The sequence below is a fragment of the Ochotona curzoniae genome, unplaced genomic scaffold, assembly GCF_017591425.1.
Source record: "Ochotona curzoniae isolate NIBS_2020 unplaced genomic scaffold, NIBS_Ocur_1.0 scaffold_1037, whole genome shotgun sequence".
NCBI classification, from domain to species: Eukaryota; Metazoa; Chordata; class Mammalia; order Lagomorpha; family Ochotonidae; genus Ochotona; species Ochotona curzoniae.
In genome coordinates, this window is record NW_024467083.1 from 24,929,788 (window position 1) to 25,218,145 (window position 288,358).

General features: G+C 42.8%; 2 protein-coding genes across 3 annotated transcripts; both read left to right on the forward strand.

Annotated features, from left to right (window-relative positions):
* The first annotated feature begins 8,638 nt into the window (after positions 1 to 8,638).
* MAN1A2 (mannosidase alpha class 1A member 2) lies at positions 8,639 to 152,613 on the forward strand. Its single transcript, XM_040999013.1, has 13 exons — positions 8,639 to 9,005; positions 55,901 to 56,156; positions 59,550 to 59,646; positions 70,226 to 70,344; positions 74,897 to 74,977; positions 93,724 to 93,818; positions 98,860 to 98,983; positions 101,128 to 101,221; positions 119,330 to 119,445; positions 123,364 to 123,583; positions 126,388 to 126,560; positions 128,387 to 128,502; positions 146,845 to 152,613. Exons 1-13 carry the CDS (start codon positions 8,704 to 8,706, stop codon positions 146,975 to 146,977), a joined length of 1,926 nt encoding a protein of 641 aa, XP_040854947.1. The 5' UTR covers positions 8,639 to 8,703; the 3' UTR covers positions 146,978 to 152,613.
* A 92,120-nt stretch (positions 152,614 to 244,733) lies between these two features.
* Positions 244,734 to 265,891, forward strand: TENT5C (terminal nucleotidyltransferase 5C). 2 transcript variants are annotated; one of them, XM_040999021.1, is made up of 2 exons: positions 244,734 to 244,842; positions 261,287 to 265,891. In XM_040999021.1, exon 2 carries the CDS (start codon positions 261,313 to 261,315, stop codon positions 262,492 to 262,494), a length of 1,182 nt encoding a protein of 393 aa, XP_040854955.1. In that variant the 5' UTR covers positions 244,734 to 244,842; positions 261,287 to 261,312; the 3' UTR covers positions 262,495 to 265,891. The 2 variants fall into 2 exon arrangements, with proteins under 2 accessions (XP_040854955.1, XP_040854956.1); XM_040999022.1 differs by lacking the exon at positions 244,734 to 244,842 and adding an exon at positions 251,632 to 251,722.
* Positions 265,892 to 288,358: the final 22,467 nt, after the last annotated feature.

A 288,358-nucleotide genomic window follows, 5' to 3' on the forward strand; every position in this document is an offset into this window, starting at 1 on the left:
TTTCTTAGGTTTAATTCTATTAACGCTCCTGTTCTGAGTGTTCATTTTGTTGGGTGTCTTTGTTAGTGTGAGATGTTTATATGAGTTTGGAATCTGGTGGTTAGGCCCATTTTCAGGGAATATTTTTGTTTTCATTTTCTGTTTCATTTTATTTATTTATTTTCTTTCTTTCCATCTGTACTCACCATTCCATGTTTGGTACTTTTCGTCTCTACTTGCCTTCCCAGACCTCCATTTCTGATTTGGCCCTAACACTGGCATTTTGATGCTCCTTTTCTCATGATACTGGGGCTGCCATAAGCCTAGTCCTATGTCCAGTTGCTTGCTTGCTTCCTGGTTCCAAGGCTGTGTCTTTGTCCTACTTCCCCAAGTGATGGGCTGGCAGTAATTTATTTTCAGCCCCTTTCCATTGGCCCCTGGCTTCAGGTAAACCCGGTGCCTGTCTTCTCTTTTGGTTGAAGCATCTTTAGTTCCTGTCACATTACAGGAGACAAAAATCTTGGCTTTTGAATCTGAGACCCCAGTGGGCTTGAGGCTTCAACCTTAATAAATGCTTCCTGTTTCACTTCCTCTTATAAGCCATGGGAACATTTATTTTTTTCTGAGCCTGGTTATGAGTCTTTTTGGTTTTTTTCTTCCTACATTTTAGCCATTATTACTCTTTGTGTGGAAGAAAAGGAGTGGATAAAGTATGACCTTGCTGTACCAACTTAAGAGGCTGTTTTTCTGTGTGTACCTCTTCGTCTTTATCTTTCATGTTCCCTCCCCTATGGTCTAGGTTCTAGGCATACACATCTAGTTTTTTTTCCAGAGTATCAATAAATTATATGACCCTTCCACTAAGTTTAGATGAAATAAGACACAGAAGACAGTCAAATGAAGATTTTTTTAAAAATGTCAGATCTCTTCCAGCTAAGCTAATAAAGAAGTAGTTTCTAGGTCTGTAACCCAAATGAGCTGTCCTCACTCTTTGCTGACTGCTAACTCCACAGCATCTAGGCTCAGAACAGTTCACCAACGGGAACATGTGTGCTGAAGATAATTGTGTACCCTGGACTGAGGCAGACAGGGAAGAAGGGAATGAATACTCAGGAACTGGGGCATTTTTGCTAGATGAGCTCCACTTTGTCAACAAGGTATAAGCTAATTGATGTCACATACTAATCACTCAAGTGTCTCACTCATGAATGTGAAGAATGGTGTTATTATAAAACAGAAGAACCTCTCTAGGAGGACTTCTCTCCCACCTCGAAAACATGCGGCTAGGGTGAGAGAGACCCCCTAATTCATGCCATGCCCCTTCTCCACACTCCAAGGCTTTCCAAACACTCTTCCTCTCTCCATCAGCCAGCTCCTACTTATTCCGATGCCTGTGTTAAAAGTAATTGTTAACATTTACTGAATCCCAACTGTGGCAGAAATAGCAGTAGTTACATTATTTTATTTAATCTTCATAACAACCTTGTGAGGTATGTATTTTATGTAAATCTAGCGGATAAGGAGCTCCCCAAAGTTTCTAAGATCACACAGGTAATTGGCAGGTGCAGGATCCGACCCAGGCGACTCCAACTTCAGAGCCCATGTTCTTTTCATCATGTGCACCTGCCTTTCATGCTTTATTCATGTTTGGATTCCTAGAACACTGTGCAGCTTTGGATAAAGATTAGGCCCTTAATAATATTTAATTAATGAACATATAAATCAACGAAACATATTCTCAAGCTAACTGCTACAATTTTAAATAAGGATTTATAAGGAATAGTTTATCTGTTTTGGTTTTAAGATTCCTCTTTGTCAAGGTGGTTATGAACATTCAACTTAGAAGGTTTATTTGGGGTTTACTAGATTCTATGTACTTTCACTACCACTTCTATCTAGTCTTTTTTATTTTAAGTCTTTTCACCCTTGCTGCTCTAACAAGCAGTTGTTCCATCCTTCAGATTCATCAGAGTCTAATAGTGACTGCCACATGAATACTTTCTTTTCCAGTGCTTCAATCTGCCTCATTAGTTGGTAATGCGATTTTCTCACATGATTGGTAAGGTGGGCTTCCAGCAACTCCAAGGTTGCAGGATGCTCGTGACTCATCACCCTGGGATAAGAGGAGCCGAGGTTATCAACAAATGACCTGAGGAGGGGTCTGATTAGTTTGGTTTGAGCCACATGCCCTTCTCTGAACCAATCCATTTGCAGTACTGAGTAAACACCAACCCCTGGATATAGACTGTTTCATGCAGTTTGGGGCAGAATTTGCCTCCAAATCACAGAAACACTCTAATCTTCACCAACTCATTATTTGTATAGAATCAACAGCTCTTTAGAAACAATAAGTCATTTGATTCTTACATGGTGCTGCAAAGTAGGCAAATATTATTAAATATATTTTTGGTACAAAAAAGGAAACAAAGTAAAGGGTATGACTAGGTTTGAAATCCATTTCTTTTGACTCCTAGCCGGTGCTATGTCCACAATCCATGGTATCCTTTCTATACACTTGAATAGTCCTGTTTTATTAAAAGGTTTAAAGAGGAAAGAGACTTTCCTGAAATAACAGAAGTGCTTGTAAAAGCAAGGACACCATCTTGGTCTATTCCAAAAACATGTTAGCTACCAAGTAATCATCTTGAACCCATTTAAATTACAATGCAGGTAAAAGAACTGCCCCCACTATTTTCGCCTTCCCTGATCAACGGTGTTGAGGGGATTTACTCTGGGTAGGAAAATAGGAAACATTTTGGAAGTAACAGTAAAAACCAGCTGTGGGTGAGTATGCAGGTTTCTCTAGTTTGGAGCAAAACTCTTCTAATGACAGATTCATCTCATATGACCTTTGATCTAAGAACTTTACCTGACATACTCCCAACCCCTCATCCTCTGCTCCTCTATTCCCATAAGTCCATGGGACTTTATCCCAACATCACTGTTGCCACTGTCTTGTATTTGTCAGTGTTCATTGATTTCCCCAAGCTGCAGGCTCATTGAGCGTAGATTCTGATTTACCTGTCCAACTCTTTAGTGCCTAATGGAGGGTTTGTCACACAGTGGTCCTTCAACAGATGTGTCTTTATAAGTAAATAAACAGGAAGTACTTTGGCTCAGAGAGGCAGAAGCAGTTTTTCTGATTTTGCTAACTTTCCTGGAACTAGCTGGAATTCAACTTATTCCTGACCACTGAGGAAAATGCTTCATTGAATAAAGCAGGGGTTGTAGGAGCAGAGCCAAAGCCTGGTTATTTTCCCATGTACTCAGTGATCATGTCTGGCATTATCTCCTCCAACTTGTAATTCAGACTGGGGACCAGTGAGATTGAAGAAGCAAGATTACGTAAATAAGTGATAAACTGCTTTTGGAGATATATATGTGTATATACACACATATTTTTTTTCTTTCAGCATGTGACTTCAGTTTTGCTTAGCTGGTTGATAAGCATGTGTCTGTATGTGTACAACAGCTGTTGGGGTTATTTTGGTAATGGAAAAGTTAACATATGAACAAATACAAGTAACTTTCATGCTGCAATACATGAGTAGATCTCAGGAGAGGTCCTAAATCTAAAATCATAGGAACAAATTTTATTAGTAATTTAGTCAATATAATTTCCTAAACTATTACTTTGTATAAATTTTTGAAAGGAAAAATCATCACTTTATCTGCCACTTTGGAACCTTGTATACCTTTGATCAAAGCCTAACTACTCTTTAAAAATTAAATATTCTTTTTACACTCTCTGGAATGAAATCCTTGTTATACAAAAGCTTTTCAGAAATTTGTGGAAAATGGAATTAAATATTTGGTACAAAGATGGTTTGAATCCATGCATTTGAGGCTCTTCAAACAGTTGATGAAAAAAACTATGCATGGATTTACTTTTTTGCACCAAAATAAATTTAGCTTTGAATTCCATTTTCTATGCACTTCAAAAAAATTTATGGCTACATAATTTTTTTATTGCATTTGATTTTATGACTCAGTTTCATAGACTCTGGGATTCCCCCAACCCCTCCCCCCGTGGTGGATTCCTCCACTTTATTGCAGTATTACAGTTCAAATCCAGTCATAATTCTTTCGTTGCAAGCATGTACTTTGCATAGTGTCCAGCGTCTGATTGTCCAGATAAATTCAACAGTTTATTGGGGAGACCATCCCTGATCTGAAGGCAGAGATGGCAGAATATCGCCCTGACCCATTAAAACCACAACATAACATCAACAACGGTTTACAACCTTATGGAGTTAATTGACATGGTATTGAGTGATCAATATGATCAGAAAATTCAAGTTCTTAGCCACATCCTGTGATTACTTCACTGACATTTCAATTTTAGTAATTTTAGTATATAAACAACTGGCTGCTATATACCTTAAAATGGCTATAGGGTACTATTCAGCTGTCTCATGTCTATTTTCAATTTTGTATTTAGTAGTTTGTAGTGTTGAAGCATAATTTTTATTGAACTTGGTAGATTTTGGGATAGTCCATGCTGGCTTATAACTCTAACAAGGCATTTGTTAACAGTTGAGGCACAGAACAGTTTTAGGAGGGGTTTGCAGAGAAATCTTCAATACCTTAGTGAGGAGTAACTTATCTTTGTGTCCTACCTAGTAAGGTATATGGGAGTCCAGGCTAACTGCTTCCTGTCTGGTGCTGAGCTTTCCTTGTTGTTTTCTGTCTATCTAATCTAACTTTTTTTTTTTTTTGCGGGGGGGGGGTGCCTCCGGAGTGACCCTGATGATCATTGCAAGAGATGGTAGGGATCCAAAGTCTATGCACTTTTTGCAAAGTCTCCCCCATCACATGTCTGCATGTATCCATACACATATGGATAAAACAGGGAGAGGACTCCTTTCCTCTGACTGCACTCCAACAGAGCCAATTGTATATTCACTTTGATGGCTGAGCCTACCCATGGACATTAAATGTTAACTTTCTCGAATAACAATTAATTCACATGTATCTATTAATTACAAAAGCAATATAGAACAGAGGGGGAAGAGCATCTTTAATACCACATCTGAACACAACAGCTGTACTTTTCATATATTTCTGTTTAGTATTTAAATGCATATTTTTATATACTTGGAGTAAATTTTCAACTTTAAAAAAAGCACTGATTCTTTCCAAACCATTTGACTTCAGAATGGTATACATATATTTGGATAATTAAGAGATGGAGTCAGTAGAGTGGCACAGCAGGTTAACCTATTGACAGCAAGATGGGCATTATATAACATGCCACGTTTGAGTCTCCGCCTCTTTGCTTCTACTCCAGCTGCATCCTAATGTGCCAAGGAAGGCAGTACAGACTGGCCCAAGAGTTTGGGCCCTTCCCAAACCATGTGAGAGATGTAGATGAAGTTTCTGGCTCTTGATTTTAGTCTGAACCAACTCTGGCTGTCACTACTATTTAGGGAGTAAACCCGTGGATATGAGATCTGTTTCTCCCTGTCATTTGACTTCCAAACAATGTTAAACATTTAAAAAAAAATTATTTTGTTCTTATTCTACTTAAAAGGAAGACAGCTACCCACACCTACATCTTCCATCTGGTGTTTCCACTCTCCCAATACCTGCAGCAGCCAGCACTGGGCCAGGCTGACACAAGGAGTCTGGAATCTTTCCACAGAGTGGCAAGGAGCCACTAACTAGAGTGGTCACCCGCTTCTTCCCAGGGAGCATGTTAGTGGGAAGCTGGAACTGAGCTGGGAGCTGAACCCAAGAACTCTGATAAGGAATGTGGGTGTTTTAATTGCAAGGCCAAATTCCTGGCCCTGGTCTGTCTGATGCTGGTATAGCCGTGTAATAAAATCACAGATGGCATCGTCAGCGGCCTTAGACCTAAGGGCTGCAGTTAGACATCGGCAGTGACCCCGAATTTAAATAATGGCACTTTTACTGTCAAGAAGAAAAAATAAATTTTGCAAAACAGGCAAGGTGGTAAGGAAGGGGCATATACAAGGCTTCTCTGGTAGTTATGAGGTTGAACCTACTAAGATCGCACCTGTCAACTTGGTTGTGGCTGGCTTCACTTGATTAGTATCTCAATTTGGCATCTGCCTAGGTCATCTTTACTTTTTAGGATTTATGTAACTTGCTCTTCCACTTAGAGATCAATATTTATTTCCTGTGAACTTTTCAGGAAAAACAGTGACCTTAACAGGATGGAATCGTGGTGTTTCTTTTCTTTTGGTTTAGAGTCTGTTTTAGACATGCACTCCCCAAATCGGCACATTTTACAGACAGACTGGGAAGGCTCTGCACTTCTGAAGCGTGCAAAACAACCGGACACTCTTCACTGCCAGCTCGGCCGGGTGAACTCAGGGGAGATGGCCCTTAAGATTTTTGTCTTTACTTGGTAAATTAGGTTTAATAACAAAGACTTCTTTTGTCATATGGTAGGTAGTAAGATATGCAGAACTTCTAGAAATAGTGCAGATGCGAATGTAATTATGCTTTGTAGCAAGGAACATGAGGCTTTTTCGCTTGATTTTTAATCCAAGGTTTACTTTCCTCTCCCTGACAATTTAAGGGCCTCTTCTCCAATTCTCCCATCAGTAAGAGTGTGTACAGGGAGTGGCAATCTCAAAGTAAACAGGATGAAAAGGTATATACATAACACAAGAATTTGGAAATAATCCACTATAGGAGTCTTCCCAAACTGGCTGTATTTGAGCCTGAGGTGAAGCGATAGCACTGGCTTTTCCAGGCTGGAAAATCTCCTTGGCATCAGGCAGGAAAGGTGGTGATGAGGGTGGAGATTATGTTCCAGAACTGGAACCTTCCTTCAGGCCAGAGATGTGATTCCCCAGGGACTACACTGACCAAAGGTCAAGCTGGCATTTTAACCAGGACTTGGCACAGTTGGCGCTTGCTCACTGGACCTCCAGCACCTAACACGTGCACAGCGGCTGCACGACAGCTTGAGACCCTGTCGTTGAACCCTAGGGACCCAAGCTGCCATCACAGTAGACAAGCTCTCCACAGAGCAAGAGCAAACGTTAATTTCCGGCATCAGAATCCATCCATGCCAAGGATCCCTGAATTGCAGCGAAACCTTCGCGACCCGACTCCCTCTCCCGCTGGGTCAACCCCCCCAAGCTGACGGGCGGGCCGCAAAGCTGCAGGCGCCGGCTCAGTGCTCAGGGCAGCGCCGCCCGGCGATCGGCCTCCCCGGCTCGGCCCACACTGCGGCGGCCGCGCCCGGCGGGGGGATCCGGGGGCCACGCGGGCGGACGGCCCGACTCGTCCACGGCGCGAGGCCGGGGCGCGGGCGGGGGAGGGGCGGCGTGCGCGCGCACCGCACACCCGGCCGCCCGGGGACGCCCACTCGCGAGTCGCGGCCGGCAGGCCGGCCCCGGGGCCCGTCCGAGTCCTCGCCCCCCGCCCCCCCAGCCCGATTCCTGTCAGGCGTGCGCCCAACGGGTTCGGCCCTGCAGCTGATTGTGTGCCGTGTGAGAACGAAGAGCACCCGGCCGCGGCCCCGCGTCGCGCCGCGCCGCGCCGCTTACGAGTGCTGCCGTCTTAACCGGAGCGGCCCGCCCGAGCGAGGGAGAGAGCCGGGGCGGCGCGGCGGAGGGCTCCCCGCGGCCGCAGGCAGGAAGGAGCCGACCTCTGGCCGCCGGAGGTGCGGCTGCCGCCGGCGGCCGCCGGCCTTCCCAGAGCCGAACGAGGAATGCACCACAGGCGCCTGCCCCTGCCTCTGGAACCGAGGGCCGTGGCTCGGCTCGTCCCCACGCCGCCGAGGCGCCGGGGTTCGGCCACCGCAGCCGGGCGCGGCAGGGTGAGCGGCGGCCTCGCTCCGACAGCCGAAGCCGGGGTTCACTGAGCCGGCCGCGGCCGGGAGGAGGAGCCGCCTCGCCTCCCCTCCCCCCTGCACACGCCGGGGCTTCTCAGTGGCCGCCCGAGGAGGAAGTTCCGCTCCCTGACAGACCCGTGCGGTAGCAACAGCGGCGGCCGTTGGTGTGCCGGGGGACTCAGGTATTTCGGACGCGATCGCCCCTTCGCGCCGGTCGTCGACGGGGTGCAGCGGAGGAGCCCGCCCGGCGTCGGGAGCTGCCTGGTCAAGGCGGCGTGGGCAAGCGCGGCCGGCCGGGAGCGCCTTCCTGCCACTCCACGCCGCTCGGCTGCTGGGTCCCCGCGCCTCGGCGGACACCTTCCTCCCTCTCCGCAGACTTCCGAGAAGACCCATTATTTCTACCCACGGAGGTTAGGAGATTCTGGAAGAACAGGGGAACATCAAAGGATCCTTCTCTTCCAACACGTCGGATCTCGCCAGGCTCCTTTTCTTGGGGGGGCCGGGGGGTGCTGGGGTGAGGGACCCCATTCCAGCATCTCAGTGGGGTGTAGGAATGGAGGGACCCACCTTGGAGCTTATCTGCAGTGTGGCTTGCCTGGTCTTCGCTTAGGAATGAAGAGGAGACTTGAGCTAACCCGACCAGGTGCGGACAGCCAAATGGCCAGGAAGCTATCACAGGACGTAAACTAGAGATCGTTGGAGGCGGTCGCGCAGGTTTCTGAATGTAATTGAAAGAGGTGTCCCTTTTGGAAAGCACAAATATCCTTTCAGAGAAGAGAGATCGAATCTTTCTCACCGCCATCCTCCTCCACCCCCATTTCTTTGGCCAAAATTGTGCAAACAGTCGGATGCGTTGTGCACTTTGTCTAAGATGAGAACTTGATGCGGTGTTCCGTCCCAGAGCCTAAAGGATGACTGCCCCAGCCCTGCTGCCCCTGTCTGGACGTCGGATACCGCCTCTGAGCCTGGGGCCGCCCTCCTTCCCGCACCACAGGGCTACCTTACGACTCTCGGAGAAGTTCATCCTGCTCCTTATTCTTAGTGCCTTCATCACCCTGTGTTTTGGGGCATTCTTCTTCCTGCCAGACTCTTCGAAACACAAACGCTTTGATCTGGGGTTAGAAGATGTGTTAATTCCTCACGTAGATTCCGGCAAAGGGGCTAAGAACTCTGGAGTCTTCCTGATCCATGGACCGGATCAACACAGGCACAGGTTGGTTTATTGGAGAAGTTCTGGTGTCTGCGTGCTGGGGCACATTCAGATCTGTTGCCTTTTCCTGTATGTGTTTTTGCCGTGAAGATGTTCTGTTTCGAGTGCTCTTAGTGGGGTTTCTAGTTGAGAACTGGGTGGGCAGAGTCCCACCTCAGCTTGGGTTGCTGCCTCTTACGTTGGAGGGACATTGATGGTTGGCGTTGTCCGACGCGGACAGTGAGAATGGAGAGATGAGAACCTCAAGAGTGACCCACGCTGCATTTGGGTCTGGTTAGGACCGCGTGGCACTCTGCAGCTGTGCCACCACCGTGCAGTCAACACCCTGAGGCGCGCCAGCTCCCCTGGCTTGGCGCTGCTGAAGGGCTGTCTTGTTATTTAAGCTTCAGGTGAATCTTAGTTTTTTAGGATGACAGAGAGCAGGTTGTACCTGTGTGATTCTTAACAAGTCAGACGTCCTTGATGCATGCTGTCTTCATGGGATGTGCCTCAGTTTCCTGTTCATTACCAGTTTAACATATCATTAGACCCTAAGTCATTTCACTTTGGATGTATTTAAGAATATATTTAAAAACTTAATTATATACCAGGCTTTTTTTTTTTTAGTGTGAATATGGATCACATGTAACAACTGTTAGACTTTGATCCAAGTGAGCTCTTGGCAAGGATTAGCGATTAAAACAGAGCTTTTAGCTACAATTCCTGTACAACATGTATGCATTTTTGCTCTGAATATCTTGGGAAAGTAATCTACTTTTCTCAGAAGAAGCATCTTTCCCTATTTTCAGAACAGTTCTGGGATTTATGAAAAATTATGTGCTTGAGTTCAGTTTTCAACTGCTGTTAGTTTTAAGTTAGTATCAAGCGGGAGAGTTATGAAAAAGCTTTAAAGGCATGGGAATGGGAACCAGTTTTCTCTCGGCCTGGTTCATTACCTGATAGTTCTTTGACTCTTGGGCCGAACCTTAGGGATTAGTTACTTCTAATATTGTTGGTACTCTTGTCTTTGACTCAGTTAATTTGAATTTTATTTGCCATTTTCAGCTCACATTTTATTTTGGGTTTATTTCTTCAGTTGTTCCAGTTACCTTTGGTGGCTCCCAGGAAAATCTGCTGTCTGTGGAATGTTATTTGAACATTAGCACTTATAGTGCTGTGAAAATCCTTCTTTAAAACCCTTACTTCCCATTTGTGTAAATTGTGATGAAAATTTGAAAAGAAATGTGTTAAAACCGACTTCAGAGCCCTTGGGCAGCAGTTGTGCATTAACATTAGCGCAGTGAGATCCATAAACTAAGCAGTTTCCTCTGAGTTTTGTGTGGTCTAAAGTAAAAAAAAAAAAAAGGCCAAATTCTGTTTAAAAAACATTTACATGTAGAAAAATTCGTAGCAATGAAAACGTAAAATTTGAAGGAAACAGGTGGATGCATTTTATTTATGTTTTTAAAAATTTACTCAGTGCACTCAAACAAGAATTGTTACATTTATATAGCTTGTGAATGGATAGGAATGAGTGTTTTTGCCATCCCAAACCTTTGGGACCCTGAGTGTGAAGTGAGAGATTGGTTATTGAGCTGATGGCAAGGGGTGGTGAATCTGAATGGGTCACATGCTGAGTTTTGGATATTGAAAGTCTGGATAGGAAGTGCTAAGAGGTGAGAATTTATTATAATCTATTTGGTTCTTGAATTTTAGAAAGTGAGAACTCACCAGAGTTCAGATAGTGAAAGGTCCCTGTTTTACATCTTTGTGTCTTTCTATGTTCTGGCAATTTATATGTTAATTGTTGCTGGTTACTGTATAAGTATCTGAAGTCATAGTTTATAATGATAAAAAATCTTTTATTTTGAGCAAGGAAATATATTTTAACTTTAATATGTGGCAGCAAAAATACCAAATTAATTGATCCGCTAACACTTAAAATTAATTCAGAGGCAGCGTTTTAACAGCATTAGTACTAAAAGCATACCTGTTTGAGGTATAAGTCAAAAATTCTTTAAACTTAAAAAATACAAATTGACAGTTTTATTTTAATTTGGCATGTGTATGGAAGGGCACAGTTCAGGAAACTTTAGCTGATAAGTAATCAGAGTTCTTAGAGATCATTAATGAACTTGGTGTTTCTTATTTATTTATCTGTTTATTGTTAAAGCTTATTTTAATTTTTATTTGAAAGGCAAAGTTACAGAGAGAAGAGATAGAGATCTTCCATCTGCTGGTTCCTTCCCCAGAGCTAGGCCAGGAGCTTCTTCCAGTCCTCACGTGTGGGTGCAGAGGCTTGAGGACTTAAGGGCTGCTGCTTTGCTATGCCCCGAGCAGAGGGCTGGCTTTGAAATGGAGCAGTTTGGATTGGAACTAGCGTCCACATGGGATGACAGCACCCATGGAGGTGGAGGATTAGCTTGCTATTCTGCTGTACAGGCCCCTTGGTGATTCTTTCTTCCTCCCTGCCTGCCTGCCTTCCTTCCTTCCTCTTTCTTCCTTTGCTTCCTTCCTTCCTTCCTTCTTTTCTCTTTTCTTTTTTTTTCTCTTCTCTTTCTCTTCTCTTCTCTTCTCTTCTCTTCTCTTCTCTTCTCTTCTCTTCTCTTCTCTTCTCTTCTCTTCTCTTCTCTTCTCTTCTCTTCTCTTCTCTCATCTTTCATCATACGATTCCTTAGGCTCAGGGATGTCCCCTTCCATCCTTCTTCCACTCCCCACCTCCCACTGATTTCCCCTATATTGTAATGATAGTTGAGTACCTCAGCAACGATCACAAGTCTGTCATTTATTTAAGTGTATCCTGACATTGTAGCTATAGAAAATGGTATAAAGTCAATCATTCTAGTGTAAGGATATATTTAGAAGTTTCATTGGAAATCCTTCTTTTACAGAATTAGAGATACATTGTTTATATATCTCTATTTTATGGTATACTTGCCTCCATTATACAGATCCTCTAGATAAATATATGTATGTATATATATATGTGTGTGTGTGTCTTGTATTCTGCATGAAGGTTTTGCTGGCATAGATGTGAGGAGAAAGGTACCCTACTTCACTGTTAGTGGGACTGTAGGCTACTACAACCACTATGTAAATCAATGTGGAGAGTGCTAAGAGAATTGAAAACTGATTTGCTGTGTGACCCAGCTGTCCCACTTCTGAGAATATATCCTAAGGAGGTGAAATCTGTATGAGAAAGGTGTTTTTTTCTTTTTAATGGATTAGTTTAGTATAGTACTTTGGTGTTTCCCAGGTGTGGAATCAAGCTGTATGGATTCATGCCTCAGTATACTATTGATTTAGATGTGTAATCTTGAGCAAATTTTTAAACTCTATGCCAGAGTTACTTCCTTTGTGTGGTGGTGATATCCTCTTTGCAGGTTGTTATATTGAAAGTGACAATGATATGCAAAACATCAACGTAGTTCCTAGCATTTAATAGGTTATCAGTAGATATTATCTGTTGTTAGTAGTAATTACAACTGAATATTTCAATTTTGCATTTACTTTGTTTTAAATACACCCTATGTTTCTGAAAAGGTGCATATCCCAGAATCTTACTATCTAAAAGGGAACATTTCATAACTAAACTAGTTACCGATAGATGTGTATTTCGTGCCAACGGTTTAGGTCCTGCTTTTTGGAGTTCTCCATCTGGGGACAGTAATGAGTATTAAATAAATAATTCTGTTTTTGATGTAATGGGTGTTAGGGAGCTATCATAGCACATAATGGGGTGAGCTTACCTGTGCACTGTTAGCAGGGAGGAGCAGTGGAAGCAGGGAAGGTTTCCTTGAGGAAGTGATGACTCAGACTTGGAGCAAATAAGAAATGGGCAAGTGATGTGGAGATGGGAAACAGTGGTCAAAGGAAGGACACAACATGTTTGAGTGTTCTAATGTAAAACAGCTTGGTATCATTGAGGCTCTGAGAATTGCTTATTACGGGTAATGTAGAGAAAAGCTGTGTAGGTCTAGGGAATGAAACCACATGAGAGGTCAGATTTGGCCCACGTACCAATGTTACAAGTCTGGATTAGCTGCCAGCATTCATATATCAAGTGATTTCACATAAAAGTCTGGATTTCTGATTTCTCTGAAAAATTAGAGGATATAGCAAAATTACATCTCTTTTCAGATTCTTAATTAGTAGGTGGAAGCTGGTAGCAGCTATTTTTTTTTTTAAGAGGGGCATGAACTTTCCATTTTGTGACATCCAGTTAAAGTGCCATATAAATAAATAACCATGAATGAGTATTTAATTTGTTTGTAAATTTACAGTCCATATATAGGGTGCTGGAGAGTTTGTAGGTTAATATGTTGGCCTTCATTCCAAGTAGTATGGAAAGTTGTTGAAGGAGTTTAATAAAAGCAAGTGAATAACATCATTGTCTTGTATTTTTAAGATTGTGAATTATCATTTCTGTTGCAGTGATTCTTTACTGGATGCAGGAGAGCAGGAGGGTCACCAGTCATGGCAGTCTTTCACTAGACCACTGAGAGTGGAATAGGATATGAATTATTGGAGAAAAGGAGCCAATTCAAGATCAGAAGTTAAAGAGGGGGTTGGTGTTGTGGGGTGGCAGGTTAAGCCTCTGATTTTGAGAGTGGCATCAGCTTCTTGATAATGTACCTGGTAAGGAAATGAGTAACACTTCAAATGCTTGGGATCCTGCTTCCCGTCTAGGAGACCAGACTGGTGTGTGTCAGGGGGAGGTGGTCCTGGCTTCTGCCTGGTCCAGCTGTGGCAGTTGCATCTATTTGGGGGTTGAACAAGTAGACAAAAGCTACTCTGTTTTTCTGTCTCACTCTATAACCTCTTCTTCCCTTCTGCCTCCCTACTCCACTCATTCACTCCGTGTTGCTTTGCTTTTTGATTAGGTAAATAAATCTTCAGAAAAAGAGTTGTTAAACCATTAAGTTTCATAGAAGTAGTGATTGCTTTGTTATGTTGAGTCAGGGCCTAAAGTAGGAGGAGGAACGAGTCAATGGTCATGGATTATTAAGAAACATACAACTGTATTAATGTTTAATGTGTATAATTGAAATTACATAAATCTAATCTGTTTTTAAAAGGAAACCAGTATGTTTCTTTCTATTAAGTAGTTTATGAATAATCCAGTTTCCAAATAACACACATTTGAATGATTGCAGTATAAAAAGCATAGTTTCGTGTTTGTTACAATCATCTTTAGCATGTGTGATTCTTTTCAAAGTGATTTATTCACTTGAAAGGCAAAGTTATAGGGAGAGACACAGAGAGCTCTTCCATCCATTGATTCTCTCCTGAAATAGTCTCAACTGCCAGAGCTGGGCAGGTCTAGAGCCAGGAACCTCCTCCAGGCCTTCCATGTGAGTGCAGCGGCCCGAGTGCCTGGGCCATTCTCTGCTGCCTTTCCTGGCACACTGGCAGGGTGCTGGATTCAGAGTAAGCAGCTGGGTCCTGAAGTGACGCAATTATGGGCTGCCATCCATGTAGGTGGCTTTACCTGCTGCACTACAGTGTGGGCCCTTCATCTGTGGCTTTAAAGTTTGTAAAACAGGCATTGTTTATACACTGAATGTTGTTATAATACGAACTAATGTAGAGAATGTATGTTTGTTATTCATATATATAATAAATTTAGATAGTTATAAAATTTACATGCTACTTTCTTTAATTTTGTAAATTGAATTTCATTTTCTATAATGAACTTTGTATTTATTTTAAATGTTTATTTATTTGAGTAGCTGATAAGTTACATATCCCAGTCAGAATTTTGTTAGTTTGAGCTGAATGCTTGGGTTTCCTTAATAGAAAGAGTAGACTTTAGAGTCAGAAGGACCTAAAGTTCTACGTACCAGACACAATCGCTTTGAGCCTGTGCTGGTCAATATGGTAGCTCCTACATACAAAATTAGTGCACTTGAAATGTGGCTAATACAGACCTTTAGTGAGAGTTTCTCAAGTTCTTCATAATGATTCGTGTGTTTGGCTTGATTTGGTATACCTTCTTATTAAAATAATCTCACCATCATAATTTGATTTTATTGCTATATCTTCACATCTCTTTTATTCCTATTTTTCCTTAATCCTGTGTTTTTTTTATGTTAAAGTTTTGTTTATTTTTATTGGAAAGGCAGATCACATTTATGGAGAGAAGGATAGACAGAGATCTTTCAATGGCTGGTTCACTGCCCAGAGCTGAGCCAATCCAAAGCCAGGAGCCAGGAGTTTCTTGGGTCTCCCACATGGGTGTAGGGTCCTAAGGCTTTGGGCCATCCTCCGGTGCCTTCCCAGGCTATAAACAGGGAGCTGGTTGGGAAGAGGAGCAGCCAGGTTATGAATTGGCACCTGTATAGGATCCCAGTGCTTGCAAGGTGAGGATTTAGCCATTGAGCCATTGAGCCATTGCATCCGGCCCAATCCTGTGTTTTTTATTTAGGACTTTTTGCTTCTGTTTGGGGATGGTCACCTTGTGTTATCCTTTAGTAAGTCTACAAGATGGTCTGTTTTTCTTCTCATATATTTCCCCCAGGGTCTCTTCCTTTTATTTAAATATGAATTATGTCAAATATGTTTACTCTTGACATTGGTCATCAACAGATTGGTGTAGCTGCCTTTGTTTGTATTTTGTGTGTGTACCTATTGAGGAGTACCATCTCCAGTGCAATTGGAGCAGCAGTTGGTCTGAACAGCCCTCAATCATGTCCTCTGTTCTATGGATAGTAGCATTTCCAGTAGTGTCAGCTGTGTTGGAGCAGGTTTTTATGCTGTTTCCGGATTCAATTGGTTGTGTTACAGAGTGTTTTTATGTTGCCCTTCACTACCCAGGTGCAGTAATTCATTTTATGTATATGAAAGCATTTTGAAAACTTTGTGAAAATAGGATTAAAAATAAATTTTACTGTTGTGCAAACTAATTTGAAATACCAATACTTCTCTTGCGTAGATTCTTTGAGAGTTACTCTCTGAGAGACTGTATTGCTGGTTAGATAACAAGATAACAGGACAAGGCTGTGTGGAAAGGGAATTTGAATAATGCTGTGACTGCACAGAAGTTTCATTTTGTCGTTGGGATAAAGCTTTGTGTCACTGAGATGAGGTACAATTGGGCTAGGGCAGTAGGATGGGCATTTTTTGTTTGTTTTGTGAAATAAAGTTGGATCTGTACAGTCTGTAGTTATCAGTGAAGTATTCTTTGTCCTGTACAATCTGGGTATAGTTATCAGTGAAACATTGTTCTGGATCTTGACATTAGTTTCTTATTTTTTTCTGATTGTCAACTATTTTATCATTTTCTGTGCCTTTGGCAAGTATTGTAGTGATTTTGAAAGGAAGTACATTTGGACACTGCTCCCCAGATGACTTGCTAAACTTTGATCTGGAACAAACTAAGAGTGATTTTGCTTTTGTCAGTTTAGCATAATAGTATCTCTCAACATAGCGATATATTTCCCATTCTTTTCAGAATTGGTGTGGCATGGTTGAAAGGCAGAATGCCAGGGTGTATAAGTCTTGCTTTTCACGTTGGTTAGTGAATGTTGGAGGTTTCAGGAAATGACATAATATACAGTGCCCATAATGGGTGAATAATATCTATTGGATGTAGTTAAATGCCTCAGGGATATAAAATCTGTTCAAGTATTATTTTGTTTATTTGCTCTAAAAGTTTATAATAGCCCTTACACAATTTCCTATAGGTTTTAATATTATTTTTAGAAAGACTTAATTTTTATTTTTATTTGAAAGATTTACAGAGTGGAGGAGCGACACACAGAGAGTAAAATACCTTCCATCCTCTGGCTCACTCCCCAAATGGCTGCGATGGCCAGAGCTGGGGTGGTCTGAAGCCAGGAGCTAGGAGTTTCTTTTGAGTCTTTCTTTTGCATACAGGGTCCCAAGAATTTGGGACATCCTCTACTGCTCTTCCAGGCCATAAACAGGAAGCTGAATGGGAACTGGAGCTGCTAGGACATTAACTGGAACTCATATGGGGTGCTGGTGCTTGCCGACAGAGGAGTAGCCTAATGAGCCATTGCACCAGTCTCTCCTGTAGGTTTTATAAGATTTATGAGGCTATGAAATGTTTATTTTCTTTTACTTATTTATATATTTTGGGCTTTCTTATTAAAATATCAAACTTGCATCTCAGAATATTTCTTCCAAAATATTAATACAGAATTATATAGATTATATAGCCTCCATAACAAGGAGTTTAAAATTTTATCTTCTATCATGACTATTATTTTCATTTAATGGTATTGTCTAATAGGGGTTTTCGACAGTCAGAGTTCTGGATATATTTTACTTATGAACAGCTGAGATAAAGCAGATCCATATACAGACTATTACTTTCTTTGCTTCCTGCCATTAGGTAGTTTCTCCTGTTTTAGTCTTTCTCACGCACTGCTTCTTCATGGTCACATACAGTCGTTTGTTTGTCTGCCCTGGTAGAACATGGGATCCTTGTTCTACAAATGTCTGCTTTTTTTTTTTTTAAATCTTTGTGTCTCCAATGCTTGACTTAATAAAAATATACTCATGTCTGTTGAATAAATGTTGTCCATGGCAAAATGACAGATTCCACAAGGTAAGCTCTAAACATAATGCAAAGTGAGATCTTAAAGTGAGAAAGGTACAACTTTTAATAAAGGAATTTTATAAAAAATTTAATGAATGGCAGTAATTCATAGGGTTATACTTAAAATACACACACACTCCCCCAAAATATCTGTGACATTATTTGTACACCTCCGAATTGAATTCCTCCTCCTTCAGGAAAAAAGGAAGAAAGTAATGGAGAATAAGTGATGGGTATTTTTATATATTTAATGTTCCTTAATCTTCATATCAGATCTGTAAATTAGGCAGTACTAATCTCATTTTTATAGATATGGATACTATAAAATATATAACATGCCTAAAGCTTGAAATTGACCACACAAAAGCGAAGTATCTATTAGAAATAAACAGTGAATGATAAATGAATCTATTTTTAACCAGACAGATGTTCATTATTATTTGAAAATTTAAGAAAAATACCATAGCTTTTGTTTGAGCTAATCACAGATTGCTTGGCTAAGAAAAGAATTTTGCTGCTTTAGTTTTTGCTAATTGTGCTAGTTATGCCAGAAAAGTTTATTTTATTGCCATTATATTTTTTGTAGGAACCTTTTTCTGGTAGAACATGTATGTATTGAAGTCTGTGCTGAAGATTTATTTTCAGATTAGGTTTTAGGACTTATCATAAAGAAACATCTCCTTCTCAGGGCATTCTTTTCAATGTCAGTATTTTGTGTGATTCAGAAATAAAGTTTTGTACATTTATAATTTGTTACATTATAATTTGTTGAGATCATATATGCTAGTCTGAAGGCATATATTTACAGGATATCTCCAGGTAGTATTTTTGAGCCCAGTTAATAGTCATACTTCTATATTTGTTATCTAAGATGATGGGGTAGATTCTATGGAAAACAGGGTTCGTAAGTAATTGCGGCCTCAGATCTGTGAAGGTTCTTTCTACTCCAAGAGACAAATTTTCATTGATTTAAGACTATAATTTCCTAACCATAGTATTAGAAGGTATCACTGAGAAGTCTATTTTCAACATTTTAAAAAGAACTTTTGGGACATATCATACACTTGATTTCTGAAAGATGAGAAGACGAGATAGTCTACAAAATACAAAGCAACGCATGTATTTTTCTTTTTAACTTTTAGATATTTACAAAGCAGCTTCTATTATTTGTGTAGTCCCCTTGACCTCTCCCTAATGAAAGTAATATAACTAAAAATATTCCTGATTTCATCAACTTATTTGTTATTATTATTTTGTTTTTAGCTCGATGTCTTTATTAAAAGATCATTAGGTAGATATCTGACTTCCTAGCTGAGAGCTGAGGTACTGGCCAGAGAGGTGGGAGGCGGGGTGAATGTTGTTGAGGCCAGAGGGGCTAAGGTGTTCAGTTTCTGGGGGCTGCAGAGGGGCTCAATGGTGGGTTTTTAGACTTGGTGGCCTAGTTCTTCAAGCCAGAGTTCAAGATGGTAGCGGAACTAGGTAGTGTGGGCTGGCCTGGGATCTTCTGGCCACCTTGCTTTATCTGCCTAGACTATCCACTGGTCCTGATTCTGTTCATTATGTTCTGTGTCTTCATCATTGACCACACTTTCATCAGTTACTGTTGACATTCATCCAGTCTGAGTTCTGCATGTACTCGTCTGAATCCTCTTTATTGTCCTCACTGTTTTCTTCATCTTGTTCCTCACAGTCCTAGTACTCTGAGGCTGGCCTGCTAACAGGTACCCGGTTATCTGTAACTGTGATGCTTTGGAGTAGGCTGGTGCTCTGCTTGTGCCGCCTCAGCTCTGTTTTCCTTCAACACAGAATCATCTGATAGGAATCACAGTGTCACATGGGGGAAGCATGAGAGAGAGGACATGGACATACCTCCTGAGTTTGGGTCTTGGACTTACTGCTTACTAGCTGTTTAATTTTGGCTTACTTGGTAATCTGTTTGGGCCTTGTGCTGGGAGACAGGAGCACCATATTCTATAATTCAGCAAGTATTTTTGAGTACTTATGATATACTGAATATTATGCTAAGCATTGGGATTATTACAGAATATTAGTGAAGATTAATTTTTAAGAAGATTTATATTTATTTTAAAGGCAAAGTTACAGAGGGAACAAGAGACAGGGATACAAGTCTTCTATCTGCTGGTTCACCCATGAAATGCCTGCAGTGGCCAGAGCTAAGCCACTGTGATGCCGGTAACTTCTTCCAGGTTTCCCATGTGGGTTCAGGGGTCCAAGAAGGACTTGAGCAATCCTCTGTATTCCAAGGCTGTAAGCAGAGAGCTGGATTGGAAGTAGAGAAGCCAGGGCTTGAACCGGTTCCCATATGGGGTACAGGTGCTTCTGCTGCATTCAGACGTTTAGCCTACTGTGTGTACTATGGAAAAATTCAAATCTTAGACTCAAATGTTAATGTTACTTTTTTCCCCATTTTTTATTATATTTTTGACAATCTTTACATAGTTAATTGGGGTAAAACGTTTCAAGGGCTATAGGAAAGTGGGTAAGACTATTATTTCCATATTGTTTCCTTCATGTGTCTGAGGTAAAAGGGGATTTTAAGAGAGAAGCCCCACCAGTCTCCCGCCCACCCCAGGTCCCTGATGTGGGAACATGCTCTGAGATACTTGCTCAAGTGGTTTTGATAGTTCAACAGTTATGAATTGCTGCTAGTCTGGCCATTTAAAGCATGATGAGGTCTTTGAAGATTCCACTGATTGACATAGTCCATCATATAGCCTCCATCTGTCCAGTGTTTCACTGCCAGCATATGACTGAGGTGGTTGATTGTCTTGTTCTACCTCTGTCTTTTCATGGTTACGGTTCTGAGTCTGGCATTTTGATTGGGGGAATCCCCAAAGAGACTTTGTCTGAGGTGTGCCCAGACCAGATTCTTGTATGTACTAGCAAGTACAGGGCCCAGCACAGTCCATCGCCCTAATCAGCTGGTGGTTGTAATCGCAGGGTTGGTTCTGTTTCCAGCGCTGTCTTCCACTGGAACCAGTGGGTGATGCAGTCCAGCCTGGTTCTGCCCAGCACATACTCGGCCCTCACATAAACCAGTGGGAGCTGCAGCCTAGTCGGGGCGACCCACAATAACCCCCACCAGGCCCGCCCCCTACCCTGGTTTGCCAGTATGTGCAGCAGACTAGTCCAGTTTGTCCCACATCCCATTCAGCTCTCATGCATGTCAATGGACATTGAAGCCTAATTCCATCTAACTAGCTCCACTATCCAGCCCACACACACGCTGTTGGTGCCCTTCTGTCTATCCACTGCTGCCCCTGTTTTGGTTTTCCTTCCTCCAGTGGGAGTGGTAACCCAAGAGGGAGGAACCTACTATTTTCCTCCTAGGCCACTCCCACTCCCGGATTATGCACTCTCCAGGTGGTTCTGCTAATTCTGGCAGAATTAGCTCCCTGTGCCACCATCTGCCAGTTGATACTGCGACTAAGCCCAACCAACCCTCACCCACTCTGATTTATGCTTGCACCAGTAGGAACAGTCAGCCCCGCCTAGCTCACATGAGGCGTACAGGTGTTGTAGCCCTGCCTAGTCTGGTCTGCACCCATCCCAGCTCATGTTCTCCAGTGGGAGTAGCCATCTAGCAGGGGAGCACCCCCATATTCTCCCTGCCGTCTCTGCCCCCTCCTCCTGGTTCTCACATGTGCTGCTTGGGTGCTGCGGTCACATCTGTTACAGATAACCTCACCTTGGCACTCCATAATGTGCACTAGTTTTTTGTCGCGACCAAACCTGGTTCAACCCACACTATGTTCTGGTGCTCGGATTTGCCAGTGGATGATGTGAACTGATTCAGCCTCGTCTGCCCCTGAACCATGCCAAATATATGCCAGTGGGAAACTTTCCATGGCCTGTTCTGAGCTGTTTCCTTTCATGCTTCTTGTGCTTATCTGCAGGGTCTATGTCCTGCCAGAGGAGTTGCCCAGGCTCCTCCATCAGAACCTCTCCCAAATGTCAGATTTCACGCATACCAGGGGGTCCATGAGCCAGTCCTAGTCACTTCATCTACTGTCCTAGCAGGAACAGTGGCTTTTGTTGCATGTGTCAGCCCAGCCATGGCTCGTCCATACTCACATACAGCTCACACATGGCTCAGTAGTGGCTTAGACCTAGCCTAGTCCGTCCCACATACCCTGGTCCTCCAGAGCACCAGATGGTGTTGGAGTCTAGGCCGGCTTGGTATGTCCAGTCCCAGTCCACACTTGGCTAAGTGAGACTACAACTGTATCCTGATCAGAATGCAGCTCCCATTCCAGCCCCGTGCTCCTTGGTAGAAACCTTCACCTAGCTAGGGTGTCCCCTTAGCTCCCCCAACCAGGCCTGTTTCCAGCATGCATGCATGCCAATGGTTGCTCTGACTCAGTTTGGCACAGCCCCTCACCTGTCCCAGCCCTTGCCTTACACACTGTTTCTTAGCGTATGGCTCACACAGACCAGTAGGAGCATGAGCCTAGCTTGGCATGACCTGTGTTCTATCCTGATTTCTAATTTTGCTTGTGGGCTAAGGTTTGTTCAGTCTGCCCAGTCCACCCTGTTCCATTACCAATCCACACATTAGCCAACCATTGGAGCTACTTTGCCCAGCAGCTGTCAGACCCCCAGGTCTGGACCATGTGTTCACCAGTGGGAGGTGTGACCACCAGGGGAGTTTCCCAAGTTCCTCCACTTGACTCACTCCTGGCCCAGTTCTCATACATGCCATTGGGTTTTAGCCAGTGTCCAGCATTGTCTGGCCTTCCACTTGGCCTTGTATGAGCTGGTGAACATTGCAGCCTGGCCCTCCCCACACCCTATTCAGGATGCACATTTGGGTGCTGCTGCCTGGACCAGTCCAGACTGCTGTCGGTTCTTTAATCTGTGAGTAATGGCAGGCTCCTTGGTCACACCTAGTTCAGTCCATCACCCCTTCAACTCTTGAGTTAACCAGTGAGAGTAATATTTCCACGGGGTTTCACCCATACATCCCCCACAGAATCTATCCCCGGATATGGTTCTCTCGTGTGCTACTTAATGTCATGGCCCTGCCTAATATGACCCGTTTCCTGATCCATCAACATGTCAGGTAATAGGATATGATCTTGCTGGATAAGCTCCTAGCCTTACCTTTTGCATGGGCTGGTGTTCGATGATTACAAGTACTACAGAGTATTTAAAAGAGTTTGGTATGTCATCTTATTCATGAAGATCATCTGGTCCCTCTCCTCCAAACTATTAGGTCTCATTACCCTCGCTAACCTTCAAAGGAAAGGTTACTCTGTCGTTGGGATTCTTTAGGATTGATTGACATCCCAGAAGTACAGTGGGCTTGACATGGAGCTACTTAAGCAGCAATTCAAAGCCCAAAACCTCAGAGCTGGCTGCCAGGCACCCAGGGACAGGTCACTGTGTGGATGCGGTGGCTGGAATCGGGGCTCCGAGCATGGAGACAATCCCAGCCTGGCACCCAGGCTGCTGGAAGTTTAAATCCCCAGGTCCCTAGCTCGCCCCCTCCCCAATTCTATCCACTGTGCCATGATGGTGGCGGGTGGGTCTGGGCCCACCCAGCCCTCCAAACCTTCCCCTTTGGTGTACTCATAGGGAAGGGAGCAGTCTCTGGAGTTCAGGCAGGCCCAGGGACAGGTCACTGCATGGATGCAGTAGCTGGAATCGGGGCTCTTACCATGGAGATGACTAGCCTGGCACCCACCATGTTATATTTTTTTTTTTAAAGTATTTATTTGTTTTGTAGCGAGAAAGAGAGCTTGAATGACCACAAATGTGCTCCCCAAATGGCTACAACAGCCAGGTCTGGGCCAGGCCAAAGTCAGAAGTCTGAATCTTCCACATGTGTAGCAGAAGCCCAAGTGTTTGTGCTGATTTCTTAGATACCTTAGCAGGGAACCAAACAAGAGGTAGAGTGGCCGTCGCTTGAACTGGCACTGAGAGGTGGGTATAGTTAGCAAGTGGCGGTGGCTTAACTAGCTGTACCAACAATGCTGGCCCCATTACATCATTCTTAAAGAACATATAAGGGCCCGGCATGATAGTGGAGTGGTAAAGGTCCTCGCCTTGCACGCCTGGGATTCCATATGGGCGCTGGTTCTAATCCTGGCGGCCCTGCTTCCCATCCAGCTCCCTGCTTGCGGCCTGGGAAAGCAGTAGAGGGCTGCCCAAAGCCTTGGGACCCTGTACCCATGTGGGAGACTCGGAGGAAGTTCCTGGCTCCTGACTTCGGATTGGCTCAGCAGCAGTCGTTGCAGCCACTTAGGCAGTGAATCATCAGATGGAAGATCTTCCTCTCTGTCTCTTCTCCTCTCTGTGTATCTGATTTTCCAATAAAAATAAAATAAATCTTAAAAAGAAAGAACATTGGGCCCGGTGCGATGGTGCAGTGGTTAAGGTCCTCGCCTTGCATGCCCCGGGATCCCATATGGGCGCCGGTTCTAATCCCAGCAGCCCTACTTCCCATCCAGCTCCCTGCCTGTGGCCCGGGAAGGCAGTTGAGGACGGCCCAAAGCTTTGGGACCCTGCACCCACGTGGGAGACCCGGAAGAGGCTCCTGGCTTCGGATCGGCATAGCATCGGCCGTTGCGCTCACTTGGGGCGTGAATCATTGGACGGAAGATCTTCTTCTCTGTTTCTCCTCTCTGTATATCCGCCTTTCCAATTAAAAATAAATAAATAAATAAATCTTTAAAAAAAAACATTAATATTTTGGGGGTTATCTGGTGATCATAGAGGTAGCCTTGCTTTTGACTTGTTGTCTTGGTATATGCTAATGATTAGGTTATTAGTTTTTTTCTTTTTTTTTGATTCTGTTAAGTTCTGGCTTTACTTTTCCCCATTTCTGTTTTTTGCTAGTGTGCATTTATGGTACAAGCATTAGTTTATTTGGAAATAACAGGTAAATATTCTGAAAGCTTTTTGGTCAGGTATTAAACCTTGACATCTGAAAAAAATTCCCACCATTGCATTAAATTGATATCTGCCACAATGGTATATGTTTATATATTAAACAATTTACATATATCTATTGTTATATTTGTATGTTTATGAAGTTATAAATGTATATACATGACTTTTTTCAATTATATTTCTGTAAAGTAACACCTGATACAAAATTTGTACATGTATCATAAAGTGTTTATGTTTATTAATGAAGCCATTAAATTAACATTTACATTTCATTTACTGTTTAAAGATTGGAAATATCTAGGGCAGGCTAAAATTGAGCAGCTGGCTTCTATGGTAAACTGTTGGTATAAATATATATTAATGGCATTTTCATGAAGCAAAATTTAGTTATGCCAAGTAATTTTAAGTGCATTTTCTTTGATTCAGCAATTTTAGGAGCTTATCCTTGGGAAATTGTCACATCATTGTACAAAGAGAAATGCTTAAGATGTCCCCTGAAGCTATGACATGATGTATTGTGAATGATTCAAGTGTCTGTCACTCGGGGATTAGTTACATAAATGTTATATCCCAATGTATGCAGTCTTTTTGTTCTTAATTCCTGTAGATTTTTCTGACTACTCGCAATAAGTACCAAATTATTTTAATTTCATGGTTTCTAAAAGTGTTTTTTGATATGTCATAGGTGAATTTTTTGGTGTCTTTAATAAAATTTATTATTTTTAGTTTGAAACGCAACTTAATAGGAGAGGAGACAGAGAGAGTTAATCTTTCATCTGCTGGTTCACTCCAAATGGCTGCAGCAGCTAGAGCTGGGCCAGTCTGAGGCCAGGAGCCTGGAGCTTCTTCTGGGTCTCCCATACCTGTGTAGGGTTTCAAGGCTTTGGGCCATCTTCCACTGCTTTCCCAGGCTATAAGCAGGGGGCTGGAAGAGAAGTGGAGCAGCTGGAATACAAATTGGTACCCATATGGGATCCCAGTCCGTGCAAGGCAAGAATTTGCCTCTGAGCCATTGTGCTGGACCCAGAAAAGATTTTTGAAATCTGTTTATTTGCAAGGCAAAGCAACAGAGAAAGAGAAGAGAAGGAAGGAGGAGAGGAGAAGACGGGACGGGAGGGGTAGAGAAAGGAGGGACAGGATCTTCCATCCTCTGGTTCATTCCTCAAATGGCTGCATTTGCTGCTCTTGGCTCAAGTACTTGGACAATGGGTTCAGTTGTTTTATATGTGGATCTCTCGTTTCAGTAACAGTTGTTGAAGAAACTCTTTTCCCTGTTGAATGGTTGAAAATTTCTTGTTGAGTAATCATGTGTACCTGGTTTTACTTGTGAATCTTCACTTCTGTCTCATTTGTTCATAAGGCTGTCCTTGTGCCTATATAAATGGTTTTGATTATTGAAGGTATTAGTTGTGAACTTGTGACGTGTGAATGTTACAATTTTTTGTTTTTTCTACTAATTTGGCTTTTTGGAACCACTGGCAGTTGCTTATGAATTTGAGGGTAGGGTTTTCAGTATTTGCAAAGATAGCTGTTAGAATTTTGATAGAAATTACACTGAATCTGTAGACCACTGTGGATACTATTGTCATATTAATTGTGTTCTTCAGGGGTATTTCTCTGTTATTTAGGTCTAAGATTTTTGTTTTGTTTTTAGTAGTATCTCTATTTTCTCATGTACAATTGTTTCACCTCCTTCCTTAAATTTATTTCTAGGCATTTATTCTATTTTTTCCTCTGTAGTATATGGTAATGTGATATTTCTGGTATATAGAAACAACTGAGTTTTGAGTGTTGATCTTATGCTTTGCAGCTTCTCTGAATTTATATTTATTAGCTCTAGTAGTCATTCTGTGTGTATTTCAGGATTTTTTTATATGCATGGAATTATATTGACTCCAAACAGTTTGTTTCATGTTTGCATTCCTTTTCTTGTTCTTGCCTAACTACTCTGGCTAGAACTTAGCACAGTTGAATGACACTAGAAAAAAGTGAGCATCTGTCTTATTCTGATTTTAGGGGGAGAGCTTTCAGTGTTCCATCATGTAATATGTTATTAACTATGGATTTTTCATAAGTGTGCTTTTTCACATTCAGGAGATTCCCTGCTACTCTTAGTTTAATGAGCATACTGTTTTTGAAAGGGTGTTAAACCCTCTTTTGCATTGGTCGAGATGATTGTGTGTTTTGTTCCTTTCATTCCATTTATGTGATGGTAGTACATTGGTTGATTTTTTAAATTACATTGAACCATCCCTGTATTTCCAGGATAAAGTCCACTTGCTTATTATGAATAATATGTTATAATTTTAGGTTCAGTTTGCTAATATTTTGTTGAGGATTTTCTTATTATCTTTATTAAGGATGTTGCACTTTAATTTTTGTCTTATAACTTTTTTTGCTGTCTTTTGTATAAGAGTGGCTATACCAGCCTCCTAGAATTAGCTAGGGCGTGTCTCTTCCTCTTTTCAGAGGGCTTTGAGAAGGTTTGGTGTTCATTCTTGAACTGTGTGTTGGAATCCACTAAAGAAGTAGTGTGGTCCTGCTCCTTGTAGGATGTGATGGTTTGTCCTCTCCTCAGGTGATGATCTCACACATAGATCAGCAGGAAGGCCTCTCTTCTCAGCGTGACTCAGACATGTTGTGTTACAGTATGCTCAGCTCAGGAGACCTGGCCCTACCTGTGAATGAGTGTCTTGCTAAAAGCCCACAACCCCTCCCAGATTCCTCAGAGAACTTTCTGAGTAGCTAGTAGGAGATAGCAGTCATAGGCTGAACCCTGTCTTCTGCTGTGATCTTTGTCCTTCTCAGTGTAGCTTGGTGGTTTAAATAGGTAGGTGCAGCCTTTCTCTATTTCTCTGTGGTGTTGGTGTTTCAGTTATGCGTTGGTTGAAATTCTTACCAAGCATTGTGAGGGGGTGAGCAAAAACTTGTGCTTAGATCACGTTCCCAGCATATTTTTCTTATTTGCATTACAAACAGTTATAGAAGAGGAAACATGAGTACAGACAGTTGAAACCAGTTGTAAAGCAAGCAAAAAAGGCATTTATTGGAAAGATATTGGGTGCTTTTTCAGAATTGGCATAAAGCATGGAGAACTGCATGTAGAAAATAGTCAAGCATTGAATGATGCCAGCTCCTCGGAACTGTGGTTCAGGTGAAGTGACAGAGAAGGTCGGGGCTGTGAGTGCTGCCCATTAGTGAGCACTGCTTATGGCATTGCTTTTCCTGTCAGAGTGCTTTCTTAAATTGAGTAATAGTTGTGAGATTTATGAAGAACCATGAGATAAAATGGAAGATGCTGGGTAGTGATGACATCTGAGTAGAGTTTTGAAGAATGAGCATGAACTTAGTCAGAGCAGGACAGGACTAAAGGAGATTCCAGGAGGAAGTTGCCATGGGCATAGTCTGAATGCTGTGAAATTACAGAATACTTTTAGAGCATGGTCTAAAACTAGATCAGGGGCTGGCATTGTGGTATAGTGGGTTAAGCTGCTTCCTGTAATTCTGGCGTTCCATATTGGAGTGTCAGTATGAGTCCTAGCTTTTCCACCTCTGCTCCAGCTTCTTACCAGTGAGCAGCAGATGATGACCTGAGTATGTGGGTCCCTCCCACCTATGTGGGAGCTTTCAGTGAAGTTCTGGGCTCCTGGCTTGGACTTGTCTCAGTCCCTGGCAACTGTAGTCAATTGAGAAGGGAACCACTGAATAGAAGTTTTCTTGCTCTCCCTATCCCTGTGTCCTTATACCTTTAAAAGAAAAAACATTTTAGGAATAAAAATGAGAGGCACGTGGGATAATCTTCTAGGTGACAGGGAGTGACAGATATTAATGAAGGCTGGATCCTTGGTTTATTAAATAGAGATTACCTCTCATATTAGAAATCTAGATTCCATTATTTAGGAACAGAAGTTAAGTAGTTAGTTTTTATATTTAATAGATTACAGGTACATAGCTATCAGAGCTGTAAAAGCATTAAGGAAGCAGCATTGCCAGTCTTTAATAAATTTCTAGCCTAAAGAGGTAGAGAGAAGAACTGTTATTGATCATTTCAGTAAACATTAATTGCTAGTTGCTAGTGGCTTAAAGATAGGGAGAAATATGCCAATACCCCAGAGTGCACCTGCCTCATTAGTGCAAGATAGACATTGCTCATAAGTCAAGGCATTTGACATTTAACTGTAAAGCATAGATGCTATTTATATTTTACAGCTGAGAAGACTGGTTTATTTACTTTTTCCCAGCTAACATAATTTTCAAGTTTCTCTGGCCATAAAGATTATGTAAGCAGAGTGGTCAGATGTTTATAGGTTTGTAGAATATAATGTAGGCTTTCATATATAAGGTTTTTTTGCATAAAGTTTATTATACATAGTTTTAATCATTACTTTATTAGACTTTTGAAATTCAGAAAACATTTCAGGAATCTTCATTAGGGTTTTTTTTTTTTACCACCCTCGGGTCTCAGATTGGAACCATTCTTCTTCAGAGTAATTTTGAGAAGATGATTTCCACCGTTAGTTGCATACAATGTTATATCATGTGTATGTTTTAGTTGTTCCTGTGCCATTAGTGCAGCAGAAAATGATGCTGCTTTCTTCCTTCAGTAGCATTTGCACCTTTGTTGAAAATAAGTTCCTCATTTCTGTCTAGTTTTTGTGCTATTTTGTTCTTTTTATTATCTTAATGCTAATGCTGATAGTACACTGTTTTGGTTACTGTAGCATAATAGAAAATCTTGAAATTGAGTGGAATAAGTCTTCCAGTTTAGTTTCTATTCTTTAAAGTTGATTGGCTGCTCTAGGTCCTTGATGCTTCTATACAAATTAAAGTTGGTTTTTTAGTTTTTCTAAAACCTGCTGAGAATTCAGTTGGGATTGCATTAAATTTATAAATCAATTTGATGACAATTGACATTTTTATAATATTGTGTGTGTGTTCATGTCAGGGAGGGAGAGAAGAAACAGGTGCAGAGAGAATTTCCATCTGCTGGCTTATTGCCTGAACATTCAGAAACCTGGAACTCAGTCCAGGTCTAACACATGGGTGGCAAAGATCAAACCACCTGAGTCCTAATTTGCTTCTTCTGTAAGTATGTGTTAGCAGGGGCATAACTAGGATTTGAACCCAAGAATGCCAGGGTCAGATGTGGGCATCTGAAGTGGTGTATTAATCACTGTACTAAATGCCGGCTGCAATATTCACTCTTGATTGATGATCATAATAATCATGATATGTCTTTTTCACTTATTTGGATTTCTTATCATTTCTTTCAGCAGTTTTTCATCTTTCACCTGTTACTCAAATTCACTACTAAAATAATTATGTTTGTATGCTTCTGCAAGTGACATTTACAAAATTTTGTTTTTTATTCTTAATTAGTATTTCAAAATATATCATGTTTATTAATATTGAAGCTTTATTCAGCATTCTTGTAAACTATATTTTACTTTTCTTTTTTTGGAAGTTTTCATAGGAATTTTACATAATCATGCTGTCTGGGATTGCTTCTTTTATCTGTGCTTTTTTTGTTCTTGTTGTTTTGCATTGGCTAGCATCTCTACTGTGTTGTTGAATAGAAGTGGTGAAAGTGGATGCCCTTGTCTTGTTCTTGATCTTATTAGGAAAACATTGTCCTATATCCTTAAGTAGTTCATTTTCTGTTGGTTGGTGCAGGTGCTGGAGCCAGGAACTCAGTCTTGGTCTCTCATGTCAGTATTCAGGACACAGCTACTTCAGCTGTCACTGTTGCCTCCCAGAGTCCACATTAGTTAGGAAGCTAGACTTGAGAGCTAGGCTGGGAGTCAGACCCAGAGCCTCAGTGTGGGACACAGATTTATTAGCATTTTAACTGCTAGGCCAAATGCCCACCTACATTGTTGTGGTTTTGATTTTCTACATTTGATCTTTTTATTATTTCATTTCTTCTTCTTCCCTTTGGTTTAATTTTTGCTTTTTATGTGCTTTTAAGTTTGGACTGGAGATTCTTGATACAAGGTGCTAATTGACTAATAGTAGAACTTTTTCTCTAATCTTGCTTCTTTTTCTTTTCCTATTGACATTCAATGCTGTGATTTTTCATTTGAGAAATTGCTTTAGCTTCATCCACAAAATTTGGTGTTTCCATTTCAGCTCAGGATGCTTTCTAATTTCACTTTCTAGCAAGCAAGTATATTTAGATTGTTTTCTTACCATACAATTCACCCTTAATTCGTGGATGTTTCAATGATTTTTAGTTTATTACCAGTTATAAGTAATCATCCCCAGTTCTTTAATTTTACTTTTGAATTCTTTTTTGTCCCATGGTTGTTGAAAAGAACTTCATTTAATTTCCGGGTATTTGGAAATTATCTGGCTTTTTTCGTGCTTCTGCTTCATACTTTATTTTCATTGTAGCAAAGCATACTTTGTGTAGTCTGAATGATTTAATGTATTAGAATTTATTTTATTGTCCAGGTGATGCTTTTTTTTATTGTTTCTGTTGTTGTTTTATGTTATTTTTGACTGGTCTATATTGGAACCTCTTAACATTTACATTTACATTTAAAAATGATGGGGTTTTTTGCTCTTGTTGAATAATCTGGTCTATGCATGCCAAGTAGTTCAAGTTGGCTCATAATGTTGTTTAAATATTTTATGTCCTGATTTTCCCTGAAATTTTATTAATGATTGAGTTTAAATGTGTTGCAATCACCTGCTGAATTTTGAATCTGTCTTTTTTTTAAAACAAAAATGGGTATCCATTAGGGGGCAGAAGGAAGTCAGAGACACCTAAATTAGGACTGTGAGGTAAATATGGCTGTTGATATCCCTTTGAAAATCCCACCACATAGCCCTTGTCTGATATGTATAGGAGCACTGTTGTGGTCAGAAGGACTGTGATGAGGGGCCTGTGTTGTGGCACAGTGGGCTTAACGCGGTGCCTGTGATGCTCACATCCCATCTCAGAGTGCCAGTTTGATTTTTGGCTGTTCCTTTTAGATCTTCCTGTTAATGTACCTGGGAAAGAAGCAGAGGACAGCTTAAGGAAATGGGCCCCTGCCACTCTCATGGGGGAAGCAGGTGGAGTATTGGGCTGCTTGCTTTAGCCTGTACCACCACTGGCCATTTTGGTGTTTAGAAGTAAATCAGTAGAGGAAAGGTCTCTCTGTCTCTTCCTTTTTCTTTGTCACTTTCCAATAAATAAATGGCAAATCTCAAAAAAAAAAAAAAAAAGAGAAAGAAAGAAAGAAAAAAAGAAAAAGGACTCTGGTGAAGCTTTCTCAGATGTTTTTCTTCTGAAACTTTGGCTAACTTTCTCAAATCGCTCTGCTAAGAAGCATATGTTATTGTTTTGTTGTGTAGAAAGCCAACAAGCTACCTTGAGCATCCCATAAAATGATTGCTATTGTTTTTTGCTTTTGACTGGTCTGCTCCTGCTTTTTTATTGTTATTTTATTTTTGATCGACATAATTATATATTTATGTTATAAGCGTGATGCTTTGATATCTGTATAGTGTGTAACAATATTTGTAGTGAGAACATTAAAATCCTCTCTTAGACTCATTTTGAAATATGCAGTGCCCCATTGTTACTATGCAAACTGTGCAACGGAACACTGGACTTTTTTTCTGTCTGGTAGTAAATAACCTCTTCCCTATACCCTTCCCACCTTTTCTCCTCTTTGCCCTCTAGTAATTACTGTTGTACTCCCAACCTTCAGGAGATCTGCTCTTAGATCCCATAGAGATCCTATGGCACTTGTGCTTTCTGTGCTTAGCTTTGTTTCACCTAACATCATATCCTTTAGGTTTATCCATGTTGTTACAAATCCAGGATTTCAACCTTTTTGATGATTGACTTATCCTTATCTTTATTAATTGTTCGTGGACACTTGACTTGATTCTACATTCTCAATGTGAATAGCATTTCAGTAAATGTGAGAGTAGGATTCTGACATCCTACCTGGGCACTGATTCAAGTCTTGGCTGCTTTTTTTCCAATCCAGCTTCTTGCTTATACACCTGGGAAGGCACCAGAGCATGTGCAGGAGCTTGGGAGCCTCCACCCCCTTGGGAGACCTGGGTGAAGCACCTGGCTTTGACTTGGTACCACTCTGGCCGTTGTGGCCATTTGGAGAGTGAACTGGCAGATGAAGGGTCTCAATCACTCTTGCTATCATTGTTGCTACCTCTGTTTTCAAATAAGTAAATAAATACATAAATAAGTAAGTAGAAAAAAATGTGCCATCACATAATCACTGTGGAAAAACGAAATTGTTTAAGAAAACTTATCCTGGTAGAATCTACTAAACATTAAGGGACAAATAATATCAGGTACTACAGTTGATCTTAGCCAAGAGGTCAAAAAGTGATGATATGTTATTTCAGAAGATAAATATCACTTTCCAACTGTAATAGAAACCAAAATAACCCTTATGAAAAGCCAGTGAGTTCAACAAAAATAATTATGTTACTAGTACTAATTAAAACAGGTGGGAAAAAAAGACTTAGTTAAATATATAACATGAAATCTAGAAAAAAGTCAAAATATGATCCTTTAGGTTTTTCTTCTCTTTGTCTTTTGTGTATCTTTTCTACTGCTGAAATTCATTCTTTCATTTTGTTTCATGATAATACTTATTGTTCTTTGGCTTTTAACATGGGACTGACTCCCTTGAGCATGTTTTGTTAACTGTCAATTTTACAGTTCTGATTTTGTCTGGTGAATGGATTCTTCCTCCACAGTGCACTGCTTTTTGGGAAAGGGATAGAAGAGGCATTCTCTGTGTTTTGATGTCTTAGCTGACACAGTCTGGGAGGCTCAAGCTGCCAGTGAGCCTGGACTTAATTTAATCTTCTTCCTTCTCCAAGCATGAAGTGTAGCTTCAGGCTGTGCTGTTGTGGGTTTGGAAATTGGGAATGGTCATATGGGTAATTTGTTCCTTTCTGCCTTTTTGAGTGTGTGTGTGTGTGTGTGTGTGTTTCTTATTACACTAAAACCAGGCACCAGGATTTCTCACTTGGCACCAGCATGTCTCTTATTTGTCTTCCCCAGGTTTTGTAATGGTAACTTGGTATATTATAGAATAGCTGTTCCAATTGGTGTTTCTGTTTTGGGGACAGTTGGAGGAGGATGTTACTGGCTGCTATTTTACTCTTCTTGCTTTTGTCTTAATTGACCAGTTTCTCCTCTTGGTAGCCATTGCTTTGATTGTACTTTGTGTTCTGGATTGCCGAACTGGTAAAGCATTGTTTTTTTCTTGTTGCAGTTTCTAGAAGAAATGCTTCAAAAACTTAATCTCATTTGTTTAAAGTTTTCTCTGAAAATCCTACTTTTATGTGGGCAGTAATTTTGGCATCCATTAATCAGAAAGTTTTCAGTAATTTCCTGTCAATTCTGTCAATCAGAATTTTGTAAAAAGTTGTCTATGGTGTTGGCTGTTGATTCTGTTGTTAATTGTTACTCCTCTTCAGTTAGGGCTCAAATAAGGTTAATTTTTCCTCACAGATTGGTAGAGATGGTTTGTTACAGTGTGCTTTATCTTCAAAATTATCTTATTTTTCTTAAAAGGAATTCTATCCATTGGTTAAGTACTAACTTATGCATCATTGTCCCTATAAACTTTTGGCAAGATATCAGTGATTTCACCATTCTTCCACAATATTAGTGATTATTCTTGTTTCGTTTTAGAATGATTCGAGCTGTTCTGATAAAGGCTCTTTTCTAGCTGGTATCTCATCTTGCTTAGTGTGTCATGATGATGTTCAGGCACGGCACAATGTTAGTGTGACAGATGCTGTCAGGCATGTACAAACTTCTGTTGCAAACAGCTTTTGCAACCCATGCATAGTTTTTTTATAATGTGCATTTCTATGAACTTTTTGAATATTCTTTGTACTTAACAGACCGTAAAATTTACTCATGTTTAATTAAGTGGGAGCTGAAACTGTGTAATAGCCTGGCAATTTCCAAATCCATGTTGTCAACCTTTAATACCTGAATTTGTGTGCTTGGTTGACTTTTTATACTTAGCATGTATAGAATTATACTACTTCATCATTTTTATTCTGAATCACTGTTTTCTTTTTTGTTTTGTGTCCAGTTAATAGTATTCCTTTCTAAACAGTATAGCAAGAAGACTGCCATCTTTAACTTTTTCCTTTTCTTGTTTGATCACTTACCTAAACTTATTAATCCTGTCTTTTTAAAGTCTCTGATATTTGATTGGTCTTCTCTATAACTAACTTAGATGCATTTTATTAGGCCACTGTTATTGTTTGCATTGGTGGATGCTGTGACTTCTTAACTCCTTTTCCCACTTTCAGCCTTGAATCTTCTGACTCTTAACGGTGCTTCCTCTCCAGTCCCCAAATCCGCAAGTCAGTCATGGGAAGGTGTGTTGGCCAGATGTAGGAACAGTTACACATGCCATTTTAAAGTTGAAGTCTTTTAGAGGCTTGCCTTTGTCCTCAGTGTGCTGTATGAGCTCTACTCCTGATTGAGTTTCTGCCTTTTCTACTTCTTTATTATAATCCATTCTATCTTAACACATCCTCCTCTGTTTCGCACACTATTCTCTGGTGACCATATCAACTTATGTGTTAGCTAATCTATATGCCTCTTCTTCCATGGAATGTACACTGATTTCTATTCCCAGAATGCACTAATTTTTTTATGCCTGGCATGCTTCTATTCTTTTAATATCTATTTGAAGATAATGTGTTTCTTCTGATTTTTTTCCTGTGTAAATCTAATTTCAAGTAATGCATGTATGCTCAGCAAATAGCTGTTCCTTTTTATGTCTGTCTTTTTTGTAATAGTCCCAGTATTTTCTTCCTTTGTTATGAATCATTCATTTTGTACTCTATGTTTTGCCTGTCATTAGATTGTGAACTCCTGTTGGAAAATATTATCTATTACTTTTTTTTGTATTTCCTTTTGCCTACTTCAGTGCCCCTCACATTGGTGAATGTTAATCATCAGCAATTTAAGTGAACATTGACCTGTGGCTGTTGATTTAATTTAAAATTAGCATAAACTCAATGAAATCATACTAAAATCCAAGTTAGAATAACCTGTAATAGTTCTATATGTAAATAAGATCTTTTAATATTCAAATAAATGAGTTACTACTAACTAAACATTAAGATACAGAGAATTTGTGTTGGGCTACAATCTAAAACGGGAATGTTAAGGCACCTAGTATTTTGTGAGAGTCCCATAACCAGAGTCATTGGGTTTGGTTAAAAGATAAATGTTCAGAGAATTTCTCAGTGTTTGGCTTTGAATCTGTTTCAGCATATTTCATTTGTATGACCAATTATATGTATTGAAAGAGATGCCTTCCCTATTAACAAACTGTTATAAGAATGAAATTTATTTTTATTGAATAGAGATCTCTAATGTGATGTAACTTGTTTTGTGTGATTATTAATTACAGTCAGTACTTTGGAAAGTACTTGATTTGGCTTAAGAAAATAACATGCAGAAGGTTCCTTGTCCATTAAATTACAGTGTTATTATGTGCAAATAGAGTTCGTTTGCTACTGCAAATTATCCTAAATGTAACTGATGAGCAACTCCCTTATAATAGTTTTTGTTTCTTTAGGATTGAAGAGTTTTCTTTAATGACCTTCAAGGTGTGGTGGTTCTTTTTGAATAGTCTTAAATTTCTTTAGACATTTACATAAAATTGATTAGAATGATGTTTCATTAGTTTTAGTACCGTTTGCTGACTATCCTGCAGTGATTTCCTAATGTTATTCATGCCCTGTGTTGTGCATAAGTCACTGTTTTACATAATTACTTAAATTATTTTTATTGTGCTTTCTTGGTATATAGGAAATTTTCTAAAATATAGGATGTTTGAGAAGGTTATTTACCATCTAACTTCATAGATTAGTCTTTTTGTCATTTATCTTTTCAAAAGTAACATTACATTGTTAATTGATTCCACATTTTAAAGGTTTATTTTTTTTAAAGATTTATTTATTTTATTACAAAGCCAGATATACAGAGAGGAGGAGAGAGCAGAGAGGAAGATCTTCTGTCTGATGATTCACTCCCGAAGTGACTGCAACAGCCAGAGCTGCACCAATCCAAAGTCAATAGCCAAGAAGCTCTTCCAGGTCTCCTATGCAGGTGCAGGGTCCTAAGGCTTTTTGGGCCATCCTTGACTGCTTTCCCAGGCCACAAGCAGGGAGCTGAATGGAAAGCGGGGCTGCTGGGATTAGAACCTGCAGCCTTATGGGATCCTGGCGCGTTCAAAGCGGGGACTTTAGCCACTAGGCCACTGCGCTGGGCCATTAAGTCTTATTTTCTTTTTATTTAAAAGGAAAATTTTGCAGAGAGAGGAGAATCAAAGAGAGAGATCTTCCATCTACTTCATTCCCCAAATGGCCGCAAGGGCCAGAGCTGAACTGATCAGGAATCAGGAATCAGGAGCTGGGAGCTTCTTCCCAGTATCCCATGTGGATGCAGGGGTCCAAGGGCTTAAGCCATCCTCTACTGCTTTCCTGGCTCTAAGCAGGGAGTTGAACGAGCAATGAAGCAGCCAGGATGTGATTGCACCCATATGGGATGCTGATGCTAGCAGGTGAAAGATTAGTGCCCCAGTCCCATTCTGTATGTTTTAAAATCTATAAATAGTGATAGGGTAAGTTATTTTTAGAGTTTGGAGGCTATTAAGAGACAGTTATATTAAAGTGGCTGAAAATAGTTTTGTTTGAAAGTTTTTTAAGAACTTTTAGATTTCTTAGAACTTAAGGTATTAGAGTCTGGACATCTTAGCAAAGAAGCAGTGAATATGAGCAAAAGTTGATGAAAATGTTGGAATTGCTGTAGAAAAAAGAATACTTCAATGGCAGTTTGGATATTTAGGAGTCTAGAAAAAGTGGGACCCAACTGGTAGGAAAGGAAGAAAATTACATTTGTCAAGTAGTTTTTTTTTTTAAACTTCTTTTTCTGCAATCTTATTTGTATTTATTTTTAGATCTTTGGTGTTTGCTAAGTAGAAATCATATTGCCTATGGCAGGATCCTCCATCACTGTTTCACCCTCCAAGCAGCCAGAGCCAGGAGCCAAAACCAGAGCCATAGCAGACAGGGCCAGGAGCTACAGGCCTTTTCTGGGTCTCCCATGTGGGTGCAAGTTCTTGAGGCTTTGGCCCATCCTCCACTGCTTTCTCAGGTCATAAGAGTCGTAAGAGGGAAGCTGGTTGGGAAGCGGAGCAGTGGGGATAATGAACTGGAGCCCACATGGGATCCCAGGGGTACATTCAAGGTGAGGATTTAGTTACTAGGCCCTCATGCCAGGCCCGGTAGGATATGATAGTTTTTAAAAAATGTTTCTTTTTCCTTATGTTTTACTATTATTTCATTTTTTTAATGACTGTGATTATCATTATAATCCAATAGAAGTGGTAACTGCTTCTTTTTAAAACATTTAAAAATTATTATCATTATTTAATATTAAGAAGTTATTTTTACTTTAGTTTTTGTAAAATACTTTTTAGTAAGTTGAGGATTGTTTTCTTCTTTGCTATGAGGTTATAAGCTTAGAGATGGGTGTTGAATTTTCACTTTATTTTTCCATTTCTACTGAATAACCAAACATTTTAAAAATAGTAGATAAAGTATATTGTGATAATTTTTTCTGATATTAAACTTCATATTTCTTAGAAATACTAAGTTAGGGCCTGGTGTGGTAGCCTAGCAGCTGAAGTCCTCCTCTTGAACGTGCCAGGATCCCATATGCCTGCAGGTACTAAGCCCAGCAGCGCTGCTTCCCATCCAGCTCCCTGCTTGTGGCCTGGGAGACCTGGAAAAAGCTCCTGGCTCTTGGCTTTGGATCTGCTCAACTCTGGCCATTGCAGTCACTTGGGGAGTGAATCATCAGATGGAAGATCTTCCTCTCTGTCTCTTCTCTCTAGCTTTGTAATAAAAATAAATAAGTCTTTAAAAAAAGAAATACTAAGTCATAGTGATTTTTTTCTGTTTTCTAATAGTGCTAATTGAATTTACCAAAGTGTTAATTTAGTGTATGATTTTCCTTTTTCCTTACTAATCATTCTGTTTAGATTTATGAATTAGAGGTATTTTGAAAATTATCTTGTACAGTGTTAGTTATTTGGATCTAGAGTATTTAGAAACCTGATAAAGGCTGACTATATATATTTTGGTATAGTAGTTGAAACAATATGCTTAGATGATATTGATTAAGAAACATACAGAGTAACAGCTGAAGTGACCGAAAGGGTAGAAGGCAGCGCGGTAGACGTGTTGAAGATGGTGAACCAGGGACCAAAGGCCCATGTGAAGGGCAGGCTTGAAGAGGAGGATTACGGAAGGAAGGATAAACAGAGCTATTGATTTCTAACTGGCGTGTACAAGAGTGAAGTGAGATTGTAGGGAGTAGAAACAAGCATTATACTCTGAAACAGTACACTGCTAAACCTAGAGTTAGTTTTGAGGAAAGTTAAAATTTATCTCTTTTTTAAGGAAAAGTGACCTCTCATGTTTGTACATAAAAAGTTGAAGCTCTGGAGAAGCAAAGATTTGTATGTATCAGACTCTTTGCCAAGTAAGAGTTTCAGTGTAATTTCCTGTGACTGTCATTTAGGATCATGCTAGTCCTCTAGATTGATTACAGATGTAATTTATTTAAGCATTCTAATTGGACAAGGAAATGTATCAGTTGATTGTGTATTTCTCAAGTCCACAGCCCTGGTAACAAGAGCCTCAGGGAAGGAGGACATGTAGGATGGATATTAGCTCAGGTACACTGAGGTCAGTTACCATTCTCCACACATACACACAAACAGTGGCTGAGAAATACAGCGGCTAAGTAAAATGGCCATTAGTTTCTGGTCACACGTATGAATTCTCCATGGTGATCTCAGAGTGAAGGCTGATAAATAGAGTCTCCTGACTATGTGTGTTGCTACAAATTGAGGGTTCTAGCCCTAGGGAAGAAAAGATTATCTATGTCTGCATCAATTAAGATGTAAACTCTTAGTTAAAATTCAACTCATATAAAAGGCAATATTCGCATGGCTTTTAAAAAGTTAAAATGTGTTTTATTAGGATCTACTTACTAGCTCTATGATGCTGAACAAATGATTTTAATTTTTCTCTTTGTACCTTAGTGTTTTCATAAAAAGGTATAAAATAATGTTTAATAGAGGACAGCTCATAAATTTCTGTCAATTAGATAATATACATAGTTTACTAAGCTAATGTTTGGTATATCTAAACCACTTTTTATTTGTTGTCATTTGCTTTTGCTATTGAAGGACTGGAAATGCGATAAAGGATGAAATACAGAAAATAAGGCAATCACAGCGAAAAAGATTATATTCTTTATATATATAAAAATGGGTTAGCTATTACACATTAATATATATTTGGAAAAATAATTTTGAATCTCATGAGAACCTGAATATTAACATAGTTAAAGAAAATGATTTATTGGGCCTGGTGTGATGGCTTGATTGGCTAATCTTCCCCTTGCAAGTACCAGGGTCCCCTGTGTGCACTGGTTTGTGTCCTGGCTGCTTCACTTCCCCTCAAGCTCCCTGGTAGTGGCCTGGGAAAGCAGTTGAGGGTGGCCCAAAGCCTTGGGACCCTGTGCCTACATGGGAGACCCAGAAGAAACTCCTGGCTCCTGGCTTAAGATTGGCTAAGCTCTGGCCATTGTGGCCGCTTGGGCAGTGAGGCAGTGGATAGAAGATCCCTCTCTGTGTTTCTTCTTCTCTCTAAATCTGTCTTAGCAATAAAAATAAATCTTCAAAAAGAAAACATTTATTTATTTATTTAAAATTTTGAATTTTATGGTACAATTCCATAAAGCCTAATATCCCCTCCCCCCCAGCTAATTCCCAACCCCCTACCTGACTTTCCCCATATTGTTACAATAGTATATTCCTTCATAAGGAATTATATTTCCATCAGTGTGTTATTTAAGTGTGCCCTGACATTGCTGGCACAGACAATGTTAGACAGTCCATCATCTAATTGTCTAGATATGTCCAACGGTTTTATTGGGAGTCCATCTTTATTTTGGAAATAGGGATGCATGTTGCATTATGTCCTCCCATCTGGATATGGTAGTCTCCATTACTCCATCACTATACATTCCAGTTTGCGTGATGGTTTCCTTATGTTAGAAAGAACATATGGTATTTGTCTTTTGGGGATTGACTTATTTCACTGAGTATAATGGCCTCTAGTTGGGAATATTTAGTTGTAAATGATTTAATATTCTGTGGAGTAGATGTACCACAGTTTCTTAAAAACTCCTCTTTGGATGGGCATCTGGATTGTTTCCATGTCTTTGCTATTGTATATGGTGCTGCTGTAAATATAGGATTACAGATCCCCTTCTCATATGCAGTTTTCATTTCCTTTGGGGATATTCCTAGGAGTGGGATCTCTGGGTCATATGGCAGGTTTATTTGCAATTCTGTTTATTTGCAATTCTCTAAGCACTCTCCCTGCTGATTTCCATAGTGGTTTTACTAGCCTACACTTCCACTAGCAGTAAAAAGGGTACCTTTCTCCCCACATCCATGGTAGCAGGTGTTGTTAGTAAAGTTCTGAATGTAGGTCAGTCTCACTGGGGTTGGGTGGTACCTCAATGTGGTTTTCATTTGTATCTCCCTGGTGGCTAGGGAGCCTGGGCATTTTTTCATGACTGTTAGCCATTTGAATCTGTTCTTTTGGAAAATGTCTGTTTATTTCCTTTGCCCATTTTTTCACAGGTTTTTTTTTTTTTTTTTTGAACTATCCCTCGGTTTCTGAAGCTCTTTGTAAATCTTGGATATTAGTTCCCTATCACTTGTGTAGCATGCAAAAATTTTCTCCCATTTGGTTTGTTGATTCTTCACTTTGTTAATCATTTCCTTTGCTGTACAGAAGTTTTTTAGTTTGATGTAGTCCCATTTGTTCATTTTATCTTTGCCTGTGCCTTTGGCATCTTTTCTAAGAAGCCTTTTCCCATTTCTATTTCATGGAGAGTGCTTCCTATGTTTTCCTTTAATAGTTTGATGTTTTCTGGGTGTAGATTTAGGTCCTTGAACGATTTAGAGATGATTTTTATATAATGTGACAAGTGTAGGTTTTGTTTCTTAATTCTGCATGCTGCTATCCAGTTGTCCTAGCAGCATTTGTTGAATAAACCCTACTTTTCCCCTGATTGTTTTCAGTTTTCTTGTCAAAGATTAATTGACCATGTATGTGTAGGCTCCCTTCTGGTGTTTCCATTCTGTTCCATTTATCTTCTTCTCTGTTTCTGTACCAGTACCAGACTGTTTTGATAACTACTGCTCTGCAGTATGTCTTGAGGTCTGGAAGAATGTTGTTGTGATTTTGATTGGGATTGAATTGAATCTGTACATTACTTTTGGTAGTATGGATATTTTGATGATGTTGATCCTGCCAATCCAGGAACATGGTAAGATTTGCCGGAGTCCAGCTCCAGCTGAGTTCGGAACTCGCGAAGGGTGCATGGATGAGGCGCAAAGAAAGAGAGAGAAAGAAAGAGACGGACCACTAGTAACTCTTCATCATCATAATGGACCATGCACAAAAGCTGTCCGCTTTATTTATACAAAATCAGTCAAACTCTGGCTCAGACTTTTTACGTCATGGTCAAGTGGGTGTTTCCAAAGATAACTCTGCCATTTGTTTCACCTAAGGCTAGGATGTTAACCACCTGGTGCCTGGCTAGGAAAAGGTTTTCAATAGATGATGCATTTCAGTCAGTAGCACATTCCTACCACAATTACTTTACAGCTAGGTCTTGAGACAGTCAAGGAAGGAAGGGACCTAAAAGATTAGCATAGGATCAAAAGGGGGAGTTAACACTCTTGATTAACATATTGCCACAGGACGCAGCCCTAACAGCGATAATAGCTCTTTGGCTGAAAATGGCACTAGCAACATTAGCTTCTAAGTTCCTACTGACGTTTAACAGTAACTCCGCAGAGGCAGACAATGCCTAAATAGATTACAGAATACTCAGCGGGGTTGTCCGGTGTCCATGCAAAGGGAGGCAGAGCTGCATTCAGGTGTTGTAGAGACATCCGCCAGGCCTTGCCACACAGCGGGAAGTTCCTTGCAACCTTGCCTGCAATGGAGCCATGCTCTTCACACCTTCCTGTCTTCCACCCCCATCACACGGACTCCAGCAAAGATTCTCCGTTTTTCAAGGCTTTCTATTTCCTTTTTAAATGTTTTATAGTTTTCATCATAGAGTTCTTTTACATATTTAGTTAGCTTAATTCCTAGGTATTTAAGATTCCTCTCCACTCTTTTAAAGGGATTATATTTACAATTTCTTTCTCAGCCCTGGGATTATTTGTGTACACTAGTGCCATTGATTTGTGTTCATTAATTTTGTATCCTGCTACTCTGCTGAAGTCTCTTATGAGTTTCAGGAGTCTCTTTAACTGAATTGTTTGATTCTCCTATGTAGAGAATCATGTCATCTGCAAATAGAGATAATTTCAGTTCCTTGTTTCCAATTTGGATTCCTTTAATTCCTTTTTAGGAATAGCTCTGGCAAGGACTTCTAATACTATATTGAAGAGTGGTGATGACAGTGGACATCCCTGTCTGCTTCCAGATTTTACTGCAAAGGCTTCCAATCTTTCCCCATTTAATATGATGCTGACATTGGATTTTTCGTCAATTGCTTTGATTGTGTTGTAGAATGTTCCCTCTGTGCTTATCTTGCTTAGGATTTTCAGCATGAAGTGGTGTTGGATTTTATCAAATGCCTTCTTTGCATCTATTGAGATGATCATATGGTTTTTATTTTTCAGTTTGTTGATGTGATGTATCACATGTATTGATTTGCAAATGTTGAGCCATGCCTGTATGCCTGGGATGAGTCCCACTTGATCCAGGTGAATGATCTGCCTGATGTACTGTTGGATCCTATTGGCTAGTGTTTTGTTGAGGATCTTTGCATCTACGTTCATCAAGGATATTGGACTGTAGTTTTAATTTTCTGTTGTGTCTCTTTCTGGCTTTGATATTAAGGTGATACTGGCTTCATAGAAAGATATTGGAATAACTGCCTCTCTTTCTATTGTTTGAAAAAGCTTATATAGGATTGGGCTAAGTTTCTCTTGAAATGTTTGGTGGATTTCAGCAGTGAAGCCATCTATCCAAGACTTTCTTGGTTGGGAGGGTTTTAATTACTGATTCAATCTTTGTCCATGTTATGACTCTATTTAGGTTGTTGATTGCTTCTTGATTCAATTTTGGTGGATTGTATGTGTTCAGAAATCTCTCCAACTCTTCTAAGTGTTCTGATTTGTTTGCATATATTTGTAATAGTTCCTAATAATTCTCTGTATGCCTGAGGTATCTGTTGTTATATTTTCTTTCTCATCTCTGATGCTATTGATGTGTATCTTCCTCCTTTTTTTGATTAGTTGGGCTAGTGGAGAGTCCATTTTGTTGATTTTCTCAAAGAACCAGCTCTTTGATTCATTGATCCTATGTGTGGTTCTTTTAGTCTCTATTTGATTGATTTATTCCCTTATTTTGATTATTTCTTTTTTTTTTTTAATCTACTAATCGTGGGATTGCTTTTCTTGGTCCTTTTAAGTTTCTTAACATAAACTGTGATTGAGATGAATTTTCCTCTTAGTGCCGCCTTGATTGTGTCCCATAAGTTTGATGTGTTGTGTTGATACCTTCATTTGTTTCAAGCAATTTTTAAATTTCCCTTTGACTTCCTCTCTGACCCATTGCTCATTTAATAACATATTATTCAGTCTCCATGTGTTTGCAAATCCTCCTTGGTGTTTTGACTCCTTGGTCTCTAGCTTTACTCCATGGTGATCTGAGAAGATGCATGGTATAATTTTGCCTTTTTAAAATTTGCTGAGGCTTGTTTTGTGGCCTGTAACATGGTCAGTTCTGGAGAAGGTTCCATGTACTGATGAAAAGAAAAATGTATTCTCTGTAGGATGAAAGGTTCGGTAGATGTCAACTAAGTTCATTTGCTCTAGAGTTTGGGTGAGTTCTGTTGTTTCTTTGCTGAGTTTCTGTCTCTTCGATCTGTCCATTGATGTTAATGGGGTACTAAGGTCACCCACTATGATTGTATTGGATTCTCTTTCTCCCTTTAAATCCGTTAATGTTTGTTTTATGTAGCCAGATGCCTTGGCATATGGCCCATATGCATTTCTTATGGTGATCACTTCTCGCTGAATGAATTTTTAAATAATTATATGGTGGCCTTTTTCATCTCTTTTAATTTTTTTATATCAAAGTCTTTATAAAAAAGTCTATATCATCTGATGTAAGAATGGCTACACCCACACATTTTTTCTTACCATTTGCTTGGAATATGTTTTTCCATCATTTCACTTTGTTTTCTCTCATCTTTGTTGGTGTTGTATGTCCTATAAGCAGCAGATAGATGGGTTTTGTTTTTTGATCCAGGCGTCTAATCTTTGGCATTTAATTAATGAGTTTAAGCCATTTACTGTCAATGTTACTAAGAGTAGGTGGCAGTTTGCTTCTGTCCTTTTAGCAATGTGTTGTTTTTTTGATTTAGTCTTCTGTTTGCCTGTTAGTGGGATGGTCTCCACATTTGCCTTTGGTTTTGGTAGTTGCTATTCCTTTTCTCTTTCATGAAAATATCTTTGAATATTATTTGTAGGGAAGGTTTAGAAGAGGCGAATTCTTAGAGTTTTTCTTTGTTGTGGAAGAATTTTATTTCATTTTCAAAGACAAAGAAGAGCTTTGCTGGGTATGTTATCCTGGGCTGACAATTTTCCCTTTTAGAATCTAGAATATGTTACTCCATTCTCTTCTGGCCTTTAGAGTTTCCTGGGAGAGATCAGCTGTGAATTTAATTGGCATTCCTTTATATGTCAATTGATTTTGATTTTGTTACGTGCACATTTAAGGATCTTTTCCTTATGTTTGATTGAAGAGAGCTTGATGATCCTGTGTTGTGGTGAAGATCACTTTTGGTCAACCGAGTTGGGAGTTCTGTGCCCCTCCTGGATGTTGTTTTTCAATTCTTTCTCTATATTAGGGAAATTTTCCTGTATAATTTCATTGAATACACTTTTAATTCTGGCTTCTGTTTCTGTAGCTTCTGCGACTCCCACAACTCTTATATTTGGCCTTTTGATGGTGTCTTTCAATTCTTGAGTCTTTTTTTTGGCGTGACCAACTCTGCTTTTTTGTTTGTTTCCCTGTGGTGACAGGAAATATCTTCCAATTCTGAGTATCATTCTTCTGCTTCCTTCATTCTATTTTGGAGACTCTCTACTGTACTTTTAAGTTGCTCCACTGTATTCTTAATCTCAGATATATTAGCTTTCATTTGGTTCATTTCCTGTGTGATATATTACCTAAATTCTTTGAACTCCTGTATTATGTGCTTCTCATTGTTCATCAGAAGCTTTCTAAAGAGTTTTTGTAATTCTGTGTCTCCCATTTTCTCGATGTATTCTCCAGTTAACTCTGAGGGTGGTAGAGGCTTTTGCTCCTTTACTGTGGAGTCTTCAGTAACATTCATTGTGCCTTTGTCTCTTCTTGTAACTTTTGACATTGCAATACTGTTTGGCGGATTCTTTTTCTTGGGGCTGTTTTCTAAGATGTATTATCTACAGGTCTACAAGTTGATATTTATGTTCAATCAGTGTTTCGGATTAGGAAGATGCCAACTGTCCCAAATAACTGGTTTGTCGGCAGTGTTAATTTTGTCTAGACACACAAGATGGTGCCTGGTGGGGCACTGCTGGGGGCTGTTGGACTTTAGATCCAGGAACCACACAGATGCTGCAGGACATGAACCTGGCACTGTTCTCCCCATGGGATCAGCCAGCGTGACCAGCCAGAAATGCACTTACTCTAGCATTTTATCCCCATGCTGTGAGCTCCATTCTTCCACTGGTCCGCCCCGCGGAGTCCGCTGCTCCCTTTCCGTTTGTTACTGGGCCAAAGTATTTGGCAGGATTAGCTAGTCCTAGCCTGTCTTTACCTCCCAACCTCCCGGAGTGAACCCAAGCTCCCACATGGTTACTGCAAGTGCTTATCCATGGCCGACACTGGATCCCTAGTTGTCGCTGGAGTCTGGATTGCTGCTCACCAGTGGCTGTTGAGTTTTCTGTTCCCTGTAACACTGTTCTGTCGTCGTTACCTCTTCCCTGTGTCCAGTAGGTCTCCAGGTACCCCCCTGTTGACTGTCTGACCCCTGTCTTTTCCTGTAATCTTTTCACCCTGTCTAATGATTCTGTGTCATCCTGAATGTCTGTACCCTATGTCGCCATCTTGATTGTCTCTTGGCTGCTTCACTTCTCATCTGTGTTTATTTGTTTTGCAACAGTTAGGGAGAAGTATAGAGAAGGAGCTTCCACCCACTGGTTCACTTCCCACTTGGCTGCAGTTGGCAATTTTGGGTTCAGCAAAAGCCAGGAGCTAGAATTTGTATTAGGGTCGCTCCCATGGTGGCAAGGGGTCCAAAAGAACTTGGGCATGTTTCACTGTTCTTCTCAGGCCATTAGAAATGAACTGGAGGGCCCGGCGGTGTGTCCTAGCGGCTAAAGTCCTCACCTTGAACGCCCGGGATCCCATATGGGTGCCGGTTCTAATCTCGGCAGCTCCACTTCCCATCCAGCTCCCTGCCTGTGGCCTGGGAAAGCAGTTGAGGATGGCCCAATGCTTTGGGACCCTGCAGTGTGGGAAATCCGGAAGAGGTTCCTGATTCCCGGCTTCAGATAGACAGCATCAGCCGTTGTGCTCACTTGGGGAGTGAATCATGGGACTGACGATCTTCCTCTCTGTCTCTCCTCCTCTCTATATATCTGACTTTGTAATAAAAATAAATAAATCTTAAAAAAAAAAAAAAGAAATGAACTGGATCAGAAATGAAGCAGCCAAGATGCAAACTGATTGCCATATGGGATGCTGTTATTGCAGGCAGCAGCTTTATCCACAAGACCACAGTACCAGCCCTAGTATCCTGTTTTATGAGGTCTTCATTTTGTTGTGATGATTTATCCATTACTGGGTTGTCTCTGGGTTGTCTCAACTCAATTTATAGATGGACTGATACTGAGTGGCCCAGAACATTTACCCTAAGTTATATTGTAGGTGTTTCTGCCATGGCCAACAGCCATTATAAACAAGTTCATGTGTATCTGCTATGGCATATTACCCCCTACCTCACCCAGGCTTTATTTAGGCAATGCCAAATTGCTTATAATGCAGGAAAATAGGAGCTGTAGATGAAAAGGATGGAAAGCATGGCAGACTTTATCTGTTGAAGATTTTCAAATTAAAAAAATCCTTGAACATATGTAAATAAAAGGAGAGAGCATTCTAAGTGAAATAAAAGTCCAAAAGAGATAACCTAGCAGTAGTTTAGAATCTAGAAATCAGCTGTGAAAATAAAATTTGAGAAGCCGTTTGTGTGTAGATCAGGATGAAAACAAAATTTTAAGGAAAGATTCATATTGCTGCCAAGTTACTATGAAAAAATACTGTTAAGGAAGGAAAGGAATGAACATGCTTGAGAGCTTGTGAGGACGCCTGCTTTCACCTGTATTGTGGAATGGAAGGATTAGATAGATTGGAATAATTGACTGCTTACATGTGTATGGAACATTCTGGTTTATTAAGTAATTTGGAGCTGCTTGTTTAGAAACCTAACATAAATGAAAGCACTTAGTACAAAACACTAAGGCATTTAAAAAATGCTATGGCCTGGATAGTGTTGTCTGTTTTCCTATGTCTGTTGATGAATGTATTGATCTTGGGTTGTTTTTAGTGATTATGCCAGGTTATAGGTTAGCACTAAAAGTATTGTCTCCTGACTTTCAGAGTAAGTTCTCTCCTCGCCCTATTCAACCACAATGGGTTCTTCTCTAGAACATAGTTAAAGGAAGATCTGATGGAATTCTGGAGTTCCTCTTAAAGACTAGACAATTGGACTTCCTCTGAACACTAGCGTTGTTTATTCTGAAATGAGAAGCATATTCACTAAATTCTTTAATAACCAATGCTTTTTGAGGGACAAAGGCAAACAAATTTATGGATTATTTAGATTATCTGTATGTGTTTGAATAAGGATGTTTGCGATATTGCAACCGTGCAGGTTCTGTTGAGTAAGAGTTACCTTTTGTTGCAGTGAGGTAAGATGATTAGAGCTTATCTTTAGAACACTAAGAGTGAGAATGTCCAGTTGGAGGGCCATGTTATCATCTGGTCTAGCGCTGTCAAAGCAACTGCAGGTAGGTAGGATTCAGAATTCATTAAATCTGTAGCAGGCTGCAGGTTATATTATAAATATCCAAAAGGCCCTTTGCAGTGAAAAACTTCCCTATCCTGGATGTAGATGATTCCGTATTTTATTTTTAAAATAATTATAAAGATGATTTTAAATTGTTTTCACATTGGCTTCATGTATACTTTTGGAGGAATTGAGCTTAACATTTAGTAAATAAGAATTGTAAATAAAAATAGGAAGATATCATATGACATTGTTATTAATAACTAGTAGGGTTTGGTGACATTGTAGTTTAGTGGATTAAACCACTGCTTATTCTATTGGCTTCTGTATTAGGGTGCTTAGTTTAAGTCCTTGCTGTTCTGCATCTGATTTTTCTCCCTGCTAATGCATATGAGAAAGCAGTGGGTGATGGGCTGTGTATCTGGGCTCATGCCACCAGATGGAGTTCCAACATCTGGCTTCATCTTGATTCAGCCTAGGCTTTGGCAGCTGTTTGGGGAGTGAACCAGTAGATGGAAGGTTTGTGTCTTTGCCTTTCAAACATACATGCAAGCAAGCACAAATCTTTAAAGAAATGATGCCCAAAGTGTAATATTGGGTCATGATTTTTATCAATACCATGAATTTTAGAAATGGAACTGGAGTGCATATTTGTTGCTTACCCTGATGTCACATAGCTTTTTAGGGCCTTTCAAATGCCCTGTGTGTTTTGTAGCTCTGAGAGGCCAGGTGGGATTTATTGTAGCCTGTATCCCTCTCCTTTCTAAGGTTGGACTCTTAGCAAGTGTTTGTGATACCTGTTTGTAGAGGTTCACAGGGGGGTTACAGAGCCATCCAGCTTGCCATTTGGCAATAATGACAGGTAACTTGGACTAGAAGTAGAAAATGTGGAGAACTCCTAGACTTGTCATCAGGTCAGAAATTGCCTTTGAATGAACCAGCCTTCCCCATTTGATGTTACTCTTGCTTAGGGTAACATCATTAGTCCCAGACCTATTTTTCCTGAATGTGGGTGCATGCTTGCATAGTGATTGTATAGGTGACTTGGGAAAATTCTAATTTGGTAGTGACAGAAGAGTTACTGGACAGAATCCAAAGTCTGGGGACAGGCAACTGAGGGTCTTGGCAGTAACTCAGAGTAACACTGTCCCTTAATCTTTTCTCCTGAGCCATGGTGGTGATTTGTCTGCTTTTTTCCCTTGATGGCAATATGGCTGTCACAGCGTTTGGCATCATGACTGCATTTGAAGACAGAAATACATGGTATGCTTCAACTTAGCAGAGAAAGGCACTCTTCTTAACCTCTGTCCATTTTAATCTCTAAAGGAAATTACATTCTAGTGGTCTTTGTCATTTAATTGAGACGAGTTTTGCTTTTAACACTGCTAGTGATAAAAACAGCTAGGGAAGACTTGATTGGCTTAGGTGGATTATGGCTGATGCTCTGGAGCTAAGCATACTTTCTGTGGGAGAGTACTGGCAGAGGGGTAGGAAATGGCCAAGTTCTTGACCAGCATCTGCCTTGGTTATGTTGTATGATACTCACTCAGCCACCTGTGTGCGCATGATGCCTGCACCTGCCGGAGCCTCCCATCACATGTCAGTTTCTATTTTTCAAGGGTCAGCTTTGGCTCCTTCTTAACCTCACTGGTTCCACATCCAGTTTGGTTGCAGGCTCCATGTGTTGTTTCTTCCTACTGAATGACTTAGGTATTCATTACTAACCCTTCGGTAGCACGTGATACCTGCTTTTAACATTTTTTTCATTAGCACTTTCTCACTGCTAGCAGTGCAATTCTCTTTTTTTCCAAACATTTAATGTTTTTAATATTATGTTATAAATTGATGTTTTTCTCTTTTGGTGTACAGGTCTATAAATTTTTTATAAAGGTTTCTTCTTAAAATTTTTAGAAGATTTATTTATTTTTATGGGAAAGACAGATATACAGTGAGAAGGAGATACAGAGAGAAAGATCTTCTGTCCACTGGTTCACATTCCCAAGCAGCCACAATGGCTGACCGGAGCTGAGCCGATCTGGAGCCAGGAGTTTCTGCTGTGTCTGCCATGTGGGTGCGGGTTTCCAAGGTTTTGGGCCATCCTTCACTGCTTTACCAGGCCACAGGCAGGGAGCTGAATAGGAAGTGGAGCAGCTGGGACAGGAACTGGTGCACATATGGGATCCTGGTGCGTGCAAGGCAGGGACTTTAGCCACTAGGCTACTGCGCCAGACCTAGGTTTATAATTTTAAATACAATTACATGTTATTGTAACCACCACTATTATTAACATCATAAAAAAAATCCTCCCTTGTATTGTTTTTCAAAATTATTTAAACTTTAAAAAGTTTAATTTTTATAGCATATTTAATTTGTAAATACAACTTTAAAGACATAATGATATTCTGTCCCTCCTTCCGTCTCTATTCCTTCCTTCTTTGCTAAGTTTTTGAGTTAATACATTTAAAATTTACATTACAATAGAAAGGCTTAATATTTCAGTGAATAAGAAGGTTAACAGGGTCCTGGCATGATAACTTCTTGGCTAAATTCCTTACCTTTTGCACCGGGATCCCATATGGGCATCAATTCTAATCCCAGCAGCCCCACTTCCTGTCAAGCTTCCTGCTTGTGGCTTGAGAATGCAGCGGAGGACGGGCCAAAGCCTTGGGACCCTGCACTCTCGTGGGGGACCTGGCTCCTGGCTTTGGATCGGCTCAGCTCTGGTCATTCCAGCTACTTGGGGAGTGAACCAGCAGATGGAAGATCTTTCTCTCTCTTTTCCCCCTCTCTGTAAACCTGAGTTTCCAATAAAAATAAATAAATCTTTAAAAAAAAGAGAGTTAACTGGTAAAAAGCAAAAAGACCTTAATTCAGAGGGAATTTAGATGGTGGCTATAAACAGCTGAATGGAAAAGTGATCATTTCATCCATATGCAGTATATTTTAAAGTAATGACAGATTGATAAAATCATGTAGTATAATGTTCATTTTTTTAAGAACAAAAATACCCCTGCTCTTTCTCAGGATTACAGACAAAGGCTGTAAACAATAATCAAATCTCAAAATGTCCATTTTGCACTTTATAGATTACATTTTTTTTCTGGTGTACTAGTTATCACATATCAGGGAGAACATATGGTATATTTTGGGGAAATGGCTTATTTCACTAAGCATAATATTTTCTAATTGTATCTATTTTATTGCAAAAGATAAGATTTTTATTCTTTTTAATGCCTGAGTAGTATAGTATATATAGTTTTTATCTAGTCATATGTTGATAGGCATCTGGGTTCATTCCATATCTTAGCTATTATAAATGAGGTACAATAAATAAGGGAGTGCACATAGCTCCAGTAGCCAGTTACGTTCCCAGGAATGGAGTGGTGGGGTCATATGGTAGATCTGTTTTCAGATCCCTGAGGGATTTCCACGGTCTTCCGTAATGGTTGTGTTAGTTTTCATAACAGTGTTAGGATACCTTTTTCTCCACATCGTCTCCAGCATTTATTGCTTTTAGAGTTTTTGGATGATAGCCATTCTAACTGAGGGAAGGTGAAACCTTGCTGTGGTTTTTATTTGCGTTTCGCTGGTGGCTAGTGATCCTGAGCCCTGAGCATTTTTTTTCCAGTGTTTCTTGGCCACTTGTTTTTCATCCTTTGAAAATTGCACTTTTATGTCCTTTGTGCATTTTTAGCTGGGTTGTTTTGTGTGTTGAGTTTCTTAGAATTTAATCATTTATGAGTTGCATAATTGGCAGATATTCTTTGCTATCCTGTTGGTTGCTCTTCACTTTGTTGTCAGTTTCCTTTGCAGTACAGTAGCAGCCTCTTAGCTTGATGTAATCCCGTTTGTTTGTTTGCTTTAATTGCTTGCCCTTCTGGGGTCTTTTCCAAGAAGTCTTTGTCTATATCTCTGTCTTGCACTTTCTCTGGATTTTTTTTCTAACACTTTGATGGTGTAAGGCTGTAGATTTACATCATTGACTCATTTAGAGTTGATTTTGTACAAGGACTAAGGTGATGAAAGTTTTATTTCAAACTCCTGCACGTGTAGATCCAGTTTTCCCAGCCACATTTGTTGAAGAGACTGTCCTTTCTGCCTGGATCGATTGCAGCTTGCTTTTCAAGTATTAGTTGTCCGTACACATGTGGATTAATTTCTGGGATTTCTGTTCTGTTCCCTTGATCCTCATGTGTGTTTTTGTGCCAGTCGCTGGCTGTTTAGATTACAGCTGCCCTGAAGCATGTCTTGAAGTCTGGCGTTGTAATGACACCAGCTTTGTTTCTGTTGTTTAAGGCTGCTTTAGCTGTTTGGGGTCTCTTGTGTTTCTATATGTGATTTAGCATCTTTTGTTTCTAGCTCTGAAAAGAATGCTACAGATATTTTGATTGAGATGGCATTGAATCTATAAATTGTTTTCAGTAATTTGAACATTTTGCTGATCTTAATTTTACCAGAAATCTATAAGCTTAGCAGGTTTTTTCATGTTTTTGTGTCTTCCCTTGTTTCTTTCTTTAATGTTTGTAATTGTAATTTTCATTGACATCTCTCACATCCTTGGTTGCATTTATTTCAAGATATTTAAAATATTTTGCCATTGTTATGAAAGAGATTGATGTTCTTTCTCAGCCATGGAATTGTTTGTGTATGTAAAGGCTATTGATATTTGTGTTGACTTTATGTTCTGCAGCTGTATCAAACTCTCCTATGAGTTTCAGTAGTCTCTTACTGTAGTGTTTTTTGCTCCTCTATACAGAGAATAATATCTTCTGTGTATTCTTTTGTTTTCTTTTTCTTGCCTAATGACCGTGGTTAAAACTTCCCGGAATATGTTAAATAGCTATGGCTAGAATGGGCATTTTGACTGGTTCCAGATTCTAGTGGAAATACCTCCAGTTCTTTGTTGGCTTTGTTATATATTGATGTATTGCCTTGATTGTGTTGAGGAATGTTCCGTCTATCCTCAATTTGATTTTTTTTTTGACCTGTGTTTTAAAATCTGTTTAGCTGGTCTGTATCTTTTGATAGTTTAGGCCATATGCATTCTGAATTATTTTGAACGATAATGATTTGGTCCTATCAGTTTTACATACGTATTTTCATTGTTTACTTCTCACCTTTACTAGGTTTTCTACCTTCGTATTTCTTCATTAATGTTTCTATTTCCATGTGTAGTACATCTTTAAGCATCATTTGTAAGTTGTATGTCTGGTATCGAATTCCTTTAATTTCTGTTTGGAAGGTGTTCATTTATAATGAGAGCTTCTGGGTTGGCCGTTACTTCTTTTTATGACCCAGACTATTTCTTATTTTTTTATAATTAGTTCATGCTTCTACTCATAACTCTTGGTTACCATTGATTTACTCAACAACTATATATTTTGTTTTTAATATGTCATGTAAGTGTAAACCTTTTCAGATTTTTTTTAAAGATTTGCAATAATTTATTTGAAAGGCAAAGTGATAGAGCAATACGGAGAATGAGGTCATTGTTTCAGTGGTTTATCCCCCGATTGGCCACAGTGGCCATGACCAGACCAGGCTGAAGCCAAAATCCCAGAATTCCATCCAGGTCTCACATTTGTGTGACAGGTACTGAAGTACCTATACCATCATCTGGTGGTTTTCTAATTATGTTCATAGGAAGATGGGTTGGAAGTGGAGCAGCCGGGACTCCAACTGGTGCCCTGATATGGAATGCTGACATTGTGAACTGTGGCTTAACTAGCTGTGCCATAATTCTGGCCCCAGGTTCATTCCCATAATAATACCTTTGTGAATCATACAAATTATGTGCTTGAATAAGTCACTTATTCCTATTGTTAAGTGCTATTGCATAGGATGCATATGAACCATTTATTTATTTACATGTTGGAGATATCTGGTTCATTTTTAGTTTCTACCTTTAATGAATAAAGCTGCTATGAATATGTGTTTGTAGGCACTTTCTCTCCAGTTTTAAAATTGTGGGAAAATATGAATAACATCTGGTATCTTAACTATTTTAAAGTATATAGTTCAATGTTATTGACACATTCAGAGTATCATACAACCATCTATTTTTTGTAACTTTTCAGTTTAAGAAAGCTGAAACTCTAAACCTGTTAAAACTGTTAGGTTTGCCTTCAGTCCCTTGCTGCTACCAGTTTATTGTCTGTGTTTGTGATTTTATTACTTTTTTAAAACACCACATTGAATTGCAGTCATGTAGTATTAGTTTCTTTGTGATTAGCTCGTATGTATTTGTAGGTTTTTGTGTGAAGATAAATGTCCCTGAGATAAATGCCCTGGAGCTCAATTGCTGTTATTCTATGATAACTGCACATTTAGTTTTTAAAGAAACCACCAACATATTTTAGAGTGACAATACCAATATTAAGTTTTCAATGCTGCAGAATTTGAATTGAACTTTTGAAGAAGTCTCTCTGGTTATTGTTGATTTAGGGTGTTAAGTCTCAGTCATTGGCTGATATGAAAAAGCAATGGTTAATAGTAAGTGATGTTGTATTCATTCCTGTGAGTTGCAGTGCTGTGAACAGAAGACTGAGCTGTGTCTCAGCAGAACAGGTCTGGGTAGGAAGTCCAGTATGTGTCCATCGTGCAGTGGTTCCCAAACCTGAGTATATACCAGAATCATATGCAAATTTCTTTATAATACAGATTCCTGTTTATCATCTGTATTTTATACTAGGGCTGAAGAAAAGTTTATGTAGACATTACTACATCATTTGGGAACTGTTGTAAGATCTATAGTATTTCTAACACACGTTCTGTACAAATAACAAATGAAGAACTTCCCCTTTTGTCATTTTGCCTTTTTCTTTGGTGCTGTGTTTATGTTTTTACCCTTTGGTGATACTAGTTTTTAATGTTTTCATTTTTTCCATGTGTGTTGACTGATACTGCTTTGCATTCTCGTTAGACATGAAGATGTAATGTTGCCTCTAGGTTTCCTCTCCTTCACCATATAAAGTATTGCTCTTCAGCATCTAGAATTCATTTTCGTTCTCATACCAAGTTATATTTAACTTACTGTTTGAACAGATCTCAGGCTCACTGACAATTCTTACCTTTTAATTAAAGACAGAAGTAGAAGACAGCTATTAGGGGTGGTAGAAGTACGTTTAACTTTTAGTTGAAGTTCTCTCTATAGTATGTCACTCTTACCAGCCTTTTTTTCTGCTTCTCTCACAGGGAAGAAGAAGAACGTCTGAGAAATAAAATTCGAGCTGATCATGAGAAGGCTCTAGAAGAAGCAAAAGAAAAATTGAGAAAATCAAAGGAGGAAATCCAGGCAGAAATTGAGACGGAGAAAAATAAAGTAGCCCAAGAAAAGAAGATGAAAGAAAACAAGTCACTGCCACCTGTGCCCCTTGTAAACATTGTAGGGATCAATGGGGGAGACCCAGAAGATGATGACATAAAGCAGAAAAGGGAAAAAATTAAAGAGGTAATCTCCTGAGGCTTGTCATATAGGGGAGTTGTGGAAATGTATCTGACATATGTAAGCATATTTATACCATCAATGGTATTATATATATATTATATATTATATATATTATATTATATATTATATATATATGTATGTATGTATGTATTTTGGTTCTTTGAGCTAAAATTTTCACTGACTGAAATTCCTGATAAATTTGGGTGGATTTTGCAGTTGTTCTCCATGAAAACAGAAGCATTAGAGAATAACATCAACAATACTTCAAAATGCTATTTATTGTAAAGTAAGCTTATAAGTTGTTTAGGCAGCCAAGTATTTATTTTGATATATCCTAATAACGGATGTGGAAAGTTAAGCAATATTTCTCAATTTGTCTTACTAGTGATAAAACATTGAACTTAGTGGCATCAAAATAAAACCGCTATCTAATTGTACCTTCCCACCACAGTGTCTGTTTAATGTTGGACTGCTAATGCGGTTTCTTTGGACAGTGAGGGGAGAGACATTCATAGAGCTTTTTTCCCCAGGCACCTCATCTTTTTTTCTGATACCATTATAGTTTATTGAAATATTTTCTGGAGTTTAGGGGACCTCACGATGACTTTGAGGTGCAGTGACTCATCATTAGAAGTATTCACACTCAACACTTAGAAATACATTGGAAATACTTAAATGTTTAGGAACTAAACATTTGTTTAGTTCTAGTAGTTTGTTAATTCTAATAGCCATTTGTTAATTCTAGTAGGTTTTTTTATAGATTGCTTAGGATTTTTTCTTCTGTTTGGTCATTTCCTCTGTGAGTAGAATTATTTTTGCTTTTCCCGTCTATGATTTTTATGTTTTAGTTCTTTTTTTTGTCTTACTGCACTGAGTAGGACATATAATACATTGCCTTTTTTTTAAGATTTATTTATTTATTGGAAAGTCAGATATACAGAGAGGAAGAGAGACAGAGGAAGATCTTCCCTCTGATGATTCACTCCCCAAGTGAGCGCAATGGCCAGAGCTGAGCCAATCTGAAGCCAGGAACCAGGAACTTCCTCCAGGTCTCCCACACGGGTGCAGGATCCCAAGGCCTTGGGCCGTTCTTGACTGCTTTCCCAGGCCACAAGCAGGAAGCTGGATGGGAAGTGGGGCTGCTGAGATTAGAACCAGTGCCTTCATGGGATCGCAGCGCATTCAAAGTGAGGACTTCAGCCACTAGGCCACTGCGCTGGGCCCCAACATACAATACATTGTTGAAAAGAAATAAAGTAGCCATATTTGATTTGTTCCTGACTTTAGACGTTAAAGTCTTATACCACGAATTATGAAGTGTAAGCTGGTTTTCTTTGTTGTTTTGTTTTGTTTTTAAGATAGCCCGTACATTGAGTATATTTCCTTCCTGTAGTGTATAAAGAGGTTTTTTTTTATAATGACTATGTCTTGAATTTCAACAAATATTCTGTCTACATTTTTGTCTAGATTATTAAGTGATTTCTCCCATCTCTTTCATTCTTTTAACGTAGTGAATTATATAAGTTGGCTTTTGAATTTTAAATTACTATTATATTACTGGCTTAAGCTACATTAGATTGTGTTTTAGTATCATCCTTGCATATTTCTAGTATTTTTTAAGGAATTTTGTATTTGTTTTTCAGAGATATTTTCTTTTGGTATTTGAGTAGTGCTGACAGATCTTCTCAAAAATAAACTTGTAGGTAGTTAACGTATCTTCCTGCTCTTTTTCTCTTTTTAATTATATAAAGTGGACAAATTTCATAGTGCAGTGCAGATTTCAGAGCTTAGTGATACTTTCTACCTTATCCTCCCTCCTGCTTGTGTTCTCTGCCCACCTTCCACCTTCTCCTTTCTAGTGTTTAAAATAGCACACTTTGATTCCATTTCCCAACCACAGGTTGAACATTCCATTTGATAAAGATATCAACACATGGCTTCCGTCTTTAAAGGAACATGTCATGATACCCATCAACCATGCTGTGGATTCAGACTATATTCCTTCCTAGCTGAATAAAACAAGTTGTGAAATGTTTCCATGAATAATATGCTATTTAATCCACTGGGTTTTGACCTGTCATAGTCTACTATAATTTAGCTGATATATAATTAAATACTCACAGATAGGTTAGGACTCTTTGGTTGGAAGAGACTTAGCTTAAACTAATGGATTTAAAAATATTTATTAGGTTAATGGCTGTATAGTAGAACTTCAGGCTTGTCTGAATATATGCCTTTGGATATCCTTGTCAGTAATTGCATCCACCTCTTTTTGCTGGTATTTATTTTTTCCATGTTGGAAGAGCGTGAGCCCTTATCAGTTCCAGGAGTATATAATACATAATCATAAGATAGCAAAATGGGAATCTTTCTGTTTCCCAGTGCTTATAACTGTATGCTTAAAGTGGACTTAATTCTTATACTCAAGTCATGCTCAAGTAGGCATATGTAGTTGTTTGCCTACAACAGGACTCGGCAAAATATGGCTTATGGCTAAATTCTTCCAGGTGTCTGTCTTTTTTTTTTTTTAAGTAAACTTTTTTTTGAACAGAGGTGTTCATTTCTTTACACATTGTAAGGATACTTCAGAAACTTTGTGTAAAACTGGAATTAAGAGAAAAGTTTATTTTGGTGCAATTTTTTGTTTTTTTGAAATCCAGGCCTAGTGTTTTCATAATAGATATTTTTCATGATCATTTTGGAGATTCCTCCTGGGCATGGGTTTCAGAATTTTTTTGGTACCCGAAAAACCTCATTGTTTAATAAATTTTCCTTCATCTTTTTGAAATACTTGAAACAATTGTTTGTTTTTTTTTTTTTCTTGCTTCACTTCCCAAATGGCTGCAACTGCCTGCTCTGGACTAGGACAAAGTCAGGAGCCAGGAGTTTCCGTCTAGCTTTTCCAAGCATGGGCTGTGCTTTGTTGGCTTAGCAGGAAGCTGATTGGGAAGCAGAGCAACTGGGGCTTCAACTGGGTATCAGCTTAACCCATTGAGTGGAAACGTCTCTCCCTAAAGTACCTTTATTTCTTGAACTGGTGGAAAAAGCGTCTTTGGTTGACAGTTTTTTTTTTTTTTTATATATATAATGCTGATAAGGGAGCTGTTCTGAAAGAATTGACAGGTTTTAAAAGGAAAGAGTGTTAGACACTGTATGTTTTGAGAAAGGCAATTTGTTAGATCTGATTTTGTTCAGCTGTATAGATTGAGATTAAACAGCTATATGTATTTTCACATTGATAATTGAATAATACCAAAGCAGTAGGCTAATATACTAAGGCAAGATTTCCAGGAAAACAGATAAGGGTGTAATCGTAGAAGCTTAAATTATGTGAAATGCAAAAATATCATTCTATGATTAATTTAAATTGATGGATTATAATTTTTCTCCTTGTAGATGATGAAACATGCCTGGGATAACTACAAGGCATATGGATGGGGACACAATGAGCTCAGACCTATTGCAAGAAAAGGACATTCCACTAACATATTTGGTAAGTTTACTGGTCATTACTGTTTTGGATTCTGTCTCCATGTTTTAAAGCAAGAGCTAAACCTTTTTTTTTTTAAATTTTGTTTATTTTTAATTGGAAGTCAGGTTTACAGAGAGGGGGAAAAACAGAAAGATCTTCCATCTGCTGGTTCACTCCACATGTGGCTGGAGTGACCAAAGCTGAGATGATCTGAAACCAGGAGCCTGGAACTTCCTCTGGATTTCCCACGGGGGTGCAGGGTCCCAAAGCTTAAGGTCATTTTCTTTTGCTTTGCTAGGCTGCAGGCAGGGAGTTGGAAAGGAAGTGGTACAGCTGGGTTATGAACTGTCACCCATTTGGGATCAATGTGAATGCAAGGCAAGGACTTTAGCCACTAGGCCACTGCACCTGGCCCGAGACCTAGCTGTTTAAAGTATTTTTTAAAAATGAGAAACTGTAATTTTACATTTTTTTTTTTTTTTTAATTTCAAGATTTAGTTCCAGTTGTTCTGAAATACACAGATAGGTAATGGATTTTCTATTTATGTATTTAGTCATTTATCTGAGTATTTTGAAGCTTCTTTTTCTTCCAAATCAGGTAAAGGTATTCGTAGCTACTGGGATTCTTCAAAAAGTTCATGTAAGGTGGGATCAAAAGTTATGTTTATTTTGGCACCAAAACTTTTAAAGTCCATGCATAATAATTTTTTATCAAAGACATTTCCATGGAATTTTTGAAGACTTTCTTATACTTGTAACTGTTTTTCTTCCATACAGTGATAGTTCTGATACATTATTATTAGAGGAGGGAAAAGAGGAAATTCCAGTAGAGCTATGTGCATTAAGACAGAAATATAACATAGCTAGAGTTATTTGGTTGATAAGTTGAATGGGACATATATGTTGACAGTGCCTAAGGAAAATTAACAGTGTTTGTGTGTGTGAGTGGAAGTTTGGAAAGAGCTGTGATGTTTTTGAGTTCATTCAAAGAGACACATAGAGAGAATTAGCATTCCACCCACTGTATCACTCCCTTAATGGCTCTAATGGGTGGAGCTGGGTGAGCATGCAGCCACTATCCTGGAACTCCATTTGGGCTTCCCATGTCCATTCTGGATCTCAATGTTTGAGCCATCTTCTACAGCTTTTCCAGTTGTATTAGCAGGGAGTTAGATTGGAAGTTGAGCAGCAAGGACTGTAACTGCACTAAACCTGTTGTTCCTATGCATTGCTGGCACTGAAAGCCTTGGGATTTAACTTGCAGAGCCACAATGCTGGCCCCAAGCTATTCTTTACATGGGCTTCATTGCTTCCTCTCATGTTAAATGTTTTGTGATGTGAGCCTTTCAACTTATATAGGTGAAAGACAGAACCTTTTAATGGTTAAGAAGACAGATTCTAGTGATATGCAAAACGAATTAAAAAAAATCAACGTACATTACAGTAATGCAAATACAAGCAATTTTCCTTGATTGTGACACTAAAGCTTTGATTTGCTTTGGAATTTGATGTTGCTTTTTGTCAAAAAAAGAAAATATCTTAAAAAAAAATTCCTGATGGCTTGGAAGGATGCAGTGGTAGAGGGATAAATTAGTTTTATTTAGATGATCACAGACTATGAAAGTTCTCTTAATAAAACATTTAATTTAGCAGCTATTACTTAATGAGATCAATTCTATTTCCTCAGTGCAAAATATAGTTTACAACTTCTCATTGCTTTTTGGATGTCACAATATGACATATTACTATATAAGTTAATTAGAATTAGATATTTCCTTCAAGAAACTGTCCCTTTATGTTAAACTTAGTGGTGAACTGTGAGCCTCTTACAAAGGACGGGAGAAGCAGATGGAGTAGGCATCTTGCACAGTGATTAAGTTGCTTCTTGAGATGTCTGCATCCTGTATTGGAGTGCCTCGTTTGAGCCTTGGCTCCTCTGAAGAGTAGAAGATGATGACTCGAGTTGTTGCATCCCTGCCACTCAAGCAGGAGATCTGAACGGATTTCCAGGTTTCTGGCTTCAGCCTTCTAATCATGAACAGTTGCGGAGTGAGCCAGCTGGTGGAAGGTCTCTGTCATTTTCCTTTTTTTTTTTTTTTCAAAAAGAAAGAAACGGACGTTAGTTTTTTTACTTATTTTCAAATCAAATCATGTCATTCAGAGCTTCTGGCATATTAAAAATTTATCAAATAGATACTGGTCTTGATACTGCCTTAATAAATTTTAAAGGTGGAAGAAAATTCGGTTCATGGGAAGCATCATTTGTAAAAAGGAAATTATAGTGAGGTGGAAAAAGCAATGTGCAATCTGCAAGATTTTCAGTAGTGAAAAAAGCTTGAAAAGCTTATGTCTTCAGTTAAATTTTTCTACTGGCTGTGGGTTTTCCTAGTCAAGTAAGCTATGCATGTATACATTCCTTATTACAGTTTGTTACATTTGTGTAGCTGTTATTATTTCATTTATATAATGTGAACGAAGTTCATGTATCTTGTAATACAGATTTAGGAGGTTAGTAACACTTCCCACTCCATCCTTTCTCATGCCCAAATTCTCCGTCCATCTTCCTCTGTCCTTGTCTTCTCCTTCTTACTCCCTAATTTTTAAATGTCATGCTTTTGCTTCACCTCACAATAACAGGATTAACCTACCAATAGCTAAAGATATCACACAAAACAAGTAGAAAAAAAAAGCCACAAAATCTAATTCTCAGGAATATAGACAAAGGCTGTAAACAAAAGTCCCAAGGAGTCAGTCTCACTCATGAAGATAATTTTTTTGTACATTGTATTTTAGTTATCACAGACTAGGGAAAGCATGTGATATTTGTCTGTTTGGGGCTGGTTTATTTTACTGAGCATAATGGTTTCCATTTAGTTGCAGAAGACAAGATTTCTTTCTTTCTTTGTTGCAGAATATACCACAATTTCTTTATCTAGTCATCTGTTGATGGGCATCTAGGTTGATTCTGTATTATAAATACTGTGAACTGAGCTGTGGTAAACACAGGGACACAGATAACTCTCTCATATGATGTTTTTGTTTCATTTGGATGAATTCCCAGAAATGGGAAGACTATTATATGATTGATCTATTTTCAGATCTCCGAGGAATCTTCATACTATCTTCCATACTCATGCACAAGTTTAAAATTCTTATCAGAGAATGACATGCCCAGATGTGGAGACATAGCGCAGTATATCTTTCTGTGTCCAGACCAAAGATGGACTTTCAGTGAAACAGTTGAAAACATCCTGATGGTAGAATGCTGGACTCTCCAACATTGTCCATACCTACAGTGTTGGGAAACAGTTCAATAGCTGAATGATGGACTTATGACTGTTCAGGAAGGACTGCCGATTGTAATACTAGAGAGGAAATCAATAGGGGGAAAGGGACTTGAGAAGGAGGATGGGAAACCCCATACATAGCCTGTGGAACTGTATCATAAAACAATAATAAATAATAATCTAAAAATTAATATTAGCACTGGATTAGAATGCCTTTTTCCACATTCTTGCCAGCATTTATTATTTATTTATTTTTCTTTTTTATTATTTTTTAACAATTTCAAATGATGGGTATTTTAACTGGGGTGAAATGAAACATCATTGTGATGTTTATTTGCATTTCCCTGATGGCTAATTAGCCTAATCATTTTTTATGTGTCTCTTGGCCATTTTCTTTGAAAAAATTGCTTGTTCATGTTTTACTCATTTTTAACTGATTTGCTTGTATTATTATTATTATTGACTTTCTTGAGCCTTTTTATAGATCATGGATATTAATTCTGTGTCAGTTGCAGTTTTTACAATTTTCTCCCTTTTTGTCTATTGGTTGCTCTTCACTTTGTTGTCAGTTTCCTTTGCAGTACAGTAGCAGCCTCTTAGCTTGATGTAATCCCGTTTGTTTGTTTGCTTTAATTGCTTGCCCTTCTGGGGTCTTTTCCAAGAAGTCTTTGTCTATATCTCTGTCTTGCACTTTCTCTGGATTTTTTTCCTAACACTTTGATGGTGTAAGGCTGTAGATTTACATCATTGACTCATTTAGAGTTGATTTTGTACAAGGACTAAGGTGATGAAAGTTTTATTTCAAACTCCTGCACGTGTAGATCCAGTTTTCCCAGCCCCATTTGTTGAAGAGACTGTCCTTTCTGCCTGGATCGATTGCAGCTTGCTTTTCAAGTATTAGTTGTCCGTACACATGTGGATTAATTTTTGGGATTTCTGTTCTGTTGTTAACTTGAGGTAAGAATCGTTTTTTAGAATACCAAATAGCATCAACTATGAGAGAAATATTGATGAATTTAAGTTTATGAAGTTTCTGCTCCCCACAAAGTCAGTATTATTTTCCTGTGGGACCAGGGCAATACACTGAACTCAGTGAGTTCTCGTGAGCTCAGCACATGCACAGTTCACTGTTGTCCCCTGCAGTCCTAAAGCTTTTGCCACACTGTACAAAATGGCACCTGACTTGATCTGCTAGCCGTCAAGTGTGAGAGCTACCCAGACCTGTCTTGGGTGGAGCCTGTAGAATGCCATGTTAATGCCGTCACTGAGTCAGAAAAGAGTTCCCAGCTCATCGTATGCTCAGTGCTTTCCCTTACTTTGCCTCCTTATGCAATATGACACCCAGTTTGGCTCTAGGGGGGCTTACTGGGCTGTCAAATCCACCCTGTTCTTGCACTGCCCATGTGGGATCTGCCGCTCTCTCTACTCCTGGTCAAATCAGACCAGCAGGACGGACAGTTCTTTGTTTGGGTTCACCTCCCAAGCTCCCAGTCAAAGTCCCTTTCCACCTGGTTGCTGGTGGAGTTCTGGCTGCTGGTGGAGTTCAGATCGCTGGTAGCTGAATGCTTCTTGAGTATCAGTCACTGCAACACCACACCGTTGTTTTCGCCGCTTTCCTGTGTGTCAGTATCCAGGTACCCCTCTGCTGTTGTTCTTTCCTCTCCTATTTTCTGGAATGTGTCCTCTCTGCTTCACATTGGCTAAAGTTTCTCCATCTGTTTAAATGTGTCCTTACCCTATTCTACCATCTTGATTCTCCCGTTTCTTTTTTCTTAAGTCCAGATAATATGCATTTTTAGCTCAAGCATTGTGGGGTAGTAGATTAAACTGCTGCTTAGGATGCCAGAATGCCACATTAGGTTGCCTGTATTTCCCATTTAGTACCTTCTGATGCGTTCTGAGTGGAAACAGGTGATGGCTCAAGGCCTTGGGCCTCTGCTACCTGAGGGGGAAATCCCGATGAAGTTGTGGGCTCCTGGCATTGGCTTGGCCCACTCCCTGGCTGTTGCAGACAACTGGGGAGTGGATGGATCATGTCTTTCCTTCTTTTCTTCAAGTAGATAAAAATAAGCCAATAAAAACTTTTGGAAAATCAAAAATATGTATTTTCCTAGAAAATTTTCAGTTTCATTCCTTTTCAAATATAATATGAAAATGTAGCATGAACATTCATGATTTTCTTAATTTCTTCTTTATTGTTGCATTTTTACTTTTGTGTTCTTTTATATTCTGTTGTCTACTTTAAAAATAGATAATAGATTCAATGCATATTTCTTTTTAAATTCATTAGTTTGAGAATTTCCTTCATTTTCACTTAGCTTCAGCCTTTAGTTTTTATAACTTCCCTACACTTTTGGTGAAGTTTATTCTTCGTATTTCTTTAGCTGCATGTTGAAATCAGTTATTTTCATTTGTCCCTGTTATATAGAAACACATTTTTTAAAAAATTTTTAAAATTTTTTTAATTTTGACAATCCTTACAAATTTAATTGGGGTAAAAAAGGTTCAAGGCCTAAAGGGGGATATAGAGGAAGAAGCCCCACCCAGTTTCCCACCCACCCTAAGTCCCGGGTGTGGGGCATGCTCTGAGATACTCGATCAAGTGGTTCCAATAGTTCACCATTCATGGGTCGCTGCCAGTCTCGCCACTCCAAGCACGATGTGGTCATTGAAGAGTCCATTGATTGACACAGTCCCTTCTAGAATCTCCATTTGCCCAGTATTTTGCTGCCAACAGATAGCTGAGGTTGTTGCTTGACTTGTTCTGTCTTTCCTTGGTTAGGACTCTGAGTCCGGTGTCTCGAATGGGGAGATCCTCGAAGAAATTTTGAGGTATTCCCAGTCCAGATTCCTGCATGTTCTAGTAGCATAGGGCCCGGCACAGTCCATTGCCCCGATCAGCTGGTGGTTGCAGTTGCTGGGTTGGTTCTGTCTCCACCCGTGTCCTCTTGTAGTCCCGCCTGGTTCCGCCCTGGACGCACTTGTCCCTCGCACGTACCAGTAGGAGTTGCAGCCCAGTCAGGGCGGCCCACAGTAACCCCAACCAGGTCCACCCCCTACCCTGGCTTGCCAGTATGTATGGCATACTAGCCCAGTCTGTCCCAAATACCCTTCTGTTCATATACTTGCCAACAGGTGTTGCAACCTACTTCCATCCAACCATCTCCTCCTACCGTCCCTAACGGATATTGTTGGGTGTCTGTCTAGCCACCCCAGCCCCTGTCCTAGTTCCCATGCCCTCCCGTGGAAGGTGATTACCCATGAGGGAGGAGCCCACTATTTCCCTCCCAGGTCGCTCCCATTCCAGTTGTGCCCTCTCCAGTTGGCCCTGTGGTTCAACTCAACGTGTCTAACCCTTTGTACCAGCTTCCGCCAGCTGGTGCTACAACTAAGCCCCAACAACCCTCACCAACTCTGACTGTAGCTTGCACCAGTGGGAATAGTCAGCCCAGCCTGGTTTTCACCCAATCTGGTCCACATGAGGTGTACAGGTGCTGTGTCCCTGCCTGGTCTGGTCTACCCCCTACCCAGCTCACGCTCCTCAGTGTAAGTTGCTGTTCAGCTAGGGAACCTCCCCTTATTCCCCTGTCAGCTCTGCCTCCTCCTTTCCTGGTTCTCACGTGTGTTGGTTGGGTGCTGCAGCTGCATCTGGCTCAGGCTACCTCACCTTGGCATTCCAACTTGTGTGTTGCTTTTGTCACGACCGGACCTGGTTCAACCCATACTCTGTTCTGGCGATCAGATTTACCAGTGGATGACATGAACAGATTCAGCCTGGTCTGCCCCCGACCCATACCAAATGCATGCCAGTGGGACACTTTCTATGACCTCTTGGCTGTTACCTTCCATGTTCCTTGCGCTGACCTGCAGGGTCTATGTCCTGCCAGAGGAGTTGCCTAAGCTCCTCCCTCAGAACCCCTCCATGTGCCAGGTTTCATGCATATCAGTGGGTCCATGTGCCAGTTCGCCTCTTGTCCTAGCAGGAACAGTGGCCTTTCCTAACTGGCCATCATCCCGTTCTGGTTCTTGCTGTAGAGTGTTTCAGCCCAGCCACGGTTGTCCATGCCCCCATATAGCTCGTATATGGCTCAGTTGAGGTTGGGACCTAGCCTAGTCCGTCCCACATCCACCCTGGTACTCCAAAGCACCAGAAGGTGTTATGGTCTGGCCTGGCCCGGTACGTCTTTTTCCAATCCACATTTGCGCCAAGGGAGACGACAACTGTATCCAGACCCTGCCGCAGCCCCATCCACCTGTCATGACCCCTGCCTTAGACACCGTGGCTCAACTCTGTGCTTAATGTGGACCAGTTGGAGCCAAAACCAAGCTGGGCATGTCCTGTGCTGCACCCTGTGTTCCAGTCATGTTTGTGGACTAAGGTTTGCTTAGTCCGAACATTCAGCTCTCAGTCCCACACTTACATTAAGGTTTCATGTCCCAGTTCCTGGGAATCACCAGAAATTAGTGTCTCACCTACGCTAACGCTGGTCTTACTTTTGGGTGTCCCAAAGCAGCTATTTCATATCATCAAAAACCCCAGAGCTCGCGGCTGGGCAGCCAGCAGGCAGAGCCTGGCACCACTTGGTGCACTGGCCGCCCAAGGCCGGGGTCTCTGCCCCTGTCTTGCGACGGGGGCTGTGGCTGAGACCCCGGCAGGGTTCCGTCCAGCAGAGGTGCCCCCAACAAGTGAAACACATTTTTAAAGATAAAAGTTTTTCTTTGAGAACTATTGTAGGTGATTTCCATGTTCTGAAAATATGTGTTTTTGTTTGTGTTTTATATGTTTTACATTTTCACATTTCACTGCTTCTTTGGCTCCCATGTAGTTTTAGCCCTTTACATTTATTAAAATTGAAAAGTTGAGATGTCTGGGTAAAAAAAATCATAGTGATAACCATTAGTTTCAGTTGTACTGTTCTCTTCCTGAGCTCTTTTGCCCATGACACAAATTTATTTGTGTATTATTATTCAAGAATGATACAGTGTAGATGGGTCAGACATTTCACCATTCCATTGTAGTCAGTACTTTTGAGAAATACGATTCTAGGAGACTATATAAATATTGAGATAGCAGAGGAAAGCAACTCTCTGCAAAAATTGAAACATGAACGGAAACGGTACCTTCGGATTACTTAAGTGGTAACTTTTGGGTGGAATACTCAAGAGAGACATAATCAAGGAGTCATACAGAGATAGGGATGAATGAGTGATTAAATAGGCTTGGTGGCTTGGTAAAGGCGTTGTTGTTGTTGTTGTTAATCATATTCAAAAACTGAGGGAGGAGTAAGAAAAGTGGAAAGAAAGTGTTTTGTCATGACCCAGCACTAACATTCTCTAGATATGTCAGCATGAAGGAAACTGAGGAGTGAGAGGCCATGGAATGTAGTGTGTGGGAGTACTTGTTAGTGGGAAGATAAACTCATTCATGAGTCAAATTATTAGGAGATACTGAGCATGAAAATAGAGTTTAGGTTAAGGACAACTATCATAAAGACAAATATGTATACTTTTAAAATATTAGAAGATGAATTTATATTCAGTGAACAGGAATGGAAAAAAGAACAAGTAGAAACCATGAGCTTGTTGAAAGGTCATTCCTAAGATGTTGTCAAGAAAACCTGTAATTAAGCAAAGCTGATACTGATACCTTTGTAAGGAGATCACTGTCTCAGAAGAACCAAGTTGAGACACCATGATTTTAAATTTGGTTCAAAATGAATCTTCCCGTTTGGAGAGTGCTGTTTTGTTTGTGTAAGGATTGTTTTTACAGTTTTGTTAAGGATTTCTGTGTAAACTCTGGGTTTTGGCATACAAATTGTTATTTGATATTTTTTGTTGAAGGGTTGATGGGTCTTTTAGGAAGTTCCTGATATGAGCAAGACGTTTGTTTTTTTAAGAACTATCTTTCTGGGCCCAGGGTGATAGTGTAGTGGCTAAAGTCCTCATCTTGCATGCGCCAGGATCCCATTTGGTCACTGGTTTTAATCCTGGCAGCCCTGCTTCCCATCCAGCTCCCTGCTTGTGGCCTGAGAAAACAGTCAAGGACGGCCCAAAGCTTTGGGACCCTCCCACGTGGGAGGCCTGGAGGAGGTTCCTGGCTCCTACCTTTGGATCAGCACAGCACTGGCCATTGTAGTCACGTGGGAAGTGAATCATCGGACGGAAGATCTTCCTCTTTGTCTCTTCTCCTCTCTGTATATCCGCCTTTCCAATAAAAGTAAATAAATCTTAAAAAAAAAAAACAAAACAAAAAGATCTGGACAAGTCTCCTAACACAGTGTGTTGTTATAACATAAACAGTATGGTATGCTATGTGGATGATTTTCATTTTTAGAGGCCAGAGATGATACTGCTTTCCTGGGGTTGCTGTAGCACCCATCTGCTCTTTTACAATGCTACCAGATTTGTTTTACTAGTGTTTTATTTAGGATTTTTGCAAATTGGCCCATTTTCTTGCCTTATATTTCCAATGTTTAGTTTTAGTATCAAACTGTCGAATTATTTCTTCTTTCTTACTTTCTGGTTCTTTTTTCTTTTTTTTTTTTTTTTAAAGATCAAGATTATCTGTTGAAGAAGTGAAGATGGACAGATTTTTTTGATTTCTCTGTTCACATTTTGTTTTATGATTTCTTAGCTTCTTTTTGATTATTAAGGATCATTATAATTTATGGCTATTTGGTATTGCTATATAGATATCAGCTTTTCATATGTTTTCTTCTCTGAATTTGAAATGGGAGATCATGGTTATTTTAGCAACTCTGTTAATTTGAGCAACTCTCTTTTTTTTCTTTTTGGTTTTGTTTTTTCTGTATTATTTTGAGCAACTCTTCTTTTTTGCTTGAATTAATACCTGTTTCCTTCTCATCTTAATTGCAGAAATGGATATCTGAATGTTTGACTAGGCCAAAAATGAAGGAGGATTAGTGCTTCTGGTTTTCTTTAATGTGCTATCTTTACTAAATATATTAAACTGTATATATGAGTGCACTTCAAAAAGTTCTTGAAAGGTGGAATTAAAAGCATAAGTATGCCTTGATACAAAAGTTTTTTTGGTGTAAAAATGATTTTTAATAGTATATGGAAAAATGTATATTCTGAACAAAATAAGGTTGAATTTCAGCGGGGTTTTTTTCCACCAAAGTAAACTGACATTTGTAATTTCAACCTTGTGTTGGTGTTAAGTTTTTGAAATACTTTGTATTCTGGTGAAAGAAAGGAATTGGATGTTATTTTTGATTCTTATATTGTTTAAAAGTGCAATATGCTTTTTGTGAAAGAAATATTCTTAATGGCATTTGTTGTTGCCTGAACAGGAAGTTCCCAAATGGGTGCTACTATAGTAGATGCTCTGGATACCCTTTATATCATGGGACTTCATGACGAATTCCGGGATGGGCAAAACTGGATTGAAAATAACCTTGACTTCAGTGTGGTGAGTAAGCAATTAATAACTACTCTTTAGATTGACTGTAACAGGACACATTGTCTAACAGCTGTGTTCTGAATGCTTGTATCCTTCCTAAATTCATGACTGAACTTCATCACTAATGTGATACTCTTAGCAGGTGGTATTCTAGGAGGTGATTAGGCCATGGTGTTATTGCTTTCATGAATGGAGCTAGTGCCCTTGTAAATCAGGCCTCAGAGAATTGCCCTGCCCCTTCTCCACTCTGAAGAATCAGTGAGAAACTTCTAAGAACCAGAAAATGATTCCTTACAAAACATTGAATCTTTTGGCATCTTAACCTTGCACCTTGTAGCCTTCAGATTTTTGAAAAATAGATTTCTGTTTTTCCTGGGCTACACAGTTTGTGATATTTTTGTTTCATTAGCTTGAATGGACTAAGATGCTAACCACAGGAATTTTGTGCATTATATTAGCTATTTAAAGAATATTAAATTGTTTTTCCTTTTCTGTGGCTTTTTAAAATTTTTTAAATAACATATAATTTTTTCTCATCATTTTTCACTTATTCCTCTTGCTCTTTTATTTGGAAATAGGACAGGCTGAAATAACACATGCTTTGCCACACTTTTATTGTTTTGAGAGGCAGGGAGAGAGAGAGAAAGAGAAAAGAAATAAGGTTCCACTTACTGGTTAACTCAGTAAATGCTTGCAACAAGAGCCTGAGCTGAGCTGAGCTGAGCTGAGCTGAGCTGAGCTGAGCTGGTAACAAGGAAGCAGGAACTTAGTTCACATCTGCTACATGGATCTTGGGAACCCAGTTGCTTAATCTGTCACAGCTGCCTCCTGGGCTCTCTATCAGCAGGAATCAGTTAGGAACTGGAGCCAGGTGTCAAGTCCAGGTATTCTAATATGGTATGCAGGCATGTGCGTGCTCCCCTTTGTTGCCTTTATCACTTGAGGCAAAGGTGGGAAATTTAGAAAAAACATTGAATTAAAAATATCAGGAAACCACAAGCTGCCTGATGAGAGAGAGAGAGAGAGAGAGAGAGAGAGAGAGAGAGAGAGAGTGTGTGTGTGTGTGTGTGTGTGTGTGTGTGTGTAAGAGTTAATGATTTGGCACAGCTGTGATGAGTCTTCATAATAAGCCTATGCATAGTCTTTGGCATAATTACTGCATGGCATTGCTTAGTAGATTTGAAGCCCAGGGCAGTTACATTCCAGCTGTGTGACTTGAAAAGTTTGCCATTCTTTATAAACCTTTGAAAAATCGTTACTTGTTCAAATACTGTGAGGAGTGATGTAATCTGGTACTTATTAAGTGCTCAGTAAATGGTAGCAATTATTTTTATTGTTATCAGTCTTCACTTAAAAGATTCTATCATGTACTTGCTATTCCGTGTGACTATAGCTGCTTCTCTATATGCTTTTCTTTCTAGCAGATTTCTTATTATTTTAATTGTGATTTGAGTCCATAGTGATTTCCTTTCGTTTCCTGGTGCTGACTAGTTAAAAACTTTATCTTGTGTGCTAGCATTTTGAAAGCTAGCTATATTTATTGACATGTCTCCATTAGAAAGATTTTCATTACCAGTTAGGTTTAGTTTTGGCTGTTGAGTGGCATAAAATTTAATATAAATTAAATGAAAGAATTGTTTATTTCTCTTTTATGTAAACCAAACACAGAGATCAGAGGTCAAGGATTTGATAGCTGCATTATCAGAAGTCTTGGATCCTCTTTCTTGCTTCTGTCAGCTTTAGAATACAGCTTCAAATCCATGCTACAAGATTATTTCTAAATATCCAGGAATCTTACCCACCTTTTAGTTCAAAGAAAGATACACGATTGTTCTTTAAGAATACTCCTCAGTTGTTCTACCTGTTTCTGCCTGAATACTTCTGTGTAGGCTATTTTCATATGGTCCCATGTAACGGTACCAAGGAAGTTAGGTATTATGCCTTTTTTTTTTTCTTGCATGACTTTGTAGCTTAGAGTTTCTGATTTTTGTATCTTGTTTATGAAATCCCCTAGGTCAAGGTGGTGAAGGCATGAAATTCATGTATTTTATTCTAGACATTTTGATACATTGGTTTTGTATCTAAAGGCAATCCATATGGAATTGATTTTTGTTTAGGTGAAATAGTCAGTTGATCCTATTATCGTTAATTTCCTCACTATTTATATATGTCACATTAATTATGTGTTAATCATATGTAGTTTATTTTTCATTGAATTTGTCATTATCCATATATCAGTACTAAGCTGTCTTAATCATGGTACTTTTTTGTGGGAGTGAGGGGGTTCTGAAAGCTTATGTTTGTTTGTTTAAAGCAATTTCCAGGTTTATCTATGAGTTTCTATCATATTCACATTTCTGTATTGTTTTTTAATTATATGTCTTAATACATTTTTTCCTTTCCTAATTTTTTTATTTTAATGAAAGCACTGTTTTTGAAATTTTGTTTCAAGCGAGACAGTAAGAGGGTCTTTCAGAAGTTCACAGAAAATGTATATATGAAAAGAGATTGTAAGGATTTACCATTTTTGTGCAAAAATGAACTTATCTTGTAATTTCAGTTCTCTGCAGACTTTTTGAAATCCTTCACAGAAATAATGCTGTGTTCTAGTTTCAGTAAAAAATATGTACTTGCCCTTCTACCCATATATTTATAATTTATCAGAAATAGCACAGCCATAATTCCCTTGTTGATTTTTATAATTTATTGATTTGATTTGAAATAGAAAGATTGGAAAAGGAATAGAGAGAGAGGAAGTAAAGGAGTCTTTCATCTGGTGGTCCATTACATATGTCTGTATTTTCCTGGGCTTGGCCAGACTGAAACCAGGAGCCAAGAACTCCATCTGTGTCTCCCACATGGATGACAGGGACATGAATAATTAAATCTTCATGCATTGCCTCCCAGGAAGCTGGATTGGAAGCCCAGAGTAGCTGGGACTCTGGTTTAGACAATAATTATGATACTTCTATAAAAAAACTTAACATCTGTCTCTGAATCTTGATATTTTATCTTATTACACAAAGAAAATAATTTTGTTCTTTCTAGTTAAGAAAAATTGTTGAAATTTTGATGGGAGTTTCATTTAATTTACAGATAATTTGGAGAAAATTTGCATCTGTACAATCTCAAATATTGTCATTTGTTGGCATGGCAGGTTTATTATGTCTAATTCTTCATATTATTGTACCAATCAGGGCTCAGTGTCCAGTACTGTATTATTTGTTTTGACTAGAAGACTCAAATGTGCAGAATTGTTAATCAAGTAATGAGAATCCAGAAAGGAAAGAAAAGAGCATTGTATTATTACCTTTAGGTTATTACCAGTTAGTAACTACAAGAAATATTACCATCTGTGGTACATTGTCAATAGTGGGAAGAATATAGAATCATGAAAACACAGCAGCTCTGACCTTTGTAGCCATTTGGGGAGGGAATCAGCAGATGGAAAATTTCTTGTTCTCTTGCTCTCTGTCTCACCTCTCTGTAACTCTGTCTTCCAAATAAAAAATAAATGTGTGCATGTGTATATTTGTGTGTGTGTGTGTGTGTGTGTGTGTGTGTGTGTGTGTGTATGTCTTGAGCTCAAAAAACTAGGTCTTTGTGCTGCTCACATGTGGTTGGTGGTTTAAGGATTTCTGTCAGATCCTGTGAGAGAGCTAGGCTTCAGAGGCAGAGTTATCTATGGCTATCTTTCAGGGACACATGAGGCAGGTTCTGGTTTGTGTGTATGACAGAGGAACTGTAACTCGAAATCAGTTGATACTGCCATAGTGAAGAACTGTTAAAAATGACTTTTCAACAGGATTTATTTATGAATGCTTTGTTTTATAGTATTGCTTGATTCAAATCTTTTTGTTTGCCTTTTAATTTTGTGTATATATATATTTTTTATACTGCTAGTTTGAATTTTAGGGAGGTTTTAAATGTACCAATTTGTAATCAAAAGTATTGATTTTACATTTATTTTCTCAAGGAGTTTTATGTATTGCCACATTTTGTTCTATTTAATTTTCACTTGATTTGTATTTAAATAATTTGTATTTCATTTTGATATGAGTATCCAAATAAATTTCCTAATTAGGAGCCTAATTTTTCAATGTTGTTATATGAAATACATAACTCCATCATGTTTAGCAATACTTTAATATTGCTATTAATATACTGCAAAAATATTTAAAACTCGTAAGGAAAAATAGAGATAAAAATTTTGTTGTGATGATGAAAACATAAGGAATGAGATCCACAGAGAGTACCGTACTGGAATTCAAGATCCAGATTTAACAAGCGTTGATGAGGTAGGGACAATGGTTACCCTGGTTAAATGTCTTGATTCTTTCACAGTGCCGTGTAGGTACACAGAGCGAACTACAATTAGAAAGTTGTGGTGATAGTAATAGAATTAAGACATGGCAGATGAGATTTCAAGTAGCACGAGGAATGAAGTTGGAGAAAGTGGAAAATCATTGTTTACAAGTGTGGGAACCAATTGAAATATTGGAAATATGTGAAAACCACAAAGATTTACATATTTGTAAATATGTCTCATATGTTTTTACAGAATTCAGAGGTATCTGTGTTTGAAGTCAACATTCGATTTATTGGAGGCTTACTTTCTGCATACTACCTTTCAGGAGAAGAGGTGAGCAAAATCAAGCATACACTACTTGTTTGGGGTGGGGAAACCATGTAATAAGTGGAATTTAATACAGTGAAAGACTTCCCAAGTGACATGTTGCTTTTCTGATTTGAGCAATATTGAAGTAATCTCTATACACTGAAAGGAACTGGATGCTTCAGGTAAAATTGTTTGTTGGATAAAAAATTTTTCACTTTGAGAACCCCAATAAAATAAAAATTCACTACAGGTGCTGGCTGTACATGTATCCCATCTGCTTTGCAAGAGTTCTGTAGAGTTTTGCTATTGTGACTAATTGTATGATCCACACAGATGGGGAAAATAAACTGATAACGCAAAAATCAAGCAATGAGTCAGTAAGAATTACTAGAGGTTCTTCAGACACGAGAATTACTTATTAAGACATTCTATTTGGAAAAAATGCTATGCTTATTTCTTTGAATAGTTTTTTTTCTTTAATACACTTTGAATTCTGCTTTCTAGAAGTCTTGAAATACTACATATGGGTATACTTGAGACCTAGGGCAAATGGGCCAGTGGGTGTGAGAAATTCTTTTTTGCTAGTCAAATAGGCTAAAGGATGAGGTTATAGAGAGGTGCAAGAAAACCTTAAATGAAGTCATTTTATTCATATTTCTGTTCATATTTCATGCATGTTTCAGTTTTTGGGAAACTGAAATATTTTACCAATATTTTCAAACTGGTTTGTCGATCTAAATGATTTGTAAATTTAAGAAAATTCATCTTTTGTAACATGTATTGTAAAGGCGTATTTCTGTGTTTTCTTCGATTTTTAAAAAAAATTTGCTTATGTTTAAACCAGCCATTTTTTAGACTATTTCCCCCCACTGTCATGATTTCTAGGTTTTGGACCTTTGCTTTTTCTTACGTGTGTAATTATACAATGGAATCCCTACTTCTTTTCTGAGTTTTTCTGCCTGTGTGAGTTCATATTTAAATATTTACTATATCTTTTTGTGTATATATGTGTAAAATGAGCTAACTATGCTCTATTTTTTGGAAGAAGTTAATATTTGGTATATTTTATTAGATAAAAAATATATTATTTAATATATAATTATACCATAAAAATTTGTTAGGGAATTTGGTTATGTTTACAACTTAAAAGTCAGAGGCCTCCAATGCATGAATAATAAAAAAGACAAAAGAAATTTGCACTTTAGCAAACATGCTTTTAAACTTCATTTTGTGTCAGAATAAAGTCCTATCCACAGGTCTCTTATGCAGTTGTTTAGAATATAATCATTGTTCTGTATTTTTTTCTAATTACTCATTGTTAAAGGTCATTTTGGAAATGGTGATCCTATACTTTGAGAAACCGACCTAGCGTATGTAAATAAAATCACTGTAAATTAATTGGTAGTGATTTTAAAGTCAGGTTTATTGAGGTGTTATCTACAGAATAAAATTCATCCATGTTAGTATATAGTTCTGTGTGATTGACAGTGCATACAGTCTTGAAACCACCAGCACAAGCAAGAAACTAGAATCTTATCCCTGAAGATTCTCTTTTACGTTTTATAGTTAGTGTAGCCCCCCTCACCCCCGTTACCAAACGCTGGTAACTACCATCCTGGTTTCTGCTCTGCAATTAAGAAGACTGATTTGCTTTCTGTAACATACTGCATTTGAGACTTATTCATGTATTACTACTTCATTCCTCCTTACTGCTGTATAGTCTTTAGTATCAACAGATAGAATATATTTCATTCATTCACCAGTGGAGTCATTTGCTTAAAGAATTTATATAAGGGTTGTGTGGTAGCATAAGTTTTCATTTCTCTTGGGTAAATGCATAGGGATGAGATTTGCCTAGTCACAAGGTAAGTATGTATTTAACTTTGGAGGAAACTGCCAAAAATCTTTCCTAACAGTGGTTGGCATAAATAGTATTATAAATTTCTTTATTGTTTTTAGTCATTCTACTGGATATGTTGTATTTCACTATGGGTTTTTTGTTATTGTTGTTACATTTCTATAATAATCAATTATTTTGAGTACCTTTTCATGTGCTTATTTGTTTTCATATACCTTCTTAGGTGAGTTGCCTGTTCAGAATTTTGCCGATGAAACAATTGTATTTTTTTTCTTAACACTGAATTTTGATAGTTCTTTGTATATTTGTAACATGGGTCTTCATAATCTATGTGTTCGCAGGTTTTTTTCTCTGTTACTTGTACTTTCTGGAACTTAATATACTTTTAAAAGTTGCTATTCTTTTTGTTTGTTTTGTTTTTCAATTCAGAAGGCAGTGAGACACAGAGTAGCAGAAATAGATCAGTCACATTTGCTGGTTCCCTGCCCAGATGGCTGCAGTGGCCCAGGTTAGACGAGGCTAAAACCAGGAATCTGGTCACTCAGTCTTAGTTCACCAAGTGGGCAGCAAGGACCCAGGACTGGACCCATCACCAGCTGCCTTCTTGGTGTGTCTCAGCTTGGAAGCAGGACTCAGTAGCACAGATGTAGCATGACACTAGGCGTGCTGACATGGGATGCTGGCCTCTCAGGTGGCATCTTAACTGTTGTGTCATACACCCCACACGGCTTGAAAGAACTGTAGCTGTTACAGTTTAAAGAATTACAGTTTATTATTATTATTACTTTTTTACTTTCCCCCCAAAGAATTATAATTTATTATGACTCACGCTTTTGGTATTGTATCTCAGAAGTATTTGGTTCAGCCAATTTCACAAAAATGTATATTTTCTTCTAAATTTAGTATAGTTTTGAACTACTGACCTTTTTGTTTTTAATTGTCTATCTTGAGTTATGTTCTTCATATGTTATGAGATATAGGTTGATGTACTTCCTTTACATTTGGATAGCTGGAGTCCTGCCACCATTTGTTAGAAAGTGACTCTGACTGTGTCTTTGTGGACAATCAGTTATTCCTCATTGGCTGAAATAATAATGAGAGGGACATTATGTAGAGCATAATGATGCTTTTTTGGGAAAAAGAGGGCAGTGGAATGATAATACACATGCCTTAGTAAGATGGAGGGCATATCCAAGGAGGCTAGATCAAGGGGAAGTTTTTAAAAGCAAAACAAGAAATTTTTATAAGCTGCTTGGATGTGGGCTTCACCCTCTGTGCGACCACCCAGGGTGCCACAATGTGATCCCCAAGGATGAGTTTTGTTGCATGAATTTGTACATACAAGCAAGGTTTGGATATCGGTTGACAGAGAGGGAATTTTTCATGAAGTTTCAGCGTATCCATGAAACATTCAGGCATGAACCCTTCCTTCCCTTCATTGCTTCCTGTCTCATTTTGTCCGAGTCTGAGAATAAAATTTAATCTTGGAGTTTTCGTTCATGGCATACATTACATCCTTTGATCCTCACAAGTAAGCTTTTCTTTTTCTTTGCATTTAGAATGAAATGCTAAGGCTCTGGGAGGTTTGGTGTGTGGTCTTACAACACCCACTATAACCACTATAAAGTGACAGATTAGAACAGGAGCTCACTCTCCTGGGTCCAGGTTCAAGAGATGGGATGAGAAACGTTAAGAGGGTTACCATGTCCTGATGTCCACTTGCCTCAGAAACTTGAGAGGGGCAGCATTTCAAGGGCAGAGAGCAAACCTTCCCTGGAGGAATCATTGGGGCCGACACCTTGGCCACCCCCAGTCCTGCTGGGGTCCTGGGAGCTGAGGGCCAGCAGGTGCATTTGGTGGGTGGCTCTTCAGGAGTTTAAGATTCTGGGGAACCAGGACAGCAACCTGGAAACCACAGGCCTGGTTTTGTCCTTCCCTGGGCCAGAGCTGTTTGGCGACTCACTGTGCCTCCCTGACCTTCATCTGCAGTGAGGAGATAAGGGTTGAAAACACCCAGCACCTCCTTAATTCTGCTTTTATCTGTATTGTAACTATAACAAAGGACAGGAAGCTGAGGAGAAAATATGGGGGTTGGAGAGCATAGGAATGTAATCTAATCCAGAAAGAAGTTCTTTCCCTGGGATGGTTGCAAGGTTATTCCTCAAAGTGGAAAAAGTTACAAGGAATGGGTTGTTTGGAGCCATGATGATCCACTATTGCTCCCTTGTTACTTCTTAGTACATCCTGTGGGTGACTGAATAGGTCCTAGCAGCTATGGGTGTTTTAAGGGAGAAGAGCCAGAAACAAGTGGAATCTTCTGTGAAGTAGTATCCGCTTGATCTGGTCTTTGACTGACTACAGTACCTGAGCTACAGTTTGTTCTCTGTAGGAATGTCTTCACTCCTGATGGCACTCACTGTACTTTTTTGCTGGGGATCACTTTGTAGAATCGCCTACCCAGCTACAGTTGTATCCATTATAAGAAGATCTTATTTCTTTGTATTCTGCGGCAGAACTCTTCCCTTTTTACATTGGTCTTTAGCATAAGGCTCAGTGAGTTCAAGAGGCATTAATAAAGGCCAAAGCAAAACAGATGTAGATACTGCTTTTTAAAAGAATTTCATTTATTTATTTATTCTCGTTTTATTTGAGTGACGGACAAATCAAGCAATTGGCAACTTCTGGTTCGTTCTGCAAATGCCTACCAACCCATGGGGCTGGGCCAAGCTGAAGTCAGGAACCCAGAACTCAGTCTAGATCTCCAAATGGTGGGTAGGGACCCAGGTACTTAAGCTGTCATCTACTGCCTCCCAGGCTGTTCATCAGAAGGAAGCTAGAATTCAAAGTGGAGCCAGGACACAAACAGTCATGCCTGGTTTGGAATGCAGGCATTCTAAGTGGTGTGTTTACTGCTGTGCCAAGTGGCTGCTCTGATGCTACTCTTGTGTATCACTGTGAGGCCATCCAAGAGAGAGATCTCCTCAGTCCTGTGGATGTTGTTGCAGCTGTTCTTGTCAAAGGCTTTTTGTTCCTTGACACCAAAAAAGAAGGTCTCTGTGACTGCCCAGAATTAGTTTGGCTTTGTTTACAAGTTTACAGGGAGAATTCTAATACCAGCACGTTTATCGTGGTCCATAGCTGATTCCAAGGAATCAGACTCTTCTTTAGCAGCTTTTTATAGTTCATGGTTGCAAGGAATATGTTTTCTTTAAACTGTCTAATTTGTGGATATAAATTTATTTACATTATTCCTTGGTTTTTAAAAAGAAGATTTATTTATTTTGTTTGGAAAGGCAGATTTACAGAGAGGAGAGACAGAGAAAGATCTTCCATCCACTGATTCACTCCCCAAGTGGCTGCAACAGCTGGAGCTGAGTCAATCCAATGTCACGAGCCAGGAGCTTTTTCCTGGACTCCCAAGTGGCTGCAGGATCCCAAGGCTTTGGGCTGTCCTCTACTGCTTTCCCAGACCACAAGCAGGGAGCTGGATGGGAAGTAGAGCTGCCGGGACACAAGCTGTCACCCACTAAGCCATTGTACTGGGCCCTTTCTTGATTTTCTTAATTCTGTCAGCATAATCTTTAGTGATGTATCATTTTCATCCTTTTTGGTTATTTTGTCTTAGCCTTCAAATCCTTGTTTTTAGTTTCATTGATTTTTTTTTTTTTTTCGTTTCTGTGCATTTAGACGTTAACACCTGCATGAGAGACCTGGATTGAATTCTTGGGAAGTGAAGTAGCAGATGGGACACCACTCTCTGTGTACCTCTCAGACAAAATAATAAGCAAAGATTAAAAGAGGCTCTATTTATGATTATGGATTTATCCACTTTTTGTTTTAGAGCTGTCATTTTGTGCTTCATGCATTTTGGAGCTCAGTTTTTTTATGTGTGTACTTAGGACTGTCATGTCCTCTTGGTATATTAACTTTATTCTTCAGTTTGTCAAAATTGGATATAATCTGTTAAGTCTAGTTTATGTGATGCTAATGTCATTCTGGGTTTTGGGGCAGTTTTTAACTTGTATTTGTCGGCTTTCAATTTGATTTTCCTATATATAGAATAGACAGTCTAAGTTTGTGTGGTTAGTTCATTTGCATTTAGTATAACTACTAGTTCCTCATTTCTATTTGTCTTTTTGTATTATTTTTTGTGATTTGATTTATATGTAAAATTTACTTTATTGGAAACATTTTTATTTGAAACCCAGAGGTGGAGAAAGAAGATGACACACACCAAAAAAAATGAGAAAGAGTGAGAGAGAGAGAGAGAAAATTTTCCATCTGCTCTCTAAATGGCCACAATGGCCAGAGCTGGACTGGTCTGAAGCCAGGAGCCAGGAACCAGAAGCTTCTTCTGAGTCTCCTACATGGGTGCAGGAGTGCACCTGCTTTCCCAGGCCACACTAGCAAGGAGTTGAATTGGAAATGGCCCAGCAGGCAAGCCCTATGCAGCCCCATTACCAGGTTTACCTCCTCCCTCCATGGGTCTCATGTGTGCTGGCTGGTTGCTTTGTCTGGCATGGACCACCTCACCCCGGCATTTGCCAGTGGATGCTGTAGCCTGGCGCAGCCCAGCCTAGCCCCAGTTCCAGCTTATACTGGTGGGGGCTACAGCCTAGCTTAGCCCAGCCAACTCCCAGTCCTGGCTCTGATGTGAAATGGCTTGTGTTGCGGCCCAACTCGGCCTGACCCAAACTCCATTCTGGTTCTCAGATTTGCCAGCGGGTGATGTGAACTGGTCTAGTCTGACTCTCTGCTGACCTGAACTAAATGTATGCTGGTAGATACCATTACCTGGCCTGGTCTGGGCTGCTGCCTATTGTGGTTCTTGCACTCAGCTGCAGGGACTGTGTCCCGACAGAGGAGTTCCCTATGTTCTTCCATCAGGATCTCTCCCAGTGTCAGATCCATGGGTTCATGAGTCAGTCCTACTTAGTCCACTTCCTGTCCTGGCAAGAACATTGGCCTTTCCTGACCAGCCTTCACCCATTCTGGTTTTTATTGTTGGATGTTACAACCCAGCCAAGCCTAGTCCACACCCAGACACAGCTCACAAATGGCTTGGCAGGGGCAGAGACCTAGTCCAGCCTGTCCTACACCTACCCTGGTTCTCATGACCACAAGCGGGTGCTGAGAGTCTAGCCCAGTCTGCTGCACCCGATTCCAGTCTACACTTGTGCTGAGGGACACTGCAGCCATGTCCAGACCAGGTCGTAACACCCGCTCCAGCTCCCGCACTCACTAGTCGAAACCACAACCCAGCCAGGGTGTCCTCTTAGCTTCCAACCAGGTTATGGCCTGGGAAGACAGTTAAGGACAGCCCAATCCTCGGGACCCTGCACCCGCATGGGAGACCCAGAAGAAGCTCCTGGCTGTGGATCAGAGTAGGTCCAGTCATTGCAGTTACTTGGGGAATGAACCAGCAGATGGAAGATCTTTCTGTCTCTCCTTCACTCTGTAAATCTGGCTTTTCAGTGAAATAAGTCAGAAAAAACAGAAAGTGGGCTCAAAGAAGTTGAATGAAATAAGGGATTTTAAATGACAATGATAAATATACTAAAATGTCTGTAAATAAAGTGGAAAATACATATGAAAACATGAGAAATTTTATCAAAGAAATGAAAAACTATCAAAGTCAGATAGAATTTTGAACAAATCAAAGCAAAGTTTATGAAAAATACTTTCAACATTACACAGAACAGACGGAAGTTAAAAAAAAGAGGGGGGTAGTACCAAAAGATACAAATTATCTGACCTGAAACTTTAAAAAGGGGGAAAAAGGCACAGTGCTGACTTCTGACTTCTGGTCTAGCATGTAATAATCTTAGATTTCACCACATAATCCTGTTACATGCATGTGTGTTAATGATTATTACGTTTTGGAGAATTGACTTTCTTATCAATGTGTAATGTACCCATTTATCCTTGATAATTTTCCTTGCTCTGAAGTCTGTTATGTCTAAAATTAATAGCGCTACTCATGCTTTCTTTTGATTAGTATTACCATAATGTACCTTTCTCCATCTGTTTACTTTTAATCTGTATGTGTCTTCATATTCATAGTGGGTTTCTTGCAGAAAACGTAATTGGGTTTTATTTTTTGATTCGCTCTAAAAATCTCTTTTAGGTGATACTTATACAGTATTGTTATTCATGAGGTGATTTTTGATTTGTCTGGGTTAGTATCTACTCAGTTTGTTGTTGGTTTCTCTTTGTTGTGCTTATGATTTGCTCCTATTTTTGCCTCTCTTCCTGCCTTTTCTGTTGACATAGCACTTGATATGATACTTTTTTCTCTTGCATGAGAATATAAATCTTTTTCCCTATTTTTTTGAGTGATTACCCTAAAAATTTCAATATTCATTTATAATTCCTCTAAGTCCACCTGCACATAAAACTGTCATACTTCATACAAGTTTTTTTTAATAGCAAAATAATCTCAATTACTTACTTTTATCTCTTATATTTTTGATACCATTCAATCTGCTTGCATGTAAGGATACATAAATGTGTATGTATGGGTAATATATTGATGGACATACATAAATGACCATGCTGTTGCTATTATTTTGAGCCAATACTTATCTGTTAGATTTAAGAATGAGGAAAAAATCCTTATTTTACCTTCACTTGATTTTTGACTTCTATGTTGGATGTCTCTTAACTCTTTTACTTCTTTTGCTGTGCAAAAGGTTCTGAATTTGATAATAGTCCCATTTGTTTAGCTTTTTTTTTTGTTGCCTGTGCATTGTGGGGATGGTGGGTGTCTTAATACAAGAAGACATCCCCTGCACTAGTGTTTTGGAGGGTTTTCTTACAGTAGCTTTGTAATTTAAAGTCTTAAAATTGGGTCTTTGATTCATCTTAGATTGATTTTTGTATATGGGGACATATATGGGTTTGATTGTATATGGACAGGTATGGGTTTGATTCTTCCAAATATGTACCTCCAGTTTTGCTGGCATGATTTGTTGAAGAGATTATCTTTACCTGTCTGGTTTGAGCACTTTTCTCAAACAAAATATCATTTTAATGATAATAATTCTTTCAATCCGTTAGCAAGAAATACCTTTCTACTTACTTGTTTCCTTGATTTTTTATTAGTGTTTGATAATTTTTATTATAGAGATCTTTCACTTCTGTAGTTAAATTTATTCCTAAATATATGGCATTTTTTGGGGGGTTTTGGCTATTGTCAATGGAATTTTTCCACGAGTTATACAGTAGTTTGCAAAGAAAGCTGCTATTTCTTGCATGTTTATTTTGTAACTTACAGCTTTATAGAATTGGATTATCAATTTTTTATATGACTTTTTTAAATTTTGACAACCCTTACATATTTAATTGGGGTAAAAAAGGTTCAAGGGCTACAGGGAATTGGGCAAGACCATCACTTCCATACCGCTTCTTTCATGTATCTGAGGCAAAGGGAGATATAGAGGAAGAAGCCCCACCCAGTTTCCCACCCACCCTGGATTATCAATTTTAATAGCTTTTTGATGTTTAGGTTTTTCCTTGTGCAATGTCAGTCTGCAAACATGGATAATTTGACTTTCTGCTTTCCGAATTTGATGCCCTTTATTTCTTTCTTCTCCCTAATTTCTGTTGCCCAAGCTTCCAGTATCATATACAATAAGATTGATGAAAGTGGATATCCTTGCTTTGTTCCAGATGTGAGGGGAAAATAATTTAAGCTTCTCCTCATCCAGTATGGTAATAGCTGCTGGTTTTGTCATACAAAACCTTTGGAATTTTGAGGCAGTCCCTTTTATACATAAGGTTTGAAGGGTTTTTAACTTGGGAGGGGGTAGGTGTGTTTAAATCTTACCAAATGCTCTCTTTGCCTCTACTGAGATGATCATATGATTTTTCTTCTTCATTTTACTGTTGTGAGTTATAACATTTATTGATTTGTGAATGTTGAGCCCCTTTTGCATTTTTGGGATAAACCCTGCTTGATCATGATATATGATCTTTTTCATGTGATTTTCAATTTATTTTGCTAATATCTTGCTGAGAATTTTTGCATCTATGTTCATTGGGGATATAGATTTATAGCTTTCTTTTCATGTCATGTCTTTGCTTGATTTGGGTATCAAAGTAATGCTGGTTTCCTAGTTGAAGAGCATTGGAGTTACTTCCTCTGAATAAAGAATGTAGTAGTAGGGCCTGGCATGGAAGCCTAGTGGCTAAAGTCCTTGGCTTGCATGTGCCAGATCATGTATGGACACTTGTCTTAATCCCGGTGGCCCTGCTTCTCATCCAGCTCCCTGCTTGTGGCCTGGGAAGGCAGTTGAGGACAGCCAAAAGCCTTGGGATCCTGCACCTGCGTGGGAGACCTGGAGGAGGTTCTGGGCTTCTGGCTTTGGATTGGCTCAGCTCCGACCATTGTGTCTGCTTGGGGAATGAATCAATGGATAGAGGATTTTCCTCTCTGTCTCTCCTTCTCTCTGTATATCTGCCTTTCCAATAAAAATAAGTAGATCTTATTTTTTTAAAAATAAAGAATATAGTAGTAAAGCCATCAGTTCCCAACTTTTGCTTAATGAAAGACCTTTGATTATTGCTTCAATCTCATTCCTTTTTATGTATCTGGTTAGATAATATGTATTTTCTTCATTTGATAAAATTTATCTAATAAGTAAGAAACACTCATGGATGTAGTTGGGTGGAGTGGGTCAGATAGGGAAAGGAAGGGCCAACACCTCCTTTTAAGGAATAATGTGGCTACCTTGGAGGCTTATGGAATTTAAAATTCCACATGGAGCTTGATATGCACTTCCAAGGCATCCTGGGAAAAGGGCCATGTTCAGACCTATAGGACACAGTTTTTTGGGGCTGGGCCTTGTGCTTTGTCATATCTAGCCCAGATAACTAACTGCCTTAACCCATGTCAGTGTTACTACTTACTATTTTGTGCTTACTAACCTTTGTGTGGTATCTCTCTCTCTTTCTCCCCCCCCACACACATTGAAGGAGTTATTATTCCAACTTAATCCTTAAGGTTAATCTTCTCTCCCTATTTTGCCCCTTTTTTATGCTTTGGCGTTTGAGGTCTCCTTCCTCACTATGTGCCCTGTCCATTCTATTGTGATTTCAGCTAGCTCCTTAACTTCTACAGTATTTTCTTCATCTATCAGAATGTAAGATACTTTCCTGCAGAATTATTGTAAAGATTAAATTATGTGACAGTGCCAAACAAAGCAAGTTTTACCTTACTTTTCTTTTTGCTTTTTGCACATGGACATTCTGCATTGGTAACACAATTCTTTCATGTAGTTTAAAATGAATGGCATACATTAATGTCTTGCAATACAGACTATTAAAAATTAGAGGAAATATATATTCTCTTTTGACTTTATAATAGAATTTTGCTGGCCAATTTGTTTTGCTCTATGAATATTTTACATAAAACATCTAGTTCATACCTTTTTCTAGGAGTATAACTGTCCTTGAAATGTGCTAAAAATAAATAAAATATAGAAAAATAATTTGAATAAGATATTATTCTGCTACTGGGTGGGCAATGGGTTCCTTTATTTTATATAAGCCAGAAAATTAACTATAATTTGTAATGTAACTACTTTTAGTGTGCTAAGGTAGTATTTATAATAAAGAACATATTGCATTCATACTATTCCGTGGTTTAGAGAACCAAATGAGGGTTATATGCCATATTAACAAGGCATTCTTCTCTTCTGTTGATTTATTAATATCATAAATGTGAAGCTTTGTCATTTTGCTTTCTCAGAACAAGCCTGTTTATATTAAAGATTCACAGTTTAGAAAAAAATCTTCATGATTTATTATGTTTACTTGATTCTAGCCTCAAGTATAGCATTGCTTTTACAAGATTGTCTCTTCCCATTTTTTTAAATAGTTATCAAAGTGGCACTGCTTCCTGAGATAATAAAGTAATTTGTGTGGATAATGGCACCTGAAATCTGTCAGATGAAATAGAGAAATGGTTATGTGGAGTTTCATATATATTCATGGATAATAAAAACAAAAGAAATGAAACAACCATGATGAATTTTTTTTTTTTAACAGAACGGAAAGATGGGGCCTGGTACAGTAGTCTAGTGGCTAAAGTCCTCTCCCTGTACGTGCTGGGATCCCATATGGGCACTGGTTTGTGCCCAGCAGCCCCACTACACTTGCAGCTCCCTGCTTGTGGCCTGGCAAAGCAGTTGAGGACAGCCCAAAGCCTTGGGATCCTGCACCTGTGTGGGAGACCTGGAAGAAGCTCCTGGCTCCTGGCTTCAGATTGGTTCAGCTCCGACCATTGTGTCTGCTTGGGAAGTGAATTAGTGGGCAGAAAATCTTTGTCTCTCCTTCTCTCTGTATATCTGCCTTTCCAATAAAAATAAATAATTAAAAAAAATTCCCAAACACAAATATGCTATAAGTAAGACCATTCCTGAATAAGTTTGAGGGATATTTTCTGAAACAATAGAATAGCTTTCAAAATGTAAAGTTTTGTAAGTTATGAAATAATTTAAAAATATTTATCTTGGTTTAAATATCCGCTTAAATGTAATTGTTATTCCCCTGTGACACTAATTTTTGTTTTAATCTGAAGAAACCTGATTTTACACCCCAAATTGCTGCTATTTCCCTTGGAAGTTTGACATTATTGTTTTCTATAGATGTGTTGATAGTTGGGCAGTACTCTGCTCAACTTTGCTCACACTTTAAAAATATTTTTAGTAATTCTTCATTTTTCTCGTTAGTATTTGTGACCATATGTACATTTCTACATGTTCATGAATGTTTAAAGTCACTGTACCAATAACAATTCATACTTTATTATCATGGTTGTGATGATTGATATGCTGAGGAAAAAGAGTTTGGAGCTGCCGTAAAAGCTAGGAACTTTGGGCTGAAATCTAGGACTGGAGTATATCGCAGAGAAGATTCCCCAGACTCTGCATACAGCTCTGTATTTCCTGGAACTATATGTTGATATTGAAGTTGATTAAACTTTTAAGTGTACGAGATAGAGGATTATCAATATTAGAAGTAAATGATATTATCACTATCAAGTTGCATTTGCAGATTTCAGACATTGCAAACAGTAATGGAACATAAGCAAAATTTTGTAAGAAAATTCAACAACTTAGACACAGTGAACACAACTCTGAAAAATGATCTCATGAAAATTACTTCAAGATAAAGGAAGACATGAACAGCTTCGTATGATGTATTAATTCACAATAAATAAAACTGTGCCATAAAATTGGCAGCAAGTTTAATAAAGAAAGCTGTATTCATGAATTCTGTTAAATGAACAGGGTGGTTAAGGAGGAAGTACCAGCAGTGTTCTGTAAAATCTTTAATTAAGCAAAAGAAAAGGAGTACTTCCCAACTCTTCTCCTGAGGGCAGTGAAATACTGACATCACAGAGAAAATGCGATAAATCGTATAGTCCCTGCACTAAATTCACTGAAGCATCTGATGAGATGCAGTACACACGAAGGATTAAAATCTTTTAGCAAACTAGGAATAATAGCAGGTTATTCACCCCGCCCCCATTCTGACAAGGGACACCTACAGAAACTCGACAGCAACCTTATCTTGGTAAAATATTGAAATGTTTTTTGATCAGTGATTGTAAATCAACGAAGGCCCATTCTTGCTGCTTATTCATCTTTATACCATAGGTACTAGTGTGGCAGTAAAGCAAGTAAGAAAAGGACATAATGTTATGTTGTGTAGCTTTTGCTTTCTGTGGATTCCTGAGGTTTTTCAGGAGACACAGCATGTTGTCTGCAAAGGTAGTTTCATTTATTTTTCTTTCCCTCTGTCCTGCTAGGAGCAGTCGTCATTGCCCTCATTGCAGTTTATACCGATGGCCCACCTAATTCTGGCCACTGTTCTTTAGTTTCTGGAAGGTAGCTGACACCCCCTGTAGGCTAAATGGATTCTCTGCTATCTTTGGTCTTCAGCCTTTCTTTTTCTCTTAGATGAAGAGGAGACTTGGAAAAGTAATTATGTGGCATTTGTAGCTTTTTTTTTTAATAGCAAAAGATGGACCAAGGTTTCTTGTTTGTTAAACATAGTATCAGTTGCAATCAAAAGTAAAAGGAATACTTTCTGAAGAGGTCAGAAGTTATAACAGAGATCGTCTGAGATTTTCTCACCTTAGAAACCATCCAGTCTGTACGCTTTGTTAAATCATATTCTTGTGAGACTGTTGAGACTGTATGTCTTTGTGTCCCTGTGTATTTCATAGTGCTGCGCCATTCTAGACTCCCACTCTTCGTTCTCTGACTGGTAAAAGACCTTCAAGGTCCTGTAGAGATTATTTCATGTACAATAAAATGCATCCACTTAAAATGTATAATGTGTAATTTTATGTTAATCCTGTTAACCTATGTTAATCTTATAGTTTGAATTTTTACAAATATATGATAAAGTGTTAGAGTTTAAATAAGTATGTTCTTTCTGGAAAATTATTTGGTGGTGTCAGATAAACATATAGGATTTAAAATGTTCTGATTAAGCCATCCGTTTCTAGGAATCTGTTATCTAGATGTGACAGATATGTAACATAGACAAAGCTGTACACACACTAGGTGTATGAAACCTTGTGTCTAATGCTGACATTTATGAAACCATGCCATGTGACTTGTTAGCCTGCAAGTGTGGAATCTTAGATTTCATTATGGGTTTTCAAATTGCGTTTTGTGAGTTATTTGTGAACGTGTTTCTGCCTCTTTGTGTTCATTGCAAGTTTTGTGGTGACCTTGGCTTGTGTAGTCTTTATATGTTTATTCACTGTAATGATGAAAACTCATCCAGAAGCAATGTAGAGTCAAATAGGGAAACCAAAAGAGGGTCGAAGGAAAATATATTGAGATGCTTCAAACAATATTTAGTGATCCTCAACTAATGAAATAAGTAATCAGTCTTTGAAAAGATACCAAAAGAAGAAATAATGCAAGCTCCCCAAAGAGAAAGAAAGAAAAAAAAACAAACAAGTGATTGCTTAGAAAAGAATGACAGTTTGCAACATTGAAGTTCGCGGCAGTGATAAATTCCAAAAGACATTAGAGAAATGTCTATCCATTGCTGATATATAAAATCTGCCTTTGCAGAATTTTTTATTAGCCAAAATATCATTCAAGAGGTAGGGTATGAGATACAACACAAAGAGGTACCTGTGTGTGTACACACATTTATTTGCATATCCACATATGTACATACAATACTTTATTAATTCATATGAATATGCAACTAAAATAGTTTGAGGAACTTGATTTTTGCTTATAAAAATGAGCTCTGGAGGTGGTATGCCTGGTATGAACATGTAAAAATGTGTAATTTGTCCATTTTTACCTCAGCTTCTTATTCTGTATAACAGTAATAATCCCTGGGTAATTGTGAGGAAGAAAGGAAGAAGTGAATCATTATTGCCACTCCAACAGGTTTGTAGAATAATAAACATTTTTAAAGTTTTTGTAAATTAAAATTGAATATTTTAGGGAGATGATATTACTATGGAAAAAAGAGGGTAGGAATTTACTTGTTTATTATAAATCTCTGTTAGTTTGGCTCATTCATTTAATTTATTCAATCCTGAGATGTTCTAGGCACTCTTTTAAGCAGTAATGACATAAAAGGTAATTAAAAAGATTAAAAGAATGCCTCTTACAGCTTACACCGTGGTGTGGCCAATGGACAAGGTGGATATGTGAAAGAGTTTGTGTAAAAAAGCATTTAATTGTTCTTAGGGAATGACAAAAGGGACTGGTGCATCCGAAGTTGAGTGTACAGGGGACAAGTGTGTGCTGTAAGGGGTGGGACCCCAGACAATGTGGATCTCATACAAAAGTTTAGGCTTTTGTAAAGACTGTGGCTTTTACTCTGAATGAGATAGGAAGTCATTGAATGATTCTAAACCCTTTAGTTCTCTAAGATTTCAGTGCTGGTTTGAGAACAGGGTTTGAAAGTGTTACCTTAGTAATAAATAATATAATGAGCAATTGAAACCTGTTCTAATGTGTCTTTCCTGCTCAAGAATTTACAGTGGAAACAGGCAGTTGGCGCAGCAGTTAACATGCCACTTGGGATGATGGCATGCATATCAGAGGGTCTACATTGAGTCCTGGCTCCGCTCTGATTCGGGCTTCCTGCTAATGAGCACTGTAGGACTCACCCAGGCAAAGACCTCGGTTGAGGCCTAGGCCCCTGACTGGGCTTGGCTGAGCCCAGTCTACTGTGGACATTTGGAAAGTGAGCTGTTCTTTTCACTCTGCCTTTCAGATAGATAGATAGATAAGCAAAACTTGAGAAATTCTATAATAAAAAAGCAGGATTTATAGCGGTTTTGTGTTACTTAATATGTTCCCTTAACTTTCATTACCTTAAATCTTGATACTTTGTATCTGTTTAATGCTGTATCTTTCATTTCATTCAGATCTAGAATCAATTCTTCTTTTTTTTTTTTTTTTTAAGATTTACTTATTTTTATTTGAAAGGCAGATATACAGAGAGACAGAGAGGAAAATATTTGTTCGGTGGTTTACTCCCCAGCAGCTGCAACAGCTAAAGCTGATCCAATCCAAAGCCAGGAGCCAGGAGCCAGGAGCCTCTTCTGGGTCTCCCACATGGGTGCAGGGTCCCCAGATTTTGGGCCATCCTTGACTGCTTTCCCAGGCCACAAGCAGGGAGCTGGATGGGAAGTGTGGCTACTGGGATTAGAACCGGCTCTCATATGGGATCCTGGCACATTCAAGGCAAGGACTTTAGCTGCTAGGTTATTAGAAGAAGCTAGGCTATTAATTCTTCTAAACTCAGGAATAGTTTTAGACTAAAAAGAGACTTATTTAATTTTGATACCTTTTGGATTTTATATTGTTTGCTCTCATTGCATAGTTAAAACTACTAGCTGGTGTTAACTGTTATCTATAGAAATATTTCTCAAAATTGGAATTGCAGGTCCAGCATATTTGCCACTAACTGAGTTTATGTATTTGTGAATAAATTAATAAGGTCACTGTCTAGGTGAGGCTTTTTTTTTTTTTATCATGGTATTAGGATACTTTCTTTTTGAACTGTTTAATTGGTTATTTATGTATGTTATTTATTAGTAAAGGTAGTTGAAAATTAGTATATTATTAATTCTAGATTCAAAATGGAATGCCTTTGAGTTTGCAAGAAGTTATATTTGTAGGTCATTTTGCCAGCATCAGTATTAGTTTTATCTGAAGAAAAGATACAGAATTAAGTAGATTTTTTAGGGAAGAGGCTTTCTTGTTTTTTTTTTTTTTAAAGATTTATTTTTATTATTTTTTTATTGGAAAGGCAGATATACAGAGAGGAGAGACAGAGAGGAAGATCTTCCGTCCGATGATTCACTCCCCAAGTGAGCGCAATGGGCCGATACTATGCCGGTCCAAAGCCAGGAGCCTCTTCCGGGTCTCCCACGCGGGTGCAGGGTCCCAAAGCAATGGGCCGTCCTCGACTGCTTTCCTGGGCCACAGGCAGGGAGCTGGAAGGGAAGCGGGGCTGCTGGGATTAGAACCGGCGCCCATATGGGATCCCGGGCGTGCAAGGCGAGGACCTTAACCACTTGCGCCACCGCGGTGGGCCCGGCTTTCTTGTTTTGTCCTCATTATAAACCATATGAGGTGATGTCTTTACAAAAATGTACATGTGGCTGTGTCTGTGTATGTGCGTATGTGTGTACCCGCACGCACACACATCCACAGAGGAAAATGAACCTTTGCTTTTCTGAAGAAAATATTAAAACTTTTAAATTTTAAAGTTTTCTTGGTGTATTTATGTTGAAGTACATAGTGGAGGAAATGGTAAAGTGTAGGTTTATAGCTAATTAAACAGTTTAGCTAAGTAGATTTTTACCTTATGTAAGAAAACTTCCAGAATGTCTTTATTTTGTCTGTTTTGCCTACTTGTCTAAACTGTCTTCTAGTATTTTTCATCCAAATAATATCAGTATACTCTGTCGAATTATATTCTAACTTAAAATTTGATGTGTTTACACCTTCAAATTGTCACTATTTGATAAATATAATTATAGTTTATTAAAAATATTTGGCTGCAGTAAAAAGAGCCTTAAGTAACTGTTCAGCTTGGACTCTGAGAGGTGGTAGGCTTAAGGCCTACAGGACAACATGTGGTCCTGCCTAATATTGTAAGCCTGTGTCAGTTTGGGGTCTCTGTGTCAGTAGCTTTCAAACGAGAACACACAAACCTATTAGGATGTACTAAGAGAATAATAGAAAATTTATTAGCCATATTTTGATATTAGTATCTAATTTGAAAAGTTTGGAAACCGTTCATATTATGCAGTTTTTTGTTTGGGACACTAAATGGCCATATGTGGGGCTTAACATTGTAGCATGTGTATATAAATGTGAAATGGGAATGCTTGTGCTTTATTTCCCGTTTGTAATGTAGTTAGACTTTAATAGAAAATGTTAAGACACAAAATGCATATGGTATTTCAAAGAAATTTATACACGTTGAGTTTCGCTTTTTTTTTATTGTTAATAACATTGTATTATGTGATACAGTTTTATAGGTGGAGTTTCGCTTTTTTTTTTTTTCCTAAATATTTGAACTAAACTGGTTTGCCTCAGATTGAAAATTTCATAGCCTGATTTCTCTCCGATTTTTGCCAGCTAAAAATATAGATAATGCCAATGTTGGAAGTCAAGCCTTTTCACTTGGTTGTTGCTTTAGGTCTTCACCTGCTGGACATCTGTGAAGTGTCCTCAACACAAACTTTACAAACGGTTGCTCAGTGCTGTGTGCTCTTTTCTAACATTCAGTGCTTCTGTGTACCCAGCTCATTGTGGTGTGCGTACTATGAGAGGTCGCAGTAAGCAAATACCCATTGATGGCCACCATTTTCAATATTCATGCTTTTTTTTTTTAATCTCAGATATTCAAGACTAAAGCAGTACAGTTGGCTGAGAAACTTCTTCCTGCCTTTAACACACCTACTGGGATTCCCTGGGCAATGGTGAATCTGAAAAGGTAAATTCTGTTTTATAGCATTATTCCTCTTCTGGGAAAATTGAATGAACTGATTTTTTTTTTTTTTTTTTTTTACTTTTCTAGTCTTAAATTTTTTTAATGACTTAAATTGTTTTCCTCCGATGCAATGAAACAAATAACTATTTTTTTTAAAATATGTCCTTTGCTTCAGAACAGATTAAATTTGCCTTAACGTTATTCTAGTTTCTACTCCTTTTTTTGCTGAATCTCTGTTTTTTTCTTCATCTGTATGTTCTTCCAACACTTGCTTCTCTTAAGAATTTTTCATTCATTTTTTGGTGGGGGAAAGGCATCTAGGTGTTAAGAGTATGGAAAATACATGAAAATTTGACTCTTGCTCTTCCTAAACTCAGACCTCTGAGAAGTAAAGTTAGAAACATTTTTCTGGAAATGTGAATTATGACATTCATTTGTTTAAAAAAAAAAACTAATCTATGTTAATCATGTCTTTCTGATGGAGAACCTTAGAGTTTGGAATTATGTTGAGAAATCAGGATTAATCCTAACAAGAATTCTAACTTTATTGGATGATTTCATGTTCTCTATAAGACACAGATTACCCCCTTTGTTCAGAGAGGGCCGACTGGAGCCCAGGGCAGCCTGCATCCCTGCTCGGGCACGTGGAGGGCACCTGCTGGCTGCCTTGCCTTACTCTCAGGGAAGATTTTTGATATTTCCTTCAAATCAGTTGCAGGTTAAATGGTGTTTTTACACACCCAATTAAAGACTAATTCTGACTAAAAGACAACCTTGGAGGACTTTCGTTTTCTGATGTCTGCATAGAAAAACTAAAAAAAAATTTAAAATAAACAAAAATCAAGTTTCAATTGCAAAACCTCAAAATTGAGATTAGAAACAAAAGAAAGGTCTTGTAAAGAACTTCATAGCAGGCATTTTATAAGTTTAATTTTCATTTAGTTTCTTTGAATTTTTTTGTACAACTAAAACAATTTTATTTGAGTTTATGTATATCCATGTAAATGACATGCATGGCATTCAGTGTTTAATAAAGACGTCTCCCTTTTTTCTGCCTCCAGGATCATCAAGTTTGTCACACACAGACCTTTTCCCAATCTTACTTCCTGAACATCAACCCATGCTTTGCAATCTAGCATGTTTCTCTTTTGTAATGTAGCTTTCTTGAATTGTTTTTTAGAATACTTGTTTTTCTGCTTCATATCTTGGCACCTCATCTGATAAAGCTAAATCAGTCTTCGTGTTGACTGCAAAAAATGAGGCATCAGAAAGTTATACAGCAATTTATTCTTTCATTTCCATACAATGACATTTATTCCTTTCCAACATTTTCTTACCGTAAATACTGACATCCTCTTCCATCCTTCTGTGTCCTTTTCTGCAAGTGATTATTAAGAATATGATATCTAAATCAGGGGCATATGGCTTTTAAAAATCCCTACATGTGTGGTTATCAGACGAAAGGAATATGTTTTTAAAATTTGATACTGCTAAAATGCTTTCCAAAAAAGTATATCATGTTTCCATTAACAACATGTGCAAGTACCTGGACATCTGTATGCGTAAGTTCTTTATAATTTGGACATTGTGGTGGCTAGAAGATGTAACTCATCATTACTTTAATTTATATTTTCTGACTAGCAAATTTGAACATTACATAAATTTATTGGATATGTGTATTTACTGAGCATTGTTCATTTCTGAGTGTTGCTTGGGTAGTCTTTTTTCTCATTAATTTGTGAAGTGCTTTGTAATTTATGGAATTAATTTTCTTCTCCATGCTCTGCTATATGTCTCTTGTCTGTGTTTTTAATATAGGTTTAAAATTTTTATTCATTCAAATACATCTCCTACAATTTTAGGTTTATAATTTTGGTTAAGGTCATTGTCTGCACCTACATTTGTATATTTTCCTAGATTTCTATGGAAGTGCATTTATTTTTTTAAAAAATTAGTTGTAGTTTTTAATCAATCATGTTTATCAACTATTTGTATTTCACTGAGAATTTTAAAATTTTAATTATAAATGGATATTAAGTGATACAGGGAATGCTTTCTTCATTTTTGCTTTTTTGTGTCCGTTAGTATGATAGATTGCTTATAAGGTTTTCATGTTAAATCAACCATGAATTTTTTAGGAACTTTGGATGATTCTGTAATGTTTTTAAGCCTTACTTATGGTGGTTATTCTTTATGGTAATACTTTTAGCAGGTGTTGAGTTGAGTTATTTAGTATCATAAAATGAAATGGGAAGTATTTGTCTCTGTTTTCCAAAATAATTGGCTACATCTTCCTTAACTGTTACCTGCAAGTATCTGTGCCAGAAATTTTGTTTGAAGGCTTTTTAATAGTTCACTTTTTCAAACAGATAGTAATAATATTTCTAAAATCCTAATGTTCATGGTTAGAAAGAGAAGTTATTTTTGTTGTTTTTTAGTATTTGATGCAGTTTTCATTACCTAGCTTTTTGAGTATATATTAAAATTAGAGTTAAATGTAATAACTATACTTTAATTTTGATCACTTGGAAGCATCACAAGATTTGAGCATTAATTTTTACCTGGTGGTGTTTTGAGAGCTCATCATGTTGTTATTGCAGGGAATTTTTTGGTTTTGGCAATGTTGCATGTTGTTCTTGGGATCCTATTTTCTTAAGTTTTTTAAATGCAGGAATCACATTTAATATTTTAAATCCTTCCTGTGCGGCTAAATGTAAAATAAGTGCAAATCTAGGTTAGCACTTGACATTTTGAAAGTGAATGAAACTTTCTCTTTCTGACTGTGCAAGAAAAGCTTTTGTTGTTGTTGTTTTAAGAATGATGCATTTCTATGAAAGGCAGGGTGACAGGAGGAAGGGATAAAGAGACACGTCTTTAATCTCCTGGTTCACTGCAATCTGCAGTAGCTGGACCTGACCAGGCTAAAACCAAAAGCCAGAGCTCTGTCTTGGTCTCCCACTTGGATGGCAGGGGCCTAGGCCTTTGCATTCCCAGGCATATTGGCAGGGAGCTGTAAGCAGAATAGTTGGGGAAATATGGACTGCCATTGCAATGCAGCACTAGCTCCTGGTCAGAAAGTTTTTGAAGAGAACAGTAAAATGTTGGATTTCCTAGCTGTGTGTTTGTATTTTATCATGCATTTGCCTTACTGACACTTAGAAGACCTTTCTAGATGCTAGACTTTATTCTCTAAATGTTCTTAAAATTTTAAAATTATTAATGACTTCTCTCATTACACTCAAAAATTGTAAAATTTTACTACAGTCTACTCAAATCTTGAGTAGTCTGGATTATAACTAGCTCTCTAACCTTATCCCTTATTTTACTTTTCCCATTATTTTCTGAACTCCAGGTACACTAACTTTTCTTTTGCTCTTTTTTCCCCTACTAGAAATTTCTGTCTTTCGGATTTATTCATCACTAGCACCTTTTCATCCTTCAGGTCTCAGTTTGAATCCTGTCATTTTAAAAAACTCTTTGAACATTATACTTAAAGAACGTGTTTTAACTCAGTTTCTAATTCTAGCACATAGACATCTATTTCTCGGTTTAATATCTTTAAAGCAATGGCCACTACTTAAGCAGGAATTTTGGATGTCAGGTTCACCACTGTCTCACAGTATAGTAGGTATTTATTATTTGTGAAATGAATGTCCTTGCACTGTATGCATTTTTTCATTATTTCTATTATTAGTGCTATTTGTCTTTCATAATTTCACAGAAAATGTAAAAATAATACCGAACAAGAAACTTTAAAGCAAGGTTTTGGTATCTATTTTAAGTTATAGGGAAGCCTTTCTTTCCTTTTTTTTAAATTCTTATTTTCCATTTTGTAATTTTATAGGCATAGATCTTCCGCTCTCTCCTCTTCCTCTCCGCTCCCCCCATTGTTCAAGGCAGGCTTTCAATAAAGAGAAAACCAGGAATATGTCCTAGAGATTGTATCTGTACAAATGAATGTGAAAAGGGGATATTCATTATGTCGGCCCAGTGCCATGATAAAGTAGGCCAAGCTTCTGCCTGCATGCCAGCATCCCACATGGCCGCCAGTTCGTATCCTGGCTGCTGTACCTCCAATCCAACTGTCTGTTCATGGCCTGGGAAGGCAGTGGAAGATAGCTTCCTAGGCTCCTGCTCTCATGTGATTGACCAGGAAGAAGCTCCTGACATTGGTTCAGCCCAGCTCCAGCCATTGTGGCCATTGAACCAGTGATAAAAGATGTCTGTCTGTCTGTCTGCCTCTGTTTGTGTGTGTCTGTGTCTTACCTTCTCTCTGTAACTCTACCTTTTAAATAAAAAATAAAAGGAATCTTAAAAACCAACTCTTTGTTCAGAAAGCGTTTATAATAAAATATTGGAGATATCCCAGTGGACTATGAGAATGGGGTTGATAAAGTGACATGTGCCTGTTTATATAATGCTGTTTTCACATCAGCACTGCCAGCATTTAGAGTAGGACGGTTCTTTATTGTGTGATGGTGTTCTGATTATTCCAGGAAGTTTTATCTCTTTTGTTTTAGAACAGAAAAAATGGTTTCAGGGAAGTCAAAATACTGTCATAAATTTCATATATCTCTGGGGTGGAGCACTCTAAATTGAAAATCAGTGATTTCATGGTATTTTATGCAGGTTTTGAAAAGTGAGAACACTGAGCTGATAGGGAAAATCCGCCAACATGCATTTTAAGATGAAAATCCAAGTACATGGCAAATACTATGGCTTAAGGAACGAAAAAAGGAAGAATATATATTTGTATTGCCATGTATGCCCAAAAATTCTATACTACAATGCAAGGAACGAATGAATGTGATGTTGAATTCTGTTGGGTAAAGAGAAATCAGAATGAGTACAATGTGTTCTTTGTACACTTTTAATATTGTCCTGATTTGGTAATCAAAGAAAACTAGATAAAAATAAGCTGTCATGTTAGTTTTGTAATTTCTGAGGAACCTTTTTAAAATGTTCATATTCATATTCAAACATTTTTTATTTGTTCCCCAACACCCCCAAACCTACCTTCTATTTTGTCTTTCTTTTTATTCAGTGGAGTTGGGCGAAACTGGGGCTGGGCTTCTGCAGGTTGCAGCATCCTGGCTGAATTTGGTACGCTTCATATGGAGTTTGTTCACCTTAGCTACTTGACAGGGAACATGGTGTACTACAACAAGGTTAGTTTTCTTTCTTTTATTGCTTTGTTATAACAAGATCCTTTCAAATTTACACAAAGACTGATTAGTACTTAAAGCGCTTACTTTGTTGGATGTAGGTTTATCTAGGCCCTAGCTTTCATTTATTTATTTTAGTCTTTCAAAGAAAGATTCTTTCCAGTTAGTACATATTTAAAATATTTATAGTTATTTGACAAGTTGTAACCACTCTTACATTTTTTAAAATGTCTATAAGCAGGTTTGAAATCAACATTTGAAATACTACATTCCATATCAGAGTACCTGTGATACAGTGCCACCTCTGCATCTGATCTAACTTCTCGCTAATGTGTCCTGTGGGAAGCGCCGGTGTCCTGTGGCTCAGGCATTTAGGTCCCTGCCACCCATGTAGGAAACCTAGATTGAGTGTCTGCTTGCTGGCTTCAGCCTGGTTTAGACCTGACTGTTCTGGGCACTCAGGTAGTAAACCAGGAGATGGAAAACTGTTCTTGTGCTAGTTCACACTATCTTTCTTGTTCTGAAACTCTGACTTTCAAAAAAATAAAAATAAAAACACTTTAAAATTTTTCATTGGCATTTCTGTTCAGCCTTGTGCTGCAGTTCCTATCCAGCATGTATAGAAAAATATAATGAGCAAAATATTTAAGAATTGAAAGGAAAGAAAGAAAGTAGTAATTATTCAGAGTATAAGATTGTCTAGTAATAATGAACATGAAATTCAGTACTGTGAATCTCTAAATAAAAGGCAATAAGGGAACAAATAGTCATAAACAGACCATTTTTAAGTGTTTGTAGTGTTGTATTTTTAAAATTGAAGTATGAGTAAAATCCGTGTGTTCCTTTAAGGTCAGTTTTCAGTTAAAAATAGAAAAAATAGAGCCAGAGTGCTCAATTTTTTCTGTTCTGAGTAAATAATAATGAAATAGCAAAGACCAACTAAAATTAACCAACAGCTATAAAATTAGGAAAAGGATAAATATATGACAAAGATATTTAGCAGCCCAAAAGAGGGAGAGAAAGCAAGACATTTGTGACTTGATATTGTACTTAATTCTGCAGCAAATGAGAGTGAGCCCCTCCTTGGCATGGGCTTTTATGGGACTTGAAAGGGGTGTGCTTATAAAGCCCTGCTCTAGGTCTCAAATGGGGGCAGATACTCCTGGGAAGTCATTTGATAGACAAGTAGGTGGTGGATCATGGGGTCACTTGGTGATGAGGCTGGCTTCCAACTCCTGAGGTTGTGTTAGCTAACTACCTGTCTTATATCAATCTCTAACATGAAAAAACACAGAGAATATAGGAAGCAAATGAAAGGTGATGGGAAACTTTGGGGTAAAAGAATTACTGTTGTGTCCAGGTTCAGAAAAGTGAAGTATGTATAAGGCCCCATGAAAATAGTTTTGTCTCAAGTTATTTAAAACAACTAGGTTATCCCTCAAGTATAGTGATAACATTAACAAACAAATAAATGTGTTACAGCATTCTTCTGCCCTATCCTTACCTACCCCAGACACTTAAAGAATCCAGAGATGAATTAAAGTACAATTCCTGGAGAAGGCTCCAGCCTCTCAGCATGTTTCATAATTCCTTCCTCTTTAACCTCAGAGAGATACTTTTGGAATTGAAATTTTAGAGGTATTTATTGCGGAAATAATATTTTAAATTTATCAACTTATTTACATTTTGTGTGCTAAATTCAAGGTGATATTTTTATGCGAATGTTGTGATTCTGTTTCTGTGATGCTGTCTGAATGCATGCAGGTTGCTTCCGTCTAGAGTGATATTTATTATCCCTCATACTTCTGATCCCTAGCTACTTCCGCGTAGTGGAATACTGGAGTAAAGAAGGCTGTGCTGTTTTCTTTATGTTTCTGGATTTTTTAAAAATAACATAGTAAACATAAAATAGACATAATAAAAAATTAATAATTAAAACAAAATCAAAACAGTGGGTTACTTAATTAGAAATCTTTCCTGACTGCCACTCAAAAAATGGCTAAGGAGAGAGAGGGTGGGTATAGGAAGTGAGTGAGGAAAAACACAAGATACCTAGGTTAGTATTAATTCTGATTTGTTTATTTTTGTTAATTGTGTTTGACATTTAATTTTGTTAATTTTATTCCTTATTATATTTTGCTCATTAGGTTATGCATATTAGGAAACTACTTCAGAAAATGGATCGCCCAAATGGTCTTTATCCAAATTATTTGAACCCAAGAACAGGACGCTGGGGTCAGTGTAAGTATTCCTAGTACAGTGGATGCATTGTTAAAAGGTTATTTGTCTGAAACCTAGCTTGATATAATGAAAAGTAAGCTACGTGAAGTTAGAAATTCTCAGCTAATGTGTAGTACTCTTGCCTACCTGTGCCATTATCTCTGCAAATCTCTAATCAGAGCTTTGATTTTCCTATTTGTAAAATGAAAAAATTAACAAATGTCTCATGACTATTTTATTTCATGTATATGTGAATGTTTTTCTAAAATGATTGTGTAGGAGTCCACGGTTTAAACTTAATGGTAAGTAATGTCTTCACGTGGATAGGCGCACTGTTTGGAATAGTTATTATAGGAGGAGTGTGAAACAAACAGGTGTATTAAATGACTAGGAAAAGGGGGCAGTTGCTCTTGGACATACTACCTTCAGTCATTCAGTTTAGAAGAAGATATCTTTGTGTCTTTTATTTACCAGGCTTTGTGCCAAATTCTAAATAAAACTGGAGATAGAGCACAGGCACAACTCACTATTGTCCCTTCTCCAGCAATTTTTCCCCATTCTCAAAATGGCGTCCAATGAGTACTGGTGGGGGTCTGGCTCGTGAAATCCACCCTGTATCCTCACCCAACTTCCTGGGCTCTGCCTGTGGTAGGATTGAATAAATCATCAGGTTTCTGGCAGAGTTCATTTCCTGAGCTCCTGCTGAATACCCCTCCCCACCTGGCTGCTGGTGGAGCTCTTCTTGCCAGTACCTACTGACAGGTCTGAGTGCAAACTGGACCTATTTTGTATGGAACCTGTGGGATGCTGAGTTGCTATTGTTTCCCATGTGGGACCAATGCAGTGCATTAAGTCGAAAGTGCATTTTCTACTGACTTAGTGCATGTGCAGCTCACTGTTGTCTCTCCTCCAGTTCCTTTGCCGCAGTTCACAAAATAGTGCCTGATATGACACTGGTGGGAGTCAGGGCTATGAAATCTACCCTTTTCTTGTACCTGACTGCTTGAATTCTGCTTCTGCTCTTGGTCAGATTAAACAAGTCAGCAGGACCTGGAGTTCTATGGGTGGCTTCACCTCCTGAGTTCCTGGCTGCAGGTGAAGCTCCAACTGCTGATAGCTGATCAGTGATCTCCACTGGAGTATTTGTTCACTGCCTATGTACTTTCTTTATAGGACTTATTTTCTTTGAATTTATTTTTGATGATATTTACACTGTTGATTGTCAAGGATCAGGGAAAAATGGGCGAGACCATTGTTTATACATTTTCTTCTATTTCTTCTAGTAACTGTGGGAGTAGAGTTTACAAGGGAGAAGCTACACCCAGCCTCCCAACCAACCTTAGTACTCAGGGATGGGGAATAGCCACCTGGTGTCATCCCAGGGTCCCTGTGTGCAGCATTTTCTGAGGGTTCTGCTAATGTGGTGTCAGTAGTTCTGAGATGCTGTTAATATCACTGTTCCAAGGATGAAGATATCCTTTGTCAATTAGCTGACATAGTCCGCTTCCAAGTCTCCATTCACCCAGAAATTTTCTGTCAAACTTCACTGGGATAGTTGATGAATTTGTTCTGCTCTCCTTCCTCTGCAAGCTCATGGATGCTGTGGCCCAGCCCAGGCTAGCCCACCACACACTTGGCCCTCACATACACCATAAGGAGCTGCAGACCAATCAGAGCAACTCCCAGTAACCCACACTGGGCTGGTACCAGCCCTGGTTCCTGTGCCTGCTACCATGTGTAGTGGACTGGTTTGGTCCCACATCCTGCTGAGATCTCGTATACATCACTGGGCATTGAAGCCTGGCTCAACCGAACTGACTCCACCCTCCAGGCCACACTCATGCCAGCAGGTGTCACTGCCTGTCCAGCCAGGCATGCCCTCCCCTTTCCCCCCCAGTCCTGATTTTCATGCTCACCAGTAGGAGTTGCAGCCCATCAGAGAATTGCCCACAGCCTCCCCACTGGACGCAGTCACTTCCCCAGATCTTGTACTTTCCAGGTGGTTCTTCAATTTAGCTCAACAGGACTTGCCCCCAGTCTCAGCACTTGCCAGCTGATTTTGCGACAAAGCCCAACCCACCTGCCCTTACTCTGGCTTTTGCCTGCAGCAGTGAAAGCAATTGGTTCACCCTGTCTGGTGCTCCCCCTAACCCAGTTCACATGTAAGCCAACAGGTGTTGTAGCCCTGCCCAGCCTGGTCTGTCCCTCATTCCCAGCTCTCCTACTCAACAGCATGAGTAGTAGCCCAGCAGGAGAGTCCCTATTACTCTCCTGCTGGGCTCTCACACATCTTCCCACCCAACCCCGGTCTTATGTGTGCTGATGGAAGCTGTGGCTCATTCTGGCATGGCTTGTCTTGCCTCTGCATTTGCAAGTGGGTGCTGTAGCCTGGCCTGGCCAAGTTGGCACCCCCAAGCTCGCGCTTGCAGGTGCTACCACCCAACCCATCACAGTCAGCCCCTAGTCCTGAACCTAATGTGAATTGGCTGGTGCTGCGGTCCAACCAAGCCTGTCCTGCACCCCATCCTGGTTCTCAGATCTGCCAGTGGGTGTTATGAATTGGCCCAGCCTGGTCCACTCCCAGAACTATGCCACACATATGCCTATGGTACTGTGACTTGGCCTGGTCTGGGTTGCTCTTGCCTTAGTTCTTGTGCTCCCCTGCAGGGTCTGCACCCTGACAAAGGAGTTCCCGAAGCTACTCTATCAGGTCTCCTCCCAGTGGCAGATTTTGCGCACACTGGCGGGTCCTTGGCCCAGGCTGAATTAGTCCACCTTCTGTCCTGGCAGGAACAGTGGCCTTGCCCAGCTGGCCCATATCCAATCTGATTCTTACTGTTGGATGTTGTAGCCCAGCCACTCCTGGTCCATGCCCCGATGTAGCTCTCACATGACCCAGTAGGAGCTGAGACCTATCCCAGCCCATTCTACATGTACTTTGGCTCTCACAAGCACCAATTTGGTGTTGCAGTCTAGCCCAGTCTGGCTCAATCCAGACCCAGTCCACAGCCATAATGAGGGACAGTGCAGCCATGTCCAACCCAGACCACCCCCGCATTCTGGCTTTCATGCTCACCAGTGGGAGCCAAATCCTATTTGGGGCATTGCCTTATCTCCCATACTAGGCCTGTTCCCAGCTCCAGGTCTGTGCTGCCCGATGGTTGCTGAGACCCAGCTCAGCATAGCCTATACCCCATCTTGACCTTTGCCATCTGATGCTGCAGCCTGGCCTGCTTTGACCCACTGCCAGTACCAGCTCTTGCTGGTGAGTGCTACAGGTTGGCCCTGGCCAGTTTGCTCCATCCCTGATGCCTATAAACCAATAGGTATGATAGCCTAGCCTGGCATGCCCCACATTCCAGCCTGGCTTCTGCAGTTGCCAGTGAGGTAAGATTGGGTTGGCCCAGCCACCCCTTTCCAAATCCACCCCACATGTGTGCAAACAGGTGGAATACCCTGCTTGATCTGACCAACATGTAGACCTGAATTACCAGCGGGAACTATGGCCTGTCAGAGTAGTTTCCCAAATTCCCTCACCACACCCACCCCCAGATCCAGATCTCTCACATGCCAGCAGGTATTAGGCCCTTAGCAGGTGTAGACTAACCCCTCCATCCAGGCCTGCATATGAGCAGTGATTGTTTTGGCCTGGTCTACCCTACACTGTATTCTTGGGTGTGACAGTGGTGTTACAGCCTGGACCAGTCCAACCTGTACCTAACCCCAGTACTCATGAGTGTTGGAGGGTTCCATGGCCATGCCTAGTTCAGCCCTTCACCACCCCGACCTCCCAAGAAAATCAGCAGAAATTTCAGATCTAAAGGGGTGAGTCTATACATTCCCCACAGAATCTGCCCCTAGACATACTTCTCTCGCATGCTGGTTAGCGCGCCAAGGATCAGCCTAACATTTCTGGTCCCCAGTTCTGGCTCTCATTGGTGGGTACTGTGATCTAGTACTGTCCAATAGGGCCCTAGCTCTAGCTTCAGTGTGTAGCAGTGAATGGTATTCAGCATTTTTCAATCATAACTACCCCAGCTCTGGTCTGCCACATGGGTTTGTACTTGGGTCTGACCCCTAAAGCTCCTTGCAAGCCCTCTCAAAGGTCACACTGCCATGCCCTGGCCACCCGACCTGAACCCCACCTTCTGACCCAAGCCTCACTTCTCAGGACCCCACCTGTGGGACAAGCTGAACCACCTGGCTCTGAGCACATGGCAGGCCAGTAGGCCCAAGCCTCCAGATCCGAGCCCTACCTTCTTTATAGGGCTTCTTAGAAGGTTATAAGGAAATACGAGTAACTCAATTTGAAAATGGTCCTAAAATGTTAATTCATAGGGCCCAGCCAGATTGTTCAGTGGATAAATCCTCACCTTGCAAGTGCCGGGATCCCATGTGGGCACTGGTTCATTTCCTGGCTGCTGCACTCCCTGTGTAGCTCCCTGCTTTTTGCCTGGGAAGGCAGTAAAGGATGACCCAAAGCCTTGGAACCCTGCATCCACTTGGGAGACCTAGAGAAAATTCCTGGTTTCTGGCTTCAGATTGGCTCAGTTCCGGCCATTGTGGCCCCTTGAGGAATGAGCCAGCGGAACAAAGATCTTTCTTTCTGTCTGTAAATCTGCCTTTCAAATAAAAATAAGTAAAAATCTTTTAAAAAATGTTATTTCATAAAAGCACAACATAGATGTCCAACAGATGTTTTTATTTGTCCTTAAAAGTGATATTCTGAGAGTAATTGGTACTTGTAGATGGTGTAAAGTCTCTATACAGACTATTGCTACCATACTTACAAAAGCTGTCGTTTCCTTAACGTCTCTGAAAACTTCACTAGTTAGCTTTTTCTTTCTCTGTTCCACTTTGCCTGTTGCATAGTCAAATCAAAGCTGCTTTTAAAGAGACACAATTCCTTGACTATTAAATTGACAAAAGAAACAAGAAATCTTCTGAACATCTTAGAGTGTGATGTTTGTATGCCTTTTGATCCCGTGCTGAGGATGCTGCTCTTAGAAGGAACCATACGCATCTGGCATTCTTATGAGGGTTGCTTTAAGGGAAATCATACTATCATTATCCATACCTGGCTGGATTGATTTGTGTCTTTTCTATATTTCTGCCTTGTGATATAGCCAGAAGAAAGTTAGCGATGGTAGAACCATGCTCTTCAACTTGCAAAATCATGAGCTAAATAAACCTTTTGTTTGTATTAAGCTGTAGGAGTTTTATCAACAGAAAGTGAACTAGTACACAATTCAAATGTACAAGAGGAGAATGGATAAGCAAAACTTGGTATAAACATGTAACTAAATATTGTTTAGCTATGGAAGTAATGGAGTTCTGATAATTGTGCAGCATAGAAAAACCTTCAAAACATGCTAAGAGAAAGAGCCAGTCACAAAAGGAGAAATGTTTTCACCTCTATCAAATACCTGGGGCGAGTTGATAGGGAAAGCAAGTAGATTAGAGGTTACCAGAGACTTGGTTGAATGGGGGAGTTAGGGGAGATGGGAAAAGAATGGAGGGTTATTGCTAGAGTTTCCACATGTCATGATAAAAACGTTTTGTAGATAAGTGGTGTGATGATTATATAACATCATGTGTGAAATTAATGCCACTAAATGACATACTTAAAATATGGCTAAAATGGCAACTTTTGTGTTATATGTATATTTCTCTACAGTAAATCCTTCTCTTTTATTCTTCTCTGTTTTTTTTCCTCACAAAATAAATTGAAAATACTTTATGCTATTTGTACTCTCAGCAGTTATTAATTTTAATTTTCAGAACATTATTGAAAGAACTGTTCACTGATTATTTTGGTAATAAGTGTTTAAAATTTTAGAGATATGCCCTGATGATTCGTTCTGCAGCTGTGGTCCATACTAAATTGTCCAATTTGTTCTTTTTAACGTTTTTGTATATTTGTATCAGCTTCTGAAAAGTATATCAAAACTGATTATTATCTTTGAGCCATATATATCAGTCATATCTATAAATAGTCTGCAAAAACAAACATTTAATTGAACTGAAGTTTAACAATTCAGCTTTGGCTAACTGTATTATAGTTAGAGTAATCATAATGTCTGTGACTTGCACATAGCAATCACACAGAATAATTACTGGTAATTGCCTTCAGGAAAAGTACTTGGCAAATGACACAAAAGATTATAGTAAGGAATATAGATTTAAAGGCAAATCATTATTTTTCACTTACAAAACATCTTCCCTGAAAGTGCAGTGCTCATAGGCTATGCCATGTAATGATTAAAGTGATGAAAATATAGGAGATTGATATTCATGAAATTTTGTGCTACTAAACTTGAAATATGGAAAACCAAGAATGGATGTGATAGTATTTGAAAGAGGAAGTCTAATCCTGACTTTCTTGAATATTAGTACTTGGGGTAATTGATTAACCTCCCCATGCCTCTATTTCTTCATCTGGCTTATTGTACTTATTAATAGGATGATCATACACATGAGAAAATGTATTGACCAACACTTCAAATTTGTATTCTAGAATTTGCCTTAAGAACACTTTAAGAAGCAGTTATTTTAGAAACTTGCCATCATTAAGAACATGGCATGCTGAGATGGGTCATATAGATTACTGATACTCAGAGGCATTTTTTAATATTTTTTTCCATTTCTGAAAATCAGAAAAATCCTGGAATGACACAGCTCAGCAGATGTGATACTAGGCAGTCATGTGTCAGTGGTTCAAGTAAGAAATTCAGACTGCAGGGTGATTAATTCTGTGGTTACCTTAGACTACAGATTGCTGCTGTTATTATTTTTTTAAGGTTTATTAAGGAGTCTTTATTAACCAACCTTATTAATAACAGGGCCCACTACAAATAGCAAACACATATCTATATGGCAATCCAGTCAATCATAACCCCAAGAGGAACAGATAGTCATTACCTTGAAGTCCATTCATTAAGCTTAAGACCTATGTTCCAGCTTCCCCAACAATATCAGCTATCCTAAGAGACAAACAACGAATAATCTGGGCACACTTACAAAGCTGCAAACATTCATCTTTCTGTGACTTCTCTGCCCACATTCCACTACTGTTAGGTCTCACCTTACCTGGAACTCCTGTTAGTACACAAATTAGAAATACAAGGCATGTTAGCATTGCTATCTTCACTGTCCCGCCCAAGCAGTGAACAGAGGGTAAGGAATACAGACATGAAGGGGCCATGCTCATCCTTAGAGTCTGTCCTGGCCAAGAATCGGAGTGCTAGGGCAAAGGAGACCAAAAGAGTGAGCCCCTCCTTATCATGAGCCTTAATAGGGGATGTAAGGGGAGTGGTTACATAACAATGCTATACTGCCCCCTCTTAGATCCCAGGTGACCATGGGTGAGAGTCACAGGTGGGCAGGAGGGAATACTTAGGTGGGGAGGGGGAGTGGCTTCCAAGCTTGTGACCCTGAACTCTAACTGCCTACCTCACTACATTTCCCCCTCAGAGCCTTCCAAACTCTTACTGTTAAGAGTTGCTGAGGGCCCGGTGCGGTGGCACAAGTGGTTAAGGTCCTCGCCTTGCACGCCCGGGATCCCATGTAGGCGCCGGTTCTATCCCGGCAGCCCCGCTTCCCTTCCAGCTCCCTGCCTGTGGCCCAGGAAAGCAGTCGAGGACGGCCCAAAGCTTTGGGACCCTGCACCCGTGTGGGAGACCTGGAAGAGGCTCCTGACTTCGGATTGGCATAGCATTGGCCGTTGCGCTCACTTGGGGAGTGAGTCATCGGACGGAAGATCTTCCTCTCTGTCTCTCCTCTCTGTATATCCACCTTTCCAATGGAAAGATAATAAAAAATAAATCTTTAAAAAAAAAAAGAGTTGCTGAGGGAACCAGAATCATATCTTCTGTAGCTGCTTCCTGTTGATCATGGGCATAGGCTCTGCCTTTCTGGGGTTCAGAAAGCTCTTTCTATCTCATTCAATTAGTGGATCCATCTCACGAGCTGGATAATTTTCAGTCACTGCCAATGGCTGTGCCCCAACATGGTCTGCATTCTCCCAAGTAGTTGCTGGATTCTGAAATAGTTTAAATCATTATGAGCAAAACTGTCCTGTCAGCTATCCATATCTGTCTCTGTAACTCTGTCTCCCCCAGTGTGAATGTTTGCTGGGAAAGCTGGTCTTTCTCCAATTGTAAGGTTCTATGTAAAGCAGTGAGAAGTTCAGCCTGAGCTTCTATTAGCTGGGTAAAGGCCACAATGGCCTAACCTGTCTTTCTGACTGTCTCCTCTATGCGGTTACTGCCATCAGTAAACCAACATCTGAATTCTCTAGAGGTTCATCCTGTATATGTGACGTTTGAACCTTAAGTGGCTGACCTCAAGCCAACTTTGTGACTGTCTCCACCAGGATTGCTGTAGCAGCAACTGTTCTAAGCATACAGATTACCTGTAGCCACTACATTATAAGTTCTTCTTGTTAAGACTTTTCAGATACCCAAACATAAATACTTGAAAAATTCTATAAATATTACCAATGTCTCTATAGCAGTTACAAAACTTTCATATATCCTTAATGTAAATACCTAAACAGACATAAAGTTCTATTCATTTTTAATGATAGTAACCAAAGTTCTCCCAGTGTCAAAATCGATATTATTTACAAGCTTCTGAGTCCATGATCTGAAAACATAACAAATGACTTAGACTTGCAGGAAATTAACTCTAGGGAATTATGAAGGGTAGCAAATCTCTTCAAAGTAAAGGAGTAGAATATTCAGACATAACCAAAAACTGAAATGATAAATCTTAATATACTAATACGGCAAAGTTTACATTAATTATAATACAAATCTGAAGATGTCAGGGAATGTTAAAAATGCTCCAATATGGGAGCCAGTTTTTACAGCAGACTGGTAGACTGGCAATGTTGATTAGCTCTCAGTGGCCTCAGAATCAGCCCAAAGGCATTCTGGTCTGGCAGAAAAGCCAGCAAGAGTGCATATCAGGTGTGGAACGCCAGGACACTGCTGCGAAGAGTGTCCCTCCATGAGGGACCTTAGTGGTCCACTCTGCAGTCCAAAGAAGCAGCCATCAAAGATGCTTGTGCTCTTCTCTCAATGGAGAAGGGAATCTCCGCTTTGTGTGTGGCCTTGTCTAATGACTCATGGGATTGCGGAGGGTTCAAGAGGGTAGGCATCACATGTCAAGAGCCTCGGGTGATCACTGATGTCACGAATAGCGTGTTAGTTTGTTAAATTCACTAGAGTCACTGTGTACTGACTTCCCATGCAGGACTTATATATCGATTATTAAGCATACAGTCTTTACTAGAACAGATGCCTGAAAGGACTGATGAGTACAATCAGGCAGGCCTGAGAGTATATCCTATAACCTAAGTAACCTGTGACTAGACCTGCAAGTTGTAACGATATTTTCCAAATGCAAATTTTCCCTAGTCCATAATCAAAGACTTTGCTTTCCCTGTCTTTTCCCTTTCATTTCATTTTGTTCAATTCTTTTTTCTAAACCTTGATTTTTGTCCTACTAATTTGTTTGTTAATCCTTTTGTTAGATTTGCAGCATTATGCAGATACAGATGCATAAGACCAAAGTGCAAAATAAAAGTACCATATATTATTTAATGACTTTTACTTAATATATGTGGTAGGCTGGAGTTTCTTTGCCTAGCTCCTTACTACTATACCTTTTTGAACAAAGTTATTTATTTTTACTTAAAAAGCAGAGACATAAGGGTCCTTCCTGCCTTGGAGCCCCCTCCTGTCACTCAAACAGAAGCTCTTTTTCCTCTCTTTCCTAAATAAAAATCATACTTTCAAAAAAAAAAGTGAAGAAATAAATATTTTATCCCTTGGTTTTCTCTCCAAGATGTCCACAACAGCTCAAACTGGGCCAATCTAAAATCAGGAGCCTGGAAATCAATTTAGGTCTCTCACGTGAGTGGCAGGGATCCAAGCACTTGACCGTCACCATCCTAAGCATGCAGTTGCAGGATGGTGGATTAGAAACAGCATAGATGGGACTTGTAATCGGGCTACCCAAATATGGGATGCAGGTATCCCAATTGGCAACTTAATTGTTTTGCCAAATATCTATCCCACTGATACACTTTTAAAGAGATCCCTGCTAACTATAAATGCTGGTTCTCAAAGACACTTTTATATGATTTTCTAGTCATAGTTTTATTATACATGATTGTTCTCTAGTTTTATACATAACCTAAAAACATTTTGTCACATACTTAAATATTTTTCTTCCATTCATTCATTGATATGAATGATGACTTATTAGTTAAATTAGTTCTTTATTTCGGGCTCAATCACAAGGTAGAAATTTAAGATTTTTAATTTAGAAATTTGCTGTTTTAAATAAAAATTATAATCGAAAAGACTGGCAGTTTACTTAGGAAGAATTTGGTTCATACTGGTCCCACTTTTCATCATTTAAAGGGCTGATAGAAACTAGACATGTAAAATTGTGAAAATATGTGGATTTCATAATAATACTTTTAAAAAAATATATTTATTTGAAAGGCAGAGCACTCACACACAAAAAGAGACAGAGATCTCCTATCTGCTGTTTCATTTCCCAAATGGCCTAACCTGGAGCTAGGGTGATCTGAAGACCAGACCATCTCCCATGTGAGTGCAGGGGGAAAAGCACTCAAGTCATCTTCACTTTCCCAGGTACAGGATTAGGAAGCTGGATTGGAAGCAGGGCAGCCATGTGCTGAACTGGTGCACATATGGGATGCTGCACTGCAGGAAGCAGCTTTACTCACTGTGTCATGGGGCTGGCCCCAATAGTAATTGATTTTTTAAAAGATTTATTTTTGTCGGAAAGGCAAATATACAGAGAGGAGAGATAGACCGGAAGATCTTCCATCCACTGATTCACTATGCCCTACTCATTGTATCAACTTTTCCCTTTATTTCATAAGCCACAGTAAAATAACTCCATCCTTCAAAACATCAGGGAATATCAAGTAAAAAATAATAATAATACATGTATTATTTCAATTTAAAAAGTCATTAATTTCTCTTGGCTAAAATATGCTCTGTGAAAAAGAAAAAGAACTTCAAGATCTTTTAGATCTTCAAGATTTTTTACTTTATTTAGAAATCAGGAAAGACAGATAAGCGTACAGAAAAGAGAACTTCATTCGTTGGTTCACACTCCATGTGCACAGAGCAGGCCACGCTGAAGCTGGCAGCCATGAACTCAGTCCAAATCCACGACACAGGTGTCGTGAATTTACGTACTGGAACCATCACTGCTGCCCTCCAGGATCTGCACTAGCTGGCAGCTAGAGTCAGGAGCCAGAGGCACGTGTCAAACCTAGGTACTCAAGTAGAGAACCTGGCATCTTAGCCATTGTATTTATTGCTGGGCTAACCAGCCACTCCTCGAGTTTTAAAATAGCATCTTTTTGCTTTAATGTAATTGCAAATGGTCTGTTAGTCTAGATACATAAGATTCTTGAGATGATTTTTATTATATGTATTTTTTCAACAGAGAACATTGATAATTTTGACAAGAACATGTGATACTTTCTGCACTATTTTATAATAGTGTTGGCATTGATTTAATGTGAATTGTTATTTTAACTTTTACAATTCTCATTCTTTCTTCTTCACTTAGAGGAAATGTACTTTATTAAAGGTTAAACATTCAATGCATTTACCAGGAAGGTGCCATATTGAGAATGTGATGAGAAATTGGACCCTATTTTAAGAAAACTCTAATGAGGAAATATTTCCTTTTGTTCTTACAAAATGTGTTTCAATAAATTGACTAATTTAAAAAACAGTTTTAAATTTAAAAAGACCTGGTAGAAAACTGCTGTAACCTGAATGTAGGATACTTGCTTGTAAGAATGGTTATATCCTAGATTATACTCATTTCTTTACACTCTTTAATCTTGTTCCTTATTATTTCTAAAGTATTTTTCCCAGATAGTCTATCTTCCATTCAGAACACTGTCCTCCTTCTCTATTCTCGTCAGTACATACCTACCTGTTTAAAATAGAAAAATTCCAAATTAAACTAAATACAGTAGTCATCCTCTTGAACTACCTGTTAAGGGGAATCAAAAGATTGATACAGTTTTATTTAGGTGACACAATTATTTGGGGACATGTGTTCTCTCATTTTCAAGGCTTTTGCATTGATTACTTTTACAGATGTTTGTCAAACACCTACTGAATTCCAGCTACTGTTTTAGGAACTGGCATACTGATAAACAGATAGTGATCTGATACCCTTTCTAGAACTTACCTTCTACTGCAGGGACATACAGGAAGCAAATATAGGAGGCGACGCCATGAATTGACAAGAATTGCACTGAAGCTTTTCTGATTGTAGTCGCTGAGAATCTCCATGTTGCTAAATGCAGGGGTCAGTTCCCAGGCTTTACCTTTTAGGCAATTCTGTCAGCAAGTTAGTTTCCCTTGAAGCACTTGGGTTTCTCAAACAGCACATTATCTTGCCTATTTTAGTTTAGGTAGCTTCACTCAGTGTTCTCTGCTAGTTTCTCTTTTATCACTGTTCCTGGAATGCCATAGAGCTCAGCACTTTGTTCTGACTTTGGTTTCACAGTTTTGAATAGCAGGTATATGCTGATATCTCTCAAATGTAGAACTCCAGTCACTTCTTGTCTGGCCTAAAACACATATGTGCAGTTACCTACTTATATATATATATATCTGTAACTGAGTTCTGTGTAATTTTTTCTAGCTGAAAACCTGTTATTCTTCCAATCTTTCCCATTCCATTTAGTGGCAGTAGCTATATTGTTGCTTACACCATAAATCTTGATGCCATCCTATATTCCTTTATTTTCTTCTTCTGTTTTTAATCTCACACCAAGTGAGATTAATCTCACACTCCAGTTCCTCAGAATATTATGTTTTTGAAATATGCCTGCAGTTTGTTGCTGCTACCTTGAGGTAAAACTGAAGCCCCATAATGTAAAAGCAGGGGCCAGCCTCTTATCCATCTCTCTTAGCACAAGATGTCCTTGCCTGCCCTTTATCAGGAGGAATTCACTGACCTAATGAAGTGTCCTCATAAGGTCGTAATCACCAGGCACAAGGAGTCATTTGCTTCTCCAGTAGATAAGAACCTTGATGGCCAGTATTGTCCTGCAGTGGTTTGTATAGGAGAATTCCAAGTCTAGGTACAATATAACTGCTACCTCCACTTAAATCCCCAGACTAATTGGAGCTCACTGGGCTAACAAAAATTCCCTAAAGAGCATAGCATCACTGGCCAATCAAAAGAGGGTCATGAGGTCCACTGACCAACCAGGAACTTGGACATGAGCTGATCACACATTTTTCAGTTCCAATTTCAACCTATAAGAACTTTCATCTGTAACTGTTTCGGGAGCCTGGGAATTAAACAGTAGCTGTCTGGCTCCTTACTCTACACTTTGCAATAAATACCTACTTTAAAACAAAACAAAACAATAAATACCTGTTTTCTTCCACCACCCAGATGTCAGTGATTGACTTTTTGCATGGGCAAACAGACCAGTTTGGAGGTTCTATAGTACCTTGAACCAGTTTTGAATGTTGTTCAGCAACAGAGGCCAGTTGCCATTGCTTGCCTGGATTATTACAGTAGCATCCTAATTGGTCTTCCCTATTCTGCCTCTGTCCCATTAATTTAGTTATTAATTAGTTAATAATACAGGAGCTGGAAATTCTTTACAATATGAGTCACATTGACCCACCTTGTACAACTCTGGTAGCTTCATCTGAGTCAGAGTCCTTATGTGGACCTATGATCTGGTGTGCACCAGTATTCCTCCCTCATTTTTTCTGCCGTAGCTATACTGACCACTTCTCTATCCTTGAGTCCACCAGACAGTTTTTCCACCACAGAGCTACGGTGTACACCATTCACTCATTCTTTCACTTCAGGGCTTTTACTCATGCCTTACCATGTAGTCTTACATGTAGGTAGGTAAGACTACATGTAGTCACCTTATCTAAAGTTTTTACTACCACTCTGACCCACGCTGTATTCCTTACTTTCATAGTGGTTAAGATCACAGAATTTTCTCAGAATAGCTGAATTTGAATCCTATATCTGCAGCATTCTGTGTATGTAACCTATAGATTACTACTTTGTAGAGAAGGAAGGTACAGTACAGAGAATCTAATTTACACAAAGTTGCAGAGGTAATAAGACAGAACAGAGCTCAGCACTTACACATCTAGTCTGGCTCCAGAGCTAAAGCTCTCATTTACTGCAGCTTGCCACCTCTCTTAACACTTCTAGTGAAACTCTCTACTCCTTTTCTGCCTATTCTGGCTGATCCTCAGTGTCTAATATGGCTCCCTTTGTGTCTATGCTACTCATCCTTCAAGTGCTCGTATTTTCCAGAGTGCCATTTCTGTCTACAAATCCCTCTGTCCATTACTCTTTTTTTTATTTAAAAAAAAATTTTTTTTGTGCATTTATGTCCATTACTCTTGAATAAAGCTGCCATGGTTCAAACTGCTTATATGCATTGCTAACTTTAAAGATACATCCCTAATTTAACTCTTCTCTGATGTCTTGTATTTTTGATTGCTTGTTTGTTAGACTCATCTAGATATTCAGCTAGCATCTCAAGCTCAGCCCACTTAGAATTCAAACACATTCCACTTGAAGCCATTTTTCACCTTTAGTATTCCCACTTTCAGTAAGAGTGCTATTGTTCACATATTTGCTATCTTAGAAACCCAAAAAGCATCCTTGATTTTTCCTTCTTTTCTTTTTCGATAAACAGCTGATAGATTTTGAAAGAGTACAGTGAAAAAATACTATTAGATTATTTTAAGCTGTAAGCACTGAACATTTCATTGCTGAGATAGATTCAATGGAAGGATTAAAACAAACCACACACATGCACGGCCCAATAATTTCCTGCCTACAAGGAACATACCTCACCAACAAAGATACACACAGACTGAAAATGAAAGGATGGAAAAAGATACCTGTCCATTATTTCTTTAAGTCTTCTCTCTTCCTCAGAGACTTGTCTTACTTCTATGATTTTTCTTCTCCTTCTTTTTTACATAGCTGCAGTTGAAAGCCTTCAAACTTGTTGATCATCCTTCTGCTTTGTTTTATGTTAACTGTGTACTCTACCAAAGACCTTGTGAGTTATGAAGTATGTAATCGGACTGCTGGTGTGAACAGGCATTTATGGGTAAGCGGTGTATGATGAGCAGATTTTCCCCTTTCCTTGTGATTCTTTCCCCAGTCTAGCCTAGATTCCTCACATGCCATGCTGCCCAGGACTGTGATGAATACTTAAAGGGATATCTTTTGTAGAACTCCGAGATTCTCTTTATGGAGATCTCTTCTCCCCTTTGTATACTGTCCTATGAACCATAGCTGTCTTGGTCATCCTGGAGTTGGCTTCATTTCTTCAACTCAGGGGCTCTATGGGACTGTGCCTCATTTCCCTTCTCCCTGTGTCTCTACCTAGAAATGTTCTTGAGGCAATATCCTGAGACTGAACACAGGCAGGATTCACTTTGTTATTTTTCCACCTATCAGAAGCTATCATCCTTTGCTGTCTGGTGTTTAGTGTCTTGAAAACCATCCTCTCATATGTTTTATCCAGGGGGTTTTTGGTTATTTTAAATTTAAGGGTAAACCCAAGCATGTTATTTTTGGCAAAAAGCATTTAAAAAAATTAATTGCTATAGTATTTTTTCTGAATATATTATGCATTCTTAAAATATCTTACCCCAAGCTGCCAGTTTTACTACTTCTTTTTTTTTTTTTGTTTCACTGGTTGAAATATGTGTATGCACAGACTTCAAGATTTTCTTACACTATAGAAAGCTTATTTTTAAATTTATATTTTTGTAGTGCATATGTATGTAATATGCACATACACTTTGCACACACATATACGTAATGTATTTCCCCATCTAACAGCTGCCCTTGAAATTTAACTTAAATCCTGATTGTAGTTTTGAATAGTATCTAAATTAAACAGTACAGTATCTTCTGTGTACATTAAAAGTTAAGTATCCATTTGTTGCTTCATTGCCTACTTTCATTGTAAATTTTAGGTTTAAAATGTTAATTTTTCTATTCACTATTGCTTTTTTTCTCTTGGAACATTTCCAATGGTTTTTAAATGGTTAGTAACTATAAATCTCTCCCTCATTCCTACTCCAACATACTTGATATTACTTTCTAAGTCAAAGAGAAAAGAAAAATTATTTTTAAAAAAGTTTTACTAATTATTATAGGAAAGGCAGATTTACAAAGAGGAGAGACAGATCTTCTATCCTCTGATTCACTCCCCAAAGTGGTTGCAACAGCTGGAGCTGAGCTGATCCAGGAACGTCTTCTGGGTCTCCCACATGGGTGCAGGGTCCCGAGGCTTTGGGCCATCTTCTACTGCTTTCCCAGGCCACAGGCAGGGAGCTGGATGGGAAGTGGAGTAGCCAGGACATGAACCAGTGCCCATAAAGGATTCTGGTGGATGCAAGGCGAGGATTTAGTCACTAGGCTATCGTGCTGGGCCCGAGAAATATTTTCCCTGTCAGTCTGTTTGCTTGGTTTTGCCTTCATTTTTCCGATCTCTGAGAATATAGAATTTATTGTGCTGTCCAATATTTATCCTTTCACCTGTATTCTGAAACACTGTTCAACTCTTGAACTCTTTATCTTCTGGTGTCCCTGTCCAGTTATGGTCTGTATGAAGTTTACTGCTGGGGTCTGTGTAGTGGGTGTGGAAGACACGAAGGTGTGAAGAGTATTGTTTTTGTTCCAGATACTCTATACTAATAGTTGTATAAATAATAATCAAGAATAATAATCTAATAGCTATATTCCACAAGGTGAAATTGCAAATGAATATTACTTTGGTAGATAACTTTCTTTTAATTTTTCTTTTTAAATTTTAAATTAGAATGAGAGGGAGGGAGAGAAAATAGAGGGAGAAGAGGAGAGGACAGAGGGTGGATGCAAGAGCATAGCATGGTCAGAGCGCTAGAATGCTGGAATACTCTGCCATCCAGGCAGTTCTGTGTGTGAGCTTCCTAACTGAACTTGATTCTGAGAAGGTGGCTGAGGTAATCTTTTCTCCCTTTCCAAAAAGGTAACCAAGAAATTGGAACTTAGTCCAAGTCTGTCACATAGTTGACAAACCCTAAACCCTAATGAGTTGAGCCATCATCTGTTGCTTCCCAGAGTGCATGTAAGCAGAAAGCTAGAAACAGGAGTGGAGCTGTGACTTGCAGTTTAGGCACTCCATCGTGGGACTTGGGTTTCTTAACCACTAGACCAAATGCTTACCCCATTGTAGATGGAATTTTAATTTACTCCCCAAGGCACCAGATTCACTGTCAAGGAACATGTGACATGTTTTTTTAAAAAAAAAAAAAAAAAAAGCTTAAGAATGAGCTTCTGGGGCAACATTGAGCGCAATGGATGAAAATGCCTTCTGCAAATCTAGTGCCCCAAATGAACACTTACTGCTTTAATTCCCAGCTGCTCTACTTCCTGCCCAACTCCTGCTAATGCAATTGGGAAAGCAGTGGCAGATAGCCCAATTGCTTGGGTACCTGCCGCTCATGTGGGAGACCCAGATTAAGGTTTTGGCTTCTTCCCCCAGCACCAGCCATGTGACCATTTGGGAAATGAACTGGTGGCTTCATGGTCACTCTGTTTGTCTTTCCTTTCTCTGTAACTCTGCCTTTCTTTTTTTTTTTTTTTTTTAAGAAAAGATAATCTGTCTTAACATCCAACTTAAATATATCTGTAATATTTAAATATAGCTTATATACAGAAACCACTACTATATGAAAGCATTACTATATTAAAAACATTATTGTATTTTCAGTTCTGGAATAACTTGGGGATATAACAATATACAGATGATATTATTCAAGAAAAATACTATTAGACTTGTGAAATACTATATCCAGAGGAAAAAAGTTCTAGAAAAGTCAATGTATGTATAGAGGAGATAATGATGGTTTGGTTTTAATGAGCTAAGTTTGTATTATTCTGGAAATAAGTCTGTGAATATAATTTAGAATTATTGAATTGTAATATATCATTTAAATGGAAAACTATTTAATTTTCTTTTGTCTTTCCTCCACCTGTACTCTTTTCTTGTTACAGATCATACGTCAGTTGGTGGTCTGGGAGATAGTTTTTATGAATACTTGTTAAAAGCATGGCTGATGTCAGACAAAACAGACCATGAGGCAAGAAAGATGTACGATGATGCTATTGAGGTGACTATTGCTTCAAGTTCTTCTTATTTAGCATATGTATTTGACAGCAATTAAGAAAATATAACCATTTTATTATATAAATTCACAGTAGCTTAATATTTTAATAGAAAAATCTTATGAGTCTTGAGCTTTTTAAAAATTTTTAACATGTAAAACTGTGTAGCTTACGTACTTAAGGTGATTTAATTGTGTTATATCCACAAAGGCTGGAAAAAGTTCAAACTTGTATACATTTCCATAAGCATTTCTTTTGATTAGCCTCATAAATTACATATCTTGAGCCTTATGAGTAAATTATAATAATGGCAGCACATTTATATAGTACTTTTCAGCCAAGCACTGTTCTAACCATTGAACATTTATGAGATTATTTAATCATTATCACCATCTTCGAAATAAGAACCTACCTTAAGGCACAATGAGACTTAAAAGTTTCCGAAGATCTCATGAGCGCATGGCTGTAAGTAATGCAGCCTGGACTAGAACTGTGTGGGTACCAAGCCTGTATTGTTAACCACACTTTTGTATTGTCTCATATTTGTACAACCTCACGCCATGTGGTTGTGCAGTTTAAAGTTAGAGCAAGACTCATTCCAGCATAAACTGTGTGGCAAAAGTGTATTGGTAAGTTTATTGTTTTGTAGATACATTGTATACCCAAATTTGTTAACAACGTAATTACTTGTAAACAGTTATATTTTCTTAAAATGACAGCCCCATGCTGATAGAGCCAGTGGTAAGTTTTCACCATTATAGATATTGTGTAAAAACTAAGGGTCATTTATATCTCTACTTTTGGGAGACATAATTCCTTATAGTTGTTTTTCTAAATGCACTGGAGATAGATAAACATTTAATATGTGACACACAATGCTTTGTCCATTGTCTACACTCAAAAATGTTTATTGAAGGATTGTGTAAACTAATGAACTAATACATTGGATAGAATTGAGAAAAGTATGTTCAAGAATCTAAATTTTAGTAGCTTCTACAATTCTTTGTATTGTCTTAAATTTTGAAAAGTTGGAGAGTTTCATTTTCTTATTAAAATTTAAGTTTTTGGGCCTGGAGCGGTGGCGCAGTGGTTAAGGTCCTTGCCTTGCACGCCCGGGATCCCATATGGGCGCCGGTTCTAATCCCGACAGCCCCGCTTCCCTTCCAGCTCCCTGCCTGTGGCCCGGGAAAGCAGTTGAGGACGGCCCAAAGCTTTGGGACCCTGCACCCACGTGGGAGACCCGGAAGAGGCTCCTGGCTTTGGATCGGCATAGCATCGGCCGTTGCGCTCACTTGAGGAGTGAATCATCGGACGGAAGATCTTCCTCTCTGTCTCTCCTTTCTGTATATCCACCTTTCCAATTAAAAAAAAAAATTAAAAAAAAAAAACTTAAGTTTTTATGGGCCCAGTGCGGTGGCCTAGTGGTTAAATTCCTCACCTTGATCTCACGGGGATCCCATTTGGGCACCGGTTCTAATCCCGGCAGCTCCTCTTCCCATCCAGATCCCTGCTTGAGGCCTGGGAATGCAGTCGAGGACGGCCCAAAGCTTTGGGACCCGATACCCATGAGGGAGACCTGGAGGAGGTTCCTTGCTCCTGGCTTTGGATCGGCACAGCACCAGCTGTTGCATTCACTTGGGGAATGAATAATCGGGCGGAAGATCTTCCCCTCTGTGTCTCCTCCTTTCTGTATTTCTGCCTTTCCAATAATAAATAAATAAATATTTTTAATTGCCTTTCTGAGCTAGTCTATTTAAGTTATTCCATCTGTACTTTGTTCTCCTCTGCATGTACAGATCTTCCTATTTCCTGTTAACTTTAAAAAAAATTGTTTATATTTATTTATTTATAAGGTAGAGTTTTTGAGGGGCAGAGAGAGTGAGAGTTTTGCATATTCTGTTCCACTTCCTAAATGACTGCAATGACCAGTGCTGAGCTGACCTGAAGCTTGGAGCCAGGTGCTGCTTCTGGGTCTCCCCTGTGGTTGCAGGGTCCTAAGGACGTGGGACGACCTCCACCTCCTTACCAGGCCGTAAGAATAGAGCTGCATGGGAAGTGTAGCAGCCAGGACTTGCACTAGCACGTATAGGATGCCTGCACTGCACCACTGCTCTAGTCCCATTCCTGATAACACTGACTAACTTATTTAATTGTACAGTTTATGTTCTGATGAAATTTATTCTAATTTTTAATTTTAAAGGTCCTTTCGGAGCAAGAAAGCAAAGCTAATGTTATTGAAGGTTTATTTAATGCCTTTGGATATAATAGAAATATTACCCTTCACTGCCGTTCAACAGTTTGACATTTTATACAAGTTGAATTGTTAGGGATTTATTCATATTTTTAGAGAGTGAAAAGAACCATACAAGTAATTCTGTGAGTCTATAAGTGGATTGCTTTGTTTAAAAATAGTTACTCTTTCTTTATGTCCTTTTAACTGTAGTTGTAAGTTTGTGGGGATATGTTTAGATATATTGTAATTATAATATGGTAAGAACTATGTTATAATGAACAGAAATAACAAAATGCCAAGAATATTGCATATAAATTCAAAAGCAAGATGAAGAAAATAATTATTAAGGAATTTATGAAACATCTTGTTTACAAAAATGTGCAAGCATCATGAGATCCACAAAGATAAAAACCTTTGTTCCTACACTCCCAAAACAAATCTTTTCATGTATGTATCAGAATACTTATGGCTAGAAAACAGGAACAGTCACTACACTTAGAATGCGCTGGTAGTCCATTATCAGTGGTTATCAAAAACCTCTCATTCTCTCAACAGCAGGTCAAGTGCAGTTATTAAGAATGCTGTTCATTGAGAAACCTATTAATTAAACATTTATCAAATTTGCACTACCAAAGAGGTTTTTTGAAGTAGAAGATAATGAATAAAACATGCTCCCTTCAATTTTCTGAAATGTTTTTTTATCACAGAGTATAGAATAAATTTTTCCAAAGCTTATTGTTACTGAATTTGCCAGAGAACAACCCACAATAAAAATAAGCATTAATTCTTGAGTAAAATATTGCCTTTTGTTGTCAGAAATCACTAGTATCATACACTGATTTCAATCAAAGAGAGCTGAATTAATGTGGTGTCATGTTTTTCTAGTAAAATGGCTCTAAAGGTAGAAAAATAGTCTATAACCTCTCTCAGCAAGGTCTGAGATTGTAGTTCAAAAGAGCAAAGCTCTTAAAAATCTCATTTTGAAATGAAATGTGTTTATTATGCTATGCAATAATTCAGTTTTTTCTCTGAGTAAAACTGACATTCCAGGAGCATCAGTTGTGTTTATCATATAGCCTCTTTGACCCATCTTTGTCTAAAACAAATTCCAAGATGAGGAAATAAAGGTGGCTCATTCAATGGTGGCTTTTTAAAGTACTTTACCAAATGGTATAGTTACATGAAAAATGAAAAGCCATTTTAAATATTGAAATTATATTTTCTTACTGACCTGGGCACTTGTCTCATTTTTTTGTCCTATGAAATAGAACATATATTACTGAAGGCTCTTGGGTTATAATTTACCATCAGAATCTCAGTTGAGTTTTATGAATTTTACTTAACTGAAGATGGCATATCCTGTAAAAGGTTGTGTTATTTAGAAAGCTGATCCTCAGCCATGTCTTCCCTCCCCAGATTTGTCATATTTAGTGATGAGAACACTTGTTTCAAATTATGTGCCATTTGTTTACCCAATCCAAATGTTATAGTTCCTTTTATTTATAATAAGTGTATACTATAACATATTGATAGTAATATTAATAACGATATAAATAATTTATAATTTATAATAAATTAAGTTTTTCAGTTTGGAAAGACACTGCTTTTATTTGTGTGATAGCCAGGATATAGAAAGTTTCGACATTAATGGTCTGCTTCTAAACACTTGAATATTTTCTCTTTCTTGTAGGCTATAGAAAAACATCTTATTAAAAAATCCCACAGCGGTCTCGTCTTCATTGGAGAATGGAAGAACGGTCACTTGGAAAGGAAGATGGGACATTTGGCTTGCTTTGCTGGGGGAATGTTTGCTCTAGGAGCAGATGGTTCCAGAAAGGATAAAGCTGGTCATTACTTAGAGCTAGGGGCAGAAATAGCACGTACATGTCATGAGTCATATGACAGAACTGGTAAGAATCTTAATGAGGTAATTTTTGTGTTAAAAAGAATGTCCAGGAATTAAAGGGAAATAAATAAATAATTTCTACTTAAAATAGTTTACTGTAACACAGTAGGTAATTTTTGTAAGAATTTTAATTTTTCATTCCAGAATTTTTTTTTCTCTTTTGTTCTTCCTCATTTTTTTTCGTTTTAAGTTTACTTAAAAGAAGAGGATATCACAAATACACATGGGACATGTTCGGCAGTAGGATGGGTCAAGAGAGGAAAAATTAGAGATGAAAATGCCTCTGCCTGCCATTCTGGTTTGTAGGAAGAGAGGGACCAGCCCTGTGTGGTGCCAGTCTCCATGTGATATTGAGAAGGAGAGTGGTTTTATGGTAACACCCCCCACAGATCACCTGTCAGAGGAAGTACATCTTGTGGAGTGATGGGGGGACTCATTTGATTGATGGATAGATGTGTGGGATTTACAAAGAGCCAGAGGAGTATGGCTTTCAACTCCTGTCCTATTTCATTCTCCTATCAGATATTTCCAATTCTTAATCCAAGGGTTGCTGAAAGGTGTAGATATATAATATCTTCTGTAGTTGCTTCCTGTTGATGAGGCGAATAGGGCTTGCCCATTCCTGGGTTTGCAGCTGTGTTGTATCTCATGTAATGCATCTCTCTCACAGGCCAGACAACTTCTGTTCACTGTCAATGGCTGTGTCCCACACATCTTTATCATTACTCTGAGATATTGTTGGCTCCTTTGCACAGGAGTAAGCAGTATGCGTGGTCCAATCATACAACATGTGTTCTGAGGCCACAGCACTTAACCACAGGTGCTTGACTTTGATACTGGAGATACTAGCACGTGATGCCATCCTTAGATGGAAGGACATGCTTCTTTCCAGTGCTAAGAGCCATTAGTGGGCCTCCCCCAATAGTGGGTGTGGTGGCCTGACTCGAGAAGGCCCAGCAGGACCCCAGTCCAACCCTGGTTTTTAGACACCTTGGCAGGTACAACCTCCTGACCTAGGGAATACCATAGCACTGGTTTTCCTAGTCCCCTTACCTGTCCTGCCCCCAGCCCTAGCTCTTATATGCACCAATGGGTGTAACAATCTGGCCAGAGGAGGCTGCAGCTTTGCCCACATCAAAAGCCCTCAGTGATCCCCACCCCAGCCCAAGGACCTCAGCGAGGAGTGGTGGCAATCCACTGGCCCCTCTCTTCTCTTGCACGTTTAACATTAAAGAAAAGAGAATTCTGTTGACGTACTGGTATAGTTAACACAAAGTTATCATGAACCAGGACCAGAATGCCTGCCAGCTATTGGCTGCTTTTCTCTAGGAGGTGTAACTCTTGTCTCATTACCAGTCAACCTAGACAGTTTCCTACAGCTGGGGCATAAATATTTTCACTTTTGTTTCTGAATTCTGTTGTGTAGATTTTTAAGTAATTGCTTTAAGGAAATGAAGTAGTGACGTGGGAATGTATGGGAGAGAAATTTTATGCGTTCATTTCTGCTTTTGTGAAATAAGATACTTAAAAGAACAGAAAATTGAACGTGATCTTATTATCTTGTCTATACATTTGTGAAAATGAGAATAATCAAAATATAGTAGTAGTTATCTTTAGTGTCACATTGATATCTACATAAGTAGAAATTTGCCCATTCACCAATGATTTTTAAAGTTCTTTTGAAAAATGTCTATTCATTTTTTTCACCTATTTCTTCTCTAGGTTGTTTCCTTTGTTGTCATTGGGTTTCTGAAGCTCTTTGTAAATCCTGGATATTAGTCCCTTATTGATATTATAGTATGCAAAGATTTTCTCGCATCTCGTTGATTGCTTCTTCACTTTGTTGATCATCTCTTTTGCTGTACAGAAGCTTTTTAGTTTGATGTAGTCCCATTTGTTTATTTTGGCTTGACTGACTGTGCTTCAAAAGGATAAATATCATAGGTTCTCTCTGATATAAAGCAGTCATCTTGCAAATTATGAGATCAATAGCCCTTTCAATATTGCTTTTTGCTAAATGTCAGGGAATTTGAATTTTTGTTTTTATTTTCATGCATTCAAAAAAGCTTTGTTTTTCTTATTAATTTCCTCACTCATAGGGCACACAATAGCATTTTTCTTTTTCATTTCTTCAGCGACACATTGGTAATTCAGTAGCATGTTGTTTAACTTTATGTTGTTAGCAATTTTGTATTTTTCTCTCTTGTTGATTTTGGTTTTGGCTTTTCATGTAAGGGGATGTATAGTAACTGCAGCAGAGGCTATCACATAAGGATGTGAACATGCACTGCAGTGTGCCTCTCTTCCTCCACATCAATGAAGCTGTTGACTATGTCTCGGCAATGGAATGCTGAACGCTCTGCCATTGTCGATACAGCTTATGTAGCAGAATGATAGACTTATGACTGATTGTGAAGGACTGTATTATTATAATGATTTGGGGAAATCAGTGGCTGGCAGGGCTTAAAGGAGAGGGGAGAAGAAATCCCAGAGTATTTGGAATTGTATTATGGAATAGCAAGAAAAATAAGCAAAATAAAAAACAAAAGTATGTCTACAACTAAATATATATATTTATCTGTTGATATACATTATGCTTAGCAATATTTCATATCAGAATTAATAGGGATATCTAGAAAATTAAATTTTGTGCTGTGGAAATAATTTGTTTTGCAAAACTGTAACAATATAAATAAATAAAACAGTTAAAAAATACTTTATATCCTCATCCCTTTAGGGGAAAAAATGTTCTTACAATCTAATACAAATTGTTTATTTTGTGCATTTGTTTCTTTTGTCCTGTTATAGCTGTAAAGTTAGGTCCCGAGTCCTTTAAATTTGATGGTGCATTGGAGGCTGTGGCTGTCCGGCAGGCTGAAAAGTATTACATCCTCCGACCGGAAGTAATTGAAACCTACTGGTACCTATGGCGATTCACTCATGATCCCAGATACAGGCAGTGGGGCTGGGAAGCAGCCCTGGTAAGTCCATCAGTATTATATTTCTCTGTAAGAATGCTCAATCAAGCCCCCTGTCATGCCATGCACTTTTGAGTTACTTCATTTTCAGTAACTGTAGGGAAATTTTCATTTATCTATTGAAGAAACTCCGTGGTAAATTTTGAGGTTCAATAGCAGTATAACCTTGTAATGCATTTTCCCCCCTATTGGGACTGCTGCCCTGCTAGTATACACTCATTATTCTTACTATAAGATATTTTGTGTAAAATGAGTAGTTTAAGTAACAAAATGTCACTATAAAACTCCCACTTTATATGCAAAGAAAGAATTATGACTGGATTTGAACTGTAATATTGCAACAAGGTGGAGGAATTCACCATGGAGGCAGGTTACGGGGAGGGGTTGGGGGAATCCCAGAGCCTATGAAACTGTGTTACATAATGCAACGTAATTAATAAAAAACAAAACAAAACTCCCACTTCAGTGCACCCATGCTAGCTTCACTTTGTGCTATAATTCCTTAATGAATCACATAACAATGATCAGTTCCAATTTTTCTAGACTGAAAGCCAGAATGTATACATACTTGAAATCAGGAATTTTCAGCTCAGACACATACTTGAAAAAACTTAACACATTTTCCTTAATAATTTCTGTCAGTTACTGTGTCAGGATTCTCAGTATGGGAAAGCTGTGGTAGAAAGTCCTTTGCTCATCTGATAAAGCCCTTCAGAACTCTTCTTTTTGCCTACTCACAGACACAAAATTCATTATAATTCCACTTGGTTTTTCCATTTGAAAAGCAGAACTATTAACTTCATATAAATGTTATGAAATTTAAAAACTAGTGCATCCAAGGCTCTTAGAAAAACCTTCAATACATGCTAAATATTTCTTAATTATTGGGTCTTAATATCATAATTATTGTAGCTAATAATATTTGTAAAAAATACTTATTTATTTGGTAGGCAGAAAAGGATGGAATGTCTTACATCTGCTTGTTCACATCCGAAATGGATCACAACAACCAGATTTGAACGAGGCTGAAGCCAGGAGCTAAGAATTCCATTCTGGTTTCCAACATGGGTAACAGGCTCCCAAGTATGTAGTGGCTTAAGCTGCTGCTTGCAGTACCCGCGTTCCATATGGATGCTGGCTTAAGTCCCAGCAACTGCCCTGCTGGTCCAACTCCCTACCAATATACCTGGGGAAGCAGTGGAAGATGGCCCAAGTGTTTGGGCTCCTGCATTCACTTGGGATACTCAGAAGTTTTTCCTGGTTCCTAGCTTTGTTCTGGCACAGCCCCAGCCATCATGGCCATTTGGGGAATGAGCCAACAGATGGAAGATTCTTTCTGTGTAACTCTGCCTTTCAAATGAATAAATACATCTTTTAAAAACTGTTGAAAATTGTATTTATTTATATGAAGGCAGAATTTCATAGAGGAAGAAAAAAGGAAAGTGTATGACCACAGTGGCTGGGGCCAGTTCATGCTGAAGCAAGAGCTAAGAGCTCCATCTGTGTATTCCGTTGAGTGGCAGGGAGCGTGGTACTTGGGACTTCTTCCATTGTTGACCAAGGCATATTAGCAAGGAGCTGGATTGCAAGCAGGGCAGTTGGAATGAGAACCTGTACTCCAGTATGGGATTCTGGAGTCAAACAGTAGCTTTGCCCCATTTGCTGGCTTTTTTATGAAAATATTTTTATTTGGCAATGTCTTACTCATAAACTGTCAAATTTTCACTGTGAAAATTTTCAGTGTCTCTGTGAACTTTTGGCTTTGGTCTTTAAATTGTCCTTTACAACTTGCGATTGTGTAGAACTGATCCATTTAATTTCTTTCACAGGCCATTGAAAAGTATTGCCGAGTTCGTGGTGGGTTTTCTGGCATCAAAGATGTGTATTCCTCTACTCCTACACACGATGATGTACAGCAGAGCTTCTTTCTTGCTGAAACGCTGAAGTAAGTAGTTGCCTTTTTAAATTGTTCTATTGCAGGCTGGTTTGCTGTGTGGTCACTAGATAGTGAATCATGGCTGTATGAAATGTTACACTAAATTATGATGGTTGTCCTGTTACACAATTGAGTCTATAAATTTTTAGCTGTATCTCAAGAATGACTTAAACTATAAAATAGATATTTATCAAATAAGTGTTTAGTATCTTTAACTTATTTTTTTGTTAGCTCTTTGTGTTAGAGTTACTGAGAAGTCTTCTTAAAGCACACAGAAATGGCCTGTAAATGCAGAAATTCTCCTGGCCTTGGTTTTAACACACTAGTGATTTAAGTTTGACCATAGGTTGGATTTGATTTTAACGTCATGTAAATAGTCTATTTTTCTTTTTCTTTTGTATTTAATAGGCTGTCTATGGAGTGATAGCCTTAAAGCTGTGAAAAGATTATTTTCGGCATTCTTTCATCGGGTGTTTTAACATCTTATTTGTATCATATATTACTATAGCAGTAGCATAATGCTAATTTAAATTCTCTTTGAGTCTTAAAAAATACTTAATTTCTAACATTCATATACCATTTTCTCCATGTGACTCTCCTGCTCAAGAGCGGAATGGTTTCATTTTTCATTTCTTTACATGGATATTCTATCACTAAACTAAAATAATTTTCATTCAGAAATTGTATATATAAAAAGCTTGTTATGGCTGCTCATTTGCATTTAAGCTTCTAAATTCCACTTAGATGTCACTTCTGACAGACTGACTTCTTTAGAGATTTGTTATTTTTTATTTGAAAGGTAGTGGTAGGAAAGAAAGGAGGAGAGAGAAAGACGTTTTTTCATCTGCTGGCTTACTCCCCAACATGAACTGGGCCAGGAGCCTATCTGTGTATTCTGCGTGGGTGGCAGGGGCAGCCCAAGTAGTTGAGCCATCTTGTGCTGCCATCCTAGTCTATTAGCAGGAAGCTGGATTGGAAGCAGAGCAGTTGAGTCCTGAACTGGCACTTTTATATGGGTTAGCAGTATCACAAAGAGTGGTTTAACTCACTATGCTGTAATGCCAGCCCCCAAGTCTGACTTTTACAATTGTCAAATGCCTCAGTATAGACCTGAACACTTCAGCACATGGCACAGGACTGGAAATACTACGTTGTCCCTTTCCAGTATCTTCATGGAATGTCGTCAGTCTAATTACTTTGGCCTGACATCTTCAGGCAGAATCCCTGTTAATACAGAAATGCTGTTGGCAACCAGTTCTTTATATTCACTGTTAGAAAAACATGCATGTTTAGATCATTAAGTGAAAAATACCAAGTAAGAAGAAACATACAGATAATTGTAACAGTACCTGAGCTGAAGAAATGATCGCAATTGAGTGTTACATTCACTGCAGCTGAAGCAGAAAGCAGTCATGCTGCACATGTCATTCTCTACTTTGGGAAAACGTATTACTTTGACAGAAGAGAAAAACCATTTTATTCTGTCAAGTTATGTGATGAAAAGAGTTGTAAAATCCATAAAAATAATCAAATTAAGAAAGGCATACAAAGTTACTCTTTTCAAAAGTAGACGCTTGAATATTGAAAATTGTATGCGGTTCAGCCTGGCACATAAATAATGATACACCTGAAAACAGTGATGTTAAAGAAGTTATAAAAGCACTCTTTATATAACCTACCCTGTAACAGCTGATTACATACTATTAAAATGCAATTGAATAAAGTGATTTCTGTGAGGATTCTATAACTTTCTTTTTTATAAAGATACAAGTTAAGACTTTATGGAGTAAAACTTTGTAAACGATTAGTGTGACCCGTTGGATTTTTCTCAGTTGTCATTTAATTTGGGCTTTTGTTAGAAGCTGAGTAACATTTAAGATTGTGTATTCTATCAAGTGGTTGGAATTCATTTCACAGTCATTGGGCAACAATTTTGTAGTTTTTGCTACCAAAAATGGCAGTTAGTTGGTATGACAAGGTTAAAAACTTGTGTCCTTGTGTTCTTCTGCTAAATCAAGAGCAGTTTTGCCTTTTGTGTTGTCCTCGATGTTGTCTAGTAGATTAGTCAAAGCAATACAAGTGCTTTTTGTCCATGGAAAAGAAGGGATCGCGTCCTGTACTTCTTTTGTACCTCTCAATGCTTGCTAATTCATTTAACCTGTCTACCGATGGCATCACTAAAGCTGTGTAATGAGGCAGGTCAGAGATAGATTCCTTCAAAGCCTATTTCCTTAAAACTCTAATACAGAAAATAAAACATATGCGCTATTATTTAATATAATGAACTTTATATTTATTAACTACATACAAGAAATGTTAATGAAATGCGAAGCTGTTTTAGAGAAAAAAGCTTTAGTAGGCTGGAATACATGGTGGAAGACTTAATGGAAGTGATGATGTTTAAACCAGCCTTGAAGAAAAGCTGAATAGAGTAAATTGATACTCAAGAAAATAGCTGTACAGTATGTTACTATTCTGAGAACTATGGGCAGTTGTAATACAACAGTAAGAATTTCTGTATCTAAACATAGAAAAGATGTAGTTGAAATGTGTAGAAGCTAAAAAATAGTGCACTTAGTATCAGTGGGGTTTGCAGCTCTGGAAGTTGGAGTCAGCAAATAAGTGGTGAGGGACTATGAAGGCTTGGGACATCACTATAGATTATTTTAGACTAAATTTATTTAAACGTATCCTCAATGTTAAGTTAACCTTAGCTAATAAACATTTACAATTTATAAACTTTTAAAAAATAGTAACATGAAAACAATTTCATGCATTTCAAAGGTATAGCTCTAATAGTTCTCTCCCACTCACTTCCTCAATTTCCCTCCTTCCTGCCTTTTAAAAAAAGTTTTTGCAGATATAACTTCAATTTCTTATATATTCACAGACCTAATTCACCATTAATCATGGTATTCTGCACATATTGCATAGGAAGGCTACAGTTCCACGGAAGTATAAACAAGTACTAAAAACAACAATCATGTCACAAGATGAAGATGTCCATTCCATTCCTATACACTTTTTTTAAAATAAAAATATTTGTTATTGTTAGAAAAGGTAGATTTACAGAGAGAAGACAAAGATCTTCTATTCTCTGATTTGCTCCCCAAGTGGCCACATCAGTCAGACCAGAGCCAATACAGAGCCCAGGAGCTTCTTTGAAGTCTCCCGTGTGAGTGCAGGTTGCAAGGCATTGGATCACCCTTCGCTGCTTTACCCAGGCCACAAGCAGGGAGCTGGATGGCAAGTGGAGCAGCTGGAACATGAACCAGCACCCATATAACAAGCTGTGCTTGGAGGTGCAGGATTAGCCAGCTGAGCCAATGTGCTGGCCTTCCTGTAGCTTTTGGTATTCTGTACTAACTGTCACATGTCAGAGAAAACATTGTCTTTTTCAAACATGATTATTTCACTAGGAGTAGTGATTTCTAGTTGCATCTATATAATTGCAAAAAAGAATTTCATTCTTTTTATGGCTGAGTAGTATTCCATAGTGTATATATAACACGTTTTCTCTACTCAGTAATTAGCTAATTACTGAGGGTTAATTCTGTGTCTTAACTATTGTGAGTTGAGCAGAAATGAATGTGGAGGAGTAGATAACTCTTTTATATACTGATTTTATTTCATTTGGGCAAATATCCAAGAGTGGATGACTGGAGCATATGGTTCATTTATTTGCATTTATGAGAAATCTCCATACTGTCTTCCATAATAGTTGTACTAGTTTATGTTACCAACAACAGTAGTACCTTTTCTCTCAAGGAGTGCTAAAGATTTTTAAAGTGTGTGTTTTAGTGTCACCAAGGATATAAGGATGACTTTCAGAAATCAGAGATAGTAATACATATTGTTTTCTGTAGGAGATGGAATTGTTGGGAAAAGGCAGTGAAATACTGAGTGTACATTAATTTTGTTCCCCTGGTCATACTTTTAGAACTTCTACAAGCAGAAATATGGAATATGGGTAAAGAACAATAATTCTTTACTTTAGCTTGTTAATAGTCTGCTGTATTTACTTTTTAGTCACATATCCACGCTGGTTATTTTGAAACGAGTTATGTAGGGGTGCATGCTTGGCATAGTGGTGACTATACTCACATCCCAGGAGTACCAGGTTACAGTCCTGTCTGAGTTCCAGTTTCCTGCTAGTGTGTGTGCTGGGAGGCAGCAGGTGATGCTGAGTTCGTACTCTAAGATTGACCTCTAAGCTCCTGATTTGGCCCTTTTTATTGCAGATATTTGGAAAGTGAAGCAGTGGATGGCAGATAATTATATATCCTTTCTCTCCCTCCTTCCTTCTGTTCCTCCCTCCCTCCCTTCCTCTCCCATTTCCTCTTCCTCTCTCTTTCCCTGCATTCAAATGAATAAAATTAATTATTCTAAAGATCTATGACATCAGTTAACATAGATATCTGTATCTTGTGCAGTATGTTTTAAGAAGTCTCATATCCCAGGGGCCAATGCTGTGGCATTCCAAATTAAGCTGTTCTCTGTCGTGCTGCCATACCATATAGGCATATAGGTTCAAGTCCCAGTTGCTCCACTTTTAGTCCATCTCCTGCTTCTACACTTAGGAAAGCAACAGAAAATGGCCCAAGTATCTGGGTCCCTGCCACCCTCGCGGGAGACTCAGGTGAAGGTCCTGACTTTAGCCCAGTGCGGCCCCAGCCATTGTGGCCATCTGGGAAGTACAGCAGTGTATGGAAGATCTCTCTCTCTCTCTCTTGCTGTCGCTTTTGCTCTTGCTGTCTCTTGCTCTCTTCCTCCATCCCTCCCTCTCATTGTAGTTCTTACTTTCAAATAAATAATTCTTCGGCGGAAAAAAAAAATCACTTCCGAAACACAATTATTAAACAGTCCTTGATATATCCTTTTATAAGTTTTCTGTGGGTGTATATGAGCACATAATACATGTACTTATAATGTTATAGCCTTTTATTTTTTCCCTTTAGGAGTATCATTTGTACCTATATGCCTGTTGTACTAACATATGCAGTTTTAATCATAATCTTTGTTTAGGAAAAGGTTCCATCTTGGCATAAATAAATCACTGAGAAATGTATCAGAATTTGTTTAAGCTGTAGTCAAAAAAATTCATTCTACTTTTTTGTCATGAAAAAAAATGCTTCCGTGAATGTTCTTTTATATACAAGTGGGTGAATATAAATATTGGTTAGATTCCTAGAAGAAACATGACTGAGTCAAAGGGGCTATGTATTTGAATTATAATAATTTTATGCAAAAATAAGCTGGGAGAGTTTACTCTTAAAATATCTCACAGGTTGAATGCTGTAGAAGTTCAATGAGAAAAAAATTTTGAGAGTGGCTAGTTAACAGTGATTAGTGTAACATAAGATTTGAATGAGCAGGCTTCTCTTGATCTCTTGATTTTTAAAGTCTTAACAGTCTTAACATTTAAGTGGCTTAGAGTAAAACCCAGAGTAGAATAAGTCATTTGATTTTTTTTTTTTGTATACATTAAGGACACAGAAAAAAAAATCTAAGAGTCAGAGGTTCTTAGGAAATAAACTGGGATAAAAGTATTAATAGTTACTTCTTGAGATCCTTTCTATTTAAACAGTGAAATATCTCATATGTCAACTCCTGTTTCATGTAGTAGGGGATACATATCCATGAATACAGCAGAACAGTTCTGATGTCAGGGAACTTACATCTGTGTTTTTCCTTACTTAAAACTGCTGAAATTGAAGGTCTGAATGGGAACTCGTGACCAATGTGTATCATCTATATTATCCATTCTTTTCTCCCATGGCGCTGTTTTATTTCTCTTCATGGCACTGCCATTACCAGACATGTTTTATCTATCTCTGGCAATAGAACATAAGCTTTTTAACTGCAGGGATATTTCTTTTAACGCCTCTGGTTTTCCTAGCACTTTGCATGTGAGCTACACATTAAATGAGTTGAATTTGTTGACTTTAGTCTGTGGTATGTGGGAAAGAAAGAAATTGGCTATTTGCATCTGCGCTATAATCACTCAAGCTTATCTGGCTTTTTGCTTTTTTGCTTTGTTTTTAAAGATTTATTTTATTTTTGTGAAAGGCAGGGTTGCCAGGGAACTTGTCCTAAGCTCCATTACTAGAATTTCTTACTTCTAACAATTTTCAAGTGATTTTGATTCTGCATGTCTGGGGAGTCACCTTGAGAACATTGATATCTGTGGCTCAGTACAATATTTATGAAAGCAGTGAGGGGCCAAGAACTTCACTGTACTCAGCAAGAAAGCCAGCACACTACGCAGTCAGATCTGTTTTCTGAGGACTAGAACTATAGACTCCACATATTTTAATTCTCTCTGTATCTTTCTCTCTCTTTCTCTCTCTCTGTGTCTCTCTCTCTCTCTGTGTGTGTGTGTTTCTCTCTCTAACACACAGATGCACACAGGGTTTGTACTATTTTATTATAAATATTCCTTTAGATTAAAAACCAAACTTTGAAATGCCCTTGCCAATTTCTTCTGCTACAGTAGAGGGAGCCACAGCCCATGTTGTGCTTAGCAATGACATGTGATTTTGCTTTTTCATCCTTATCACTAGGCATTAAAAGAAAAAAAAATATATATATATGTATATATGTATAAGCTCAATTGAAATATTTCATTGTGTTTAATCAGAATATAAACTTGGGTAACTTCCACCTCAGTTAATACAGTCATGCAATCACATCATATTTGAGGGTGGATCTGCACGACTCCCAAGCTCATATCTCTTTCTGTCCTAGTCAGTTGCCTGTTCTAGAATTCCATATCATTTGAGTCATATAGCGAATGAAAGCTTGACGATTTTTAATCTATTGCTTCATTAAAATATGTAGGAGTGAAGATAAGACTGGTATTGAAATGACAATGTGGATGAAGCAAGAACATTGTGCTAAATGAAATAAAACAATCACAAAACACAAAATACTCTGTGGTGCCACTTATGTGAGGTATATAAAGTGGTGTAATTTACAGAAAGACACCTTGAACGCACTAGGATCCCATATGGGCACTGGTTCTAATCCCAGCAGCTCCACTTCCCATCCAGCTCCCTGCTTGTGGCCTAGGAAAGCAGTCGAGGGCGGCCCAAAGCCTTGGGACCCTGCACCCACGTGGGAGACCTGAGGAGGTTCCTGACTCCTGGCTTTGGATTGGCTCAGCTCCAGCCATTGCAGTCACTTGGGGAGTGAACCATCGGATGGAAGAAACTGACTTAGAACTGGTACAGTTGTTCAAATCGCAAATAATGACTTTAAAATAGTTAATAGAAGTAGGATCTTTAAGTAGAGACATGGAAGATAAAAATTGCAATTAAGCTTCTTCAAGTAAAAATGATAATGACTGAGTTGAAAATATACTGGATATAATAACACATTAGAGGTTTCAGAAGTAAAAATTAGTGAACTTGAACCTATAGTAACAGAAACGATCCAAACTGAAAGAAGAGTAAACAAAGATTCCTGTAAAAGGGCATCAGTGAGCTATGTGGCAACAGAGTAATTGGAGTCACTGAAGGACAAAGAATACAAAGAAAACAAAGACTTTACCACGGCATATCATAGTCAAATTTCACAAAACCAGTAATGAAAATCTTAAGAACAATCAGAGGACAAAGACAAGTTAAGTAAAAGGAGCAAATTTAATAGGAATAAAAGCCATGTGATTTAAACCATAGAGGGGTTGGCGCCATGGCATAGCAAGTAATATCCAATATGGGCACCAATTCAAGTTCCAGCTCTCCACTTCTGATCTAGCTCCCTGCTAATATGCAACAGAGGATTGCTCACTGAATCGTCCCCTAATGCACATGAAAAACTGAGGAAAAGTTTTTGGCTTCGAACTGGACCAGCTCCAGCTGTTGTAGCCATTTAGGGATTGAAGCAGCAGATGGGTGATCCCTCTCTCTGACTGTAGCTCTTTCAAACAAATAACTGAATTTTTTACAAAATAGAATAAAATAATAATTATGTCCTGGGGTAGCTACTGAGCACAGTAGTAAGCTGTTGCTTATGATGCTTACATCGCTGGAGTCCCTGGGTTCCAGTCTCAGTCCACATTGCCTCTAGCTTCTCACTAATGCCCACCAAGGGAGGACACCGATGATGGCACAAGTACTTGGCATCCCTACTACCCATTCGGTAGACCCTGACTGAATTCTAGGCCCGGATTTGGCCTGGCCTAGCTCAACCAGTGAATGGAAGATCTCTACCTTTCAAAACAAAACCGAGGGAAAAACACTACCACCCCCCCCAAAAAAAAAACCCTGAATTGATACAGAAAATTGAAGGGCTTAAATACTTTTACATAATATTCCTATATCATGATAGCTTAAAAATTTGATCAGAAGCAAAAATATTGTCCACCTAGGATGATTTGTAATGTTGAAGAATAAACAAGAATTCGTTATCATAGTGCAACAAGAGCAGTGAGTTAATCTGCCACCTGCAACCTATCAGAGTGCCGATAACTGTCCCAGCTGCTTTGCTTCTCATCCAGCTCCCTACTAATGTGCCTGGGAAAACAGCAGAAATTGGCCAAGTGCTTGTACTCTATCACCCATATGGAAGACCCTGATGGAATTATTGGCTCCTGGCTTCTGCCTGGCCCAATGCCAGCTGTTGTAGCCATGTGAAGAGGGACCAATGAATGGAAGACCTCTTACTCTCTGGGCCTGTTCTTCTGTGTGTCACTCTACCTTTCTTAAATAATTTTTTTAAAGAGCTTTAATTATATAAAAGCCTTAATGATTACCTGGGGGAAAATGCATTTTAAAAAAGCTGATATGAACTGCCTGAAAGTTAGAGAACCTTATTGTATAGCACCATATATTTTTTGTCATTGAGTACTGGAAAAAAGATAAAACATTGTTGTAGTTTTCACATCCTTTTTGAAAAAACTCACTATTCAGATCACTTTTAAAAGTAAAGATTCACCAATGAAAACTTGGTAGTTGTAAATTTTTTTTTATAAAATGTAAATGTTGGGCCACATCCTTTATGAGGTGAGCCATTCTGTAAAAATTAAAAATACTGACACAAGAAAGCAAAGTTGGTTGAAAATGAAACCATGAAGAAAAAAAATTTTAAGTGATTATGCAAGTGTACCTTGCGGGTTCCTGGGGAGGAGATGCGACCTGGAGAAATGGGAGTCCAGCTCCATCTGAGTTCGGAGCTCGAGAAGGGTGAGTGAAATAGGCATAGAAAGAAGAAGAGAGACGGACCACTACAATTCCAAGATCATTGTGGACTATGCGAGAAAGCTGTCCACTTTATTTATACAGAAGCAGTTTTCTTTTAGGGCAATTTGACATAGCTTCAAGGGGGGCACAATTTACAACAACTTGAGAGGTGAGGGAGGAAGAATTCCACATTCCTTGCTTGTCTCGGCTTGCCAGCCCCCACCTACTCTCCTCAAGTCTGGGTTTTATCCTTGGCACACCTGTGACTACCAGACCCCTGCCTTGAATTATGTATGGGTTAGTAAGTCTGGGGTCTTGGTTTACGGGGATTAGGGGCCATTGAGGCCATTAGGCCTGCAAGCTCACACAGTTTGTTAACTAAACAAGTAAAACAAGAGTTATAACGGCAGAAAGAATTGCAATTAGCAGTGAGCCATGTTTACTCCATTTAAGTTTCAACTCTGCAATGGACAAGTGAACGTTTCCAAAGATAATCCTACAAATTGTTTCACCTTAAGATAGGGCATTATCCATTCTGACGTTGCAGCCAAGAATTTCTCAGTAGACAACACATCTTATTCAGTAACACACTCCTACTACAATTCTTATTCTCCAACTTATCCATCACTTAATGGGAGAAATACATCAAAAGAGAAAAAAACATAAAGATCTAAGACAAAAAATTTCAAACATTAAATCCCTCTACAACCTCATAAATAATCAAACAATAATCAAAATTATATCTTTATGATGTTAGTAAAATCACCCTATATTTCCTCTAGTTAAAAAATTATGAAAGCAGCTAAAGCAACTACATTTTCTATGTTCTAAAGAGTTGCAAGGACAGGCTAACCTTTAAGGTCACAATAACTATATTTTTTGCCCTAGCAGTTTCAGCCCATACTCTAATTACTTCCACTAGTTTGCAAAATTCTTATCAAGCCATCTCTCAGAAAGATGCTAAATGTCTGGGCCAGATTTCATGACAGTGGGTAGGCACATGATAAGGTGTCTAGAAACAGCATGGGTTTAATTGTACTCCTGTGTGCAGTTAAAGGCTCACTCACCAAGACATTATCAGTAACATTAACTCTTAAGCTCATGTTGGTTGTAAAAGCCATCTCACAGGGGCAAACAATGCCTCAATAGATTACAGAAATTCTTAGTGGGGTGGTTGAGTGTCCATGCAAAAGGGGGTGAGACTGCGTCAAGGTGGTCAGAGAGAAATCCACTGGGCCCTGCCAAACAGCTGGAAGCTCCCCCGGGCCCTGCCAAGCAGGGGAGCTGTTCTCTTCACACTTTCGTGCCATCCACACCTACTGCACGGACCCCAGCAGTACAGTACTGTCTTAGGCAACTGACAAAGTTTATTTCCACAATTCCAGTTTGTATACATTTAGCAGAGCAATATTTCAAACAGTTCAGTTCAGACATTGATTATAATGATCAGGTTTGATATACAGCTCATGTCACAGGTGTGTAAGCAGGGAGTTCCAGGACAGCTAACAAGGCACCAAGATCAAAGCACCATTGGTGTGAGATATTGATAAGGAGCACTACTTTGATCTAGGATAATAGGCTAACTAAGCACAGATGCATCAGAGAAGCACAAAAACACATCCAAGGACTCACTGGGGACAAGAGTGCACTCTGGGTGGGAAGCCTTCCGCCTCCTCTTTCCTGGAGCCTCTTCTCAACAGGATCCCACAGGCCTCTGCTGTCCCAGCTACCCCAGTAAATGTATTCTGACATGATTGTAGTTCTCATCAGAAACAAGACATGTTTCTCATGAACATATATACAAATTATCTAGCAAGATTTTTGTCAATTTAGGCTGAAAACATATTAAATAGAGACAACATCATATCCAAGCAAGTCCTAAATTTGGAGGTTAGAAAATCAGTGAAGTTAAAAAAGAGAACCAGTCCTGGCATGCTGGGTCAGTGCCAAAATCCTCACCTTGCATGCGCCGGGATCCAATATGGACACTGCTTCCAATCCCGACTGCTCCATTTCCCATCCATGTCCCTGCTTGTGGCCTAGGAAAGCAGTAGAGGATGGTCCAAAACCTTGGGAACCCTGCACCTGCATGGGAAACCTGGAAGAAGCTCCTGGCTGCTGGCTTTGGCTCAGCTTAGCTCTAGCCATCATGGACATCTGGGGAGTGAACCAGTGGACAAAAGATCTTTCTCTGTATCTTCTCTCCGTAAATCTTACCTGCTTTTCCAATGGAAATAAATGATTTTTTTTTTTTAAAAAAAAGGAAAGCTTTATGACACAGGAAAACCTGTAGGCAAAATACAACATTCACTCCTGACTTTTAAGGGAAAAGTAAAGCTCTCAGCAAGCAATCTCCTGTTAAAAGAAGTGTATGAAATGTAGTTAACCTCTAAGATCAGGGACAAGATAATTACTCTCTTCAACTTAGTGTTATGCTGAAGAGTACAACCTGTGCAATCAAACAAGAAGAGAAAACAAGAAGACATACAAATTGGAAAGGAAGACGAAGAAATATTTCAAAATAGAGAATACAATTTCTTTTTATGAATATTTTATTTACATTTGAAAAATAGAGTTACAAGGGATAGCATGTTAGCTCAACTGGCAAATCCTCCACCTCCAAGTACTGACATACATTTGGGTACCAGTTTGTGCCCCGGCTGCTCCACTTTCCATCCAATTACATGCTTATGACCTGGGATAACAGCAGAGACTGGCTCAGTGCCTTGCAGTCCTTCACCCTTATGGGAGATCTGGACGAAGCTCCTGTCTCCTGACTTCTGATCAGCTAAGTTTTGGGCATTGTGGCCATTTAGGGAGTGAACCATAGGAAGGGATATCTCTCTCTCTCTCTGTTATGTCTCCTCTCTGTATATTACTTTTCCGATAAAAATTAATTAATTTTTAAAAAGTTACAGAAAGAAGGAAAGACAGAGAGCTCTTCCGCATGCTGGTTCACTCCCCAAATAGTCCTAAATGGCTGCAGCTGAGCCGATCCAAAACCAGTAGCCAGGAGCTTCATTTGATTTTCCACATGGATTCAGGGGGCTGATGACTTCAGTTGTCTTCCACTACTATACCAGCCCATAAGCAGGCAGCTGCACTGGAGGTGGAGCAATCAAGAAATGATCCTGCACCCTTATGGGATATGGTGCTGTAGGCAGAAGCTTAGTCTGCTAAACTGGGCACTTCCCCATAAATATGATTCTGCATATTAATAATTTATGGAATTTATCAAAGTTACCAGAGTAAATGAATTTAGCAAAGTTGAAGATAAACAATTAAAATCGATTACATGTACTAACAATGACACAGAAACTGAAGCAAGAGAAAAAATACCACTTAACAATATAAAAAACAGTATGAAATATTTTTTGAGTGAAATGAAATAAATTGATTCATAGATTGCATGCAATTCTTATCAAAATTCCAGTTGGATTTTTTTTTTTTTAGAAATTGACTGATTTTGAAAGAAAATAATTAGAAACCTAAAACTATCTGATTTCCCTCTATGAAGCAGTAATAAAAAATGTGATTTGGAGTAATGTTAGAGATGCATATCAATGGAACAAAATAGAGTCCATGAGGGGAACCAAACCCGTATTTGTATATATAGCTGGTTTTAGACAGAATGTTCTTGAACAACTGGATTCTTGTATTCGTATTCAATAATCTTATTAAAATGGGTAATGGACCTAAATTTAAATGTAAAAATTCAAAAATGGTAGAAAACATAGGAGAAAATCTTTGTGACTTTTGATCCAAAAAAGATTTCTTAGATATGACACCAAAAGCACTATCCACAAAAGAACAAACTTAATGATTGGTGTTGAAGTTAAAAACTGCTTTGTGGAAGGCACTGTGGCCCACTTGTGGTGCCCGTTTTTCTTGGATTTCCCAACTTATGAAAAGTAAGCTAAATGATATTCTCTGTTTTATGATTGTTGTAGCAGGACTAAACAAAGACATTTAGGGAGACAAAGAATATAATGTTCTACCTTCTTAGAAAGATTTGTCTACAAATGGGACCAGGAAAGAAACAGTTTCATCATTGTATAAGCATTAGGTAGATTGTTGTTTGCATTGCAGGTGGTCCACTAATGAAATAGCAAAGACAGTGGGGTAGAATACTTACTCTGAAGATAAATGATAACATGTCCTTTCAGGTGAGATCTTGGTAGCACTTGTTGTATGTAGTTCTTTCTGAATTCACATAGTAATGGGGTGGCCATCTGTGTTCATTGCCTTTATCTAAAAGAAAAATAACAAAACGTATTTATGACATGAATGTAGTTGCAATTTTTACCTGTGCTGACCTTCCACAGCGATAGGGAGATGCGGATGCATCTTCCTTGATGTTTGCACTTCAACGATGTGGCTTCCACACCTGTGAGAAAAAGAAACATGGGCTATAAAGCTAGCAGTAGTGTTACTTAGCTTTTTAGAAGATCTAAGGAACAGTTAAAAGTTTTCATTAGTGAGAATCCTAAAAAAGATGTCTTTCTCTTTAGCATCTGGAAGAACTTACTATTTTTAAATGCTATGAAGTTCATAGCCCTGACAATATTTTATTGCTGAAATACTCAGTCTTTGTTATAGTTTATCTCTAACATCCTTGTGTTAGGAGATCACCCAGTTATGTTTATGGCTAACATGTTCTGTATTTAGAAGGCAAAATCATCCTAGATTTTTTGCTGCTAAAGACAGAAGAAAGTGAATTCTCTCTAACTCACTTAGTTCAGAGAAGAAGGTGTGATCATTGCAGTTCATGAAAACCTGTCTACCTGCTTCAGTTTATCTTTAGAATGATGTTGTCTGTATTTAAATCCATAGTATACCCATATTGGATTCATTATTTTTCCTCCCTTAGAACTCCCCCTCAAAATGTAGCTTTGATTTGTTTTGGTCCTCAGATATGGCAGAGAGGCTAATCTTTTGGGGAGATAGTAAATAATAAATGATAATAAAAGTAATAAAATAATAAAATGTTTTTTCTGTTTCCTTTAATCTTTCTTCTTCAAAAGACATTAGACATCAAATCTACAAATTAAATTGGAGATTCAAATAAATTATTTTTTCAAATACTCTCTTTACTTGTAAGTTAACAAACCTTTTTAGAGTTGTAAACATCGATCCATTGCACTATATCCATTTTCACTGGTAATTATGAAAAAGAATAAACTGTAGGTTTACGTTACGGCAAACGGCGATGAAGGAGATCTTGATTCTTGTCTGTTATAGAAAAAGAATTTCCACAGTACAGGACAGTGAGCAAAGCAAGATTTATTAATCCAGAAACCTCCTGCTGCAGTGCCAGGAGGGAGTACTCTCAAGAACAGAAACCTGAGAAACTTGTCAAAATGTGCTCTTTTAAGCACAACTCGAGGGAGCAGATCAGTAGCTAACAAGTTACAGGAGCGGGCAGAATTGTATTTCTGTCTTGCTTGTTCATGGTAAAGCAAAAAGCCAACAGAAAAGTGAGATAGGCAATTTCATCTTATGAAAAAGCTAGAAACTCGGAGGTGTAAAATTGGCACTTTGTTTTTTGGAGGCTGCTTCCCCGGGAGAAACAAGCATTTTTAAAGGGCCTCTCCCTTTACTCATCCTAGCATGGACCTGAGCTAACTGACTATTAGCCCGTCTAATTCCTTGCATCATCAAGAGTATCAATCAATCCAGAACGTACTAGCTTTGTGGGTGGTTCCTGTAGCCTCACCAGCTCTCTGCAGGCATTCATACTTTGCCTCATATTTGGCTAACTTTTCTGTGAAACTACTGTTTTGGTTACCAGATACACAAGGAGATAAACTCCAATGCCGTCACGTCCTTTGAATGTTTTATCTTAAGATAAGTCCTATTTTGAACATTTAAAAATAACAAAACAGTAATGGTTAGAAATGTCTAGTAAAACTGAGGTGCTTGAAAAAAATAGCTCTTTATATGCTTACAAAGGCTTTGTCAATGCCATTTTTCATTGATTATGTCTAAGTTTGAATTATAACAAAAATCTTATTGGAGAAAAAATTCTAATCTGATACTAAAACAGGTTACAGACTTTCCTCATCTTTCACAGCAAAGATTATGCTTTCCTCAATTGTCATTTTAAAATACAGGTCAAATATATTCAGTTTAAATCAATAGTAATATGTCATGTTTTCTTTTGAATTTTTAATCGAGTTTTGAAAAGAATTGTTTAGATATATTACCTTGGGTTTTTGTTTTTGTTTTTAAATTAATTGCATTGCATTATGTGACACAGTGTTATGGGCACTGGGATTCCCCCCACCCCTCCCCGAACCCTCTCCCCATGGTGGATTTCTCCACCTTGCTGCGTTACCACAGTTCAAATTCAGTTGAGGTTCTTTCATTGAAAGTATTTACCAAACACAAAGTCCAGCATCTTATTTTCCTAGTGGGCTCAACGATTTCTTGGTGAGACCATCTCTGGTCTGAATTACGTTGTTGTTTTTAACAAAGACATTTAAGTATAGAGTGTACTGTTAGCCCTGTATTCTAAGGATAATTGGATTCTGTACAAAGTGGCCAGTTTTCTTCCTTCCCAAAACCCGACATCAGTCCTAAAAGCCCAGGGTGTCCCTGGGGGATGAGGCGGAAGTTGTTTTAGTTTCTTTCCTAAGGCTTCCATAGAGAAATCACCACCACTTGGGAGCTTAAAATGACAAAAAAAAAAAAAAAAATTTTCTCACAAAGTTCTGGAGATCAGAATTCCAAAACCAAGCTCCTCAAGGCATCCCTGCCCGAGACCGACTTGTAGCAACCTAAGCTCCATCTTTGCCTTTGTCTTCACATGGCCTTCTTCCTTGTGAATCGCTGAGTCCGAGTCTCCCTTTCCTTGTTCTTCCCAAGACATCACTTGTTGGGCCTGAAGCAGAGGGATTTCATCTTGGGATCCTTAACTAGCTGCAGCTGCAAACACTGTATTCCCAAGTAGGACATACACATTCTAGTATTTAGATTCTTTTATTTAAAGAATTATTTCCAAATAGTGTGACAGCATTAAATATTTTCCATGACTTTTCACATTCATTCTCTTACTGATTTTCCTAACCTGTCTTTATTTACATGAGGTACTGACATAGACTGCCCTGTGGAAAGGAATCATTCTATAGGAATAAGGAACATTTTCTGTTCTTTTCTTCCTCCTTTTCATTCATTCTTCCCTCAGGAACTAATAAGATTAGGAACTGCCTTTCTTTTTTTTTCTCCTTTTCCATTTCCTTCCTGTCTTTTGTGTGTATATTTGTCTGTGTGTGTGTGTGTGTGTGTGGAGGGGAGGTACCTACAATTCTTGAGCTGGCATTTAAAGTCAGGAGCAGAACCTGGGATTGCACAAAGCATATGTCCCCTGGACATGTTTGCAGCTAGGACACTGAAAGTTCGTGCTTCTGTGTCCGTCTGCTCATTAGACCCTGTGATGTCCAGCTGGGTCTGTCAGTTCTTTAATCTGATGAGTAAGTCAGAGTCAAGCATATCTAAGTGTAGGGGCAAGGAGTAGAGGTAATTCAGCTTTACTAGTTGTAAAGCTAGTATGTAATTCCCACTTGCCTCGTTGTTACGTGTTTTTACTCTCCTGCATAACCGTGACAGTAATCAGAAATATATTAATGTGACAGGTTTTTTTCCCAGTTTATTTGAACAATGGCTTTATATCATAGATGGAAAAGAAAATCTCACCAAATTCTTGACAAAACAAGGCTAGACCAGGCAGAAGCCAGGAGCCTGAAACACCATCCAGATCTCTTCAGGGATTCAAATATCTCAACTGTCATGTGCTTCCTAGGGTCTGTATTAGCAAGAGACTGGATCAGAAGCAGAGCTGAGACCTGAGCCAAGGCACTCAAATATAGAATGTGGATAGGACCTTCTCAGCCACTGTGCCAAACACCCACCTAAAATGCCTGTTTTTAAAATTAAAACAATCTTTATTGAGTCTTTGTAAGACTTTGCTGGTTATCACTAAGACAAGAGTTAGACTCCAGACTTACTTTGGATCTTTTTAATTTTCATTTTGAGACCTTCTTAATATGATTCAGATTGAAATTTTCCTGATGTTACAGGTAAGAATCTCTGTGTGGTGTCAGTATCATTTTAAATTTTCAAGTGAGTAACATTAGTCCACTCTTCATTACTTTTAAAGAAGCTTGAAAGAAGCTTCTTGAGAAAGAAAAGATTTATTTCACTTTACAGTTTGAAGTTATAGGCCTGGGTGGCCCCGTATTTTGGTCTCTGATGGGTGGTTGTGGTGACTGAAGTGGTGTGATCACATGGTGAGATAAGAAACAGGCAAGAAACATGGATGGAGAAGCTAGGCTGAAAAGTAAGACCCCCAGTAACCCAAAGACATCCCACCAGCACCACCCCTCAGACACCATCATCAGATCAAATCTTGAGTCTTATAGTTAGTCAGCCATTCATTCACATGAAAACATCGCAGTTGAAACAGCTGCTTGAGTTTGGGGAGGTGAGCCTTGCTTATACCCATAGTATGACTGCTGTGTTCTATAGTGCTCAAGGGAGAGCTAGGGCCCTTGCCTTCAAACAGGCAGTGTTGTTTGAATCTTTTAAAATTAGTATATCTTAAACTTCCTGTAAGTTCATCGTGTTTTTGAAACCTTTATATAATAGCTTGCTGTTGGAACAAAAACTAAACAAACAAACAAAACCTAAGAACTGCTGCAAAAAACCTAAGAACTTACTCAGTATTGATAAATGTGAACTGATTTAAGTTGTTAAAAAATATCATGGATGTTAGATGCTATTTTTAGAAGAATGTCTTTGAAGAATTATGACATAGTTTGTTTATGCTAATTGATAGCATTGTTGATTTTTGTGTTTTAGCTAGATATGTGGAGTTTCTATTTTGTTTGTTTTGTCTTTTGTTTTTGGAAAAAAGTAAGACAAAAACAAAACAAAGGAAAAGCCCTTAACTCCACAGAACTGGCTTTGCATCTCATGAGGCTTCGTTAGGCACTTTCTAGAACATACTGTTTGTGTTTCAGCCATTTTGAGTAACTGGGGTTCATTCTGCAGTGTGTTTTTCCTAGAGCAGCCCAGAGAAGGTTATTCCTTTCCTCTGCCGCTGTAACTGAGCTTACTTGATCTTGCTGAATTCTAATCAAGGCTCATTTCTCCCCCTTTTTGTTTTCAGGTATTTGTATCTGCTGTTCTCCAGTGATGACCTTTTACCTTTAGATCATTGGGTATTTAACACAGAGGCTCACCCGCTGCCTGTGTTAGAGTTAGCCAACACCACACTTTCAGGTAACCCTGCGGTTCGATGAAAGCAACTCCAGAAGGACCATTCTTACCTGTGTTTTGTTTACATGGACCACTGCAGAAATTAGTCTGGAGAGGCGGCTTTTGAAAACCTGGACCTCTTAAGTCAACACAGCAGGGTGAACCTCTTCCCTGCAAGACTTTCAACATGTAGATACATAAACTTTGAAATTATTCCATTTTATACTTGACCAAAACATGCTCTGGTACTTACAGGGCAAAGAGATGATTCTGAAAATGACTTTGATTCTGAAAACATGGTCACGTGAGAAGCGATGCCTATTACTACTATCTTGTTTTTAGAGTCCTTAAGTCTGGAGGCTGGACTTTCTAAGAGCAAACCAAGAATATAGAGCACCTTGCAGGAGTTAGAGATGGCCTGGGGAACCACTTCTGTAATTGTTTCTTCCCACAATGGAGCAGCTTTCAAATAAATATTTCCACATCATTTTTCTGTTTTTTCCTCCATTTTAACAATGGAATGAACTAAGATGAACAAGAACAAAAGAACTGTGTAATTGGACTAGCCGGAAGAAGACTCAAAAAGGAAACAGAAGAACCGGTACCTATCTGAAGTTTCAAGTTCTCCGTTGGATGTCCAGCCTGGCAGCCATTTTAATCCCAAAATTTTATTCAAAGTCTAGGTTAAATTCCACTTTTTCTCGGGGCATGATCTGGCAAATAATATTCTTTGTCTTTGTCTCCCTACAAAATCATTGAAACTACTGTTTATCGTAAGCAACACTTAGCCTGGTTTGGGGGTTTGTGCATGTGGTTCAGTTCAGTGTTGGTAGCATGACAAAAAGTGAGAAATCAATGAGCTGATTGCCTCCTTGAAACCTGTTCTAAGTCCTTGGTTTTATCAGTAGGAAGCTACTCTTCCAAACCAGAAAATCCACTGAGTTAAATTTTATCCATTTTAATCTCATACTAAAATTACTGGAGTCACTCGATTTACAACTCTTTTTATTTTACTTGGCAGGATTGACTGTTGTTTAGTTCTGAATTTGCCCTGGTAATACAAATTACTTTTACAGTTTATTAAAGCAAAACAAAACAACAAAGTTTCCTTCTATCTGAAATGGGAGTAGGGACTACTTTATTTATTTCATACCAGATGAATGAACTATTCCAAGGTATTTTTTATTTTTTGTTTTTTAGTTTCTCCATGAATGTAGAAACCCAAAGAATTAATTGGAATAGCTTCAGAATACTTTTCAATGATGAAAGTATCATATAATTAATCATGCTACACCAATATTGGGGTATATTAAAGGACTTTCTATTATCAGTAGTTTTTGCATTGACGCTTCTTTTTAACTAAATTATGGTTCTTTATATTTTAGTAGAAAGAGCTTAAATTTTGTCAAGAACTATAATGTAAGATAAATATCTAATACTTAAAAATTTATGTCCTTTGGATTTTTGTGACAATGCAAGACACTTTTTTCTCCTTTTCATATAGTATATATAATTTCCATTGACATTAATAAAAGTTGGAATAAATATCCTTAGTCTAATATTTTCTCTGAATTTGAGTATTTCATGAAAGAGGTTTGTACAGAAAACCCACGTGGAATTTTTAAGGCTTTTTTTCCTTATTTCATAGCTTCTCTTTTTAATTCTCTGAAGACAGATAATTTATTTAAGTTGGAAGAATTAAAGAATTAATAAGTTAATACAGTTAAACATTTTCTAAAGGTGGTCCTGTCTTCCCATCAATGAATCCAGTCCATTCAGTAATCCATTGTGGTAATAGTAGTGGCTACTCTACAATCTTTCAATGTACACAGAAAATAAGGGAGAACAGTTAAATTACTTAAGTCTTTAAGAGAGTTAAAATTTAGCACATGTTTTAAAAATGTAGCATATTTTACTAGTTGAAAATTTTAAGAATTTAAATGAGAGGTATAGATAACTCTAATTTCAAAAGAGAAATGGAATGTTTTTGACTCTCAGAAAAGAGTTAGCCTTTCTCTTAAAAATAGCACAAGCCTGCTTATAAATCACCAAAAAAAAACAAAAATTGGCAAACTTGAGTCACAGAGCCCCAGAGTAGCTGCAAAGGGCAGTGAGCTTCTCTGACTTTGTTTAGACGGATGCAGAAAAGGGGGCTTGTTTAGTCCCCCTGGAGCTTTTCAAACAGAGAGGAGATGGAACTTTGGCCTTCGGATGCGCTGTTTGTATGACTTGGGTGACTGGGGTTAAGAGAAGACAGAAGTGTGTGCAGGGCCAGTGCTGTCCTTGCAGAGGATCCGGGACAAGGGTCTTCACTAGCCCCTACCGTCCTTGTGATCAGAAGACTACAGCTTAAAGCAGTGCCTCCTTTTTTTTTTTCTTTTCTTTCTTTTTGTTTGTTTGGTGGGTTGGTTTTGTTCTCTTAATACCAAAGGCAATTAAAGTTGGCTATAAATGATTTGCCTGTGTCATATTTTATTTTTGCTATAGATTTTTAAATTATTCCCTCAAGGTAAGTCTGTATCCCCTATCCTGCTTAGTTTCCAAGATTACTCTTACTTTGTTCTGCCGTTCATAGCCCCTTGCATCTAATCGACCTTATTACTCAGGATAAACCCTCATTGCATATAAAAGAACTTCTGAAAAGAGCCCAGAAATGCTCCTTTTCAGGTGTCTCCTCAAAGAGCTGACACACCTTGTGCCTTTGGCACAACTGTGCAGGGTAGATAGATCAGTTGGTAAGTAAAAGCAAGAATGTTGAGTACCCCTCTTGTGTACATTTTTATCTCTTCATTTTAGAATCATACTTTCGATTCAAGCCAGATTCTTTTTTTTTTTTTTAATAATTCAATCGATCTTAAGAGAATGGCATTCTAACCAAAATGAGGTCTCAATACAGGAAAAACTAAATCCCCAATCGCAGAGTCCTTTCTTTCTGATGGGCTACTGTTTTGAACATCAACAGATTCCTACTTGCAGCAGGTGTTTATATGTGAAAGTAAAATCTGAGTATTAAAGGATTGCATTCTTTCTGAGCAACCTTGACCCAGGTCCTCTGTGATGTCATCTAGGGTAGCCCAGGGCTTCACGTGGTAGATTTTAACCAAGCAGTTTGGAATTATGATCATTAACCTTTCCTCTTTACTCTCCATTGCCAAAGTCTTTATCGAAACTCCAAAACTGTTGACAAAAGATTGTGCTTACCGTTCTCTTTAGAATACAGCTTCTCCCTAAGCCTTGATTTCTTCGGGTGAGTGTGTGAGTAGGTGAGAGAATGAGTGAGCTGCAGTTGTGAGTAGGAGAACTTCATATGGGATCCCAGTGGCATTTTCTGTGTGAGAATAATTCACGCTACTTTGAATGTTTTCCAATATGAATCATATTATAAAAATCCATAATTTTATATTTCATTTAAATTAAAGGGGAAAAGAATGTTTTATAATATATTTTAAACAGTGTGTTGCTATATAATACTAACAACTATAATTGTAGTTAATAACTAAAATCTCTTGAGAAATGTCAAAAATATTTGATTTCTGATACAAACTTTGACAAGTAATTTAGAAATAAATGCATTCTTATTTTACTATATCACTTTAATTACATAATTAAAAATCAATGTTTTATAGAAGTACTGCTTATTTTATATTCAGAAGAGTAACATGATCATGCGTAAAACTTGCAGTTGTAAATTGTCTTTGCATTTCTTAAAGGAAAACATACTAAAATATTCTAATATCCCAAGTAACAGTTTCTAGTAATAGTGTTGCAATTTCTCCTTAGGTTTCTTTATTCTCAAATTGGCTAGCTTCTCTTACTCACTGTTTACATAGATACATAAATATGATAATACACAGTTTTTTAATAATATATTGTTAACACAGTTGGAAACTGATTTGAGCTATACAAATTACAGAAGGAATATTTCAGTAAACATGCATGATTTGAAGATATTTTAATCCAGTTATTCAGATTCAAAACATTGGTGACCATATTTGTGACTTGAACTCATTCACATCATGATAAGGACGCTTTTGTTCTATATCCAGCCAGCTCTCCCATAAAGAACCAGAAAATGTATATTTAAGCTATGGGTGCCATGCAGTCTCTCTTACTACTCATTTCTGCTGTTGAAATGTGAAAGTTATCTATTATATGTAAATAAGAGTTCTAGGTGTGATCTAGTAAAATTTTATCTATGAAACAGATGAAAGGCTGGCTTTGGCTCATTAAGTTATAGGTAATCCAGATCCCAAGTTTTAATTACCTAAGGCCTTCTAAGCTTCAGTTTGCCTGTTTTCCTGTGTGCTTTGATTTATTCATTTTTAAGAGCAAAAAAGATGCGTGTTTGTAAAATTATGTATTTATATAACTTCAAACTATATGTTTTATGGTGTTTAACTGTACTCACAGAGTCTGTCAAAGTCAGGATGATCTCACGAATGATATACAGAAATCACAGGGGCATGGGGAATATGCTCTCAGCCGTCATCCTTCTCCTTGTCACTCCAATACCCTTACTTGTGTCAAAATAACAGATTCTGTTCAGGTCCTGCATGCTCATTGCCTCCTGACGGAAGATGCTAGATTGTGAGAGCTGCAGAAATTCATCCACATGGGTAGTGTAGAGCTCTCTCACAAGAATTGTGACCTCTGTGCTGCAGAAATGAATTTTGAGAAATTCTGTGCAACACAGAACGAGGTTTGTTCCTCATTTACCATTTAGCAGCGAACCTTTCTCCAGTGCACAGAGTGCTGCCCCCTTCTAGAACAGCGTGAGTCACAAGCGCAGAGAGCAGAGGCATGCAAGAAGTGTGCTCTGTACCTCTGTCTACATAACACCCTCAGTACCTTTGCAAGTCCCAAGTATTATTTCAGAATATTACTGCGTGTCATTTTAAAGCTTCTCTCAGACACAGTGTTAAACTTCCAATATTTAACAACTAATGTATTTCAAACTTGGTTTGAATCCCAGTAACTGAAAAAAAAATTTTATAATGAAATCACACAGTCCCATATTACTAGCCAAAGTCATTGGAATAGAACAATCGTTCCGACAGATAATAGATTTCTCACTAAAGAAGTATGTTGAATAGTTCACTGTTTTTAAGAAATGCTATGGGAGAGGAGGCTGCTGTTCAAAATGATGGCAATTTCCTGGCTATTTTCCATTATATAAATGAACTGCCTTTCTGAGTCCAACATACTACAAGGTCACTTCAGCTCATTGTGAACGTTGGTGAGCTCAAACACATGCATCCACATTCATACATATGTATATTATTTGTGTAAGATTTTAAAAAGAGTTGCAAATACTTTGCAGCATGTTGAATGATACAGACTTGTACTGGAAATTACATACTAGAATACTTATTGAAGATAAGCTCTTTGTGGGAAAAGTATTTTTTTAATTAGAGATTAGGGTTTTTTTCTAGGTTTATCAAATAAAGTGTCCCAATTTTAATTCCTGGATTTGGAAGTGCAAATGCCATTTTTCACCCTCACTGGTCTCAAATTCACCAGAAACGTTTCCTAAGATAGTAAGTGGAATAAATACAGCATCTTAAATCAGAACCCACTGACAACCCCTAAATTGGTTTTCAGTCATGGCCTCCATAATGTGATTTTTATAAATTAAAAATAATATTGTGTAATAATGGTCAAATAAAGATGTTCTTTAAATGGAAAAAAAAAAGAACCTCTGTCCTTTTTTTTGTCTGCTGATGACATTTGTATTTCTTTCTATTTATGGAGAAGCAACTTCAGTAGCTGTAGTCTTCAGTCTCATAATCAAAGAGTGCTTCCTTGGGTTCAGCTAATATTTGCTTTGATAGATGTTATAAAAAGCTGTGGAGGAGCTTGCCTCTAGGGGTAGTTTTTATTTCTACTGATACTTTAAAACCATCCACAGATCTGTGTGGCATGTAGCACAGTGCATGTAATCTGGAAGATCTATTCTGGTACAACTTCTGAGGTAACCAGACCTAAAAAACCAGACATCAGGCCTCATTCCATCACATTAACAATCTGGTTTGACCTTGCTTAAGCTATTGTTGGGTAAATACAGGCCTAAGGGGCTTAAGGAATAGAATCCTGAGGAATGCTAGTGGTTTAGTCTAACAGTTGTGTAAAAACATGGGCTAGTTAAAACCTTGTACCGTAGGCCATTGGATAAGGTAATGGTGCAAACTAAAGTAGCAGCAAGTTTATATCCTTGAGGTCAGTTCTCTCTGGCACAGTGATTTCAGCATCAGTATTTTAGGCTGGGAAATTACATTGTGGTTGCATAAAATTACCTAATGAATTTTTATTTTCCAAAGCAACTAAAACAGGCCCAGATAGAATTGGGTAAAATCTGGATCTTTCGGTATGCTATCAAAATATCATTGGGTTACAAAGGAAATATCAATAAATAAATAGCATATATTAAGAATGTGTTTAGACAATGAATGGGCCTGCATCTTGTGGTTTGACTCAACTTACATTTCTTGTATGATTTTTATTGCAGTAAAATATAGTTATCCATTTGTATCCATGAAAGGTTGATTTCAGGCATCCTGCTGTATACTTTATCTCTAGATTCTTTGTGATATAGTACAAATGTCATGTGAATGGCTGTTGCACTGTCTTGTATAAGGATCTAAGTCACAACAGCGCCTGTGTGTTCAGTGCAGATGTTTATTTTTTAAATTATTTTATTATTTGATGATACAGTTCTATAGTCTCTAGGATTTCCCATCCCCTCTCCCCAAATCTCACCCCTGCACTGATTTCCCTTACGTTACTATAGTGTAGTCCTTTATAAACAGTCGTAAGTCTGTGATTCAGCTATTTAAATGTATACTGATATTGTAGGTATGGACAATGGCAGAGAGTCCAGTATCCTATTGTCAAGATATATTTAAGTTTATTGGGAGTCCATCTTTGATTTGGAAATAAAAATGCATGTTGCATTATATCTTCGCTTCTGGATATAATAATCTATTACACAGTTACTATACATGCCTTTAAATGAAAATCCACAACGCAACAGCAGGAAGGAAAAAATAGCAAATTAACAACATGCTACTGAATTACCAATGTATCACTGAGAAAAATGAAAAAGAATAAAACTTTCTAGAAGCAAAAAATGTTACTGTGTGACCTGTGAGTGAGGCATTAATAAGAAAAAAAAAACAGTATTGAAAGAGCTATTGAAGCTATTATATTTGCTTGAAGGTTGCCTTATATCAGAAAGGACATATGATATTTACTCTTTTGAAGTTGGTTTATTTCACTGTGCATAATAATCCCTATTTGGGACCATTATTTGCAAATGATAGAATTTCATTCCTTTTAATGGCTGAGTAGTATTCCATGGAGTAGATGTACCACAGTTTATCCACTCTTCTTTTGAAAGATTTCTGGGTTGTTTCCATGTCTTCGCTACTGTAGATTGTGCTGATGTGGGTACAGGGTTTCAGGTCCCTTTCTCATAAGCAGATTTATTTTCTTTTGGATATATTCCCCAAAGTAGGATAGCTGGATCATATGGCATATCAATATCAATTGTCTTAGCACTCCCCATCCTGACTTTCTTAGTGGTTGCACTAGCCTACACTCCCACCAATAACAGCGAAGGAAGGTACCGTTCTCCCCACATCTGCGCCAGCAGGTGTTGTTAGGAGAGTTCTGAATGTAGGCTAATGTCACTGGAGTGAGGTGGAACCTCAGGGTGGTTTTCCTTTGTATTTCTGTGACAGCTAGGGAGCCTGAGCATTTTCTTTTTCTTATGTTTGTTAGCCATTTCAGTTTGTTCTTTTGAAAAATATCTATTTGTTTTCTTCATCCATTTCTTCACTAGGTTGTTTTGTTGTCATTGGGTTTGGAAGCTCTTTGTAAATCCTGGACAGTAGTCTGCTATTGGTTGTAGAGTGTGCAAAGGTTTTCTCCCATTCTGCTGGTTGCTTCTTCACTTCGTTGATCTCCTCCTTTGCTGTACAAAAGTTTTTTCGTTTGACGTAGTCCCATTTGTTTCTGTTGATTTTGACTGCCTATGTTTTTGATAACTTCTAAGAAGTCTTTCCCAATTCCTATGTCTTACAGAGCGCTTCCTATGTTTTTCTCTAATAGTTTGATGGGTTCTGGGTGCAGAGTTTAGGTCTTTGACACAGTTAGAGCTGGTTTTTATGTAAGGTCACAGGTGAGGGTCTTGCTTCTTACCTGTGCAGCTGCAATCCAGTTGTTCCAGCAGCATTTGTTGAAGAGAACAGGCATTTCCCCTGGGTTATTTTCGGTTCTCTTGCTGAAGATTAGTTTAATGTACAAGTGTGGGATCCTTCCTGGGGTTTCTGTTCTGTTCCATTGATCTGCTTCTCTTTTTCTGTACTAGCACAATTCTGTTTTGATAACCACTGCCCTGTAGTAGGTCTTGAGGTCTGTGATTCCTGCAGCTTGGTTTTTATTCTTCAGAATAGCTTTGTCTATCCATGGTCCCTTGTATCTACAGATGAACTTTTGTATCATTGTTTTTCTATTTCTCAGAAGAATGTTGTTGGGACTTTGATTGCAATCACATTGAATCTGTATGTGAGTTTTAGTAATATGGACATTTGATGATGTTGGTCCTGCCTATCCAGGAACATGGCAAGTTTCTCCATCTTTTAATGCTTTCTTCTATTTCTCTTTTTAATGTTCTGTTTCATCATAGAAGTCTTCCACACCTTTGGTTAGATTTGTTCTAAGGTATTTGAGATTCCTCTCCACCATTTTAAGAGGACTATGCTTATAATTTCTTTCTTTGCCATGGACTTACTTGTATGTACCAGCACCCTTGATTTATGTTCATTAATTTTATATCCTGCTACCCTGCTGAGGTTTCTTATGCATTCCAATAGTCTCTTGATAGAGTTTTTGGTTTTCCTACATAGAGAATCACGTCATCCACAAACAGGGATAGTTTTAATTCCTCAGTTCCAATTTGAATTCTTTTAATTTGTTTTCATGCCAAAGAGCTCTGGCAAGGACTCCCAACACTATATTGAATAGCAGTGATAAAAGCGGGTATCCTTGTGTGGTTCCAGTTCTTAGTGGAAAAGCTTCCAGTCTTTCCCCCATTTAGATGCTGGCATTGGGTTTTTAATATGTTGCTTTGCTTTTGTTATAGAATGTTCCTTCTATGCCTATCTTGCTTAAGGTTTTTAGTATGAAATGGTGTTGAATTTTATCACATGCCTCTTCTACTTTATTGAGATCGTCAATGGTCATATGCTTTTTATATTTTTATTTATTTATTTTGTTATTTTTATTTATTTATTGATGTCATGAATCACATTTATTGATTTATGAATGTTTAACCATCCCTCCATGACGGGGATAAATCCTACCTGGTCTGTGGGAATGCCCTGCTTGATGTACCGCTGGATCCTATTGCTAGCATTTTTTTTTTGAGGATCTTTGTTCCTATGTTCATCAGGGATATCAGTCTCAAGTTTTCTCTTTCTGTCGTGTCTCTATCTGGCTTTGGTATTAGGTGATATTGGCTTCATAGAAAAAGTTTGAGAAGATTGCCTCGCTTTCTGTTGTTCTGAATAGCTTGTGGAGCATTGAGGTAAGTTCTTCCTGAAACATTTGGTGGAATTCAGCAGTGAAGCTGTCTGGTCCAGGACTTTTCTTTTTTGAGGGATTTAATTACTGATTCAATCTCTGTCCTAAATAATAATTTTGATTATATATTGTGTCATGATTAAATTTTAGTAGATTGTGTCCAGAAATCTATCATTTCTTCTAGTCTTTTTATTTTAATGGTATATAGTTGCTTGCAATAGTTCCTAATAATTGCATGTATGTCCTAGGTATCTATTGTTATATTTCTTTTTTTGTCTCTGATTCTACTGATATGTATCTTCTTTTTTTTTTAATTAGTTGGGCTAGTGGAGAATCTATTTTATTGATTTTTTTCAACAAACCAGCTCTTTGATACATTGATTATGTAATTTTGTCTTTATTTAATGTATATTCTCCCTTAATTTGATTATTTCTTTTTTTTTTCCGTGCTAATCTTGGGATTGCTTTTCTGTTGCTTTTTAAGCTCCTTCAAATGTGTAGTTAGCTCATTTACTTGATGCTTTATAAATTTCTTAACATAAGCATTGATTGAGATGCACTTTCCTCTCAACACTGACTTGATTATGTTCGATAAGTTCTGATATGTTGTATTGATACTTTCATTTGTTTCTAGCTAATTTTTTTTTAATTCCCCCTTTGATGTCTTCTCTAACCCATTGTTGTTTTACTCGCGTATTAATCAGTCTCCAGATCTTACCTGTCTTCTGGAGTATTTTGACCTATTGATCTCTGGTTTCACTTCATGATGGTCTGAGATCATGCATGGTATAAATTTGATTTTTAAAAAATTTCCTGAGAATTATTTTGTGTCCTATAATATGACCAGTCTTGGAGAAAGTTCCAGGTACTGCCAGAAAAAAGTGTTATTCTCTGTAAGATGAAAGGTTCTGTAACTGTCAGTTAAGAACACACCTGTTATCGAGATCCAAACATCCCAACAGCACACTTTCCAGAGGCTGAGCCTCTCCATTGGGTTGCAGTACGCCTCCATGAGCAATGGTCCTCTGTGCCTGTGTGGGTTCTGTATTGTGTTCCATTGATCTCTGTGTGTGTGTCTCACCAATGTCACAAGTCTTGATTGCTATAAATACAAAAATGATGAATCTTGAAATCAGGGAGAATGACTCCAACTACTTTAAAAAAAAAAAAAACATTGTTTTGGAGTGTTCCAATCCTGTAGGCTTTCCATATGCATTTTGGAATAATCTTGCTGCTAAATAGCACATGACTAGTATTTTGATAGGAGTTACATTAAACTTGCTCATCAGTTTGGGCTGAATGAAAAAAAAAAGCCTTTTTTGCTTGTAAAAAGTTGTCTTTATTTGTCATTTATTCACCACATCTCAGCTATGTCATTTTGGCATCCACAGTGACAGTCCTGTGCAAGCAGGGCTCAGCCCCCACCCACCCACCAACCATCATGCACAGGGTGCAAGCCCAGGTTGCGCAGGGCCCAGCTGGATGGCTAGGATGGCGATGGCAGCAGCTCCTGTTGGGGCCTGGTGGTCCACAACCTGTGGGCAGAGGCAGGGCCCTGGCAGGGAGGGCGCCAGGTTTTACGAGCTCCCTTTGGCTCAGGACTGGGTCTAGACAAGGCCACGTGTGGTATGATGTTGAGTCCTGGGCTGAGTGGGTCAAAGGATCAGGGCTGCTCCAGTGGTGCTGCCAACTTGCTGGGTAACTCTGCCAGTCTGCATCTGGTGGGCACTGCCAATGAGGTATTGTGAAAAACTCCTCCCTGACCCAGGCAGGTAGAGTTAGCCACCTCTGCTGACCTGGGAGAGGGCTGTGTGCTGCTGGTGTGGCAGCTCCCTGCATGGCTGCACACCTGCCTGGCGCCCTCCATAGCATGGGGCATCCTCCAGGGGAATACCCTTGGTCCCACTGATGGCTAAAGATCCATTCAAAGCCTAGTTCCCTGGCTGCCAGAGGGCCTCAGGGAGGGCTGCAACCCCTCGACTGAGGTCACCTGCCATCAGTGCGTTAGCCTCAGCCCGGGAAGCTCCAGGGTGCCAGGAAAGGCCCAGGCGCTCCAGCCCTGGCCTCGCCAGTCAGAGAGCAGAGGGCAGCTGTGGCACTTCCTGTCTTGCTGGTGTTTGGTCCCAAGCACAGTAAGCCAATCCTAAGACAATGAAGACAGGAGGGACTCTGTGCAGCACACTGGCCATGACTGCTCCCCTTTGTAGGGCAGAGTGAGTACCCGTGAGTGTAGTCCAGGAACAACTGGCAGAAGCTGGACTTTGATTATCAGGCACCAGGCAGGTGTGCAGCCATGCAGGGAGCCACCGCACCAGCAGCACACAGCCCTCTCCCAGGTCAGCAGAGGTGGCTAACTACCTGCCTGGGTCAGGGAGGAGTTTCTCACAATACCTCATTGGCAGTGCCCTTCAGTAAAAGGGCCCTGCACACAAACACCTGTCCTACTTGGTCATGCTCCACCTAGTATAGCTGCCAAACCCTGGCCTCACTCCAGCAGGGGGCGATGGGAGTGGACCACAGCCTGCTCCCAGCCTCAGGGCCAAACCTGCAGCACACATGGGAAAATCAACAGGCAGCCCTGAGTGGCTTCTGGGAGTCCTAGGCCTCTTTTGGAAGAAGCTGTGTGCCTTAAAAATAATGGGTAGAAGGGACTCTCATGTCTGGGTAAACTCTGTTTTTCCTTCCTGAGTTTCTGTCCTGTCTGTCTATCCATTGATATTAATGGGGTATTAAGGTCCCCCAATGTCATGTATTGGAGTCCATTTCTCCCTTTAAATCCATTAATTTTGTTTCATGTACCTAGATGCCCTGGCACTTGGAGTGTAGACGTTTATTATGGTGATATATTCTGTATGAACAGATTCTTTGATCATAATGTGGTGTCCTTCTTTGTATTTTTAAATTTTTTGTTATGTCAAAGTCTACATTATCTGATATAAGATTGGCAACACCAGCTCGATTTTCTTTTCCATTAGCCTGAAATATCTTTTTCCATCCTTTCACTTTCACTTTCCACATATCTTTGTCTGTGAGATATGTCTCCTGGAGGCAAAGATAGTTTTGATCCAGTTGGCTAATTTGTGATGTTTGATTGATGAGTTTAAGCCATATGAAGTGATTTGATTCTGTCATTTTAGAAATGAGTTGTTCTGGGCAGCTGAAGTCCTCATCTTGAATGCACCAGGATCCCATATGAACATTGGTTCTAATCCCAGCAGCCCCATTTCCCATCCAGCTCCCTTTTTGTGGCTTGGGAAAGCAGTCGAGGATGGCAAGCCTTGGGACCCTGCATCCATGCAGGAGACCTGGAAGAGGTTCTTGGCTCCTGGCTTTGGATTGGCTCAGTTCCAGCCATTGTGGCCACTGGGGGAGTGAATCAGTAGACAGAAGATCTTCCTCTCTGTCTCTCCTCCTCTCTGTATATCTGCCTTTCCAATAAAAATAAAATCTTAAGAAAAAAATTCTTTGAGCTTTTCTTTACTGTGGAAGGATTTTATTTCATTTTCACAGACAAAGGAAAGCTTTGTTGTATATTATTCTGGGGTGATAATTTTCCCCCTTTGAAATCTGGAATATGTCCCTCCATTCTGTACTGGCCTGTAGTTTCCTCTGAGAGGTCAGCTGTGAGTATGATTAGGGGTTCCTCTGTATGTTAATTGGTTTTTTCACATGTAAATTTAAGATTATCTTCCTTATATTCAACTGAAGAGAACTGATTATCATGTGTTGTGGTAAAGATTGCTTTTGGTCAGTCCTGTTGGGAGTTCTGTGCCCCTCTTGTATGTTGTTCCCTAATTCTTCATACTAGAGAAATTTTCACTTATTACTTCATTTAAATACATCTTAAAACCCAGCTTCTCTCTCTGTGCCTTGTGAAATTCCCATGACTGTTATATTTGGCCCTAATAGTGTTTCTTAATCCTTTAATTCTTGAATTCCATTTGATTCAATTCCTCTTCCAGTGTTTTTTTTTTTTTTTATTGTTTTCCCATTGTGGTAAGAAATATCTCCCAATTTTGAAATTCATTGTTCTGCTTCATTTGTTCTATTATTGAAGCTTTCCACTGAATTATTAATTTGCTCCATTGTGTCAATTTCAAAACTATCAGCTTTCATTTGATTCATTGCTGTGATTTCCTGTATAGCATATTCCTTAAATTTCTTGAGCCGCTGTATGTGCTTCTCATTGTTGAAAAGATTTATAACAAGTTTTCTGAATTCCTTATCCCCCATTTACTCAATGTATTCCTAATGAGTTCTGAGGTTGGCAAAGATTTTTACCCTTTTCAAGGGAGGCAACAATAATATTCATTGTACTTCTGTTTATTCTATTGTTCTTGGTCATTGCTATTCTGGTTATCACATTCTTCTAGGGATGGTTTCTGTGCTGTGTTGCCCACAGTTCTACAAGTCGATTTTACTGACTGTGTTTGGTGCCCAGTTCTTCATTTGCAATCATTAATGCCACTCTGTCCAGCCCGTTTCAGTCCTGGGCTCTTGTGCTGGGCTTCTACCATGGTCGTCATAGTCCCAGCTCTTGGCTTGACACTCTTCACCCCCTATGATCCCACACAGCCTTTCTGCCACTCCTGGTTTGAGAAATTCCCAGAGTTAGGGAGACACTGGCTGTCCTAAATCACCGTGTACTGGTCATGCCAGGAACTGCTGACTGTTAGATCTGAGGACCACCCACACCTGTTTTGGTTGGAACTTGGAGGATGCCCAGTTGGTACTATTTGTGGAATCAGTGCAATGCACTCAGCTGGAATTGAGTTCTCCCCTGGCTTATCACATGCACAGCTCACTGTTGTTTCTCTGATCCTGCAGCCTTTGCCTCAGGACACAAAATGGGCCCTGACGTGGCATTGGTAGGATTCTTTTTCTTTCTTTCTTTCTTTCTTTCTTTCTTTCTTTCTTTCTTTCTTTCTTTCTTTCTTTCTTTCTTTCTTTCTTTCTTTTCTTTTCTTTTCTTTTCTTTTCTTTTCTTTTCTTTCTTTCTTTCAGATTTCTTTTTTTGAGACTTATTTTTATTGGAAAGGCAGATATATAGAAAGGAGGAGAGAGAGGAAGATGGTTCTTCCATCCAATGGTTCACTCTCCAAGCGGCCACAACGGCTGGTGCTGAGCCAATCCAAAGCCAGGAGCCTCTTCTGGGTCTCCCACGTGGGTGCAGGGTCCCAAAGCTTTGGGCCATCCTCAGCTGCTTTCCCAGGCCACAAACAGGGAGCTGGATGGGAAGTGGAGCTGCCGGGATTAGAACCGGTGCCCATATGGGATCCTGGCACGTTCAAGGTGAGGACTTGAACCATTACACTATCACGCCGGTCCCTGGTAGGATTCTGAGTTGGCTGGATATTGGGTCTGGTGGCCACCCAGACCTATTTTGGGTGGAACCCTTAGGATGCTGTGTTGGTACTGTTTTCCCTTTGGGACCAATGCAATGGGCTGAGCTGGACTTGAATTGACTCCTGGCTTAGTGCATGTACAGCTCTTTGTTGTCCCTCTGGTCTTAGAGCTTTTGCCGCAATACCCAAAATGGCACCCAGTGTGGCACTGGTAGTGTTTTGGGACATGAAATCCCCTCTGTCCCTGGTCACTGCAACACCACTATGTTGTCTCTGCTGCTTCCCCATGTCCTCAGGTCTCCAGGTTCCCCTCTGCGATCAGCCTGTCCTCTCCCATCTCCTGGAATCTGTCCTTTCTACTTCACCCTGGCTAATTATTCTCTGTTAGTTTAACCCTGTCTCTGCACTATACTGCCATCTTGGTGTCTCCAAATGTTAATGTCTTAACTATTTCCCATCCAATGTTGATTGAATCCATAGAAGCCGAACGCATGCATATGGAAGACCAACTGAGTAGATTTGCGATTTTAACCCATAAGATTTGGGATTTTAACTATACAATTCAATGATAATGATACATTTACAATGTTGCTCAAGTATTGTCAATTTCTATTTCCAAGTTTATTTCATCATGCCAAGCATAAGCTCCGTGCATTCAGCAGTAATTCTTTATTTCAACCAGCCACTAGTAATATATTTTTCTAAGGCTAATTTCCTTTTTTATTAAGATTTTTAAATTTTTTTATTGGAAAGACAGATATACAGAGAGAAGGAAAGACAGAGAGAAAGATTTTTCCATCCATTGGTTCACTATGCAAGTGGCCACAATAGCTGGAGCTGAGCCAAAGTAGAGCCAGGAGCCTCTTTTGATCTTCCACACTGACACAGGGTCCCAAGGCCTCGGGACGTCCTCCACTTCCTTCCCAGGCCACAAGCAGGGATCTGGAAGGGTAGTGGAGTAGCAGGGACACAAATTGGCGCCCGCATGGGATCCCAGTGCATGTAAGGCAAGGACACCAGCTACCAGGTGGCTTCTGTTTGTAAAGACGCCTAGTTTTCTACACCCTGCTACAAAGCAAGCCATCCTGCCCAGCTTATATGACCATGTTGTAGAGCTAGGAAGAGATGGGGGAGCCCCAGGCTGAAACATCCCAGACACACTGTCTTTTTATTATTATTATTATCAATTACATTGCATTATGTGACACAGTCTCATAGGCTCTGTGATTCTCCCAAGCCCTCCCCGTACCCTCCCCGTACCCTCCCCCCCATGGTGGATTCCTCCACCTTGTTGCAGTATCAGTTCAAATTCAGTCAAGATTCTTTCATTGCAAGCATGTACCAAGCATAAAGTTCAGCATCTTATTGTCCAGATAAATTCAAAGGTTTCTTGGGGAGACCATCTCTATTCTAAAAGCAGAGCTGGCAGAGTATCATCCCGATCAATTAAAAGCCACAACATAACATCAACAACAATTTACAACATTATGGATTCATTTGAGTAATCAATATGCTAAAAAAAATGCAAGTTCTTAACCACGTTACCCAGGTTCTGTAGTTTTCTTTGATAAATACTTCTCAATTTGCTGCACGAGAAATTTGTACAATCTTAGGTGGTTTTCTTACAGTTTTAATGTTCATTTTATTCTGTTTGAACATAATGGTGGTTTTCTTACTGTTTTGATGTTCATTTTATTCTGTTAGAAGATAATGACTTGCTCTTCATCTTGCCATTTGCCATTCCAGGAATAGCTAGGTGGATGGCTGTTGTGACCATGTGGGGTGTGAACTCTCAGATGCAGGATTCTCAGCCGCTTCCTGATCCTCTTCCTCTCTGTCTCTTTCTGTCTTCCACTCCCCTCCAAGTTTCCTTCTCACCCTCTCCAATTCTGCCTTTACCAAAGAATTCATTCCATCCATCAAATGCATGCCCAGTAGTCCATGCATTTGCATATATGTCTGTACCTCCTGTACTGGATTTGCAGCTGCCGTGGACATACAGTCTCCAGTCATATTTTTATTCCTCTTAAAATGTTGTTGACCAAACATTCCAGTTTTTAGAGCCTATTGTTCCTTCCAACAACCCAGACTGTCCTATTTAATGGCAATTGTAGTTCATATCTCTTACTTCCAAGTTTTCCATCAACAAAAGCTATCGAGGCCCTAAACAAAAAGACTAAACATAGAAGACGTACTGTATTCTTCTTCTACAGCTGTAGGAAACATGGTGGTAGTTGGTGCACAGGAGGTCTAGAGGAGCTACTTGGAGGACAGGGATCCTGCTTAGAAAAAAGTCCGAAGCCAGAGTCCTCCCTCTCGATGTGACTTGCTGAATATAAGGCAAAACATAGAATATTCAACCTCTGTGCACCTCTATATGTGTGATAAAACAGCAGAACCAGGACATTTGAATGTGACTCATGAGATAGTTTGTGGTTATTGTATTCCACATACACTTGCCAGAAGGTCTCAAGGGTTTCCAGTTGATGGAAATGAAACTCTCTGCCTTCCAGCATGGACTGGACTGCTTGACAGAGTGGCAAATGTTGTAACAGAGGCACGTTCTCAGTATTACAGGACTACAGTAGGATCCTAATCAGACTTGGCATCGGTTTGGGAGAGAGGGGGGTAGTCAGGAAAGATTCATGAAGTAATTGGCAGAGGAACTGAATTTCAAAAGAAAATTGAATTTGCCTGTAAGGGGGGAAGAATTGTTTGATAAGACAAATACACCTGCAGAAGACAGAGATTCTGAAACCTGAAGGACAGATAATAAGTTTGGCCTTGAACTTGAGAAGGTACATCCATCTCACTGAGAGCCATAAAAAATCCTCCCATGCAGTCCTTTCCAGGCTGGGAAAGGACATCATTGTTGGCCGAGGAGGGGTGCAATAGGGACCCTCCACAAAAGCCCCAGGAATGGTACTGAAAATGCGCTTTTTATGAAAATGTGTGAGATAAGCAGGTGGGTAAAGGTCAAGTAGACAGATACACAGAAACACAAGAATTCTACTAAGAGTAGATTAAGGGACTCCTATGGGAACTGCTTTCAAAAACAGGCATCAGAACTCCACACAACCCTACATTCGCTGGGACACAGTGTTTTCTATTCATCAGTAAGCGCTCAGAAATTTATGCCACTAGAGGGCAGTACGTTCTTAATTTTCAAGTCTTTAAAAAATCTATGTTTGGGGCTGGCAAGGTGGTGTTTCATTGTAAGCCTCTGCCTGAAGTGCCGGCATCCCATGTGGGCAGTAGTTCATGTCCCAACTGCTCTAATTTGTGATCCAGTCACTGCTTGTGCCCTGGGAGAGCCACAGATGGTGCAAGGCCTTGAACCCCTGCGTCCACAGGAGAGACCTGAGAGAAGCTCCTGGCTTCAGATCGGCCATTTAGAGAGTGACCTAGAAGATGAAAGATCTCTCTCCTTTTCTCTCTGTAACTCTGCCCTTCCAATAAAAGTAATAAATAAATATTTTAAAAGTCTATCTTGAAGTGACACAAAATTGTGGGTTTTTATGGGACACTATACAATAGTTTTATATGTACCTATACACTGCTTGATATCCAGGCAGGGCAAAGCAGCGTGAGCTCCTTAGAACACTAAATAGTTCTTCGTGGTAAAAACATTAAAAAAGGAGAAATGTTCTCACTATCTGTGGTTATCCTGTAAAATAGGACACCAGAACTTCTTACTCTAAGACTCAGTACCTGCTTTTTGTTTGGAGGTGTGGGGGGTTCGATCTTGAGCTAGTTGAAGCCTTGGAGGCTGCAGATGAAGTAAAACCCATGTTCACATGTTCCCATGTGTCGTGATCCTGATTAAACAGATGGGCCCCGGCAGGGTCGCCTGGGGAAACTGAGCTGAGGTCTTGCTGGGGTCCACACCCGCTCAGCTCAGGCTTCTGCATGTCCCAGGCAAGGCTGCTTGCCAATGACGCCATGTGTTCCAATCAGAAACAGAGAGCTTCAGTGGCTGCCCTTCCTTTAAAGGAATTGAGCTGATGGGTAGACGTTACTTATTAGAAGATTAAAAATATATCAGATGTAGGAGAACTCTAATTTGATGGGAGCTGGCATTGTGGGGACAGTGGGTAAAGCTGTTGACTGTAATGTTGACACCCCATACAGGTGCCAGTTGCAGAACTTGCGATCAGGCTCCCTGCTAGAGGCTTAGCAAAGTGGCTGAAGGCAAACGTCTTTGTTTTCCAGTTGGAACACATGGCGTCATTGACAAGGAGCCTGGCCGGGGGCAGGCAGGAGCCTCTAGCACCTTTGTGGACTCCAAAGAAGCTCCTGACTTCAGCCTGGCTCCGCCCTCACCATTGCTGCTCACTGGGGCTGTGGGGGAAGCAGGCAACCAGTGAGGAAGCGTAGACCTGCAAGTCAATCAGGAGGCCCCTCAAATCACGGAGCGGGTGCGCAGTGTCCCGCCCCTTTGTTTGCTTAGGTCAGAGGCTTGCCTCAAGCCCTGTGAATTCTTCAATGCTTTAAGGAACAGGTCTCAAAGCAGGGTTGGAAGGAAGTCCCTCTGGGCAGCAGAGTTTCCCCAGTCCTCCACACCCCCACTATCCTATGAAGCCATTTCTCAACCTTTCCCTGAGCTTCTCCTTTCTCCTTAAGTGCAGACACCTGCTCTGCTGTTCAAGCTTCTGCTTTTTCTCTGAGAAGACAGAAGCAATCAAAAGCAGACTCCTGGCCCTCACTGCCCCCATCTCCCGCTGCAGCCTACATTTTTTCCCACAGGTAAGGCCCTGCCCATGGCCTACAGTGACAGGAACACACCTGTTTTCCCCCATGGGCTCAGTCCCTCGGAATGTAAGCAGGTGGTGTTAGGTTTTAAACGCACTTAAAGTTCCTAAAGTTCCTCCGTTGGTATTCGCCACTAATTCCCGAAGCCAAGTCCTCTTTTCACGATTATTTACTGTGAGTGGAAACACCAGACGTGATTAGGAGGTCCTTTTATTCCAATGGGAAGGGAAAGGAAGAGAGAGGGGTAGGAGAAGGCAGGGGCTGTGTGGGCTGAGTGTTTGCCCCAGGGACTGGGGACTGAGATGGTCTGAGCCACAGGTAGGTGGGTGGGGACCAGGGCAGGGGTTGGAGAGACGGGGGAGTGGGATGCTCAGGCAAGGCGCCAGCTTACATCTGATCGCTGGATAACCAGCACGGCGTGGATTTTGCGAGCTGTGGGAAAGGGGGAGCAGGAAGCCGTGCAGGGTCCAAGATGGAATGTTGGCATCATCAGGAGGCTGTGTCCCTGCCTGAAGGAACAACAGTCCTTGACCCCACATGTCGCTTCCGGTGAGTTTGGCCACGCTCTATTGGAAAGGCAGATTTATAGACAATCTATAGATTTATAGACGATCGGCTCAGCTCTGGCTTTTGGGGCCCTTTGGAGAGTAAACCAGCAGATGAAATTACCCGGGATTGTGGCATCTGACACCACGCACCAGAGCCCCTCCACCCTCGGGGGCTGTGCCTGCCCCCAGCACCACGCATGTGCTCTAGGGGCTCTAGTCTGCTGTTGTCTGACTACGTCACTCACTGTTGTCTGCTTTGCAACTCACACTAAGCCAGCACCAAAATGGGTGGCTCAGGAAGCTGATGAGGAAGGCCACAGGTGCCAGAGGGAGAAAGCATGAGTATGTGCTGGGGTAGGGGGAGTGCATTTCAGCAGAAAGTGTGTGTGTGTGTGTGTGTGTGTGTGTGTGTGTGTGTGTGTGTGTGTGTGGAGGTGTGGAGGTGTAAAGGGGAGCTGGAAGGGGGACAGGGGGTGACCAAGTGTAAACAGTGAGAGGGGTTATGTCCCTGGGGGACTCCTCCATAGGCTGACTCCTAGGCCAGCTGATGGGAAGAGTGTGTGACGGACTCAGGCAGGAAGCTGGAAACCTGGGCTTGCACAATGTGCAGACCTCAGTGGGGTCTTAGAGCACTGACACTTGGGCCACCAGGGACCACTGTCTGCATACCCGGCACGACCCCTGAGCAAGAAGTCGCTACCAGGCATGGCCTGCCCTGTTGGGAGTCACCACAGAGACCTGTTCTTATGTTCCCCTGGCGTTGTAGCACCAGAAGTTTCAAGGTTGCCTTTCAGGCGAGTAGAGGCATTCCCCCAGGTGTCCAGGAGAGGGCGCTTTCTATCCCCAACAGAGGCTCACCCAGAGCCTGACTAGCCAGAGTGCAGCAACTCCAACCCAAAGACGCCCTAGGGGATTCCATCCTGTGGATGTTGCATGTTCACTGTATGACCTTGAGCCCCCTGTACATCTCTCACTGAGCCTGTTTTCTTATCTACAAATTGAGATAGTAACTCGTCTCTCCCAGGGTGCTTGTGGTCATGGAGCAGATAATCCCACATGTTCAGACCTTTCTGCCTCCCCCAGCAGCTGTTCCCTGGGATGGCGTCCAGGATGTCACTGGCCGGCCACCTGTGGCTTGCAGCCTGGGCTGGCACTGCTGCATCGGCCAGGGCCTACGGAGGTGCAGGGCAAAGTGACTGAACCCCTCGCAGCTCCTGCTGCTTGTACACCATTACATGTTCCCCAGGCCCTTCTAGAATGTCAGGCACTCAGCCAATTCCAGTGCAAACCGTGCCTGGCGCGGGCCTCGAGGCAAGCTGTGAGGTGGACATTGGCCTCACCCCCATGTTCCTATGAGGAAACTACCCTTAAACGGACTAGCCAGCTACCCCACGACCATTTGGAAAGAATATGCTCCTACCCATAGGTAATACTGTCTCGACTCATGGTTGGTTGCATCCATCATGGGTCTAACCCTGGCAGCTTTAGCCAAACTTCTATGAGAGTCATTGCCTGTCTAGAACATTCCAGCGACCCAGGGCTAGGAGGGATCCCCTGGAGTTGTAGGCTGCTCATGAAGATCTTCACCTGATGGAGACTCCAGAGGCCTAGCAAGCTCCTCCCAGGCCCAGGTCATTGTCTTCCTTGACGTAAAGTGGGGTGTGGCAGGGGAGGGCAGCAGGGGCTGGGCTGTGGCTCAAGAGCCTGCAGGACAAGCTCTGGGGAGTGCCACTGAGAAGGGGACTGGATCCAGGCTGCTGGAAGCCTCCCAGGGCACTGGAAGGATATTCTCTTGAAAAGGGCACCCATGTGGCACAACTGCTAGCAGATGCCTGCAGGCATTCGGGGCCCCAGCTCATTGCAACCTGTACTGGGAAATGGCCGAGAGGAAGCAGTGTGTACCTTGCTGGTCCAAAAGGGCTCGGCGCCTTGCATCTAAGCCCTAAGCCCTTTGCTGAAATGTTTCTGAGAAGAATGGCATTAAACATTCTGAACCTATGGTCTTTTGCCACTGGGCAAACAGCTGTGATTATGGGGCACATGGTACTCCTCCCACTCTGCCCCTGTCCTTCCTCCACCCACGTGCTCTACCAGCCCCATCGGGGCAAAGGCGAAGGTGACCTGCTGCACACCCTCAGCTTCCAGGCTTGTACCTACCTTGAATAGCATAGAGGAAGGAGGGAGGTGGCCTGCTAAATGCAGCCCTCTCCTTCACTCTGAGCCAGCAGCAGCTGGAGGCTCAGGGGCCAGCAAGGTGTCTGAGAAAGCAAGAACGGGAGCACAGCTCTTCGTGGCTTCCCTGGGAGCCAATGGCTGCCAGACGAGCCATCTCCTGGCACAGAGCACAGCATGCAAGGGGCACAGGCGCTGGTGCATCTTAGGGTGAAGCCTCCCAGAGCTGTCACTTTTTTGGACTTCACAGCTACTAGCTTCCTCCTACCAGAAGCTACAATGTTTTTCAAATATTTATTTATTCATTTGAAAGGCAAAGTTAGAGAGGTTGGAGTGAGAGAGAAGAGAGGGATCTTCCATCCATTGGTTGATTCCCCAAACGGCCACAAGAGCTAGAGCTGGGCCAGGCTGCACCCAGGAACCAGGAGCCTCTTCTGAGTCTCCCATGTGGATGCAGACCCAAGCACTTGGACCATCATCTACTGCTTTCCTAGGGAGCTGGATGGGAAGTAGAGCAGCCAGAACATGAACCAGCACCTATGTGAACACCACTGTCATATGTGGTGGCTTCATGCTGGACCCCAGAAGCTAAGATTTTTGACTCATCTAACTGGCAGGTGTCCAAAAGAGCATTTTGAGAGGGCAGCAGGCAAATTAGAAAACTAAAGAAGGGAGGAGGGGCTTTTTAAAAATCATTCATATACCATTTGCTCATTTACCAAATCATTCTATAACAGTTTTCTCCAAGTCACTGGAGGACTTACAGAAACTAGTTTTATTTAGCCTGTATCATCAAGGAGCTGACAGCACGACGTCATTTCCACTTTGCTTTTGGGCTGCTTCCAATCAGGAAACTTAGAGTGGCTTTGTCCCATCCAGTTCTTTGGTCAATTTTAAGATCTGGTTGGTGTTGGCGAAAGTGACCCAGCTAACAACTTAAGCTAAAGACCTGTTCAGTTGAAATGCAGGTAGCCAATATGGGCTGACTGCAATGCAATAAGTGTTGATTCTATGGCCGGTGTTTGTTCTATGGCAGGCACTGTGATGGGCACTAGGGCTGTGCACGGGCAGAGATACACTAAATTCTCTGTTAAAGATCATGGCCTTGAACACACCAGGCTCCAAGGCCGTGAGAGCCACAACAAGGCATGGCATGCAGTGGGTAGCAGGAGCTGGACATGAGCAGATTCCTGTGAGGATGGGTGAGAGCTGAACCAAACCTTCCAGCTGCATGGCCCCAGCTATGAAAATGTACTATCCTTCTGCTATTCCTTCCCTAGGCTATGCATTCCTCCACTTAGTCATTTACTCAGACATTCACTTGATATTTATCAAGTCCTGTAATGTCCCAGACATGTGCTGACATGGGAGATCCAGTGATGAGCATGAGCCCTAATCTGCATGTTTCAGTACAATGGGGTCAAAGGAAAGTTACCAATAAAAAATAAACAAACACTATGATGTCAGTGAAGATGGATGCTGGAAATTAAAGCAAAGCAGGGAAGGGAAACAAATAACGACCGCAGGGGGAAGGTGTGTGCTCTGTTTTAACCTTGATGAAGGACTTTCTACAGTAAACACTTTGAATCAAGGACCTGAGTGAAGTGACAGAGAGAGCTAAGGAGTGGCTGAGGGCATGCTTGCCAGGGAGGGAATGACTTCTGAGGGCTCCCACAGACTGGGCCACTGCACTCACAGTAGGTTAAGGAGCTGAGACAGGATGGTTCGGGGGGGAACCAGAGGACACATCTGGGTTAGGCCAAGGCATTTGCCCATAAGGGAGATCTGGACTGGGATAAGTAGCATCACCCATAGCCCACAGGTGCACCTAAAATCTGAGTCTGGAGGGGCATGCATAGCTGGATTATGCCACAGTATCTGCCCATTAGTGCCAGAGCAGGGAGTGGGCCATGTCAGACTGGGCCGCAGCATGTACCAGAAGGTGAGAGAACCATAACTTAGGGCAGATTCTGTAGGGGACCTGTGGGCCAGCCTCTGTAGGACTGCAGCACCTGCCAGTTTATGTGGAGAGCAAGGGGTGGTGATGGGCTAAGCCAACATAGACCATGGAACTCATCTAATATTCGTGGGAGCTGGGGCTAGGAGGAGGCAGGGCTGGGCTAGGCTGTAGTACCTGCCAGGACCAAGGACAAGCCATGCCAAGCAGAGCTATTGGTATGTGTAAGATCTGGAGTTGGAAATGGTTCTTCTGGTAGAAGAATTTGGGTAACTCCCCTGCTAGGCCACAGTTCATGCTGGGGAGAGCCAGGGCTTGGGATGGGCCAAGCCAGGAAGGCTGTAGTCCTTGGTATGTGTGTAAGCTAGGTATTGGGGCAGGTTGGGCTGAGCCAGGCTGCAGTACCTGCTGGCACAGATGAGAGCCAGGGCAGGGTATGAACTGTACTTGGCTGGGCTCAGCTGCAATACAAATTAGCAATAGCTGAGACTGGGGTGGGCCATGACTCTTTGGCTGGAAACACCAGCCAGCATGCACAAGATCCAGGGGCTGGGACCAGGCCTGAAGGGGAACTTTGAAGACTTCCCTGCTAGGCTGTAGCTCCCACTTGTGGGCGCATGAGTCAAGGGTGGGAACAGACCAGGATGGACAAGGCTGAGGCACCCATGGGCATGCATGTGGGCTGATCCTGGGGGTATGCCAGACTGGGCTAGGCTCCAGTACCTGCTGATGCTTGCCAGAGCCAGAATGGGTGGAGACAAGCCAAGCTAGGCTGTAACACTTACTGGATCATATGAGAGACAGGTCTCGGGGGTGGGCCAGACTTAGCTAGCTGTAGCACCCACTGATGAGAGCTGGAATGGCTGTGGATCAGTTGGACTAAGCTACATGGTAAGTTGTTGAGCCTGCCAGCAGTAGGGGCCTGCCATGTCAGGCTGGGCCACAATATGCTCCCTGCTGGGCATAAGATCCAGGTCTAGGAGAGGGCCTGGTAGGGGAACTTGGGGAACTCACCTGCTAGGCAGCTCTCACTTGTAAACACAAGAGCTGGGCCTCAAGGCAGGCCAGGCAAGGTTTAGCTGCAGTACTTGTCAGCATATATGTAGGTTAGGTCTGGGGGTGGACCTGGCAGGGTCCGTGCACAGCATACATTGGCACTAACAAGAGCCAGGTTGGGGAACAGGCCAGGCCAGATTAGACCACAACACCTCCCAGTTCATATGAGGGCTGGAGATGGGCCAGGCTAAGCTAGGGTGCTACACCTGCTTGTGAGAGCTGGGACTAGGGGGTGGGTTGGGCTGAGCCAAGCTGCTTCACTGGCTGGTGAATGCTGAGACTTGGGGTGGACCATCTCAACTGGGCTGTAGCACCCACTGGCATGTGCAATATGTGGAGTTGGAAATGTGCCTGGAAGGGGAAGTTCAGGGACTCCTCTGCTAAGCTGTTTCTTCCGCTGGTGACTGTGAGAGCTAGGTTTTAGGGTGGGCTGCTCAGGGCAGGGCTGTGGTTGGTACCCATCAGTCAGCATATGGGCTGGGTCTGGGTGCAGGCCAGCTAGGCTAGGCTGCAGTAGCCTCTGGCAAGTGTGAGGACTGGATGTGAGTCATGTCAGGCTGGACTGCAATACCCCCGGAAGTGCAAGATTCGGGGCTAGGAGCAGGCCTGGTAGGGGAAGTGTGGCTGCAGCTCCCACTAGTGAACATGAGAGCCAAGGCTGGGGGTGGGCCAGGCTGGTCCAAGCGGCATCACCCATTGGCATACATGTGGAATGAGGACAGGGCAGCCTGAGCTAAGCTGCAGCACTCATGGGCATGCATAAGAGCCAGAGAGAATGCAGGCCAGGCTAGGCAAAGCTGCAGCATATGCTGGTACATGCAAAAACTGGGGCTGGAGGTGGGATTGGTGCGGGTTATTGGGGGCCACCCAACCAGACTGTGGCACCAACTGGTATGCAAGAGATATGAAGTTAGGGGTAAAACTGACCAGGAAACTGCATCTACCAGTATGTGCATTGGTACAAGCAATGGACTGAGCCTGACCCTGCACTGGCTGGCACACACGAGTCAAAGTCTGAGGTCATGCCAGGTAAGTTTTCTTTGGGGACTTTCAACTAGATCACTGGATTCAAATCCCAGCCACAGGAAAAATCACAATATATATGGTCCAACCTTGGAGTGCATGTACTGGGACTGGGCCTTCTCAGTTGCTGATGCCTGTGCAGTGGACAGCATGTCCAGAAGCACACAGGGGACATGAAAACCATCTCATTTAGGCCAGCAAAGGTTGTTGAATGCCTTGTCAGAGGATGGAAAGCAGAACAGGTCAGGCAATTATCCTGGCCAAGCTTCACAGCAGGTGTCTGGGTCTGCACTAAGGTGGAGTAGGTTAGCAAACAGACTTTGGAAAGGTTCCCTTAACCCTGGTACAATGAAGCTGACAACACCTCAAAAGTAGCAAAACCACTCAAGTAACACCCAATGAACATTCTTCCCCACATCAAGGGCTTCATCCCTTGACCCTCCCTGCCCTAATTCGAGGACAATATGGGCAGGCATCCCTTTCAACTATGTAAACGCTATTAAAAGTAAAGTCAAAAAAGAAATTTTAAAAGAGGAGAACCTAAGAGAACATGCAGAATATTTTCATTTTCAAAAGTGAAAAATAATGTTTGTGACAGAGTCTGAGGATCAGGCTCAGGAGCAGGGCTTTCAGGCCCCTGTGGCTCCAAGGGTAAGATGCTGAGTCAGCATCAGTGCAGGGATAGCTAGCAGATCTGAATTTCAGGGAGCAGTCAAAAATATCCATTGCCTCCCAGAAGGGAGATTAGAGGAGTACTAACAAGAGATTTTATGGTTCCATACACAAGAAATTACCAGAACCTTCCCTGCCAGAGTAAGATCAGTGGAATGAGGAGGGTAAACGCCCAAACGTGGGGTGACGACAGTGAGCATAAATCAGTTTTTCAACATAACTGAAGTTCGGCTTTGTTAATCCTGCGCTTGCGCTCCTTTTCTAGTTCGTCTGTTCCTGTTCTTACTGTTATCATGGACTTTCATTATGTGCTCTCAGGTTTCTGTCCTCTAACTTAGGGTGGAGGCTTCTCTCATTAGCTTTTGTTCTCTGAAACATGTATTTAATGCTCCAAGATTTTCATGAGTGGTATGATCTTAAATTGGCTTTGTTTTCAGTTCTAGAATTGGGCAACACTGCATTCCGTAAACCACAGTAAGGATTCTCCTAGGCTGAGCGGGAGGAGTTGATTTTCTAGGCAGAGAAATGCTGAAGAAAACAGAAGCCAAGAACACAAAGCACATTGGTCATTTTGAAGTTACTTTACTTGTAAGGTAGAAAACAAGAAACAGATACAGCAGGACAATGGCTGATTGGTTAACAACAGATCACTTTAGGTTTTTGCAGCATTATCATGCCGATGGAGACTAGCCTGAGAAATCTTTCACCTCCCTAATACTGATTTCTCAGGTGGTCAGATGGGCATGGTTTCAGCTTGGTGATGCAGAACTTTAGTTTGAGTGATGCTTCCTACTTGTAAGCTTATTCAAATTCTAAACATCACGTATGCTGAGTTCCACAGTTGTGATATGTGGTCATTGAAAATCCTCTAAGGATTTCATTTTCTTGAATGTTTCCTACAGTCTTATCCCAAACAAGCATGTAACTACAAGGATGTGTTTACTGCAGAAAATCAACAAAGACGACAGGCAGGCAAATTACAAATACAAGAAAATTCAAATGAGAATCACAGTCAACTGATGAAGCAAAAAATTGGACACACTGAAAGAGAATTTACCCAGGATGTAGCAGAGAAATACATTAAAAAAAAGATGAAACCAAAAAGTTAAGAGGTAGCAAAGACGGCATTGGAAAGACCAATACTGGTAGAAGTTTTGTAAGACTGAGAGAATAAACGAGAGACAATATGTAATGACATTCGAAAAAATGATGAAAAATACAAATCCTTTAATCCAGGAAGTATAATGAACTTATCAGCAGGATAAACAGAAAGAGTTCCATGTCTAGTTACATGGCAGGGAAATACAAGAATCAAAAAACAGCAAAAGCCTTGAAGACAGAAGAAAAGACAGATCACTTTAAAGAAACAGAGTGACAGCTGACTTCTCAACAGAGCTACAGAAGCCAGGAAGTAGACTACAGAGGGTCCAGAGAAGTAGCTGTCTACCTAAAATCATGCTCCCAGCAACATTGTGCAAGTATAGGGGCAAAATAGGAGAAAAAACCTGGGGGTGTTTACCACCAAGAGAACAGCTCTGAAAGCTGAGCACCTGGTGGGCAAATGATGCCAACAGCACAATCTTATATGCAAGTGAGAAGGGATTATCCCTAAAAAGTCTGCAAGAATATTGAAGAGGAGCACCTACTGACACTTGTGTGAGAATCAGCGAGACAGTGAGAGAGTTGTTGATTTGACCTCTTGAGCCAGATTGGCTTTGGATGATGTGTACAAAGAGTCTGTTTTGTTTTTGCCACCTGGAGCAAACTTGTGCAATGCTTCGTTCTTATCTATACATTGTTGATCCATTCCCAGAATTCCCTCCTTAAAATTAATCAGTAGCCTTCTTTTCGATAGCCTCTTTTCAGAGAATACCTGCCCTGTCTCTGAAAGTGTTTTTGGCTGATCATCTTCTACTCTCCAATCAGGGAGAAATTTCCCTTCCCCAACTGACTTGTCAGGCCAGTGTGTGCTCATGTAAATTCTGAATGGAATTTGACCTCTTGGAACCCTTCCCAAGACTCAATGGAAGTCCCTGGGCTTGTATTTTCCAACCCAGGTCATTCATATTCTATACCGAGTAAACTTTCCATGAACCTTTTTGCAGATCTTATTATTTCAGTCTACACTAGAAAACATGCCAAGCAAATAAATGGTAGCTACATCTACAAATGCAAAAGTTTATTTGCTGGACTAAAAAGTCAGAAGTGAAATACTTTAAGCAATGCAGTGAATTCAGAGCTCAATTATATGTGAGGGTTTTAGATAAGGTTCAACTAAAAGATATGTGATGATAAGCATGTGGTGAACTCTGAAGGTAGCCATTTAAAAGAATATAATGTGAAAATATTCCAAGTTTCGGGATACAGAGGGAGAAAAAAGGAAGACAGGGATCAGCTAATCAGGGACTCTGGTTTTCACCCAAGAAGTCAGACATGAGACCGAGAGTAGCGGTAAGCATGCTAGCAAAGTTTCATGAAGACAATAATGAGGCCGTCCCCCTGACACACCAAGCAGGTGTCTAAGGAAAGGACTAAGAGCCTGGTCTACAGTCACACTGCACTCCCATGGTTATTGGGTGTGGGTTATCTGCTGCTACTGCCCCTTTCTGGAATACTTCTGGCTTACAGAGTGTGGAAACCCTTCCAGAACTTCCTAACAGTCCCCTTGGTACACGAGAGTCCGCTAAGCTTCCCAAGGGAGAGGACCGGGATCCATGCAACATGGCTGTCGAACAAGACTTTGTTGGTCTGTTCTGTTTTGTTTTCTTAAAGCCCTTAGATTTTATTGTCTGTGAGCTCAACATACAAGGAACTTTTTTTTTTGTCCTTTACTGTGATATGTAAGTGCTCGTTTGCTTGCAGAGCTGGCTTCCCTCCTCCAACACACAGAAGTTCCCATTTTCTTTCTCTTTCCCTAGAGCCCATGATGTCTCATATCTACCTAGCTACCTTAGCATTTTTTAAAAAAGATTTATATATGTTTTTACTAAGGGCGGAATGACAGAAAAAGAGATTTTCTGTTCACTAATTATTGCTTCCCAAATGGTCACAACAGTCAGAACTGGGCCAGGCCATTGCCAGAAACCAGGAGCCCACAGCTCCACCTGGGACTCCTGCAAGATTGGGAGAGCGAGATAAAGAGGAAACAGAACTTGGATTCACACCCAGAACATTGTTATTTAGAAATAAACCTGATGAGGGAATTGGCGCCCAGAAGCAGCCAGGCTAATGCCATCCCACAGCCCCTTGCCAGCACGTACACACAGGGTGAAACAAAGTGCAAGCCCCGTGTAGCAAACACCGGTCAGTGATGACAAGATCTAGAACAAGATGGGAGCCCTGGGTAACAAGCACTCATCAGCGATGACAAGATCTAGGTTTCGATGACATGATCTAGACTTTATCAGAACAAGCTAGAATGTGCTCAAGAACTGCCCTTGTCCTGCATAGTAATTCAACATGACTACCACCATTGTTCCTTTGACTTAGCACGCTAAAAACATAGAAATATCTTTGGGCTGTAAGCCCCCATAGCTCTCCTATACTAACCCCTCTGTTCATGTCATTCAGATTATCTTTTTCTCACTTACATAAAATTTCACTTCTACTCCCACCATTGGGTCTGCTCTCATAAAGCATCATCGCCACCAGGACAGGCACCTGGACCTCTCTCACTGGTTCTCATGCAACACCGAGAAGGTATCACTGGCTTAAAGAAGAATGCGGGGTACCAGGAAGTCCTCTGGGTGACTGGATCTGTTCTCAGTCACGTAGGTAAGGAACTAAGAGTAGCTTTTTTTTTTTTTTTTTTTGTAATGGCAGAGTTACAGAGAGAAAAGGGAGACAGGGAGATGTATGCCCTTGCTCCATCATCTCCCATGTGGGTTCAGGAGCCCTAGTATTTGAGGTCTCAAGCTGCCTTCTCAGGTACATTAGGAGGAAACTGGATCAGTTATCAGAGCAGCTGGGACTTGAACCATAGCTCCACTGTGCATGCCAGTGTGACAAAGGAGGCTTAATCCACTGCACCACTGCACCAGCCCTCACAATTTTACCTAGGTAAGGATGAAGGAAGGGAAATTTTCAGATTATAATAAAGCAGTGCTATGCTACTTAGGTGAGGTAATTAAATGTTAAGGTCTTGGAAAGCTCCCGCTGATATGATTGTGCATTCAATAAGAGGGAGATAGTCTGGAATCAGGAAGAGGGGATTGTGGTCAAACAAGATAGAGACAGAGAGAGCAATGGAGAAGCCTCAGGCTGTGCATGAGTGAGGGCCAGGGCAAGGATGAGGCAGGGATCAGGAAAACATCTATCTTCAGGCCAAGCCAAAGCTCTAGCTACTGCAGTTCAACCTGCATCCCAGGCAGCTGCTGCGTGATGGGAAGGAAGGCCTGGGTTGGTCCTGGCAGCAGGTCTAGGCCTGGGGAGTGGGCAGGTCTGACTCCTGCCCTTTTCTCAGGGACTTTCTAAGAGCTGAGGTTCGGGGTCTCCCAGTGGAGGAAGCTGCCTCTGGGACAGTGTGCTTGGGGGCTCTGCTCCCTGAGCAAGAAGGAGAAAGACATGCCTGGCATGTCTACCAACCATGGCTTGGATTCATGGCAGCAGAAAGCCCATCCCCCTCTCAAGTCAAGTTGACTATTGTCAGAACTCCGCTAGCCCAAGTTTTTTGCATGCCCACCCCGGGAGCAGATGCTGCTATTTTGTCTGGCCCCGATTCCCCTCCACATTTCTTTTCGCTGATGAGACAGGGACCAGGAGAGTTGACATGGCTTGTCCAGATCACTCAGCTGTAAGCCGCCAAGCTGACAATGGAAATGGGGCAGCCGTCTGTTCTGGGCAGGTTTCTCTGTGCTGTCAGGCAAGAACGTGCGGTGGTGATTAGAGGGGTTCATTGGAAAAGGAAGCAACCAAGTTTGTTGAAGCAGCCTGTTTGTTTCCACCGCCACCCACTCGTCTCTCCTCATGTAAAGAAGTTGGGTTTGTATATGTGTGTGTTCCAGCAAATTGTTTTTTTTTTTAATTTTAAATAAATAGAAAATCCTGCTTATATATTGTAACAGAAACGTTACCAACTTCAAGCTGGGAAGTTGGTTCCTCAGAAGAAGGCCCATAGCCAAATGCTAGTAGTAGTAGTTCCTGAAAGAGGAAAACAGCAGCAAAAAAAGAAATTAAAAACTAAAAGGAAAAAAAATCTCAGAACAGAGAGAACATGAATCCATACAGGGGAAGGGTTCTGTGTGCCCACAACACAAGATGGAAATAAAACACGTATCTGAAACAGTGACACCTGCACGCTGGGAACCACAGAAGCATACCAGAAACCCTTCTAGACGGAGGACATAAACAATAGGTCTGTGAAACAGATGGGGAGTCAGGGAGGATGTGGAGTTCTCAGAAAGTGACCCTGGAAGCAGGAACATGCAACCCATTGCTTTCAGTCCTCTGCGGGAAAATTATTTCCAACTGGAGAATTTCATATTCTATAAGATGATCAAGCATGAGGCTAATATAAAGATATTTTTAGACAAGCAAGTTCTTTTTTAAAAAAAAAAAAAAAGATTTATTTACTTTCACTGGGAAGGCAGATACACAGAGAGGAGAGACAGAGAGGAGGTCCTCCATTCATTGGTCCACTCCCCAAGCGGCCGCAGTGGCTGGAGCTGAGCCAATCCAAACCAAGGAGCCAGGAGCTCCTCCAGGTCTCCCACGTGGGTGCAGGGTCCCAAGGCCTTGGGCTGTCCTCGAATGCTTTCCCAGGCCACAAGCAGGGAGCTGGATGGGAGGCATAGCCGCCAGGATTAGAACTGGCACCCATATGGGATCCCGATGCATTCAAGGCGAGGACCCCAACCACTACGCTATTGCGTTGGGCCCGACAAGCAAGGTCTTAAAAACTTAGCATCTAGTGAGAGATGGTCAAATTGGTGGGTGGGGAAGGGTGCAAGTGATGGGTTCCATGAGTAGGATGCTCCTTTGGCACATCTACCTGTTGTCTCAAGTCGTGACTCCACCCCCAGCACCGGGTTCCTGGGAATGCAGCTCCTGGGCTGGAAGCAGTGGTGAGGGACGTGTAGTTGGGTCTTTACTGACTAGGAGAGATCCCAATTCCTTGCTCCTAGGCAATTGGAAAAATGAGCCAGTGGCTGGCAAGTCTTCTTTCTATCTTTCTGCTTATTACATAAAAATCGAGAAAAAAGATAATCAGTACATGACTGAAGCTGAAAGAATAAAATTCTGAGACATGTCTCAATCAGCAATCTTATGTTTAACATCTACTGTTTATGTAATATTACTACTAGAAGTTTCAGAGGCCAGTCTTTAAAATCTAGCATTATAATGTGCGAACAATCATTTGTTGGCACTTTGTGCTGCTAGATCACTCCTGTGGTCATTGCATTTGTCCTAGAAACCAATTTTTCATTTGCAAGTAAGGTTGGTTAGGACACAAGCTTGCGTGTGTGTGTGTGTGTGTGTGTGTGTGTGTGTCTTTACCAGTTTAGGGTACACAAGTGATGACATTTCCTGTCTCTAGTAACTAGTAGCATGCTTATTTCCTTTCCAACTCCAGGTTGAGGGTTTGAGTGCTGGTGAAGATGCTATTTCAATCTGAAGCAGCTGCTCAGATTGAAGCTTGTTACTGTGTGAATATTTAAACAGAAGCTTCAGAATCTTGTTCTCTGGTAAATGTTGCTTTCCTTTAAAGCTTTGGATAAACAGAGGTAAATAACAAAATATAATTGGATTTCAGAACACTAACTTGATAAACCCCTGTGTGTTTACCTGTTACTGCATGCCAGCTCACGTGTACATCCTTCCCAAAGCTGGGTGAAAGGGAATCTTTTCGACAGGTATAATTTAAGAAAGTCCTCTCAAGGGCCATCACTTGAATTACTTCTCCAGTGGTTTCCACCAAATGAATTAATTTCTCTATAATCAAGTTTTAGGTATTTTTGAATCCCACTAGTGTGGTAAAGCATACAATATCCCCAAATTCAACCTTTTAACACAGATGTGAAAACCAACGTTCCTTCCTGATGGACCATTTCATCAACATTATGGCAAAATCAATCACAAAGTCATGCGATTGCTCTTTGATTGAAAAAGCATGATAAAACTGCCTAGTATATTCTGACTTCAGCCTGGGATTCTGTTGAAATATATTGTTCTAATAACACCTTAAAAGCACAACCTAAGGATATGTGCCAAATGTTTTGCCTGTTATTTCTGAATCATTATTACTTTTACCTTATTTGTTGCATTATTAATCTGAAAGTCATTTTTCTCCTCTGTAAATGTATCTAACAGTTTTACCATTCTGGGAAGTAGTCTTGACTTGCTTCTTCATCTTATTACTTTGCCAGCCACCATTATTTAGTTGTACTGTCAATCTTTAAAAAACAAACCGTTCTACCCACTGCCACACATTCATGGGACTGATGAATAGGACACAGAAATAGAGAATTGAATATTACTAAAGGTTATCCATCAAGTAGTGATGGGACTCAACCCCCTACCAAGAGAAATCATGGGACTTGGACCAAATGCAAAACTACTTCTCAAAAGATTTTAGATGGCTAGATGCAGAGTTGGTTCAACCTGGTCCATCAAGATTTGATTGGCCAGAATCTCAGAGAAAAGGAAAAGATACCCACATGAACCCAGCACTTGGCAGTACCTTGTGGAAATTGCCCATTTAGAAGCAATGCTTGGCTGAGGGGCCAGAGCTTTTAGCAGCCTAACAGGGCCAAAGATACTTGAATTACTTCAAGCTCAAGGTGGCCATAGTTGGAAAGTGACTTGGCTTTCCAACTTATAGACATTCAATTCCTGAAGTGAAAAGGACTGTGGGAAGATGGAAATTTAATCCAGTTATGGCGTTGGGAGGTGGGCCTAGTGGGGAGATCCTTACATCACTGAGGGTGTGTCCTGGAAAGGCATTCTCAGAAGGTTGATTGTATAAGCCTCACGAGTACACTTGCTCACTGCTTTCTGTCTTGACCGACAAACTTTCCTCTGCATGCTACCCATTGCCCTCATGAGGTTCCAGACAAACCCTCAGAGGCTGCCTAATCTTGACAGCTATGAATCCAAGACCGTAAGCTGGAATGACCCTTTATTCCTAAGCAGCTCCTCTCAGGCATTTGTTACAGGGACAAAACAGAGTACAAGGATTCACTAATGAGGCTTAGGGTCCCTACAAGCTGTACTCTAGGAAACTGAGTCAACCAGAAATAGTACTCACCAAAGACTAAACCTAGCCTTAAACTCAAGTAATTTCAAACTAGACTAATGTGAGCTCCTCTCTTTCTCACCCAGTAATTAAATAATCCCTCTCAAGAGGAATATGGCATCCACCATAGACTCTAATTAGAGCTAATTAATTCTGTAATTTTTTACATACAGTAGCCAGATAGAAATAGAACCAAATAACTAAAAAAAGTCTTCCAAAAATTATCTAGATATTAGAATTATATGATATACTTGAGATAATTGTATTTATTGTTTTTTAAAAGGTGATAAGAGGAAGAACTTTATCAGAACTAGAATCTATGATAATTCATATGAAAATTATATAACTGAAGAAAAAGTAATTAAAATCAAGGACTTCATAGATAAATGATTTTAATTATAGACCAGAAAAGAGATTGTATTGCCAAGAAGACAGACTAATAGAAAAGATCCATACTGAAATGCAGGGTTGGGACCAAAGATGAAAAGTTATAGGGGCCTGGCAGTGTGGCCTAGTGGCTAAAGTCCTCGCCTTGAACGCACCAGGATCCCATATGGGTGCCAGTTCTAATCCCAGTAGATCCACTTCCCATCCAACTCCTTGCTTGTGGCCAGGAAAAGCAGTCGAAGATTGCCCAAAGCTTTGGGACCCTGCACCTGCGTGGGAGATCTGGAGGAAGTTCCTAGCTCCTGGCTCCGGATTGGCACAGCACCGGCTGTTGCGCTCACTTGGGGAGTAAATCACAGGATGGAAGATTTTCCTCTCTGTCTCTCCTCCTTTCTGTATATCTGACTTTGTAATAGAAACAAATAAATCTTCAAGAAAAAGTTACAGTGAAAAGCTTGAGACAGACATGATATAGTGAAGAGGTCTGATATGAATTTAATTAGGAGTTCAGAAAGATAAAAGAGAAAAATGGGTGGGGGCAGAGGCAATATTTCAAGAGCTTTTAACCAAGAATTTTTGAAAACTAAAAATAATTCATGCAATAGATTAAAATGCTCTATGAAATCCAAATATCACAAAAACAAAGAAATTCACACTTTGGACATATCAGATTGAAAATGCTGAAAATTAAAAACAAACAAAAATGCTAAAAGCAATGAAAAGTAAAAAATGATATCTTCAGGGGTTGGCATTGTGGCATAGTGAATTAAACTAGTGCCTGCAGCATTAACATCCCATATGAGTGCTGGTTCAGGTCCCTGCTGCTCCACTTCTTGCTATAATATCTGGGAAACCAACAGAATGATTGTCCAACAATGGCAGGCTTGAGCCCTGCACCCACATGGCAGATGCAGATGAAACTCCGGCCTCTGGCTTCAGCCTAGACTAGCCACAGCTGTTGGGGCCATTTGAGCAGTGAACCAGAGGATGGAAAATCTCAATCTCGGTCTCTTTATCTGTCTTTAATTCTGCCTTTCAAATAAATAAGTAAATCTTTAAGAGAGAGAGAGAACTTCAAAGGAGCATATAATACGACTTATAACTGGCTTTTCAGCAAATGATACAATATTGGAAACAATACAGATCTGTAAAGTGCCGAATGGAAACACAACCAAAAACCTAGACTATGCTTTGAAAAGAAATGTGAACTAAAATGAATATTTCTTTAGGAAGAATAATTGTTCCAAATGGAAACTTATAACTGACAGAGTAATGAAGAGCAATGGACAGTGCAACTATGTTGGTCAGTAGACATGAACATGACCATATAAAACAGTAATCCTAATTTTTGTGGATTGGAAAATAAATATAAAAGTAAGATATATAACAACAATAGCAGAAAACAAACAAACACCCAGGAAAAGGAAAGGGAAATTAAAGTGTTAAAGGTCTCTACCTTGATCTGGGAATTAGTAAAAGTACTAATTTATTGTAGACTTCAGTAGGTCAAGAACATGGGTGGTAATTAAAAGAAAAATAATTGTTAATGGATCTAATAGAAACAAGAAAAACACATGTATTAACTGAGACAAATAAAAAGACAATAGTGAAACAAGAGGTTTAAATTCAAGTACGTTGGCAATTACATTGAATATAAAGGAATAAAAACTGCAATTAAGAGACTAAATGCCAGGAAGGATTAGAGAAAAGGAAAATCTGGGCTATATATTGCTTACAAGTGATTTGGTTGAAATATAAGGATCAGAAAGGTTGAAAGGAATAGATGGAATAAAGAACAACACAAAAATGCTAATCAGAAGCTGGTATCTTAACAACAGGAGTGTTGCTTCTAGTATCACCATTATTGTACAGCAGAAAGTAGTCAGGATGAAGTTTTTTAGTATCTTTCTTGGAGATTTATTTATGATTTAATAGCAGATTTAGAGAAAAAGAAGAGGAGAGAGAGAGAAAGTTTTTATCCACCCCAAATGTCTGCAATTGCTGGAGCTAAGCTAACCTGAAGACAGATGCCTGGACCTCCATCCGGGTCTCTCAAGTGGGTGGCAGGACACAAGTATTCAAGCTACCTTCAAATATAACAACGTAAGTAAACAAACTTTACAAAAATCCACCCATTAGTTCTAGATTAAAAATGATTGTAAGTGACCACTGTAAATGGGTTTGGAGTTTTTTGCCCTTTCATGAAACATGACAGGACAAAGCACATCCTGACAAGACACGAGGAATGTTCCTGGAAAACTTTTGGCCTGAATGGAAATGCAGTCATGTGTGGCTGAATGGGAGAGGCTGTGTTCTGAGAAATGTATTGTTATTTGATTCTGTCCGTGTAAGAACATCACAGAGCATACCTGCAAAAACACAGGTGTTGCAGCCCACTAATTCAGCTGGGCTGTGAGGTATTCTTTCTATGGCCTATTGTTTCTACAGGCATGAAGAACAAAACACCAGATTAAATCAAGTGTAAGAGAAAGTGATACAATGAGATGTAAATGAGATTCAAGAGTTACTGGCACAACACTGCATACTGTCTAACCATAATTCCTCTTTTAAAAAAAAAAAATCATGCATTTGAAAGGCAGAGTTACAGAGAAGGCGAGACAGAGAGAGCTCTTCCATCTGCTGATTCACTCCCCAAATGGCTTCAAAGGCCAGAGCTTGGCTGGTTCAAAGCAAACATCCAGGCAGAGTCTTTTGGATCTCCTGTGTTGTGCAAAGGCCTAAGCACTTGAGCCATTTCTGCTGCTCTCCCAGGTGAATTATCAGGGAGCTGGATCAGAAGTGAAGCAGCTGGGACTGGAAAATGGTGCCTGTATGAGATGTTGGTTTTGTAGGCGGTAGCTTAACCTAGCATGCCACAGCACCAGCCCTATGGTCATTCTTTATAAGTTGGTGTTCACTCTAAACTAATGATTAAAAAAATGCAATATAGAATGGTAAGTATATAAGACAGTACAACCATCATTTATTATCATTATTAAGTATTGTGTATTGTGTGTGACTGGAAGTGCAGCAGGTTTATTTACCCAGGTATCAGCACAAATACATGAGTAACAACATACTATACCAATGTTACAACAGCTAGACCTCACCAGACAACAGGAAGGTTTTTGTTGTTGTTGTTAAAGATTTACTTATTTTTATTGAAAAGACAGATTTACAGAGAAGAAGAGAGAAAGATCTTCTCTCCACTGCTTCGCTCCCCAAATGGCTGCATGCTCTTGTAGTTGAGCCAATCAGAAACCAGGGGGTAGGAGCTTTTTCCAGGTCTCTCACATGGATGCGGGGTCCCAAGGCTCTGGGCCATCCTCTGCTGCTTTCCCAGGCCACAAGAAGGCTGCTATGTTGGAAGGCAGAGTTACAGAGAAAGAAGAGAAGAAAGTGGGGGAAAAGAAGGATCAAAGCTAGAAAGAAGGAAGTTCATCTGGGTCTCATGTGTGGGTGCAGGGGCCCAATCACTTGGGCCACGAAATTTTTTTTTCAGGTTCATTAGCAGGGAGCTGGATCAGAAGTGGATCAGAAGTGGAACAGGTAGGGCTCAGCAAGGTAGCCCAGCAGCTAAAGTCCTTGAATTGCATGTGCCAGGATTCCATATGAGCACCAGTTCTAATACCAGCAGCCCCACTTCCCATCCAGCTCCCTGCTTGTATATTATATATTATATTTTATATTTTATATATTACATATTACATATTACATATATATAATTTAAAAAAAATTTTGGAAAGGAGATACACAGAGAGGAGGAGAGACAGAGATGAAGATCTTCCATCTGATGGTTCACTCCCCAAGCAGCTGCAACAACTGGAGCTGAGCCATTCCAAAGTTAGGAGCCAGGAACTTCTTCCAGATCTCCCACGTGAGGATCCCAAAGCTTTGAGCCATCCTTGACTGCTTTCTGAGGCCACAAGCAGGAAGCTGGATGGGAAGTGGGGCTGCTGGTATTAGAACTGGCACTCATATAGAATCCTGGCACATGCAAAGCAAGGACTTTAACTGCTACGGAGTTGCACCAGGCACAGGCAGCATCTTAATCTGCTATGCCACAAAATTGATCCTGTTCTGAGATTTCAAGGTGAGTAATATTAGCAGTAATTCAAATGGTATGGCTTATTCACATAATTAAAATGTTTCCACTAATGAAGTATTTTGATAATGCTCAAGGTTTAGTTTATTATAAATTCATGGATGCCAGAAATTATTTTTAAAGTATGTGTTTGGCTCTTTGGTCTTCTCAAACCTAAGGTTTAATCCCAAGGGATCCTATACATACAATACCTCATTTCTTAGGAGTTCTTCTACTAAAACAAAAATATAAACCAAGAAAGGAAGAAATGTAGAATTCTGGAAACGAAAGTTCCAACTGGGAAAAGAACAGGAGAAAATTTCTGAATGATGCTGAAAGATTTTAAGAGGCAAGCTGTGAGCCAGGTACAAATCACAGCCAGTCTGGAATAAAACAGAACAGGCGGGTGCAGAGATAGCTAGTCCAGAGTAACAGAACAGCACAGGCTCCAGGTGAGTGAGGCTAGCTGTATGCTAGATTGTGCTAGGGGCCAGCATACAGGCACCTGTATCAGACACGCACTTCTAGTTATTCCTACAGCTGGACTACTCCCTCTGCTAGTACCCCTTCCACAGGGTCGTTCTCCTCCCCCAGCTTTGACTGTTGGATGAAATGCTGCAGCAGCAAGTTGTGAGGTCCAATGGGCACCATGAAGGAACTGAGTAATGACACATGGAAGTGCCAGGAAGTAAAGTCGCACAGGATGAGTTGTACCAGATGAAAAAACCAGAGAGCAGGAGCTAAGCAGACAAGCCAGCTGCCTCTCTTCTTGTGGAGGAAACCAAAGGAAACTAAAGAATGGTGTATCCATGCAGCCTATCTGGAGACATCCCAGATGCCTAACGCACATCCCTGGGAAGTAATCTCCGTGTCACTCATGGCTCTTCACTAAGCAGGAGCCAAGGGCACATCATTTTGCCTTGTCTAATATCTTTTCCCACCTCCTTTCCTTTCTCTCCCATGCTCTCTGGTTTGAATTTTCGTGTTTCAAATGAAGCTTAATCATTTTAATTTTTTGCTTCTGCCCCTACTTTTGAAACGATTCAGGCTGAGATGAAAATTGAAGCAAATAATTCAGCAGCCAGCTTCCAGGAAAACTGCAGGCAGCGCATGAGAGAAGAAATAGCCATAGTGTGGAATATGGTTTAGTCATTTATAGCACTCAGCTATGCTGTTGGAAACCCTGCAAAAACCAAGATAGTTATACTGGAAGGAGTAGTTGAAGGAGGAGGCACTAGTATCAGTAGCAGTGATGGCTAAAAAAAGATAAACCCTAATCTTCTATCCTGAGAAGTCCATTCAACTGAAAAGTCTGATCAATTAAAAATAAAAAAAAATAGAACTAAAATTGATTGGTCTCCTGGGAAAAGGAAATATGGAACTGAAGACACTCCTTTTCTGCTTAATGAAGTGATCCTTCAGTCATGCATGGGTGTCGCTTCAACATTTCAATCCTAGTTACTGATAAAGGCATGTGGTTTTATTGTAGTAAGCTCTAAGATGAAATCAAGGTAGGTGTTTCACTTTTGAAGAAATTGGCAGTTTTCTGAAATTATTGCATTCCCTTCAGTGTATGAAAGTTCTAGCCAATCCACATCCTCTCCAACATTTATTGTTGTCAAACTCTTTATTTCAACATTTTGTTGGTTTTAGTTAGAGGATTTTTATACACGCTGGCTACAAATCCTTTGCCAGTTTTGTGTGTTGCAAATATTTACTTTCAGCTTAGCAAAAGCTTTGAATTTTTGCTGAATTCACCTTGTCAGTTCCTTAGTTTCTTTTTTGCGAATCCTCTCTGGGAAGCAGCTTCCTGCTCCAAGGTCAGGCAGATGTTCTCCAGGCCTCTTTTCCAAGGAACCTTCTAGCTTTTAGTTCCAGGTCTGTGATTGCTCTTTGACACCATGTCTTTTCCTCGTTGTGACGGTTTAATGTCCCTCCTCATAGTCCTGTCAAAATGTAACTGCCACTCTAAGGGTATTTAGTGGTGAGAGCCTTACGGGGTAAGCGGGTCACGGGGGCATCTCACAAACAGAATGATGCCATTGTTAGTGGACAGGGTTAGTTACCTTGAGAGTGAGTCTGTTATGAGTTCTACCTTCTGTGCCTTGTGTCTTGAGTTCCCTCCACCCAAGCCTCCAGAAGGATGACAAATGAATTTGTTTTCTTAATAAATGATTCAGTCTGTGGTATTCTGCTATCATATCAGAAAACAAATCCAACACATCTGTGTATCAGCACTGCACATTGCAGAATAAGCTGCCACATTCTCACTGATTTTTGACAGCTCACCTCAGGAGCGTCCAGGTCCTGGTTGGTGGGGTGCTTTAGTTGGGGTCTTATAGGTGGGGAGCAAGCTGTCGTCCTGGCTGTGTTCTCTCCACAGTGCAGGATCCTCTTCTTTCTAAAAACATATTTTTAGATTTAATTATTTTTTTTTTAAAGTCAGAGTTACAGAGAGAGAGAGGAAAAGCCAGAGATATCTTCCATACACTGGCTCATTCCCCAAATGGCTACAACAACCAAGGCTGGGCTAGGCTGAAGCCAGAAATCTGGAACCCCATTTGAACTTTCACATGGATAGCATGTGTCTAGGGACCATCTTTTGGTGCTTTTCAGGCTTGTTGGCAGGGAGCTGGATTGGAAGCAGAACAACTGGCATTCCAAATAGGATGCCAGCATTGCAGGCAGTGTCTAAGCCTGTGGGCCACAATACTGACCCCCCAGAGTCCCCTTGTCCAGTCACATGGTGATTGGAAAAACTGCAGGTTGAAGCCAGGGACTGCTCTCAACTTCAGGAGGCCTCCAACATTCTTGACTCTGTGGCCTTGTCTCAGGACATTCTATCATGGAGCTCCCTTCTTCAAAGCCATTGAGGGGGTCCCACTACAGTCTGCTAACATGCAGATCATTTTATCTCATGTGAACCCACATTACATGTGCAATGTGGTATAGTCATGGCAGTGACATCCATCTTTGTCGTAGACTATTGGTTAGAAACAAACAGGTTCCCTCCACATGCAAGGCAAGGGAATTTTGCAAGGGCAGCACCAGGATTCTAAAGTCCACTTAAATCTGAGCCCATGACCCCCATCACATTTCCTCTGTGACCCCGCAATTACCCTTCTGGGTGTTCACCCAAGAGAAGCGAAAACAAACGTCCATAAAAAGGTCCATACGTACACAGTCACGGCAGCTTTGTTCCAAGTGGCCAAAAGCAATAACCTGCCTGAATATCTATCAACAGGAGAATGGAAAAGCAAACTGTGATACATTCATGCTATGAAACACTAAGCCTTGGAGAAGGACACACTGCTGACTCCAGTAGGAAGGAACCTCAGGAATATGCTGAAAAAAACAAAAACAAAAAAAGCGAGCATTTGGCTCAGTGCTTGAGGTATTGGATACAATGCTGTGTCCCATCTGAGAGTGCCTGGGGTTGTTCCATGTCGCCAGTTCCTGAAAACAGCTCTGTTCATGCAGAGGCGATGGCTCAGATCATTTGGTTACTGCGACCCACACGGCTCCCAGCTTCTGTGTAGCTTTGGCCACCACCAACTTCACATTTAGAGTGAAGGAATATATGGGAGCTCTTTCTCAAGCTATCTCTCAAATTGATTATATAATTTAAAAACTATTTAAAGAATTATTTGTTTTTATCGGGAAAGCAGATTTATAGAGAGGAGAGACAGAGAGAAAGATTTTCCGCCCACTGTTTATTCCCCAAATGGCTGCAACAGCCAGAGCTCAGTCAATTCAAAGCCTGGAGCCAGGAGCTTCTTCTGGTCACATGGGTACAGAGTCCCCAAGGCTTTGGGCCATCCTGCACTGCTTTCCCAGGCCATAAGCAAAGATCTATATGGGAAGTGAAGCAGCTGGGATACAAACCAGTGCTTTTATGGAATGCTGGCACTTGCAGAAGGATTAGCCAATTTAGCCATTGTGTTAGCTCCTAAAAATCTTTATATTGCTGATTGAAATAAGTTGGACACACAAAAAATGCAAATTATTTTATTTCAAGTCTATGACATTTAAGAAGAGGCAAAATGACCCTGTGGTAATAGAAGTCAGGGGTTGGTTAGGAGGAGGACTTTACGAACAACTCTCTGCAATGATGGAAATATTATTTCTGGATATGCATTCCTCAAAATCAGTGTGTGTGGCATTCAATGTACATAGGTTACATCTTTACTAAAACAAACTCCATCTAAATATCCATGTGCTTCAGATTAACCTGCGGTGCTCACTAGCAGTGGGGATCCTGGGACATTTAACATATCCATGCCCCATGACAGAGTGCCTGGGTCATCTCCCAGTCCTGGCTCCTGACTTCAGCTTCCTGCTAATGCAGACCCTGAAAGGCAGTAGTGATGATTGAAGTAGTTGGGGCCCTACTGAGTATGAGGGAGACTCAGACTGAGCTTCTAGCTCCCAGCTTCAGCCTGGACTGTGGGCATTTGGGAAGTAAACCAATGCATACGGGATTTCTGTCTCTCTCTGTTAACCCAAATAATAACAATCTCAAATAAGTCTGATACCAAAGTGGTTGCCCTTTAGCTGAGTCTTCATAAACAAACAAATAAAAATGAAAAATATAGATCTGAAGGCCTCACTCCAAAGATTATCATGTGGCTCATTGCTGATGGTGGTAGGGTCCACTTTTTACAGTATTTCCCTTTGTTGATTCACGTGAAAGCAGAAAAACAGAAACCAAGCTAGAGACTGCTCACTCACTAGTTCACTCGTCCAGTATCTACAATGGTCAAAGTGGGGTCAAGATGAATCCAGGAACTGGGAATTCAACCTTGACCTCCCACATGAGGATCAGGATCCCAGTTAGTTTAGCTAACACCTGCTGCTCACATTAATAGGATGCCGGATCAGAAGTAGAGTCAGGATCCAAATCCAGGGACCCTGATATGGATTCCAGGCATCATAAGCAATGTCTTAACTGCTATGGCAGACATATGTTCCTAAGACCTATGTTAAAAAAAATCATTATACAGAGAGGGAGAGACAGAGAGAGACAGAGAGAGACAGAGAGAGAGAGAGAGAGAGAGAGAGAGACTGTCCATCTCTGGGTTCACTTCCTAAATGACTGCAACAACTGAGGTTGAGTCAGGCAGAAGCTAGGAATCCGAAGTTTCTTCTAGGACACCCATGTAGGTATGGGGTTTGGGAGCATAAGCACTTGGATCATCCTCTACTATTTTCTCAGGCACAGCAGGGGGCTGGATCAGAAGAGGAGAAGCTGGGACTCAAATTGACTGGGGCCCAACCTGAATGGGTGTCCATATGGATGGCATCATATAGGGTGCCAGTACCACTGGCAGTGGCTCTGCTTGCTATGCCACAGTGCCAGTCATGGATTTACCTTTTTAAGGAATAGCCAGGGTTATTCTGATACTCTGCACCCAAGCTACAGGAATGTTGTTTCAGGTTGTGGAACTCGCTTTTCTGTTTCTCTCTTCCTTGCTTTCACCCTGAACATGGGCTTCTCATGGAAATTACGTTAGAACCTTGAGCGGGCTGAGGAGGAGGGACAGCTTGGGGTGCGCATGTCTGTGCATCAGTCTAGGTGCCCCTTGGGTCCTGACTTAGCTTGAATATGTGAAGGAGGGGACTCACAAATTGTGCCTTTGGGGTGCCAAGGAGGGTAGGAGTGGCTGCCTCCTTTCCTCTTACTCCAGACTGGCCCCTGTTGTGGCAAAGCAAACCCCACTGAGCCAAGTCCAGAGCCAACAGGCCCCAGAATGCAGCATACTGAGAGTGTGATGTGAGAAGGCCCAGAGACCCCGGACTCCCACTGTCACAGCAAACTATAGGAGTGACCTGACATAAGCATTTTACTGCTGTCCCTTTGTCCTTGCTGTGTCCTCAAAAGTATTGTCACTTTTTAAAAAGATTTATTTATTTTCATTGGAAAATCAGCTATACAGAGAGGAGGAGAGACAGAGAGGAAGATTTTCCATCTGGTGATTCACTCCCCAAATGACCACAAGGGCCAGAACTGAGCCAATTTGAAGCAAGGAGCTTGGAGCCTCTTCTAGGTCTCCTACATGGATGCAGGGTTCTAAGGCTTTGGGCCATCCTCAACTGCTTTCCCAGGCCATAATCAGGGAGCTGGATGGGAAACGGAGCCGCCAGGATTAGAACCAATGCCCATACGGGATCCTGGTGCGTGCAAGGTGAGGACTTTTTAGCCACTAGGCAACTATGCTAGGCCCGCATTACCACATGTTTAGAAACTCAGAGCAACCAGCACTAGGGCGGGGGTGGGTGGGCAAGGGCTGTGGTGTCTGGTGAGACTAAGTGTTTAGGAGCCCCAGGCAGGGAACTGTGTGGGTCAGACCCAGTGCACAGTCCGCACCTCCAGGCTACTCTGGCATCACTCATGAAGCCTCCACCTGCCATGTATCCTGTAGATACTGATCTTCTTGCCAGTGCTGGCAGCTAAGTCATAAGCCAAGCAGAAATGGAGGTTAGAGTAATTTAAAAGTCATCTCTGATGGGAGCTTCTCGTGTACCATCAAAGAAGCCCCCTGCCGTCTTGGGCCTGGTACAGGAAAGGGGTACCTAGGGTGGCACTGCCCAGTGCACAGAATCATATGCAAGAGGTCAGGCTGAGGTGAGGCTGGGAGCGCCAGTTGTAAAACCAGGGGAGGAATGTGTGTGGTGTATTTATAAGAGCCAACTGTTAGGGCTGGTACTGTAGCATAGCTGGCAAAGCCACCACATGCAACACCAGCACCCTATCTAGGCACTAGTATGAGACCTGTCTGCTCCACTTCCAACCCACTTCCTTGTTAATGCACCTGGTAAAGGAGTGGTAGATGTTTCAAGTGCTTGGACCCCTGCTGCTCGCATATGGGAGACCCAGAGGACACTTCAGGCACCTGGCTTCAACCTACCACTGCCCTGACCATTGTGGCCATTTGTGGAATAAAACAGCAGATGGAAGATCTTTCTCTCTCACTCACTCTCTCTCTGTGTCTCCATATCTCTGTGTAACTCTGACCTTAAAATAAAGAGGGGGAAGAAAGAGAGAGAAAGAGAGAGAGAGAGAGAGAGAGAATGAGCAAGACTTGTGCTGAGTTCTCCCAGAAGGTTGTTGTGTGTGCACCGCAACTCAGTTCTGCAGGGAAGGCCTTGATCCATCTTGCAGATGACAATCAAAGGCTCTGAGTACAGTGACTGGCCAAAATGCACACAACACTAGCTATGGAAAGCAACGATGCACCTCTTGAGAGCACTCTGCTTCCCGGGTACCCTTTCATGGACTTCTTTTGCCAAAAGAGGCCTACGGGGGTGGCTGTTGGAAGTTCAGAATTAAGAGGTGTTGCAGGAGTTCCCAGGGAAACAGGGTCCAGTGTTTGGTCTCAGACCCTGTGCTAAGCCTGGACTAGAGGACACTTCAAACACCCAGCAATCCCCTTGGAAGATTCGGTGCACACCCCTCCCCACCTCTGCTGCTTCCCTGCTGTCAGGGCTGTTGTGACAGTACAAGTGCACGTTCACTGGCTGACAGTGCACAGCCCTTGCCGGCTGATGGAGCCCTTGAATGCCCATGACCTGGGAGGTAGGAGCTGCTAGCCCATCATTTTCACAGGTGAACCCACTGAACCCGAGAACAAACTTTTCCCACAGAAGCACCCTTCTAGTCAGTGAGCCTTGGGCTACAGAGGGTGAGTTTGAGGGCATAGAGCAGTGAGGGGTCTTGGCTCAGGTTTGTGGGTGAGCCCTCACACAGGTGAGGGAGGAAGAGGCCAGGCTGAGTGGATTACTGAGCATTTGAACGCAGCCTCAGAACAGTAAATATTGATTCAAGAAGCTGCCCAAAGGAGCTGACATTTTTATAGTCAACAAATAAAACCAAGCCCCTCCCAGCTCCCCTCCACCCCCACCCCAGCTGCCAGGGAACACTTTTTGTCATGTGTGCTTGGGAAGAGGAGGAAGAGCCGGTGGGAAATGTCCACAGGGACCTGGCTGACGTCACTGCCTCACCTTTGGAGGGCCTGGGGCACCAAGGGCCCTGGCAGGGAGTGGGGGGTGGGGCCTTAGGGAAGCAGTCAAGTAGCCCAGCAGGTGCCAGAGTCCCTTAGGCGGAGCAGAACCTGGCAGGGGCAGGTGCTCTCCAAAACAACAGACATGCCTCCTACACCCAATCTGCACAGCTCTGGCTCCTTGGTGCATAGCTGAGGGGCACAGAAAGTGAGAAAGGAGCCTCCTGTGGGCCAAGCAATGAGATCATATGTGGCCTGTCCAACTCCTCAGTTACAAAGCATAGGGATGTATCAGTTGCTCACCCAGCTAGAAATGAGGGCTCCCACCTGCTGGACAAGTGTCCCTACCCTCTGGCTTGAACCCACAGTGCCCAGATCTTTGCACTATCCATCTGCGTTCCCATCTTTTCCCAGCAGCTCCTTCTGGAGTCTCTCCATGTCTGAGCACTTTGGAACCTGCCTGCTCCTTGTCTGAAGTCCCTTTCAGTCCCCTACCCCAACCTCCAGGCAGGCAGCCATCTCTGCTCCTTCCTGAATGTCCCCACAGCACAAGCTGCCCGACCCCTGTCTAGTGGCATTTGGGCTGTTTTACCCAGGGTGTCACTAGAGGCTATCTGAAAGCTATATCTATCTTGAGCTTCTATGTGCTACATTTAATCCTAGTAGATTGCCTGGTGTATAAAATTGAACTCAGGGGTGGTTGAGCATGGTAGTTAAGTCACACCTTGGGATGTCAGCCAGCATCCTGCATCTGAATGCTTGATTCAGGTTGTGGCTGTTCTACTTCTGATCCAGACTCCTGTTACTATGCCTTGGAAGGCAACCAATGTTGCCTGAGTGCTGATCTCTAAGTCCTTCTAGGCCAAGAAATCCAGTGAACCAGAAATCCATTCTAAAGAACCCAGCAAAATGCCAGACAGCTTCCAGATGCTCAGTCTATGCTTATGGAATTGAATCATAACAACCCAAGATGTGGCTAACCAACCAACAGCATCAAGGCCAGGGAAGGAAGCTGGGGAAGCCCAAGACAGACTGTAGGAGGGGCCCCCCAGGAGCTGGGCTATTCATCATTCTTTAGCTCACCCAATTCTCTGATCTCCCATCTAGCCACTGCCCAAAGGTGTCTGAGCCTGGTTGGGTGCCGGGAAGGCCAAGGCAAGTGACATGCAGCCCTGAACTCTGGAGCTCTGGAATGTGACAGATGCACAGTGCGGGATCCAAGTGCTCTGTTGCTCCTTGTTGGGTCTGTGGGCCTGAGGCGGCTGAGACTTTGGCCTTCAGGGAGTAGAGACAGCTCCTGTCAGGTTGAACACTTGAGCATGCTGTAGGATCATCACCGGTGTTCACCAAGTTCTCCCATACAGGCAGGGCTGGATTCCCTCATGCCTTGTGTCAGGTGAGAGTATGGTGCTAGCTCAAGGGAGAAGCAGCACAACTCAGTTCTGAACTGGATGTAGGATCAGGCAAGAATCTGTTTTTGGTTCTGCCTCTGTGGATTCACCTCATTATGGACAGAAAGCATTTTTTAAAATTGCATCTGTACTAAATATGTGGAGACTTTTTAAAAATTGGCACTATTCTTTGAACCATGCCCTGTAACAACAACTCACATAGCATTATGACCAGAGATGACTTCAAGTGTAGGACAAGATGTGCATAGATCCCACAAATCATGGTATTTTCAGGGGAGAGATGACTAGATTTGGCTGGGCTCTTTCCTGCTGAGCAGGCTTGCTGCACCATGAGCGCACAGGGTAGGGTGGAGTCGGGGGGTGTCAGGAGGCGGGTTGGGGGGGTGGACGACATGCTGCTGCTTTCAACAGAAGGTCTGTGTGTGTCCCTGACAACTCCACAGTTGCCACTGCTTCTCACACAGCAGGAAGGGCTGCGGACCAGCAGCTGTCTAGCAAAGTCCACAGATACAGTGGGTGATGTATCTGTATATAGCAGGGCCCTAGACAGGGAAATTGGGCACCTATTCAGAACAAGAAAATGAATGAGGAAGTTGAAAGCCACTGATTGTCCCCCGTAGCCATGTATCCATTTTCATTTCATTGTGAGCCTTGCTAAAGTTAAAGTCTCACTGACATCTTTTAGAAAGGTGGCCCAGAGGTGCTAGTCTACACTGTCACATTGTCATCCCTACCCGGGAAATGTGCCTTCCAACAGCAAGTATATGCCCAGTTCAACTCTAGCAAGGCTTTCTGATTTAAATGAAAAACGAGAGGGGGTGGCATTGTAGCATGTCCATTCCACTTCCAATCCAGTTCATGGCTTGGGAAAGCAATAGAAGGTGGCCCAAATGGGAGACCTGAAAGAAACCCCTGGCTACTGGCTTCAGTCTGGGCCAGCCCCAGCCATCTTGGTCATGTGGGGAGTGAACCAGCAGATAGAGACCCCTCTCTCTTTTCCCCTCCCATCCCCATCTCTGTCTCTCTAACTTTGACTTTCAAATAAATGAACCAAACCTTAAAAATTACTAAAAGTAAATCCTAAAAAAAAAACCTTAAAAAATATTAGGGACATCTTCAAATTTTTTTCACTAATTGTCTCCCCCTAAACAGGTGCCTGGTGGTCCAAGGGCTTGCAGCACCTGCCCACTGCCTGCATGGTTCCTTGACCATAATCCTCCAACTCTGAATGACCTTGGGCAAAATGCTTCTCTGCCAAGGGCTCTCTTTTCCTCATTTGTAATAGGAGGATTTAGAGCCCTTGATCGGTACTGGCATTTGATGGCTGTGCTTAGGGACAAGTCATTTAACCTTCCTGGGTTTCAATTACCTCTTCCAAAAAATAGGTAAATATAGTTCTTACCTCAGAGAACTGTTGTCAGATCATCTAGAGTTATGCTTGACATATAAGAAATAATGTGCGTCTGCTATAATCAACATAATGTAAGTTCCATCTGTCAGTTCCTTAGAACCAATCTCATATGCTCATTGATGGACTCATTCATACTAAGACCCAAGACAGGATCAGCAAGTATTCAACCCAAGTACCCTCCTAATCCTCCTCTCAATAACAGACATCACTAGTTGAGCAAGAGACTCTGCTATGAGCCAGGAAATAACCTCTGGGTCTAGCCTCTTGTTTCTCTAGGCAGTGCTGCAGCAGGCTCCTCCAATCAATCCATGATGGCATTCTCTCCTCTAGGAAGCTTTCTGGGTTCAACTCTGGGCATGTTAAAAACAAGCAGCTGTGCCTTTAAAAGGTCAACAGGAAAATAAAAAAGGAGCTGGCACATCTTTCTGTCACCTCTGTGGTGGCTCCTATGGCACTGTATTGTGGTTTTCTTTATATTTGTTGGTGCCCCAACAGGACTGTGTGTTCCCTGAAGCAAGCACTACAATAAGTCTCTTTACCACATACTCTCCTGCCCAAAACAACACTTGTGTTAAAAACTGAATTCTAGATTCTGTGGCTGGCAAGTAGAGGATGCTTGGGGGATGGGCAGTAGGCTGAACAAACGCCTTGCTGGAGACCATGGCTGCTGCCTCTGGAAGTTGCTATAGGCCTTGGGCAGGTGTATTTACTCAGTAGGGTCACCTACCTGTAAGTGAGATGGGGAAACCAGAATGGGAGAGAAGGAACCAGGGCTAGCAAACATGGGAGCCCCCCAAAAAGTTCTAAGGTGTCTTCATGACCTTGAAGCTCCAGGCTTCAGAGCAGCTTCCAACTTGGCAACCAATGGACCTGGGAGGGCTCAGGCACCAGCCTTCTGCAACCACAGGCCCATACTCAGCATCGTCTTGTTGACAACTGGGAAAAAGGGGCACACAGTAGGTTGACAAGAAGTGCCATCTGCCTGGTCATTTGGGGAATATGATCGCTGTTGGGTCTCAGGCAGACTCGGATGGGGATGGGATGGATGATGGTCCTTGGGGCATCCTGTCCCCACTACAAAGAGTTCTCACAGACACAGTAGAGGCATGGTAGCTCAAGAGCTCGAGGGACTATAGCTCATAGCTAGATGGGCCATCTGCTTTTCGTGGTATAAAGTGTGGTTATCAGGCACAGGGAAGCAGTGTGGAATGTGAGAATGTCACATAGCCAGCCTCTGGGCTTAAAATGCCAGGATCAGGATGAAGCTGGAGAATCATCTTCCTCAGAACTCCTGACACCCGGGAAAGTGAAATGAGTTCCCAAGGTCCCACATGTCTCTGCCGCAAGGGGCCCAGCCAGCTTTTGATGCCATCCTTGTGCAACAGCCGCAGAATACACTGGGAGGGGATGAGTGCTTAGGAGAATGACAAGCATTTGTAGATACTGACACTTTTCTATCTATGGACTCAGCCCTCGTGGGTCCAAGGGCAAGCACTTAGGGTGAAAGCAAGCTGTGAATGCTGCTAAACAGAATGTGCAGGGGGCTGTGGGTTTGGAATGAGCTCTTACACTAGACACAGCAGAACAGGCCCAAATGGACTCATTCATGCCGAAGTCCCTGGCCTAAGCTGTTCACCTGATCTCCCAAGAATTCAGGAGACAGAGAGATACTAGCCAAATCCCCAAACAAGCCAGTTTTAGCTGCTATGATAAGGAAGTCTGTTCTACCACATCCTTTACAAGGAAAGTAGCTTTGAAAATGACCAATCCACTTTTGTTCTCCATGTCCACTTCCCTCAGCCCTTCACACCCTGTCATGTCAGTCTCCTCTATGTGGCTCATCCCAATGCTCCCCTGCCCCTAGAGTGGCAGGATACCTGGGCTCTAGAATGGCAAATCAAAGCCACGGGAGATATTTACCTGAATTCGTTCTCATTTTGTCTTTTGACCTTCAGAACCTTTGGGGCTGGAGATGAGCTTAGAATGACTCGGAGGTGACACTCCTATGCTCGGTGAGGTGTGGGAGTCTCTCTGATGTTTTTGGATGAATAGTGATAACCATTCAGTATGGGAGGAGAATATGAATCAAGCGACATTTATGGCCTTGTCTTAGCCCTTCTCCTTTCCCTGTCTGCCACCAGCTTACAGGTTCAGAGTGCCCCATTGCATTCTGGAGGATCAAAATTGTTATAACAGGAAAACAAGGGGAAGGAAATCATTATGCAGATTTTTTTTTTTACCTCCAGAAGGTTAATTCCTACCCCTTTCATGGGCAATCATGATGAAAGAAATCATCACTTTTGATTCACAAAATCAATTAAGGAGTACCGGCGGTCCCAAATTACAATGGTTCCACTTCAAATTTGTCTTCTCTGTGGTAATGTGGAACTGTTGCACATTCGGTGAGAAGCATACTTAGAATTTTGAGTGTTGATTTTGCCCCAGCCAGAGATCTGTGGTAGGGTACTCTTGTCCAGTGCTGGGTAGCAGTGGTTGGTCACAGCTCCCAGGCAGCTGTGTGAGACACACGGGCAAACAACCAGCTCTCTGCTGGGTACTGTGTTGCTAAGCTATGATGTTAGGTGTGTTAAATGCATTTTCAACTGACAATATTTTCCATTTACAATGGATTTATTGGGATATAGCCCACTGAAAATTAAAGAACACTGGGAACACTGGTAATTAGAGTAAAAAGGGTTTTTTGTTTGTTTTTGCAAATCTACATTCATCATACTCACTTATTCCACAAGGATTTATAGAGAACCTGTTTTGTGTCACACAACACAGAGTTCTAGGTACTAATTCTGATGCTTACCCACATATATGGTGGAGAAGAACATAAGAGGAATTCACCAGCCTTCAGGATAGGTTGGGATTTACTTGTCTTGTGGGTTTCAGCAGGAGTAGGATTGAGATGGGGGAGGGAAATGGCTGAATCCATTGGGACCTCCCAAACCAAACATCTTTGGGGAGATGGGATTGTCAGGGCCAGAGCCACTGCCCAGTGCAGTCTGACCACCCACAAATTTCCTAGTGGCTGCTGCCCATGAAGCAAGTTTCCATAGAATCTATGACAAGAACTGAGCCCGTGGATGCCTGCTGAATCCCAGTCCTCCAGGAAGAGCGATGTCCCACTTGCTCAGGCCCTCTGACTCTGCATGACAACCCTCCCTCTTCAATGACCCAGGACCCCCATTAGCCACCTCCCTGCCTCAGAGGAGGGAGCCACAGGGGCAAACTTGGGGTGGAATTGAAGAGAATTAGTTTAGATTTCCCTCTCAGCCAGGACAGCATCGAGCAATCACATGTTCAGACTGGGAGTGATCAACCTGTGGTTAGCTCACTACCTTATGCCAGGTATGCCACAGTGTGTGCACAGTGCTAGCTCCTGACAGGTCCTGCCATTATTCCCATGGCAGACATGCCACTAAAGCACCGAGTGCTTGGCTCCTTTACCCAAGATCATCTGTTTCTTACAGTCAATAGTAGAATTCAGCCCTGAGTCTGATCCCAGAGCTTGGTATCCCCAATAGCATACCAGCTGCTTCTCAGAAGGTTCCTGGTGAATGAACCAACTCACTGCAGTGGAGAGAGGAAACGTTGACAACAAAACCAAGAGCAAAAATGTTCATGACTAATCAGAGCCACGGCAAATTTATTAGGATGGTATTTAGCAGGGACAAATATAAGATTGTGAATTGGGTTCCACAAATCCAGACTATAAAAAATATAGGCCACTACCAGCAGCAGGACTGAGCAGTAGTGCGCAGCCAACATGCCATGTTCCTAACAGTTGGTGAAGGATAGATGAGCCGAGTGGGACAAAGAGAAGAAGTGGATCTGATCCTTAACTGCGTGGGATCCTGGAACAAGAGGTCACGTTTGGCCTGCATATTTTAGTCTACCGAAAAGGCAGAAAATCTGGAGCCTGTTCAGGGAGACACAAGTAAAAAGATCGAACTTGCCCACAGGCAGCCCTGAGTTTCCACCTCCCTCCACTAGCGACCTGTGTGTCACCTTTGGCAAAGTACTGCTCCACAAACCCTTGTTTTTCTCATCTTGCTTATTAAGGCTGGGAGCCTTGTTTTCCAGTGATTTTAAGGCTTAGCACAAAAGCAGATAGAGAAGGAATGATCCTTGTAAACAGTGTTACTCAAGGGAAGTGACTGAGACATGGAGAGATGCCTTGAGATAGCTGAAAGGCAGTCCTTGTGAACAGAGGTGAAGCTGGCTCTTTATAGAACTGGGCTCAAAGAAGGGCTGGAAGGAAGCAGCCAGCAGGGGAAAGCAGCAGGTGCTGGCAGGCACAGCTGTCTGAGAAGGATGTGGCTGCACTGGAAGCAAGGAAGCAGGCATCCCCTAATGGCATTTACTCTATCTTGGGTTCAGAGGATGGAAGGTGATGTTGAACAGGGGCCTATGAACAACTTGCCTTGAGGAACACAGCTCAAGAACACTTAGAAAGGAAGTGAAACATTTTTCATGGTCTTCAATCCAAAAGATGTGTCTTTGTCCCAACTTGGACCTCAGCATATACAAACAGAACGCAAAAGTCCTGGGTCAAAGAGCATTACCTCTTGGAAGGTTTGTGCTAGAGATAATCGGAGATCAGCTAAAAATTTCTACCAAAAGTGGGCAAAAGGAGCCCATTCCTGAGTCTTCCTCACCATAGGGAGTCAGTGCTTTTTTTGGTGGGCTCAAAGATACCCCATTGCTGATAGGAAGCTTGAAGCCATTGGTCTAAGGTGGGTCTCCAGAGGCAGACACAGGATGGGAATAGTCTTGGGCTGTGCCCCATTCAGGCTATAACCTAGAGTATGCTCCTTGGCTTCAGCCTCTTTATCTGTAGGATGAGGATGCATCATGGGAAGGTTGTGAGGCAAGCAACATGGTATGTGCTAAATGCTGAACAAATGTATTCATGACCTTCCTTTGGTAAATAATAGATTTTAACTTTTTCATTTTGTCTTGCTTTTCATCTCCAATACTTTTTGCCTATTTTTTCTGTTGGAGTACAGAAATTTTTCTTATTGATCTGTTAATAAGTGTTCATCTACTAATCAAGTCTTCTAGCTTTTTAATACTAGATAAACTTTGGAAACATTTGGGAGCTTTCATAAATTAAATCAATGGCTGTAGGGTGAGATCTGGCCATCAGAATTTGGTTAAGATATGGTGTTCTATTCTAGCAGTGTCATTTTCTTGCATTGCTCATATATAGTTTAAAATGAAAAAGTTTAAAAATAGAAATGTTTATGTGTATAGCTATGCTTATCTTCCTTTTCCTTTATGCTTTTTTTTTTTCACTGTAAGAAGCTTTCCCATCTAAATCATCACCTGTTCCTTTGGGTGTCCTGGTGCTGGTCACTTCTGACTTGCTTGGGTGATGCTGTCAAGCTGCTGAATTCTTCTGGACAGCCAGCCACACAATGGAATATTATTTACCTGTAAAAGGGAAGGAGTACTGACTCCTGGCAAGCATGAATAAATCTTGAAAACAACACTGAATGCAAAACAGACAATCACAAAGGCCACACAGTGCAATTGCACTTACAGGAAATGACCTGATCAGATGAATGTAGTTAGAATGTGTGTCGGTGGTTGCCAAAGAAGAAAGATTGGGGTGGGATATGGGAATGACTACTGAGGGGCATACAGTTTCTTTTGACAGTGATGACGATGCTCCCAAATTAGACTCAAGTAACGGTAGCACAGCTCTGTGAAAATATTAAAATGGTGGAACTCTGTAGTTTAAAGGCATGAATTTTATGACATGTGAACTAAAGCTCATGAAGCTATTTTGCAAAGAAGAAAAAAAAAGACAGGTTAGGACTTTCAAAGAGCTAGGCAGTTCCCTGTTTTGGCTAATCCTGGAACTTTGAGCAAAAATAAGGGATTGAAAAAAACCCTTTTCAGTTTACAGTCTGAACACCATGGCCTGGGACCATTGGTGGCATCTCTTGGCATTGCAAGGGTGGCATGCCTGGCTTCCTACAGCTGGGAAGAACTGTCGTGTGGATTTGAACCTCCTCCATCAGGCCGGGGACCAAAACCTGCCCAGCCAGAGTCACTGAGTTTCTGAGGCCTTTGTGGGGAAATTCTCTGAGACCTGGATGGTGCAGGACTAAAGTGGGGCGTTGTTCTTGGTGGTCAAGGAGGAGGGCGTTCAGGACAGTCACACTGACACCCTCTCCCTCTGAGGCTGGATGAACTAAAGTGCTCATTGCTGAGTGTTCCCAGGGCTGAAGTTTATGCTCCTTGTGAACATGGGAAGGCAAGTCCTTATCTCACAAGAGCTGCTGGGAGATAGCAGAGCTCCAGTGGCTGCACACCATGCTCCTCAGGCTGTGCTTGGGATGCTTACCGTGGGGCTTGCCCCATTTTACACAGGAGAAGACAAGGAAATCCAGTTAGCAAGCTGATGGCCTGAATTTTTTCCCACTCAGTTGAAAAGATTATTACAGCCTACATGATTGTCTGTCATATCCAACAAAACCCTTTGACCATTTCACTAATCTTTGACATCTGTTCCCATTTTCATTTAAAAATACATGCAAGGCTGTGATGGAGAAGCTTATACATGAAATCTTGTGCACACTTCTTATTTCCAGATTTTCTGGAAGTGGAATTGGTCAAAGGGCATGAACTCACTTGCTGCTCTTTGAAAGTGTTGCCACATGGCTTTTCAGCAGAGACACAGACATGAGCAGCATCGGAGATGCCAAGACGAGAGGAAGAAACTGTGGTGGTCTCTGTTCTTTCTCTCATCCCGATCATCCCACATAACTGTTCTTCTCCAGCCTCACTATGGGCAAACTTATGGTGACCGGAAACTGGAAATAGTTGGTTCCACAGGCTTACTATTCTATGGGTTTATGGCAGTGCCCAGGCAGCTTCCCACTTACTTCCCTGGTAAAGGAGACAGTCAATCAACAGGAAACTAAGTGGACCCATTGAGAGGTTCACACCAAAAATTTTGTGTTGAGATGGCAGACACTGTCCACTGTGTGAACACTGCCACTGGAAGAAAGTCAGAGCCATACCCCAGTGTAGGTGACTCCCTAGGTTGCCTTGTGCCTAGCTAAGGGTTACACTGCTGGAAGAAAAGCAGCACATAGCTAGTTGGCATCATGGGCCTGGTTCATGATAACTTTGTGTTAACTATATCAGTGTGCAGCATAGTTCCCTGTTCTTTAACATTACATCTGCAAGGAAATGAGAATGAGTGACTGCTGCTACCCTTTGCCAGAATCCACAGGCTGGGGTGCTGGCCACTGAAGGTTTTAATGTGGGCAGAGTTGTAGCTATGGTCAAGCTATGTATTCACCAGTGTGCTCAAGAACCAGGGCTGGGGCCAAATAGAAGGACCTTGGGCGGGGGGACTTGCTGGGCCAAGCCACTGTGCTCACCGGCACACATAAGAGCCAGGGTTGGGTCAGGTCAGGCTAGGGGCTTAAAGAGACAGGACTCCCTAGGCCAGACTGCAGCACTCACTGTTGAGGGAGGCCCAGCAATGGCTTTTGGTACTGGCAAGCAGCATGTCCTTTCATTCCACAATGGCTTTGTACACCTCAGGGACCAGAGCCAGGAGTTTGAGGTCTGGCCTCAGTGTACAGGCTACATGATTAGTAGCGTAGCCTGCACCTATGTTACTGACTCCCATGCAAAGAAGCCAATAATTTCTCAGAGTAATGGTGAAGAAGTGAGGAACATACCATGGGCTCCGAGTGGAAGTTCTTTGGCTTGTGAGAAGGATCCATTAGACGAGATAGAAGCCCTACGCCCTAATCAGCAGGAAATCATTACAGAAGATGTGATGAATCTGTACCCTTCAGCAACACCTGGAGTAAGAATAAAACATTTGTACGGGGGCAAAGGAAATGGAACAGATATTAAGTTTACGAGCTGAAAGCCATACTCCCCTGGCTGTTTGTAAATTGACCCATCTATTTATCCATGACCTCCTGGAAGTACTTCCTCTCATGGGGGACCAGGGTGATGTCATGAAACCACTCCCCTTCCCAGGATCATATGAAGACTGACAAAGCAGAGGAGTAATTTCTGTCTTCCCACAGACACAGAATGGAAGGCAGAAATATTTCCCCCTCTCAAATGCTTCCCCACCTTTACCTCTGAACATGCCCCATGTGTATCTGGGAGCTCGTCATCTTCCAAACTTTAAAAAATAAAATGCAGACTTGCCACCACACTAGCATCCTAGGAAGTAGATTTTATTAGTCTGTCCATTGAAAAGTGGGAAAGAGGAAATTAAGATGAAGGAAAGCTGAGTAACTTGTCTGATTCAGTTATTACGCAGGTGGTAAATTGGGGCTTGGATTGGTTACTGACCTTTCTGGCCACATCAGCCACCCAGTCACACTGTGCTGCTGCTGGGCTCTCTGGCCAGTGAGCAGCAGGGACTTTGGTATTGTCACAGCGCTCAGCACTGCTCAGCACAACACTCAGCAGTGGCTTCAGCAACTAGGGACAACCTGATAAAGGACTGGTGTCCACCAGACTTGCAAAGGCAAAAAAGACAGATGGCTGCCATCCACGTTCTTTTGTATTCCATAAAGGGCTACACATTCCTTGTGCCTTTCACTGTACCACCAAGGGTGAAGAGAACTAATCCATGTGGCCACCCCGAACCCCTTGGGTATGGGTCAGCCACACCTGACCCACACCCTCCCTTTTCACCAGTGCTGAGAATTGCACGGTGTTTGAGGCGGTGTTCCTGGAAGCTGGTGCAGCAAGGTGCAGGGAGCCCTATGCTAACCTGGTATAGTGAGGGCACAGCATGCGCTCTGAGAGATGCATGAAGAGAGGTGTGAGCTGGAGGTATGGATGGGTCGATGAAGAACTCAGCAGGGTCTTTTTCATTAGTTTTTTCTGGACTGTAAGAGCTCGGGCTCCAGGGTTCAATGCTAAGTAACACAGGGTTGAGAATGGACAAACAACCAGATAAGTGAAAGAAGGAAGGAATTCAACTGCAGGTGCATAATAATAAAATAGTCAATTATTTGGAATTGGGAAAACAGACGCAGTGAGCAAGGAAAAGTCAGAGAGGAAGCAGAGGAAGAGGCTGAGTGTGGATGCCAGGGATGGTGAAGGGAAACCTAACAAGATCAGTGCACCTGTTAGAGGGAGGAAGAGAGACACACAGGCAGAGGAGGGGCCTGGGAGAGCAGTGAGGATGTGGCTCCTGTGCTGCCTGGGGAGACCTGGGAGATTGCAACAAGAGGATTTACATGGGGAATCCCTCCGGTGCCTGCTGCCTGCATCAGCACCTCCACCCCCACCCCCACCCCCGATGATCTTCACTGAAACACTGTGTGCTTCAGTAGAATCTGCATCCACAGTGTGTCCTACAGGTGCCCACCCTTCCAGCTTGGCCTCCTGCCTGGCCCCTCACCCCATGCTGAGCCCATCAAAGCTGGGGAGGCCCTGCCCTTGTCCCTGTCAGCACAGGTAGCTGAAGGCTGTGCTGTGATCCCCTATGGGCCAGTCCCCTTTGTATCCCTCCTTTACAAGCAAATTCCTGCAAGAACCTGTGACAGGTGGAGAGGGGAGGAGGAATGAACTGTCTGGGGAGCCCACTGCAGAGCCCAGGAGAAGTGTTACCCCAGGAGGCTGATTCCCTGAAAAGGAGGAGGGCCTTCCTCCTGATGTTTTATGCAGCCTTGGTGCAGGCTCCCTTCAGGTATCAACAGTGGGCCTGTGCTGGGACACTGCCAGGGTCTGGGCTCCATCAGCACATTCCTGAGAAACGTTGGACAAAACATACTTGGAACCAGACAACTGGGTCAGACACTGAAAGGCCTGTCCCTGAGATGCTGGTCTGCCCTTAAGTCCTTGTCCTGACACAAAAGGCTAAATTCTGCCCCTCCATCCCTGCAGTGGGGTTGGGGTACAGATGCCTGCCCTCACACTACAGGCCTGGTGTCAGGGGAATTGGTGTGGCTCAGCTCAGGAGAAGCCCTGCTGCCTCTGTGGCATGAGTGAGACTGCTGAAGACAGGAGTGGTGTGTCCAATTCTGCCTCCCTCTGCAACTTAGCAGCCAAGAGGGCCCTGGGCAAGTCACCAAGTCTCTGAAACTCTCAAACTGCAAGAGTGAAGCCAGGCCACTGGTGTTTGCAAGTCTGCAGCATTGGTGTGTAGATAAAAGTGACTGAGGTCACTGGACACCCTGTGGTGCTAATTCAGGGACATCTACATGCTCAGAGAGCTGTGGGCCTGGCCCCTACCAGAAGTCACCCTTTGGGTTTGTGACCATTTGGGGGCTCAGCCTACGGATTCAAAGCACCTGCTATCTCTGTCATGGTTTCCGTTCTCAGGCCCTTTCTCTTCCTCAGTTCCTCCCTGCAAATGCCTCTGCAGCCCAAGTCCTTTACTTGGGAGGGGCGTCCAGACCTGGCCTGGGCATTGGGATTCAGATCCATGCAGACACACCCTCAGCATCTCTCCTCACTTAACTTTTGCTTAGGGCACAGGTGTGCTGGCCAGAACCACTTCTCTCCTCGCCAAACTCCTTCCTCACACGCTCCCCTCTGTGTCTCAAAAGTGCGGTTCTCCTGCTGCTCTCCTGTCTCCTCCTCCAGCCCTCAGCCCTCACTATCCTGGCTGCCACCTCCTTTCCTTGGTCCTGTGCTTGGTCGGAACTCCCAGAAGCAGAGTACCCTTTCTGGCCCTGGGAAGGGATCTGGCAGTGAAGGAATGAACAAGGCCGATGGCTCAAGAATGCAATGGAACTGGTGAGAATGACTTGCCTCCTGGGGATGTAGTTAAAAAGCACATCTGGAGCAATCATTTCACAGAGGGAAAAGCAATGAAAGAGGTCAATAAATATTTGTTGAATAATGGAATACAAAGCTACTTTCCACAATGCACACTCAAAAAAATACCTCTGATGAAAAAGTACTGTTTCTAGGAGAGCTGTGCAGGTGCACCTAGAACACCCTCAGTCATCAGACAAACATGGGGGGAAAACAGAACCCCTGAAGGGAGAAATTTCTGGGTAGGAGACTTCTCTGGGACTGTGATTCCCAGGGAGCTCAGATCCTCCTTTTCCCTTCCGATGCTAGTACATTCTTCTCCTGCCCTCCTGATCACTCTCCACTCTTCCAAGTTGTTGGGACCAGAGTGGGCCCACCTAGGATATGCCTGTGATCACGGGGATTCTGGGTACTCAAGAATCACAGAGATGCAGTGGGAAGGTTTTGATGGAAACAAAATCTGAGACCTTGCCCTTTAAGAGATCACTGGGTTCCAAGCTCAGCCCAAAACGTAGGACTGAACTGGAAGGGCAGCAGTCAGAAGCCAATTCTGCACCTGGGACTGTGCCCTATCTCCTGCTCCTGGAATTTACAGGGACCTCACTTCACCTATGCATGCTGGAAAACCTACAAATTCCACTCACCTGGAGTGGCTACAGGTGACTGTTAGGTAACACAAACCTATTCAGGCCCAGAGCTGGTGCAGTGGAGCAGGTACTGGAGGTAGAGCCCACAGTAGGCAGTGCCAGCTGCCCAGTCACGGGGCAGGGAGGTGCTGGGAGAGCAGGGAACCAGCTGGCTCCTAGCACCTGAGAAGCCCAAAGGTGGAGCCCCGGGAAGTCTAAGCCAGAGTGTTTATCCCTCTGTCCAGGTCCTCAGAAATCTCCTCATCATCCCCAGCAGAAGGGCCCAGGCCCTGCTTCACCGGCCTCTCCAGCTCTGGCTCACCATACTCCTTCCTCTCACCCCACCTCCAGCCACACACACACACACATTGCTCAGTTTATGTCCCTAATCCTTCTGGGATGCCCTTGTACCTGCTCCTTCTCCCTCAGACACCCTTTCACAAGGAATGTTCCCTTGCTCCTGGAAACATTGTCCTTGATCCTGGAAGCATTTTTCATTGTAATTTCATTAGCTTCTGTTTCCCAGAGTACCCCCCGCCCCGGTCTGGTTCTCCCACAGCCAAGCTCTGAGCAAGATTCACCACACATTTGTTGGATGGATGGAGGGCAGCAAGGAAGGGAGAAATATCTTTTCCTTAGTCTCCCTTAATTCCTCCATTTCCTACTCAGGGCAACTCAGCCTTGCAATTCCAGCTTTCCAGATGCACACAGACCATGCCAGCAACCTGAGACATGGACAGTGCTCTTTAAGGGGCCTGCTCAAGCCTCCATGTGCTCACCATGTAATCCAGAATGTCATTTCTTCTAGGCCTGGCACTCCAGTCTGGTCAACCCAGGGCTCTTACAAGGCTGCCACTGCAATGGGACGGGGTCAGGAATCAACAGCTCTGCCCACTGCAGGTGGGAGATGCTATGATAGTGGGCACAAGCGAGAGGAGTCAAGTTCTAGCCGCAGCTGGAACCCTTCCCTAGGTCCTTTCTTCCTTCCAGGTCTACTTCCATTCTCTAGATCTCCCTGTTTACCAGTCTTGGGAAAAGCAGGGTCTTCTCTTCCTCCTGTCCCTGCACCCCGCGACTTATGGCTGGCTTAGCCCTTTGGCACCACCAAAGTACCACTCCCCTTGGCCTTCCCATCCCTTCTCTGTACCTTCCCCATTGCAGCTCCCTTCCTCTCCTCTTCTTTTCCCTCCTCCTCTCCACCAACAGGGTTCAGTGCCTCTGGAAGCCTGTTTTGAAAATGAAGTGTGTGAAGCAAACACCTACACCATGGTTGCCATTCAAGAAAGGTGTTTTTTCTCCCTCTGCCTGCACTTGCACCAACTTATAGCTTTACTCCCCAGAATGTGCCAAGTTGTGGGACCTAAGACCCTGGTGACAAACAGACCTCCTGCCAGTCAGTCTCATTCAACCTCTGAGTTGCTCATTGGTGTTCTTCTACCCTCCTTCTATGCCCCCTGTGCCCTCCATGTGAAGAGATGGTGGTCCAAAACGGACAGAGCCTGTGAGCAAGGCAGGTCTGGAATGATCCATAGCATCTGGCTCTACTGTCAATGCCTTACATGCTCTTCCCCCGCAGGAATCTTGGATCCCTGGAGATGGGTTAACCCAGCCAGCTCAGCACAGTCCCTTTCCTGGTGCCTAGGGGACTCCTACTACAACAGATAACTTCCAGTCCTTTAGGTGTGATTAAGTTTGAATTCCACCCACCATGTACCAACCTAGGCCTCAAGGGAGACCTAGGGAAGCAACCCAGAAATGAGTGAAGTACCTCGCTTAACCCCCCGGCTGCCAGTATGGAAGATAGCAGCCAGCAGCTGTGTCTCCACCCAGCTCTGCAGAGGGTTCTAATAGTGATACCTGTGTCCACTATGAGCACAGAGCTGGTGTCTCTGGGCATCCCTGTGTCCTGCCCACATGTGTACACTCATACATGTCACATATGCAAGTGTGCAGACACACACACACACTCTCACAGGCACGTGGGCATCTCTGCTCTCCGCACTGGCAGGCTTGGGAGTTCTGGAAACCTACAGGGCACACTTCTAGTTCCATGTTTCTGTGGTCTGCCCCATGTTGGGCATAGTGAGGTGTTAATTTAAACAAAAGTCATCCCTTTTAGGTGTGCAGTGTGATGAGATCAGACAAAGAGGGTATATAGAGTAGTTGGCTCCGTAATCAGCACAGAGAAATTTCCACTACTGTCTATCAGGGTTGGGGGTCCAGGTGCCTCCCTTCTCCTGCAGGGACTGTTCCGGGGGCCAAAGAGCAAAGGAAGCAGGGAAAGCATTATGTGAGAATCAGTGAGCACCAACCAGTGTGGGCAAGGCCAGTCAAAGAGGATGTGCCCTGCCTGCAGTTTCTCAGCTATTAAACATTCGCTCCCTTTGCAACTCCCTGTCTCCAAATTATGCTCTGCTAAAGCTGCCTGCTCCCCAGGAGGGCTTGATTGGGTCCTGATTTGCATGTACGTCTTGGGGGCAAGGCTTGAAGGCCAGATACCCTAGAGGCCGGATACCCACGGTCAGGTATAGCAGCTGAGCCTGGCAGGGAAACAAGGGACTCAAGTGAGGGTAGACAGGGGTTGGCAGGATGAGAGAAAACATGTGGTTGGCCAATTGTGTGGATTGGTCCTGGCAACCAGAGGAGCAGGTGGCACCCTGGAGCTTGGAGCTGCCATGCATTCTGGTGGGTGGTCCCCAAGAAGGCCAACTGCAGTTGGGGCACTGCACAAGTCTCAGCGCTGGTGAGACTCCTGGCTTAATAGCTGCCTTACTGGGCTGTTCTCTACCTGGAGACCTTCAGGGTAGGATCATGCCTGGCTGCTTTTTCTCCCATTGTTCCTCCAAAGCCAATCACTGGGCTCCAGCCACATGCTCCTTTGTTTTTCTGCAGCTTTAGTCTTTGCTCGGTTGGGATGCCTTCTTCTCTCGGAAGCATCACAGGTGCCCCCTGAATCCCTGTCTAAGCTCCTTGGCCTTGACATCTGTCTCACATGTCCAGCCCTGCAAGGAGTGTAGCCTAGGAGCTGACATGAGCTGAAGAAGGTTTTGAGAAAAGCTACTGTCATTGTCATTATCCACATATGAATTTTCTAGGGGAGCCTCCACCCCAGGGCCTGATTCTATGTTAGGAGCTGGAGACTCATAGATAGATGAGTCTCACTTCTGGCTCTGAGACCAAGGGAAGACAGCAGGTGAGCCACCAAACCACAACACGATGGAGTACACAAGCCCAGAGGGTGCTGTGAGCAGTGAATTTGGATCCAAGAGATGATATTCAGGGAGAGGTTCCTGAAGGGGGTGGCATTTGAGTTGGGTTTGGAAGGAGGAAGAGGATTTCACTGCTGCTGCTGTTCTGTCGGAAAGTCAGTGGGCAATGCAGGCAGAGCAAATAGCAGGACCCAGGGAACTTAGCAACATGTAGCATTTGGAGCTACAATGGTTAAGATCATTTCCGGGTTGTGGCAGTGACTGACACAGGCTCTGAGGAGTAGGGAGATCAGCTGGGAGAGCAGTCTAGGGGTCAGGGGGAGTGATGCAGACTGTTTTGCAGTCGTGTCTGATTGGCACCGTTGCATTCTGCTCTATGTGTCCTACACCTGTGCCCTTGACTGACCCTCCAACTGCCCTGGCTTTCTGTGGGTCTGCCCTTTCTCTAGTAGGCTGGTGCTGAGGGCAAGAAGCTTTGGGACTCTCAGTTGTGCAGCAGGGCCAGGATAAGTGAGATGAAGGGCTGGGGTGCCAGGTGACAGCCAATGCTCAGGGCATGAACAAGGAGCCCTCTGGGTGTGGTGGGCCTCCAGCTGTGTGGAGAGGCAGAGAGAAGCTGGCAAGCCCCCTCGCTGCTCCCTGATCAGAGGATGCCAGAGGTGGCAGTTGGGGCAAATGGGCAGAGCCAGGCATTAGGACAGACAGCAAGCCCCAGGGATGGGGTGAAGGCATCCTGTGGGGCTACCTGGTCCTGGGGAGCAGCAGGGGCCCAGAGAACAGGCGGGAGCCACGAGCTGCATGGCGAGGCTGAGCCTGACACTGGCCCATTTTCCTCTGGCAAGCTTACCCGAGACTGGCGAGGTTGGAACTCACAGGTGGGAGGGCCCAGTCACCTTGGGGAAAAAAGACTATCACACTTGTGTCTGCTTCCTGCAAAGGAAGTGGGTGGCTTGGCAGGTGCCTGATGTTTCACATTAATAGCTAGTATTTATTTGACACTTTCCCTGTGCCAGGTGCTGTGCTGTTTCAAAAGCCTTGTCTCACTCAGTTTTCACATCAGCCCTGCAGGGAAAGTGCTTTTATCCTAGAGAAATAAAATAAAATAAAACAAACAAACAAACAAACAAACAAACAAATGTAAGGTGTGATGTGGACAAAGATAAGTAATCAGTAATAAGGACTCTGTGACCATGATGCCAAGGGCTTTGAGCTGGGCCTATATATCACCACTGTTCTCCTCCCTTGTTCCCTATTTTGTTGTAGTGGCCTGGTCATGTGATGGCTGGCCCATGCCGCCCTCTCCCTGCCCCCAGTGGCCTTGGCCCCAGTGGTCAGGCTTAGGCCTGTAGGTTGGGGCAGCCCCCTGGAGTCTAAGAAGGCACCGGAGCTGAGTCACACAGGATTTCCTTGGGATTAACAGGGTCCTTGATACTTGCTGGTGGGGAGGCCATTGGCTCTTCCAGCCAGGCCTTCATCCCAGGGAAATACTTGGTATTTCCAGTCATTTCCAGCTGGAATTAAGCTTAAATCGAATCCAGAAATAGCACAGCTAGGAGAATGTGAGCAAATTGGCCAAAAACCAGGCATCCGGCCTGTTCTGGCTCTTCAGATGCTGGCCCCACCCCTCAGAAAGCTACAGAGAGGAAGGGCAAGCTCAAAGCAGAGGAACCCCCGTCCCAGGCCCTTCCCTTCACACTAGCAGGTGGCAGACAGCATGTTCATCAGGTATGCAGAGCAAGGCAGCACAGATGGAGACCAGGCTCCTGTGTGTAGTCCTCACCATGAGCAGTCCCTCTCTCTGCCTCATCACACAAATAAACTTGATGGCAGAGAAGTGTCATGGGTCAGTGAGTGGGGTGTGGGTACTGGAGCCAGTGTGCCTGAACACCTCCTATTCTACCACTAACCAGGGACGCTTGAGCCTCCCTGAGCGCCTATGGAAAATAAGTGTAATGATAGCTCTCCCACAGAGCTTGTGAACAGTGAATGGACTAATACAAATAAAGAGCTTAGAACTGTGCCTGGCATATTGTAAGCACTCTGTGTCAACTCTTATGATTTCATCTCAGTTTTCCTCCCTGCAAGATGGAGTTGTAGATGGAACTTGACTGCCTACAGCCCTCTTCATGTCAGTGTTCTCTGGCCTTGGTTGCACTGTGGAGCCTAGCTCCGCAATGAATACGATTCCATCCTGGGGAGGGTGTTTACTCTCTAGGGGAGGAACTGGCCATACGGACAGCGTAACATGTCCCACAATCCACACCTTTATCCAGTGGCCATGCATGCAAGGAGCACTTGTGCATACTTATGTATGTGTGTGTCAGGTACATGTGTATATACATAGGTGCATATATGTACATTTGTGTTTGATTACACACGTGTATATATGTGCACATGTATTTGTGTGATCCATATGCACATGCATGTGTTTTGCATGTGGAGGTGTATATACATGCAGTGCATAGAAGCATGTAGGTATGTAAGTATGTACCTGTGTACATCTGTATACACACAGATACCTATGTATGTATCCAGAGGGTCAGCCCATTTGGGTTCTTGGTCAGAGCATAGAAGGTGCTGTGCCCTCCACCTCACCTATACCTTGGCATGAACACAACTGAGTGGGCAGTGGAAGGAAACCCACGGACAAGCTGGGGTGAGAAGTCAGGAAAGGAGCAAAAAATCAGGGAGAGGGAGTGGGGCCAGGTCACCACTGGGCCTCACTCTGCATACTTCTGCATATAAGAAGCACCTGAGTCCCATGTTTGTGAGGACAACTGGCTCCAGAGCAGGGAGAGGCTGGTGTTAGGCACTGAAGGGGAGACTCCAAAGTGTGGGCAACAGTGCTGTGAAGATGACAGCCTGATGGGCAGAGGGTAGTGCAATGTGCAGGAAAGGGACTCAGCCAGAAGACCAGGTGCCCATGCCTTCACACACAATGTTTTAAGATGTACATCCTTGGGAAAGTCATGTCATCCTTCTGAGCCACAATCTGCACATCCACCAAAATAGGCCTGCACCTCCTACTTCTTTCCTCCATGAGAAGAAGCAGGGTGGTGTTGTGTTAAAGGCTTTGGTGCCTCAGAGACAATGGTGTAACCTAACTGCCCAGCCTCAGTTTTCTCATCTCTTTCTCCACTTCACCTCAACACCTGGCACAAAGAAAGGAGCTGGCAAAAGTTCATTAACACTGAAGTGACGGTAAGGTTGTTATACAACCTCTTTGCCCAGAGGAGACTCGCTGAGCTGCAGGAGGATCAGTTGGAAGGGAGGCAGGCAGTGTCAGTCCAATTGTCCACAAGCTCCTTCCCTTCAATGGACACACATTATCACCTGCTGACCTGGCGCCCTGCCAGGTGGTCCTCTTCAATAAATAGAAGGAGAAGGGACATGGTGATATAGGCCAGGTCTTAGAGGAAGCTTTTGCATTCCTGTTTGTGCTGTGCCCTGTGTCAGGACAGAGGCATGTCTCAGCTCCTACAGCTGGGGCTTGGCATGAGAAGTCAAGGGCAGGTCCACAGGAACTACCCTGGGTGGCCTGTAGCACAATGTCTGTTGTGATGCAGAAGGGTCTCCAAGGAGGTGCCCATGACCCCTGGAGAGACATCTAGGCAGCCAGAGTCAATGAAAGAAATGTAGTGAGTCAGACACACACATACACACACAGGAGCCTATCACTACTGCCTGCCTTTTATCCAGCTCTGCTTCCCCCAGGAACTGCTAACCTGGAAACTTAAACTTCTATAGCAGCTCCTTCCTTGTGCCTGACCTGAGTTCCTGAGTCATTGTCCTTGAGAGCGACCAGGCAGCCTTTGGCCTTGGCTTCCATTTTGTTTGCCTTTGCTGGTGCTGTCCAATTATGGACAGAAAGCATCTCACCAGCATCAGCCCCACCACAGACAGAGGGACACATCCCTCTGGCCTCCCTGTTTGCTAAGCTTTCTGCCCCAGATCTTTTTTCTGGAGCTGGGTCCCTGCACTGAGTGAGCAAATGCTAGCTGACCCAGAGGTGCATAAATGGCCTCAGAGGGAGGAACAAGGGACTCATACACTACTCTAATCTTCATGCATGGTGGCAATGCTGTGGGAAGACAGTGCCATCTTGGTGTGTGGGAGAAGGACAGCTCATTGGTGCTGACCTCATTGGTTTGGGCGAGTTTCCCTCTGGAGTGATTTCCACCCAGGAGGTAAGGCAAATATCTGGTTCCATGGTTCCCCCTTTCCTGCCAACAGTCTCCACTCGACCCGGGATGCTTCAGGCATTTGTTCCATGCTTTCTCCATGTTCTTTCCACTCCATCTCACTGAGCTGTGGCGGCTTCAGTTGTCTCTCCTGTTCAGGAAAACATCCCAAGCGTTTCTCCTCTTGTGCATGTTCCTGGCCTTGACAGGAATTTTCCTGTGGCTTTCTGTGGTCTGCATCCTGTAATTTACCACCCCAGGCCTTGCAGACTCTCAGTGTACAGAAGATTTTCCAAGGAAACCCTGGCCAGTGCGGCTGCCTTGAGCAGCAGTTGCAGAAGCTCTGGAGAAGCTGCGTGGTCCACCCTCTACCCAGCATGGAGTGAGCTTTGTTCTATAGGGTATTTTCTGGGAGCAAGCCAAACGCAGCCTTGAGAACTGGTGGCATAAATGAAATGCAGCTGCCGCAGCAAGACCATGGTGAGTGACCTCTTGGTTCCCTTTGGCAGCCATAGGCCTCTCTTCCCTGTCCCTCTGCTGTCTCCATCACCCTTGGAACTCCGCTTTTCCAGGCCTGCATTTCCACATCTGCCCCCAACGGCATCTCTCTCCTTTTCCCTCCATCTCATTTTGGCCTGCTTGGGATAGTCAGTGTTCTATGGCTTTCCCATCCCCGTGGAGTCTTAGCTCTGTCCCAAGGGCCCAACAGCAGACATCTCAGCATGCCTGTTACTGAAACTTCCTGAGATAATGTGGCTGAGCAGGTGTCTCTGGCTTTAGCTACACAGAGTCCTTTGTCAGACTACCTCTGAGTTCCTGGCCTCCTTGTTGTCTGCCCACTTAGCACACGGCCACCTGGCCCCCCTGTGCTCAACTCATATCATGTTGCCAGAGGCTTATTCTGTGTCCCCTGTCACCCTGAGCACAGGGGTGCCCCCATGTGATCCTAACCCTCTTTCCTCCAAATGCCTACTCAAGCAGCCTCCTCCTGCCAAGAGGCAGGTGCTGCACTCTTTCCCTTGTGGCTCCCTGTGAGGTTGAAGCTTAGGAAGGGCTACTTGGAGGGCTGACAGTTGTTCCCACTGGTCACTACCAGCGCCCTGTTTTCTTCCTGGGGTCCTTCCTCTGTAGACTAGAAAGGAAACAGGCAAATCTGTCTGAAGCAATAGCCTCGTGGCTAAAGTCCTCACCTTGCATGTGCTGGGATCCCAAACAAGTGATAGTTCGTGTCCTGGCTGCTCTATTTCCAATCCAACTCCTTGCTTGTGGCCTGGGGAAGCAGTATGGGATGGCCCAAAGCCTTGGGACCCTGTGCCTGTGTGGGAGACCTGGAGGAGGTTCCTGGCTCCTGTCCTCCGATTGACTTAGCTCTGGTTGTTGTGGCCACTGGGGAAGTGAATCAGCAGATAAAAGACAGCTCTCTCTGTATCTCCTTCTCTATATATATCTGCCTTTCCAATAAAAATAAATATTAAAAAGAAAAGAAGGAGAAAAACAGAAAGGAAGCAGGCAAGAACATGGTCTGGAGGAGAGATCAGACAAGCGCCAAGAATGCTAGTGAGTAATAGCAGTGTTGGGGAAATTGGATTGTCACTCCTTTTCCGGATGAGTGTAAAGTATAGGATCTGGTCCCTGTTGACTTCTTCAAACTCCCCTAAAGCAATGCCACTCCTGGACCACTTCACTCTCTCCCCCTGGTTTTAGGGCCTCCTAGATACCAGAGACTGTTGCTTCAGCTACTCCACAGGCTCCAGACAGTAGGAACTGAGCCACTTGAGTTCCCTGGTTCCTGAAATTATGTTTAACACAGAGGTTTATTTAAACAATCTTTATTTATTTGACAGGCAAAAAGAAAGAGGTCTTGCATATATAGGCTCATCCCTCAAATGACTACAACAAATGGGAGTGGTCTAGGTTGAAGCCAGGGACCAGGAACTCCATCCAGGTAGCTCACATGGGTAGCAGCAGCTCAAACACTTGGGCTGTCTTCCTCTGCCCTCCTAAGTGCATTAGAAGGGAGCTGGATTGGGAATGGAGTAGTTAGGACTCAAATCAATATTCCAAGATGGGAAGCTGGTGTCTCAGCTGGGCAGCTGCACGAGTTGTGCTACAACGCCAGCTCCCAATTAATATTTTTAAGTGTTTGAGCAGTTTTTGGTGATGAGAGAAATCTTAGGCATATAACAAGAAAAGCAAGGAGGCGGGTATGGCCCAGTAAAGGATCCAAACGCAGTGGTGAGATACTGGGTTGAAAGGAGTTTGGGTCAGATTCTGCCCCATGGGATGAGAGACCCAAAGTTTAGCTTAGGCCCTGTAAATTAAGTGAGGGTCTGGGAAATCTTGCTGCAGCATGGATGATTTAGGAATCGGCCTATGGCTGCCATCAGCAAAGCAGATTGACCTAGGAAAGGTTTGAAAGTTGAGGGACCAGCTGGGAGAGGTTCTAGAAGATTGCAGGCCTTGCCAAGGAGTCACATGAATGTATGTGGGACTGATGACAATGGGCAGAGGCAGAGGTCTATGGAAGAGCCAGCAGAACTTGCTGGTGGAGTAGACAAGGGGCAAAGTGGAACAAGCTTGGGATTTTGGATCTCAGGCTCCGGGCTGGTTAATTAGACACACTTACTTTATTGCACTAAGGAGCACCCAGATTGCTGGTAAGGCATTGTGTGTGTGTGTGTGTGTGTCTGGGGGGTGGGTTTCAGGTGGATTTGATTTACATCTGAATCAGCTGACTAAGAGACCACCTTGCACCAGTGTGGGGGCAGCAGCAGTACCCAATCCTGTGAGAGCTTCAGTAGAGGAAGAAGGCAGATGAAGGGCACTTTTCTTCTTGCTGTTCATTAACTGGAGCCTCTGCCTTCTCCAGTGTTGGATATCAGAATCCCAAGTTCTTGGGCTTTCAGAGTCTGGGATGTACCCCAGCACTGTCCCTTCTCTTCCTCCTCTACCTTTCTGAGGTCTTTAGAACCAGATAGAATTACACTACACACCCACCTCTCATCCCTTCTCAGCTTTGGACACAGTGGCAGGTGGTCAGACCTGGAAGTCATGATGGTGGTGGTTTTTGTGTCACCTGAACTTTCCCATCCAACTGCCTTGGTTCACTCCCCAGTGTGAGGTGCCAGCTTGCTGGACTGGCCTAATTGCTTATCATCTCTGCACCTCAGGCTTCTTCTCTGTCTTGTGGGAATAGCAACAGGCTGGCTGTGATGATGCTCTAAGATAAAGCAGGGAAATGGCACAACTCAGAGCTCAATCAGCTCTTGGTTAAACTGCAACAGTTCTATTGCAATGTGTATTCTTTGTGTGTGTGCATGTATATAAATTGAATAAATATATAATATACATAATATAAATATATAATATAAATAAATACATAAGTTGAAAACCTGGAAGGCTGGAGATTGAAATCTAAGAGCTCAATTGTTAAATGGAGAGTCCAGAGATTATTAGCTGGTCTTCTGAATACCCTGTCTGGCCAGGGCCTGGGCTGTCACAGAGGTGACTCGGCCTTTTGGTGGGGGTTTAGGGTCTGGAATGAACCAAGCGTATGTGGGGGTGAACCCCACTCAGGTATGAGGAGCTAGTCATCAAGAGTGTCAGCACTGGTGTTATGGGACATTACAGCACAGTCCCATGATCCAATTCAACTGCTTCCTACTCTTAGCTAGGGCTTCTGAACGAGGGGCAGTATATGAAGTCACAGCCGCTACATGGCCTCAGGTTTGGGTGCAGGTTCCAGTTATCCTGCTGCCCCTAATCTGTATACTGAGGCACTTGCAGATGTGCAGTTGAAAACAGATGTCAGATTGCATCTGTGAGAGACTTTTCCATGCTCTCCTATGCATGGAATAATTCTCATGACTCCATTGAGCATCTCTGCTTTGTGATGGTTGCTAGAACATGACTTGCCTTACTAGGGACACCAAATCACTGCTGGGTGGCAGGTACACAAAGCTCACCATTGTGACCTAGACCCAGCCTAAAGCAAGCCATGGCTGGCAGCTTCTGAGCAATGGGATCCTGACCTAGCCTTTGATTTCCCTGATCTATTTGTGCATCCACAAATCAGAGCCAACACTTGTCACATCCTTCAAGAGAAAGTCCAGCACATGTCAGCTGGTTATTAAGTTCCACAGAAGCACCTTGTACTTTTACCTAGAGCAATGACGTGAATGAGAGCATGATCATCATGCTCATCTTGCCAGCGTTCAGACAGGTTATGTGGCCCCTGGATGTCACCTGACCCCAGATCTTTCAAAACTTGCCCAGCATTATTCCCAAGGAGAATCCCCCCGGCTGCTGCAGATGCTGATTTAGAAGGTGCAAGACAGGTTTAAGAAATGCTCATTTCTGCCATGAATCCTAGGGAGCACTCCTTGAACTGGCACTAGACAGGCAGCTCTGCCAATGGCCTGTAGCTCCAAGACAAGACTGTCTTGTGTGTTTGTCACACACAAGTCCCTCAGGAGGAAAGCAACAAAACAGGTTATGCTGTGTCAACAGTGAAGACTGAAAGAGCAGCCTGTTTCCTCCGGACTTCGGCATGAAGCTCCAAGACTGGAGGTGGAAATGGGGTGTGCCCCAGATGCCCAGTAGGTATCTAGCAAGTGCCTCTGCTTCAGGAAACACCAGTTCCAAGGCCACATGGCTCCTTGGCTTACTAGCCCTGTGGCTAGTAAGCTGATCCCTCCTGCTTCATTTCTCCATGTGCAACCACAGTCCTGCCTCCAGGAAGCAGCCCATGATCCAGTTCCCAGTGCACAGTGAACAGGTGACTGGAATGAGTGTCAGTCCCTGAAAAGGCAGCCATCTCTGCCCCGCCCCTTAGCCCTCCACCCCCATCCAGCAGTTGGTTAACAAAGGCTAGAGGTCAGGTCATCTCCACTCTTGTTCCAGCCTTTGCTCATGTCAGTGTGACAGAGGCCTCTGTAACAGGCGAGGGGAAGCAGTGAGTGCCTTCTAAGGACAAGCCCTATCCTCTGCCTGATATCACCAGTTGCTCCTGGATACAGCAACTGCTCAGGAGCCAGCCTACCTCTCATGGACACAAGCACACACTGCAGACCAGGGCTGCAGTAGGTGCCAGGGACATAGGACCACTCACCTGCCTTTTTGGAGATGAAAACAAAGGAGCAGGGACTCTGTGAGAACAGTAGCAAAAGGTCTTCTAATTGGGACTCCGAGCCAGGACTATTTCTAGTGCTGGTGCAGCTCTGAAAAGGCATTTGCATTTGCTACCAGCAACAGTGGCAACAGCAGTCAGGCCAGGCCTCCTCAGCACCCAGCACCCTCACTCCTGGTAGCTCCAAGTCGGCAGTGGACCTCACACATTCTAGCCATTGCTCCTCTGCCTGCCCTGTGGAGAAGGGAAGATGAGCGAGTCAGCTGGAAGGCCAGCCAACCCTTGGCCTTCAAGCAGGAAAAGGATGGCATAGAAAGGCGAAGCCAGAGCAGGCCGTGAAAGCAGCCTCCATAGGAGCCTAGCAAAGTGCCAACGCCCAAGAGACCTCTGGGCAACCAAAAGGGAGGAAAACAAGGGTGATGCCAAGACCCGGAAAACCACTACAACTCCAGAAAGGAAGCAACAGGATCGACCTAAAAACTGGAGAAAGAGGAAGAGGAGAGCATCTCACAGGAGTCCCCAAGGAGGAGCAGTGATTGCACCATGCCACCTACTCCATCATCCAAGGAGCAGCTTTCCTCTGGGACTGGACAACTATGCTAAGGCTCCCATTGCCCCTGCTGCTCCTCCTAGACCCCCAATACCCATACCTGCACCCTCCTCACCACTGCACACTACACAACACACCAACTGCTGTAAGGCCCACTGGTCCCATGGGGAGCAGCTTCCTGCTGGCGTCTGCTCCCAGCTACCACTCCAGGCATACATACTTGCCCTCCTGGACAAGTTTAATTCCTACTTAGCCTCAACCCTGCATCTACTGTGTCCTGCTCCCTTGCCAGTGGGAACATTGCTTTGTGGGCCCCTTCTCTGTTCCACTGTTCTTTCTGGCTTTCTGAAGAGGGCCCTGGGCGGGCTCCCCTGGCTTTAAGGGGCTCTGCCCCATCTTATTCTGACATGTTCCACTCCATTGCCCTAGCAGTAGCAGGTGTAGCCAGTGGAGGATGCCTATCCCCAAAAAAGCCCCCCAATAACCTCTATCACCAGGTGGGCTCCCATGCATTTTTTCTTCCTTCCCTCACTTTATCCAGTCCCCATACTAGGTTGAGCAGTCCTCCAGGGTGTATGAAGGCAGGCAGGTGCAGGAGTCCCCAGCCCACCCTGCCTTCACCCTATCCAGGTGAGGCCCAGGTTCCCTGTGGCAGCTCCCCTCCCCCACCCTGCTTCTGCTGTACACCTGTTTCTCACTCCTCACACAGGGCACCAACAACAAGGAACTAGACTTGCCCACTCCTAACCCGCTGCTCTTCCCCAACCCCCAAGATTCTGGATTCATCTTTCCACTGTTCACAAACTACCTCTGGACAGTCATTATTTTTGCTCATTTTGGTCTTAGATATCTGTCATTGCCACTGCTGTCAGTGCCCAACTCTCATCCTCATTGCCTCCCTCTGTTCTGCCCACATCCCCTTCCCCAGGCCAGGGGGTGGGGGCACAGCAGGCTGGGTTACTGACACCCAGTCCCAGGGAAGGTGGGGCCTTGCTCCTAGAGTGCTGCAGCAGAGTGAGGGAGATCCATGTTGATCCTGAAGGGTGTAGGAGCCACCTTCTCCCCTTGTTCTGTCAGGGAGGGGTGCCCATTTTATGGCCCCGCTAAGGGCTCCCCATTACGCCTATTTAGTTTCCTATTTGCAGTTACTTCAATTTTAAAAATCCCTTTCTGTAAAAAAACAAAAACAAAACACGAAACAGTGGCAAAAGGCACGTGCCAGGCCATGGCTGGGTGGCTTGTAAGCAAGCGAGTGGTGCAGAGCTGTCTATGCTTTTCCCGCTCCCAGCGTCAGCATGACCTGACCAGAGTCCCTGGTGCTGGAAACTACGTGCTCAGCTTGGGCTTCCTCCATTACCACCAACCCTCGCTCCGCTTGAATGGCTGTCCTTGGCGAACCTGTTCAGTGTAAAACAAATAACATGGATTTTGTGTTAGATCACTGGCAGCAGGATTGGTCGTACCTGCCCTCGAGCTGGCTGCACTGATCCAGGGTCACACGTCACTCTGTGGAATCATGATGGCCGGTTCCCAGACACACGGGCAGCAGACCAGGAGGACTATGGGATAGAGATATTAGTCTCTCTCCTTTGTGGTGGGAGTGGGAGCTGTAAAGCTCAGAAAGGAAAAGCAATTTGTTCAATGTCACACAGCAAATTAGAGTGAGCTGAGGATGCAGCCCATATATTTGTAGCTCTCTCCACTCAAGTTGTCCGCGTTTTGTGGGTGTGAGTTCTTCGGTACGATCCAGAGCCTTAAGTTTGATGAGATGAATTTGATTTGTCCCAAACTGTAAGGAATAGAAATGCCCATTCAGGCATTCTTAGATGCAATGTTAGTTATTATTCACAATAAAGATAATTGAGCATTGGAGCACTTGAAAGGGACTTTTGGGGCCGCTGCAATAGTGTATTAGGCTAATCTGCCTGTAGCTGCACCATCCCATATGGGCATTGGATCATGCCCTGGCTACTCTATTTCTGATCCAGCTCCCTGTGGGTGGTCTGGGAAATCAGCAGAGGATGTGCCAAGTCCTTGGGCCCCATACCAGCATGAGATAACTGGAAGAAGCTCCTGGCTTTGGACTAGCCTAGTTCTGGCCATGGCAGCCATTAAGGAGAGTGAAGCAGTGGATGGAAGATCTCTCTCACTCTTTTTCCCTCTCTCTATTTCTATCTTACAAGTAAAAATAAATAATTCTTTTTTAAAGAGAAAGAAAGTGACTTTCTACTCCCCGAAGATGAAAGCATATGTAATAGCATTGGTGATTTCCACAAATCAAGTGCAAAGCTGCTGCTTTCCCACATCATTGTGCTCATGGTCTGCCAATCCACTGATTTGTGCCAACGAGCCTAGATGTTTAGCCAAAGACAGTATCCCATCTCTCCAGTGACTAGATACAGGCTCTTGGAATGCCACTTGAAAAACCAGGAGTCTATACCTTGAGAGCGCTTGTGGTGGCTGCTCGAGGCCTCTGTACTTCTGTGATGTCCATACAGGAGATGAGCTCCCTGGGCATGGCTGTTCTGTGTCCGAGCTAGGGTGAGGTGGCTGCTAACAGGCTCCAGGGAGAGGATTTGTCAGTTCAAAGAGAAAGGAGGAGAGTGTGAGTTCACCAGGGTGGGGGCAGGGGTTGGGAAAACACCTGTTCATTATTGTGGCTTCGGAATGGTACAGCCCAAGTAGCACATTTTTAGGATTTTGGAATTAACATTCATTCCTGCATGAAGTCTCCCTTGACCAGAACAGTTCTGCAAGCAGATTTCCTACCTTTTTTTTTTTTTAATTTGAAAGACAGAGTTAGAGAAAGACGGGGAGGGAAAGGAGGGGGAGAGAAAGGGACAGAGGATGAGAGAGAGAGAGAGAAAATAAGAATAAGAATATGAAGGAGGAGAAGGAGAAAGAGGAGATGAAGAGGAAGAGGATAAATAAGGAGGAGGAGGAGAAAAAAGGAGGAGGGGGAGGGGTAAGAGGTGAAGGAGGGGGAGGAGAGAGAATATTCCATCCGCTGGATCACTCCCCAGTTGGCTACAACTGCTGCAGCTTCTTCCTGGTTTCCCACATGGGTGCATGGCCCTAAGCACTTGGCCCATCCTCCATTGCTTTCTTAGGTACATTAACAGTAAGCTGGATTGGAAGTGCAGCAGCAAGGACTCAAACTGGTACCTATTTGGGATGATGTGGGCACTGCAGACAGAAGCTTAATGCACAATGCCACAGTGCCTACCCCTGTAAGCAGGTTTTCAATCAGAGAGCATCCTCCATGCTCACCCTTTCCAGATGGGTAGTGGGGGCAATCCCATCAGGTGTCATCCTACTGTTAGCTATGCCTCATGTCATTTACTCTTCTCACTGGCGTGTAGAGGCTGATGTTTCTCCAAAGAGGAAACTGAGGCAGAAAGAAAGAGAGAGAGATGTAAAAGCTTACTTAAAGTCACACTGCCAGCAAGTGGCAAAGCTGGCTCATGAAGCCAGGCCTACCTAACCCCAAAACCTTCTTCTTCACTAAGCTCTTACAATGTGGCCCTTATTCTTCTGGTTGACAATTACTAGGAGTGTCAGTCAAAACCCAAAGAAACCTGAGCCCAACCACAAGCCACGGAAGAGGAGGCCTTGGAGTTGGAGCAGGGAGTGGGGCTTATTTAACAAGTGTTTCCCAAGTAGTTACAGAAGTCTTGAAGTTAAAACATAGGCACATAAATGCCCATGAATGTGAACCCTCTCCAGGTCAAGACCAAGGGGATGAGCTTCCTTCCTGGGAGCTCAGTACCATTTCTGCTCTAAGAGGCACCCACTCCCCCAGGCAGCTCACACTTGGACCCATCAGCTTCCTCCTTCCCAGGAAGAAGCTTTGTCCTCTGTGTAGGTGCTCTGTGTAGACCCAGGATCTTGATCATAACATCTTTGTCATACTCTTCAGGAGAATCATTCCTCATACTGCTGTGACTTCTAGTCATCCATTCTGTCCCAGCTCCACCACCTCTTCCATCAGCCAGACTGACAGGGAAGTCTCCCACAACCTCACATGGCTGTGTACAAGATGACTGGGGAACAGGCAGCTAAACACTGCCATGAGCAACCTGCACCCTGGGATACTAGGCCACAGTATGCACCTAACCCTTGGTTCTGGCTAATTTGGCACAGATTGGTTACAAGGCCTTTTTCTGTGCCTTCTACAGACACCAGGCCTGTGAGAATTTTAGACTCTGATAGATTAAAATAAACCATTTGGAAGACAGGCTGCAATATTACAAGGATTCCCTCTGCTTTGGGAATGACACCAGCTTGATGGAGAAAGTTCTTTGGCCTGGCATGGCATGTCTCTGCTCAAAATGAGTCAACACAGAAAAGAGGGTGGAAATAGCCCCAGCCTAGTGATAACTGTGTCATCCTGCTGCTCAAAGTTGTGGCAATTTTGACTCCTGCAAGTTGCAGGAGCTCATGGCCCCAGGCAGCTGTAAGATCTCAGGCCTTCAACTTTCTTTCTAGAAGGAAGTCTTCCCAGGCTATTCCCTGAGCATCCATGCCTGACTTTGCATCCTTGCAGCCCATACTTAGGCCCTCTATTGGAAAGATTTGACCCAGCCCCAGGCAATCTGGAAAACAACAGGGAAAAACACATGCCCATATAAAGTAGCTATTGCCAGCTTCCCTCGACAGATTCTAGGATTTTGGATGTTGGATAACAAAGGATTTGGGATTTGCAGTGGGAGGATGTTCTAGAAAAAAAGCACTCAAATTGTTTCCATTATACAACTCATTGGCATGCCATGGAGACAGCCTGGAGAAAAATGGGATCCTTGGGCTGCCACAACATGGCTTAGTGCTCAAAGTAGGTCTTGCACACCATGAACTCGGCCCTCCTTTTCATTTTGCAGGATCTGTGAGAGTCCTGTCTCCTTGTTGCCCCAGCAACTCCCAAAGCAAGGTTCATTGTCCTGAGTCAACAGCATGGCTCACTTTGCTGCAACCCAAAGTGGAGCTGCCTCCAGCTCTGTCCTCCCTGCAGTAGTGGCTGGTGGCCTTAGGTTCTAAAAGGAGGAAGAAAAAAGATATTCATGAGGTGCTGTGATGTGCTACTTGCTTTCACATAGCACATGGGTTGTTTGATGTAGCACATGGTCACTTGGGGAAGCAAGAAGGAGCTTCCTACTCTGAATGAGGAAGCCAAGCCTCTGCAGAACAGGACCCATTGTCTTAGACTCTGAAACCCATGCTCCTGGCATGCTCAGCCTTGTTCATGACACACAGTGCACTTGATGGGCCACATGGACCTGCTGATTTGCTTGTGAGTTTCTCTGTCACAGTGTTTTTTTTTTTTCTTTGAAAGATTTATTTTTGAGAAACAGTTACAGAAAGAAGGTGTGTGTGTGGAGAGAGAAAGAGAGAGAGAGAGAGAGAAATCTTTCATCTGTTAGTTCACTCCCCAAATGGTCACAGTGATCAGAGTTTAGCTGATCTGAAGCCCAAGAACCTGGAGCCTTTTCTAGGTCTTCCACATGAGCGCAAGGGCCAAGAACTTGAACTGTACTCTGCTGCTTTCTCAGACCCTGTAGGGAGCTGGATTGGAAGTGGAGTAGCTGAGAATCAAACAGGTTTCCATATGGGAGGCTGGCACCTTAGGCAGAAGCTTAGCCTAGTATGCCACTACACTTTTTGTTGTTTCTGAATTTAATTTTCATTTTTATTTATGATGATTTTTATATAGTTGATTAGGGTGCAAATGGTCAAGAGCTAGAGGACAGTGGGTGAGACTGTTATTTCCACATTCTCTTTTTCCTTCCTGTATCTGGGAGAATTGAGTTAAAGGGAGAAACCATACGTAGTCTCCCAATCATCCCAGGGTCTCCCATGTGGGCATGCTCCAAAGGTGATGCTCAAGTGGTTTTGACAGTTCAATATTTCTAAATTGCTGCCTATCTTGCCAATCCAAGCATGATGAAATTTCTCCAGAATCCACTAGCTGACATCGTCCATCTTAGAGTCTTCATTTGTCCAGCTATTCTCTGCCTACTCTTGGATAGAGTAATTGATCAATCTGTTCTGTCCTCCATTCTCTGCTATGGTACCAGGCGTCCTCTGCAGACTCCAATGTAATGCCATCTTCTCCATGTGCATCTGGATATGCTGTCCGCTGCTCTGTGTAAGCTGCTGAGGAGGCCCAGCTCTGATAAATGCACTCCATGGTCAGACCATGGAACCTGCATTTCTCTCCATGGTTAGAGTTGAGGCCAGCAGTTCAGTTGGGCAGGGGTGTGGCGGGGGGTGGGGGTGGGGGGGAGAAGGGAACCAGGGAGGGGCAGAAATCTCCAAAGAAACTTCATCTGAGGTGATCCCAGACCTGATTCATGTGTGTGCTTGCCAATACAGTCTGGCACAGTCTGTCGTGCAAGTCAGCCTCTGCGCACACAGTTAGTTGCTACTGCTGGGTCAGTTCTGTCTCCAGCCCTGTCTTCTACACAAATCAACGGGTATTACAACCTAGCCTGATCCTGCCCACCACACACTCAGCCTTCACATAAACCAGTGGGAGTTGTAGCCTAGTTGGAGTGACCCCCAATAGCTCCTAACAGGCCCACCCTCTGCCCTGCTTTCTGTGTTTGCCAGCATGAACAGCAGACTGCTAAAATCTGTCCCACATCCCATTCAGCTTTTGTACATGTCAATGGGCATTGAAGCCTAGTTCAACCCCATCAGCTCCACTATCCAGTCCACAATGGTCAGTGGGTAATACTCTGTCTAGCCATGCCTGTCCCAGTCCTGGTTCTCATGCTCACCAATCAGAGTGGCAACCCAAGAGGGAGATGCCCACTGTTTCCCTAATGGGCCTATTCCCACTCCTGGATCCACTCTCCAGGTGGTTCTACAGTTTAGCTTAACAAAATTTGTCCCACCCCTATATACCAGCATCTGCCAGCTGATGATGCAGCAAAGCCCAACCAACCCACACCCATTCTGGCTTATGCATGTACCAGTAGGAACAGTCAATCCAGCCTGGCTTTCCCCCAATCCAGCTCACATGAGGCCAGCAGGTATTGTAGCCCTGCTCAGCCTGGTCTGCTCACCAGTGGGAGTAGTGGTTCAGCAGAAAAGCCCCACGTCACCCCCTTACTGGGTTCATCCCTTCCTCCCCTGGGTCTCATGTGTGCTGGCTGGGCACTGAGGCCCAGTCTGGCATAGCCCACCTCACCTCAGCATTTGCCCCAGTGGATGCTGTAGCCTGGCCCAGCCCAGCCTGGCCCTAGTTCCAGCTCATGCTGGTGGGGGTTACAGTCTAGCCCAGCCCAGCCAGTCCCCAGTCCCAGCCCTAGTGTGAATTGGCTGGTATTGCAGCCCAACCCAGCATGACCCACACACCATTCTGGTTCTCAGATTTGCCAGAAAGTAATATGAACTGGTTCAGCCTGGTTCACCCCAGACCTGAGCCAAATGTATGCAGTTGGGTACCATTATCTGGCCTGATCTAGGCTGCTCCCTGTCTTGGCTCTTGCACTCACCTGCAGGGACTGTGTCCCAAGAGAAGTTCCCCAAGCTCTTCCACCAGAACTTCTTCCATTACCAGATCTTGCGCATACCAGTGGGTCCATGGGTCAGCCCTACTTAGTCTACCTCCTATCCTAGCAGGAACAGAGGCTTTTCCTTATTGGTCCTCATCCATTCAGGTTCTTACCGTTGGGTGTTACAGCCCAAATGAGTTCACTCATGGCTCACAGCAGGGACAGAGGCCTAGCCCAGCCTTTTCTACACCCACCCTGACTCTCACAAGCTCCAATGGGTGTTATAGCCCAGCTCAGGCTGGCACAACCCAGTCCACACCCATGCCTAAGGACACTGCAGCCATATCCAGAGCAGAATGCAGGCCTCACTCAGCCCCTGTGCTCACCAGTGGGAACCACAACCCAGCCAGGGCATCTCCTTAGCTCCCCAACTAAGCCTGTTCCCAGCCACTGATCTCATGCATGCCAGTGGTCCCGCTAACCCAGCTTGGCATAGCCATACACCTGTCTTGGCCTTTGCCTTTGCCTGCTGCAGCCTGGCCTATCTTGGCTGCAGTACCCAGTCCCAACTCTCACTGGCTGGTGCTAGCACCTGGCCCTACCCAGTCTGCTCCCATCTCTGGCTCATGCAAACCAGTAGGTGTGATACCCTAGCTCAGCATGAACTGCACTCCAGCCTGGTTTCTGCACTTGCCAGTGGGCTAAGGTTTGCTCAGCCCTCCCTGGTCTACTTCCTTCTAAAACTAACCCACACACTAGCTAATGGATGAAGCTACCTTGCCCAGCTACCTGGACCACGTGCTCACAAGAGGGAGCTATGACCCATAAGGAGACTTTCTCAAGTTCCCCCACTTGGCACACTCCCAAACACAGATTGTACACATGCCAGTAGGTGTTCGGTCCTTACTGGGCATAGTCTGCCCCCTTCATCCTGGTTTTTGTATGAGCTGATGGATGTTGCAACCTGGCCTGCTCCACACCCTGTTTTAGGGTTATGGATGTGGGTGCTGCAGCCTGGACTAGCCTAGCCTGTTCCTAGCCTTAGTACCTGTGAATGTTGGCAGGTTCCATGGTAACGCTTAGCTCAATCCATCACAACCCCAACTCTAAAGTGAACCAGCGGAACTTGTATTTCCACAGGGTTAGAACCATATATCTCCCACAGAATCTACCTGAAGACCCGGATCTCTTTTGTGTTTCTTAGTGTCATGGCCCAACCTAATGTGTGACCCTTCCACAATTTTGACACTCACAGTCAGGTACAAGGATTTAGCCCAGCCACACAGGCCTCCCGATTAGCATTTGTGTAGGCTGGTGTGTGGTGGACAGCAATGATCCATACTAAAAAGCCCAGCTCAAAAATCCCATGTGGGATGGTGCATTAGTCTGGCCAATAAAGTACTTAGGTCCCTCCACTCCAAAAAACCAGATCTCGGTTCTTTGCCTTAGCAGCAAGTAGTGTGGCCTTGGAACTTGGAAGTCATTCCGCACCTACATTTATAATGTCCTTATCCAAGGACATCTCTCAGAAGTAATTCATGCCTGGGCATGAATCCACAAATCATCACTCACAAACAGTCCTCCTACTCGGAATAACCAACTGCCGAAGGCACTCTGAAGGCAGTGAGAGGAAACGATCAAGAGCTACATGTTTTCAGGGTGGACAATTGGCCACCTGAACACCAGTGCGATGAGTATGTGATTCCCTGACAGTAGGGTAGGTACATAGCAGCAGGAGAAGAAAGGGGTGAAGAAAGGTCCCCCGCTTCAGCCAAAAGGTGAAGACAACATGAGCAGTCGCATAATCCAGCTGAAGAAACGTCACCTTACCCTTCTAGGGGGGTCAGGGATGTAAGTGAAAGCAACCGCCTGATCAATGTGACATAATGACACATGACCATGCTTAACGGGTAAGGCCGCAATATGAACAAGTTACCTAAAAGACAGAAGATCAACGTACCATACTGGGCAAAGCACTACGGGCTGCATACTTGGGTCTAGGAACGTCCTACAACACACCTAAAGACTCGGGGAAGGCCGACTGGGGGAAGTACCTGAAGCTCTGAACTGCCTTATATGACCAGTCAGAGTGGGGAACCACGACCTGACCCGGGTGAGGGAAGGTCCCGGTTCCCTGCCTGGCAGACCGGGCTGCCCTTGCAGAAGCCTGACTCCAGTGCAGTGAGGGAAGGTCCCTCGACCCTTCCTGCTGGGGTGGTGCCTCCAAGAGGCTGCCTGGCCCGGGTAAAGAAGGGCTCCCTACCCTGCCTGGCAGTCAGTGCTGTCCCAGCGGCCGCTTTTCACTGGTGACAGAATATCCCCATCCCCTAGGTGGTTTTCCAGGGCTTGCTGAGTGCCTGCCTGTCCCAGGTTCCTCTCATGGATGACACAGGTACCCCTATTCCCTAAAGTGCCTGGCAGTCAGGGACAGCACAGCGTCCCCATGACAGGGGTGACAGAAGGTTCCCTACTCTGCCTGAAGATCAAGGGCGGGCTGTTGGAGAAGCTGCCTGTCATGAGTGATGGCGGTACCCCTACTTGTCATGGCAAGTTAGGGTGCGGGACTGTTGGAGAATCCGCCTGTCACAGGTGATGGTGGTACCCCTACACTTCCTGGAATGTCAGGGCGTGGAGGTTGAGAGGCCACCTGACCCTGCGTGACAGAATGTTCCCATGCCTTGTTTGCTGCATCAGGTCCGCAGGAGGACACCCCCGACCCGTGGGATGGAATGTCCCCCTACTCTACTCCCGGGGTCAGGTCCGTCCAACTAGCCGCCTGACGCAGGGAAAAGAATGGCCCCCTACCCTTCTTCAGGTGTCAGGACTGGCAGTGCGAGCAGCCGCCTGACCCGGGAGACCGAATGTCCCACCACCCTGCCTGCGGGTCTGGGACGTCCTAGTGACCGCCTGACCCAAGTGATGGAAGATCCCCCTACCCTGCCTGGCGGCGCACAGCTGGCCATCTGCCTGACTTGGGTCAGGGAAGGTCCTCCCATCCTGCCTGGCCAGTCAGGGCAGGCCGCCTGAGGGGGTGTCTGACCCAGTGGCGGGAAGGTCCCCCTTTCCTGTCTTCCCTGGTGAGTCAGGTCTGCCCGAGCAACTGCCTGACCCGCTGGAGGGAAGCTCCCCCACCCTGCCTGCTGGCTCCGAGCCTCCCAAGTGGATGCTTGTCCCGACTGTTCTTCATGCGAGTTGCAGTTCTCCTGGCATGGCTGGTGGGTCAGAGCCACCCTGAGGCCTCCTGATCCACGGGGCGCAATATCCCACAACCCTGCCTGGCTGCTCAGGGCTGAGTGGCCGCCTGACCCGGAGGACACAAGATCCCCCCTGTAAGCATAGCAGGTCAGAGCTGCCGTGCCAACAGCCGCTGGAACCAAGGGACTCAGTGTCCCCCTACCCAGACTGGCGGGTCACCGCAAACAGTGTGCCTTAGGCAAGTCAGCGAAGTTGTCCCCACTTTGCCTGATGGGACCGGGCTGCCCGACAGGCTGCCTGATTCGGGTGAGGGAAGGTCCCGGTTCCCTGCCTGGCGGACCGGGCTGCCCTTGCAGAAGCCTGACTCCAGTGCAGTGAGGGAAGGTCCCTCGACCCTTCCTGCTGGGGTGGTGCCTCCAAGAGGCTGCCTGGCCCGGGTAAAGAAGGGCTCCCTACCCTGCCTGGCAGTCAGTGCTGTCCCAGCGGCTGCTTTTCACTGGTGACAGAATGTCCCCATCCCCTAGGTGGTTTTCCAGGGCTTGCTGAGTGCCTGCCTGTCCCAGGTTCCTCTCATGGATGACACAGGTACCCCTATTCCCTAAAGTGCCTGGCAGTCAGGGACAGCACAGCGTCCCCATGACAGGGGTGACAGAAGGTTCCCTACTCTGCCTGAAGATCAAGGGCGGGCTGTTGGAGAAGCTGCCTGTCATGAGTGATGGCGGTACCCCTACTTGTCATGGCAAGTTAGGGTGCGGGACTGTTGGAGAATCTGCCTGTCACGGGTGATGGTGGTACCCCTACACTTCCTGGAATGTCAGGGCGTGGAGGTTGAGAGGCCACCTGACCCTGCGTGACAGAATGTTCCCATGCCTTGTTTGCTGCATCAGGTCCGCAGGAGGACACCCCCGACCCGTGGGATGGAATGTCCCCCTACTCTACTCCCGGGGTCAGGTCCGTCCAACTAGCCGCCTGACGCAGGGAAAAGAATGGCCCCCTACCCTTCTTCAGGTGTCAGGACTGGCAGTGCGAGCAGCCGCCTGACCCGGGAGACCGAATGTCCCACCACCCTGCCTGCGGGTCTGGGACGTCCTAGTGACCGCCTGACCCAAGTGATGGAAGATCCCCCTACCCTGCCTGGCGGCGCACAGCTGGCCATCTGCCTGACTTGGGTCAGGGAAGGTCCTCCCACCCTGCCTGGCGAATCCTGGTGGGCTGCCTGAAGGGTTTCCCTTTCCTCCCTGCTGGGCCATGTCCCTCTACCTTTTGCGTCCTGATTGGTATGGTAAAGTTATTCTTTTGATCCTTGTGTCGCAATGTTCTTTTAGCTTTCTATTTGGAGTTGGCCCCCTCAATTTCTTTTTGTCCAATTTGCCTGTCACTAATGAACTATGCCTCCCTAGCATGCTGTGCATTTCTGGTCGCCCTTTTCGTCTGTCTTAGTCATGGTTTCAGTCTTGCCTGTTTGCTCCATCATGCTTTTCCTTCCCCTTGACTATTGTCATGAAAGGACTTCCTACCCTGCCTGGCCCTATGTTACTTCCCTGTGTCTGCCCGACCCCAGTCCATGGAAGGTGCCTCTTCCCTGCATGGGTAATGTTTGCGGGCCTCAGGAGAGGCTGCCTTCATCACTTCACATCTCTATATTGTTAAATGCAGTAATGGTCTGTAGGCCACCTGTAGAACATTTAAGGAAGCCACACAGAGTGATGGATTAGCACCTGCAGGTTGGAGCCCTTTGTTCTTCTTAGGAGTGGGTCCAAGGAGCCTCCTGCTGAGCTCTGTTCTAGGCGAAGAAAGGCATATCAGACGCAAGCACCATGAGGTCCTCTGCAACATTTTTTCCCTTGTGAAGAACCTAATTGGAGTCCCAAGCAAGGAAGGTTCTTGGCTACCTTAGGTCATGGTTTTGTCAGGTTTTCTGTTTGCCACATCTGCACAGTACATGAATCAGCTCACTTAATCATTACAACTTGTCCCAGAGGGAGAAATTCCCTCATTATCACTATTTTATGAAGGTGAAATAACCCTCCCCAGAACAACAGGCAAAATTGGGACTTGAACCCAGCAGGTATGATGCAGGAGCTGATTCCATCCCTACTCCCCCCACCCCCATTCCCCCCACTCCCATTCCCACCATGAGTACCACACCTGCATCTGAGTACATTACATTTGTTCTTCTACAGATAATGGTCCCAGAGTGAGCGTAAATGCACATTATGATGCTGTGGAACCCCTGCCTAGGTTTCTGCTTCCTCAACACTGGATGCTGAGACTGCAGTTGTTGCTTCATGGTCACTACTACATAAAGAGAAGAAAAGTTTTCTTTGTAAAAAAATCATTATAGGATCTACCTGTGTGTATGGTGGAGGAGGGGGATTTTGGGTTGAGGGAGATAGTATCTGGAAGATTCGCTTGAGTATGGATGATAGAAGATCATGTCTGCATTTTTCAATTCACATGTTATTTGAAAGGAAGAGAGGGAGAAGGAGAAGGGAAGTTATTTTTTTTTTTCTTTTTAAAGATTCATTTTTTACTACAAAGCCAGACATACAGAGAGGAGGAGAGACAGAGAGGAAGATCCTCCATCCAATGACTCACTCCCAAAGCAACTGCCATGGCTACTGCTGCGCTGATTCAAAGCCAGGAGCTAGGAACCTCTTCCAGGTCTCCCATACAGGTGCAGGGTCCCAAGGCTTTGGGCCATCCTCAAATGCCTTCCCAGGCCACCAGCAGGGAGCTGGATGGGAAGTGGAGCTGCCGGGACTTGAACCACGCCCATATGGGATCCTGGCACGTTGAAGGTGAGGACCTCAGCTGCTAGGCCACGGCACCGGGTCTGAAGGGAAGTTATAAACTGAAAAAAAAAATCTTTTTAAAAAAATTTATTATATTTTTCACAATCTTTACATAGTTGATTAGGGTAAAAAGGTTCAAGGGCTATAGGGAAGTGGGTAAGACTATTGTTTCTATTGTTTCCTTCCTGAGGTAAAGGGAGATATTGAGGGAAAAGCCCCACCCAGTTTCCCACCCACCCCAAGTCCTGGATGTAGGGCATGCTCTGAGATACTTGCTCAAGTGGTTTTGATAGTTCACCAGTTATGAATTGCTGCCAGTCTCGCCACTCCAGGCACGATGAGGTCATTGAAGAATCCACTGATTGACATAGTCCATCATAGACTCTCCATTTGCCTAGTATTTTGCTGCCAACATATAGCTGAGGTGGTTGATTGACTTGTTTTGTCTTCTGTCTTTTCATGGTTAAGGTTCTGCATCTGGCAGTTCGATTGTGGAGGTCCCCAAAGAAACTTTGAGGTATTCCCAGACCAGATTCTTGTGTGTTCTAGAAAGCACAGGGCCTGGCACAGTCATTGCCCCAATCAGCTGGTGGTTGCAATTGCTGGGTTGGTTCTGTTTCCAGCGCTGTCTTCCACTGGAACCAATGGGTGTTGCAGTGCAGCCTGGTTCTGCCCAGCACATACCTAGCCCTCACATAAACCAGTGGGAGCCGCAGCCTAGTTGGAGCGACCCACAATAACCCCACCGGGCTCGCCCCCTACCCTGGTTTGCCAGTATGTGCAGTAGATTAGTCCAGTCTGTCCCACATCCCATTCGGCTCTCATACATGTCAATGGGTATTGAAGCTTAGTTCCATCTAACCAGCTCCATTATCCAGCCCACACAGATGTTGTTGGGTGCCTCTCTGTCTAGCCACCCCAGCCCCCATCCTAGTTTTTGTGCCCTCTAGTGGGAGTGGTAACCCAAGAGAGAAGAGTCCACTATTTCCCTCCTAGTTCTCTCACTCCCAGATTATGCACTCTTCAGGTGGTTCTGTGGTTTGACTTGACAGAATTAGCCCCCAGTGCTAGCTTTTGCCAGCTGATGCTGTGGCTAAGCCCAAACAACCCTCACCCACTCTAATTTATGCTTGCACCAGTAGAGACAATCAGCCCAGCCTGGATTTTCCCTGATCTAGTCCACATGAGGCGCACAGGTGTTGTAGCCCTGCTTAGTCTGGTCTGTCCCCATCCCAGCCCATGCTCTCCAGTGGGAGTAGCTGTCCAGCAGGGTAGCATCCTCATATTCCCCTGCCAGCTCTGCCCCTTCCCTTCCTGATTCTCACGTGTGCTGGTTGGGCTGTGGTCACATCTGGTACAGGCAAATTCACCTTGGCATTCCTTATTGTGCACTGGTTTTTGTCATGACCAAACCTGGCCCGACCCACCAAAATTCTCTGTTCTGGTGTTCGGATTTGCCAGTGCATGATGTGAATTGATTCAACCTGGTCTGCCCATGACCCATGCCAAATGTATGCCAGTGGGAAACTTTCCATGGCCTATTCTGGGCTGTTTCCTATCATGCTTCTTGTGCTTATAAACTAAAAAAAAAATCTTAAAAAATAGTATGAACAACTACGTGGGAGCTGTTGGGAGAGTAAATCCTATGACTATCTCAGAACAGCACTAGTATACAGTAAATATTACCTACTATTACTAAACCTCTACTATGAATATTAGCTTATATTAATAGATCTCCATATTCCTGTAGATCTCTCAACATCCTCACAGGGCTTGCTCCTCTGCATGGCTCATGGATATGGGGGTGTGTCCCCAAGAGCCCTGTGGGATTCAGGGAGGCTATGGACTCAGTAAGACCCTCTGCCTCCTCCTAGGTACCCAGCACTGTGTCTTTGACTAGGGTGGAGTCCACATTTACTAAATAGCTTGCTACTGTTTATTCTTTGAATGGAGAAGTCTGAACTAGCAGCTGGGGCTCTGAACTCAGTGCTGAGGGAATCAAGAAATAATAGTACACTGCACTATTGGTGTGGTCAAAGAAAGAATTAACCAAAACCAGAACACTGCATTTCCTAGATCTGGAAATCTGGGCATTTAAAAACATTCATTGCTTTCCCAGATGCACAGGGGAAGTGCACTGGGGCCATCTCTGTTGGCAAATCCAGACCCCCTCTCCCTCCTCCCTCCCTGCTGGATCCTGACTTCCAGGGATCCTGCCTTCTGGGGAAGGTGTGGTCAACCCAGGAAGCACAGGCTGGGGATCAGAGGCAAGAAGAGCAAGGACTTGTGTTCTTCTGGCTGCTTCCTGCTCAGAGCAGATTAATGGCGGGTGCAGACAAAGGCTCCATCCCCTGCCAGGCAGCCCTTGCCCAGCTACAGCAACTATCTCCAGTTTCTGGTAATCTCTCTCTCCTCATTCCTTCAGGCCTGTCAAAGAAATGGCTCCCCAAGTGTTGCCAACCTTCTGCCAACCCTCGTTTAAGTTTTCCTTTAACCTTGACCTTTCATGAGCTCTTTTCAAATCAAGTGTGACACCCACTCCTTGGAGTGAATGTGTATCTACATACACATACGCACCCATATGTGGAAGGGCACAAACACCAACACAACTCTTCAGTGAGATGAGTTGTGATTTCTTTGTTTTGCTTTTCTGCATTATCTAACTTTTCTACAAGGCAATGTGCATTGTTCATGTAAAAAAAAAATCAGAAATAAAGTTCACAGATTGTTGAAACTGCAGGGTTTTTTGTCTTTACATTTGGAAGCCCTCTGATCCAGATCCTTGGGGATGGATCTGGGGTTTGATCTACTTGGATGGAAAGAAACTCAAGACAGTAGACACTGCCCTAGCTCAGCTGCCATGAGGATTAGTGAGATAAATGTGTCTGCAGCTTGGAATTCTTCATGTCATTAAAAGGAAAACTAAGACAGCCATTATCATTCTTTGGCTTTGGAAAATGCCTTTAACCTTGGCTGCCCTAAATCTTGCAGCTGGCTCACCTGGACTCTAGGCAGTCCACATACAGAGCAGAAACAAGAGGCAAGTCAGCCACGAGATAGGAGGGCAACTCTGTTCGGCAGCTTTCACGCGTCAACATGCAGATTCACAGGGTAGCCTTTGCAGGTTTTAAAGCACTACACCTGCGGAGGTTCTGATTCATTGGGGCACAGGGAATTTGCTTCTAGCTCTCCTCCATCCCTCACACACCAGGAGGAATATTATGGTCATGTTGGCTTCTGAGTTTTGGGTGCAAATCCAGAATGCTTCTTTTGGCTTCTCTTCCTCAAAGCTCAGTATTCAGAGAAAGGGGAGAGGAGGGTAGGAAGCTGAGAATTGGGTGGCTGCAAGAGGCAGGCAGGGGAGGCCCAAGCCAAGCTTGTCATCACCCAAGAGGAAACCCACAAGTAGGACATTGAACCTCGCCTGGGCGATTAGTGCTCCGGAAACCATGGGGACTCACTGGAGGCTTTGGCTGATGCTGTATTCTTTTCCATTTCTTCTCTGATTACATTGATCCTGTACTTTTGCTGATGTTGTGACAGTCTAATTATAGACTTCTCGGCTGCTGAGCAAACAGTCGTCCCCTCTCGGTAAATCCGCCTGTTACACAAGCGCCAGCTCTGGGACACTGTCATTATGTGCAGCCAACCCCATCATGTAGTCAGGGCAGCCCAGCCCCACACCCTTTAGCATCCTCACATTCCCTACTGGGGCTGGAGGTAGCCCAGGTGAGGCAGGCTAGGCCATTTGCATTAGCAGATGGAGAAAACTGAGGCCCAGGGCAGTGAGATGACTGGCATACACATGTGCCTTGACATGGAACCTGGGACCTGAGGAAGGGGCAGTTATCTAAGGCCTCTTCTGTTTTCTGCTTGCATTTTTTCCCCCATTAAACATCTGCTGAGGGCTTATTCTAAGAATTTTGAAGAGGAAAAAGTGTCACCTGGCCAAGAACTGAAAGTATTGGCAAGACAGGGCCAGCTGGATGGCCTCCATTCTAGAAGCTTCTCAAGAATGAATCTATTTTCCTGGCCCTCAGACTTGTGGGTTTCAGAAACCTTGTGTGCAGTTGTGGCCCAGGGCTGGTTGGATCAAAGGATGCTGATTCATTCAAGCAAGGCTCACAAAAGACAGACGGATGAGGCTGGAGGAAAATGTACATTCTCCGGGAAACCAGCATCCAAACTTCTTTCCTCTCTTTGGAGACACCTCTGCCTGGAGAGGCTGAACTCACTCCCTAGAATTGAAAGTGAAAATGGCAGCTAGGCCAGTCTTCAGTCTTCTTGGAACACTGTCTGGCCCCTGTTATCATAGGCAGCTGCCTACCCTGTTGGTTGGTGAGAAGTAGGGACATGGGGGTCACAGATCCTAATGACCTAGGGGGTAGCAACAGTTAGAGCTGTGATGATTATATCAGAGACAGCAACGGCAATACCTTTCCTGGACTAGCTGTGGATCATGAATTTTAGGACTCATTCCTGGAAGCCAAGTGCACTGGCCATGTTCTGTTGATTGTGTGGGCTCCATAGCACAGCTACTAGTTTCCAGTGTGCTTAATCAGCCAGAATCATTTTTTGATTGCTCATAGTTAAGAATCCAGGCTGGAGGCCAGCATTGTGGTATAGTGGGCTAGGCCTCTGCCTATGATGTTAACATCTCATCTGGGAACTTTTTCAAGTCCCAGCTGCTCCACTTCTGATTCAGCTCGCTGCTAGTACACCTTGAACAGCAGCAGAGAATGGCCCAAGTACTTGGGTGCCTGCACCCACACGGAGGACCTGGAGGAAGGTCTTGGCTCTTAGCTTTAGACTAGGTCAGCTCTGGATTTTGCCATCTGTATGGAGAGTAAAACAGTGGATGGAAGATTTCTCTTTCTGTCTCTCCTTCTCTCTATATAACTTTGTTTTTCAAAAAAAAAAAAAACCTGAAAAAATTTTGAACTGATAAAAGGGCTCAAGTATTGAGAGTTTCAGGGCATGAGGTAGACTGCGAATGAGACAATCTGGAGCTCAAGATAGGCAAGTTGAGTGGACTCTGGTTGGTCATGAGATAGGATCAACCAACAATTGATATTTTCATGGAATTCCTTTTCCAAGAAGGTAGGTTAGAAAAAATATTAATCTCAGATAAGAAAACCAGGGGCCCTAGGAGTGAGGGTAACCATAGCAGTGCATTGAGGATGGGTCTGACTCTGTTCTCATCTGCCTTGCTTGCCAGGTTGACATGACAGTGAAGTGAAAGTGAGCAAAGAGCATGAGATGCACCAAGAATTGGATCTTGTCACCTGTACCCGGGACTGCTCTGATAAGCGCAGGCTATGTTTTTTTCCCTTTGTGGAGGAAGGAAGCTGGGACTCGGAGAGGTTAAGCCATTTGTCCTGGGTTGTACTGTGGCTGAGACAGGGATGGATAAAAGCCTTAGGATTTGGTCCTGCACCCTTTCTCCAGTCATATTAACAGCATGGTGGGCATCAGTCTGGAGATGTCCGGGTCAGGCAGAATGAAGTTGGCAAGCTGATCTTTGGTTTCCTCTTTCCTCTGAAGACGTCACCAACGTCCCCTCCTCCCTCCTGAACCCCTATCTTACGCCCTTTGTATTGTCTTTGCATGACTGCCACGCTGCCACAGCTGTGTCCATCTCTCCCTTTTCCTCATCCCATCAAATCCTATTAAAGATGGAACTTCACTCCAAATAAAACTAAGATCTCTTTGCTCTAACCTAGTTTTCTTATCACAACTCCCAAGAATATTGGGCTGAGGAAGTCGGAACAGAGGTGGGGTTCTATTGAACAGAGTTCTGGGTGCAAATGGGAGAGCTGCAGCACATCTCAGCCCACCAGAGACTGACTGGAATGCAGCTGATGCCACTGCAAACAGTGGCGGTTTTAAAAAAGACGTCAGCAAAATGCTTTGATGCTCTTTTGTTTCTTGATCTGCATGCCAGTAACACAGGTTTGTTCAGTTTGCTAAAACTCATTGAGCTGTGTTCTTATGAACTGTGCCCTTCTCCTGATTAAACAAACACCTGAGTTAAGAATCACCTCTAAAAAAAGTTTTTCAGAAAAGGGCACTTGAATAAACACCAACAGCAGGGATTTAGCTTGACATAAACACTCAAGCTTAAGCAAGTGTTAAGTCAGATCCTAGTTAGGCATTGTACAAAAGCTCTTTCTTGCCTGATAAAAGGACCATAGGCAGCCATTCACTGCGTCTCTGGTGTAGTTAAAATAAGAATCTATTGAAATTTAAAACTTTTTTCAGACCATTGCAACAAGTGAGATAAACTTGCATTTTAAAGGCCATTTCATCTCAATGTTTTCCCTCCCTCAGCTTTCCTAGGTGTCTACTTCAGTGAATCACTCAGGCAGTAAAAGTCTCAAGCCATTGGGAGTATACAGCAGGGGTGGGATTTAGCAAGGAGGCATGAACAATACTGGCAAGACAACTTCAATATCTGATTCCCTGTCCAAGGCAGGGTTGGACACTTCTGAGACTGCTTCCAGCCCTTGAATGCCATAGTTTTGTGAAGTAGAAAGAACAGTGTGTTAAAAAAAAAAAAGTAAGCAGTTAAAACTTTAAAAAAAGGTCAAACAATAAATACACCAGGAATAAAAAGGGGTCCAAAGAAAAAATATACACATGTATGAACATTTTCTGGCTCTGGGCTCTCCTTCCCCACTACGTAGTGGCCTAACCGCCCCAGAAGTTGAAGTTTCACTTAAGCAAAATCACTGGATCAAATTCAAGGCAAAGAATTTCTGCTCTAGGTTCTCCCTTGGTGCCACCTGAGCTATCTGTGTGCATGGGACCTTTCAAAGTTGAAATGGTTCAGCGTCAATGCAACAATCTGCATTCATTTTATTATGACTGGAGATAATTTATGGAAGGATGGCTAAATTACTTGCCCAAGGCCTTCCACATAGAGTGAAAACAATGCAGTTCACTAAAGAGATTATCTGCATGGCCTTAGGATAGGCACAGATTTCTGAAACTGGACAGAGAAACACTAGTCCTAAAAGATAAGATTCTTTAAAATGCAGAGTTTCTGTTTATCAGTGATAATGTTTATCAGAAGCAAGTCACAGTTTGATTAAAAATATTTGTAATACATATGCTAGACAAAGGAAACATATCATAAACAGACAAGAGAATTCTTACCTGCCACTGAGGCAGACATCTCCCCACTGATGGGCTAAAACCTGGAACGTACACTTCATTACACAGGTGCCAGCCAAAGGCATCTCAAAAGTTGCTCAACACATCGATCCTCACACACAAATCATCAGACGCAAATTTACGTTGGAATGCAATGCATTCCCCTCCTGCCACTGTCTCTTTTTGTAGATTCAAGATGGACAACAGAAATCCTGGGAAGGGTATTTGGGACAACCAGAAACCTCACATCGCTAGTTAGGCCGTAAACTGTCACACCACCATAGAAAACTATTTAGTAGAGTACCTAAAAACTGACGCAGCATACTCCACGGGCCAGGAATCCCAACCTGGCTGTGTGGTGACATTCACCAAAAGCCATGTACAAGATTGCTCCGGCAGCTTCGTTCACAGCTCAAAGTATTAAACAGCAAGGAGAAAGAACTAATCCCTGCCCAACACAACAAGGCGGGCGACTCTCACGGACCCGCGGCCGAGCGGGAGAACGCGGATACAAAGTGCACAGATGGGTAGGATGCGGGCTGGAAACGGTTTCTCTGTTGGCCTGGGGGGCACGAACTCTGCTGACACCCGGATGGAGTCATCCTTCTGCACTGCTGAGGATCTGTGCACCTTGCTGAGTAGTACGCATCCCCCTCCCCCATGAAAAGGGAAAAACAAATAAACAAAAGCCCGCCAGACCACAGATTCTCATGCTGTGACGGAGGAGCATGTGTGGCTTCTCCTACAGGCACTTCGACAAAACTCCTCTCCTATTACAATGCCTGCAGACGCACGCGGCTCCTGACGAGGGAACGGCGTTTCTTTGAGGGCTCGTCATAGGGCTGGCAGACGCTGAGAACCACACGTAGTTCTGGCAGAGGCAAGGAGGTGGGGGGCGGTGAGGGGAAAGGAACTATTGCAAAGGAAGTCATCTCCCCCCGCCCCCCAGCAGCTCCTAGAGGCTCCCCAGGAGTGCAACGACTGTTTATGCATAGGCAACAGCTACCATTAGCTAAACACAGCCTTCGCCTCACAGCAACTTGACACAGGACTCAGCACTAGCCGACCTCTCTAGACACACAGGGCTTTCCTGCTCAGCGCTTCTGGGACCACCCCCCCAGGAGCCGTCCCAGGCTTAGGCCCAGCCCGCAGGCAGTAGGCGAAGGCTTGTGCAGAGTGGCTTAGCTCGCTAGCCCTGGGCCTCACAGCTGTGAGGTGCCGAAAGGAGATGGCAGCTCCAGGCAGTCCTAAGGAAAAACTTGGGCTGGAAACTGCCGCTGGTGCATGGGTGGGGGGTGTCGGTGCCGCCCGCACGCTGTGTAACCCACACAGCCGGGCCCCGCCGAGTTACCTGCGGGACTGAAGCGGCCTCGGTGCCGTGCGGGGGGCCAGGCCCTCGGGAACTGCGAACAGGTGGGTCCCGCAGCCAAACCAGGGCCCCGCCCCCGAGCCACGCCTCCACCACCCCCTGTCAATTAGCCAGGGGCGTCCGAAAGGTGCCCAGGCCCCTCAAACCATCCAACTTCAGGAACTCACACCTCAGGTAGGCACGGGCACTTCACGCCGCCCCCTTTCTGGAGGAAGGAAGACTCTCGCGAAACCCCCTAGTTCCCGGAGAAACAGAAGGAAAACAGGCTGCGACGGTACCAGGCTAGAGCTAGGGGAAAGTCCCGTTTATGGGAACGGCCGAAAAGAGCGTGGAGGACGGCGGAAAGCCAAGACGACTCAAGTGGACACCAAAGTTTGGAGCGAAAACACAGTCCCTCGCTATTGCGCCTGCGCAAGACGACGGCCTCTGCACCCGCCCCTCCCGGCCTCCCCCCAACCCCCGCAAGATTTACTCGTCTCTCGGCAACCATTCACCCGAGCAGCCAATCAGAGGGCAGCGCTGGCCCCGCCCCTGCCGTCAGCGGCCGGGCAGGCTGAGCCCGAGGGCCCGGCCCGGCCTCGCCCCGCCCCTGGCTCCCCTGGAGGGCTGGCTTCGAGGCGGGGCCCGGGCCGCGGTGGGCGGGCGGGGGCGTGGCCAGGCCGGTTAAGAACCGAGGGGGCGGCGGCAGGACGGCTCACTCGGTGCCGCTCGTCTGGGGGCTGTAGTGACCGCGCCGCTCCTGCCGGGGGCTGCCCACGCCAAGGACCTGCCTCTGTCGCCTCCGCTTCCACCGTCCAGGTGAGTCCCCGGCCACCTTTCTCCAGAGGCGCACGGGTGCTGCGCTCAGCTCTGCCGCTCACCTTGTGAGGGTCGGCCCTCTGCCGATGGGTGCTCGAGTCCTGACCCGGCCAGGTGTGCGGAGCTAGAGGGCTGGGGGAGGGCGGGGAGTCCGGAGGTGCGGACAGGTGCGGTGATCCTGGGCTGCTTTCGCCTGCTGCTCCCTCCACCTTTGCGCCGACCCGGAGGGACCCGACGAGACGCGCAGAGACGAAAAAGCTGCAACCGGGACTGAAGTCGGAGCTTGGCAAACTCCAGCGAGTTCCTGCTGAGAGCTTCCCGACGGCGGGCTGGCGCCTGGGGCCTGTTCTCCGGGATAGTCCGGCCGTCCCTCCATCCTGGGCCTGGCTGATGATCTCGGGCTCGCCCTTGCGCTCCCGCGGGCTCCGGCGGGCCGAGCGCGAATTCGAACGCGGCGGTTTCTCAGGGCACAGTTGGAAATGCAGCGGGCAGGGGCTTGCAAAACTGCGAGCAGGGGCGGGGCGCTGCCTAGGCGCGGTGCCAGGGTCTGGGCTTGAACCGGGAGGGCGGGACCCCTCCCTGTCCACGGCGGTGGACGCCCGGAGAGGCCAAGGAGCCCAGTGAGGGGCTGGTACGCGCGCGAGTCCCGAAAAAGTGCCTTAGAATACGGCGGCGGCGACTATGCCAACTTGCTTTTTCTTCCCCTTTGGGGAATGAGGCTCGCCTCCTCAGCATTAGGGGAAAAACCCCAAAGAAGTCTGCGAGAGTTGGATAGCGGTGCAGCGGCTGGCTCCGAGGCGCGTGGGCCCCGGCTGGTGTCCCGGTCTTGGGCTCCTTTAGGCTCAGATCACAGGGCGAGAGGGGAGTCAGACGGGGGCGGACCTGCTGGGTTCAAGTTGGCCGCCTGTACGCCCCGACAGCCAGCGAAAAGCTCCGAGCGCGTGGCCTCGCAGTGCGGGGAGGCTTGCTGGTGTACCGCGTCTATTCCCAGTAGAGCTGGCTGTTTGAGTCTAGGCCGGGTTAAACCGGGCCCAGGGACCATCGCAGTCCTGAGCTGAGAGGTTTCTGCACGGCTCCCACCCACTGGTTAAGCATGGGTTTGCACCCCCTTTTCACTCGAGATAAGTTATATGGGGGTGTAACGTGAGTACTGTGAAGTGCAGAGTGCACTTGCAATTAACTCCTGTAAAACTTGTGTAAGTGTAGCTGGTATTCAGAAAGTTTGGTAGGGGCTTAGAAGACTGAGGTTCCGCAGGAGGTGAAGTTAACATGATTATATCCTCCTGGGAGAACGGGAGGGGGGCGTTGTTGTCTGGCTCAACTTCCGTGCCTGAGCACTTTCTTTGGCTTGCCCACAACGAAGGCAGGCAGGCACCTTGAGCTGGCAGAAAAGCTTAACAAGAGTCGCCGGTAATTTCTAGCCCCTGTGGACCCTGGAGTTGGGATTAATAAGAAGGCTGGCCTTTCTGAAGCACTCTAGGCGAGGGCAGCCATGGGTTCTGTCTTTTGAAATTCTTGTTTTTCAGTGTGGATAACTTGTTACCTCTGATGTATAGTTTACTTGAGATAACTGAAGCCTTGTCTGTTAGTGGATCCCAACCGCTATCTTCTCAAAACGGAGTTTTGGGGAGAGAGATTTGATATATTGTGTGTAATGATTTGGGGGAACTGCAGGAAGTGTCCCCCAAACATCAACATTTGTTGTTGTTGTTAAGTCTCTTAAGTTGTTCTCAGTGAAGGTCTCTAATGTCGGAAGAAACCTTAGTGTGGGCATAGCGCTGGCTTTCTCTGGAGGAGTTTCCCCCCACCCCAACAATGTCTACCTTGTATCCAGAGATGAAGTTTATGTAACTCTGAAGGAGAAAGACCAGCTCTTGGCCGTTTCCCCTGTCTCCCCAGAATGACTGTTAGCTGAGCCCCCTGTACTCTCCCCAGCTGTCCTCCTAATACAAGGAGCCGCGGAAATCCTGCCCTGAGACCCAGCCTCCCCCATCCACTGGTATCTCACAGAGTGCACGCATTTAGCCTAGTTGCCTTGTGTTCAAGGTCGGGCCAGAGTATGTACATCCTGCACTGGCCTTCAGAACAGAAAATTCCTCACACTTTTGAAAGTCCAAGGAACAACCTGGCAATGAAGATAGCTCACAAGTGCACCCTGGTGCCCTGGTGTTTACTAGTCACTGGCCATGTTTGATGCTCCACGAGAAAACTTTTGTCAATGTGTTTTCTTAGCTGCTTCAGTAAGTAGTACCTGGCCCTCCTCTTCCATCTTGGATGTGTTCTATTCATGGAGTCAGCAGGAGCTCTGAATGGCTGTTAAACCTTTCTCATTACCGAATGATGTTGGAGCAGCCCAGGCCTTGCTTCGTAAGTTCAATTAAGCTCATCTTGTTGCCTTTGGGTTTATTGATATCTTGGGTTTCTTGTCCTGTCTTCCTCTGTGTGTTTGTGTGTCTCTCACAGGAAGCCATGCAGAGTCTGAGGTGTCACTTCAGAAAAAAATATTACTGTGCTGGTGCCGTTAGATAAAATCTGGTGTGTGTGTGTGTGTGTGTGTGTGTGTGTGCGCACACACACTCATGTGCACGTTGTGACTGAAGAAAGTAACAGAAAAATGCCTTCTTCCGTCTTGCTGTGTTGACTGTAGTGTATTCGATGGCCATCAGTTGCAGACGTCTTTGTGTTCCATCTGTGTGTGTCCGTCTATAATGCCACTTGGGCACATCAACAGTGCTGATGATTCTATATTTCAGGGACTTTCTCTTTTTTTAATGATTTTTACTGCATGTATTATAAGTAAGCCTATATTTGGAATGTACATGGCTTGCAGCATTACATAGCCCAGTTGTAGAAGGCAGCTTTATGAATGGCTTGGGATGGATAGATTGTGCACAGTTGGCCCTGTAGCCTGTTTTTGAACTGTTTGTGAAGCTTCTTGGAACATTAGAAAAGAGCCAATATGAAGAAATAACTGCTGATGTTAAGCAACTCTCCATGCAGGGAGATTTTAGACCCAGAGCCGTTTGGGGACTTGGTCACTCAAGTACGGATTATTTCCTCTTGGATCCCAGTGTTTGAGTCACTAAGTGGTTAAGTGCTTCCTAGGCAGTGGTTTGTGCCAGGTGCTGAGGAGGCCAAGTCGATGGTATGCAAGAGGGCCTTCGGAAGCCTCTGGGTGCGGGAGGAGTTGGGTCGGCTTCAATCAGGCCCTGGAACTGCTTGGGAGCCTCAGGTCAATGATGGTGGGGGCTGGGGAAGTTCTGTGCTCAATGAGAACGCTGGCCTGCCGCCAGCTTGGCTGCCTTTTGAGGGTGCCCCTGTTGTGTGGATGGGTGTTGTTCTGGTGGGCCAAGGCATTGGTGGAGTCTCTTTGGGATCTAGAGCCCCAGCCTACAGTGCAAAGTGGTTTCTGGGTCATGGTTTTCTGCAGGGCCTCAGGGATATGGATCTGGTACTATTGGCTGAGGACTACTAATTAACCAACAGCTGAGGCTCCTGAAGCTTTGCCTGCATTCCCACCCCATGCAGCCGCCCAGGGCTCGCTCAGCCTTTCTGTTTTGGTGCTCACTCAGTTGCTTGTTCTGCTGATTCTTTTTCTCTTTTATCTTTGGTTTCCCACTGTCATCACTGACCTGGTTTAGGGGCCTGTGGACAGCAGCTTGGTGAGAGCATTGGCCCAGCACATCTCTACTACTGACCAGTTCTACTGCCCCAAGCATCTGAAACCCACTGCAAGCACACATGGGAGTTGCCCTTCCTCCTTTTCCTGATCTCTCTCACTAACTCGTTCTTCCTCTTGTCTTGACCTCTCTTGGCTAACTCTTGTGCCTGCTCTGTTTGAACAAAGGAATGCTCCTCTTTCCTCCCCAGACATGACCTTAAGCAGCTTGTGGCCCCACCCGTAGGCTTCTGACCCCTCCCTGCTGTCTGCTTCCACCATCCCCTTATCCCACATCTCTTCTTTGGTACTACTTTTCAGTTCTGCCTTGCACCTTATTTTCTGTTTTTAACACTGTACCTTCCATGAGATGAGCACACAAATCCCTGATCTGCCTCCATTTAAAAGCTTCCTGAGAAAAACTTGCTGCGCCCTCATAAGGTAGAAAGACAAGGCAGTGCTGCTCCTGGCCTGGCTGCCCACCCCTCACCCACAGCACACACTGTTGATCCCTGCCCTCTGCCTGCCACAGACTGGGATGGGCATTTGGGTTGATTGCAGCTGCCTGGTGCTATAGGTGTTGGGTATTTTTGTCAGTCCCATGGGATCGTTTAATGGTGGCTGTCGTAGATCCAGAAGTGGTGGCTGAAGGGATGCCAACCAACTACCTGCCTTGTGTCTGGGCGCCTGCCAGAGCTGCTCAGCTAGGCACTGGCTCTGCTTCCAGGTGCTGGGAACCTGACACTTCATGTGGCTTCCCTGCCACGCCCAGGCCCTTTGTAGTCTTTATGGTCCCCGCCTTGCTGCCTTGTCGGCTTGTGGGGACACAGGGTTCTGGTCTTGGCGAAACTCTTGCCTCTTCAAGCTTCAATTTCTTCATTGTATTAAAGGCAATAGCTTAGGCCACCTTTGGCCAATAGAATAGGAGAAATACATGAGCCTTCCAGAAATTGAGTCTTTAATGAGTCTGCTTAACCCAGCATATCAAATACTGTGATTTCAATGTGTAATCAATATAAAAATACAAATTAGCCATTTTCAACTTTTCCCCCATCAACTCTTTGAAATACCATATGTATTTTACACTTGCAAAACTTGAAATGGCCTCATTTTAAGGAGCACATGGCTGCCATGTTGGGCAGTGTACATGAAAAACATGGGAAAACATTAGACTTTCAAATTCTGGCTCTACGTGTGTGTATGGGAGGCAAGAGCTGAACAACCCAAGTTCTTGGAAAAGAGGATGACCAAAGCTAAGCCTTCAGAGGGCAGGGATCTTTGTCTCTGGTTTGCAGTTGTATCGTAAGCTCCTAGAACAGTGCCCAAAGCATAGTAGGCATCCAGATAGGTGAAGGAATGCAAGGGAGGTGGGTTGTCTTGGCTGATGGCTGTGTATTGAGACTCATTCACCTCGTGAGGTAGCCTGGACACCAGAAGACAGCACATTTGATTCCTGATGTGGTGTTCTCCAGCTGCTGGTTTCTTACAGTTTCTTTATAATTTTAAGGTAACATAATTTAAAAGAAGTTTGAGTAAAATTTTCTGAAATTAGTAGGGAAACTGGTGCTTAAATTATCATCAACTACATCAGTGCTTTACATTTGAATCAAAATGTGAGAATAATTGACTTTAAAGTAAAAAGTACTGACGAGAGACCCAGTGACACTAACACGTTACTGCTTGGTAAATGCCCGTTTGCAGTGATCCTTATGAACTGCATTCTTGACCAGCGGCTTCACACATGGGTGAATGCCAAAGACAAGGTAGTTTAAGCAGTTCAGGTGAAGTTGGTGTGGGAATGAGTACTGCCACAAGGTCTGGTTAATGCCATCACCCCAATTTCTGCTAGCATCATTTTAATTTTTTGAAAGGCAGAGTTATGGAGGGAGGGGGAGAGAGGTCTTTTGTCTGCTGGTTCACTTCACATGGCTAAATCAGCTGGGATTGGGCTATGTTGAAGCCAGGAGCTTCTTTTGGGGGTCTCAAATGCATGCAGGGACCCAGGAACTTGGGCTATCTTCTGCTGCATTCTCAGTTGCATTAGCAGGGGATCAGATTGGAAGAGGAGCATCCAGGACTTGAACTTGAGCTCTTATGTGATGCTGGGCCTATAGGCAGCAGTTTGACTTGCTGTGCCACAGCACCAGTTCCTTAGTTAGCATCATAATGTCAATGAGACCACTGACTGAACCTGGTAAAATTTTGCTTGGGCCACTGCCATGCAGAGAATCTGGAGCCCAGATGCCTGCTGCTGCCTGAATGTTAACCCTCAAATAAAACACAAACTGGGTGAAACCATGTGTGAAAGTAGCATCCACACTGGAATTGAGATCAGCTCCAAATTGGACACTTGTGACTGGGGTGTGTCTGTGTGTCTAGCTGTGATAAGTGCTGCCTTTCAGTAATGAGGCATTGCTTGTCCCTTTGCTGATAAGGCCCAGGGATGTTGCTGTGACTTGACAGGACTGTTAGCCAAACAGTCTTGGTTTTGGACAACCAACAGCTGTTGGAAGCTCCAACCCAGAGAATGAGATGGCTAAGGGGCCTGCAGATGAGACCTTTGAAATCTGTGGGCTGTCAGCTCCTAAACACTTCAGCTTATGTGTAAGCTTGGGCACTTTTACAGTCCACAGGCTGCCCTCCAGGAATATCCTGTTTTCTGTACTCTAGTGCATCTGTAAAGCACAGGGGCTGAATCTGTTTGGGAAGTCTTTTAAAAAATTCGCACCAGCGACATCTCTTTCATTGGGGCAGGGGAGCAAGGCAAACAGCAGTAAGGGTTATTTCCAGTTCATGTTTTGTATGTAACAATTACCACTGACATGTTGAGAGAAAAAAAAAAGTGAAAGTTTTTGGACTCAGTGTGCATTACAAGTTGTCAAGTTGTGATCATGTTGATATTTACATTTGCAGCTACTTCAGGGTATTCCTTTCAGCACTCGTATTTGCCTGCGGTAATATCTGGCCAGTATTTTGATTCTGGTTTGGGGCTGTTTTGCAACCACCATGTTAGCTCTCTGAGGCTTATCTGTCCACCCACACTTGCACAGGCATCCTATTTTGCAAGGTGGGAAGGAGCTTTCTCTTGAGAGTCGTCATCAGGCGGGCATGTATGGATGGAGCCCAGTCACTGATAACCATTCTGACTGCTCATTGACATCAGTAGCAAGTTAGAATTCTCGAGAACCTGCCTCTGACTCCAAGCTCCCAGAGTACGATGAGGTGGCACCCTGTGCTATTCCTGTGGCTTGTCTCGGTTTTGATGCAGGACTCTACCGTGGGAATCGAACCAAATTTTTTTGAGTTTGGTAAACAGCAGTTGTTATATGACTGGGAGGATGTTGAAAACCCTGAGAAAATCTGCTGATTCCCTCTGGCTGAGTGCGATTGAGCTGAGAGTGAGAAAAGACCATCTGTGGAGTTGGCTGGGCCCTGCCTTGGGAATGGTTTCTCTGGGCACGGCTTGGTGGTAGCTTGGAAGGGCTACTTTTGTGAATGGAGGCCAAATGGACCTTTGTGAAATGAACTTCTTGGGGGAAGAGTTAATACCCTTTTTGAGGAAAAAAAAATCATTTTCTCTACTATACTGTCTACTAACTGAAACTCTTTTTGACTTCCTGTACATGAGACACACATGTGTGCCTCTGTTATCTGTAGCTTTTGTATGTGTGGGGGTGGGGCATAGAGGAGTGTTCAGAGCATGACCTTTCCTGGTGTTGGATCCCAGCCCTGGTTAGGGAGCAGCTGGCAGGCAAAATGCTTCCTCAGCTTGCCCTCTAGGTCCTAGATAACTTTTTGCCTTCACCCCTCCAGGAGTTCAAGGAGTCAAGGAGGTTTCTCTTGAAGTTCTGTCTATAGCCACCCTCCTTTATATCTTTCCTCCTTTCTGCTCACTTCATCTACTACCACCTCTGTCATGTGGGGGGTGGCGGGGTAGGGGGCAGCATTCCTGTGGACCATCAAAGCACCTGGTCCTTCTCTGGTGGCTGACAGAACTTCAAGTGTCAAACTTGATGCAGGTGGAGAAAGCAACAGGTGTTTGGTCTCTAGGGCAGCATTTGCAAGTTCAGCTGTCAGTTCCATGCCATGTCTGTTTTCAGTCTTGCTTCAGCTCTGCTCTCTGGGATGGCTCTGGGAGTCTAGCCACCTCTGCAGAAGTCCCCACCTTTCCTCAGTGGGGATATTCAGTTGGTTTCTTGGAGCTGAGAAGGTTGCCTTCCTGTCTGCAGAGCTTGGCCTGTCGTGTGGCTTTGTCAGCAGATAACACTCCTGAGTTCCCAGCCACAAGGGCCAATTCCAGCCAGACAGTTGCCTGAGTGCTCTTGATCAACTTCAGCCCATCCCAAACATCCAGTACTGTTGTTTTTCCTGGTGATGCTTGCTTGGCACGCTGATTCTTCAAACCCCTCGCATTCCTGGGTTCACTCTCTTCTGGACCTGCTGTATCTGGAATCACCATCTGCAGGCAAGCTAGTGGGCACCTTGGGTTCCCTCAAAAGGTCAAATCCTGGGCCAGCATCTCCCAGCCATTGCTTCTTTACCAAATTAGCATAACAGCTATGATCATAATGATCTGGAGAGGAAATTTCTATGAGAGCAGCCATTGCAGATTTCAATTCTGAATGCTACAGTTTTTGGCATCTGCTGTTGCCATCTGGTTTACCACACACGGTGGCCTTAGCACATCCAGCCATAATTCCCTGGGACCCACTCATGAAACGTCTCCATCCCTTCCTTCCTCTTCCTTCTGCTTTTTGCCACCTCCTGGCTGGGAGTACCTGAGCAACTAGCTTTTTCTCAGGTCCTCTCTTCCCCACCCCACCCTACCCCACCCCACCCCCAACACAAGATGCAAAAGCCATCTGCCTGCCTGAGAGAAAGTCTCTTAGCATCCCATCTCCACACTGGGAGCAGATGTCCCTGGACAATTTGTAATTAGTCCATTGTCTTTATGTCTGTTTTTGTGTCCTGGGTTCCTCATCTTCAAGTGGGCCATCATTGTAGGAGTAGGACAGGTGATCCAGGTACAGCTTTGTCAGCACTGCATCACGCTGTGTGTTTAGCACATTGTCAGTCATGGCTCATAGTTGCTACACATCACATTTGGTTTCTGTGGCCCTGACTGTGAGTGCTGCCCTTTTCAAAGCCTTCGGAGGACTCGATGAATCCCGTGGGACAAGGATGTGGGCAGGACTAGTTGCTTGTTATGAAACCTCTGATGTGCAGGCTCATTAAGAAGTAGGAATCCCACCTACCAGAAGCAATGAATTTTCTTTCCTGGTATCTTTCTGAGGGTGCCCATAAACCCCTTTGCGCAAAAGTAGGCAGTGAAGGGTTGCTATCCGCAATGTTATGGAGCGTAAGAGGTGGCTTTTTTCTTATTTTGAATGACACTAATGATATGTTTGTTTAAGAAGAGTACTTCAGTAGCAGCAAGTCGTCCCAAGGCACTGTGGGTATTTACTTGGCAGGCTCTCTAACCATCATGGAGACTTTGAGCTTGGTGGAGGAAGTCCCAAGCTCCAGGACTTCAGGCACTGGCTTGGGGCTGAGGACTTAGAGTGGATGCACTAAATCTCTTCTGAACTTTATTCCTGGCTCTGTGGGAAGGAAGCAGCTGTAGAGTCCTCAGGGTGCTTGTAAGGACTGAATGACAATTGAGGTGAAGTGGCTCACACAAAACACTGTTGCTATTGCTCCTCATATACCTGGGTACTCTTCAAGAAGCAGGCCTGCATGTGGGGTTCTCCTCTCTCACCAAGAGCAGGATAGGATGCAAGGAGGTGTCTTACATCTGCTCACACCCTCTAGGCCTCTGCATGCGGTGAGGTAGTCTGTTTTGTGGAATGTGCCTTCTCTTGCCTGTCGGGGAGAAGAGCTTTTGTGGGAAGACCTGCAGGTGCATGGGGCCTCTCTTGGCTGTAGCCAGGGATGACAGGTGTCTTTGTTCCATGGACGAAGACTGGGTTGAGGCTTGGCTCATTGCCCATGAATGACTTTTTTTTTTTTTTCACCCTGGCCTGGAAGGCCCATACTTTTGAGACAACATCCAAATACAGTGAGAGGGAATTTTGTCCTCAGAAGAATTGCTGAAATGTGTTTACATTTCTTTGTGTTCATTTTTTGAAGTTTTTTGTTTCTCTGGAGGGCACGTGGAAGGGCAGAAGGGAGAGAGACAGAAAGAGAGAGAGCATGCTCTCTTCCAGCTGGAGCTGGCCTAGACAAAAGCACAAAGGTGGGAATAATCCAGATCTCCCACGTGGGTGGTGGGGACCCAACCTCTTGAGCCATCACTTGTTGACTCACACCGTGTACAGAGTAGGAGGCAGTGTTGATTTGACCTGTGACCTATATGCAAGAATTACAAATGCTGTCAGTACTGTCATCGCCAATGTGTGTTCATCTGCCCCACCCACGCATCCACCTTAAGTCCCCTGTCCCCCTGCTGCTGCCACAGACTCTGTCTCCCTCTTTCTTTGAGCTGAGTGGCTAGTCTAGGGAGCTAGATAAATTGCACAGCAAGATTAGAGAAAGCTTTCTCTTCCTATTAGGGCTCAGATACGGGTTTTCAGATGAACCTGCTTATGTAGCTCTGCCTTAGCTGGTGGGAAATGATAACGTAAATTTGACACTGGCTTTGTCCTTGGGCTTGGCTTAATCTTCAGCACTTAATTGTCTTTTCCTTGCTGTTTTTGCTGTCTTTTTCTGGAAACCCGTTTTCTTGCAATGTGTGTATTCTAGCATCCTGCTGTAGCCAGATCTGGGAGGGAAAGGAGGCATTCAGAGATCCCTGGGAAAAATGTGTCTCCGGAATTAAACTTTCGAGAAGATCACGTGGATTGACCTGGGAAAGCAGGTGGGTCTCCTGACTGGTCAGAAGGTGCCTGAATGTTCAAATCGGTGTCAAATCATCATTCGCAGCTGTCCCTGCTTCTGTGGCGACCAGGCTTCTCAATCAATAGCAGAGAAACAAGTTTGAAATGAGGAGACTTCGAGTCAGTCTGTTTTCTTGTCACTATTTTCTGCCAGCTAGAGTTTGCCTGTCGCTGGGCCCTTCCTGAGTTTGGAATGCGTGTCCCATGTGATTCTTTTCTGTGGGGATTCTATTGCTGTTGACTTAAAGTGGTTAATTAAAACTGAAACTGGTAAGCGAAGCTCTGGTGTGTTATCTAAGCACCGAGGGCCTCTAACTTGATAGATTTATTCTGGTAATATCAGTGTTTGTGTAAGGGATTTGAAAATGAGCTTTTGGTATGTGAAAATTGTGTGCATGAGTGAGGGAAAATGAACTCTTTTAAAAACAATATTTATTTATTTATTTATAAGGCATGGGCAGAGAAGGAGATGTGCATCTTCTATCCCTGGCTCATTTCCTAAATAGCCTCAAACTCACACTCTGATGTGGGGTGCTAGTGTCACAGGGCATGGCTTCACCTGCTAGGCCGCCATGCCAGACCTGGATGAACTCCTCCTTCAGAAGCACTGGATTGCCTTTAGGCTCTGTAAGCTAAGCATGTATGAACTGAGCCTAAATGTGGACCTTCAGGAAGTCAAGCTCCTCCTTATTTAAAATATGGCACATTGGGAGGGTTAAAATCCGTACCATGGGCTTGGATATAGACTACTTCTTCAAAAGTAGAAAAAAAAATCTTAATTCAGTCATGCAAACATCTTCAGAGTTTAGGGAGGGTCTGATGCAGTGGCCTAGTGGCTTAAAAGTCCTTGCCTTGAAAGCACCTGGATCCCATATGGGTGCTGGTTCGTGTCCCGGCAGCTCCACTTCCTGTCCAGTTCCCTGCTTATGGCCTGGGAAAGCAATCAAGGACGGCCCAAAGCCTTGGGACCCTGCATCTGCTTGGGAGACCTGGAGGAAGTTCCTGGCTCCTGGCTTCAGATCAGCGCAGCACCGTCCGTTGTGGTCGCTTGGGAAGTGAGTCATTGGACAGAAGATCTTCCTCTTTTTCTCTCCTCCTCTCTGTATATCTTACTTTGTAATAAAAATAAAATAAACCTTTTAAAGAAAGAGTTCGGGGAAAATGTATCCTGTGAAAAAAGCTATGCATCGATTTCAACGATTGTTTTTTTTTTTTTCCTTTTTTTTTTTTTTGGCAGCCAAATTTACTTTTTAAACTCGGTTTTCCATACAACGTTTTGAAATGTTTCATTTCCATAAAACCCTGGTTTTTGCTTGAGAACTTTACCTGGAAGTTGCCTGTTATGTGATCTTAGATTCCTTAAGAAGCATTTATTGTGTTCATTCAAGTTCTCGTAACTGTAGCAATATTCAACAGTTCTGTGCAGGTTGCTATAGTATGTTTAAATTGAGAAATAGCAATTCTGTGAAAGGGCAGAAAATTTTGGTTAACATAATGGAACAAGATGAGTTGGTTATTCATATTTTGAGACAGTGTGGGTTTTTAAAAGTAAACAGCAAGTATCTGTTAAGATGGATTTATAGAAACTCGACCACAAGGCATTCTTGCGGAAATATAGTACCCTCCCCGTCCTCCCACATAGAGATCTGTGTTTGTGATTTCCTTAGCACTTGAAGATGGGAATGGGACCAGGGGGAAGAAGAGGAATAGAAGAAATTAAATAATGGAGCAAAGGGAAAGACTTTAGCACATAAATCATAAGAGCTTATTTTGAACTAGTACATATACATGTTCTATGTTCAAAGGACACAAAATTGACTTTTCTTCTCTCATGCCCTTATCTAAATGGATGGTTTTTGGTATAGGCTGGACTACTTCTTATGTATCTATTTAGAGGTTTATATGCTTATAGAAGGATTAACTTCCATACACAGCTGTGTATTGGCTTATCTGCTACTGAATTGTTTTTTCTCTGATTTTTGAGATTCATTTTACTTATTTGAAAGGCCAAGTTGCAGGAAGGAAGGAGGAGACAGAGGCCTTCCATCCACTGACTCATTCCCCAAATGACTGTGGTAGTCAGGAGCTGCTTCTGATCTCCCACATGGGTGCAAGTGCTTAGACCTTCTTATGCTGTTTTACCAGGCACAAAAGCAGGGAGTTGGACTGGAGCATCCAGGGCCTGAACTGGTGTTCATATGAGGTGTCAACATCACAGGTGGCATCAATCTGTTATGCCACAGTGCTGGCCTCTGGTAATTCATCTCAGTAAGCACTTCTCATTCTTACAGAGAAAGCAGCTGCCGTTCTCTTTAACAGCTGTATGTGCGTCCATGCAGCAAATCACTTACCTGTTGTCTTGTAAAGGATTCTTGTAGCTTTCTAAATAATTCTTCAACGTGTGTTTTTGAGTACTTGCAAGTATACCTCTTGGATGAAATGCAAGGTAGTCTGTCTTATGCAGAGCATGTGCACACTTGAGTGTCAACCCATGGGCGCTCTGCTGGAGTTGTCTCCTTCCCCACATAACCAGATCTATTGATCTTTGCTGTTTTGGGAGGTAGCTAGGATATACTGATATGTTCATTCCCCCCTCCCCATAGGTCAAGTATGCTGTATGTCTGAGTCACTGCTACATCTCTGGTCTTTCTATATTTCTGATTGGTTGGAACTCCTTATTATTGAGGCAATGAGCTCCTTCCCTGATGGTACTGATATTTCCAAGTTATACTTCTTATTTTATGTATGATATTTTACCACTTACTTTAATTTTCTAGATTCAAATATACTTTGTGACTCTTAGGACTGCCTATTCTGTATATAAATTCCATTTTTCCCTAGTAACTGGAATCCTATCCTTTTACATGTATATATTTGATCTAAGCAAATATCTTAATTTAGCATGAGATAGGGATCCACTTTAATTATTCATCTATTAACTAACCAACTCGCTGACTTATTTCCCCTCACTAATTTGAAATGTCTCTGGTTATATACTACACCTTCCCATGTGTTTGACTTTATTTCTAGATTTAAAAAAAATCTGTTCCATTGCTCTGCCTTTTCATTCACTGTGGTATTATAATAACTCTTATAGGCTAGAATACTTCATGCATTTTCTCAACTTTTGCTGACTTTACCTGCTCTTTCTCCCATGTAAACCTCATAAATTTTTTTATCTAAAAACAGATTTGGACTCTACATTTACTAAAAGTTCAGATTTTAAAAATATGCAAAAATATCACTTATGTATGTTGTTCCCCTTCGAAGGAATAAAATCACAGCTTCTGGATGCTCCTTGGTGTCTTGATGCTCCCTAAGAACTATTGTTCTAGAGTACCAATATTCCTGACCTTAACTCTATATGACCAACAACCTCCTAAAAAATGAAGCACGAATCATACGTGATTCCACTGGAGCAACTTTACTGAGGTTCTGGGAGACTCTCAGAATTGTGTCTGTATCCCATATGATGTCTCTGTTGCTTCTCCGTTGCTGTGTGATGTCTCATATCTGCAAGAGGCACATGGGTCTTGCAAGCATAACAGGGGATAGCATCAAATTAGTTGTATTTTTCTAAGATTTGTTTTTATTTCAAGGGCAACTTCATGGAGGAGAGAGAGGAGAGAAAGCGCTTCCATCTGCTGGTTCACTTTCTAAAAGGCTATAGTGGTTGGAGCTAAGTAGGAGCTAAGCCAATTCAAAGTTAGGAGCCAGGAGCTCTCTGCAGGTCTTTGGGGGCAGGGTCCAAAAGGTGTGAGCCATTTTCCACTGCTTTCCTAGGTCTTCACCAGGGAACTAATGGGAAGTGGAGCAGTCAGGACTGAAGCCAGTACCTGAGTGGGATGCCAGTGCCATTGGTGGAAGCTTAGCCTACTATGCCGTGGTGCCAGACTCAAGCTAGTTGTATTTCTATTAGGTGGGTCAACATACCTGGCAGGAACTCATCTCTGCCTGTCATAGTTAGACTAACTAACTATGACCATAGGGCCATGACCATAGTTTCCGGTAAACATTGAATTCTTTTAAATAGCATGCATGCCCTGCATGCTCACCATAAAAGCAGTCACAGAGAACTACAAAGTGTACAAAGAGCCCCTAATCTGGCTCTAGGCCAAATGACAATCATCAGCTTCCCTAATGTCTTGTCACAGATTTTGCTTGATGTCCTGTGGTAGGATGCTCTCAGTAGCCAAGGACTTTGGAATGCTGTGTCAAGTCTTCACCTTTCCCAGTATCTTTTATCCTAGAGTCTCTGTAGCAGATGTTCAGCTCCCCCATTCCAAGCCTAGATCCTATGCAGTGTTCACCCTCCCCTTCACTAGGTCCTATGGAGCCCTAGGGTCTGACTAGAGGAGAGGCACAGGAAGCCACTAGGCACTAGCCAGTCCTTAGCTTTCCCTCAAGCCTGGAGTTCACATTGCTTCTCTGTTGCCTGTGTCTCCTCTTGCTAAGTGAGCTGTGCTCTGGCTTTCCTGCCCACTCCCTGCCATCTGCCTTTGTGTTAGAGGTTTCTTCCTCTCCCGGAGCTGTGCACACTGCTCACTGCCTTGGATTCATGATCTTGTGTTCTCATTTTTTTTTGCTGTGATAGGGAGCTCCATGTGCCCAGCAGTGCCCAGATGCTGAGTAGCAGGCCTGGAGAACCCCTGACACTGAGGCAAGGCCTAAAATTCATGTTGGAATGTGTGCCAAAACATGCACACAATCAAAAGCAGCAGCTTCTGAACAATGAAACTGCAGAAGTCACTGGGATGGATTTTGTGTGTGTGTGTGTGCAGCAAGGCAGAAAGCCTCAGACAGATTGGAAAATCATTCCCAGTGAAATCTGAGAACAGCAGTCCCTTTGTTTTGGCTTTTATATTCATCTAGTTGGCATTTGGGTCTACAGGAATGCACAGTCACCTTGGTTTTTTAGAGAAAATATAGTATTTGTTTTTTTTTTTAAATCATTATTGACTTATTGGCATCTATTAGAAAGGCAGAGTGACAGGGAGAGAGAGAGACATGAATATTTTCTGTCTAGTGGTTCTCTCTCCAGATGTCTGCAACAGCCAGACCAAAGCCAAGAGCCAAAAACCTCATCTGCGTCTTCCACTTTGGCCGTCATTATTTTCTGTTTCCCAGGGTACGCTAACTGGAAGTTGGATCAGAAGCAACTGGATGGAACTCAGACCATCATTCCAGGAAGGAATATGGGCATCCCAAGCAGAGGCTTAGCCTGTTGTCCTGTGACACCCATGGGCTTCCAAGATGTATTGTTTGCTTTTTTGTAAAATACAATGGAGTTGAACATTTTTGGAAACCTCGTTATTCTAGCAAGTACAGTGTGAGAGGTGTCATTTTCCTCTTACTCCTCAGTGATAGCTCCAAGGTGCTGGTTTCAAAATGGTGCTGAGTGATCACACTGCTCTGGGGAAGTTTGGCATACCTTGTGTGAGGCACCTTAGCAGGGCAGGATGGTCCTATCATCCAGCTGACCTCATCTGTTCTTGGTAAAAAGGAAGTGTGTGTGTGTGTGTGTGTGTGTGTGTGTGTGTGTGTGTGTGTTTTCCAAGTACCAACCAATTCAACAGGGAGCTAGGGAGCCTAAAGCACAAGAGGTGACTGGCACAAAAAGCAGGGAAATCTGATAAAACATCTAGGGCCTGTAGCACCACTTGACACAGACCAAACAAGCGAAGCAACAACACATCCCTTGACAAAATCTTACAGTCGGTATAGTGTGTGTCTGCGCTCTGTCCTTCCTCTGAGTGAGCAGTCTGCTGCATGTATTTAACATGTTTCATCCTCAACAGCACCACTGAGCAGAATCATCTCCTAGGAAAATGGATGTCCTCTCCATGTTCCTCCAGCTGCTTTGCCATGGCCAAGTGCATCCTAACTCTGTTTCTTATTCCCTTTGTTTCAGCTTCCACAACCAGAACATCCTTCAAGATGGCAGAGGAGAGCAACAGCACCAACACCAAGGAGTGCCTGTCCTTCAGTGTGCTCAGCTGGGATCAGGTGAGCCGACTGCATGAGGTCCTTACTGAGGTCGTCCCCATCCACGGCCGAGGCAACTTCCCAACTTTGGAGATAACCCTGAAGGACATCGTGCAGACTGTCCGTGTCCGACTGGAGGAGGCAGGTATCAAAGTTCAGGACGTCCGGCTGAATGGCTCTGCAGCTGGCCATGTGCTGGTCAAAGACAACGGCCTGGGTTGCAAGGATCTAGACCTGATCTTTCACGTGGCTCTTCCAACAGAGGTGGAGTTTCAGCTGACCAGGGATGTGGTCCTCTGCTCTCTCCTCAACTTCCTGCCAGAGGGCGTGAGTAAGCTCAAGATCAGCCCCATCACACTGAAGGAGGCCTACGTGCAGAAGCTGGTCAAGGTCTGCACGGATACCGACCGCTGGAGCCTCATCTCCCTGTCCAACAAGAACGGAAGGAATGTGGAGCTCAAGTTTGTCGACTCCATCCGGCGTCAGTTTGAGTTTAGCGTGGATTCTTTCCAAATCATCCTGGATTCGCTGCTGTTTTTCTATGATGGCTCCAATAACCCCATCTCGGAGCACTTCTACCCCACAGTGATCGGGGAGAGCGTGTATGGGGATTTTGAGGAAGCACTTGACCATCTGCAGAACAGACTGATCGCCACCAAGAACCCCGAAGAGATCCGAGGCGGGGGACTGCTCAAGTATAGCAACCTTCTTGTGCGGGATTTCAGGCCCACTGACCAGGAAGAAATCAAAACCTTGGAGCGTTACATGTGCTCCAGGTTTTTCATCGACTTTCCAGACATCCTGGAGCAGCAGAGGAAGTTGGAGACCTACCTGCAAAACCACTTTGCTGAAGAAGAAAGAAGCAAGTACGACTACCTCATGATCCTTCGCAGGGTGGTGAACGAGAGCACCGTGTGTCTCATGGGGCACGAACGCAGACAGACCCTGAACCTCATCTCTCTCCTGGCCTTGCGCGTGCTGGCAGAACAAAACATCATCCCCAATACTACTAACGTCACCTGCTACTACCAGCCAGCTCCCTACGTCAGTGACGGCAACTTCAACAACTACTACGTGGCACATCCTCCAGTTACCTACAGCCAGCCTTACCCTACCTGGCTGCCCTGTAACTAACCCTGAGACCTGAGGGTTTCTGCCAGGGGAACCCCCATAGGGCAGGGGCTCTCAGCTAGGGGAGCCTCCTTCTAGATGTAGGTGTTTGGCTTTTAAAGGGGAACTCAGCTCTGACTCTGCTTTCTTTGTCATTGTGTACCCAGTAGAATGGGTCTGCAGTATATTATGAGCCAAACCTAGAAGGATCCGTACTACAGTGTCCCCAGGAAACCTGCTATAGGAAGCGTGACTTTATCCACATCTTTTGCAAGAGAGACACCAACATGTCACGCCCCAAATATTAGCCAGTGGGGCATCTGAGCTCTGTGCAATAAGCAAAACTTGGGGAGAGCTCAGGCAGCCTGTGAGAAGTGTGGAGCAACTTCTCACTGGAGCCTAGGCTGTGCTGGCTCGCTCCTGGGGTCCTGGGCAGTTGCAGGCAAATTGTGACATCAGTCTCTTCTTGGACCACTGTCAGCCAGGCAGGAAATGGTAGACACGAGGGTGCTCTTGTGACTTAATTTTTGTTCCGGGGACTAAATTGCTTCTGTTTAGTCCCCAGCAACAGAGCTGAGAATTGCGTTCATCAATAAACCAAAGCCAATAGCTGGAGAATTGAGATCTGGTTGGAAGTGGTTTATGATTGAGATGCTGTGCTATCTTGAGGAATTGTGAGATACCGATGATGACCTTTTCTTGAAATGTAACTTGAAAACAAAATAAAATATGGAACTTACAGTAGAATTGTGGTAGTAGTGGGGGGGGTGATGATTGTAAATAGGAAACATGAATGTTTGTGTTTTTTTTTTTCTTTAAGGAAGTCTTTCTGAATTACATGTCCCCCCCCACCCTCCTCATCAGCTCTCCTTGGCTGGCTTTTGTTTTGCTCTAAGTCTGAGGGTTGTGCCGTGTGTAGATATTGTAACTGACATGAGGGTATTCCCATGTTTTAATTGGAAACCCATTTTGGTCACATTCCAAGTATGACAAGTTCTTTTTATTTTCTGGAGTCCTTTGCCTAATTTTTGTTTATTTTTTGTGTTTTCTCTTTTGTTTCCCTGGAAAAAAAAATAGTGATTTTCCTTCTCTGGGTGTTTTTGACAGCAAAGGAGTTCAGGAATTTCAATAGAACTGAGTGACCTGTGGATTTACTTTAGAATCTGACCTGTCCCCAATCTGTGTGAAGGTAGGGGTGTAAGCGTGAAGTCCGGCCTCAAGTGCATTGAGTCTCCCGAGGCTCCTTGAAATCATTCCGTTGTCTCTGGGGAAGAATTGAGTGAAGGACAGTTGTCCTTATTGTGGGATATCCATACTTTGTTTATATTCTGCACTTTAGAAGGAAAACAGTGTTAATCTCTAGTCTAAAGCAAGTTTAGGAAATGGGAGAGTTCTAGTCTACTGTTGCCTTTGCCAGTGGATTTAGACAAGGGATTCTATGTTTCGAAAGCTTTGGGTGGGATCTCTTAGAAAGCATCACACTGGGGTATCAGGGACGAAGAAATGAATGCCGGGGAGCTTGTCTTTCTAGGTGATGTCATTAAATACGTGCTCCTGACATTTATTTTCTTACTGTGGCCATTAAAGTCCAATGCCCCCTGTGATTGCTTTCTCCTTGCTTAGCACAAGGATGGTATCTTTAAATGCTTACCCAAAAGAGTGGTTTACCTTTTTTCATAATTTTTTTTTGGAATGTGATTCTTGGTCCTTTTTGGTAAAAGACATGACTGAACTCCAAGGTTTGGTTAGCTGGTATCTATGCTGTGCTACATTAGGCGACTTCAGGCCACTTCTTCCTGGAACCAGCTCCTGTTTCCCTGTGAGCCTTGAACTCATTGGCTTTGAGTCAAAATCAGCTCAATATTTGAGGACCTAGGTGCTTGGGGGCAATGGAAAAGAATCCCAGTCCTGAAAAGTTAAAACCTTAAAAAGCTGCCATTGTAATCAAGCGGTAATATATTTGCACAAACATGACTGATGTGTTTAGCCAAAGGTTTGAAATGTGATGAAGCTACTAAACCTAAGTACTTGCTAACGGAAATCAGTATTGCTTTTGCATAGAAGGCTTTGCAGATCAGGATATGAGGCACCAGATAGGACCCTCAACAAGTTATTAAATTTTCAGTTTTCTCATGGAGATTATTTTGTTTGTCTCTCCCCACCCCACCGCCCCAATGTAGCAGCAGTCTTCTTTAAAGAATGAAAAGGTACAGATGTGAGAAATTCCTAGCCCCCTAGTTTATTTCCACTTCTGGCTATCTTGGTAGAATCTCTTCTCCTGACCTTTCTAAGTCAGCTCAGCTGTTTTTGTAGTTGGACAATGGATATGTTTTCTAGAACCTTCAGGGCTAAGAGCTGTACTGACCAAAGCTGCATTATAGCACACAACCCCTGGACCATTTGCTCTATGAACCTATTGCTAGCTTCAGAATAGTCTAGGTAACCTTGAGTGTCAGGTGTCTGGAAATTCTAGCTGAGACCTCCCTTTCATACTGCTCACCCAAGCACCAGATACTCTGAACTTGAACTAAGTCCAGTAGTTCTTATTGTGTGTGTGTGTGTGTGTGTGTGTGTGTGTGTGCGTGCATTGAGCAACATGAAACTTGGCAGTGGCAGAGGGCACTAAAGTTTAAGTGCAAGTTCTAATCTAAATTTAAGCAGTTTCTCATTAGCTTCAGGACTCTGAGCTGTTTTCTGCAGGTATGCAGCCTGTTTTCCCAGTTTTTGCAGGCAGGAAGAAGGAAATGGTAATCTTTTGTCATGACAGAAAAACACACATTAGAATCCTTTCAGGCTCACATCTTACTTTGGCAATAAGATGCTTTTCTTTACTTAAGAATTTCAATGTGGAAATGAAAGTCTCTATCTCAGATCAGAGTTCCTGATGACTGATAACTGTGTAGGATGTGGCGTGGCCCAACCTTTAGATGAGGCTAAATTTGGTTACTGAAATGGGTCAGATGTAATTTGTCATTCAAGGCTTCCCCCCCCCCCCCCAGCTTGAGTTTTCCTTGGAGATTTGAGTCATTGAGCTATGTGTGTGAACCTGTGTTTTGTGGTGATATATGAAAAAATTACTCAGATCCTGAATTTGCTTACCCTTCATCCTTGCCTCTAGCACGAAGTCCTTACCTTCATGGTAGGTGAGGAATTTTAATCCTACTGCTTTTGTTAACTTTGGGAAATGGTACCACTCAAAAGCAATTTCCTAACTTTCTGAGTAACTCCTTTCTAGTGAACTTTTTGGTGCTGGTGCCTTGTTCTAGGATGCTGCTATACTCTTGGCTCAAATGTCCTCTTCCAGAGAGTAAACTGAAATTTAATTTTCCAATCATGAAAAGAGACCCTGATGATGCACTTTGGGGCCATGTGGGTGTCAGAGACAGTACCCTAGGGAGACCCCTTTGACTGGATCCTGTAAGCTGAAAGAACTTCTAGTGTCCAAAGTGGGCTTCATAGCCTTTATTTGGCAGAGGCCAGAATTTCACAGCTGCTTTGGAATATGCTCGGCTTCATCCGAATAAATTCAGAGGACCAAAGGAGAGGTGTTTAAAAAGACCTGGCACTTGTCAGAATTACTTGGAGAAACCCAAGGTGAGAATCAGGAAAAAAGAGGCTTCTTTTGTGTGTGAGTTCAAGTGCCTTAATCTTGTTTACCTGTCACTTTTATTTTTTAAAGAAAAAGTTTAAGTGTAAGTTAAAGAAAATGCTTGGAGTTTTGGCTGGGCTGGTGGGAGTTGGTGCAAATTCTCACATGTGCTGGCATAGGAAGGTGAAATGACCATCCACTAAAGAGGAAGTAGTTAAATAATATGGGTGTTTTCTTAAAACTCAAGCTTTTTTTCTAGTAAAAATTTGATTATCCTAACATAGTTATTTATTTCTAAATTAATTTCAGTGAAGCGATATCATTAGATTAAATTGGAAGGCTTTTTTTTCTGTATTTGTGTAGCCTTTGAAATATTAATTTCTTAACATTGCCTAGAATGTGTGGGGTGTCCTCTTTGATAATGGTCACTAACCTTCTTATTCGATATAGATGAAATCACTTGTCAATGTAATGTGTTAGCACTTGATGAAATAAAGCTTTGAGTTTGAGAAATAAAGGTACATTTAAAAATTAAAACTTGTGAGTTTGGCTCATTGCTCAGTTGCTCTTCAGTGGTGAAGTGGTATTCAGTTTCAGGAAGGGTGCTGAATGGACATGGAACACTCATCAAGGCCATCAGTCTGGACTGCCCCTCTGAAAGGTGGAGCTTTCTCCGGGGGAGGGATGTGTGGTTACACCGCGCACATGAAACATTTTCCAAGGTGTCCGACCACTGTCAGTTGAACTTTGCTGTTGACCAAGGCCTATTAGCTAATCCCAGCAGTAGATGTAGTCTTCAAATCATCTTCACTGTCACCTGGTTGAATCCACTGGCCTTGGCCCCAAGTCCATTCCAATAAGAGGCCCTAAATAACTTCAGCCATGCTATATACAACCACTGCTGTTGTTTCTTCACATTTCTACAGAAGTATAGTGCTGAACTAGTGAAGTGTGAGTAACTGAAAAGTTTCGAATGGTTTAAAGAGATCTTGTAGACTGTGTGGCCAACAGCTTTTTTCCCAATTCCTTTGATCTAGTTTCTAACACTTCCTCTCTACCCCCACCCTCCACTTGGCACCTTCTAATGCCTCGCTTCCATGCTGAATTTCTCTCACCTGTGATATTCTCTGTAACTGTTATCAAGAAACTCAAGTCTTGAACTTCGAGAAGCCATCATGCTCTAGTTGTTCATCTGTCACTCCTCCTCAAAGGAAAGCGTTCCATCTGACGATGAGTAAGCTTTGGGACCTGTGAGATGCGCATTCCTCCAGGTTTGTTGTGCCAACATGTCTAATCAGTAGTTCTTTCCCCTTTGAAGCTCCAGCTGCCAGCCTGTGCTACCCCAGGTACCCACACTCTCTAGACGCATGTCAGTGGCCTCTTCAGCCTCTCACAACCTCTTGTTTAGTTACCTGCTCAGATCGAATTAACTCTGCTGGGATTGAGCACTGATCATGTCAGCTGGATTGACTTTTTCTTGTTTTTTTTTTTTAAGATTTATTTTTTTATTGGAAAGGCGGATATGCAGACGAGAGACAGAGAGGAAGATCTTCCATCCGATGGTTCACTCCCAAAGTGAGCACAATGGCTAGAGCTGAGCCAATCCGAAGCCAGGAGCCAGGAACTCGTCCAGGTTTCCCACATTGGTGCAGGGTCCCCAAGGATTTGGGCTGTCCTCAACTGCTTTCCCAGGCCACAAGCAGGGAACTGGATGGGAAGCAGGGCTGCTGGGATTAGAACCGGCCACCATATGGGATCCTGGGACGTGCAAGGCGAGGACCTTAACCACTATGCTATTGTGCCAGGCCCAGGATTGACTTTTTCTATGAGCAGAAACTGGCCACAGTGACTGAGCAAATTTTCTGATCTTATGTCTGCCTACCAGGATCCTTCTCATTGGTGCTGCGTTTACTCTGAAATTTTCCTCAACTCTGACCACTTGGTTGCCTTCAGCTCTCGGCTTGGGCTACTTCCTGGGTCTTATCATTTGTCTCCCCTCTGTTACAGTTTCTAACACAGGGAAGCCCATGCCCCTGTGCTCTATACATTTAGACCTGCTTAAGACCCTGCTGTGCCAGGGCATGTATCGTACGCGGCATGATGACTGGAGATAGCTCCCAGCTTCCCTTCTGTCCTTTTTTTCTACTTTTCTAAGCTGGCCTATTTCCAGTTCCAGAACACACAGTTCCTTTCGGGCACTCTACCATTAAATAGATTTCTAAAAACTCAGTGTCACCCCATCTCTTGCTTACCAAGCTTGGTTCCTGCTACCTCAGCTTTCCTGCCGTTTCTCCTGGTGTCTTACTGGGTTGCATCAGTTCTTTATCAGCATTGTGAACACCTACATGTTCCCTTCTCCTCTGCCTGCCTCCCACACAGCTGGTGTGGACTTGGTGCTTCAAATGTGTTGTTGCCCTTAGAAGGCTTGGGGCCTCCAGCAACCAGGAGCTGAATCTGGGTATTTACCAGAATGTGTTGTAAGTTCTCATCTGGTGCCAACAAACAGTGTAGTCTCAGGCATTGTCCACAGCAGTGTTTACAAGCAGAGCAGCTTGTGTGGGAAGAGATGGCACCCAGTCCTCTAGCATGAGCAGTCATGTTCTGCACACTGTAATGCTGTTGATTACAAGTTCTTGGCACCTGAACAAAGTCAACACTTGGGCTGTCGTCTTCACGTTCTGCTGTGGTCTTCCTAACTCTCTACTCTTCGACATCTTGAACATTTCCAACGCTCCACACCGAGGGCGTGCTGCTGTTGCTCCCCAGCATCTCTGGAACTCCAGAAGTGCCCTTCTAAACAAGTGAGCATTTTCTGCTTCCCTGACCAAATGGCCAGTCACTTGGGTGAAAGAGTCATCATCTTGAATGTGATTTGGGATTCATGTATGCTGAAGGTGAAGAGATCTAACAACTTCCTGCCTAAGTGATAGCAGGGCTGGGACCACTGTGTTTCTTGGACCCATGCTTTCTCCTGCTTGTGTGCCTGTATTCCTCGCCTGGGAACAAATGCCACCTGGAATATCATGGTGCCCTGGCATATGAACCATATACCTCTCAACCTCCTAACTGGCATTGCCTGATGCAAATTTCTGCAAGTGCTGCCAAAAATCCAGGGAAGCTGGAGCATGTCAGGAAGCTTGGTTTCTTACCAGTGCTCACCTAACTCAGAGCAGTCAGCCTTTATGTGTTGTAACCAGGACTGGATCACGGATGTCTAAATTCCAGGACATGCTCCCCAAAGCAGTTCACTTGCTGGCTCCTTTTTAATGTAGGAAGATTCTCAAAAGGAGCCTTAGGGGAAAAAGCATGAGAGGCAAAAGTCACATGCATTCTTTCAGATGCTAGGCTGGCATGGAGCTATCCAAATGGGTGGCTGGAACTGTAATGTGCAGGTGTGTATGTGTGTGAGAGCATACTAGTGAAATGGTAGGGCTTGTTCTATACCATTTGAACCCACCCCTCACTAGGGCTAACATGAGGCTTTGCTCAAGAGAAACTAAAGTCATGAGAAAATGGAATAATTGCTCGCATTTGACTGAGGCTTTAGGGTTTATTGAGAACACTGTACATATGTCAGCTTGTGGGCCTCAGAAACCTGAGCCAGGAAGCAGTACAGACCCAGAGTGTGTCTGAGTGATCCAAAGTGGCACATCCTGGAAGAGGCAGGGCCTGCGCACTCAGGAACTTAGGGCCGGGTTGTCCCACCATGACAACCCACAGGTTCCCTGTGAACCCTCAGTCGCCGTGCAAACATCAGTTGTCCTGCCAGCCCCGTTCAAGGGCCCAAGAGGTGTTGAGTTGCCTGGTAATAGATCTGCTTCTACTTATCCAGGAAAGGAATTCCTTGGACAGGCCGGCAGCTTTTCTCAGACAACTCTCCCTTTGTGCCACAGGTGTGGGGGGCCCTGCGGCGGGCTGCACACTTGTTGGGGAATACTCCCTGAGTGCCAGGTCCTGGCCACACCTCCAAGACAGGACCCACTAAGTTCACAGATGAGGAGACCCAGAGGTCACACAGCTGGCAGAGCCAGCATGGGTACCTGCCTCCCTGCTCATCAGCACAGTTTGTCCTCATCAGTGCTTGACAGGATGGCATGGGGAAGGGGCATCGGAGAGCCACGTTCCTGCCTTAGGGCCTTTGAAGAGGAATGAGGAGGTCAAAGCAACTGATTAAACTGGCTTGGTACATAGAAAAATCGAGCCAGTGAAGCTAAAGAAAGGGGCCTGTTGTGGTTGTCATGAAGTTTCATATTAGAATTGAAATAGAAGCAATGTCTTTCCCCCCGCCCCTCTTCCATATTACAGGGGGTAAAGGACCCACAAGTTGTGGGCTGGGGGTGGGTGCTTTTTGCAGAAGTCAGGAAACACACCTGCCACTCTGGGACAACGAAACCAAGAAGGGAGGGGGACCCCGAAAACTAATAGCAAAACCTGAAGCAGTTCCCAGAGTCAAACACCTGTGGATTTTCATGCGCTAAATATAGTGGAAGTTGAGTCATCTTATCCGTAGGTAAACACTACAGCCCAGCAAAGACTCTTATGAAAACACTCTTTACGTTGGCTCCCAAAGGCCGGAGACTGGGAGAAGCAGCGTGGGGTGGCTGTGAACAGCCCGGCTGGCAGCCTGACTCCTCTGCTATTTCAGGTTCCCAAGCAAAATGGTCCTCTGTGGGGTTTTCTTGTCCCTGTGCCTTCCGTCCCCTTTCCCCCGACTTGAAGGATCAGGTTCCTTGGCCTTCACGTGATCCGAGTGTGGCCAGAAGAGCCCCTCTCTCTCCAGCCCTGGCATCCAAGGCAGGTGCTCAGCTGTGGTTTTCCATCTGACTTTAGATGCCACTGCAAGCAAAATGAGTCTTTCTTTGCCTTTTGCCTTTTAGAGGCTGCTGATTTAAGTGTATTCCCTTCCCCCCTTTTCAGAAAATGTGACACCAGAGGCTCATTGCCAATAGCTCTGGGCTCTGAGGCCTCACGGGTCATGCTTCCATTCCTCAAGTGAGCGCTAGCTCAGTCCCCAGCTGGGTGCAGAGGCTCCGAGGTGAGAAACCCTTTGGGAGGGAGGCAAGACAGGGAGAAGAGCTCCAGAGCCAGGGGTTCTCGCCCCTCTTCTCCCCTCCTGGTCTAAGCCACTAAGAATCACAGCAGCAAAGTGTTTCATACAAAGTGCCATGGCCAGTGTCAGGTTCTCACAGATGGAACCTGTTACTTGCTGTCCTCTGTCCTCCAGGAAAGTTCTGTTTACCTGGAGAGTTAAGTAAAAACTGCTACGTGGCATCTAAAGTGCTACACACATGTACCACAGACTCTTTTGCTTTCCTCAGGAAGTAAGTAATAACACTTGCAACAGTTTACTGAGACCTACATGAATCATGGCTTGGGTTCAAGGCAGCCCTGCTAGGTGGGGGGCCATAGTCTCCTCATCCCTCCCTCAACGCATGAGCAGCTGAGGCCTAGAGTGGTTGAACACCATGCCACTTGCTGCACAACTGCTCAGTCACCAGTTTCACAGTTAGAGCCAAGATGGCGTGGACCAGTCTCACCTACTAGGCTCACCTGGCACTCGTGCCAGGCTAAGTCCTGGCAAAGTGCTGCATTACCCACCGCTGGCCCATGAGTCACAATATTATCATAATTCCCAGCAGCCAGCCAATCAATCTCCCTTCCGAGGCCTTGCCAACTCACACAGTTCCCCAGAATGTCATCCCTGTCTCCCTCTCCCCTGAGTTGGGAGTTAACAGGGAATGCAAGATCCTATTCTAGAAGACTACAGGGAGCCTGATACAATGAAGTTGTTCTGTCTGTTCCCTGCCTTGGAAGTTAGACCCCACATGTTGTAAAGGCCCAGAACCCTCCTGCTACACTGCAACAGGCGCTTTTGTAACTGCCTGACTGCTGTTTTTGCTGGGGTGTGCACATTGCTAATAATGGCCGTGATAAACAAAGAGGGCTTTGCATGGCAGGGGCGTGTCCTCTCCTCAAAGCTGCTGTTTCAGAAGTTCCTCCACAACCTGTGCCCCATCCCCAGCCATTCCTCACTGCTACCCGTTCCACATGCCCTTCTCCCTACCACCTGGCCTACTCCCCCAGCTCTAGGGCTCACCCCTTTCTCTGGTACCTCTATGCTTGTCCGAGAGACGACTGACTCCTCACCGCCAGCACATGCAGTGGCATCAAGGAGAGACAGCAGTGCAGGTAGAGAGAGAGCTCGCACAACCACCAGAAGAAGCAGCGTGTGTCTGCTTCTCTCCCTGTGGAAAAGGACAAAATAAATCTCTCCCTGGAAACCTGCTGAGGGCTTTGCAAGGCCAGGGGTCTGCAGTTTTCTGCTGTCATGCTCTGCAGGGTCCACATTCTAGGCCTTATGGTGCACCAGGTCTACTCTCTGTCACTATCCCACCCTGCTGTTGTATCACAAAGGTGCTCATAGATAATGTGTCACCAGATGGACGTGACTGTACTCCAAGAAAACCTTATTTGTGGACAGTGAAGTCAAAATTTCATGCAGCTTTCATATATCATTATATATTATTCCTTTGGTTTTTCCCAGCCATCTGTTGATATCCAGGGGCCAGCAGGTAACGAGGACAGATGAGAATTCCCATCCTGTTCAGCACTGTTCTGAGTAATGGGCTCCCCATCAGAGTGATGCTGCAGGCTGCCCTCCTGGGATCTCTGTGTGACCTGTACCTTACACTCCTCCTCCTCAGGCTGCTTGTGGTTGCCTGCTGCACCTGTAAACACTGTCACCACAGCTCTAAAGTTAGGCCATGAGTTTCCAGACATGTGGCGTCACTTCCTTCCACCACATGTGTCCCCACCCCACCCCCACCCTAGTCCTCCTTCCACTGTTGCCCTCTCCCTGTTGTGAAAGCTGCTGTCCCCTTCAGGATCACAATTCCTTTTGGTTTTAAGCAAGTGTGGACTCCCCCACCTTGCTTCTTCATGGAGCACCCGAACATTACAACTCACATACAGGCAGGCTGGTTCTGTTCCTCACAAGCTCCTTTCAAAGAGCTTTGGACACTTTGTTGTTGAGTTAGAGCCCTTGCTCTTGAATGAAAAATATCCCCCTTGCTTGCAGGCTCACCAGGACCGCAAGGCAGGCCTTTGGTTCCAGAGGGTCTGGGGGCTCTGGGAACTCTGGGAGCTCTGGGAGCTTGTGCCCAGACCTCACTCAGCATTTGGTAGCTGTCTGCTCCGGGTAGGCATGCCTGGTTGAGTTTACCCCACCTGGCTCAGACTTCCCTGACACAGGAGCCCAGCCTTTGCGTCTGTGGTTTGTTGGGAAACTGGAGGATGGTGGGCAGGTTTACAAATGTTCAATAGTGATGCAGGTCCCTGATGTGAAACTTACTGAGTCAGATACATCATCCCCAGAAGGGTATGGGGGGTGCCCCAGAGAGCTCGGTGTGATTTCAGGTTTGCTAGCAATGAGAGGAAGGAGGGGCTGTAATGAGAGAGGGTGCCTCTGCTCTGAAGGAAGGCATCTGGCAATCATAGGGAATACAGAAAGAACCAGGAAGTGATGCCCCACTGTCAATGGAGAGGCAGAGAGTCAGTGACGGCCTGTGGGGCTCCTCTCCAGCCTTTTTCCCTTCCCTTTTGGAGGGAGCAGGCAGTGAGAATGAGAAGACAGTGAGCACTGGTGAGCTGGCTGCACTTGGCACTGCCACCTGCCAACTGTGTGACCATTGGCAAGTGATTTCTATGTTTCCTCAGCTGTGAAATAAAGGGGAAACTTCCCTGCTGTGGTTAGGATGGAACTGAAGGAGATTATGTGAGCGAAGACCCTTACATTAGCAGACAGCTACTAAATGACACTGTGTGTGTGTGTGTTGAATAAGGTGAGTCTTCACTAGAGTAGTGGCCTTTGTTTTGGTCCTCAGAACACCTGATGAACATTACCTGGGGTAATAGTTAAACACTCAGCTTTCCCAAACCCCACCACAGATTCTAACTCAGGTGATCTAGGTTAGTGCAAGGGACTCCTGTGTAGTGGAGTCTCCTGTGCCCTGGGGTTTGGAAACCACAGCTTCAAAGGTTCAGGAGGAGACACAGGAGTGGGGGCAGCCAGAATCGTCCCTTTGGCTTGGAAAATAGGTGTTGTGTCTCAGAAGCTGACATCACAGGGAACTGAAAACACTTGAACATGTCTCAGATCTGAACAGGTAAAAAGGGCGATCAAACATCCAATCAGTAAGCATGATGCCTGAGGGAGTTTTCACTTCTTGTAAGAAAATCCCCATCATTGAAGCTTTCATAAAGAGAGAATCTTCCAATGGAAGGATTTGCGGCCAAGCAACTGTGCCCTCCACAGCCCTCCCTTTGGGTACCATGTTGTCTCCATGTGCTCCAGAAAGCAGCTCGTCCCTTACAGACCACCCTCAGATGGATGCCCCCAAGCATCTTTGCTCCCCCTAGTCAACAAGACAAACTGGATGTGTTGACAAAGTGGCTTAATGGCTTTTAAAGAACAGAAGGGGAATCTAGAGAGAACAAGAGGTATGAACATAACTCAAGTTTATGGAGTCTTCTGTGGGGCAGCCATGCCAGTCCTGGTTTCATGTTGTAGCTGCTAGGGGCTAGATATAGGCCTGCTTCCATTGGTGAGATCAGCAGTTTTGTTTGTTTGTTTGCTTGCTTTTTAAGTCATCACTACACTGAGACCATCTATTGAAGCTCTCTCTAAGTTCAGATCCTGAGAGTCTGGGGATAGTCCTTATTGCTCTTTATCTTTCAGTTTTGCTATCCCTGAGGCGACATTCCCAGCAGGGACCCTACATGCTGGCTGTGTCCTTCATGCACCAATGGCAGGTCACTCTCGGTGCTGGGGTGCTGTCCTCACGTGTATCCCTAGTGGTCTGCACTTATCAGTTCTCCTCTCTTCAGTACAAAGCTCTGTTCCCATCAAGTCACTCCATTCTCAGAAACCTGTCATAGCTCCCCACCACCCGCAGGAGATGGCTCAGGTTCCTCCACTATCAGTTCAAATTGTCTTTGAAGTCCATCCCACATGCCTTCCATTCTCATACCCTCCACAACAGCTTTCGCTGAGCTGGGGAGATAGTGGTGGTGGTGACGGTTGAAACAAGAGGATCTAGTGGTTAGCAAATCTGTTTTCTTTTATTACAAAATGAAAAGAGGTTTATTTAGCTCAGTAACCTGCAAGTTCAAGGGCATGACACCCACATTAGCTTGGCCTAGTGAAGACCTCTTGCCTCTTCCCTCTACCTGGAACAATGACCACCAGCTTCTCATTCAGTTCCACTGAGCACTGGCCTGGATTCCAGAAGACTGTCTACTATGGTTTGAGTGTGCCACCCCAGTTCCTGTGTTAGAAACTTATCACCCGATGTAACAGTGTTTGGAGATGAGGACTAATAAGGGGTTGTTAAGTTATGAGGGCCCTCAGAAATGGATGGGTGTGGTCATTGCAGGAGTGAGTCAGCTAACACAAGAGTGGGTTTGTCAGGAAGTGAGTTCGGTCTCTTGCTGCACTCTTGCTCTCATGTTAATTAGTCCTGTTTTCTGCCGTGGGGTGACACAGCAGATGCGGATGCTGTGCTACTGGGATCCCCAGAACCATGAACCATCTATACCTCATCTATAAATTACTCATTCTTAGATATTCTGCTAAGCCAATGTCCTGTTCTGAGTGTGCAGCCTTGTAGCCTTAGTTTCTTGTCTGTATATGCGGATGTTGCCATAACTCAGGTATAGGGGCCCTTCAGTAGCTCCCAGTGCAGCCTAATGCCACGATGGTCTTTGTGAGTCAGAAAGCTATCAAAGATGTAGTTTCTGCAAAGAAGGCCAGGCATGATGTGGGACCCTGGCTCATGTTGATGTTGGGAGAGACTCTGGGGCCTTTCTTTGGGTTACACCTTCTCATGAAGGAGAAATTGGTTAACTCTATTGAGGAAGCACACAGTAGGTGCTTGCCATGGGACTGGGCCCTGGAGATTCAAAGATGAGTCACAGCCCCTGCCCAAGAAAGCTCATGGACTCCCAGGAAATACAAGGGTCAGGCTGAGGGGGTGAATGTTCCACTGGAGCAGGACAGTGTCAGGATCTTACTAGGAGTAGTTGGCTTGGAAAAGCCTCACAAAGTCAGAGCCTTAAACTGTGTTGGCAGGATGATTCTGACTTGTTTTCATAAACACAGGCGATGGGGAACCTTTGAAAGCTTCTTTTAAAACAGTTTATTTGTGGGTACGCCGTGGTGGCCTAGCGGCCAAAGTCCTCACCTTGAATGTCCCAGGATCCCATATGGGTACTGGTTCTAGTCTGAGCAGCCCTGCTTCTCATCCAGATCCCTGCTTGTGGCCTGGGAAAGCAATCAAGGATGGCCCAAAGCCTTGGGATCCTGCACCCGCGTGGGAGACCTGGAGGAAGTTCCTGGCCCAGGCTTTGGATTGGCACAACACCAGCCATGGCAGTCACTTGGGAAATGAATCATTAGACGGAAGATCTTCCTCTCTGTCTCTCCTCCTCTCTTTACATATGACGTTGCAATAAAACAGATAAATCTTTAGGAAAAAAACGTTTATTTGTAAATACTATTCGAAAGAGGAAATAGAGAGAGATCATAAGACAGAGATCTTCCATCCAATGGTTCACTGCCCAAATGGCTGTAATAATCAGGGCTACGCCAGTCCAAATCAAGAGTCGAGAACTCCAGCTATCCAGATCTCTCCCACGGGTGGTAGCATTCCTAGTATTTGAGCCACCACCCACTGCCTCCTCAGATGCATTAGCAGGAAGCTGGGTTGGAAGCAGAACAGCTGGAAGTTGACCAAACCTAATACTTTGATATGAGCAACTTATGTCTCAAGCAGCAGCTTAACTTACTGTGTGACAGTGCCAGCCCCATGAGATCACTTTTTACTGTGTTAGGAACCTTAATGACGAGAGGAACTTCAAATGGAGCTGATCAGTGTCACCTGATGTTTTGCTTAAAAAAAAATAAGGAGGAGGAGTGGGAAGAGAGAGAAAAAGAACTTCCACCTGCTAGTGCACTCTCCCAAATGCCTGCAATAGCTGACATTGGGCTGTTGGGCCAGACCATAACTGGTATCTGGGCACTCAATCCAGGTCTCCCAGATGAGAGGCAGGAACAATGTGAACCAGTAGTGCTGCCTTCTAGTTTCTGCGTTAGTGGGAAAGTTGAGTCCTAGAATCTAATCCAGGCACACCAGTTTGCCCATGGGTGTCTTAACCTGCCCCTCACATGGCTCTTTTTAAAGAGATTTATTTATTTTTATTGCAAAGTCAGATATACAGAAAGGAGGAGAGACAGAGAAGATTTTCCATCCGTTGATTCACTCCCAAATTGACCACAACGGCCGGAGCTGAACCGATCCGAAGTCAGGAGCCAGAAACCTCTTCCAGGTCTCCCATGTGGGTGCAAGGTCCCAAGGCTTTGGGCCATCCTCTCCTGTTTTCCCAGGCCACAAGCAGGGATCTGGATGGGAAGCAGGTCTGCTGGGATTAGAACTGGAGTCCATATGGGATCCTGGCGCATTCAAGGTGAGGACTTTGGTTGCTAGGCCTCCTTGCTGGGCCTGTTACATGTTTTTGAGGGGGTCCTGGTGACAGCACCTGAGCTCAGGGCACCAATAGCAGGAGGTGGCTACAACGTCATTATAGTGACACAGTATGTATTCAGGCAGTTTGGATTTTACACTCTATGTTTATGTTTCTCCTAGCTGTGAATGGCACCAGTATGTTCTGTAAATGTATGTGTAGCTTTTAATACATTTTAACTTTTTATAATCAATCTGTGTGCATCATATTATAATAAACTTTAAACGAGACCATTTCTACATGTATTCTATACCACACTCATGACAAGCCTAGATTTTTCTCCCCCCGCCCCCATTGTTTCTAGCTATATGGTTAGTCTGAGTGGTTGCCTTTTTAACTGCTTCATATCCAAATAAATCAAAATCCTATAAAAGTGGACCCTTGCAGGCTGGCACTACGGTGTAGAAGGCGAAGCGTCTATCTGCAGCACTAGTGTCCCATACGGGCACTGGTTTGTGTCCCAGCTGCTCTGCTTTCTATCCTGCCTTCTTCGTATCACCTGGGAAAGTACTGGACGATGGCCCAAGTGCTGGAGATCCTGAACCCCGTAGGAGTCCTGGCAGAGGCTCCTAACTTTACATGGGCTCAGCTCCAACTGCTGTGGCCATTTGGGAAAGGAATCAGTGGGTGGAAGATCTTTCTGTTTCTCCTTCTTTCTATAACTCTGCCTTTCAAATAAACATAAAATACATTTCTTTTTACAGTGTGCCCACACAACTTGAACTGTGTGGGTTCAAAGGTCAGCAGTATTCCTCAGAGTCTCCCACGCCTATTTCACATGTGTGGTGCCTCTGCCCCTCTAAGTTTTACTGTCTTACACTCCTTGCACCTTTTCCTCCAAATCCCCTTTCTCTGCTTGTGTGTTTGGCTGCCTGAATTTCATGTTAGAAGCTTTTCTTCCCAAGATAGGTGACCCTTGACTGTTCATTCCTACTGGAGCAAGTGCCTTACGTGTCAATTCGCAACTCCTGTTCCTGGAATTCTCCCAGCCTTCTCACCACTCAGTCGTGTTTTCTGGGGAGAACCCCAATGTGGAAATCTCTGCAGAGATTTTCTTTCCAGCTGGTCAGTTTTTCCAAGAGGAATTTCAGAGCCACACGTACGTCTGTGTATACACGATTGACTCACTGCAGTGTTTGAGGGCTATCACATAATCTCACTTTCAGAATAAATCTCAACTGCCCTTTTCCTCCAGCTGTGGTACCCCAAACCCAGTTTGTTTAGCGCAGGGAGTACACCTTGTCTCATGCTGGTGGGTGGGAACACTTGCCAAACTGCGCAGAACAGGGAGGGGGTGAGGGTAGGAGCTCACTGCCCTTCATGAAGACATTTTACAGATTCCACTGCCTTTCTTGCATTCACACTCTCACTCTCGCTCTCGTAGATATCCGGTGCTTGTGGCATGGCAGCCTTTCTAGGCTTGGAGGCTTAGCACGGCATGCGTCTTCATTTTCCATTCCCCTAACCAGCTTTGATTTCCCCACTCTTGCAGCGTCCATTCACCTAACTGCTACTCCACCTGTGCTGGGAATAGTTCTCACCAGCAGCCATTTCCTCGTAGGTGTAATTGGGGGAGTTTACCTTTTTCATTGTGTTCTGTCTCTTTTGCTGTGGTTAAAGCAATGGCAGCACTGAACCTTTTCAGATGGGTTTTCTGCCCCTTTGCAGTGTGCATTCAGGCTCTTTCTTGCTTTTCATGATGAGCTAAGTCATCTTTTTTGGTGCTGAGTAACATCCCATTGTCTGGATGTATCATTCACTCAGTGAAATATATCCTGGTTGTTTCCATCTTTGGGCAATTATGATAATTATGTTCACTTAATGTGCAGGGTTTTGTGTGGGCATAAGCTTTCAACATGTTTGGGTGAATGCAAAGAACTGAGACATCTGGGCAATATGGAAGGGTCTGCGCGATTTGGGGAGAAACCAGCTGCTTTCCAGTGTGGCTGAGGAAGTACTGTTGCACCTTCCCTCCAGCGTTCGGTGTAGTTGGTGTCTTCGAGTTTAGCCATCCTGATAGTATAATAGCATTTTGAATCCCCTCATCTACTAAAATCTATTATCCCTGCCTGATTCCTATGTGCTCCAATTGATTGATTTTCTCTGTTGTGCACATTCTATCTTCTTATTTGCTTAATACCATTGTGTGGATCGCAGATGCTGTGAATTTCATGTTGGGTACTAGGGTTTTTGTGTGTGTGTGTATGTTTCTATAGAAGTTCTTGAGCTTTGTTCCATAGTTACTTGGAACAATTTCTTCCTTTGGGCTTTTCAGCTTTGTGAGAGGGACCAGAACTGTATTTTTCCTATAGCTGATATTTCTTCTCCCAGTGCTCTTCTGAGTACTCTAACACTCCCAGGCTGGCGGATCATTCTGTCCCAGCTCTGAAGATGTTCCTCACACATGTGTGTGGCTGAGTCAGCAGCCGATCAGCCGATCACTCCTGGGAGAGCCCCTGCAGGTCTCTGGGCTCCTTCCTGGGCAGCTGTCTCCTCCATGGCACTGTCTCCCACACTTTCTTGCCCTCTGAAGGTCCCCAGTGCCATCTTTCTAACTGGACCCCTCTTGACCTCCTCAGTCAGGAGCCTGGGAGCCCTACAGACAGTGGGCTGAAGCATTCGTGGAGCGCACCACAGGAGTTCTACATTTCCTTGTCTGGTTCAAGTTTTCGTCTGGTTTTTGTTTTTTCAAGCAAGAGAAGGAAAAATGATCCCTTTCATATCATCCTGGCTGGAGGTGGAAGTCGCAAGTTTTTATTATTATTAAACCAAGTTAGTCATAAAAACAAATCTTTATTCTTGCAGTTTCCAGAATAGGCAGAATTCACAGAAGTTGCCGTCATGATAGAGATAGAATCTAGCAAGCACAGCTCCTCTGTCTGTGCTCAGGGTCAGGATCAGGTTTGAAAGGGCTCTCAGGAAGCCCCAGTCACCTGGTGAGCCCCTCCCCCAAGGCAGGATCTGCAGGGTTGGGGGTCGGTGACTCCAAGGTGGACATTGGGTCTGATGTCCGATGTCCTAGAAGACCAAAGTAGAAGTGGAGATATCAGGTGATAAGGAACAAAACTGTTGGAAAAGTGATCACAACACCAACTGTGGTGCCATGAGTTAGGCCACTGTCTATAGTGTCAGCACCTAGATGGGCTCCAGTTCAAGTCCTGGCTGCTCAATTTCTAACTCAGCTCCATGCTAATATGCTAATGTGTGCTAATGTCCTCTACATCCAAGTAGGAAATGCAGTTGAAGCTTTTAGCTCCTGGCTTCAGTCTGGCCCAGACCTTGCTGTTGTAGCCATTTTGGGAGTAAACCAACAGAAAGATTTCTCTGTCTCTCCTTCTCTGTCATATGTATATATTCATTTAACTCTTAGTTATGCCATCTTCTTAAAACCCTGGAACGAAGAGTACTGTTAATGAGTGGGTTTATTTTGGTACCCTCAGGAAATCAGCTCCCTAGCCCTTTATGTCTCATCTCCCATGACCTAGTGCTATATCCCTTGGTTCTGGGTGAAGGAGCTGCTGGGCCAGCCTGTTTCTTCCAGGCCCAAATACAATCCTCTGAGCATCAACGCTGCACACATCTTTCACCCATCATAAAATTCCTTCTATAATCTGCCATTGTGTACTTTTCCACCTTAGTAAGAGCAATAAAAGGACAGTACTGCTGAGATGGGCTGGGCCAGATAAGCAGCTCAGTATCCTTGTGAGCTGCAGGTACCAGCAAGCGACCCCCTCCATCTTGTGTAATTCTGTCTTCTTACTTTTTCAATTAATACGTCCTTTTCCCAGGATACATCCACTTCTTCCAAGAGCTAAGAAACCTGAAAATGTGGATATTGAACACCACATGAAACTTAGCGTGGCACCTTATCATTTCCAAGTAGCTTTCTGCCTAGAACGGCACTGTCGGATCTCCTAAAAGAGACCAACAACTGGGCCAGGGTCTCTCTCTCTTTCTCTCTCGCTCTCAGTCTTTCTGAACCGCAGATCAAGGCTGGAGGGGAGCTAGGCATTCTCCATGCTTCCTCACCCCTGACCCTTATTCTGGCCCCACTGCCTACTCTGTGATAGACTTATCTCTGGATGGGGCAATCCACAGTCATGTGTATGTATGTATGCGTGTGTGTGTGTGTGTGCTTTCTTTTTAAATAAAACTTACTTCATTTATGTCAGCACCTGAGATGTGTGTCTTTGCACATGACAGGAGCCTGGAGTAAATAAAAACCTCTCCAGCCCCCTCCCTGGGCATCTCATTGCCACTAAAAGTAACTGACACTCCTGTACTGGGCATTGCTTTACAGAACTCACCTGCTTTAGTTCATTGAGTGCTTCCAGCAACTTGTGAGGCAGGTACAAGCATGCCTGCTTTAGTGCAGATGAGAACATGCACAGGGAGAATCACTGCTTGTCCAGGACACACCAGATCATCCAGCACCTCCATCTATACTCCCCACAGCATAGCTGGGCCCCAGGATCCTCGCCTCCTGGGAGGACTCAGGAGTTTGAGAACAGAACGGAGGCTTCAATAAGTGAGGTTTCCCCATGAGCATATTGAGTGCCTTGAAGTAGCAGTGTCTGTTCTGGGCAGAACAAGCCCTGGAGGGTCTCTGCAGAAATGCAGCTTGGAGAAGGGTGGCACCTGGGCACAGAAGGTGTGGTGGAGTGATAGAGAGCTGGAGTATGTGGATGGCAGTCCAGGGCCGTGCTCTGAGCAGAAAGCAATGTCATTGCTATAGATATGCCAGTGATTTAGATGGAGCCATTCTGGCTTGAGCTCATCTGTAGCCACTGGAGAACCTTCCAGTTATCTGGCTTTGCCATGTGCTAACCAACACATTGGTAAAATTGGGAAAGCCAAATTTAAATAGTTGGTTGGTTAAGGTAAGTCCCATAAAATGCTTAGCAGAATGCCCAGAATGTGGTCATTACTAAGCATGTGATTTATTAAATTTTATTGTGAAGTTGGATATACAGAGAGAAGGAGAGAGACAAAGAGGAAGATCTTTCGTCCAATGATTCACTCTTCCAGTGACTGCCACGGCCTGTGCTGTGCCAATCTGGAGCTAGGAGCCAGGAGCTTCTTCTGGGACTCCCTCATGGGTGCAAGGCCTTGGGCCGTCCTGGACTCCTTTCCCAGGCCACAGGCAGGGAGCTGGATGGGAAGCGGGGCTGCTGAGATTAGAACTGGCGCCCATATGGGATTCTAGTGTGTTCAAGGTGAGGATGTTAGCCGCTAGGCTACCGTACCGAGCCCTTGGCTATTTCTAGTAATGAAATTCTGGAACAGTGCCTTTGGTTATATAATTTTTCCTGTCCTTGACTTTGAATTGAGCTTCAGAGCCACAGTAGGCAAGTTTCGCTGGACAGAGCTTGTTCCCTGAGAAGCAAGCAGCTGGACCTGTGCAGGCTGCTCTGCAAGCTTCACTCACATCTCTGTCCCACAAGGCATCCCTTTCTGTTGTCATGGGTCTGTGGGCCTTGGCTTGCTGAGCTGGCCCCAGGTCATCACTTGGCCAGGCCTCACTGTGCCCAGCTCTCCTGGGTCAAGTGACTTAGGCCAAGCGACTGGGTGGCCTGCTCAGTGAAATATGCCTTTTCAGTGATTCTGGAGTATAGCAGATCTTGAGCTGGAGACCTGTAGAGATCCTGTGGTTGGCTTGTCTAGAAGAGGGGCATGGGAGGCAGCAGCACAGGGCACAGCTCTGTGCAATCCAGGCTATAGTGGCAGCCCCAAGCCCCTAGTGCCCTTCTCCTCTGGCCCTGTGGCGAACCTGCCAGTGCTGATGGGAGACTGCACTCCTTAGAAGCCATGCCTCCCCTAAAGGAGGTCACTGGGTGAGCCTGTGTCCCTGTTATTGACTTACAGGCTCAAGGGAAGCAGCCTTTGATACAGAAGTAGGGGAGGGGCACAGGCAGAGCTGGGGGAGAGGGAGGCAGAAAGCATAGCCTCTGGGCTCTAGATCCAAGGGAGTCCTGGACTGAGTTGTTTTAGTAAAGCATCCGGGACGGAGAAGTCGTTTCAGTGCTTTTCATCTCTGTATGTATGACTTCAAAGACAATTGGTACTCCAGATATTTTCCATATGTTTCTTTTTTGCATCTGAGTCTATGTGTTCAATGAATTGTCTGTGGACACCCAATAGAGTGAGCAGGCAGAAGCCGAGCAGCTGTGCTGTTGACATGGGGACCCTGGAGTTGCTATCCTTTGCTTGTCACCCCCTCAAAAGCCCTTGACCCACCTCTACAGAAGCCTGAGCCCCATGCTTTGGAGCCTTCATAAAGAAACAAAAAAACAAATAAACTGGCACATCACCCACAGAGGTAGAGCCAGTAATGACCTCGTCACACCATTGCCATGCAGGCAGAAATCTGTCTTTCTGGCAATCCATGCTCTAGCTCTGAATTCCCACTGATTCTGGACTGGTGGATCCAACTGATAGAGTGCTTTAAAGAGTGGATGGCATGAGAAGATTTGTGCTTTATTTTATACAACCACCATGTGGTTTAACAAATAAAACTTTATTAGTGGAGTGCACCTTTCTATACTTTTTGTTGGGAGGGTGTGCCTTTGCCACTATTTTGGACACCTCCATTCTGTGTTGAGGTGCCTGGATTGGAGTCCTGTGGCTCCACTCATGAGTTTAGTTTCCTGCTAATTCAGAACAGGTACTGACTCAAGTATTTGCATTCCTGCCACTCCTGTGGGAGACCTGGATTAAATTCACAACTACTGGCTTTTGAGACAAGCCCTGGCTATTGTGGGCATTTGGGAAGTAAACCAGAGGATGGGAGATCTTTGTATGTCTGTCTCTCTTTGTCCCTCTGCCTTTAACACACACACACACACACACACACACACACACACGCACACACACACACACACACACACACATATAAGAGCTGGCTTTGTGTTCATTTTGTGTTCATTGCTTGTGATGTCAACATCATGTATGAGTACCCGATTCATGTCCCAGCTACCAAACTTCTGATATAATTCCCTACTAATACACTTGGGAAAGCAGCAAAAGATGGCCACAGTGTTTTTGGACCCCTGCTACTCACATAGGAGACCTGAAAGAAATTTCTGGCTTAGCCTCGAGTAATCCTGACTGTTGTGGCCATTTGGGATGTAAACCAGTCGATGGAAACTTTCTCTTGCTCTCTCTCTCTCAGTATATAAATCTTACTTTTAAATAAATGAATGAATTTTAAAATATTTGAACAAAACAAGACATTGCTAGTATCTTAGAAGTCCTTCGAGAGCCCCTGGGTATTCTTCCTCCTCCCATTGGGTTCCACTCTCCTGAACCCGTGATGGTTTTTTGTTTGTTTTCCTTAAAGTTTTATGCCCTGTGTAAATATCTTAAAGCACTATAATTTGGTCTGTCTATTTATAAACTTAATACAAATGCAACAATATTACATTCTTGTGTCACTTGTCTCTTTCCTTCAATAGAGTCAACCATGATATGAAATGAAATCATTTTATTTTGCAGCGGATTTTGAGAATATTTTTTATCTGTACTTGGGCAAAAATCAACCTTTTTTTTTTTAAGCGTCAGTTGCCTCACCAGAAATGGATTCAGAAATGGTTTTGGAGTCTGCTTCACATTCCTGTGTTACTGGAAAGGAGATAAGATAAATGTAACCAGGGGTTGCAGATCTCTGACAGGGATGCCAGGAACGAGAAGCGGATAAAATCCTAGGAGGAACTCACACAGTGAAATGAATGTGTCTCTGGGAGCAAACCGAGGAGATCACTACAGTGCACAGACCCTTCTGTGTTGGTTGATCACATTAAGCAGTTAAATATTAACTCAAGGTTATGAAGGTTCAGCCACTGTGATAGGCATTAGTGATATTAATGTGAACAAAATATGTTCACTCAGGAGCTCCAGTTACACTGAGAGAGAGGGGGAGAAGAGTGTGAGGGAGGGAGGGTGAGAGAGAGAGAGAGAGAGAAGGAAGAAGAACAACAAGAACAAAAACGAGGATAATATTATAAATCAAATTATATAATAAGGGCTATAATGGAAACTTACACAAATTGCCTAATTAGCTTAGGGGAAAATCAGTTATTTGGGCCTTGAGCACTGAAGAAAGTGATTCAGAAGAGGTGCTATTTCTGGTATTTCAAAGAATAAGAAAAAGCTTGCCTGGCGGAGAGGAGCTCTGGAAGTCCAGCAAAGTGCACGTGTGTGCAGGTGCTCCTCAACTTATGATGGATCATCTCCCAATACATTCATGGTAAGTGGACAAAACCATGAGTTGAGAATGTGTTACACATACCTAACCTGCTGAACACAAGAACTCAGCAGCATAGTGCGCTGGGGAGTGTCTGAGCAGGAATCAGCCTTGTGTCTCTGGGATGACCAGCACAGAGAGGATGGTGAGACACAGGACTAATCCAGAAAAATTAAAATACTCAAGGCATATTTTGCTGGATGTAGATCCTTTTCATACCGTGAACAAGTCCACCCACCCACCCATTGTGAACTGGGCCCGTCTGTACTAGTAATCATTGTGGAGCAGGTAACCCTCCATTAGCAGCTAAACAACACTAATTTATTATTATTTACACTTCTGTGGTTCAGGCACTCCATTAGCAGCTGAGCTGGTAGCCGAGGCCGAGGGTCACTCCTGGGATTGCTGTTGAGATGTTGTCTTCAGGGGCTTGAATGAGGCTGGAGGGTCAGCTTGCAAATATGCTCCTTGAGCCCTTGGCTGCTGGGTGGCAGATGGCAGGTGGCAGGTGACAGATGGCTGCAGTCCTCCCTCCCCTCCCCAGCTCCTTACCCTACAGGACTCTGCAGAGGCTTCCTAATGGTATACATGATGTGTCAGCCAGCTTACACGGAACAGAGAGGGAGAGAGCCAGAGAGAATGACTGTCTGCTAATCCACTCCCCAAATGCCTCTGACAGCTATTACGGGGCCAGGCTGAAGCTTGAACCAAGAACTCAATCCAAGTCTCCTACATGGGTGGCAGGTATCCAACTACTTGAGCCACCACCTACTGCCTCTGGGGGCTGGGGACAAGGATGGGTTATACATTAGCAAGAAGCTGGAATCAGGAACTAGAGCAAGGAATCAACTGCAGGGCACTCTGATGTGGGAAGTGGCATTTGAATTGCCAGCTAAATACTCACTCCTGCAGTAGGAGGAGAGGAGAGGATGCTTAAAGTCAAGTGGAGGGGCAATTAGGCTCCATGCTGCAAAGGGAGAAGCCTTCAGGACTTTGTGATCATGTCTTCTTTTTCTTTAATTAATTAATTAGTTATATTGGAAAGGGGGATTTGCAGAGAAAAGGAGAGACAGAAAGATCTTCCACCCATTGGTTTACTTCCCAATCGGCTGCAACAGCTGGGGCGGAGCCAATGTGTATGTAGCCAGGAGTCAGGAGCTTCTTCCAGGTCTCCAACATGGGTGAAGAATTCCAAGTCTTTGGGCCATCCTCTACTGCCTTTCCAGGCTATTAGCAGGGAGCTGGATGGAAAGAGGAGCAGTCGGGACATGAACCGTGCGCATATGGGATGCAGATGCTTGGAAGTAAAGGATTAGGCGATTGTGCCATCGTGCCAGACCCGATCAGGTCTTTCAACTTCATATTGTACACACACAGACGTAACGGGTGGATGTTGCTGGAGTGTTTAGATGAGTGAGGTGTCCACTGGGCAGGGTGAACAAGGGTGGGGTAGGTGAAGAAGAAGCTTGGACATGTTCACTCTCTGGGCAGGGCCTAACACTCCAAGTTGTGGAGTCTTAATCACAGCCTGTCTCTTTGGGTGCACTTAGCCTCCAGAAGAGCCAGGGCAAGGGTGCCAAGACTCCCCATGTGTGTACCTGAGAACTCCTTGCCATGACTGAAAGCTCCACCTACAGGCAGCCCAATGGTAATGGGCCCACCCAGGCTGCCTCTCAAAAGAGCTCAGATGTGTTGGGGTGCAGATGTGGCTGCTCATGGACAACAAGTCTCCACATTGGGGGTGAACAGCCAAAACCAGTTGCATCTTGCTGGGGCAGCACAGCCAACGTGTCCCACCCAGACCCTCATTTCTCTATCTGTAATTCTATCTCACACACACTCATATTGTAATCACATCACATCACATCACATCACATCACATCACATCACATCACATCACATCACAAGCTCTGATGAATCTGATAGACAATTCAGTCTCCTCCTCAGGAAAAGGACTGCATATGTATGTGTATGTGGGAGCTGGCCTGGACCTTTCCACAGTCTCACCCCCTGCCACCACCACCACACACACCTCTGTACCTCCCCCAGCCTCAGGTTAAGAGCCTTCCTGCTCTGTGTAAATTCTTCATCTAACACTCCCTTGTAAAAGTGACAGTGTATGGGGTCAGGGAATGGTTCCTCCTAGCCCAGGAAGTGCTCCACAGATTTTCTAAATACAGCCCATGTGCCTCTGGCTTCTCTGTCTCTGTCTCTCTGTCTCTCTCTCTTTCCTTCCAGACCAGTCACATTCTAGGTAAGATTGCTCTAAGCCTCTTGTTCTCTACCTTTGTTAAACTGCAAGTTCTTCCTAGGATGTCCCGTTGTGGTTACATCTGTTGCTCACTCCTGGCAGATAATTAATCCAATTGATGCATTTTCCTGACTCCCATGCTGCGTCTGCTCTGTACCCTTCAATCCTATTATGTGGGATATCAAAAGTTAGCCTACGTGAGTAAGAGGGGCTTGAGGAAAGCAAG

Bases quoted from the DNA above. Each gene is read 5' to 3' on its own strand.
- MAN1A2 (XM_040999013.1), top strand. From the start codon at position 8,704: ATGACTGCCCCAGCCCTGCTGCCCCTGTCTGGACGTCGGATACCGCCT. The intron at 93,819-98,859 runs GTAAATTCTGTT...CTTTTTATTCAG, and splicing joins GCAATGGTGAATCTGAAAAG to TGGAGTTGGGCGAAACTGGG. The intron at 126,561-128,386 runs GTAAGTCCATCA...TTTCTTTCACAG, and splicing joins GGGGCTGGGAAGCAGCCCTG to GCCATTGAAAAGTATTGCCG.
- TENT5C (XM_040999021.1), top strand. From the start codon at position 261,313: ATGGCAGAGGAGAGCAACAGCACCAACACCAAGGAGTGCCTGTCCTTC.